Below are 271,249 nucleotides of genomic sequence, written 5' to 3'. Positions count from 1 at the left end.
GTGAGACCTCACCTGGAGTATTGTGAGCAGTTCTGGTGTCCTCAACATAAAAAGGACATGGAACTGTTGGAACAAGTCCAGAGAAGGGCCACGAGGATGATCAGGGGACTGGAGCACCTCCCGTATGAAGACAGACTGAGGAAGTTGGGGCTGTTCAGCCTGGAGAAGAGAAGACTGCGTGGAGACCTCATAGCAGCCTTCCAGTATCTGAAGGGGGCCTATAGGGATGCTGGGGAGGGACTCTTCATTAGGGGCTGTAGTAATAGGACAAGGGCTAACAGGTTAAAACTTAAACAGGGGAAGTTTAGATTGGAGATAAGGAAGAAATTCTTTTCTGTTAGGGTGGTGAGGCACTGGAATGGTTTGCCCAGGGAGGTTGTGAATGCTCCATCCCTGGCAGTGCTCAAGACCAGGTTGGATGAGGCCTTGGGTGATATGATTTAGTGTGAGGTGTCCCTGCCCATGGCAGGGGGTTGGAACTAGATGATCTTAAGGTCCTTTCCAACCCTAACTGTTCTATGACTCTATGATTCTATATACCTAAATCTGTTCTCAAAGTCAATTCTGATTGTACCAAGCTTTACTAAAATATGTAGATGACCGGCCTGTGACCTTGAGCTTCCAGTTCCTCTTCAGATAGTCACACAGGTATGGAGAAAATGCCCCCAGAATCTTAAAAATAAGTACATGAATAAGAAAGTACCTATTCCAAGGCATTTTACAGATCGAAAGAAATTCACTTAGAAAGAAAATGTCTTCCCATCCATGCAGAAATTAAACTGATGTGAATATCTCTATACTAAAAGGATGTGAGGCTCATTTTTTTAGGAGATTATTTGAAATCTCAGTTCTTGGTAGTCATAGAATATAATTTGCCTTTTTTTTTTTTTTTTAAACATTTCTCCTCGATTACTCTTTCCATGCCTCACCACGTTACCATGATGGCCTTTAAGCTCTTTAGCTCTTTGAGCAATAAAAGGAATAAAATCCAGTTTGCCACGACTATCTGAACTTTTTGCCTTCTGAAGATTCTTCTTTCATGGTGGTCTCCTGAGTCTCTTCTAACAGGCCAGAGATGGGGCATATTATAACTGCTCATCTGGAGCTAAGTGTGTGCTCACAATACCAGCCAGTCTACACATGCACGTTGACTGACTGGATCACTTCTGCCAAACACTGTATCTTCACAGAGAAAACTCAAAACTATTCCAGTGACTCAAGTCTCTCTCTCTTCCCACCATCCTTCTCTCTTTTTTGGATACTGATTTCAACAGACATTATAAGAAAATATCTTATAAACTTCTGTTCCTCAAAAACTGGTAAAAATTGGCCAATAAATTCAAAGTACTTAAGCAAAAGGGAAGACAGATAGACAAGTAGAGATTGCATAATCATAATTTCCTCAGGAAACCATGCAAAAATCAGATTCCTGAGTCCTTAGATGCAATAATTACAGTCATTACCACATAATATGCATTTCCATTAGCATTAACTCACTGAATACAGACAACCTTTGGAATTTAAAGTGGATAACGCCCTTTTTGGTCATTTGAAAAAGAATTAAATCTGAGGCAATTAAGAGTCATTAAAGTAAGTGATTCATGGAGACCCAGTTTTCAAATCTGAATGCCTAAGCTAGCAAAATTTATGCATTTAGGTGTTGAACTAATATGCTAGATGGTATTTGCCACATACCCAACTATTTTGCTGGAAATTTCAGAAGCCAGATATAGTCTTGGTCTCCTTACTTTACACAAAACAGTTTTAATGACAAACTTGTAACACATCTGTATTGGTTTTTCTTACTACACAGATTCTAAACCAGAGGGTCTTATATTTGTCCAGGTAGGCATAACCATACTGCCTGCTTATGCAAGCCACATAACAGACCAGTCAGAGAATATAATAATTTTTATATGAACACAAGCAGTGGAGATATACTGAATAAATATTCCCTGTTCAAAACCTGATGAACTTTATATGAAGCTAGGAGGTGGCAATTTCAAAGTAAACAGAAGATATTTCTTCATACAATGTGCACAATTTCAGTGGTTGAATTTCTTGCTACAGGAGGCTGAAGACGCTATGAGACAAACTAACAGACACAAAAGCACCCATGATGTGCAAACCATAAATCACTTGAAAACAAGGATAATTCCAGACATGTCTCTTTATATCTTGGGCGTCTGCTGCTAACCACCATTGCTTCTGTTTCTTTGTTTTGTGAAAAAGCAAGATTTTATTCCGGGAAGTATCTGTACAGTATCATATATCAGTCAAGCATCCCAAACCCCTAAACACACCAGCAAAGTTGCTATCTGCTCTCATGCCTTATGATCAAGAACCAGAAGATCGCACCCAGGTAATTGTCATTGCACACTAGAAAATATTCAAGCCACTGTTGTTGTCCAAATGCCAAATTTTAGCAAGCAAACAGAGTTGGGGGAAAGGGACCTTTAGGCTCAAAACAATTCTTACATTCTTTCAAGATGAGTTTTTGGGGGAGAGGCTCCAGTCTTCCTTGCATACTGGGACCTGGAACATAAAATGCTGAGAACAAACCACAGTATTTTTCAACATCACTTTTAATTAGCTGTTTTATAAGAAAAGAATACTTTTTGTTGTTATTTATTTTCATTCTAATTGTTTTTGTGTAATTTCTGCTGTTCTTCAGAAGGCTTGCCTTGTGTTAAGTATATTTCCATTTGAAAATTTGCATTTTGTAGTTGCCAAAACCATAGTGGTCAGAAGACATCAAAAGCATTTTTTCATCAAAACGTATTTCATTCCTTAAATATGGCTTCACACAGCCCTTTCATACTAATGCTTTATAAATTAATCATCTGGAATGGATGCCAAGCAGGTTATACATTTTACTGGTGAAGGCCAACCTCTAAACCAGTGGCCTCTTCTTTATATCTTGATGCCTGTTTAATAGAAAAAGTTGTATTTTTGAAAAAGTTCCCATGTTGCTCCTGTGTACCAATATAAAACACTTGCCCAAATTAAATACACTTACATTGTCCTTGTTTTGAAGCATTTGAAGTCCTTTGCTAAAAGTGCATTTATAAACATGAAGAACATCCTATGCACATAGTTTGTTTGCAAAAAGTATATTACGTTCAGGTAAATCAAAGTAGCATAAGACAATGCAGTTTCACAGGAAGAACTTTTCAGATGACCTGCACTGAAAAATGCTATTTCAAACTGATGATGTGTGTGCTTCAGGTTGATGGCCTGAAGCATAAGAAATACCAAATAAAAAAGATTTTGAAAATTTTGGAGTGCAATATTTCAGTTTTATCTTGAAACATAACTTTATAATTTCAAGTTACTTTGTTTTAAATAAAAATTCTTGTCAAAGAGAAGATTTCAGTTTAGTAAGAACTAATTTTGTTTTATTGTCCAGGTATAAAATTGACACATTCATTATCTGCAGATCTCTGCTTGTATATAAAGCCTGAAATTCAGAGCATATGACATAATTTTAAACTGCATCTAATACACGTTAGTCTCAAGAATACTCCAGGCCGAATGCAATTCACTTCTAGCATCTCTACATTCAGAATATCAGTATTGTGAGAAGACCACACACAGAACTGCAAACTAAAACACAAAATGTTTAAGCTCATTAAATTACTTTTTTTCAAGAAAGAAACAATACCTCTTTGCTGCCAAAGATATAGAGACCAAACTGTGGTACCAGGCAGCTCCCCGAATCAAAGTGAGATTGTGAGAAACTCTTCTGACAGTATAGAGAAAACACTTTCTTCAGTTTATGCGGCTCATTTGGTCCCGAATGAAGTAAAAAAAACCACAATACAACAACAACAAAACCTAGAAATTTCTGCTGCTATGAAATTAGAAAGAAGAACCTGAGAGGTATCGGCAGTAGAAAAACTCGGTGATCAGAAACAGTCCTTTCTTTTCCATTTCTGTAGATATTGCTTTCTAGCTTGGATAGATACATTCATTTAGTATCTAAAACACATTTTAACTTCAGAAAAGGGATTATATATCCAACAAATTTATGATAGTGCTACTGGTTAATAGAAATATTTTTAAAATGCCATTTGTGCTTATTTTAATTGAATTCCTGTACTATTCAAAAGCAATTTGGCATCCACCGTACAGAATAATCACCAGGTACCTTAGAACTGCACAACTGACCATTTTTAACATATAAAGATACAAAATGCTTAAATAAACATTCATAGGTATATTATAGAGGTTTTGACACCCTCATATTTAGGTCTCAAAGCTAAGTTATTAATATGCTTTTCAAAATGTTTTGGTTCTTACCAAACGATAGCCATATAACTTCCTTTAAGAAACTAAAATTTTTACAAAAATTAAAAACATATATAGATAGTTTGCTTGTGTGTTGATGTAAATCAGTCTATCTGGGGGGGGGGGAAATGCTTTAGACTATTTTAAATTCTTGTTAGATGATCTTTTTCTTTCTGTAAAAGAAGACGCTAATTTTCAGAGAAGCCAGGACCATCCAGATTTGTTATTCTGTCGGTGCAATAAAATAATGTTGAATCTCCTATGTCTTAGACTGGTCTAAAATAGGCCTGTTATTTGGTAGGTTTTCTGATAACTGTGTCTTTATAGATGAATCATAGCATGATGCTGGAAACTTGGCAATTACATCAATGACTCTGCACCATGCATGGTACATGACCTGCATAATAAGGGAGAAGTGTATAAGTAGAAGGAAATGGTTTTTGCAGCTGCTGAAACTCACCTTGTCTCATTATATCCATTGTGTGCACAGTCTGACTTGCTTAAAAGACATGTAAAAGTAGCATCCTACAATCCACACTTACCGATTGAGTTCCCATGAAATGCAAAAATAACAACTAAATATCCTAAGATATGCAGATGAAAAACTACAGAAAAAAAATATTCTGAGACAGATTCAGATTTGCAGCAGGCTCACAAGACATGGAAAAGATTCAAGACAAAGTTTCAATTGTGTGAGAAAATGCAAGTGAAGTACCTGATCAAAATTGGCCTGATTTTCAGATACTCAGCAGTTTGAGCTCCCATTTAGTTCACCTCTAAGATTACACAAAACAGTTTGTTTGTATAATCTACAGCCTTGAAAGAAAGTCTCCTGTGATCTCTCATAAAAGAGTCTTGGCAGATAAATGTGAGTAACACAAAAGACATTGTCTTTCTTTCCTGAAAGTGCCATAACCCCAACAGGTTTTTTGTTATGAGTACTTTGTTCTAAGAGGATGAAACTCTCTACAGCAGTTTTAATGTTCATTTTTCCTTAAAGTGTATTTCTATTTGATGGCTTTCACCCAAGTTTTTTCAAATTGCTTTCTGAAGTGATGAGGAATACTTGATGTAAATAGGAATAAGAAATAATACACAGAAAACACAACAATGTCTGGAAACAGAGAAAACAGTCTAATCTGTTCCAAAGCAGAATTTTGTTTTAGTTCTAGCTAAAGAGGGAAATGTCCTGCTTCAACATGCTTTGCCTAAGAAGGGCCCAGGGTTTCTTGGTGTGCAATTATTTGCCTGAAACCCACACTATAGAAGTATGTATATATATAAACATGCACACACGTCAACACACACACATATACGTATAGTATCTTAGTGTGTATGTGTCTACTTCCCACTCAATGTAGTTTATGGTTTACCACTTCAAATATTTTTATTTTCACTGTTACTTCCACACTGTCATTTAAGAAACAGAAGTCACAGTCTTTGCAGCTCAGAGTCCATTGCAGACTCTGAAACTCAAGGTCTTTTTTCCATTTTGCCATCATTAAAAGACCTGTTATTAATTTAAGAGCTAGGAAATTATGACAATGTCTACTGCCTACACAGACCCTGGATAAGAGTTTGCTCCATCACCTTCAAATATTCTTCCTCTGGACCCCTTCTTGTAAAGGAGAACTCCAGATTGGAAATGGAAGTGTGCAATGTCTCATCAAGAGAAGACCACATGTAAATGCAAGAGATGCTGCCTGGGAGGGAGAGACATTGCTTTTTGTCTCCAGCTCTCCTGGCATTGCATGACTCCACAGGGCTCAAGAAGCAACAGAGGAGCCACAGCAGGAACAGTCCTGAGGGTGCCAAGGCTGTGGCATGGGTGCCAGAGATTATGTGCCTGTAAAACCTCAGATTACCTCTGTCTTGTGATGTGACATGGAGATTAAACACAGAAGATGTTAGAGAGTCATCTGGGCAGAAGTCAGGTCAGTCTACAATTTGCCACCACAACAGTTAAAGTTCCCTTCTCATAGAATGGGCCACCACTCTCACCAGATCTATCCCCAAAGTTAATCTTTGTCATTCTACCAACTGATAAAACTAAAAGACACGTGTTGAGTGACTTGTGTAACAGATCGTAAATGTTATTTAACACAAAAGAGCTTGATTATTGATTGGTACCTTTCTTGCAGCAGCTGAAGAAAAAATCATTTCAGAATAGACTTTAAGTTAGAGCTTCCCACTGGGGTATGGGAGACAGACGTCAGTCTCTGCATCTCAACAGGCAGGGGAGGGACATGATCCCAGGTGGAGCAGGTCTCAATATTGTGGTAGTTTGTAGCAGAAGGTGAAAGAGCACAAGGGAATTCGGTTGTGATGTGGTGCAGAGGGGAAAGGCCTGTGAAGAGCAGACCCTTGCTTCCCTCTGTTCTGCAAGCACTACCACCCAGTGTTTCCTCTCTGCTAGCTCTGCTGTCAGACCTTGAAATATAATACGTGTAACTAATTTATATTGATCCCTACTGGAACACAGTAGAATGTTACAGACTTTGTACTTTTAATAAGTCCTTCATAAGGGCAGGTAAAGCCTGGATGAAAGGCTAATGTTCAGAACTGCCTTGAATTCAGGATATTCTGTACCAAAACAACACCCAGCTTGCACAATCTACAGCTTGTGCTGTAGATTGCACAATCTACAGCTGTGAATTACATATAGAATTAATACAGATATCATGTTCTTATTCATACAATCACTTCAGAAAAAAATACTTCTAATGGCATGAATCCTTAGTACTAGATAAGATGAATAAAACTTTCCCAATGACTACTTTCAATTTTTGATCACAATATAAAAAAAAATCTGAGACTCATTTATCTGCCCATTATTTATTCATTCACCTAGTAGTATCTTAGTCTCACTGGTGGGTGATATTATGGTTGGAGGCCGTCTTGGGCAGAGCAATCATGAAATGATTGAATTTTAAATCCTTGGAGAAGTCAGGAAGAAGACCAGCAAAACCTCTGTGTTAGACTTCCGGAGGGTTGACTTTGGCCTGTTTTGAATGCTGATTGCAGAATTCTTTGTGAAACGTTACTGAAGGACAAAGGAGTCCAGGAAGGCTGGACACTCTTCAAGAATGAAATCCTTAAGGTGCAGAAGCAGGCAGTTCCTATGTGCTGAAAATCAAACTAGCAGGGAAGAGACCAGCTTGGCTGAACAGGGAGATGTTGCTTGAACTCCAAGAAAAAAAAGAGTTTATCACCTCTGGAAGAAGGGACTGTCACCCCATGAGGAGTACAAGGATGGTGTTAGGTTATGTAGAGATAAAGTTAGAAAAACAAAGGCACAGCTGGAAATAAATCTGGCCACTGCCATAAAAGATAATAAAAAGTACTTTTACAAATATATTAGCAATAAAAGGAGGGCCCAGAAGAACGTCCATCTTCTACTGTATGCTAGGGGAAACCTAGTGACTGAGGAAGAGGAAAAGCCTGAGGTACTTAATGCTGCCTTTGCCTCAGTCTTTAATAGTCACACCAGCCACCCTCAGGATACTCAGTTCCCTGAGGTGGATGGCAGAGATGGGGAGCTGATTGAAGTGCCTATAATTCAGGAAGAAATGATTAGCAACCTCCTGCTCCACTTAGAAGTACACAAGTCTGTAGGGCTGGATGGGCTACATCCAAAAGTGCTGAAGGAGCTGGCATAGGATCTTGCTAATCCACTCTCCGTCATCTACCAGCAGTCCTGGTCTACTGGGCAGGTCCCAGAGGATTGGAGGGTGGCCAACATGATGCCTCTCTACAAAAGGGGCAGGAAGGAGGACCCCAGAAACTACAGGCCTGTCAGCCTGACCCCAGTGCCAGGGAAGGTCATGGAGCAGATGATCCTAAGTGAGATCACACAGCACATGGGGGAAAATGGAGGGGTCAGGCCCTGTCAGCATGGGTTCATGAAGGGCAGGTCCTGCTTGACTCGCTTGATCTCCTTCTACAATAAGTTGACCCACTTGGTTGATGAGGGAAGGGCTGTGAACAACGTCTATTTGGATTTAAGTAAAGCATTTGACACTGTCACAGTGTTCTCCTGGATAGGTAGATTCTTCACTTGGTTGGAAACTGGTTGGATGGCTGAGCCCAAAGAGTGGCAGTAAATGGTGTCCTATCTAGTTGGTGACCGGTCATTAGTGGTGTCCCTCAGGGACTGGTGATAGGGACAGTGTTGTTCGTTATTGATCTGGATGAAGAGATCAAGGGCACCCTCAGTAAATTTGTGGATTGGATGACAGTGTTGATCTGTTGAAGGACAGGAAGGCTCTTCAGAGGGATCTGTACAGGCTGCATCAGTGGGCAGTGGCCAGTGGTATGTGGTTCAACAAGGCAAAGTGCAGGGTCCTGCACTTGGGCCACAACAAACCCATGCAACGCTACAGTCTTGGGGAAGAATGACTGGAAAGCTGTTTGGTGGAAAAGGACCTGGGGGCGCTGATTAACGGCTGAACATGAGCCAGTGTGTGCCAAGGCAGCCAACAAGGCCAACAGCATCCTGGCCTGCATCAGAAAGAACAGAGCCAGCAGGGCCAGTGCAGTGATCATCCCCCTGTATTGGGCACTGATGAGGCAGCACCTTGAATCCTGTGTTCAATTCTGGGCCCCTCACTACAAGAAAGACATTGAGGTGCTGGAGTGGGGCCAGAGAAGGACAACAAAGCAGGTGAAGGGTCTGGCCCACAAGTCTGGTGAGGAACAGCTGAAGGAAAGGGGGTTGTTTAGTCTGGAGAAGAGAAGGCTTGGAGGGGACCTTGTCGCCCTCTACAACCGCCTGAAAGGAGGTTGTGTTGAGGTGGGGGTCAGTCTCTTCTCCCATATAACAAGTGATAGGACAAGAGGTAATGGCCTCAAGCTGCACCAGGGAAGGTTTAGACTGGATATTAGGAAAAACTTCTTCACTGAAAAGGTGATCAGTTATTGGAACAGGCTGCGCAGGGAAGTGGAGGTATCACTGTCCCTTGAAGCGTTCAAAAACCATGCAGATGAGTCCCTCAGTGATATGGTTTGGTGGTGCTCTTGGTAGTCCTGAGGTAATGTTTGGACTTGATGTTCCTAATGGTCTTTTCTAACCTAGTTGACTTTATTCTGTTCTGGTTTGGCTGCTCAGTTTTCCCCTAAGGGTTCTGGCTGAACACTCCTGCACAAAGGAAATCCAGCGAGTATTTTCATTTGAAAACACAAAGAAAGCAGCCATATCGTTTCAAATCTTTTTTATTATGTCTTTTACTGGTGATGGACATATTCCAAACAGCCTAGTTCAATCTTGGTTAAAGTCTTGGTTAAATGCTTGAAGACTTCTGAAGTACCTTTGTGCTTTATTGTGCCCCTGAAAGCAGCTTCCAGAAAATCTTCTTATCTCTGGAAAACACTGAGGAGGTATATTTGATTGCACATTCCAAATACAGAGGAGAAGAAAATAAACATGGGCTTATACACACACAGAGAAAAAAAAATACACCCAAAACAAAAAAAAAAACAAAACAGAACCAAAACCCAAACCCCACCACTGTGCACTGAACTAGTTTATTTGAGGATATTGTTATTCTCAGAAATAACTCCAGCTGGCTTGCTTGGTCTCATTCTGAGTTCCCCTTTCTTGCTTGCCTAAGAGTCACATCTCCTACGCTAACTATGCAAAACCTGCTGGTCTCACTTAACATCATTTCCCCGAAATTCATTCCTCTCTATTGCTTGTTTATCTCTAGTGAAGAAGAAAAAAAAAAATAAAAATCAGTCATAACAAAGAAAATGTCAGGTTTTGTATCCCACAGTTGTTGAAAAAAACAATGTGGGAAAAAAAGGTTTTGGATAAAATTTGGTCAAGTTTTGGAAAAGAAAAATTTCAGAATGTGAAAAAATCCTGGGCCAACCTTCTCCATCAAAGTATCTCACACCTCTAGTCTTAACCACACCATGTTGTAATCCATTTATAGCTAGAGTTCAGCATGAATACACCAAAGCTCAGCCACCACAGTGACTACCTATTAAAGTAAATATAGTAGAGGGAAGCAAACAACCCCCACATCTTAAACGGAGAGTGAGAAGCCTGTGGCTGGAAGAAACCAGCTCGTGGTGTAATAACTGTAGCGAGAGGGTCTGAGGGGCTAAGAGGTAGCATAATAAAAAACAATCTGATGGAAGAATGAGATTTGGGTAATTCAACCACTCAGTTAGGTAATCCATATTTTAAACATGATATATTTCGAGGAGAACTATGGTTTACTAAGGCTGTGTTATCTGGATAGCCAGAAGCTCTTAAGTCCTAGAAAACTGCATCAGTTGCTGTAGTCAGTAATAAATGTTATTTATTAAGCAGGATATAAAAATCTTGATAAAAAAGGTTATAAACTTGGTTCAGAAATGGAAGCCTTTGCAGCACTGTAATATAGAGCAAGATGGCATATTTTCTGATAAAGCTGTTAAGGAATGACTCTGTAGAGAACGTCTAAAAAAAATTGCTTTCTTCAAGTCATCATCTTCAAAAGGAGACAATAAATATTGTGGGAAAACACACAGAGAGGGTTGTCTTAATTTCTAGGAAGACAAATTAGTCCATCTCCATTTATTGTGACCACTGTCACTTCACTTCCCCATCCCAAGGATGATTTGTAAAGTTCCTTGAGATCCCAGTAGGTAGAGAGAGGTACCTAAGTCCAACGTACTACAATATTATAACACTGCATTGAGAATGAAGTTCATCCTAACTGTCATTTAAATAAAAATGAAGCACTGAGTGCCATTCTTCAGGCAAGGAGGTTTTGTCTTGGCTTTTTGTCCAGGGTTGAAAATTACTTTATTGTATATTTATCATAACAGAAGGACTATACTTAAAGAATTCAAAGAATTTCAAGTTTTTTAATAATGGAAAACCTTTCTAATGACTCTGTGATTAATGTACTGTAATTCAGGAATCTGAAAGATCTAGAGATTTCAATAAACTGAAACACTTCACTGTGTTTGCTTTGGTTCAGGCAGTCCTGCATTTACTTTTTCAGTAATCCTCTTTAGACAGGCAATTTACCTAAAACTAACATAATTGAGCATGTTTGTAATAATGCATGTGGTAATGTGTCACACTGAAGCAGTTGTATGTAACCTAAATTCTCTCATGTCAAAAAAAAAAAAAAAGACAATAAATGAATTATGTCACTTCAGGACTGTAAATCTTCATCTTACTCATCTACTCCAGAATATGACATCTACCTCACAACATGACATCATAGTGGTCAAATGTAATCCATGACAAATTAAATCCTAGAGAGACAGATGCACTTCTGCTATGATCTGACTTACTTCTGTAAGAACCTTTGTCACTCCTAGTAGTATCAGTGATGTCAATGACCATTAGATGGCTCAGTATGAAAAACACTTTTAAAACTGGAATATCTGGCTTCTGGAAAAACAAAAAAAAAATCGTATTCCTTCTACCCTAATTACATACTCATGCTTACATTACACTTAGCCCTGCAAAACAAGCTGATAAAAATCTCTGTCGTGCCATTGCCCAGTCTCGGTACACTGGAGTGGAACTAAACAAACCATCATAAAACACAAGAGCTCTAAATCACAGATTGTGAACAATATCTTAAGGGCTTGTCTCCCATTCAGGCCCTTCAATCACACCAGCAATACCAGAAGGATGGGGAAACACAGAAGTAACTTGCTACTGGACCTCATCTAAGCACAGGACAAAAGGGAGGTTGATTTCCTCCATTGCCAGTGTTGCCATTTAAGTAGGAAGAACAAATGCAATGAAAATATTCATGTTTTAGTGTTTTCTGTAAGAGAATGCAGTCCTTTTACAATCTGGTGAACACCAATACTCCAAGTACTGATGGCTGCAAATAGTCCAATGATGATACATCTCTAAAGACATGCTACTAGCCTCTTATCTACTGGTAGCTAGTAGCTCAGACTGACTACTTCACCTCAGATAGACTGAAGAAAGCTTGATCAAACCCCACTGTTATTTCTCATTATTCACTGTTATTTCTCTTGTTGGTTTTGGTTTGTTTTGGTTTTTTTTTTCTGTAAGTTCATTATGCTTAATATTTCAGTGGACTCCACCAGGGATTTATTTTAAATTTTAGTATCTTAGCCACATTAAGAGGGATTGGGTTGAAAGCGTTTTTTTAGATATTGTTTTCCAATTGAGCATTAAGTGCCCATTGCAGCAATAAGTCCCTCATGGTGTAACAGATGCCTTTGTAATTTAATTCATGTAGTTTCATGAATATTTATGTATATTAGTTAAAAACAATTCAGCTACAGTAATACTGTTCTGTGTTCCTTAGTCAACAAATAAGAAGAAGTGCTCCCCTTGCCACATGCTTATCTCTCAGTTATTAAAGTACAAAAGCAAATTCCAAACTCTCATCTGGGAACATTATATCATAATTGTTTAGTAGGTTATTAGGACATACCTGTCTGTCAGAATCAAAATACAGAAAATAACACTGCTGTTACAGGAAGAAAACGATTGATTTCTTGTGCCATCTCGTGGGAAAATTATTAATTGCAGACAATCTCAAACTATTTCCTATGGTCCTGTATAAGGAGAAATGCCAGGAAAGTGGTTTGCTTCCTATGCAAAAAATCTGTTGCCTGTAAGTAGTAACCTGGTTTGTTAATGTCTTACAGTCAAATTTTTTTGATCAGTCAGCCTCAACTCAGTGGCTTATCTTTCTGTATGTCTTATGGATTGTGCAGTCTCCATCTTAAAGCTCTGATTTATTTTTCTTGCTGCAAACTATTTTAAGATCTTCCTTCATGTTCAGATTTATACAGAAAGATAATATACTTCTTTTAAAATTCCTTTCATAACATTGTTAATTCTCACCTGGACTACTGGTTGGAATCAATGGGGTTTTATTCACTACTGTTGAAAATTGCAAACTAATTGTTCTAACAGTAAAAATTAACTGATTCCTCAATTAAACTTATAAAAATGCAAATTAAAATCCCAAACCAATGGCAATAATTAAAAAAAAAAACACATTACCAAAATGATGAAAGATCAGATTTAACTTTTTCCTTTATCCCATATAATGTCAATTAAGTGTAATTGGAAAATGAGCAAGCACAAATAAAGTTTGAAAAGAGCTTTTGCCAAAGAAACTTAAACAGGACTGTGCTGTCTCACATACAGCTCAGAAGTGAACTCTAGAGTACTATTCTGCAAGGGGTTTAGGTCATCTTTGTATTCCGAGTCGACTTGCAGTCCATCAGAATTTGAAATACAAGCTAAATGTTCTTCCTGTCCTCTCCTCTCCAGCCATACAATATATCATCTATAGGAAACCTAAACTCTAACCTAAATCACATATCTTTAATCTGTAGGCATTTGCCAAACTACATTCACAGAAAAACATAGATGTTAACCTGTAGGAAACCCCAATGGGAATGTGCTGGAATCATAGAATTATAGAATAGTTAGGGTTGGAAAAGTAATGTTGGAGGATTTAACCATCCAGCTCTGTTTAGCATTAATGTGAGTAATCTCTATTTTCCGCTTTGAAACTACATGTGTGAGGGCATTAGTTATTTTCTTTTATTTATGGTTATCCTTTGATAATTTTTCATCATATGAACACTACAAAATAAGATGACAGAGGAGCTCAGCACATTTACTCGTAAAGTGAATTAGAATTACCTGTGTGCAGTCTAACCCAGCAAACATTTCGGGGATTGCTCCATTCCTCTCTCCTCCCCATCCCTCATTTCAGATGTAACATGACTGCCATATTTCTGCTTCTTTCTAGAGCAAATGTTACTCTCTTATGCTGCTACATGACATATTTCAATTGGTCAAGAATTCTCCACCAACAAATTGGCATCAATAAATCAAGACTAACAAATTGAACATTTAACTAAAAGCCTCTTGACGTGGCAAGCTATGTGCTAACATACTGCTGCACTGATCTCCTTCAAATTGTAGTATTTAAATTCCACTGACCCATTAAATGCCCTTAGTGCTTTGATGTTGCTGCAAAACCTTTGTGGAGTAAGGCATGCTGAACCTGTCAGAGGGACATCAGCGCTAGTGGAGGACAGCAGTTATTCTTTCAGCTGTGTCAAGATCTCATTCCATGTGGGTCAATCACAGTACAAATAAATTCAGAAACATATACTGCTTGTGTAAAAAAAACCTTACAGCTTCACAGAGCTCTTCGCTACAGTAAATCTGGGCCTTGAATCAGTGGCATGAAGTTGTTGCCTATCCTTCTTCTTGGCCACTTTTCTCACTCTACTGCTGTGAGTGGTCTCAGACAAGAAACAAGATGCAGCCCCAGCCCCTGGTCTCAAGCATATACAGTAGGAGGCTGTATACTGGCTTAAGTTCCTGGCTGGCTGCTCTCACCACCTTTGCAGTGTGCCCTTGTTTCCAGCAGCTTTGCAATCTAAATAGCAAGGTTGCAAATAACAAGTTGCTGAATTACAACCTCTTTATACAGGCCTAGTCCGTGTCACACTGATGCAAGAGCTGCCATGAACCAATTTTACTCTGACACAAATATTCTGCTTCTTAATGTGGGACAAAGTTTGTACATTGTTCTTCATAATGTAAACCTATGGAAACATTTGCTCCGGTACAATATTCCACGTCATTACCAAACCCAGGCCTGTTGTAGGTGGCTATTGTTGATGTTTTTTTTCTAATAGGAACAGAAGTGAAGTCACATTTTAGTCATAAACAAATTAACGAGATTATAAAATTAAAGTGCTTACAAAGTACAATTATGTTCTTCTTTCAGAAAGTGTAATGTAAGTTCTTTTGTAACAAGAATTCACCTAAGTGCACTTTCCCATTTGTTTTTTGCTGCTATTGTGTATCTGCTGCAAATAGGATTGTTTTATGGTCAAAATCTTCCACTCCATATTGAATTACAATAGTATAAACTGATGTCAAAATTTTGCTCTTGATATCATCTCCTCAAGTGACTTTCCTGCTTTGTCTCAGACCTGGTCTTCACACCTGTAGGTGCTCTGATACGTCTTCTGCTTCAGCATCACTTCCAGATCCCAGATCCATTCTCTGGACCATGTGGATTTGGACAGCTCATAGATTGGGTAAGACAATGGAACACCTGGATTTTTTTGTATTGTCAGCTTTAAGCATGCAAAAACACTAACCACTGAAAATTACAAGATTTGAACAACGAAAGTTGGAAATTTTTTTTTTTTTTTTTTTTTTAGATGTCAAAGTCCTATTGGATCTTCGTTTCCAGGTTGATTTTTGAAGGGTAAATTTCCTGTCTCCAGGTGTGGAGTTTCAGAATTCTGCCAGATATTATATGTGAGACCTGGTAATGCTAGTTCCTGCAATCCATTAAAAATTACATCTAAATACCCTTGACACAGTGAAGTCAATAAAGGTTTCTGAGGTCAGCCAGAGTCATGGGACAATTTGGTAACTATGTTAATGGAGCCCTATTCAAGGAACTAATGTACATAATCAGCAGTAATAACAATTCTGCAAGACAAATTAGATGGCTAATAACATGTAAACAGACCCACAGTTTACAGATTATGTCATCAGTAATAGCTGTGCAACTCTGATGCCGTCAGAGGGAACGTGCATACGGACCTAACTGAAAATTGCCAAACTGTCTTGTTGAGAGAGAAAAAAGGTAGGAGAGCTGGGTCGTGCCCTCCCAGTGATGTTGATTCTGCAAGGTTAACAGGAGTGGAAGGTAGTACAAAATTAATTTTGCCATTGGAAAACCTGTCAGTTTTGCATATTCACATTTCACGCTATAAATAACTCTTAACTTTTCTTCTCTACCCCCTTACTTGCTGCCAGATATTTTATTTCCAGTTTGCTCCTGCGTTGCTACTTAACATGCCTTGTTTCTTTTCTTTAATCTCCTTGTACATAAAGCAGTGGTGTGCAAAGTGCCATTGCTTGCCTCAGAGAGGACATGGAGGTGACTTAGTTTCTTTAGTCTTTCTGCAAGAAACCACAAGTCATTTTGTTCCTTTGCAGCTAAGGTGCGTACGTAAAGCAGAGGGTATGACCACCTATGCCGCCATGGATATGGCTTTGGCCACAAACCATTATTTATTGCAACAGAAGTGGTCTCAGCTTCAATGTTAAAGATTCTTGTTAATACAAGTCTATGCAATGACAGGGCAGTAATGCATATTTACAAAGTGTTTTGGTGATTCTTTCTCAGACAGTTATAGATTATTTCTTAGATGAGAGCTTTTTACACTTGATGAATAGCAGATGATTGTCACTACTTTACTGTTTAATTTTTAAATTAATTTGAAGTATAATTCTCCAACTATAAAGTGCTCTGATACTACTAAGAAATTAATCACATTAAATGAACTTCATTATAAATCATCATCTTTACATGACACTCAAAAGTATGCACTGGAAGAAATTAATGCATCAAAGCAGGATTCTCAATGTTGCGTTTAAGCAGCAAATGCATTTCAGAATTAATTAAAATGAGAAAACACTAGGTGAGTATTAAAAATGTTTGTGTGGAGCTCCTATACCAGGGTTATATAAAACCCAAGCTTTTACTTAATAGGAGCATACAAATTTATAAGTCCTGTGAAAATTTACATTTATGCATTAGTTTCAGCTTCATGTTATTCAAAAGTTTGAAAGAGGGTTACAAATCTGGGCACTGACTTACAGTCTTATACCACAGATAAACTTCCATTAATTACAATTAAGAACAAGAAAATCCACTAATACATGAAGGAAAGCAAAGAGAAACCTTGCATTACACTTTCTGCATAAACCCACAATATCTTCCTATTGAAAAGAACAACACCAAACACACTAAACATAAATAATAAACTTACTTCCAAATGGTCATTGAACTACAGTTCTCAGAAAAACAATGTACAAAATTACAAGACACTGTCAGATGAATTATGAAGCTGCATTTTGTAACCACAGTTTGGTGTCCTGATAAAATTCAATCCTTTGGAATGAGAAAGGAGAAGAAACAAAACAGCTCTAGACTAATATGGAAGCTGCCAATTTTCTATAAATATATGGATAAGTGCAAATCTTTAGTGCAATGACAATAACCAAAAGCAACAGGTTGAATATCTAATCTATTCAGCTGAGGCAACCATGCTGTATGTTTATACTAAAACAGAAAAATACAAATTAAGAAAACATAACTTTTTAGACTGGTATTCAAATAAAGGTTTAAATTATTTCTAAACAAAGCACAGAGTTTGAACTCCGATATGAGGCTTCTTGTGTCAGTCTTTCTGCTAAATGCACAGCCATTTAGAGATATCACTATTTACCACAGTGGCCTACATTAAACTATGCAGACCACATTTATAATTAGTTTAGGAATTTGTCTCTACTTCATTTATCTGTTTTTTTCTAGCACCTGCTACTTTTTTTACAGCACAGAATAAGAATGGAAAATATAAGTCTGAAGGGTTAAGTTTGTCAAAATTGTCAAAAATTTGTCAAAACCACAAGCAAGTTTTGAGAATGAAATGCTACAGTGAAATGTTGGAAACCAACACAACTTAATTTTAGATATCAGTCATAAATTCACAATTATTATAAAGAAAACATACATAACATGCAAATTTAAAGCTCTAATAGCAAACATAATATTAGAGCATTTTTAATTATTTATTAATAAAAGCATTTGCTAAGGTTAGCCATGTGGAAGAGAATACTACCTTCTGGAGATCTCCTGAACAAGCAGAAAAGAGAAAGTACAATAAAAATCACCTAGAGCCACAGTAACTAGTTTTAAACTTAATAGGCAAAATAATTCTCAGAATTCAATAAGATTTTAGCAAAGATTTTAAGCTTTTCATCCAGCTTATTTTTGAAATTGCATGGAAGTCTTAGAATTATTGGCAAAGACTTTTTTATAACAACGAATGAGCTTTCTCAGCTGGAGTGGACTCACTAATATATCCTCATTGTAAAAGGGTTTGGGAAAGAGGGGAGTTCATTGTTCTGCACACTCATTTTGCTGCACATGAGCAGATATTTCATGGTCAACAACTGAGAGCATGAAATACTAATGCACAGAGTCCAAACAGCACAGTCTTAAATGGTTTGTTTTTCTTAGCTGGTGTATGCTTACTTAACAAGGCAAAGGTCTACAGAATGAGTATTTTACAACCCTAGACGAAAACCCAAAAAAGGCAATATAGCTGCTCCTTATCCTACATACACAAAAAAAAAAAAAAAAAAAAAAACCAGAAAAAAACAAAAACATGGCACTGCCTTTATTTTGCTCCAAAATAAATATTTATTTGCTTTTTCAAAGGGGAGAAGGAGGAGGGGAGGAAAACACTGACTTAAAAGAGCAAAAAAGAAAAGAAACTTTGTATGTTCCTGCATTTGTCCTTCCGTAGAGAATTACGTCATTTCAATGAAAAACCTAGTCATGGAAAATGGGAAAAGTAAAAGCTTTGTGAATGTAGGCGTGAAAAATACTTATACTTGCAGTAAACATCAATGAGTCAATATCTACTTATTTGGAAGATTAGTCTGGTGTAATATATAAACATAGGTACTTATTAAAGCCTGAATCTCTGGAGATTGGCAGGCACCACGCCTTTATTGCTTCTTTCTGTGATAATCCTGAAGGGGAACACTTCTGTGCAACAGAAATGTCACTAAGGTCATCATGTGGTATTTAATTATTACGTTGGAAAAATGGAACATCAAACATTTATCTCTGATGTAAATGAAGTTCAGTAACATGAGCTATGAGTAATCTTTTCTAAACTAAAATGGACATGAATATATAGGAAGTAGAAACATATTCCACTTATCTCACAGTATTTCAGCAACAAGACAGATCTAAGCCAAGATGTACAAGCAAATCTGACAATGTTGTAAGTGTATTACAGTTTATAAATAAGAAAAACTACAGACATAAGATGTAGAGGCATATAGCTATTGTTTTTTTTCTTTTATTTCTTTGAATTATGTTTTTATTGTCTTGTAGTTATACTTGCCATCTGTACTGAAACTGCTTAACACAATGGTCCTTTGTCACTAAAGAAAAAATTTATCAAGACACAGAAACACAAATCCTTTACTTAAACAGAAGAAAATGTTGAAAAAAAATGCCTCATAAGTAAATCAACTGGAGATACAAGAAAAACTGCAGAAGAAACATAAAATGCAATAGATTTTATGTGGATTACAAAATATGTGCTTAGCTACAAATGAAATTTATGGGACTAGGAATAAAGGAGAGCATATACCAAAGTGCCATCTGCAATAGCAAGAGCACTGTCACGACCGTGAGAGACAAGGTGCAAAGGTGGAAGCCTGGAAGACTGGTGTCTTGATAAATCAAAATCACTGCTCAAATAAATGTATTACCCAAGTACAAGGCTTAATTTCAAAGGAGATAAACTAGGCAGTAAATGACCAACTCAATTACCTATTTTTCCATAAGGTTGTCAACACAAGATGTTTTGTTACATAACAAAGGATTCTGAGTCAACCCATAGATATATTGCCATCATGGACAACACATCTTAGTACTCTGCTATTGGCAATGCTATGCTCATACAACGCTTTAACCAAATCAATAAAAACCTTTGAGAAAGTGTGAAATAAAGCATATGGGCAAATCTGTCTCACTATCACAACTCCAAATATTCCAAAAAGCATCTGCCTCATCTAGTGCCCTTCATTTTATTAAACCCTTGAGGTTTTGAGTGGTCTTTTTTAACACTGTGAAATTAATTGACAACATATAAATATTGTTGTTTTTTTTTTTTTTTTAACAGCTGTGCCTCATTTCTATATTACTTGTGGTAGACTCGTGCTTCTGAGAAAAATGCACAAACTTTGGCCTATTAGAAAATTTATTAAGGGCCTACTGGTAAATCAAGGCATGCTGATGAATAATTATATTAGTGGAACACAGTACAGGACAAGTTTATAAGTTCTCAATATGAAAGTACATACACAAGCTTAATTTAAAAGGTACACCAAAGAAGCATCTCATTATGTATCTCTCCTATCCCATCTCACACTTGTGAAGAGAGCTGGCATGTTTCTCAGAAGTCTTTCTGTGACTTATGGTTTCACATTTTCATTATTTGTAGTTACTTAACTCTGACCTATCACAAGTACGCTTGCAAAAATCTGCCTATTGCAGACATATAACAATATTCAAAACATCTCTGCATTTTCATGGAAAATAGTTTCAATGAAACTTATCCCTTGTTCCCTAAGTTGTATCTTCACGTTTCAGAAGTAATTACTTAAAGACATGCACACATCTATTTCATTTGATAGGGAAAATGCCTACCCCCTCCACCTAGAAATCACAAGCCAAAGCTGCAGTTATGGTTGAAATAAATCCTGTTCACATCCGCTAGGGATTCCAGCAGAAAAAGAAAATGTTAAAGAGGCTGTTGCTGTCTCTATCTGCACATCTCCATTTTCCCCCAGCTGCTTATGTGACCAATGGCCCATGCTGCCACCTATGGCATGATAAAAAGGGAAGTCTAAGAGTGCATGGCCATTATCTTTAATAAGACATAGTTTCTGCACTGGCAGCAATATTTAGCAATACATATTCAGTAACACTCCAAGGTAATGGAGACAATGAAATTTTTAAAACAACTCTTCAGACATTGTACTCTCTCATTACAGGTCTCATTTTTGAAGTCTATAATCAGCATTAGTTGCAATAGCCCCAAGAATTGTTTTTGTGTGTTATCTTAAACATATACGTACAAGTCTTACCAGATCTGCGCTTACACAGAAAAGAACAGCAAAGTGTAAATGTCAAACATAAAAAGGAATTCCCTTCTTCTATATCCTTTTTTCTTGTAAAGTGAGACCCTACACATGGGTTTTGTGGAGCAGTAAGATTAACTCATTAATAGAAAACACTACTCTATTGAAAGAGTCTTCTATCATATCTTTTAGCATTATTTTATTTCTGATATGCCAACTCTTTTTCTGTTTAGCATAAACTGAAAATCTTCTGTTACCTATCATGACTTTTATGCAACCTGGACATCTGTAGGCCCGAGTTGGAAGTCGTCTTAACAGTTCTGGGCCCTTAGAAAAGATGTATTTTGAAGTCCTACTGTTAAAATTCCACCTCCTCACCCCTTTTATTTTTTTACTATGATAAGTGAAAGTCAAAGATTATCAATGCTACGTGGAAACAGAATTGCAATAAAGTGAACCAGCCTAGTTTCTCTCTACTATCTTCTATTCTAATGGCAAGTCAGACTTCAAAAGTGGAAGGTTTTCAGATTATGTCAATATCAACCAGAAATGTCAAACCTTGTGACAGTCAAGACTCATTCCAAAGTACTGGTGCTATGGCATCTCCCCCTGGGTTCAGCAAAACCAGCACATGTGTCACAGAGCTTGCCAGCTTGGTTCACTGCTTCTTCCCACTTGCTCTTTCAAATAGGGCTTCAACTTGCAGAGATGGGAGCCATTGTATAAGCAAAACAATGTAACAGAAAAGAAAAATACTCTTGAGGTTAGTTCTTAAATGAGCTAAGTCATTTTGGGCCTTCTAATCAATATTAGTGCAGAAAACTATACTGGAAAGAGGGGTTATGATATATAAAAGCAAAAGATCAGGTTAATAATTTGCAACTTCCTTCATTTATGACAATGCCAGGTGAGAAGTCAAAAGTCAACCTAGTGCTCAAAATAAATCCTTTGCCAGTCGCTTCCTGGAATCAGTCCCTGAAACAGTGGGACTTACTGCTGTCTTTTTCCCTGAACCTTTTCCTGAGATATTGCTTTATTTTCAAAATAACTTGAAAAAGCAAGCATTATTTGAAAAATCCCTTGTAGAAGGTGCTGAAAGTGTACCCTTTCCAAAGCAGCATTTTATTCTACTGCATTATGTGAGGGGGTTCAGTTTGTTTAATACAGCTTCTAAAACACTAGGAACTATTGGTCAGTTTTGAAAGAATGTATTCCTTCAATAGTCTGCTCAGCCTCTGTGACAGTACAAAGGTAAGCATATGCATATGCGTACAGAAACAATCTAAACAAATAAGAATTCAAAACATTTGTACTTGACTTCAAGGTCAAGTTTAAAGTTAATTCTGGCCTTACTGGAATTGCCATGAAAAACTCTTGGGGAATCAGGTCTAGCATTTCTGCAAAATAATGCACACTAAGGACTTCATTAGGAAAATATCTACCTTAATTGTTTTGACATGAGTTTGCAATGTTTAGCAGAAACATAGAATCTTGACTTCCAACCCACTATTCACAGAAAACCACTCAGGAAAAAATACTAAGTGAAAATATGTACACAAGAACACACACTAATAACAGTGTCTTGAGAAACTGCAAGTGAAAACAAAGCAACTAGATAAATGTGGAAGATACATTGCTTCAAATTGCTGCATTAAGGACTAGGATAATAAAACTTGGGTATTAAACCCACACAATGAACATGCAAATTGATTTTTATAAAAAACAGTTAATCGAAAGCCTGCATGGGACTTGCACAAATGCTGTCTGGGACTGCAAAATGCTGCTTCTCCCCCAACTATGGCACGCGTCTCTGGTTTGAGGACCCGGCCAGAAGCAAAAGTGCTGTAGCAGCTGGAGGAGGTCTGTGGGGTTGTGCTTCTGTTCTGGAGAGAGGAAGCACTAGCAGTCTTGCCTGAAAGCCGTTTTTTATTAACTTGCTGACAGAGCAGATCCCTGACAAGATGATGACTGGCTTCTGATTGCTGATTCTTCTTCTGGAGTGTCCACCAGCTCCATCCGTAGAGTGACATGTAGTTGCCACAGTGACCTTACTGTGCTCAGTGCCCTGGAATAGACTCCAAGTACCCATTCCTTGGAAGAAAGGAAGAAAGACCCCAGAGCCAGGTGCCAACAGGAAAGCGGCCAGGCTTGCCATGGGGGACCCCAATGGGATGTGGTCCCCAGGATCCCTGGCCCTCTGACTCCCAACAACTGCGATGTGGCTGTTTTCAACACATGTGAATGGGGCAGAGCACAGTCTTGCTCCGATCCCACTCTCCCTTGCTTAGGGACACTTAGATCTGCACCTCAGAATGGAGGTGGACCCCTTCCTAATTCTCCACCTCCCCCCAAAGCCCCTCATATGATGCATGAACAAGGTAGGTAAATTAACTCCCACTTATTAAAAGCAGATTATTGAAATATGTATGCTTATTTCCAAGCAAAGCCATAAAGAAAAAAAAAAGGAGAGGTTTTCATGAATGTTCTTTTCGCAAATGTTTTTCCCAAGAGCATAGGCTAGCGAACAAATCGATGATAAGAAATTACACTATGTATTATGAATATTTTTTGGGATGCACAGAACAATTTAAGGTGTTATAATGTCACAGTGCCACGCTAAAAAAAAAAGAAAAAAGAAAAAAATTACAGGCTTTTTAAAGTTATTCAGAGAAGAATACAATGTTCACTCTGTGTTACAGAAACTGTTAAAAAAAATTAAAACCATGCTTTAATAACACTGTGATTATAAGTTGGGGAGTGTTGATCTAAAAGAACAAGATGAATTCAAAACCCTTTGAAGAGGAAGAGATTTTCCCAATGACTTCAATTGGCTTTGGTTCAGGCCTTAAAACAGTTTGTCATTTCAAGATGAATCTACTCATTTCAGACCAATGTCACCCACATAAGCGTTACATTCACACACAGTTTGTCTATAGTCAAACAGTCTGCACCAAGACCAAGAACACTGCAGGCTGGTAATAAAATAATCTTCTAGGAAGCAGAAAATGCCTTTATGCACTGCCTTTGTACCATATCTAGCATGAAGCATAATGTATCATCAGGCTGCTAATCTTGTCTGCAGTATGAATTCCCTTGTACTTCGTATGCTTAACCTTACAATACCTCTACGAAGCACTAACAATCTTGTTGTTTACAGGAGAAACAACAACATGAACCTAAATAACTTACACAGGGTCCCACATGGTGCCAGTGACAGAGATGGGGACTCAGTGCAAAATTAACCACCTTCAGCAGTTCAGCACCAGCTTTCAGCATGAGACTCCTGCCTGATAAGAGATGCCCATACAGTTTACAGTTCACAGAACGATCTGGGTTGGAAGGGGCCTTTAAAGATCACCTAGTCCAACCCCTAAGGTTGCAAGGCGTTTCTACCACTCACATACTCCACACCCATGGACTTCCACACAAATTGTGAAAACAGGGATTTTAAATCCTTATCTATTCAGACTTCATTGCACTCTCTGAGCCTCCTTGTAACTCTTCCATGATTCAGTACTGTACGGACACTGAGATGGGACCCATTCTTTGCATAATGCACATTCCTGACATCTATTTTCTTCTAGGTATGTCAGGAACAGGAGTCACTACTCAGGTTAATGTTTTCTGAAAAGTAGAGGGTGAAAGAACACTTAGGACCCCTGATGTCCTCCAGCACTAAGTCAGTGTCTTAGCACCTCCAGCATGGAGTCAGCCAAAATTACCATCCTTAGGTTGAGGTGGGTAAGGACTCACACCATTCTCTACTCTGGGTCCCTCCAGGTGTGTCCCAGAGGTAGGAGGAGGCCTGAGTTTAGAGCACCCAGTCTGTTCTGGAAGTGAATTCTGCACTAGTTTAGATGCATTTGCTTCTTTTAATGTGGGGTAGTTCCTAGCACAAAAGCAGCCTTAACATACACCAACAGCAAAGAACTGTTCAGAGTTGAACTGCTTACATCAGATACCTGGATAACAGAACGGGTGAAGAAATTACAAATATATTCACTCATTGTAAGCATAGACATGGCAAAATGTTGATGAAAAGGCAGCACTTACATTTTATAGGATGCAAAAATGCAGGCCACAGCAGAGTCAGCACAAACTGGCACTGAAAACTGAAGTCCTTACTTCCATGCACCCTTTTGCTTGGGAATGTTTGGATTTGCAAGTTTGTGAACAACAAAATCCACATACTTTTGACACTGCATGCTTTTCAACATGTCAAGACTGAGTTAATTTGTAAACATATCTATTTATAAAAATATACACTGCGCCTTTTGGTCTGCCTTTAGAGACCAGTATTTCAAGTAGAGGAAATGCATTAGTGAATGCTGTGGTTGTCCTCTGAGAAATACCTAACAGAGGGCAAGGATGAGGAATATATTAAAGAAATAAGGAACAGAGGAAGCAAAGACAGCATGAATTACCTCCTCTTTATAAAGAAACAAATTCTTTATTCCCAGTTCTCCTGGTGTTAACAGTGTATAATTTGAAATTTAGGTAATTTGTACCTAAATGATCACCTAACTGAGTTGGTAAGAGAAAGATGTACTAAGAAGACACACATCTGGTGTGGAAACAAGACAGTGGAAAAACTGCAACACAACATCCCCTCCTAGCTACAAAAAGCAGATGGCTATTAGCTCTTTCACAAGGTATTTCTCCCAACATTTCCAGTTACATCTTAGATGTCTATTTAATTTAAATCTGATACGAAAGTAATTAAATGGCAAACCACATCAAGTTACGAAAAAATGTATTTATAGGATTAACAACAGAGCAAGACAAAGATCTTTACCATAGCTGTAAAACCTCAGACTACTTTTGGGAATAATCAGTCTCAGCTGAAATCATATTACATCTAAATTAAATTAATGCTATGCACCTGAAATGTGTCTGGTTTAAAATGACTTAGAGACAGTCCCTATGTGGTCAATTACTTCTTTAGTTTGATGCCTGTTTTCCTACCCCCATCCCATCTGTTAATTACAATGTCTTCTGTGGTTTTAAAAGGAATTCCTTTCATTTGTTAACAGTCATGTATATCAAATAGTTACCTCTAAAGCAAACTAAGAATTAGAGTTGGATTTCTTCATAAGATTGTTGAAACTGATAGTTATGAATCAAGATTACAACAGCTCCCAGTATCTCAAGTGATTACTTTGGTAGTTTGAAAAGAAATTTGCAAGAATTCAGCATGGATGGTGGCTCATACAAAATAAAGTTTTCTTCAGTTACAAATAAAAAATATGTGGCAACAAAAGCACATACTGCAAATCTTCATGATGATTATTTATTACTTAGTGTACAGAAGCAAGCATTCAATTTAATGAATATGGTAATTTTTAACTGATTTTTCCCCCCTAATTCCACCACTTTGAGTTAACAAAAGAACTTACTGAACAGACGGGTTATTTCCAGTTTTAGACACAGGTCTCAAAAAAGACAGTTAAACCATCAGGTACACTGTAATTGAGATAAAGTAAAGTTCCTCTTTCAGATCAATAGAAATGAGAAGTAGCTACATCGGATTCTGCGTTCCCTTGGTATCATAGTATTTTAAATTCCGACTCTCCTGGAGATTTACAGCCCTGTGAACCCCATACTATTTCCAGCTCCTGCCATAACCTCAGCTATATTACTTCCCCCTGCTTCTGCAATCTTGCAGTACTCAGCTAAGATTTAGAGCAGCGTTTTTTCATTTAGAACAACTGCATGGGGCCTGGGTTGGGAGAACACTGAGACCCTTATCACGGGTGTCGGAGGGACAGCAGGAGTGTAACTGTGACTGACATCCCCTCCACAAGTCCAGCGTGGGGGTGGTACTCCATGAGTGCTGCTAGGGCGTTCCTTGTGTCAGGGTCACCCTGGGAGTCTTTTCCTGGCACAGCCCTGAGTACTGTGACCAACAGGAAGCAGTGCCAGTGAAGGACTTCAGACCAGGAGGAACTGGGTTTGGATTCAGAGCTTCAAAAGACCTCACACAGCCCTGGAACATCTGCATGTTGCAGAAAGGGCAAAGGGCAAAGCACCACCTAAGGAACTGCAATTAGCTGAATATGCATTGCCCCTTGCTGTTTTGTGTCTGTATTCACATGTGTTTACATAGGTGTGTATGTGTGTATGTATATGTATATGTGTATGTGCACTCACGCACACACATTTCATTTGACCCTGAACACAGAGTATTGCCTTATATTCCAGGTTATTTTTTCTTCCAAAAGCAGGCATGTGTGTACACATGCACATGCAGGGGCTGCCTTCTACCTGAGGTCACAAAGCAAGTCAGGGGGCACAGTTTTCTGCAGTGGGAAACCAATGTTGGGAGCACCCAACGTGTGTCTATCAAGGAAAAGCAGTGCCTACAGAGTCCTGTCTCTACAGCTTTTCAACATCAAACACAGGACAAGACAGGAATATCAGTTGTTAAAATTTTCTACTGCATTTTTCTGGCAAGCAAACCCTGCTGAACCACCCTACATTTTATCACAGTAGATATAGTATGTTTTGTACTAGAGAAAGGTCTGCCTGAACAGGATATCATGGACTTGGCTTGTCAGCTGAGCACACTTAGTATTGCTTGATAGTCTCTAGATTGATCAGATGCCATCTTGCTAACTGAAGGAGCTAACGACTTGTCATTTCTGCATGCTAGACAAACTGAAGGATTGTAGAGGGTCACTTTGGGAAAAAAAAAAAAAAAAAGAAGAAAATTCAGATTTCTAGTAAGATGGAACTAAACCTTGTTCACTGAGCCATGCCATCATTCATGATGTATGCTACTACTCTTCTAATCTTATAATGCCCTTTTCCCAGTGTCTGAGAAAATCCCCAAAATCTGAATCCTGCAATTTGACTAACATTTCACAGATTTATTTACAGAGCAGGAGCATACATTAATCCTTACAATATGAATTAAACACCTTTCCTCAAATAGAGGATGGCTTTGCTAGTGGTTTTTTTTCTTCACATTTTGGGTAACCGTAATGCTGGTTTTGAGAAGTTTTCAGTAGAGCTTGCTAGTCTAGAAACAAAGTTACTGTCAAACTGTGACTTAAAAACATTAAAGCATGGCCTTACTTGAAGACAGAACTCTGCTTTCAGCTGGGTGTTTCATTCTTACACTTGTTTTGGCAAATACCTCAAGGGCTGACATCTTTTGAGAGTGCTCCAACTCAACAAGTGTCCCTGAGCTCCCTCCAGAAAGCACCAGACCTCTTCCTTTCGTTCCCGTATGGCCAAAGTGAGCTGATTTCACTGAACACAGAAGCTAGTGACATCTAATGAAATCTTTAGATAATAAGTGAAAAACAAGTTCTAATTTATATCTCTAATAAAAGTTTGAGGTCCTGTTACTATGTAGTAATTTCCCTTTGAATTACTATGATTATCTCCACAGCAGATACAGGAAGCAAAGGATTCATATCTCCACAGGAAGCATTTCCTTCCGGATCAGCCTTTAGAGAAATCATTAGATGAAACTGAGAGTAGTGATGGTTAGATGAAGGAATGAAGCTGCCTATCAAAGCCTGTAATAACAAAGCCTGTTTTACTGATCAGCACTGTGGGTGAATCCTCGGTTCTTATACAACTGTCTATATTGCACTGTTTCTAGTTCTGTTTTCCCTCTGGTAAACCAGATGAACACAATAATCCAGATCTCAGACAGTATCAGAACAGGATTCAGACTGGCGTTCTTGCCTGTTGACATGGGAGTCACGGAAAATGCAGAGACGATCAATGTGATCAAGCGATTGCCAAATTTATTACAAAGCCTTAACTCCTTATATACTATTTCTTACATGCACTTACAGTGATTTGGCATATTGTGATTGGATACATGTCTTGAAGACCCTTAGTGACTAACATATTGGTTAAGCACAGGTGTGAGAACTTGACCTCAAAAGCTTGCCAACAGTCCACAGTTGTCATTAGCTCAGTGAATTCCAGCTTCTTCCTATCTTGCTTGCTTAAGCTTCTTTGGGCCTCTCATGGCCTTGCTGTATCTTTCAGGACTATTCAAAGTTTATGTACCAATTATGCCTTCTCCCGTGAGAACACTGTCTCCACATCTCCCCCTTTTTGATTTATATATGTTTTGGGTGACCCTACTTGAGCAGGGGATTTGGGCTAGATTATATCTCCAACATATGCCAACTACAGGCTGCTGGGTCTGCCCCTTTTTTCTGCTGTATGGCTCTCTGATAACAGGGGAGGCCATCCTTCACAACAAGGTCTGGCATGGCATGTGTCCCCACTGCTCCACGCCTGCCGGGTTGCAGCCAACAGTGGAGCTAAAAGTTCTTCTTGGTGGCAAACACGGAGGCCAATCCACTCATGCCCTTGACTGTGGTAGCAGGCCTTTTGTCAGCCTCAGTCCTTGCACCTTGTTGTCAATGCACAGTTTCACCGGCTTCATCCAGTAACAAGTCGCTACTACAGCAAGGCACACACACATTTACATTAGCAGAGTAACTATTACAGGGTGCAGCAGGATGTTGAAGATGCGGATGGCAGCGAGGGACTAGCCAAAGAAATTTCTTACCAGTGGAATTCTCCCACCCTCTTAATTTGTTCCATCACCTGCTTTACAACACTACCATTGTATTAGAATCTTTCCAGCTTTTGCCTTAGCATTTTCTAGCAGCTACTGCATATTTCCATACTCTAACATCTCTTTTACAAGTGACAAATCTATACAATACAAGGTGTAGTTCCTCATTAGCAACTGGCTAGTAAATACAGGTGGTTTTATACACAAAATCACAGCCTCTAATAATAGCTACTTACAAGCACACATATTCAGGATGTTACTTTTCAGTTGCCCCCAAGTGATGTTTTGCAATCATTAGTTTTTCTCTTCCTGTATCTCATTCTGCTTGGGGTATTCACGGTCAGCTCCTGTAGCTGAGGCATCAGTTTTTTCCATTCGTCTGCTTGACAAACTCTGCAGGCAGTTGCCATGGACCTGTAGGCAGGAGGACACAAATATAGCCCCTCCTCCAGGTCATCAGTTCTTGAGAAGCAGACAGGTTAAACTGCACATTAACAGTCATGGAGTTTGCTGCATCATTGCCTCGTTTTTTGTTTTTGTTTTGTTTTTTTTTCTGCCACCCTGATGCTGCTTAGGGGGCGGCTCATAAAGCTTGTGGTTGCACTACCCCTCTCGCTTTTTTAGTTAGCAGTTCTTATTTCAACTGATCTATCTATTCCCCCAAGTCTTGGATTCACTCCCAGGTTACCTTAAACATACTAAGCAAGGCTCCTACCATGCACCCACTGTGTTGCGGGTGCTCCTTAGGCTTTGTCTGCGGTGTCTCTCCAAACTGCCTCAATACCTCAATAGGTTGAGAGGCTGGGTTTTGTTTTGTTTGTTTTTGTTTTTGTTTTTTTTTTGGGGGGGGGGGGGGGGGGGGGGGGGGGGCTTCACTCCTCGGCTCTGGCGTCCGTCGTGGCCATTCCGCCGGTGGAGCACCGGGAGCTGAATCGGAGGTCAGGGTTTTTTTTGTCTTTTTTCTTGTTGGCTGTTTTTTTTTTTTTCCAAAAGTTGCTCACCCTGCTTTGCACAGCTACAAACGCCGGCCTGCTCGGCAGCAGCTATAAAAGCGTGCCTGCTCGGCAGCAGCTACAGCTGCCTGCGTGCTTCAGCAGCACCCATAAATACCGCTGGCAACCGCACTTTTGCATTAACCCCTTCTTGCCCGAAATGTTAAACTGCTACCGGTTAAAAACTTTTACATGAACCCAACAACAAAAAGTACACAGAACACCGTCTGCCCTCAGCACGCACACACACACGTATGGGATCCCACAAGCACACTCCACACAAGTACAATATTTGAAGCACAAAATCCAGACAATCATTACTCCCACTACAGTCCCACGCACAGAACGTGGCACAAGGACCCTGTGGAGACTAACAGCAAACCAGCTCCGAGAAGCATCATTGCAGTGCGAGGTGGCAGGCTCATCCTTAGCGGGCGTCCCCGCAGAGGCTCTGCCTCCCCCACATCGCATGAGGCTTGGGCTTTTATACTGACCAAAATGCACACTCATTCCGACACAGGTGGCCAGCCTGTGCTGGAAGAAGTGGCCAGCAGTATCTATAAAGGTCTCCAAAGGTCAATAGAAACCGGGACATACTTATATTTGCCAATTTCTAGTACATGAGTATCACAGAGAAACTGTATTAAATGAGTTGTATATGGGATCCCAAGTCCATGGTCCGTCACAGTATGCCCAATACCCCTGATAAGAGCATAAGAGAGACCTTCCCACCACCAGAAAATCACACAATACATCTGTATCCCGTGCTGATCTCGCTTCCCTGGAGGTTTGGGGGAGGGGGGCATGGGGGTGGGGGTGATGGGGTGGTGGTGGGGTGTGTTTTTTTTCTGTTTTGTTTTTTTTTTTTTTACTTTAACGTAAAAAAAGGTTGCTCACTTCACTTTAAGAAAGGCTGAAAACATACATAAAACGGATGTCCTGAGCTCAAATTTCAATTCATTCAATCACTGACAAGGGGGGTGTCCTGGAGCGGTGCTGACTCTTTCCAGGGTTTCACCCATCGAGCTGGCACCCACCGCAAACCAGAATCTGTAATTTACACACATACAACCTCAACCAGTTAGTTTTACTTCCGCAGGACCTTTCCAAATGCCGGTTTCCAAATCCTTGTACTGGACCAGAATACCCAGAGTTTTAGTCATATAACCTGAACCTAATGCCTGACCATGTATTATAGCAGGGGGATCATTAAAGTCTCCTGTCAATCGCAAAAAAAATCATAACATACACAGCTTGAGTATAAGAGGATTTTAACCCATGTGGTCACTGCTTGTCAGGCCTCCTTAACTATTTTGAGATCAAAAGCTTCCCACTCTTTAACCCCCATGCTGTGTAGTAAACACAGGATATGCAGAGAGGCCCATTGCAGAAAATTCACCTGTAATAATTGCATCTTTGATTAACCCATGCCAACAGTGCACAGGATTTGTGCCCCCCATCGATACCTCTCCCACACCCTCCCCCTGTTTGCCGTCTTTAAGGAAGGGGTTTTACGGAGGATAAGGTGAAGGCGCCGATGGAGATGTGTCAATCCGAGTCTCCAGGGCTTCAAGCTTTTTTGTCAATTGTTGCAGCTGAGCGTCTCCAGGGCCAGTGAGTAGTTGCTGATGAGCTGAGCAGACCAACCCGGGAGACAAAGAGTGAGAGTCTGGAAGCAGAGGATATAAATCTGGCTCGGATTCAGGGGACCTGGGGTCTGATCCTGGGTCGAACTCAGGGTCTCCGTTGTTCACAGCTATGTCTTTCTTGTCAGGTCTCTCGTTCGGTATGTGGCCATCTGCGGACCTGGCTCTTGCTTTCATCAGCTCGGGGCATTGTTTTTTTTCGGCGCCGTTCCAGGTACCACAGGAGGTGCAAAAGTCATAGCCGCAGCACTATGATGGGGGTTAGGGGAGACAGCCCCTTCTGGAGCTGCGGCAGCAAATACAGAAGCTACCACCGCCCTTTCCAGTTTCATCTCTTTCAAAGTCTCTAACACCAGTCTCCAAAGTGTAGAGTGTTTCTGTGCACCTTTGGTCCCTTTACTAACCTTGCGATCACGGGACCACTTTAACAGCCGCTGTAAGGCGGCACTATCATATTGCAGTCCTCTCTTAGAGAGAATGTGTTGGAGGAGCTTCACCACCGCCTGTTCCTCTTTGGATAGCAAGTGCCCCATCTCCTCCCCGGCCGCTCACCTGATCAGGGTGAGATTCCCGAAGCTTTGCAGACGTCTGACTTCCCAGCGCCGGGGCAGAGCTGAATTTCGGCCGGCTCTCCGCCCCCTCCTTTTTGTCAGACCTTCAAACTCGTCTTCGTCGAGTTACCGATCGGAGGGTCCCTGTGCGGGTGCCACTTGTTGACATGGGAGTCACGGAGAACGCAGAGACGATCAATGTGGTCAAGCGATTGCCAAATTTATTACAAAGCCTTAACTCCTTATATACTATTTCTTACATGCACTTACAGTGAAATGCATATTGTGATTGGATACATGTCTTGAAGACCCTTAGTGACTAACATATTGGTTAAGCACAGGTGTGAGAACTTGACCTCAAAAGCTTGCCAACAGTCCACAGTTGTCATTAGCTCAGTGAATTCCAGCTTCTTCCTATCTTGCTTGCTTAAGCTTCTTTGGGCCTCTCATGGCCTTGCTGTATCTTTCAGGATTATTCAGAGTTTATGTACCAATTATGCATTCTCCTGTGAGAACACTGTCTCCACACTTGCCAGGCTGCACTAGCATGGTGGAGGTGTGGCAGAGCTACAGTTACTTGGTGTCTCCACTCAGACTTTGAACCATACCCTATCGTCTCTGCTCTGTGATTGCAAATTCATCTCTCATCTACACCATTTGCTTTTGCAAACAGACTCACACTTGTTTTCAAGCACAGCAGATGCCCAGCTGACCAAGCCACTGCTGAACTCTACAGAGTTTTGGTTCTTTGTGCTCTAGGATACATGAACCCTAAGAAAGTCCTGTCACAAGTCAAGACTTCCCCTTAGCACTTGTGAATACGCTACACCCACCCACCCCCCACCTCATATTCCAGCTTCTGCCTCTTTGCCTCTTCCTCACCAGGACTCATGAATATGTGCAGTGCACACCTTGAGGCTTGCTGCTGCTGGTCTGATCTCCAGCCTTGCCAGGGACTTGCTCAGCACAAGCACTAGCATAGAGTTAATTTTCTTCCTAGTAGCTGGTACAGTGCTGTGTTTTGTCTTTAGTCTGAGAACAGTGCTGATAACACATTGATGTTTTAGCTGTTGTTGAGCAGTGCTTACTCTGATAAAAAGACTTTTCTGTTTCTTGTGCTCTGCCAGTGAGAAGAGGCACAAGATGCTGGGAGGAAACAGAGACAGGACACCTGACCCAAACTAGCCAAAGGGATATTCCACACCACAGCACATTATGCCCAGTTTATAAACCTGAGGGAATCACCCAGAAAGGGATGATCACTGCTTGGGGCTGGGAGGGCATCGGTTAAGTGGGTGGTGAGAAACTGTGTTGCCCATCACTTGGTTGTTTTTTTCCTCCCTTTATTTCTTATTATCATCATTTACTTTATTTCAACTATTAAACTGTGCTTACTCCAACCAGTAAGTTTTTACCTTTTTCCCTGATTCTCCTCCACATCTCAGTAGAGGGGTGGGAGTGAGTGAGCTGCTGCATGGTACTTCACTGCCAGCTGGAATTAAACCATGATGAGCTCTTTCTTCAAAACAGTCTGAGCCAAGATCAAACGCATGCAAAATATCAGAGAGCTGGGATTGAGTAAGGACAGCTAAATCAATTGGTATGGACAGGGGGGGAAAGCATGCAGCAAGTCCAGTGTCATACAGCACCGGAGATGTGGAAGAGGGTATCTCTGTTGGCTGCAGCCTCCTGTCTCATCAGTGGGCTGCTGTGGACACTACCAATGCTCTATCAATTTTTCCTAATTTTCAGCACCTGTCCTCTTGGGAAGACCATGGTGGCTGAAGCAGAGAAGGCAACTAGAAAGAGGCAGAAAACTTTTGAAATATCCCCATCTTCTCAAAAACACCTTGCCTTCTCCAGACATGTATTCGTTGCCTAGAAAAGTTGTTCTGCAACCAGAACAAACCCCAGCTTTATTAGCTCTAATATGAATATATAACTTTGCATGCCCTAGTGAGGAGCATTATGCTGGTTTTGCTGGGCCACAACCTCAAGCCTTCCCTCCTGTATTCCCACCTTACTGCCTTATCACATCCACTTACTACCACATGCTTTCCCTGCTCTTCCTTGGCCTTGCTTCCAAACCTTGAGGAGGAAAGGCAAATCCTGACTGGGGGTTACTGCAGCAGTTACCACCAGCAAATTGCCTGGCAAATTGCAGAGCAACATGTTACTGCCAATCTATATGACTTCCACTGATGCGGTTGTGGTATCCATTTGTGCAGAGGTGCTCACCTGAGCCACCAAGGAGGTGTTTGCATGCTGTCATGGCTCTGATTGTGGCAGCTCAGGCAAGTATGTTCACATCAACAGAAGGGAGGAAACCCCTCACAGCAGTACTATCACCAAGGCTGGGCTAGAGAATTGTATACCAATCCTCTAATATCACTTTGAGAGAGCATCCACATCTTGGTGGGGATGGGAAAGTCAGTATAGGAGTATGTCCTAATTTTTCTGACTACAGTGACTTACAGGCTTGAATTTATGAAGCATGAAGAAGGGAATTAGGAGTTTTGTGAACTGCATCCAAAGCCCCCAGAGCTGTAATGCTCCTTGGCTGTCAGAAATGGGCTGAACCTCAGACAGTGCTGTACAGAACCTTCCACTGACTGCCACTCATTTGTTTATTATACCTCATCTCTCACTGACATATCTGTGGTGTAACTTGGACCACTTACTCTTCTTTTTTTAAGGCAATAGGTTAGCGAAGGAAGTCAATGTAGTTGATTGATGAAGTTCATTAATCTGAGAAAGTGAAACCTAGAAGAAACAAAGAACTAAAAGTAAATAACCAATGTGGTTTTATTTATTTATCCTTTATTTAGTAATAGCACCCAAAGCTGCATTATATTAACACAAGTAATAAAGCTTTCATATTTATTCCTACCAGTGCATTTCCAAATCCAGATGAAATGCTGGAAATAAGTAATGCTGCCATACCATGAACACAGGGTGTAGATCACAATGATACACAACTAAGAAGTGAATCCCAATGCAATAAAAATAGAAAGTTGTAGCTTAGGTATGAAACCTGTAACCTAAGGAACTGTGCCCATCTCTATTTCCACAAAATACCATAACAAAACATTGGCTGTAGGAACTATAAAGATAACATACTTAATGATATGTTTTGTATCACGTTATTGAATACCCCGTGTTGGATGTACAACTTATAGCTATAGTGTGTGTTGGCTACAACTCTACAATAAGAATGTGTATGGCTTATGTAACAGAAAGGGTCATGAAATGTGTGGACCTGTCTGCATGTTTAACAAAATGAAACAGCAATACAATAAAAACTGCACCACATGTGAATATTGAAAATGGTTAAGTTATAAAGTCATTCATCCAAAAATCCAAATACTTCAATGAAAGAAAGTATATAAAATGTAGTAAAACATAAATTACATTTAAAGGTCTGTACATGATTCATCCTGCAAATAGAAGCACAAAACCAGCACTTTGTACAGTAAATTGCTTATTTTGGTCTTCTAAAGTTCAAAGATTCATTTTGTCTAAAGAGGCAGGAAAAAACACGGTTTCACATGCAATCCAGCAGTAATTGTGGTAAATCAAGTAATGACTCTGCACAAAACCCAACACTTTAACAATGTAGGAACATATGATGTGGAGCTCTTTTCTGTACTTGATAACCAATATGCAATTAAAGTTGGATTGTTAAGTTAGTGCACACCTACAATATCCCCTACAATATCCCCATTTTTGGTTAACAGTGTATTAAGGCTGCTTGCTGCTGAAAATGCACAGCAGAGAAAGAATACTTTCATCCATAAATGCAGTCAGACGATTTTGTTTGGAAGCTTCTGTTGCAGTCATTCATTGGGAATGATGAAAAAAAGCCATGCTCTCTCCTCTCATGGTATTCCACAAGATGTTGTGGATGCTATAAGTCTATATGGGTTCAGAATCATTTGGATAAATTCATGGTAGAAAATTCCATCAGAGTTATTAAACAGAAAAAAAAACACCACTTCTGGCTTGGGAAGTCCCTAAGCCGCAAATTGCTGGAGCCTGGGGAAATACCCTGGGGAAACTGCCCTTGCATCTTCCCTGGGTGGACATTATTGATGGCCTTTCATTACATGCTGCTGGGCTGGACAGACCTGTGGTCTGACCAAGCACAGTCAATTTTATGTTCAGATTCCTTACTCTTCTGGTTATTGTAATACAGACATAGATCAGTATTCTCAACTTGTTATTTTTTCAGACTCAAAAAGCAAGTAACAATCTTGTGTCCATTATATCAAAGAGATAAATACTATTAACTAAGCTGTCCCATCACATCCAGGGCAATTCTTTATGCTCAGAGCAATTCAGCAACCTTAGCTGGATTCCTTTTTGTGTTATTGGTTTAAGCATAATTCACTAACATTACACTCACGTATCATGATATACATGATGTGCAATGCCACTCTGCAATATGTTGCACAGCAACAGTACATAACTGAAAAGCAGCTTCCCTCAAAAACTGTAGAACAGTAAAAAAGATTAAACTCAGCAATTCTATACCACTGTATTTGCAAAATATGATGGTGGGAATGGTCAGTAAACCTGGTATATCATTACTGCCGCACTTTACACGGTTGTAGGGTTTTTAGTTTTGATTCCTTTAGTCAGATCAAAAATCACTGCTATTAAGCCTAAGGATCTACAGTCTCCATGCATGGAAGTGACGTGAAATTCTCAGTAATAAGGCCAAATTCCTTAGGCTTCTGACTGAATTTCTGCTTCGTCCATCTGAAGTGTGTCATTATCACCCAGCAATTCTGTTTCAGGCACAGAGCTCTCCTCTTCCTCCTCCTCCTGGACAGGATTCTGGGTGATGTCTTCCGTTCCATTGTGTGTGTCATCCGTGCCCTCTGAAAGCGGAGCAGCCCTGTCTGCCACTGATGCATTGGAAGGTGCCGTTGTTACATAGCCTGTGCTAGTGGATCCACTCCCGCTGTGGTGGGAGCCTGGTTTGGGAATGATTTGGGGAGGCATTTGCTGAGGAGCCATCTGCACTGGAATTTGGACGGGATAAAAATTTGGCAAGTAAGCACCGTAGGCAGGCATTGGCTGGTAACCATTGACTGGAATGTAGAGCTGAGGAGGTGGGACCATTGGTCTCATCTGCCCTTTCATTTGTATGAACTGTGGTTGAGGGAAAGCTGGAGCTTTCTGCTTTGGTCCAATGTACCTAGCATTGCTGACATTGCTAACAGGGCTTGTGCTGAGAGAACTTGTTTGTGTGGTGTTGCTTGCCCCAGAGGTTTGCGCTGAGCTGTTGTAATTAGAAAGGTTTCCCCACGTTCTTAGTCTATTGTGTATATCTTTAAATCTTGGTCTTCTATTGGGAAATTCATTCCAACACTCCAACATCAAAGTGTATATCCATGTGGGGCAGTCATCAGGACATGGCAAAACCTGTCGGTTCCTTATCATCTCAATGACATCCTGGTTAGAATAACCACAGTAAGGCTGCAGGCCATAGCTGAAAACTTCCCACAGGACAACTCCATATGACCATATATCTGAATCAATAGAAAACTTGCCATACATAATAGCCTCAGGGGACATCCACCGGATAGGAAGAAGGGAATTTCCCATCAGTTTGTAGTAATCAGCAGCGTAAACTTCCCTGAAAAGGCCTAAATCAGATATTTTCACATTCAGTTTATCAAACACCAGTATATTCCTAGTGGCCAAGTCCTTGTGGACAACATGGTGGCTTGAAAGATATTCCATTCCTGCAGCTATCTGAGTCACGATGTGGAAAAAATCTGCTGGTTCCAGAGTGGATTTTACTGTCTTGTCATCATCAGTGCTGCCAACATCTGAATGGGGAGATCTCATCACCAAGAACTCATGGAGGTCACTGTGGGAACAATAACTAAATATCATGCTTATGGGTTGTTCCTTTGTCACTATTCCCAGCAAACAAACAATGTTTGGGTGCTGTAATCGTGATCTCATCATTGCCTCATGTTTGAATTCTTCCCGAAGAGCCAGTTCTGCTTTGTCTTTAAGTGTCTTGATAGCAACAGCTTGCGTCTGTTCACCTGGTGCTGTACCAAAAAGATGTCCCTTGTAGACTTTGCCAAATCTCTCCTCTCCTAATTCCTCCATAAACCGCACAGTGGATAGATTGATTTCTTTAAGTTTAGCCTGAAATGACATAAAGAAAGTAATGTCACAATGTTTTCTAAACGATACAGTATCTTTTTAAAGAAAAGCTCCTACTGATTAGATGCCCCAAATGGAAGATAAACTAGGTCAAAATGACTTCTAAGCTTTTTGTGTATTCACATCATATATTGATTTTACAGTTAACCTTGAAATGAGTTATACTATTATCAGAAGTGTAAATTAAATTATGCTGAAAGTTGACAAGTGTAATTATTTTTACAAAAGAGCAACCATATTTCCTGCAAGCTAAATGAATAATCGGTTCAGGGTAAATCTGGCAACCAATGATATCTATTAGCTGCAGCTGCACATGTCCTACAGATTGGCCCAGTGGTGCTCACTGGAGATTCATCAGAAAAGCTGTGGGCACTGGCTGAGGAGCTGGCAGCCTCAGGGCAAACTGAAACATCCTAAAACAAGGAGGAACAAAACCTCTCTCCTTCGATTCTGCAGTAGCAGATATGCTCTTTTTCTTTCATTGCACTACAGGAATGGCCACTGCCTGTGGGTAGCAGTATGTAGTATCCCCACTGAGAAACTTCATGTTAGCTCTCTGATGAAAAGGGGCTGGAAGAGGAGCAGAAGAAAGAAGGAATTTCTCTCTAGTACATGAACGACAAGGTGGCAAACCCATGAGTGCAGGTGGCAGGGAAAGCAAGGGAGTTTGTTATCGTGATCTAATGGGTCCGTCCTGACCATCTCTATGGGCTAGAGGAGTCCCCAGATGGGACAGATGCAGCTGGCACAGCTTCACACACAGGCCATCACAGAAGGCTGGAAAGGGGCTTTAACAGGTGATTTGGGAACAAACTCTTATTTTAGTTGCCAACAGAACAGACCAGACAGTTTCCAGCACAGCCCAGACTCAGCCATTAAACCTCCCCCTTATCAACACAAAATCAATGCAATTTGTTGCAACTGGCAATATCCTGCAAATATTCACAGTTTCCTGAACAGATGTTGTCAATTGTTTCAAATTAAGCATTGTGGGTTTTTTTAGAGCTTGCAGCTTGTAAATGCTGTGATTAAAAATTCAGCATTAGCTTTGACCAGGATTTTAGTATAGAGATCAGTTAGTTGACCCAGAAAATCATATGCAGGAGCTGAGATCTGTAGGCAGGAGTTCAAAGCCATTTTTGTTTCACCATCTTTTGTGACACACAGTCTTAGAAACATGTTGCACCCTGGCTCAGCTGCCTGCACAGTGGTGGTTCAGAATACCAGTGGACTGAGCTGATGGATTAGACAAGAAACCCCACCGTGAATCCTGCTTTAAACAAGCTAACCACCTGCATCATTACCAGGAGTGAAAATGAGCTGTAGGCTGAAGACTGGATCAGAAATAACATTTCTAGTTACTTTGACAGCAGGCAGAATGGGAATTAGCAGGTAAGGACAAATGTCACAAAATACTTTGTCCTGAAAGCTGTTGCCCAAGGCTGGGATTTCTACACACAGATAGTGAGTTCAAGACCTGTTTTTCACTAAAGTAAATGGCCAGCATGGTATGGAAATCACATCCCTCACAATACAGCTCAATTTGAACACTGATAACCTGAGGCACTGAAAATCATGACATTTTAGAAATATGTGGCCTAAGCAAATTCTGGAAAAAATACCTGTTTGTGTTGATTAATGAGTGGCATTTCCATGTCCTGGCTGGGAGATGCCATCAGCTGGCGGCGCTGTGGTGTAGCAGCAGATGCCTTCTGCTTGTTTCTGCACATGCACACCAGGAAGAACAGGCAGGCGATAACCAGAGGGATGGCTATGCTGGGAACCAGGATATAGAGGATTCCCATTTTACTGTTGTCACGTGGACCTGTCAGGCACAGAAATGTTCATTGTTTACAGTAAATAATTTTAATGCATCCTATAGTAAAGAAACAAAACAAACACAAAAGCAAACAAAAATTGCAGTATGATTATTAATACTTGCAAACAGAAGTCACTTTACTGCCTCCCCCTTCTCTGTAATTTTCCATTAAATATTTCAAACAAGTTTCAATGGACATAGCAACTAACAGTATGAAGATAAGTCAGGAGCCCCACATTTAATGCACTGCCTGTAGCAGTATGTGTTTTATTTCATTTTCTTTTGGGGACTCCAGTTGTGGAAACTGCAGTACACAGACTACAGTATCATTGCATTATCTTGTTCAGGAATAAAAATCAAATGAGTACTCTTCATCACAGTATATAAAGCAGTGACAAAAATGTGATAAACCATAGCACAATACTGAAGTCTGTTATCACCCTGCTTCAGTCATTTCATCAGTACTTTGCCCACTTTCTGCCTCCACTAGTAGAATAAAATGACTCTTCTACACAGAATAAAATAAATCTCACTTCTCATTGGCAGAGATATTATTTGTTCCCTTTATGTTACAGTGAGAGAGATATGAAGGAGTCATCAGTACACTTCATAATACTTTCATAGAACCTTCCTCTTAATATTTACAGACTCTAGGACAGCATAGTGATGTCCAAAATTTTCACTGGAACTGCCTGGGATGTCTTTTGCAATCCACGGTTTTGCTATTTGTGGCTATTGCTTTCACCCAACCACATCTTTATACTACGTCACATGCAACGTAGAAATTTATTATAAATGTCAAATTACTGTAAAAAAGTGAAATAACTAAGAAATTTCCTCAATTTTGAGCACTCTTAAATATCCAAGCAGTCTGTAACACAACCACTGTTATGGCTTCCATGATACATGTGTTACTGCAGGAAACAATGCTTTTCTTTCTAATGAAACACAGTTATTAAGTTGTTTTGTCGTGTCCAAAGACTGTTAACACTGTAACAGCTCTAGAGTGAAGGCTGTACCAATACAGGGAAGTGAGAGGGCCAATATCAAGATGAGAGAGCTCCGCTTTTCATTTTTGCTATCAGCAGTGCAGTATAGAGCCACCAGCAGACAGCATGGGACTTTTCTGATAAGATCAAGTTTTACGGTATCTCTGCTACTGCACTTCACAGTTTCCTTCCAAGCAAGCATGGTGCTGTATCTCCCTCTACAGGACCTAAAAATCCTTGCTGCCTGCAAGATACCATTGAATAGCATGAGCAAACCAAACATATAGGTGGTAAGTACATCGAGTCTGGTGTTTGACAAGCTGGAATACAAACTGCAGCAGTGTTGCTAATTATTGCTTAAGCACACAATATGGAATAAAAAAGGGTCACAGTATGTCAGTTACAAGCTCTGATCTCCAGAAAATACTAAACGCCCACCACACAAAACAAGGGTGCTGCATTACAGCAGAACATTTGAAACCATAACCTTCTTACGTGAATTGTACTTTTAGAAATATGGAACATTCAAAATTACACGATTTGGGACAGTAGGGGGAAAAAAGAAAGAGAATACATACTACAAGAAGGTATGTCACACAGTTCCATGCGTACGTTTTTGTTCTTTGTAAAACACCAAGGCCCACCCATCTGACCTCCAGGATTTCGACAATACGCATGTCCTCCGCCTATCTCTGGGAACTGTGTGCTTGTCAGATCATGGTTGTGGGGACTCTGGGAGTCCCAGAGTTGGCAAGTATGGCCAGACTTAGTAACGCTGACTGTCCCTCTGTAGTCTGCTCCAGAACCATTGTAGCACTGATGATCTGCAACACAAGGTTTGACAAAACATTGCTAGTAACAAAACAATCAAAGGCCAAGCAAGACCAAAAGGATTTTAATGCATAGACCACATATGCAAAATGTGCTTGAAGTCAGGTACTTCAAGATTTAAATGAAAGCTGTGGGATTTGAATTTTTCATTTTGTGGGTATCTGTACTTTTGCACCCAGTTATTTCTGGTTTCTGCTCTGGAGTGATCAATTGCTAGTAAACAGAGCAGGCAGAAAAATTGTTAGCACATAATTAGTGACCCAGGAACAGCCTATCTACTCCTGGATGCAAATATAAATTCACAGAAGTGAGATCAATGTTTTTACCCATCCTGTGTAGGTGAAGAAAGGCAATTACACTCCTTGCTTCATTTATAGGATTATATGCTTGTGGATTTCCATATAGAAAGGGTGAACTTTAAAAGTTTAATTTCTTAACAGATTTTTCCAGTAAATTTCCCACAGTCTTTCTGAGGTTTACTGATATGTAAATGTAACTCAAAAATAGCTGCATGGGGGGACTCACTCAGAGAGGCAAAGACTGAGCCAAAGTTGGGGCAGGCATGTGGGAAGGGAAGCCTGAAACGCACTGTAAATAGGAGTCAAAATAGACTGTGTGAATATGAAGTTTTCTAGCCCAGGGGGGTTGATATAACCCTTTCAGTACTAAGCAACATCCTTTAAACTTCCTCACCATCCTAACTATACCTTACAACAGTGCAAGATTATGGTCAGTATTAACATGTTAAAAAGTAGCAGCATCCAGTATATCAGTACTTTCTTTACAAAAACCATGACTATAAAAATACTGCTTCTCTGACCCAACTTGACAAAGCCACAAATACTACTTTTTCCCAGTGATGAAACACCTGGACTTACATCGGCTGAGCCTTTCCACGGGGATTCCAATCCTTATGCAATTGGCAGCTTCCAAGGTATCAGGTCTTGGGAGATCCTCACACTTAGGCAACTGTAGCTGCATCAAGATGAGGGGGTTTGACCGAGCAATGTTGTACTCCTGCCTACAGAGGTCATTCTCCAGAACTTCACATTCATCCCGGCACAGCTCCCGTGGCTTAGGTGTCCGAGAGCGCTCGTCACACAGGGGAAATACAAAGTGGCAGAAGGATGGTATAGCGAACTGTGAACACTGATCAGACAAATGTGTGGAAGTGCCAATCATGGTAAATGCAGCTGCAAAGGAACAAAAATACTGCTTAATTCACAAAAAGCATGAAAAAATTTTGTGTAATTTGCTTTTTAGAATTTTTGTCTTTTCTTGAGGGTCTGTAAAGGAGAGCTGACAAATGCAGAAAGCAAATCCAGCATTCCAGTGTCCCTCCAACATCTGGACAGAGCTTGTAGAGCTCAGTTTACCCAAGTGACTAGCACTGAGCAAACTGTTGGCACCTGACTAATTTTAACTTGAAAAGATAAAAAAGCAAAGAAAAGATACACTTGCCAGGAAGCTAACATGTGTTTCCTAAATTCCTAATTAGGAAAAATCTGAACAAGGATCACCTAGCTTCTTCCTCCTGTAGAAACTCTGACAAGTGTTTTTCAAGCCTTAACAGGCAAAAGGAAGTGCACCACTGGTACCTGAGGAGATATTAATAGACATGAAAAGCCTAACAGGCAGCAGTTCGGGGGAAAATGCAATCAATCTCAGCATACTGATCACATTAAGATGAATGTCATAGTGAACTAGGGACTTAATCCTCCCAAGGACTCAGCATCTATGCACTAATGTTTATCTGAAAGTTTCCTTGCACACTGCAAAGAAAAGACCAATGTGCATGTACGTCATGTATCTGGAAATGAGTCAAGCTTTAAACGGAGAAATATTCATTGATGATTTGGAAAACATCATTTGTGAGTGAGGCTTGCTAGACTGCACGTTCCACCAACGCGCACTGTAAAAAGAGAGGAAATGAGCAGCTGAAGTAATTCGGCAGTCTATTTACAACCTAGAAATCAATTCTTTCCTTCTTGTCCAGCTCTCGCCTTTCAACCATCTACTTCCTGCTGCTACCTGCTATCAGACTGTCGTCTGTTTACTCCTAAACATCACACATGCAGTAAGCAGCCCCAGCTCCAGCCTTTTGTACTGTTTACACCTCTACTTATTTTAATACAGAAATACTAACACAGGAATATAACCATTTATCTGCCATGTAGGGGAAAATGCGTGCACACATGATATCAGGCCTTAAACGACATCTGTGATGTGCTTGTCCCAAAGACTAGCAGGGAAAAAATAAGCTTGGAGGAATTAAGAAATCACTGTTACTATTTGAAACACCAGACTAATTTTTATGAAGGTATTATGGAACATAGACTGGTATGAGCGAAAAGTGCACAATTCATGATCATGTCCTTATTTTACTGGCAGGTGCAAAAGCCAGCGGGACTGTTTGGTGGCATCTAAGGGTTTTATTTTGTTTAGTTAATGAACAGATATTAAGTAGCACAGGAAACACTTTGCAAACCACATGCATCCACTGGTCAGGAGTCAGGTCCATGCACTCTCTATTGCTGGCCTTCCAGTCTTTCAAGTCATGTCTCAAGGTTTTATCCAAACATGTACTATTGTTAATAGAAGGCTGCAATTACACCTAAGCACATGGCCAGGACTGAACAGCATCAGGGGGTAGGGACAAATGGAGTGTATCTCACACAGCAGCACAGCAGGGAAATAAGAATCTAGAATGAAAATTCCCCCATGTTCCTATAAACTTCTTAAATGTTCTTGGCATTGGGCATTAGGTGTCACCGTTTCCCATGCACAGTTTTCCCAGAACACACAAAGGCACCAAAACCTGCGTTTAAAAAGTATGGGCAAAAGTATAAGCAACATCTCAGCCGATTTTTTTGTTTGCTTGATTTAAAATCTAATAAATTACTGCAATTTCAAAAACACCCTGTCATTTGAACAGAGAACACTGTCTGAATGCATTACTTGTTTTACGTGTAAGCAGACTTGGAAGAAACAAGTCTGCTGTGAAATCCTCAGGGTTATTTTGCATAAGACATTTGGTCTGTCCTTCACGTGTATATAGTTTGAAAATGCCATATTGTTAATGGATTATCATTACTGCCTAGCTAGGCACTGGGCAGCCCTACATGATGGTTTACAGCGTTTTCCTGAAAAAGAAAGTTTCCATCAGAAACTCCCCTCAACTCCAGGACAGAGTCCCAGGCCCCAGCCTCCAAAATCTAATCATCAGTGATGTTAGGGATCCAGCAGCCAGATGTTGTATATCCCAGAAGCAAGTATAACTTAATGCTGGAAGAAGTTCTTGCATTTTTTTTTTCATTATTGTTTAGGGTTTTTTTTTTGTTGTTGGTTGGTTGCTTAGTTCTTGTTAAGTTTCTTTTTTTTTGGGGGGGCGGGGGGGTTGGTGGTAGTGGTGTGGTTTTGGTTGGTGGTTCATTTTTTTTTTTTCCTTTTTAAGGACATTATGAACCTAATTCAGAGTTATAGATTTCACCATTTCAGATAGCTGAACATTTCCATAATGCTAAAAAGCATACAAACAGGGCAACGATTATGTCATAGAAAAAATTGTATCCATAGTATGTATAAACTAACGACATAATGGTAAACAGGCTGGAAAAACAACAAAGTGCAGGAGAAAGGAGGGAGATGAATGAGTCACAACAGCCCAAGGAAAGGTCCACACCTGAATTTTGCCAGACCCATCACGTGATCACTATCTCAGAACAGCAAAAAACCTGACCTGGTGTTCTTTCAAAGGCCTTAAAGATAATGTCTTTAAGGAGACAGAGCTGACAAACAGTCCAACATTTTCTGGCAACCAGCTACGTTAAAATTGCAAATTCACTTAGCCGTATATGGTCAGATGCAAATAAGCTCCTCCTGGAATGAGTTAATTTGCCATATGCTATGATAAACAATTTATTCCATGGGTTCATTTGCTTGCTCTACTTGTTCACAACAGAGTCACAGCTGCTCATGTCAGCTAACTGAGGTCCAGTGAAAAAAAACATGTTCATGTACATTGAAGTTTCGGATACAATCTGTAGGTGTAGACCACAAGAAGTCTGACTCCTGTTTGAAATCCAGATTCTGCCAGGATTATGCAATAGCAGAGGAAACCCAAGGGAAAACTCACCATACATTTTTCAAGAAAATAAAAACCCAATACCTTTTTAGTACGTCATAAACTGTTTTTAAGAAAAAAATCTTCTATTTGAATCCATCATGCAAAAAGCTCAAGAACAAACTACCAGCTGTTAAAAGTTAATGCTCTGACATTTTACTTAAGGACAGCAGATACTCATCTTCCTGGCTTCAAATTTTGCTAACTGTACAAGTGGGTAACCGGCTTACCTTCTCTGAACCTTAATATAAGGATGACTTAGTCATTGACTAATAATGCTGAAAAGGATGACAGCATTATTTATACTTGAATTAGAACTTTCACAAATGTTTTTTGCTCTGCTATATAAGTGTATAAGCTTACCAGTAATTCGATTTTCAATTTCCCCTTGCATCTGGAGGGAGTCCACATAAATGGTTCTGTTTCCAATGATTCGTGCACACGCAATTCCCCTGTAGGGCTGACAGAACCCATCTTCATGGTAATCTTCTCTGCAAAAGACAGGTTAGGATTTTATAAGCAGTTGTCTAGCTGTCCCCAGTGAATTTTTACAAAATATACTCTTATAATGGAGAAAACGCAAAAGACTAAATCTGAAATTATTCCATTCCCCAGGAGCAGCTTTCTCTCCCAATTCTCCCTATACTACCTTAAAAGTATTAATGAGGCACCTTGTAAATAGCTTATTAGAGAAAGAAGTAAACCAAAACCCAAGATTAATTTAAAAATCATATGCTATTAGTAATAGGATTTGGCAGGTGAATCTACTAAAAAGTCTTTTGATTGAGACAGCAACATAGATCTTGTTACATGTCCCCATGAATTTTTGGCATCTAGCAGCACCAAGCACAATTAGGCAAACAGTGGGTTCTCTTCTCCCACTTATATATACCTCACTTCATTTTCTCTAGTGACCATCAGAAGAGATCTTGCCAAGCTTTAATTAAAACATGGAATAATTTATACTCTGAATTAGGTAAACAGGTTAAAAAGTAATCAAGGTTTTAACCTCTCTTCCTCTTTTCTCTAGTTACAGTCTATGCCAAATTCCTCTTTCAACATGCATTTTAATAAATTTTTCAATTCAGTGAGCCTTTGGGCCAGATTGTACTCCCTTACATCACAAATATTTTGGCATGAAAGCACTAGCCTTAAGGCTCAGTGGCTCAACACACCATCCCCAAAGCTCCAGTATATAATACACAGCTGAGCTGGAGATCGTAACCTCTTAGCACTGAGAGGGGCTTCAGAGTGAGAGTACTCTCAGAGTTAATATTCACTATGCCATGTGTTGCCTCTGGAACAGCATAGCCTCTGTGCTAGGATTCACTAGCCTGATGGATTCACATCATGTCATTCACTGCATGATGGTCCAAAAGAGACATAAAACATAATACAGAAAGCTATGACTCTAGAATAATCTTAGGAAATGCAAAACCTTAACCAGCTTTTGTAGCTAAACAATCAGTTTAAAACTTTGAGGCACCCCTCTGATATAGACAATTTTTGAAGAATTACTTCAATACTCTTCTGCACCTTGTACTTCATTATCTAATCACAGACTCAGCTAGGTTAGAAAAGACCTTTAAGATCATCAAGTCCAACCACTAAATTATGTCACTGAGAGCCTCATCTACACAGTTCTTGAGCACTTCCTGGGACGGTGATTCCACCACTTCCCTGGGCAGCCTGTTCCAATGCCTGATCACCCCTTCAGTGAATAATTTTTTCTAAATATCCAGTCTAAGTCTCCCTGGATATCTATACCTGTTTCGGTCACATGTGTTTCCACTTCTTTTGCAAATGCCTTTACCCTTTCTTAGGGTGCCACATAAGCAGGGCAAAGCAGTCAGTGTACAGATGTTAAAACACATAACTTCAGCTGGCCAAATTAGCACAAAAACCTGCTGCCTGACAGCAGCTAACCACGATGAGCCTATCACTCAACACCTACACAGTACCAAGTGCAGCCCGTTATTTCCAATATCTTATTCTGTCTCAGGAGCCTCTTCTCATTTTTCCTTTAGTGCACCTCCTTGATAAAGCTCATCTCTTCAGGGAAATCCTACCAGTATTTCTTAAAATATAAACTCTTTTGGCAGTGGAAGAATGGGCAGGACTGCTCACATAGTGTAAACAAAAGCTGTAACCATTGATCACTACTTGAGCAGCACCTTTCCCTTTCCTCCCAGAAAGACAATGACTTAACAAGACCCAATCCACCATACAGCTGCTAGATAAACCATGGTTGTATGAAGTGTCTCATACAGTTGTTGTCCTGATCTGGCCTTTATTTCCTATCACAGTATGATTGTTAAGTATTCATAAAGCAACATTTTGTCTACAAACTCTGAAACAAGTTCTGCTTCCAACAAAGACATGTAAGCTTTTTATTATGGTGGGTGAAGTAAAGGAGGAGTCTTTCAGGATCAATTAATTCCTGCAGTGAAGTTATTTTACTTTCATAAAACCCCCTCTACTTTTGCAACAGTTGCATCATGCCTGAAGGGACAAAAATATCAAAGCATTCTGTCTTTGCCTATGATCCTTGTGTTTTATGATCCTTAATCACCTCAGTAGGAAGTCAGCAATTCCCATAAGGAGCTGAATGCATATGAAACCTGTATTTGACCTCCTGCTCGAGAGTAAATTCATACCCCTACCCTGCAGAACAAAGTCTGTAATGTATCTAACTGAAACTACACCTCACACTTCGACTCTCAGTGCAGAGCAATCCTGCCAGCACAAAAAAAAAACCAAAACAACACAACAACCCAACATCCCAAAACCAACAACATCAACAAAAAAACCCAACCAAAAACTATAAAAAATAGCACTCCAAACAGCATGGGTTTGGTGACAAAAGCTGTGTGATCTCTTGCTTAGCTCAGTTTATTTATTTCTGTAAACAAGCTTTTAAATACAGCTTAGATACTATATATACACACATATGCTTTCCTCTCCCATGTTGGAGTCAACTGCTGATTAAACTAAACTGGATATGACCATTACCATGGATGCAAGCAAATGTAAACAGTAACCTGATGTTAGATACTCTAACAGAAGCTGGGCTGTTATTCCACATGGATGTTTGTCAGGTCAGAAAACTCAGTGAATACCATTTGACTAATAGTAATGTTGAGAGACAAAATTACATTAGTTGTTTTAGGAAAATAGTTAATTTCAATAAAGCTTCAGAAATAGCAGCATTTACAGTGTGCTTACAGATTACTCTTACCCGCAGCTACATGTACACTCAGCACATGGCAAAACATCCACAGCAAAAAGTGACATGGGGTGAATCTGATAAAACAGTGCAGGTGCAGTGTCACACTCAGTTCAAATAGGAGTCTTTGGAACCATGTGCAACTTTGATTCCCGCTCCAAACCATATGACAGCAATTCAGCCACAGCTCAGAGCAAGAGTTAAAAGCTGCTGAAAATAGGCAGAAATACTGACTCTTCAATTTCCTGCTGTTTGAGCGGTAAATTCAGCTCAAGAACCCTGGTAAAAGCAGGTATCTGAGTCCACAAGAGGTGCAATGTGTGGGGTTTGCTCATCAAGAAGTTTGGGGGGAGGGAGGCTCTCTGTGGCTGTCGTTATGTGAAACAATACTCCTTTTGACTCTGTTGTACTCTGTAGGTAATGGGGGGAGGTCAGTTGTATTGTTGCGCGGGATTGTGAGAGAGAAAAGGGGGCTGGGTGGCTCGAAGTGGTGTCTTGTTGCAACGCTTGAGGGGAGGGGGCTGCGACGGTGAGGAGGTTGGCAGTGGACGCTTCTCGAAGCCTCTGGCAGCTTCTCGAAACTTCCCGAAACTTCTCGGTAATGAGACCCCTGCAACAAAGGGAACCAATGGGGAAGAGCCATGTCAACATCCGAGTGAGGAGGGGCGACAGGATTGGCTGGGGCCTTGACCCGGAGAAGATAAAGGACCGCCTCCCAGAAACTGCGCGTGCGCTTCTTGGGCGGAGCGGAGGGGTGTCCGGTGCACCCAGCTGTGTTTTATCTGCTATCGCTTACTCAGTTTAATGAAATTTATACTTTAAACCAAAGTTGGCTAGAATATTGATAACAAGAGGGATGCAGAAGAGTTCAATTTGTTCCACTTGCAGGATTCCTACAAGCTAACTGCCATAGGTGCTTTTTTACCTTTGTTCTTTGTTGGTTTGCTCTGAATGTTTCAAGACAGCATTACCCTTTCTCACTAGTGATTTCATTCCATTTTTATATAACTTTTGTTTGTTCGTTTGTTTTACAAAATAGAGTCAGGAATATCATCATAAGCATTGATCATCTTTTTTCACGTTTGTGGAGGGCAGCATTTCCAGGCAGCCCACCCGGAAAGCAGCACACAATTAGAGTGGAGGTAAGGTTTTTTGTCTTAGAGAACTCTCCTCCCAGCTACTTGCTAGATGTATGACCAGAGATTGGATTTAAAAATAAAACCATAGAGAATCTGACGGACCCTCTATTCCTAAAATCACAACTTCCATTTTTTAAGATAAGTGCCATTATTTTTCCATGCCCATAAGGTGATCTTGTGCCAGAATAATAAAGTGAAGATACAGCTTTTATAATACAAAGCTAAAGCAGGAGAACCTTTTATTTCAGGCATGGACAAGTAATACCAAAACATTCATATTACTTTTATATACAACATGGAGTGTCTCTAAGATAGAACAGGCTTAACAGGTCTGGAAACATCTTAAAGATGATAAGACATTTACACGTTCATTTTCACACATGCACTTCACCGCCTGATTCAACACAATCTGGCTTTAGGTTTGTGGGCAGAAGTCTGTATGAGATAGAGAATTAACCATACAGGCAATGTAGAAGAAATACACAGGTTCAGTGGTATGGTGCCAGTTCAATCTCTGCCCTCTTAACAAAAATCGTAACTTCTAGGGACATCTGGGTCTATATAGGAAGCACTGGAAGAACCAGATGCCTCTGAATAGGAATAAAACCCAGGAGGCATGAATAGGAATCTCTCTAGATAGTGGTCATGCAGAACTTCCATACAGTAGGCCGATATCTGCTCTAGAAGTATGTGTAGAGATTTCTAGGTTCATTAAATGTGCTGCAAAAACATACATACTTCGCCACCGCCACCCTTGCATTAAGCTTTACTTTAACTTCACATGTGGCAGAGAAAGAACACTGAAGAAAAGACTACGAAAGAAAATACCTAGGAAACAAAGAGGCTTTTCTTATTGGAAAATCTGAAATGCTGAAAGAACACATCTGTATGATACACACTGTATGATAACTATGTAGCACAACCCATTGTATGTGACTGTCACATCCGATCTGTCCAGATGGCATATGAAACAAAAAGTCTCAGTAAATAAAAGGCAGTTGTGGAAAACGTTCAACACTAAAATCATCGTAAGCATGTAAGTCTGATAAGGGCTTTCAGTATGTATTTGATGCCCCTGAAAACACAGTAAATGAAGACCTAGTGATTTTGCTGAAAAACAGAGAAACACATGAAGGTGTTTCAATCTTAATCAAGGGTTCATAAAGGGAATCCTGAAAGCAGAGTTTAGAGGTACTAGATATTTATTATCTTGTAAGATAGGTTTTTTTTCTGATTGCATCCCACAAAAAACTTACAAAGACAACAGAAATTCGTTCAGATAAATCTGTTTTCCTAAAAATAAAACAAAACCAACACTGTGCATCAGCCATAAAAAGAACTTCAGAAGTTCTCCAGAAAACTCAGAAAGAAAAGCTTTTTTTAATTGAATAAACTGAAAAAGACAACTAACTTAATAAGTCTAACCCTTGTAATAAAAAAAAGTTAAAATTACAAGTTAAGAACAGTTTCTTTTAAGATTTTAAATAATACATTTAGAAGTTATTTGGAGGGATACATCCTCAGTTTACACTTTACCAAAGTAAATAATACTATGCCAATTCATAGAATATAACAGGATATTCCAGGATAGTTAAAAAAAAAAAAAATACTGAAAACTTTGTTACAGCAGTTTCCCACAAGCAAACTAAATGCAGTTTAAATTTCCTATAAAATTTAGCACAATAAATAACAAACCTGAAGTTTTGACCTTCTCTCATATTGTCCAGGGATTAAATAGCTTTTAATTAAAAACTGTTAAATACTGATAAAGCACATTATGACTCCTCCCCCCGATATTCCATTAGAAGTGAAATGGCAAAGGAAGGCCAAGTGCACAGAAAACCACAGTTAGACAGTGACAGACAAAGGAAAGGATAAATGATTTATGCTATATTATTTGCTATGGGTAGAGAAATATAACATCTGGTATATAGTCACTTGTCTTGAGGGAAAGTCTCAGAGTTTTTTATAGCTACAGCTTGAAAACTGATGGCAGAAGCTGTGTAAAGAGAGTAATTTTGATGAAGAGTAAGATCAGAGGGAAAAGGACAGGCATCAGATTTCAGATTATGAGTTTACTTAGCCCAGTATGTGGCTACTTCATAAACGTAAAGCACACAAGCTAAATGACATACAGTACAAAGAATAAAAGGAATAAAGGGTTTATGTTTAATCAAAGAGAGCAAATCACCCTGACTTGAGGGAAGGGCATTATAAAGAGCTGTAGTAAAACCTCGGGAATTTCTGGTTTTAGCATACATATATATTCATGGTTTGTTTATACTGCATCTCAAAGAGGACCTCTTATAACCTGGCACTACAGCCCTTGTAATTTATTACCCTTACTCCTGACATGTATCATATCATAGTGCTGGGGAGCAAACTGACTCACAAGGGGTCACCTTCCAATGGCTAAAATGAGTTCACAGCTCCAAATACTCACTCCCTCCCACTGAAACATGTCACAGAGAAGATCAGAGAGAAGAGAAACACACTACCCTTGTCATATGCCATATCACATCTATAAAATGCCTCCTGTAAAAAACATAGTGAATTTATATTAACGTTACTATAGAAAAATACTAGGTAATTTCCAGCCAGGTTTTTATATCTACTTTTCAGGGAAAATGTAAAATAAAACTCTTGTTTCAGAATGAATTATAATTTGTCAAGAGTGCTGCCTTTTAAAGTAACAGTTACAATTGGCTATGAAATTGCCTTTGCTCATAGGCCTCCTATTGTGCACAGAAGATCAATGAAAGTTTTACTACTGACACTGAAGGCAACAGGATTACACACTATTAGATGAAAGAAAAGAATGGTATTTTTTCAAAACGAGTATTTTATTCATCTGTCGAGAAGGGCTTGACTAATGCCAGGTGCTCCTAACATCACCCATAACTTCTGCCCAGACAGGGCAGAAATTCAGTAAAGTGCATGAATGGGTTCGAGGTTTTAATAAACCTTCCAAAATCCAGATGCACAGGAAAACCTAAAAAAACCACCCCAGCCAACCAACCAAAAAAAAACCCAAAACAAAACCAAATCCAAAAAAAAACCACCACAAACCCACAAACAAAACCCACAAAGCCAAAAAACCCACAAACCAAAAAATCCATGAGCCATGAGACACCAAAACCCCACACCTGCACATCTGTGTCCTGACTGCTGAAGCCAAGAAGCAAAAGGATGGTAAGAACAGCTGCCTTAACCCTCTGCCTGGATGGAGGCATCCAATGCCCACTTTGTGGGAGAAGGGCACAAGCTTCCTGCACTACCTGTTATCCATGCTCTGAACAAACAACTTCATTCTCTGACCAAAGGGTTATCTGCAAATAACCTGGCTTTCCGGCACATAAAATCATTGTTTGCACATCTTCACCGACATTTAAAGATCATGGATCCTGAGATATCAGAAAATAGTAGTTAACACCTCAAAGAGAACTTCACTATAATAGGAGATGGATGTAAAAACTCTTCCCATAAACTAAAGGAATGAAGTATCAGAAAATAAGGGGACTCTAGTGTTAAAAAGTCAAACACTAACAGCCGAGGGAATTCATATAAATAGTCATAGCTCACTTGAAGTTAATGGACCTGTGACAATTTACACTCACCAGCTATATGGCCCGTGAACTTTGCTAGCAGATACTTACTGAACGTAACAACAGACCCCCAAAGCAAGATTCCTTTACATCTAGCACGCAAATCAGATAAATATTAGCAAATAGCATTTCTTTTCGTGCATTTTATCTGAAAAGTCGTACATAAAAAATCCCTAAAAAAAAAGTAAAATCATATTTACTGAACACAGCAACTGTGCTGCATTTGAGCTGAATACTTGGCTGCTAGTTCCTAAAAACTGCATTGTGAACTGAAACTCCAGATTAATTGTCTAAGATCAGTAAAAAATAACAGTTGATCTTTATTCCATTGATTCTACTAAATGATGGGTTTGTTAATATTAGTCATAGGACCTGACGCACCATTAACAGATAAAGCAATTCATGGAAATGTCATTAGTAAAAACATAGCTGCAAATGGACTTAAGTGTTTGTGACAAACTAGAGAAAAGTAAGTTGTTTGTGAAACAGCAACTTGCAAGCAATAATCTCATTTTTTAGCCTATTTCAGTTATTTCCACAAGGGATTATAAAATCAGTGTTTTTAAGCACAAAATTCAGGCTCCAAAGTCTGTCTCTAAAATATAGTGCAAATAATGTTTCAAACATATATTCTGATGTTACCATGAAAGGAATATGCAAGGTATTTAAAAAGCATTTAAAAACAAGAAAGGGGAACACATACCAATTGGATTTATGCATATGCTTTCACTGAATCATAAACCAAATTGCTTCCCTCACCAGGCATTGCCTTAAGTGGATGTCAGCAATCATAGCTGAGCTGTGTCCTTGCTAAAAGATACCATGTTCAATTATATAAGCGGATAAAATCAATGGAAAATGGTATTGCTTTCCTTTCACAGAATCATCCTCCATCACTCTTGTATCACGAAAAACACACAACCTTCACTAGCAAAGATGTAGGAAAGAACTGAACATACAAGACTGTGGCAAGGTGCTCTTTAGATTACACCACATGCTGCTGTGATTTGATGGTATCACAGGCATTCACATATTTATTACTGCATTACATAATTAGAAAAGGTTTCAGTGTACCAAAAACTGTTGCTGCTTGAAAGTACAGTAATCACATACACAAGTATAGACAGGGGTGTTAGGATGGCTCTTACTAGAGTAACCTGGATAAAATAGTTAAAGCAAAGCTAAACAAGAACAACTATGTCCTGAATTTCTGCAAGGAACAGAGGTTTGTCCCTGGAGGTATAATCAGCCAAAATCCTCTGGTTACCACACATAACTTCAGTCAGAAGACCTCACACTACCTCTACCTACAAACTCTCAATTTACTCAAATGACATTTTTGTAAATTCTCCCAACTTTTATAGGTGTTAGCATGTCAGATGAAATCTTGAAATCAGATGCGTTACCTGGCAATTCAAGGAAGGCTAAAAGTCCATTTGCTGAGTGCCAAATATTTTTAACAGAAGCATCTCTGTTACAGCCAGGGTTACTGAAGAACTGGGGGAAGGAGAACCTAGTCACCGAACAAAACCAAAACAACAAACCAACCAACCAAAAAAACCCAAACAAAAGAAAAACCTAAACAAAAAAAGACAAACCTTCAGGAAACTAATTTCAACATACAGTAACACAGACCTGGCCATGCAGCACTCCAGCTTCTTGCTCACCAAAGAAGTCATTATGAGTCTCCCTTCCTACCCCTTGTTTTTAAGGCATGTTAACCCTCCCAGTGTGTAATGACTGTCTAACAAATTGTCTCCTTCTGACATACCCAAGGAAAAAAACAGCAGGCCAATGAACCTTCTTAAGAGCCTCTAAAAAGCAGCTATTTCCTCTACTGCCAGAGGAAAGCAAAATGCTTCTCTTTTATCCTTCTTCATGATGCTATGCCACCCTGAGTAAAGTGTACACAGAGCAGATCCAACAAGTTTTTGGAAGAATTTGCCAGCTGAAAATGTTGTTATAATTGCTGCCATATCCAGGCAGCAATAACATGGATAGGGAGCATACCAGGCAGCCCAGTGATATGGCTGCCAGTGCCTTGGGTTCAGTGAAGGACCCCATCTGGGCTGCTGTGCTATACTGAAGAAAGGGTGTGACTAGGTAGGCAGAGCAAAGAGGCCACGTAGGCTGCCCAGAGGCATGGGAAAGCCATCAAGGAGAAGGAGCAAAGAGCAGCTTTGATGGTGGGGATGCCATAGGAGGGAGGGAAATTGGGCCTCACCAAAGGACAAGTCTGGGGATTGGAGTTCCTTCTTACCCCTGCAAGTAGATGAAAGGCAGTCCACCTCCCACTGGGATGCTATGACCTTGCCTAGTGCAATGCTCACCCCACTTCATATAAGGTACCAGGCATAAGCATAATTCATGCATTGTGATTTACCCTACACAGGCAGATTTTAACCACAGAGAAAAATCTTACATTATTACGTGCAGCCCATTAAAATCCACTGGTGGGATTTTATATTTCAGAAGGGCTGAGGTGAGTAGCTCTAGAGAGGACACCTTCAACACCGGAGCGGGGTTGAGATCAGCGTCCAGGAGCCTCAACTCAGAGCGACGAGAGCCACCGAGGGAACCTCAAGTCCTCGACAGGACCTGCCCAGGAGCCGGCAGCTCAGCTGACGAGAGCGAGCAGCTGACTCACAAGGGGCGGATCCTGAAGCAGCGGCGACAGCCCGGACTGGGTAAAAACCTGCCCCGGGAGCGCGGGCGATCGGAGTGAGGTGTCGCAGTTCCGGGGGCAGCGGGGTGAGGTGGCGAGCACTCGCCTTATGCCCAAGGCCCGGTCTGGAGCTCTGCTCTGGCTGCCCCGGCGGTGGCCAGCGTAGGCACCCAGACAGAGCCGATGAGAGGGGAGGCTGCAGTGCAGAGCTCGGAGTGTAGAGAGTGCCTGCACTGGTTTGGTGAGGCGAGGGTGCGCAATGAGCAGGGCTGCACTCGGTGCTCCCTGGTGGAGGTCCTCCTGCAGCAGGGGCTGAGCTGCGGGATACTTGTCAATAGGCTGCAAGATGTCAGTGAAACTGAGAGGAAGCAGGAAAGCTTGCTCCACGCCCAAACTGTGCAGGGGCCTTAAGCGTCCATCGTAGCTCATGGAGAAAAGAAGGAGGCCGTTAACCCAGGCAGCTAGGAAACACCAACAAAACAAAATGGAAAACAAAAAAAAAAGGAGGAATAACACAATTAAAAGCAAGGGGCTTCCTACTAAATCTGATGTCCCCACCCAGAACTGCTTTGCAATTCTGCAGGGGGCTAATAACTCCCTCGCAACATAAACAACGGGCTGATGCACTGGTAAAGAAGATCACTACTGGTGCTGTCAGGAAAAAGAAGCGGATCACAGCAGTAGGGGACTCTACCTTGAAATGCACAGAGGCACCCATCTGTCGGCCTGACCCACTCTCACGGGAGATGTGTTCCCTACCAGGGGCTCGGATTGGGGATGTGGCAGAGAGGCTGCCTGCTCTAGCAAGTCCCACTGACTACTACCCACTTCTAGTGATACATATGGGTGCTAGTGATGTAGATAGCAGTAGCCCGGAGAACATAAAGAAGGACTACAGAGCCCTGGGAGAGGTGGTTGGGGGTTTTGGAGCTCAGTCTTTTCGTCAGTTCTCCAGGCTAAAGGGGAGGACCTTAAAAAGGCTGGGAGGATTGGCCAGATTAATAAATGGTTAGAACGGTGGTGCCATAGTTGGGGGGGGTGGGTATTTAGAACATGGGACTCGATTTGGGAGGCCAGGTCTATTGGGGGCTGGTGGAGCTGGTCTAATGAAGGCTAAGAGCGGTTTTAGTAGGAGGCTTGCTAGGTTGGTCAAGAAAACTTTAAACTAGAAGTGTTGGGGGAGGGGGCATCATTCCATCCCAACACACCCAGTTAGTTGCCAGCACCTATAATAAATGCTTGGAGCACTGTAGAGATATCCCAGCCGCTCCAGCCAATGAGCTGGCTTCATTTGGAGCTCAGCTCAGATGCCTCTATACAAATGCCCGTAGCATGGGGAACAAGCGAGGAATTAGAGATGTGTGCATGTCTAAGGGGGTATGATACAATAGGCATCACAGAAACATGGTGGGATGGCTCCTATGACTGGAGTGTTGGAATGGAAGGCTACGTGCTCTTTAGAAAAGACAGGCACAGCAGACAGGAAGGGGGAGTTGCCCTTTATGTTAGTGATAGGCTGGAGAGTATGGAACTCTGTCTGGGGAGAAGTGAGCAGTTAACAGAGAGTTTGTGGGTCAGGGTTAAAGGGAGAACAGCTGGGGGGACATTACTGTGGGGATCTGTTACAGACCACCTGATCAAGAGGACTCTTTGATGAAGTACTCTATAGACAGATAGGAACAGCCTTGTTCTTGCAGGCTCTTGTCTTCATGGGGGACTTCAACCACCCTGACATCTGTTGGAGGGATGGTACAGCCTGGCACAAGAAATCAAGGAGGTTCCTCGATTGTGTGGAAGATAACTTCCTTCTGCAAGTAATAGAGGAGCTGACAAGGGCAGATGCCATGCTTGACCTTGTGCTCAACGACAGAGAGGGGCTGGTTGGAAATGGGACATTCCAGGGCAGCCTTTGTTGTAGCAATCATGAGATGGTCGAGTTCGAGATCCTCAGGACAGTGAGAAGAGCATGCAGCAAGCTCATTGCCCTGAACTTCAAGAGAGCAGACTTTGACCTCTTCAGGAACTTGCTTACTAAGGTTCCATGGGATATAGCCCCAGAGGGCAGGGGGCCCAAGACTGTTGGTTGATATTCAAGGATCACCTGCTACAAGCTCAGGAGTGTTGCATCCCAACTAGAAGGAAGTGCAGCAGGAGGGCCAGGAGACCTCCTTGGGTGGATAAGGAGCTCCTGAGGAAACTCCAAGGAAAAAAGGAGGCATATAAAAGGTGGAAGCAAGGACAGGTGGCCTGGGAAAAATACAGGGATGTTGTCTGGGAAGCTAGGGACCAGGTTAGGAAAGCTAAGGCCCAGTTAGAATTAAACTTGGCTAGGGATATGAAACAGATCAGGAAGGGATTCTATAGGTACATTGCAAATAAAAGACATACTAGGGACAACGTGGGCCCTCTCTGGAAGCTATCAGGAGAGCTGGCTACCCTGGATTTGAAGAAGGCTGAGGTTCTCAATGACTTCTTTGCCTCAGTCTTCATCGGGAAATGCTCTGACCAAACCACCCAAGTCTTGGAAGACAGATGCAGGGACTGTGAGAATGAAGACCTTAGGCCCACTGTAGGAGAGGATCTGGTTCAAGACCGTCTTAAGAACCTGAACATGCACACGCCCGTGGGACCTGATGAAATTCATGTGCAGGTCATGAAGGAGCTGGCAAATGACGTTGCTAAGCCACTGGCCATCATATTTGAGAAATCATGGCAGTTAGGTGAAGTTCCTGAAGACTGTAAAAAGGGAAATATAACCCCTATTTTCAAGAAGGCTAAAGTGGATGATCCATGGAATTACAGACCAGTCAGTCTCACCTCTGTGCCTAGCAAAATCTTGGAGCAGATTCTCCTGGAAGGCATGCTAAGGCACATGAAAATCAACAAGGTGCTTGGTGACAGCCAGCAGGGCTTCACTAGGGGGAAATCCTGCCTGACCAATTTAGTGACCTTCTATGTTGGGGCTGCAGAACTGATGGACAGGGGTAGAGCAGTTGATGTCATCTACCTGGACTTGTGCAAAGCATTTGACACTGTCCCACACAACATCCTTGTCTCTAAATTGGAGAGACATCAATTTGATGGATGGACCACTCGGTGGATAAAGAACTGGCTGGATGGCCACACGCAAAGAGTTGTGGTCAATGGCTCAATGTCCAGCTGGAGACTAGTAAGGAGTGGTGTCCCTCAGGGATTGGTGTTGGGACCGGTCTTGTTTAACATCTTTGTCGCTGACATGGACAGTGGGATTGAGTGAGCCCTCAGCAAGTTTGCCGATGACACCAAGCTCTGTGGTTCGGTTGATACGCTGGAGGGAAAGAATGCCATTTAGAGGGACCTTGACACGCTTGTGAGGTGGGCTGATGCCAACCTCATGAAGTTTAACCGTGCCAAGTGCAAGGTCCTACACCTGGGTCAGAGCAATCCCAAGCACAGCTACAGGTTGGGCAGAGAAGAGATTCAGAGCAGCCCTGCAGCCCTGCAGAGAAGGACTGGGAGGTGTTGGTTGATGACAAACTTAACATGAGCCGTCTTCAGTGTGCACTTACAGCCCAGAAAGCCAACCATATCCTCGGGTGCATCAAAAGGAGCGTGACCAGCAGGTCGAAGAAGGTGATCCTGCCCCTCTCTACTCTGCTCTGGTGAGACCTCACCTGGAGTATTGTGTGCAGTTCTGGTGTCCTCAACATAAAAAGGACATGGAACTGTTGGAGCAAGTCCAGAGGAAGGCCATGAGGATGATGAGAGGACTGAAGCACCTCCCGTATGAAGACAGGCTGAGACAGCTGGGGCTGTTCAGGCTGGAGAAGAGAAGGCTGCGTGGAGACCTCATAGCAGCCTTCCAGTATCTGTAGGGGGCCTATAAGGATGCTGAGGATGGACTCTTCACTAGGGACTGCAGTGATAGAACAAGGGGTAACAGGTTAAAACTTAAACGGGAAGCTAAGATTGGATATAAGGAAGAAGTTCTTTACTGTAAGGGTGGTAAGGCACTGGAATGCACTGCCCAGGGAAGTTGTGAATGCTCCATCCCTGGTGGTGTTCAAGTCCAGGTTGGACAGAGCCTTGGATGACATGGTTTAGTGTGAAGCGGCCCTGCCCATGGCAGAGGGGTTGGAACTAGATAATCTTAAGGTCCTTTTCCAACACTAACTATTCTAGGATTCTATATTCCCTATTAATTTTTATGGATACAATATTAACCTTTTCTAGGCAATGTTTTACAAAGTTATACTTTGTGAATACTTCTCAATGTTTCAATAGGTGCTTTTACCTTTGTAGAAATTATTTTAGTTGAAATTTTCCAGAGTCTAAAGCTTTTTTTTTTTTTTTTAACTTCTAAAGAAATTATTAAGGTGTTTCAAAAAATTAAGGCCAGAGAAAACTACCATTTTTCCCTTCAGAAAAACAAACAAGAGAGAACCACTGCCAGAAAAAGGAACTGTGATTTGTTTGTGATGCTGTCATGTTGCCTTGCTACTGGGCAGACTCCTGAGACTTGCTGGAACGTACCTTTTGTTGTTCCCATGAAACACTACATAAATTTGTCCAGCCTTTACGTCATTTCCACCTGCATGTTCTCAGCCCATCTTACGAGACTGTAGTTGATACATTCTCCAAATACCCTGTCTACAACAAGCTTTGCATAGATGTGTGTGAGAAAATAAAACTCCTTGGCACCCTTGACAGGTCTAGTTCCTAAGGTTAATTGAGGCAGTGGTCTGAGGATCTTCCTAAGGGCGCAGGAGGACAGGGGCTCTTGAAGTAGAAGAGGCTCATCAGTGATGCATAAAGGGGCTACCACCAGGAGAGCACAAGGTCTTCCAAAATGTGGAGCCAAACCTAATATTTTTTTAATCTAACCATTTTTTTCTGTCAGCAGATGATTATGTATATGTATCCTCTTCTGGGCTGGTCTGTATTGAAGACAGCAGTCTATTATTAGCACTGTCTGCCTGTCAGCTGGCTCCAGCAACTGAAGTCTGCATGGTATGGCTAAGGAATCCCAAACTCATGACATAATTCTGGTGTGTCATCATAATTCCACACAATAGGATTGTTGATTTTTTCCAAATTAGGAAAATTAGCTTTTTCTGAACAGGAAATTCTATGCCAGTTTCAGTTAAAGCCTCTGTAGTTTTCAAGAATAAAAAATAAGCAGACACTTCAGCCACTGGAAGAGGGTACAAATAAACAAACTTTGGCTCTGCAGCTACCCTTTGTTGGGCTGGAAACACAGGACCATGAATTGCTCAAAACTGCTGGGAGACCTGTGTCCTCATCCAGCCCTCATGTAATCCCAAATTATACTTTCCTCTTACTTTTCTTCCTTTGGATGTAAAACCATTTTACGGAATATTTATCAGGCCTTAATTCCAAAGACAACTCTTTCTTCTTTTTTTTTTTTTTCCTATGCGTAACTGATTAATTCCTGAATGTCACATCTTTTCATTTAAATCTGTACCCATAATATAGTATTGGGTACTGCAATGTATCTCAGGCAAAGAGAAATAGCTTACATTCCAACGTCAGAGTTATAGTTATGCCACACATATGATGCCACACAAAGCTGATTAGTTTGTTAGGCTGTAAGTAGCAACTGAACCAACACCACAGCTCTAGAAATTAATCTAATCAGGCTTAACATTAATAAACTCTTCCTGAATCAAAACATGTAGAAAACTCAATTAGGGAATCAAATGCTTCTCCAAGTTTAGTATTTCAGCATTCAGTTCTTAATGTTGGAAACCAGAGGTCCTCTATATACTGATACATCTGTCAGTCTGAATGACAGAGAATGTAAAAGTACAGTAACCATCCATGACATGTTCTTCCTGGAGTTCCTGAGACTTGAAATTATTGACTTTGTAATAAGTTTTTGCTTTTCTCTCTTCTCAATCTAATGTGGAAGGAAATGCTGGATGCTGAGGTTGTCTTTTTCTACATTAATTACCAAACACAGTATGAACATGCTACCTTGAAGATGTGAGGCAGGGCTCAAGGGGTTGTAGTGAATGGGCCTACACCAGGCGAGCAGGCAGTTGCCACTGGTGTTCTTCTGGGTGCAGCTCTAGGGCCGGTTTTGTCCAGTATTTTTATCCATGATCTGGAGGCTGGAGTTGAATCTAGTTTGTAAATTTCCTGATTATACCAAACTGGGAGGTGCTGTTGACTCTCTCGAGGGGTAAGAGGCCTTGCAGAGGGATGCAGATGGATTGGAGCATTGGGCAATCATCAATGGCATCAAATTTACCAAGAACAAGTAATGATTTCTATAACTGGAATGGAGAAAGACCAGACAGAAGTGTAAATTGGGAGAGGAGTGGCTGGAGAACAGCCCTGCAGAAAGGGACCTCAGGGTGCTGGTCGGCAGCAGGCTCAGTGTGAGTCAGCCATGTGCCCTGGCAGCCAGGAGGGCAAACTGCATCCGGGGGTGGATCAAACACAGCACAACCAGTGCTCAAAAGAGGTGATTATCCTGCTGTATCCAGCATCGACACAGCTTCACCTTGAGTGTGGTGTGCAGGTCTGGGCCCCAACACTTGAAAAGGATGTGGAGGTACAAGAATGTGTGGAGAGGACAGCAACAAAGCTGGTGGAAGGGCTGGAAGACATGTCCTGTGAGGCCTCTGTGTGTATCTAGTTTGGAGAGGAAGAGGCCAAGAAGTGCCTTTGTTGGTTTCTGCAGCTTCCTGAGGAGAGGGGAAGTGGAGAGGGAGGTGCTGATCCAGACACAGTGACAGGGCACATGGGAATGGTTCAAAGCTGAATCCGGGGAGGTTCTGGCTTGACATTCAGAAGCATTTCTTTACTGAGAAGGTGGTCAAACACTGGAACAGGCTTCCTAGAGTGGTGGTCGATGCCCCACACCTGTCGGTGCCTCAGAAAGTCATTTAGACAATGCCCTTAATATGCTTTAACTTTTGGTAAGCCCTGGAGTGATCAGGCAATTGGGACTAGATGACTGTTACAGGCCCTGTCCAGCTGGAACTACTCTATTCTAGTTTATTCCATCCTCACCTGGGCTGGCCTGGCCTGGTGACACTTGTGCTCTCTGCTGTGGCCCCTCATTTCTTGAAAACCTCCCAGCTTAGGGATGCCACAGTCTCTCTGGACAGCCCACTCCAGTGCTTCGTTTTTCTCACATGGATTTTGGTTTTGATTCCGTATGTCCAGCCTGAACCTCTTGTTTCAGGAGCTGCCATTATCTCTCACCCTTCCACCAGGCAGTGCTGGGCAAAGCCTATCCCCAGTGTGTTGATGCTTAAGCCATAGAGACCAGGATATGCTCTGAGGTGCCCCAACGCCTTCTCTGCTCCGTGCTGAACCATCCTCAGCCACACACACCAGCAGTTTCTGGTGTGAAACACCAATTCTTAGCACACGAGACATGGAGGTAAGAAGTAGGCCTTGGTGCTGCGGTAACCCCAGATGCATGGGGTTGGATGGATGTTGTGACATCCCTGAGCAATGGCCAGTGACATCACCAAGCAATGGGTTCTGAGACCTCAAGCTGTGGCTTCTGTCATCACCAAGGAATGGACTGGGATGTTTCCAAGGGATGGACTATAATGTCACCTAGCGATGGGCTGCGACCAGATGCCCCCACTGCTTGTAAGTGGGTGCCAAGTCTCCCAGCCAGCAGATGCTCACACTACCAGCTGAGTGACTTCACGAGGCTTGGTGTACCGAGCAGCGGTTTGGTCCTGGAGTTGTGCTCTGTGAGTTGCAACTTGCAGCTCTCAGGGCTCAGCTCCAGAGCTATTGAAGGATTTTCCCGGCCCTGCCAGGTTCAGGCAGCCAGGACACCCCAGAGCTGAGCTTGCAGCAGCAGAGGTGAGCTGTGCAGGGACACCTCACCCTGGGGAGGTGGGACAGTTTCCTTCTTGAAGGACCTGGGCATTTCTCCCCTGCTTCCCAGCAAATGACCGTGGCCTCTCTTCTCTTCCTAGCACAACACCCGCTGCTGCAGCACAGGAGACAGGGAGCAGCTTAACATCACCAGCTCCCTCCAGCCCACTGTAGCCTGTGGCCATGGAGCTCGAGGACCACTGTCCCATCTGCCTGGGCAGCTGGGAAGACATAAGCTATGTGATGCCATGCCTCCACCAGTTTTATTACCAGTGCATCCTGCGATGGGCTGAGATCAAGCCCAAGTGCCCCTTCTGCAAGAGGAGGATCCAGTCTCTCTTGCACTCAGTGCAGGCTGATGATGACTACATAGAGCATGTCATCACACCATCTGAAGCATCATCAGCCGTTGTTCAGCGAGGAGAGCTGCCAGTCACACACCCACCCGTGACTTCCAGCAGCGGCTGCAGAAGTGGTGTCAACGGGTCCTATGGTCGGCTTCTGGACCCTAAACTGGCTGAGTTCTCTGCAAGACCAGCCGGTGCTCTTCCAGACCTTGCAGTCCTGGTACCACCGCGATCTGGAGATGTTTGGCACTGCGCTGTTTGGCAGCAGACACCAACCATCGCCTGGACGGGAAAGGCACCCGTGCTGCCAGAGAGCAGGAGGGCACCCAAGAGGGGCATCTCACCCCCAGCCCAGCGACCTCCAGCAGCCCGTCAAGATCCACCAGGGATGAGCTTCCCAGCACCTCATCCACTGCCGTTGGTGGACGTCCCAGCAGCTACCCCTCTGCTCCCAGTGCCACCCAGCAGCAGCCAGAGGAGGCCATGCCTGGGCCTTCTACTCCCAGCTGGCACTGGCAGCACTCCACTGGGAGGCAATGGCAAGCCCCTAAAAGGAAGACCAGCAGCCATGAAGCCTCTCCAGCCAAGAAGAGGCCACCACCACATCTGTGAGCTATGTAGGGAAAAACTAACCATAGTAACAAAAAATAACAAATAATACAAAAGTAGAGAAAAACTAACCTTAAAGCCATTAAAATTGAAAGAAATGATCTATGATGTGATGTGTCGTGGTTTAAACCCAGTCAGTCAACTTGTTCACTCACTCCCAGTGAGTGGTGCTGGGCTGACAACAATCGAGGCCCCCACCGGGGCTCTCCCCTTCGCCGCTCCCAGAGGAACGGGGAGGAGGATCGAAAGAGTGCAACTCCTATGGGTTGAGACAAGAACAGTCCAGCAACCAATGTACAACACAAATCACCACTGCTACCACCAACGACAACAATGATAAGGGAAAATAACAAGGGAAGAGAATACGATACCACCGGCCAAGAAACGAGTCCCACCCGGAAGCCCGTGTCCTTCCGGGTAACTCCCAGTTACCCCCCACCCCGGGCATGACGTGCTGTGGTATGGAATACCTCCCTGGCTAGCCCGGGTCAGGCTCCCCATCTCTGCTTCCTCACAGCTTCCCCTCCTCCGTGGCAGAGCATGAGCCTCACAGAGTCCTTGGTCAGGGTAAACATCACTTAGCAACAACCGAAAACATCGGCTTCACCAACACTGTTCCCAGGCTGGAAGTCAAAACACAGCACTGCGCCAGCTACCACAAAGGAAAAACATGACTGCTACTGCTGAACCCAGGACATGATGTTACAATATTACCGCATTTTGTTAAATTACCTACTTTTCACTACTTTTCTTTGTGCCTAGCTACAATGTTCATCCTTTCCTAGTACACACTAGGAGGCTATTCAGCATCCTAAGGAACTCTGATTAAACTCAGTGTATTATCAAATGCTGACAAGAAGTCTCAGGGTCATATAACTGTTCTTTTGTAGGGCATGCAATAAACACTTTGAAAGCCATTTAAGCTACTGAGTGAAGGAGAGAAGGGAAGAAAGGAGGAAAGAAGTAAAAACTAAATATTGATGGTTATATCAGGGATGTCTAACAGCTGCAGTAGCTACTCACCAAAAGGTCAAGGGCCATTACTACTGTAAATGTCAATTTACATATATCCTGAAATGGATTAACAATTATTTCACTTGCAAATTGTTTAGTACTTTAATACAATTTTTTTCTCTGAGCTGCCCAAAACCTGAGCACCTGCTGGTGATCTGGAATTTGTAGGTGAAGAGGGTTTTGAGCTTGATCAGAGGATGCTGAGTGACCTTGACTCTTTAGTGAGCTGACCTTGAGCAGGAGGTCCGGAACGAGAATAGTGCAGGCAGGGCGTAAAGGGAGGAACTTGGAAAAGAGAGCAAGGAGGAGAGGAAGGTGACAAGAGACCAACCAACCAATTGAAACTTTGTGTTGTATGTGCGGACAGCGGCAATTAACCAATTGCATTGTAGCCTTGGGTGAGTGAACAGAATTGTTATGTATATAATTGTTGTAATTCTGAATAAAGGGTCTTTTGGGTTCTCAAGATACCAGAGTCCGTGCAATTAATCCCCACAAATGGCGCCCAACATGGGGCACAAGTGTGGACGATAGAGCACTGGTGGAGAGCTGACCAAATGAGCAAGCAGCGGACCAGAGAGCTGCCACCCGGGGACATAATGTATCACCGTTGAGGTGAGCGGTCAGGATGATGGGATCTCAGCTTTTGACTGAGGAGAAGTCAATTGTCACCTTATTGTTAAAGCTCTTAGCCAAACAAGGGGTGAAATATGATGAAAAAGCATTTCGATCCCTTTTATCCTGGTTAAAGGGGCAGGGGCTGACCGCAGATTGTGCTACAGCCTTCCAGTCACACATTTGAGAACAAAGGAAAAGCTGTGGGATGCTGCTTCTCGAGGGGATAAAAGAGCGGTGCTGTTAATGACAGCTTGGCGTTTAATTTATGAGGCATTGAAGCGGGTTCATCATCATACCGATGACCCCCATAAATCTACAGCAGCTCCTGTTGCTGCGGGGGCACCGGCTTCCACTAAAGCCTCTAGCCCTGACCCTTTTCTGGAGCCTGTCGAATCTGCGCAGACCGCCAGTCCTGCCTCTGTCTTTTCCACGTTGAAACAGTTAACGATAGACGAGACAGGGGACTATGATCGCGCTGCTCTCTGGGGCCCTCTTCAACGCCAGGCTGCAGCTGAAGGAGAACTGGTGCATTTAACATTCCCTATAGTTTTTTGTAATCAGGCACCTAACACATGGGAGCCAATGCACTGGGAGCTGGTAAAGGAGCTTAGAAAAAAAATAATGCAATATGGCCTGGCATTGCCTTTTACACGTAGCTTATTACAAACAGCCATGAAAGGTGAACTCATGACTCCTTTTGATACATTGGCTCTGGCTGACTTAATTTTTACACCCACGCAAAAGGCACTCTTCAGGGTGCACTGGCAAGAAGCTTGTGACGCAGCAGCAATTGAAAACTTGGGCCGGTGGTTGGGGGATCCTCTGGTAGGGGTGGGCATTCCACAGCTTATGGGAGAACCATCAGTAGCAACCCCACAACTGCAAGCCTGTTTGGCTCTGGAAATTCTACGGCAGTCTGCCAACTTAGCTCTCCAAGCTATGCTAAAGGTTCCAGATACGGGAAAGATGTCAAAAGCATTTACAAGTATCCAGCAGGGCATAGATGAGCCATATATGCAGTTTATTGATCACCTTCACCATGCAGTAGGTAAGCAGGTAGAACGCGAAGTGACTAAGGAGGCACTGCTGTTCAGTTTGGCAATAGAAAATGTGAATCCAGACTGTAAGAACATTTTGCAAATTTTAAAAAATCCATCAATCATAGACATGCTGGAAGCCTGCAATCATGTAGGCTCCATTGATCACCAAAATTAAAGTTTTGCTGGAGCATTAGCAGCGGCCCTGCAAGTTAATCAAAAACACTGTTTTCACTGTGGTGAGACTGCCCACAGCAAATAGGAGCTGAAGGGAATAAACCTGGACTATGCCCACAATGCAAAAAAGGGTGTCATTATGCTAATCAATGTCATTCTAAATATAACAAGGGAGAACCATTCTCGGGAAATGGGAAGCGGAGCACGAGATGGAGCCGCACCCCGACACAAATGGTTCCAAACAACTGTATTTGCTGGGGACAAGCTTGGACTGTTTACAAACCTTCACCTCCAGCAGTGCTGGAGTGGACTTCCCCACAGCCACTGACATCTCGCTAACCAACACATCCGTGCATAAACTACCTTTTGCCTTAACAGGACCTTTGGGGGATGGGTTTAGTGCCTTATTCTTAGGACGATCAAGTGTGATGCTCCAAGGGTTGTTTGTATTACCAGGTGTTATTGATTCAGATTATTGTGGCCAAATTCAAGCCATGGTCTGGACCGCAACTCCTCCGGTACATGTACGGGGAGGGGAATGCATTTGCCAACTAATCCTTTTCCACGGCTACACTATTGACGCAGATCCTGATGCAACATGTTGGTCGGGTGGATTTGGGTCCACAGACAAACCGGCTATTTATTGGGCACAGGGATTGGAGAAACATAGACCTATGGTAGAGTGTATCTTACGAGAAAATAAGGGTAAGCCAACACAAGTCAAACTTAAGGAGTTAATTGATACAGGTGCGGATGTCACGGTTATTGGGGCACATTTTTGGCCAAGCACTTGGAACACTGTTCAATCACAAACAGACCTGACTGGTATCAGAGGCATGTCATCATCATGACAGAGTGCAGAAGTGATGCAGCTAGTTGACCCGGAGGGGCGGGTTGCAACTGCTTGTCCCTATATTGACAACTGTTCTTTTAATCTGTGGGGGTGAGATGCATTGAGTATGTGGGGAGTAACTCTGAGTGCGGGTGCCCGACCTTTTTAGAGGGGGTCACTGATCACCTTCGGCCTATAAAACTCACATGGCTAATGGAATGACTGGTGTGGGTGGATCAGTGGCCCCTACCTCATGAAAAGGCCGAAGCATTAAGAGGGTTGGTACAGGAACAGTTACAATTAAATCATATTGTTCTTACCACAAGTCCATGGAACACTCCTGGTTTTGTGATCAAAAAGAAATCAGGTAAATGGCGATTACTGCATGACTTGCGTGCGTTCAATGCAGTAATCCAAGACATGGGAGCAGGTCAACCGGCTATGCCGTCTCCCACAATGTTACCCGAAAATTGGGATATTGTTGTTATGGATTTAAAGGATTGTTTCTTTACCATCTCTCTCCATGAAGCAGACGCCCCATGATTTGCATTTTCGGTACTATCAATCAACAAGCCCCAGTGGAACGTATCATTGGACAGTCCTTCCACAGGGCATGAAAAATAGTCCTACAATCTGTCAATTATATGTAGCATCAACTTTATAAAAAGTAAGACAACACTTTCCGCAACTAATTTGCTATCATTATATGGGTGATATTCTCTTGGCTGGCCCTGAGCCACAACAATTAGAGTCCATGATTCAGTTTACTAAAATCTGTTTGAAAGAACAGGGGCTAATAATAGCCCCAGAAAAAATAGAGACAAGCACCCTGGAAATAGCTGGGCTGGAAAATTTTAGTAAAGACAATTCAACCACAATCAATTCATCTCAATGTTAACATCAGGATGCTAAATGATGTACAGAAATTAGTCGGCTCTATCAGCTGGGTGCGCACACTATTGGGCATTGGTAATGAAACATTGGTTCCACTGTTTGCATCGTTGAAAGGGGATGCTAATCAGTCATCACCAAGACAACTCACTCCAGAGGCTAAGAAAACCCTAACTATTATTTCTGACTTAATTACAACTAGAACAGCTCACCATATGAGTCTAAAGCACTCTGTAACTTTATATATCCTCCAGGGGACACGCCACCTTAAGGGGCTGTTAGCGCAGTGGCTCCCAGAAAATAACCATGACCCTTTAAGCATTTTGGAATGGTTATTCTTACCCCATCAATGTTCAAAGACCATAGTCACAATTTGTGAACATCTTATATGCAGAGGACACTTACGGACAGTTGAATTGACAGGGGAAGAACCAAATACGATATATATGTCCCCCTCACAAAACAGTATCTTACATGGGCCTTAAGTAATAGACAGGAGCTGCAAATATCTCTTTCAGACTATTCAGGAGAACTAACCTTTCATCACCAACCACACAAGTTTTTTACTCTCATTACTGAAACTGAGTTAATACACCCAATTTTATGTCAGAAGGCACTTGTCCTGGGTCCTCCAACTTATTTTACAGATGGCTCAGGAAAGACAGGCAGAGCAGTCACAGTCTGGCATGAAAATGGGGAATGGCACCACAAAGAACAAATAGTTCAGGTATCAGCTCAAGCAGTAGAAGTAGCAGCTGTTGGTTCTGCTTTTCAACACTGCTGTAGGCCAATGAATCTGGACACTGATTCACAGTATATCACAGGTGTTGAATCTTGACTCAACCGCGCATGGCTAAAAGAAGCCACGAATTCAAATTTATTCTATTAAGTTGCTTTGGATATTAATCAATCAACGAACGCAACCATATTATGTTTTGCACATCCATAGTCACACCAGTTTGCCTGGATTTATAGCAGAGGACAATGCCTTACAGCAGCGCTTCAAACCACCACCCTACCCAACCGATCTGAGCAAGCCAGACTATCACATACATTTTTCCACCAGTCAGCACATTCCTTGAAATGACAATTTGCGCCCTGGGCAGAAGCCTGTACCATTGTCCAGACCTGCTCTGATTGCCAGCCTTTTCCTACCTCCCCTAACATAGACGTAAAACCCATGAGGTCTAAAAGCCCTGCAAATTTGGCGATCAGTCGTCACACACATTTCTGAATTTGGCCATCAATGTTATGTTCATGTCTCTATCGACACCTTTTCTCATACTATCTGGTCTACCACAGAATCAGGAGAAAAAGGGCAAAATATTATATGACATTGGCATGGAGCCGTTGCCATTTTAGGTATACCACAACAAATCAAAACAGACAATGGTCCCGGTTATATTAGTTCCTCTGTCCAAACTTTTCTTAGTCTTTGGGGCATGAAACATATTACTGGCATCCCTCATTCACCACAAGGCCAGGCCATCACTGAACACACACATCAAACCCTAAAAATGGTTTTAGAAAAACAAAAAAGGGGAATGCAAGGGGAATCCCCCCAAGCACAACTTCTGAAAGCCGAATATAGGCTGAATCATATAGCCCTTAGTGAGGGACAACAAAACCCTGCTATTGTTCGCCACTTTATCTCCCTGGTGGTGGTGCAGAACGCATATTATCCAAATCTTACCCGAAAGTATGGGTCAAATCTCCAGTTACTTTTAAATGGGAAGGACCTTTTCCTTTAATAACCTGGGAATGAGGGTATGCTTGTATTTCTACAGATCATGGCCCTCGATGGATGCCTGTGAGAGTGGTTCGGCCTGCTTTGGCTCCCGACACTGAACTCAATGTGGATTCCTCCTCAACTGAAAACTAACGTACGGATTATCCTGGCCAATGTAACACACCAAGATTCTTTGTGCCTTGCAACTGCCTCACTGGGAAATCCTTTTTCTACGTGCCTTGTAAGAATCCCATTGGAGAACTGGCCAGCACCAAGCCAGCCTGCGGCCTGGAGTGGGGATGACAGGGCTGATCACTGGGATGGGTGGATGCCACCTGCCTAAGGCCACACTGGAGCCTCAAGAATTAGAACTATTAGGGTCTGTAAAAATGGACTATTGTGTGTTTTTCAATTATTCACGGACGAATCAAGCTTTGGTATGGAGTGTTAATTCCAGCTTAGCAGTATATAAAAATAGCAGCGCTTGGTGCAATTATACTTCAATATATCCTGTTCTACTAATATCCCTATAGCTTTACCCCCAGGAATGATTTTTATTTGTGGGGATCAGGCATGGTCAGCAATTCCCTCACATTTAAAAGGGGACCCATGTAGCTTAGGAAGACTAACCTTATTAACCCCAAACACATCTATTATTTTACAGCATCATCCTCCTAGTCAAGGAAAGCGGAGTGTGCATGCATTCAATTTGGAATGCAATGATAATGTTGACTTTTGGAATTTGGGAGAACGGTGGGCAGCTTCCTTTTTGCCCCTGGTGTAACAGCAGGGAAAACATTGGGAACATTAAACAAATTAGGCTGTTGGCTAGCTAAACAAATGAATGCAATGTTGATTGCCTTAAGCAGCTTACTGATGGATGTTGGTTCTGTCCCACATGACATTTTACAAAACAGGGCCGCCATTGACTTTTTATTGTTAGCACAAGGTCATGGCTGTGAAGATTTCAAAGGTATGTATGTGCTGCATGAACCTGTCAGACCATTCAGAATCTACTCATAAAGCTGTTCAAGATCTGAAAAAAGGAGTAAACAAATTGCAAGTAAATGATGGATTTTTTGGATTAGGGAATTGGCTTAGCTGTCTAGGACTTGGAGCATGGTTTGTATTTTTGATCAAGGCAGGCCTTATACTGTTGTTCATTGTTATTTGTATTTTAATGATTGTTCCATGTTTGTTGAGCTGTCTACAACGCATGTTAGCAAAATGGTCAAACAAGTGTTTTTAGAAAAACAAAAAGGGGGAGATGTAGCTGAAGAGGGGTTTTGAGCTTGATCAGAGCATGCTGAGCGACCTTGACTCTTTAGTGAGCTGACCTGGGAGGGACTGAACAACAAGAGTGTGGGCAGGGCGTAAAGGGAGGAACTTGGAAAAGAGAGGAAGGTGACAAGAGACCAACCAACCAATTGAAAGTTTGTGTTGTATGTGTGAACAGCAGCGATTAACCAATTGCATTGTAGCCGTGGGTGGGTGAACAGAATTGTTACGTATATAATTGTTGTAATCTTGAATAAAGGGTCTTTTTGGCTCTCAAGATACCAGAGTCCTTGCAATTAATCTCCACAGATTTTGCTGGAAAAGGGCACATTGGGGTCACATATTTGTAAGTCAGAGCCGTATCAGGCTCTTTGCCATACACTCACATCTCAAAGTCGCACCTTACAGGTTGCTGATATGATAGTCTGCTGGCTATCAAAAACCTAACCACTGCTCTGCAGAGGAGGAAGAAGGCTCTCCCAGCATACAGGCTGTAGGGAAATTCTCCAGTATGGAAACCATCAATTTCCTTTAATATCCACCTACAAGCTATATTTGTAAATTCTGGAAAACAGAACTCATAGGAAAGAAAGTGTTCTGTGCTTTGATGTACTGCCTGCTGTAACCCTATATGTAAATGCAAAATGGTAAGCATTGCATTCATTACACTGCTTGATCCAACCCATTTAAAAGTTGCTTGATAGTACTGCTTCTCACAAGTGGGAAGGTGGTTCTTCACATGTAACCTTAAATTAGCTTAACTGTAAGAGTAGACAGAAGTGTAACTAATCACTTCTTAAGGTATTTGGAAACCTTGCCAAAGAGCAGGTAAGTCCCATAGGGCTGCTTTCTTGTCTTTACAGCCGGGCTCAGTAAAGCAGTGCAAAGTAGCTGCATTACAGCGTAAGTCACAGGGGCATTCAATTTATTCAGTAGCACAAAGAAAAAAAAAAAAGTTCAATCATTTTTGCAAATGTTTGGCTTCCCTTTGGGTTTTGGGCTTTCTGAATAATATAGATTAGTGAGCGCAACAAATAGAAACAAATTAATATCCTTTTTTCTGTATTCCCTGTCAGCTTCTTTCCTTTGTTCTCCCTTCCTGTGAAGGAAAAGAAAAAACTACCACTTGCAACGGTTTCCCCAGATAACACATTGCAGGCATACAGACACTTGGGTCTACTTCAAGATGCTGTGCATATTAGTTTAAATACTCATCTGGCTTTTAAAAGTAGTCAATTTTGTAAGCACACTGAATTTCTACTTCTGTCGCTAAACACAAAATGCATTAGACATCGTCATTTATTCAGTAGTGATTAGAAAAGATTTAAGTGCAAGTTTAAAGCTGAAGAAATAATGCACTATGGGACGAAGCTGGGATCTGTTGTGGTTCAAAGCAACCAAAACCAATACTTCCACTGCTCTTTAATTCTGCCTTGAATTACACATAGTCTGAGGGTTTAATGAGAAAAATTGTAATTTTTGAAATACAAAAGTAAGATTAGGATAAAATTTCCACAGATTCCATTACAAGACAGAGGGTCAGCTTCCTCTGAGTGTACTCTACTGTGCTGGACAGACCAGAGTATAATTTTCAGTTACTTATTATTTGTGACACTATATACTTATGAGGCACACTAAGCTGCATCATACACAGGTAGGGTAAAAACAGGCACTGTACCAAAAAACTGCTCTCTAAAATACGCAATAGAGAAAAGAGCATGTAAAACGATTTAGTACAGACTTGGTTTCAGTTCTCTTGTTCCTCTGCAAATATCCTGTCTCAGACTGAGTGACTGTCAAAGGACACTTAAACCAATGGACCCAGAATCAGATCTGAGATTGTGGATCGAAATTCCCTGAAAGGAGCCCCAGCCCCACACCAGGGTGAAATACAGCTCCTTCTGCCCTCAACCTTGAAAGAAAAAAGGAAACTGACACACAGGGGCTAGGAGGGAATTGTAACATGTTCCAGCCAGATCCCCAGATTGGATTGTCAGGGAGCCAGGAAATCTGCCAAGGCAAACACATGCTGTTTAATGTAGACCAGCCCAAGATAATCTGTGCCTCAATTCCTCACTCATAAAATAGGAATAACATTCCATGCTTTATGGGGAGAGAGAATGTACCCTAAACATTTTGAAACAATCTGATCCCGTAATAGGGGAAGGCAAAAAATTCCCAAGACTGACCATCTCCATTTGATGTACAAAACATGGAGAGACAAAGGTTAAACACTTGCTGCAATCACACATGGAGACAGGCACACAGCAAGAAATTGAATCCAGACCTCTAAAATTATGGTCCAGTGTTTTAATCACAAAATCCTTCTTCTTCCTTGATTAAAACAGGAAAACAGAATGCAAAGTATGTGCTTATTCTGTAATTTCAGCATGTTACCACAAATATCTTAGAAAAAGTATGTACACTTCAAATATGGTCAGCTCAGCCAAGTGTATGTTTTGTTGAAACAAAAGGTGTGCATGTCATTCTGGAGGAGGCTGATCACTGAACACCTGGTCCTCATGGGCCTGAATAAACACTGTAACTCCTGAGTTGAAGCAACCTTGTATTGGTTATCTAAACATCTGTTTATGTGAACTTTAAAATAACCTTGTAACCTTACAAGATTAAAAGCGTTGTTATCAGCGGCTGAACTGCAGTGAGACTTAAAGAGTATTTGCCACACCACCTGAGGACAGGATGAAGATGCAAGTGGTGCTGCTGTTTGACCATAGGTATTCTTCCTTTTTAACATGATCTTGAGTACCTTTGGTTTGCCAGACAAATCCAGTTTACAAAACTCTTTTCCCCCACAGATACTGTCTTTTACCTGGAAGACCCCAGCCTTGTTCAGGAAAGTGAACTCCAGGTGAGGTGCTCTGATGGCCCACTCCTTTCCAGCCTCTTTCCCAAGGCTCTATATACCTTTCTCCATCTTATATTTATGTGAAGATTTGTCATGATGAAAATAATTTGCCCCCGTCATAAAGCTGTGTAAGTAGCTGTCACATCATGCAGAAGTTGCCCCTTTGGGATCACAGAAGAGATGTGCTTTGGCTATGCGATAAAAGCTATGACATATGCAAACCCATAGAGAATAAATTGCCCACCCCAAATTCAGGATTCCTCACCAGAGTTTTAACTCAGGCATGTTACTGGTTTTTAGACATTCTGTTTCCCATTGTTTGAAAGAACTGTTATTTTCCCAACTACAATTGTTTCATCACTTTTATTCAATGGATTGAATTTTAACATTTTACCTGTTGTCCCAAATCACTTGAAGAAAATAAGGCATGAGAGCACGCAAATTTATGATTTATGATTAATACCTCAAAAATTTCTCCCCAAAGTAATGACAATTTCTATGTGATGATGGTGTTTCTTCCCACCTATTTCTCCTTTTAAGAGTCCAGCATGTATAGGTATCTGTGACTGCAAATCCAAAACTGATTTTAGTCAGAGTTTGATAAATCAGGGACTTCTCAAAGTTTCTTAGGAAGTGAAATTCCCCTGCAGAGGGCTCTGGAATGTCCACCTCCTGGCATCCTGAGCAGACTGCAGAAAACTCATGTGGGGAAAAGTGAAGCACTGGCAACAGAGCCAGTTTTATACATCCACACTTGGCAAAGGCTGAGTTTATAGCTACTGTTTCCTGCCTGTACTGTTGTGCCTTCATCACTCATCAGATTTTCCAGAAGCCTCAGAGACAACAAACTGTCAGACATCTTCTATCTCAAGTTCCTTTCAAGGTGGCACCACTGTAGTCACAGCCTTAATGAGAACTTTAAAAGGTTTCAAACCAGGAATTTGCCCCATGGGTAAAATTCAATCTAATTGTTCAAAACAAATATACATTAGACTAGAGAACACACAGTCTATTAAAATAACATTATCTTGTAGGAGGAACACCTCTAAAGAGGAAGACAACTGTTTTGGCCCACCTATGCTTGACTCCAAGAGATAAACACCTGCTGCTTAATTTTAAATCATACTAAAAATATTCTCTGTTATTTGCTACTTATTTATAAAATCACAGAATAGTTAGGGTTGGAAAGGACCTTAAGATCATCTAGTTCCAACCCCTTGCTGTTTGTTTCCACTCACTCATACCTTCCTGAACAGACAGCATGTTTCTCTTTAGAAGGTAAAAAGCTAATAAAAGTAATGAAATAAAAGGTAATAGCATTGTGCAATGACAGAAATTACTTAACCAGCTGGCTTGTTCTCTAGTAGAAAAGTCCTCTAATAGCACAGGTTTTGGACAGCAAAGGCTGGTTAAATGCTAGTTTTCTGACTGTATTTTGATTCTGTTTCTTTTGTAAATAAATTTGTACTAGCTATTAATTCATTCAATAATTTTTATACTTCTGATTAATAATTAGGATGGATTGTATATCCCCATTTCTACAGAAAAATATGTACAAATTTTTACAGGTACAGACCTTCACAGAAAATAAAGACCTCTTCATCCTCTCAAAAGAATCTACACCAGATTAAGACGAAGTATTTGGTTGAAAACTTTTACTTCCAGATTTTTGTGGAAATGTCGCAACTTCACTATCTGAAGGTCAAGGCCCTTTTTTGCGCTGGCAAGTTTGACTGCATAATGCACATCTGAGCTCTGACAATCTTTAATTGTGGACAGTTTCTAGAAATCCGCAGCAGAACACGTGGACTGCATAAAAATACCTTGCTAGATGGTGTCTACATAGGTAATGTTTTTTATCCCATAATAATTCATTTAAGTATAATTTTAAACCAAGTTACAATGGTTTTAGGTTTCAGCACTTCTGCTGAAGTGTGTCTTTTTGGAAGCACTAATGCCAGGAGAAACAGCTCTCAGGTGGCTCAATGCAAAACTGTGCTGTGCAGCCAGCAAAAATAAAGAACCTTTTGTTCCATGTGGACTCCTTCCAAGCACTTAGGTATTTCTTTTGTCTTTTTCCTCTTCCCTGGCTTACAAATTGACCTGCATAATGTTACCAAAATATTCAGGTAAAAAAATCATGATCAGTTTCTGAAAAGTAAAAAATAATACTGCCAAATTATTTTATTTGAAGGACTAGGTGGTGGGCATGGAACAGAGAAACATGGGGACAATTGTGAGCATAAGAAGAGAAAGAAAAGAAAGGCAGTATCAAAAGGAAGGATGGGAATATTGGAAAGATGAAGATGAAGATGTTATTAAGTAGGAAAGATAAAAAAAAATTGAAACAGGATCAGGCATGCAATAAGGCAAAGATCTGTAATCCCTGGAAGCTCCTGGACCTCATGTGGTAAGTCCCTCATGACTTTGCGCTTGACCTTTGACCTGAGCTTGTTTTTCTCAAGTTTCAGTTTTTCCTTTAATCTGTTGAATACTGAGGGGAACAAAAAAAAAAAATAAAAATCTGTCAGCAGTGTACTCTTCACCTTTTAATGGCAGGTCCAAAACAATGATGGTACTGCTTCCAGGTCTACCACCAACACCATTGGTACAAGACTGATTTAGAGGTGTTGTAATCCAAATGACAGGATTTTTTAGTTGTTCTATCTTTCTTTTAACTTATAGCTCAAAACCAACAAAGGTTGAATAGTCAAGGCAAAACCCAAGCAAAATCAGAAAGAAAGATGGCTCAGGAACCTTAATTCACTTCCACTTCTTGGGGGAGCATTTAATTAAGAAGTATGTGTCACACAGTACATTTCTTTCCACTTCATCAGTTGGATTTTTTAAAAATTTATGTTGATATTTCTGAAATATTATATTAATAAGTTGATGTTAAGTACAGGAGAAGAAATGTTAGGGAAACCAAAAGAAATCAGATTTTTACTCAATTAAAAAAAAAAGTAAATATATGTAAAATTTGGTTCCCAGTTTTTCACATCGTACTCGGAGGTTACTAGATATTCAGTTGCATTTGAGAACTGTTCTCTGAACTTCCGCTCAGTACTTCATTATGTATATTTCCGTTTGCTGTCTCTTGTAGAAGTCTTTTCCTTCCTATCTTGTAAAAGATCAGGCAGCTTCCTGGTATCTTGCTATTTTTCCCTTTTGTAGATCAGGTGCATGACGGTTTTTCAAAGTGCTGTAAGATCTGAGCTAAGATTTTGGTGGTTACAAAAATGATTTTTTTTTTTTTCTTGTACTATGTCATGAACAGCTGTTTTTAATCTTCAATAGTTAGCCATCAATTATAACAAAAATAAGAAAACTTATTAAATCCCTATAATGTTAAAATCCTTTAAAATCATTTCACTTTCTGCATATATAAAATACAAGAATGTGTACCGTGTGCTAGTATTTTTATATATGTAACATGACTGACTGAAGTACATGCAAGATGGGTGGATTAGTGGTCAGGCCACTGCAGCTATTTAAGTGCTTCCACTCAAGGTGCTGGGAGTTCAGAGATCACAGAATCATAGAATGGTTTGGGTTGGAATAGAACTTAAGATCATCTATTACCAACTCCTCTGCCATGGGCAGGGACAGCTCACACTAGACCATGTCACCCAAGGCTCCATTCAGCCTGGCCTGGAGCACTGAATCACAAACACTCATCAATAATGTACTTCTGAAAAGCATCCACATGTCTTTACAAATTTGCTTTTACTCTTATTTTTAATTAGTCCATCACCAACACTAACTTTATGCCATTAACACATCAAAAGGCTTCAGACTGCGTTCTTTACTCCATTGATAGTCAACTGCAGAATCTGTTTCAAGAAATCATACAATACAAAGTATTTAAATTAAAGCTAACACATAAAGCAACGACAATGAAACATAACTGCTCTATTTTCATCCTTTTGCATCAGCAAGTGAGCCCAGGCAGATAACAAATATCACCGAATCACAACCAGTCAAATGACAATAGCAAACAGAGGTTTTACCTAGCTATTGAAAGACATTCTAGTCTTGTTTTATTTGGTTTGTCAAGTTCTAATAATATAATAGGGGTTAATTTACAGCTGCAGCAACATAAGCACTTTATCCATTCATTTTTATCCACTCTTCCAGCCCATACTTGCCCTGTAAACAAGTACTGTTCAAACATCATGACTTTGTGGTATTTTGCTTGTCAAAAATATAAAATAAGCAAGCAGAAGTTGCTGAAGAAAATTTGATCAAACCAAACCCCACCATAATACAATGTTATCCCTGTCTGAAAAAGCTTCATCCATTCTGTGACTTTTCAAGCAAATTAAGTATTTTTAGCAATCACACTGTGTTTGCAGGCAGTGTTTACTGAGTTTATGAACTAAATTCTTACAGAACAAAATTGTGCGACTGCATTAAGTAATTTTCTAAAAAAGTACTTACTGAAGATTGTGATTTGGACTGTTTGTTGGACCTGTAAACATAAAACAGACAAACATTGCTGGCAACTTTGGCTCAAGTACAACAGCATAAAAAAAGTCAATAGCAATCTAAAGGAAACCGTCTCTTTAAAGAAGGTTTGTCTTAAGATTCAAGCAAAACCCTCTGCGTTCCTGCACATAATTATATATCGCCATTTTCAAAGCCACAAATAAAAATCACATGAATCTTCTGTCTGCTCAAGCAGCCACTTGAGTGAACTTAATTTTTGTTAGAAAATATCTCCCACTGTAAAAAACCAGGCTGCTAAAAAGACAATGTGTTATCTTAACGCACCACTTACCTCCTAATAAGCCCCACCTGAGCCTTGCTATGGGAGTTTATGACATGACAAGGGCATGCTCTTAACCTTTGTTACAGTAGGAACAAGGTCCAATACCCAGTGCTTAATGAATCACTACAAAGTAAACTGTGGAGTTCGCTAGTTTCATCACAAAAATCAAAAAGAAATTTTAAGAAAGTATCTCTAGAATTATTTTCCTCATTGCTTCAGAAGCAAACTAAATAAAACCTTGCTTTTCAGGCTGGATGATTAAGTCTTCAAAATGCAATATAAGTACTTCTTGAAAGGAGTGGTGCACCTTCAGCTGTCAAAGGGCAGAATTTGAGGCCAGGCTTCACATAGCAGTACAGATGTCATATTTTGCAAGGATGGGCCCAGCACTATGAACATCATGTAGAAAATGGCTTCTTATTTTTCTCTTCACTTTTTTTTTTTTTCACAGACTGAGTTCAGCAGTCCAGGCAATGAAATGTTATCTTTTTGTATTTTATTCTGGTATGCCTTTAGATTTTTTTCTTCACTACATATTTACAGACCTTTCCATCTGTATTTATTTTATTACCAATAAGTGAGTATCAAGTTCAACCAAGAAGTTTTGCACCGGGGGAGAGGCCCCAGTCAGTGGATTTATTTATTTCCTTTCATGTTGAGAATTATTCTTAAAACGTCAAATTCATTTCTCCTTATGCTATTGTGAAAACTAATACTTAGTCTATAAAGCTGAGTAATTATAAAAGTAGGAACTCACCAAGCCTTACAAACAACACTCCTGTTGCAGTTATTGTCTTCATCCCATTTGAAGCCACACACTGATAGTATCCTGTGTCTGTGGTATCCAGATCTTGGATTCTCAGACGAGAACCATAATCTGTTTTTCTGATGATGATCCGTCTTGGCTCCTGAACCACTGGAGCATCGTTTTTCAGCCATCTGACATTTGGAGATGGATTTCCTGCTACCTTGCAGTGGAGGATTGCTGTTTGCCCCTGGACTACAGTGATATTGTTTACTGGTTCCAAAAAGGTCAGGAAGTAACCTAAGAGTGTAAAAGGTCAGAAAAAATCAAACTTCACTTGGGTTGCAGGACAGGACTGCCCAAAAGTACATTTTTAAGAGAGGTTCTTGGAAACAGTTTCAGTTTTCTTTCAAGCATGTACTCCAAAAAATGGAAATCACTGTCTTAGAGACAGTATAGCATTACACTCCAGTTTTTCTTTCTTGATTGACTTCATCTCTGTCTGCAGATTAGAAGGTCAAGCATAAATTAATACTATTATAATCACAACTCCCTTTGTGAATACCTATTCTGAAGCAATAATGCCCTTTTCTGGTTATTTTCTACATCTCTTGGAAAACAGTACTATATCAGAAAGCTACCCCATTATTGCATAAAAGAGTAATCCCAATTGTAACCATATTAGAATAACATTATAATTTTACCACTTCATCTTCTTAGAAGGTCATCTATTTGTCCTAAAAAATAAATAAAACTGATAAAAGTTACTTTTAAGTATTGACTTGCCAGATACTCATCTGACAGAAAAATCTTAAGATGAACCTAGTTTGGATATGTTTATATCTCAATTGTATTTTAAAGATGGTAAGTCTCACATTCATAGAATCATAGAATGTTTTGGGTTGAAGGGGCCTTAAAGATCATCTGGTTCCAAGCCCCCTAGACCAGGACCACCTTTTACTAGACCAGCTGAATTTAAAGAAAGGGTGTCTCAATTGCAGAAGAAACCTATGATAGAGAAGGCACTTTCAAATTGATTATAGGCTGCCATTTTTTTACATGAAGTCCTAAAATAGTACTAAGTTGGACGAATAAATGTCTGTGTGGATATTGCGTAATCAAGTTTCATGGGTTAATAATTAAACTAAAAGCACTAGATTGGTGAACTCAAGTGATTAAAAAAAAGAAATAATTGACTGAAGAACACTGTAAAAACTTGGCAGTCAAATCTTCTGTAGGTTATTGTTTTTAAATTTGATTTGGTGTTAGGAGTCCTGCAACTGACACACATCACATGCTGAAAGCATGAAAACATGTAATTCCACTGAAATAATAATGAGATTGTCAAAACAATCAAGAAAAGTATCTAGCTGTCATGCTCTTCTTAACATTTGTTTTGATCAATTTATACTATTTATACATACAGCATCAAGAATACTTCATATTATATTAATTTTTTATGTCAGCTGGATCCAAATATCAAATCACTTTGATGGATGTTTATATGTGCCATTTCCTATCAGTTAGATTATTTTGCAGTTCTGTAATTAGGAAATAGTGTATTACTGTGCAGTAATCTAACACCAGTCAAGATTCACAGCCTGATTGCTGAAATACCTTCAGAAAATAGGTTCTCTGCTTTGATTTACATTTCGCATGACCATCAGAATATGATGAATTTGCAAAACCAGATCTTGCTGGAAAACTGGTAAGAATGTTGTACTCTACCACTGGCCTTTGAAAAGAAATCCTGCTATAAGGAATAATACAAAAATACAATGTAGGCAATTTAGTGAATTTAGTGTGTTACTAAATAGAAAATGAAGTAAACCTAAATACATATAATCTCTACATGACACTGCAAACTTACAGGTAAATTATTTTGTCATTCTTTTTTTTCTTACGAAATAAATTATTCTGTATGGAATTTTGCATTAGTTTTCTCTATAGTTGTCTCACAGATCTTTAGTAGACTTTAAAACATTCTGACAGAACACAAAAAATTTCTTTTCAAACACCTGATAAAAAAGGGAGCAAAAATATAAGAATGCTTTCTGCAATGTCATGCCGCAACAGCGTCATTTGCTGTGGTTTCCAGTTACACTTCATAGCTGATGAATTAGAATTACTAGGATGACATTCTGAAAAGGAATAGATAAAGAACAAATTACACTTTTAGTATAAGGAATAGAAGCAATTGATTAAAACTATTACTTAAGTCAGAATTTTGCATATATAAGCATTTCTAGCAGTAAAAAAGAAAGGATGATTAATCCTACCAGAAGTTAGGAAAGGAATTTCCATGACTCTTCCACTCTTAGCTCATTAATTAGGGAGTACCACTCTAATCTTGCTACTTTTTCATAATCTGTATGTAGTTTATTCTCATCAGCACCATCGACACAGAGTATACAGTGAAGAAGTAGGTTTGCATTTATTTGAAGTATTTTCAAAAAAGAGTTGTCATACTCAGTAATATCACTTGAGTCAGAAGACTCACTTTATGAAAAGAGGTGGAAACTTGGAAAAGCTGAAAAATTCTTCTAATTCTAGCAGAACAAGTTATTCTAATATTAGCAAAACAACTAGGGCACTGAGGAAGTGCAAGGACATCACGTCATGGTAATTGGTGATGAGCTGTTGTGGCAAAGAGGAGTAGAGCCATAATGTGGGGCCATGAAAGTACCAACTCAAGGAATAGTTCTTACAAGGTACAGATTGAATGTGTGGCCTGCAAGATGGGGAGGAAATTGGCTCACAGGCCACACTCAGAGAGTGGTGATCAACAGTTTTTAGTCAGGCTGGCAGCATGTCACACATGGAGTCCTCCAGGGATTCATACTGGACCCCACACTGTTCAGCATCTTCACAAATGACTTGGAAGATGAGACTGAAAGCACTGTCAACAAGTTCGCTGATGAGCCTAAACTGGGTGATGATGGGGACAGAACATCTTAGAAAGTGACCTGGGCAGGCTGAAAAAGGATCCTTCATGGAGCTTCATGGAGTTTAACATAGATTTTAGCACAGATATATCTTAAAGTCCTGCAGCTGGGTCAGACTGAATAGCTCCATACAGGCTAGGCTGAGGACCAAGGCTGCTGAAAGGGATCTGAGAATCCTGGTGAACAAGCAGGTCAACATGAGTCAGCAGACTGCTGCTGTGGCAACAAAGGCTAATCAGATCCTGGGCTGTGCCCATGGGGCATTGCTAGCAGACATAGAGACATGATCATCCTGATCTACTTAGTGCTTGTCAGGCCACACCAAGATTAATGTGTCCAGTTCTGGCCCCCAAAATTAAAACCAGAAAGACTGAAGAGTGTCCAAAGGAGGGCAATGAAGACCACCAAAAGGCTGGAGAACCTGCCCTGTGACGAAAGACCTGAAGGAAGTAGTTCTTTTCTCCCTGGAGAAACGAAGACTTGAGGGTAACCTCGTCACAGTTTTCTTGTACTTAAAAGTCTCTAAAAAGAGGATGGAGAGGATGGAGGATGGAGCAGCAGTGTGTGGAAGTTTCATCAGGAGAGGTTTCATTTCAATAGAAGAAAGAAACTTTCTGCAATAAGAACAGTCACTCACTGAAAAAACAGTCTTCCAAATGTGTGGTGGAGTCCCACTGTTGCAGGTTTTCAAGATGTGATTGGACAGGATCCTAGATGATTTTGTCTAGGCTCCCCAGAAAATGTTAGAACAGATGATTCTTTGAGGTCCCTTCCAATGTGAGAAGTCCTATGGTTCTATGGGTCTATAATTCAGCTATCGTAAGGGCAGCCTGAATGTGCTCACACAAGGGAGGCAAAAGAGACAATTTTAAGGTCTTTTTTTGGGGGTGAAGAAGTTGGCCCACTTCCAGAATGGAGCTAGCTCAGAGGTACAATCATCTGGCTAAGAGATGTTCCTGATTCCTATGAAGTGAATGAGGGAGAGATGTCTTTAAAGGTGGGGCCAATTCGAGCGCTGTAAGCTGGCAGCCAGAGAGTGTGGCTTTTCTGCTTCTTTGATTCACTTTTTGTTCTTAATGCAGAAGTATATGAAAGGTCTACATTGCCCCTGTGCCACTGCTCAGCTTTTGTGCCATTGGTCAACTTACAGCTTGCTCAACACTAACCAGTATTTCACTTTTCCTGATATAAAAGGAACTGGGTTGAGTCTTCAGGTTAATCATGGATATTACATTAAAATAAATTCGGATGAAAACAGATACTAAATTTACTTATTAGCACCAACATACATTATTAACTGAAGATTAAATCCATGTTAAATCTTTCTGTTTTGGCAAGTAAATCAGACTTACTGTAGAAAGCAATTTGGTTCATAGCAATACAAAATATTTCGTATGATTCATGATTATGAATTAAATCCTATTAATTATACAACAAAACTATTACCACCATAAGCAATGCCAAAGATTTCTGGATGATTTCAGGCCCAGTGCGATTAGATACACTAACCCTGAAGTTAGTGTAACTGAATCCATTTCCTGCAGCTCAGAATTGGCTTTAGTTCAGTATTTCTCCTGCCAATATTACAGGCATTTTCTGCAGTGTTTTATATTACCCTGTTATTAAAAATCAAGTAATTAATATCTTAACCTATTGAACTTCAAAGCACTTCTGTTTTCTTCAAAGTTATGCAGAGCATCTCAGGAGCAGTGGGGCAACTCACTGCCTTATCCACTGCCCCTGTCCAGACCCTAAAGTGCACACTCTGTTTGCTAGTTTCATTTCCTCTGTCAAAATTATGCTGAAGTCTGATGTTTACATACTTACTGAATTTGAAGTAATTGTATGACAGAGTGGGCAAACATATGTTATGCTGTTCTGTTATTTAGTGTCCACTTTAGATAACCCATAATTCCAAACCTTTCAAACCAAGTGGAAAATTCAACCAACCATGTGCTTAAGAATGTTCTCCTTATTTAATTTCTGTGGTGATAATCGGCAGTTACTTTTTGTGTGTCACACCACAACCACTGTGTGGATGACAGTTTGATGCAATGGTTTAGGGAAAAAGAAACTGCTTCCCAGGATAAACTGGGACCTCAACAATGTGCAAAGCAAATTTCTTCCAATGTAGTTCTTTTTCTCTCTTAATAAATATTCATTTGGATCACATATGGAAAAAACCCTAAATGTGAAGGCACTAGAACTTGTATTTAACTTGCGTTCTATATTCTGTGTTAAGCATCAGTCAACTGGATTTTTCTACAACTTGAACTTTTTTTTTTCATCTGTTTTAAAACAAAGAATAAATACTCTCTATAAAATATTTTGGACTTGCTATGTACAAATAGCATTACTAAACTTGTAAATATCATATAATAAACAAACTTGTAAATGTCATATAATAAAAATCTATATGCATAAAAATATGTCATAGAATAAATGTCATATAACACATATTTAATTTGTGATATTGATAGCAAATAGAAAATTTAAAAAGTTCTAATTATAATGGCCAACAATTTTCTGTGTTACACAAATGTAGTTGTTATATACTATTTTCTATACTCTGGCTTGGTTCCAAGGGTCATTGAAATGAAGGAAAATGCTTCCTTTGCTTTCAGTCGTCTGTGGTTTGGCTTGAAGTACTTCAAAGAGAAAAGCTATCTGGTGGATATTTCTTCATTTGCTGTAGGCAAAGACAGTCTAAATTAAATTTTCCTTTTATTATGGTTTCTAACATAGTGTACAACCAATATTAATATTTATTTTGCTTCAACAGAGTAAAAACTGTTCTGTCAAGAAGCTATGACAAGATAACGCAACTTAATCTATATATTATGTTATCATACTCTGTATATCCTATGAATAAAGTAGCTTAGGAAAATGATTGACATGAATTTTGGCAAAACTCTTTCATATTTTGAAATACCTTTCTTAGGTTGCCAGTACTTCATATTTTTAAATTAAATAAATTTGGTATAAATACATCAAACAGAATCCCACAACAAATCAAAATAAAGATGACAGGTCTATTGTGCATGTTTTGGCAAGAATATAAAAATAAACTTTTCCCTTATATGTCAAATCATTGTAAAGATATGCACAAGAATGGATGACAAGCTAAAAACATAAAAGGTGCAGCTATCACTGAGACTCCTATGCATATTTTTTTTTTAGTTTTATTTGTGTTATTCTGGCACTTAGATGTCCAAGTTATTGGCTCAAACCATATGTGCTATTCTTGGCATAAACACAATATAAAATAATTGCTCTGGTTATGTTATTTTAAGATCTTAGCTGTCATTTTGAAGTTCATTCTTTAAAATATTTTAAACCACTTTAGTTACTTTAGATCAAGTTAATTTTGGCTTAGCTGTTCAACTGGAGTTTTGATTTCTATTCAATTTTTTTGTTGTTTTTGTTCCTTTTTCCTGATAGTTGTTAAAATAAGTTAAAATAAGTATACATTCATAATTACCAAACCAGCTGTGTAATGGCCTCCATGTCATTTATGAACACTGAAGTCTTATGGAAAAATTATAACAATTTTTTTTTTCAAATGGGAAATCTAAAGCAAGGGCATTTTAAGTGATTTCTCAAGTTCACATAAACTAAGTGGTAATATGTGTGATACTCTACTTAGTTTCACATCTTTCTGTGCTCCTGAAATAATGAGGATATGAGACCTTTTTTTTCTGCATTGTGAGGGGGAAACAAACACTGAATGTGTTTCTGAGAAAAAGAATGGAAATTTTGAATCATAAATTGCCAGATACCTGAAGATACAACAATCTTTTTGGAACAAGTAGTAATAATTACATATGTATCTTATCACTGTTTTGGAATACAGATTTCTTGACAAGACATATATGCGTATTTAAGTAACTTTATCCAACAGTTGAAAAAGCCCATCAATGCATCTGTTTGGTATTACAGAGCACATCACAACTTACATCAGTGTTGGCTTTAGATTTAAAAATTAAAATCAGCTGTTAAAAAAAGACAAATATTTTTGTCTGCATAACTGCAGATTCATGGCATAAAACATTCCAATGTTCAAAACCACTAAAATTATATGTATTGTGATTTGTTCAAAAAACTATGTGGGATTTTTTTGTTTGCCCTCAGTCCCTCGCTTTTTCTTTTTTTCTCCCTCCCCACCCTTTCAAATTCTTTTCTTCAAGCAACTTTGTTCATTTTGTTAGATATAAATAAAAGAACATGGCCTCTCTCATCACAACTATGGCAACCTTCTGTGATGGTGTTTTAAGACTAATATAATCTTATACCCAATATAAAAAATTTTGGGGGAAAACATTTTTAGCAATTAATGTACTGATATTCACATCAGAAGCAACTTAGTAATTTCCTGGAATAAGACCTATTTTTTCACATAGGAGGCATACTTTAGCTTATAGAATGACTGCTTATTAACAAGGAATGGCCTGAAGAGACAACACTGTTCCCAAATTTACTGTGTTATGAATACAGTAATAAGTATAAAGAATCATCAGGTAATCTATAGAGAGTATCAAAAAGTTAGGGAGTGATCTGGGCTTATAAAAGAACTGAACACTATCATAAGAGAAAACAAACATAGAAGTTGATGGAATTCAAAGCATTTCATTCTAGAGGTGTGTACAGCAACAATGACGTAAGTACAAGTTTTAGGGACTTGGATCACACCTTGGTGGGTGGTGGGAGTCCAGTAAAGATAATTTCCACATTCAAATCAGGACTGAAAATACACCATCCTAATAAGGAGGGGAGTTGGAAGTCTAAGACTCAAGATTTCTTGCACAGACCATTTTTCTAAATACAAAACAGTCTTCCCAATTCTTTACCTCTCTGTTTTATTTACAAAGTACACATGAGCAATTAAGGAAACTGCTATTATATACTGTCAAATAGTATTTCCAGACCAACTGATACTTTTAGAACCCACTTTAATCTCATTATTTGTGTCCCATTTTCTATGCCATTTGTGACCTCAATGTACAAAAATGCAGCCAGAAGCATGTAAAATAAAGTGATTTGGATCACATGCATTTCAAATGTACTTCAGAACAAATTAGAGCCAATGCAGGAGTGAAGGGGAATTAGCATCGAAATACTGTCACAATGTGCACATTGTCCTCCCCACCAAAATCAGTGCATTTAAGCTGTCTTACTAAGAGAAATAAACTCATTTTTCAGTTCTACCAGGTGGAATGATTTTGTTTTCTTGTTTTCTGACTCCCTGTGAAGAGGCATGTACCACCTGTTCTAGGATACTGCTCATTTAGAAGCAGATCTTCTGGGGGCACTAAAGTGCAGTTAGGACATGGTACTATACACTGCAGGTGTGGAGAATGGTCCTACCTGGAGCCCCTGGCAGAAAGCTCCAGAGGAGACTCAAGGTCGACCCCTCAGCTTTTGGAGTTGAGGATACAAAGGATCTGAGGCCAGCTATATCCCAACTGAGAAAGAGATACTGGCAGCCTATGAAGGAGTTTGAGCTGCTTCAGAAATGATTGCCATTGAAGCACAGCTCCTCCTGGCACCCTGGCTGCCCGTGTTGGATTGGATGTTCAAAGGCAGGGTCTCCACTAAACATCATGCAACCGATGCTACATGGAGTAAGTGGGCTGCACCAATTACATATTTTTTTGTCCTCCTCGGGTGGTCAAACTATGAAGAAGACATTCCCTTACATTCTCAGCCCTCCCACCAGACTATTTACAGCATTTTTTGAGAGTTCTGAAGGTTTTGAATGGCCTTTAGGTACCCTTGAGACCTGCCTTAAATGAGGTATGTTGTCATCCTGATCATACCAGGGAGGGACAAATCATGGCAATGTGCTGGGGCTTGGCCTACACTTACAGAGCCCTGTTCAACCCTATCCAGCACCTTCAAAGGGAAAAAAATGTCTCTGGATCTGATGACAGCAACAGAAAACACAGCTACTCGAACTCCAAATACAGCAGCTACATCAACCCTAGTGACAAGTACAGCAGCTACTCAAACTCTGACTACAACAGTGTCGTGGTTTAAACCCTAGCCAGACAGCTTGTTCACTCACTCCCAGTGACTTGTGCCGGGCTGAGAGCAATCGAGGCCCCATACCCCCCCTCCCCCCAGGGCTCTCCCCTTCCCCGCTCCCGGAGGAACAGGGAGGAGGATCGAAAGAGTGCAACTCCTACGGGTTGAGACAAGAACAGTCCAGCAACCAATCTACAACACAAATCACCACCACTACTGCCAACAACAACAATAAGGGAAAATAACAAGGGAAGAGAATACAATACCACCGGCCAAGAAACGAGTTCCACCCGGAAGCCCGTGTCCTTCCGAGTAACTCCCAGTTACCCCTCACCCCAGGCATGACGTGCTGTGGTATGGAATACCTCCTTGGCTAGCCTGGGTCAGGCGCCCCGTCTCTGCTTCCTCCCGGCTTCCCCTCCTCCCTGGCAGAGCATGAGCCTCACTAAGTCCTTGGTCAGGGTAAACATCACTTAGCAGCAACCGAAAACATCGGTATCACCAGCACTGTTCCCAGGCTGGAAGTCAAAACACAGCACTGCATCAGCTGCCACGAAGGATAAACATGACTGCTACTGCTGAACCCACCCCTTATTCCGTATCATTCACGTCACACTCAGATCCCACATTTTCAATACACCATCACTCTCCCACATATATACATCCATATACACACAAACCAAGAGAAAGAGATCATTTTCTTAGTGCATGGACCAATCCCTATAATGCTGCCGAGTCCATTCGGTCCATGATGGCAGGTTCCATCTCTTGTAACAGTCTTTCAGGGCAGGAAAGGCTGTGTGCAGTATTGGATCGTTGCCTGCTGATGCTGGTCGTTCCTTTACTGCGGAACTCATCCAGTTCTATCAAAGTTCATTCTCTGTTGGGATGATGGCTGGAGGGAAGTCAGGGCTAGTCGCTGGTGACCTGGAGACATCTAGTTGATGGGCTACAAAAGTATTACACAGCAGGCAACAGCATACAGTTAAGTTCATTGGCTGTTTTCCCCTAAAATCAACCCCCCTTGAGGTATACATCGGACTTCCCCATCTTCCTGCATTACCCACCAACTATATCCAGGTCCCTGAGCAAAAGCAATCCCACGAGTGAGTTTGCCTTTACCTGAAGCAGGAATAACCCAGACTGTCTTCCCCAGCAAATTCTTCATATGCACCATGGGAACTTTGTCCCCTTTGACAGTATGTAAAAGTTCTGACTGGGCTGGGCCAGCCCTGTTGGCAGATCCTCTGGTGTTGACCAACCAGGTGGCCTTTGGTAAATGTGTATCCCAATGCTTGAAAGTTCCCCCACCCATTGCTCTCAGTGTAGTTTTTAACAGCCCATTGTACCGTTCCATTTTCCCAGAGGCTGGTGCATGGTAGGGGATGTGATATACCCACTCAATGCCATGCTCTTTGGCCCAAATATCTATAAGGTTATTCTGGAAATGAGTCCCATTGTCTGACTCAATTCTCCCTGGGGTGCCGTGTCGCCACAAAATCTGTTTCTCAAGGCCCAGGATAGTGTTCCGGGCAGTGGCATGGGGCACAGCGTATGTTTCCAGCCACCCGGTGGTTGCTTCCACCATGGTAAGCACATGGCGCTTGCCTTGGCGGGTTGGTGGCAGTGTGATATAGTCAACCTGCCAGGCCTCCCCATATTTATACTTCAACCATCGTCCTCCATACCAAAGAGGCTTTAACCGCTTGGCTTGTTTAATTGCAGCACATGTTTCACACTCATGAATAACCTGGGCAATAGTGTCCATTGTTAAGTCCACCCCTCGATCACGGGCCCACCTATATGTTGCATCTCTGCCCTGATGGCCTGAAGTGTCATGGGCCCACCGGGCCCAAAATAATTCACCTTTATGTTGCCAATCTAAGTCCATCTGAGCCACTTCAATCTTAGCCGCTTTATCCACTTGTTGGTTGTTCTGGTGTTCCTCAGTGGCCCGACTCTTGGGTACATGGGCATCTACCTGACGTACCTTCATCACCAGGTTCTGCACCTGGGCAGCAATATCTTTCCACAGTGCAGCAGCCCGGATGGGTTTACCTCTGCGTTGCCAGTTGCTCTGCTTCCATTGCTTCAACCACCCCCACAGGGCATTTGCCACCATCCAGGAGTCAGTATAGAGATAAAGTACTGGCCACTTTTCTCGTTCAGCAATGTCCAGGGCCAGCTGGATGGCTTTCACCTCGGCAAACTGACTCGATTCACCCTCTCCGTCAGCAGTTTCTGCAACTTGTCGTCCAGGACTCCATACAGCTGCCTTCCATCTCCGATGCTTTCCCACAATACGGCAAGAGCCATCAGTAAACAAGGCATACTGCTTTTCACTTTCTGACAGTTTATTATATGGTGGGGCCTCTTCAGCGCGCACCACCTCCTCCTCTGGTGACATTCCGAAATCTTTGCCCTCTGGCCAGTCCATGATGACTTCTAGAATGCCTGGATGACTGAGATTTCCTATTCGAGTTCGTTGTGTAATTAGTGCAGCCCATTTACTCCATGTAGCATCAGTTGCATGATGTGTAGAGGAGACCCTGCCTTTGAACATCCAGCCCAGCACGGGCAACCGGGGTGCCAGGAGGAGCTGTGCTTCAGTGCCAATCACTTCTGAAGCAGCTCGAACCCCTTCATAGGCTGCCAGTATCTCTTTCTCAGTTGGGGTATAGCTGGCCTCAGATCCTTTGTATCCCCGACTCCAAAAGCCGAGGGGTCGACCTCGAGTCTCCCCTGGAGCTTTCTGCCAGAGGCTCCAGGTAGGACCGTTCTCCCCAGCTGCAGTGTACAGTACATTTTTTACATCTGGTCTGGTCCGGACTGGTCCAAGGGCTACTGCATGAACTATCTCGCGTTTAATTTGCTCAAAGGCTTGTTGCTGCTCAGGGCCCCATTTAAAATCATTCTTCTTCCGGGTCACATGATAGAGAGGGCTTACAATCAAACTGTAATTTGGGATGTGCATTCTCCAGAACCCCACTGCACCCAAGAAAACTTGCATTTCTTTCTTGTTAGTTGGTGGAGATATTGCTGTTACCTTGTTGATCACATCTGTGGGGATCTGTCTACGTCCATCTTGCCATTTTATTCCCCAAAATTGAATCTCCTGTGCAGGTCCCTTGACCTTACTCCGTTTTATGGCAAAACCAGCTTTCAGCAGGATTTGGATTATTTTCCACCCTTTCTCAAAGACTTCTTCCGCTGTATCGCCCCACACAATAATGTCATCAATGTATTGCAGGTGTTCTGGAGCTTGCCCCTGTTCCAGTGCAGTCTGGATCAGTCCGTGGCAAATGGTAGGGCTGTGTTTCCACCCCTGGGGCAGTCGGTTCCAAGTGAACTGGACACCCCTCCAAGTAAAAGCAAACTGTGGCCTGCACTCTTCTGCCAAAGGAATGGAGAAAAATGCATTGGCAATATCAATCGTGGCATACCACTTGGCTGCCTTTGACTCTAGTTCATACTGAAGTTCTAGCATGTCCGGTACGGCAGCACTCAATGGTGGTGTGACTTCATTCAGGCCACGATAGTCTACTGTTAGTCTCCATTCTCCATTAGACTTTCGCACTGGCCATATGGGGCTATTAAAGGGTGAGCGGGTGCTGCTGATCACCCCCTGACTCTCCGGTCTACGGATCAGCTGATGGATGGGAATCAGGGAGTCTCGGTTGGTGCGATATTGCCGCCGGTGCACTGTTGTGGTCACAATTGGCACTTGTTCTTCAACTTTCAGCAACCCCATAGCAGAGGGATCTTCTGAGAGAGCAGGCAAGGTGGACAGCTGCTCAATTTCCTCAGTCTCCAAAGCAGCAATACCAAAAGCCCACCGGTACCCTTTTGGGTCTTTGAAGTACCCTCTCTTGAGGCAGTCTATGCTGAGGATGCATGGAGCCTCTGGACCAGTCACAATAGGGTGCTTTTGCCATTCCCTCCCAGTCAGGCTGATTTCAGCCTCCAGCACAGTCAACTCTTGGGATCCTCCTGTCACTCCAGAAATATAGATGGGTTCCACCCCTTGACAGCTCGATGGCATCAGGGTACACTGTGCACCGGTATCTACTAGAGCCTTATACTTTTGTGGGACTGATGTGCAAGGCCATCTGATCCACACAGTCCAGTAAATCCGATTGTCCCCTACTTCCACCTGGCTGGAGGCAGGGCCCCTCTAATGGTCATCCCAGCGTTAGACACTTAAGTCATGGTAAAAGGGATTATTCTTCGTTATCACAGGAACTGGAGTCAAATCAGCTGTTCCACTCCATCTGGGAAACTGCTCACCAGAGACTGAAGCTGTAGCTCTCATGGGACGATCAGTCTTGGCCCTTGCTCCCCTCCTCAATTCACTCACCCGTTCCTCCAAAGCTGAAGTAGGTTTTCCATCCCACTTTGTCATGTCTTCTCCGTGATCCAGCAGGTAAAACCATAGGGTACTCCGTGGCGTATACCTCCTGTATCTCCTCTCTCGAGCAATAGGACACCTTTTGTTAATAGATGAGACCTGTGTTGGTACACGTGAGGAGCTGGATAAATCAGATGGATTGTCCCTCAATTGTTTGAGGTCCTGGGACAGTTTTTCCACAGCTGAGATGATGGAAGGGGTTGAGATTGTCTTCGAAGTCTCGGAGTTTATGAACCATTTCATCCACTGTTAGTGGTACTGTGTCATTCCAGGTTACTGTTGCCAATGAATGGGCATATGATGACGGTGCATTCCGTGTAAGTTTTTGCCACATGGGTCGTGTACATTCAACTTCATCTGGATCCATGGGTATATCCCCGTTATTTGGCTTGATGTGATAGATCGTCTCTATGATGGCCGATTCCCTCAGAGACTGGATGCCTTTGTCTATAGTAGTCCACTTGGCCAAATGACTCATAACATCGTCCTTGTATGGAAACCTTTCTTTCACAGCTGCCAAGAGCCGCCTCCAAAGGCTGAGGGACTTTTTCTCTCTTGCAATTGCTTTGTCAATTCCCCCTTCTCTAGCAAGTGATCCCAGCTGCTTGGCTTCTGTATCTTCTAGTTCGTGACCATCGGCCCCATTGTCCCAGCATCGGAGTAACCAGGTGATGATGTGCTCCCCTGGTTGAAGGGTAAAATCTTTTCGCATATTCCGCAGCTCGGTTGAGGTCCGAGGTCGAGAAGTTACCTCTTCTTCTTCTTCTTTGTCATGTGATGATGACTCCTGATCAGATGCTAGACCGGGTGGTGAATACATTGCTTCTTCATCTTGCTTCACCCTTCTTGCCTCTTTTTTGCTTGTTCTCTTGCGTACAGGGGCAACCGATATTGGTACGAATTGGTCCTCTGGTTTGGCTGCAGTGATTATCACTGTGGTTTGAGTAGCAACTGTACTTGTTGCTGGGGGTGGTGTAGCTGCTGTGCTTGGAGCTGGGGTAACCGCGCTGTCTGTTGCAGTCGAAGTCTGAGCAGCTGCTGTACTTGCCACTGAGGTAGCTGCACTGTTCATTGAGGCCAAAGTTTGAGTAGCAACTGTACTTGTTCCTGGGGGTGGTGCAGCTGCTGTGCTTGGAGCTGGGGTAACCGCGCTGTCTGTTGCAGTCAAAGTTTGAGCAGCTGCTGTACTTGCCACTGGGGTAGCTGCGCTGTTCATTGCAGCCAAAGTTTGAGTAGCAACTGTACTTGTTGCTGGGGGTGGTGAAGCTGCTGTGCCTGGAGCTGGAGTAGCTGCGCTGACTGTTGCTTTGCCCTCAGATCCGCCAACATTCTTTTCCTTTTGAAGGTGCTGGATAGTGTTGAACAAGGCCCTGTAAGCATAGGCCAAGCCCCATCACGTTGCCGTGATTTGTCCATCTCTGGTATGGCCAGAATGACCACACACCTCATTTAAGTGTTTTACTAATTCTTCTGGATTTTGCAGTTGTTCGGTAGTGAAATTCCAAAGTACTGGAGGGGCCCACTGACCTAGATACTTGCCAATACTATCCCACACACCCTGCCACTCATGACTGTTCAGCCTCAGGGAAAATCTCTCGGTCCTCCTACATCGTCGTTTGACCCTAGACAAGACCCAAACCTGACTCTGCTTAACTCTTGAAATCAGTCGTGGGCAAAACACACTCTGTATGCGTGCTAGCATGGTGATCCCCATCACCATCAGCAAACAAGTCTCAACAGCATTAAAAGGCCATTCAAAAACTTCAAAACTCTCAAATGTAAATGATCTGGGGGGAGGACTGGGAGGGTAAAAGGATGTCTCCTTCACAGGTTGAGCACCTGAGAAGGAGAAAAAAGATGTGTAATTGCTAAGCTCTTCTATTATATGCCTCCCAAAGTATAAAGGTGGCGACCACACTGGGAACATAAGCCAGATCAGTTTCATGATCAGTGATTCTATTGTATTACAAGTCATGACCATAAAGTACAATGGGACAAAAACCTTAGCCCAAGCCCCACACTTGAAAAACGCTAATATAGCAAATACCGGATGGAAGTAAGATACGATATACTGAAACTGTGAGATCAAGAGGAACAACCTTGAGAGCCAGTAAATCAGCATTGTGATGAGTGACTATTAATCTGGACAGATCTGTCGTTATCTCAACCACTTGTGCCCCACACTGGGTGCCAAAAAAGAACTGTCGTGGTTTAAACCCCAGCCAGACAGCTTGTTCACTCACTCCCAGTGAGTGGTGCCGGGCTGAGAGCAATCGAGACACTCCCCGCCCCCCCCGGGGCTCTCCCCTTCCCCGCTACCAGAGGAACAGGGAGGAGGATCGAAAGAGTGCAACTCCTACGGGTTGAGACAAGAACAGTCCAGCAACAAATCACCACCGCTACTATCAACTACAACAATGATAAGGGAAAATAACAAGGGAAGAGAATACAATACCACCAGCCAAGAAACGAGTCTGACCCAAAAGCCCGTGTCCTTCTGGGTAACTCCCAGTTACCCCCCACCCCAGGCATGATGTGCTGTGGTATGGAATACCTCCCTGGCTAGCCTGGGTCAGGTGCCCCATCTCTGCTTCCTCACGGCTTCCCCTCCTCCCTGGCAGAGCATGAGCCTCACAAAGTCCTTGGTCAGGGTGAACATCACTTAGCAACAACTGCAAACATCGGTATCACCAGCACTGTTCCCAGGCTGGAAGTCAAAACACAGCACTGCACCAGCTGCCACAAAGGATAAACATGACTGCTACTGCTGAACCCAGGACAAACAGATAACATGTGAGGCACTGTAAATTAAAGCCATCATTTTTAGAAAACATGCATGTTATTCCTGACAGGTTACCTTATGTCAAATAAAAGCAGCCAATGTCCAGTCATAAGCTGGATTTATGTACATACCTCTTGAACCAGAGTAAGTTCCCAGACCAACTACAGTTAAGGTCAGGCGCCTGGAGCAACTAAACTCACTCAATGTCTCAGCTATTGCAGGTTCTCCTTACTCGTGCAGTTCTTAGGGTGCATCGGTCCAACATTCCCATGATCAGTCATTATTTATTTTACTGTAAGTAAGATTTATAAGCTAATCTATGCATGAGGAGTTTGTATTTTACCCTTCAATACTTTTACCAGACTTGTTTGAAGAGTACAAGACTGAGAGCAGTGAGCGTCTCTATGATGATGCACCAACAATGTTCATCACCAAAGAAAAACTTGTTTTCAGCTTCTGCCACACCTCTTGCATTTGTTTGCAATTAACAGGTATGTTCTTTTTCTCTTCTGGGCTTCAGAAAGGAAAGCTCCCTGTTGGCCTTGTCCTGGCCAACCTTCTGCTGCAGTGAAAGAGAGAGAGAGAGAACTTTCTCCGTCACCAGCATCAGCAAGAGGAAAAGCTGGAGTGCGGGAAGGTGTGAAGGGAGCAGAACAAGATCCCCCAGGCAGCAAGTTTCCAGAGTGGAGCATGGGGCTGACACTGTTCTGCCTCTTTAACAGGGGAAAGAGACTTTTTAGGAATCAGGAAGTTTGTTTGAATACTTGTTGTAAAACAGAAAGATACAAAAGAGATGCTCGACTGGTATGCTGTGGGGGTGATGAGGCACTGGCACAGGTTGCCCCAAGGAAGTGGTAAATGCTTCATCCCTGGGTCCCATTAGTGTTCAAGACCAGGCTGGACAGAGCCTTGGATGACATGGTGTCGTGGTTTAAACCCAGTGAGGTAACTCATTCACTCACTTCCCCCCCTTTCTTGCCCTCCCCCTGCTCTCGGAGGGACGGAGAGGAGAATCGAAAAGAATGCAACTCCCACGGGTTGAGATAAGAACAGTTTAGTAACTAAGGTATAACACAAATCACTACTGCTACCACCAATGATAATAATGATAAAGGAAATAACAAGGGAAGAGAATACAACACCTCAGTACCAGCTGACCGATAACTCGCCCCCCAAGCCCGACCAAGCTCCGACCGATACCTCCTCCAACCCTGCAGTCTCCCCAGCCCTTCCGGCTAACTCCCAGTTACATCCTGGGCATGACATGCTGTGGTATGGAATACCTCTTTGGTCAGTTTGGGTCAGGTGTCCTGTCTCTGCTTCCTCCTGGATTCCCCTCCTCCCTGGCAGAGCATGAGGCTCACAAAGTCCTTGGCCAAACCAAAACATCACTATCAGCTCTGTTCCCGAGCTGAAAGTCAAAACACTGCACTGCACCAGCTACCAAGAAGGAGAAAAATGACTGCTACTGCTGAACCCAGGACACATGGTCTAACATGAGGTATCTGTGTCCATGGCAAGGAGATTGGAACTAGACGATCTTAAGGTCCTTTCCAACCCTAAACATTCTATGATTCTGTGGTTCTATGAGTGAAATCAACATCAAAGAAGGGATCATCTCTGAAAAGGCTTGCTGGACTGTGAGGAGATTTGACTTCTAATCTTTTGTTTTTATTCCAAAGCAGCCCTAAATTCTTTTATAGCAAATGTTCAGTGTTCTGCTCTGCTCTTCTGTGAGACATTGCTGAGAGGCTTTGTTCTTCTGATGATTCAGATGCTCACTTAAAGGAAACAGGGGAAGATAAATTCTCCTCAAAGCCCTAGCCAAGTCATGGTCCTATCGCAAGATCAGAAGGCTAGCTTCACTTGCAGGAAGAGACTTGCAGCTTTTTTTAAAGTGCACATTATTAATAATAATGTTTAACCTGGTTACTTCTTTGGAGACAGAACCAATTTTCAGGACTTCTGGAGGCTTTAGAGCAGAAAGCGACCAATACACTTAGTACTTCTAAACTGGCTTTAACTTCGGGCATTAGTAAAGCCCATTTACTACTATTTTCAGGACTATTTGGAGTCTATTCTACAATCAGGGAAAAAAAAAAAAAAAAGAGGTTATAAACAAAACAGAGTAACTTAACATTTCTCAAGGAAGGAAAAAAGGTTGATGTGGTGAAAGAAGCTGAAGATCTCTTTCTAATGGTCTTAATAGTATACACAAACTCTGAAGCAGAACTGTCCAATGATTCTTTTAAAACAAAAACTGCTACCTCACTATGATATAGGACCACATAAGTTAACATTCCAACCAAAGAAACAAAAAATTTCAGCCAAGAAATTTTTGCTTATTCTGAAGAATTTTGTAGCCACAAAAATAAAACGGAAGCAAAATGAGACCCATTTCCTGACCAGGCATCTTGGGAACTAACAACTGATTCAGTACCATTCAGTCATATGAGAACAAGGGTCTCTTCTTTTTTCTGAAGGAAACAGAAAATCCTTATGATGTAGAAATGCTTGAGATGTGATTAATTACTTCCTTAGACAGGTATTGCCTGTGGCCCTGAAAAAAAGGAAATAACTGTAACTCCTTCCTCAGCAAGAATTTAACCACATAATGTCATATGAAAAAAAAAATTTTTTTTAAATCTGTACCTTTAAAAGTTCAGATATAATAGAAGAGTAAAGTGGACCAACTTGCCAAGTAAACAAGCTTGTCAGATGCAGTTAAAGATTAAACATGGACCTTTTCCCATCAAAATTAGTGGGTATGTGAGTGTGGAGTGAATAAACCAACTGTAATATACAGTATTGCTGACAGGAATGACTGTTACTGAAATATATTCTCATAAAGGAGGTCAAAGTTTAATCCTCTAAAATAATTTGGGAGCTTCAGGAAGTGGAAAGGGTTGAGGAGTACACCTTCTTTCCAAATGGGAAGGACACACAATGATCAGGTGTCACTGATGATTAGTAACAACACAGAGATGCACAAACATGAATACATCTTTTATTTAATAAAGGATAGAAATTAATGGAAAATTTTGAAAAAATAGCTTCTATTAAGCACAGTCAAGGTAAGACGCCAAAATGGCATTCAAATTCAAATTCAGAGCAGCCCTGCAGAGAAGGACTTGGGGGTTCTGGTTGATGAGAAAATGAACATGAGCAGGCAGTGTGCCCTTGCAGCCCAGAAAGCCAACCGTATCCTGGGCTGCATCAAAAGGAGCTTATGTGAGACCTCACTTGGAGTACTGTGTGCAGTGTCCTCAACATAAAAAGGACATGGAACTGTTGGAACAAGTCCAGAGAAGGGCCACAAGGATGACCAGGGGACTGAAGCACCTCTCATATGAAGACAGGCTGAGAAAGTTGGGGCTGTTCAGCCTGGGTAAGAGAAGGCTGCGTGGAGACCTCATAGCAGCCTTCCAGTATCTGAAGGAGGCCTAATAGGGATGCTGGGGAGGGACTCTTCATTAGGCACTGTAGTGATAGGACAAGGGGTAATGGGTTAAAACTCAAACAGTGTAAGTTCAGATTGGATATAAGGAGGAAACTCTTTCCTGTTAGGGTGGTGAGGCACTGGAATGGGTTGTCCAGGGACGCTGTGAATGCTCCATCCTTGGCAGTGTTCAAGACCAGGTTGGACAAGGCCTTGGGTGATATGGTTTAGTGTGACATGTCCCTGCCCATGGCAGGGGGGCTGGAACTTGATGATCTTAAGGTCCTTTCCAACCCTATTCTATGATTCTATGATTCTATGAAATGAAGCACTTATGATATTAGGTATCTATGAGAACAGAGACTATATTCCAAGGCAGTCTCAAACTTAGGCTCTCTGAAGTAGAAGCTTCAAGAAAGAGCATCTGACCAGCACCTCAGAGCTTCATAGGCTTTAACATGTGTTCATCTTGCTGAGAATGCTAATCATAAGGTAAAAAGGCTGAGCTCTTTATGCTAACAAAATTGACCTTTTTTCTAAGCAAAAGTGTTGACTTTAGCAGTGCATCCACACAAAATAAAAAAAAAAAATCTGTACTACAAGTGAGAAAACATTTTTCTTTGGTTAGAACACTGAAAATGTCCTGATTTAGGAAGTTGTACCAGATTGTAATTGGACTCACAACATACAGCAAATATGTGCATTTTCAGATCCAAGAAAACATTTGGACCTGTAGTTTAAGTGATAAAGTATCATAAAATTTTATGCTATCTAACAAGTTACTAGAAATTCTGCCATTGCCACCTGTTTAAAAAAAATAAAAAAAATTATATCTCTAACACTCAGAGCTACTTAAAAAGTAAGTATCTCTGTGTTTCCATTGGCGAGATTTAATTATATCAGACCAAAGATATTTAGAGATATCAGTGCTTAACATTTACCTACAGATGCCAAGTATGGCACTGTAAAGAATTAATTTATTTTCATGGTACCAATGTAACAGAAAATATGCTAGGAAGGTCATAATAACCCTCTTTTGGGTCAAACACAGGTGATAATAGCCCTCTGTTTGGGTCAAACATCCAGTCCACCAGTGTGGGAGTAATGAACAAGAAAAAAGTAGCTACAATTGATTACAATTGATTTTACCTTTAGGTGTTGGAATTGGTCTCTCATGTCCATCCACATGACCTAAGGGGTCATTTGCTTCTGCAATTTCCATTTCACCTGGGAAGAAAAAAGAGTTTGTTGAATTAAGGTTCCTGCTGTATAGGCAGTACTACTGATTCTACATGAGTTGTGTGCTCATTCCCAGACACCCCAGTTAGAGTAATGGTGAAGACAGTGCTATATCCCTGGTAACACATTGTCTTTCAAATTGGAACAGCTAAGGCTTGGGCAGGCATATTCTGCTACTCCCAGCACAGTCCAATGAAATGATACTCTTCATCTGCAGACTGGAGGGAGAAATGGAAGTGGGTGGCCAAGGTGGTGGCATCTTAAATTGCCATTGTAGATCATGCCCCTGAGGGTATGGTGCAGACTCAGGGCCTGACTTTTCTGTTGATTTGCTTGATCCAGTGTGAATGGATGAATGCATGATAAGGATATGTCAAATTTCAGCAGAGGTATGTCACATCTCATTTTTTACAAATGGTCGGCAAGGCAAGTTCGCCTCTATTCACCTGCTTCTGCTTGACCTTCCCTATGTTGCATAAGTTGCTGTCCCATATAATGGGGCAGCAACATTTACTGACCACAAGGAAGATAAATCCAAGATGAGACACTGGATTAAAAAAAAATTAAAAAAAAAATCGAACCTGTTCTTTTAGTCCCCAAGTACTTGCACTTTGCTTTTTCTGGTGATCATAATCCACCAATGATCCACAGGATGAAACTCTACGTGTAGGAGCCCATTCTTAGGCACACTTGGCTGTGTTCTGAGTGGTGCTTTTGGGTTAATGCCACGTGTTCAATTTTAAAATAGTTATTTCTATTTCTTTAGTCATTTAGTGGAATTCACATAGGAAAAAACTTTGGAAGCTCAGATAAATGCATACAGAAACATCTTTTTCTCGCTTCCCTCCTTCCCAGACCTCTACTTCTTAATTTTTTTTAACTTTTCAAGGCAGAGATGGAAAGAAACAATAACATTTGCTGATTTGTAAATGTTTCAATAATATTTTTGTGTGATTCACTCTTGTGTTTATGTCTGGGAAAAAACATTAATCTCCATGTGCTTTAATCTCCAGTGTGCTTTAATCTCCAATGTGCTTTACCAGAGAACAATTACCAACCATAGACACTACCTACCAGCCAAGCCTCTATAACTAAGCAAATTTAAAATTGAAAGTCCTTCATGCATTTTGGAATTTATAAACACAAACCAGATCTGTCATTTAAACTTGCTTCTATGAAAGAAATATGTATATTTTCTGTAATCTGCAAAATTCCACTTTGACCACATTTATTATTAATTCCAAGCTTTAACCCTAAAGTTTCTGTACCACAACTTAAAACACTGAAAAGTTTTTATCAATATGAAGTCTTTTACTCCATAACTGATTTTTGATCAAATGACAAACAAGTCATTACAGCCAAATAGAATCTTTTCCTCTTGGATTAAAAAGAATTAAACCCCACTGCTGTGAAGAACTTTAAGGAAAAAACTGTGTATTCCTGTTGAATTACTACTCTCAGTTCTTTCTGATTTTGCACTAATAACTTAGAACATTTTTTCTTATATGAGTAAATCCATGATGTTTTTCTGAACAGATAATAGTTCTTTTTGTCATTTTTAATCCAATTTCCTTCACTGTAATGCAGATGCACCCTGTATCAAGTGCCATCACCAACTCTCTGCAGTGTTACCTAATTTTTAACTTATGTTCTTTTTCCCACTTTGTTAATATTTCAGTAAGGGTATCCCATTTTGCTTTTATTCTTCTTACTTCCTGTACCTTTTCCTAGCAGCATTATGTGTTACTCCACTGCTTGAAAAGGAGGAAATTCCATGAAGTAATTTTAGGTGTCAGACTTTCACTGTCAGTCTTGACCAATAAGCCAGAAAAAATATAACTGTTCATTACACTGATTTTAGATGCAACAAAGATATTGGATAGTTCCGTCTTTTTTGCTTACCTATTACAAATATAGCGTTGTCATATAATGTTAAGAAAAAAAGGTAGACTTGCAAGACCGCAAGCTGACAGAACAATGGAATACCTCTTTGGTCAGTTTGGGTCAGGTGTCCTGTCTCTGCTTCCTCCCGGCTTCCCCTCCTCCCTGGCAGAGCATGAGGCTCACAAAGTCCTTGGCCAAACCAAAACATCTCTATCAGCTCTGTTCCCGAGCCGAAAGTCAAAACACAGCCCTACCATTTGCCATGGACTGATCCAGACTGCACTGGAACAGGGGCAAGCTCCAGAACACCTGCAATACATTGATGACATTATTGTGTGGGGCGATACAGCAGAAGAAGTCTTTGAGAAAGGGAGGAAAATAATCCAAATCCTGCTGAAAGCTGGTTTTGCCATAAAACGGAGTAAGGTCAAGGGACCTGCACAGGAGATTCAGTTTTTGGGAATAAAATATGCAGTTAGGCTGCGGGCAGAGTTCACATATGTTACAGGTGAGACTGGACATTGAGATGAGGCCTTTAATGACATGGCTTAGTGGTGGTTTTGGCAGTCCTGAGGTAATGGTTGGACTTGATGATCTTAGAGATCTTTTCCAACTCAGTTAATTCTACAATTCTACAAAAATCCATGCAGAACTAACTAATTCGGAGAAAGCCTGTGCAAACAACTAAGTCTCTGAGCTCAAAATGGCTGGAGGCTAGGTAAATACCCAGCATAGAGTACTATGTACACTAGACCTCTTCTTACATTTTTACTGGAGCATCTTCTTTTGCTGCCATGGGAGGCAAGACACAGGATTGCATTGATCTCTCATCTGCTCCACCATGGTTACTCTCACATTTTTCATTTGCATATGTTCTCTGCTTAGACATTAAATCTATCATGGCTTATTTCTGAACACCCACTTCTTTAATTTAATTTACTGTGATACTGCCAGGTAGAAAAGATCACCAGTATCTGTCCTCCTTGCATGTTGAGTGACCAAACAAGACTTCAACATAACCAGAACTCAGCCTGAATGCCAACTGCCAGTACAGGACAATGTATTTTCCAGATGTGCTACAGTTCAGATCCACAAGAATACCCCTCTTTTCAGGAACCACATGGTCAAGTAAAATGAAGATGCTGTAAATAGTACTTTGTTTAAACTGCTCATCAACACAAAAAGTATTTCTTAACTTTTCAGGGCATTAAAGGAAGTTATTTCAATTAAAGGAAAATCCCAGCTCCAAAACAGAAACCATATTTGAACTCCGTGTTCTATATTTCTGATGTACAAAATACATTCTCTTTCTTTGACTTAATATAGCAAACTGGAGCAAGAAAACCAGCAGTATACAAAATCCTTTTCCAAACTGAATATAAATAATTAATCACTTCTTTTGTCAATTCAGTTCTCCTGAAAATATGAGGAAGATTTGCTTACTGACAAGGTCCAGCACAGGTAGCCCCATCGCTCCATTTTCGGCACCAATGACAAAGAAAATACACAAGCAAGCATCCTGTGTTATTGAGAAAGGAATGTTCTTTCACACATTTGAAAAATAAATTGCCAAAATGATCACAGTGTCAAATCACAGGGCATATGCTATACATCATAAAAGAGCTAAATTTTTCCCTCTGAAATGGTCATGAGTTCACAGATCATTCCTTACTTGAGAGGTAATTGCAACAAACAGATTTCAAAATGCTCATGGGCATAAGCAGACATCAAAACAATACATTAATCTTCATCAAAAAGCCAGTCACAAGGAGGAAGTTATCATAATTGATACCAGGGATAAACCAAGGCCTCAGCCTCACACAGGAAGAGAATAACAAGCTCAGGTATTTTCAACCAGAGTGGGTCTGATTAATTTAGAGCAGTTAAGGGCTGGCTGATGCAATGCCATGCAATGTTAATAACTGCTTTTTAATTCTTGCAGAGCACATACGAGATCATAAAAGATGGGAAATTGCACAAATATTTCCTATTATTTATTAAAAAGGGTGAAAAAGACTGCCAGAGAATTATAGACCCATCATCTTCACTTTAATTCCTGGAAAATAATGGAACAAAGAGGTTATTTTTCAGCATTTAAAATAAAAGATGAGTAATAATCAGCATAGAAGCCAACACTGACTTGGCTTGCGTAGATTAGAACTGAACAAACATCAGCGTTCTCAAGCTATTGCAAACACAGCAAACATCATATTGGAACACATAAACAGTAGTAATCCTCCCAGTCTACTTAGTGCTAGTAAGGCCCTGGAGAACCCTCTCCAATTTTTTGTATTCCATTTTAAGGTGGATATGGGTAAAACTGAAATACTACAATTAGTGTCATAAGGCTGGTCTACAAAACATGTCTAATAAAAATTAAAACTAAATTAGTACTACCCATGCTTAGTCTGAAGGAGATTAAGCATGGACTGAGAGCTAGCATTCTTCAAACGTACAGGTCTCAGTGAATGAAATTTTCCAGGGTGGCAGATTAGGCAAGCATGTATTGCATATGACACGGCATAGATAACAGCTAATACTTCTCCCAGAGTCAACAGGACAGCTTAAGATTTTTTCTGTCTTATGATGCTATGAGAAAAACAACCATCCTTCTAGCATTATACATAAAGCTCGTAAATAAATCCTTCAACACCAACAATTGCACACAACTGCCATTAGGAAAACTGCAGATTTTTGTTCAGATATTCTATCCACTCAACAATAATACTGTTTCTGGAGCTGAAACTATTTTCACATTTAAACAGCAATATGCAACTTTTCTTCCCGTGGCTGTAACCCTTGACTCAGGTTCTAACTTTCTTCCAATTACATAAAACTACCAAACTCTCTCTCTTCAGCCTAATACCCTCTAATATTCTGTTCTTTTCTTCATAAAACTTTGTTGACCTTCTGTCAATTACTAACCTCTGGAGCTCCCAAACAAAGGGCCCACTGTACCCGTTGATTCAGCTGCCAATCTGATTACTTTGGCTGGGGGAAGGAGGCTGCTTGGGTTGCTGAATCAGGGCCTTTCATTGAAATTTCTCTTTTCCAACATCTGCAGCCCCTGGCAACCAATTGCAGAGTGGGCTTGGCAGACCTGTAAAGGGTGGTGAATAGTCTACAAAAGATGCAGTTTGTAGCATAAAATCAGTGCACCCCTTTCATAGTGCTGGCAGATTAGGACCTCCACAGCACACGCTGCTCAGCTGCTGCAGCTTCACATAAAAATAGCTGATGGTTTGGGAAGTAACATGCACTTTTTTGTTGTAGCTCTACTCAGACAAATGTAAGGTCTGAAAAATAGGCACTTACTTTACTGTCATCTTGCAAAATGTATTATTCACAGGATAGTATGTTAACTAGTTAGTTAAAATTTATTCTTTAGCCATCTGAAATTCTTTAAAATTACTTTCATTTAAGTTCATAGTAATAAATAGCTCTCACTATGAGACCATTAGAAACTGAGTATGTTTTTCTAAGCCTGCTATGTTGTAACATCAAAATAACATTAAATAAGTATATTTAAAGTAAAACCAAAGCCAGCCTGCAAGTCACAGAACCATCAGAAAGCTGGTAGAAAACATAAGACAAGAAACTTTTTACAAGAGCCAGGGCTGAGTTGTACAGAATAAATTCCTTCAATTTATAAGCATTTCTTATTTAAGCAAATCGCTTGTTCCATTAGTGTGAATTTTACCCTGTTTAGTTGTTTGGTTGTTGTTTTTTTTCTATTTTACCTTGTAGCTACATTGAAATGGTTTCATTTCAGCAAGTACTGGGAAAAGCACTCTGTTGCAGTATGTGGGAACTACACTAGGGGATTAAGGCAGATCTGACGTTTATGATATAGCAATGAAAAGGGTTTCATTATTTATTTTGAAGTGACAATTTATCATTGATTTAAAATAAAATTCCAAACACACACTCATGTTAAAGCATGTAATTTCTCAAAAAATCTTAATGGAGATTCAAAATCTTATAATTTAACATCCTTTTGTCAGTTAAATACATAAAAAGAGAATCTGTATATTGCATTAACCTCTGCTACTGTGAATGTGTGTGTTCACAGACTCATCTAAGATAGACTAGTTGATAACAAAAAAGCTGCCTTACAGAGTTCATGAGGCTCCTGCAGGAACTTTTAATTTGATTTTGTAAATTAAAACAATCCTTTGTAACCTACCACCAGACCACTGTAAACACAGTAAAAGAAATCAGCTGGCCATCAGCACAAAATTGCAGAGAAGAAATGATTCCTGATTTCCACACAGGGTTGCAATGAACCTTCAAAACAGGAAAAAGTAAACTGAAGATGCAGTTTATCTTAATCACCAGCCAGGTGCTTCACCAAGTACTATGAAGTCAGTGTGAAAAGAATAAAATCAGAGAAGTCATTTAAAATATTATTACCAGGGATTCAAACACAGACTTCAATGAATATTTTAATGCCTCATACTGTTAATGAATATTTTACATTAACCACACAGCTGCATTTTCAATTGTACTGTCAGTCTTTACCCCTTCATAATACAACTATCATCACTGAGCTTAGCTATGAAATAACTTAGATTCTTCCTCTTGCAAATCATATATGCCACTTAAAATGAGAGTTTAGAGATTTTAGTGAGACAAACCAAACACAGAGATTTATTCAGATTTCATTCACAGAGAATCCCTTATTAAAAGCTGCTACAACACTGCAGTAAACCAGACAGCACCCATGGAAAAGAAGATACTCATTTTAAATCAGCAGTTTTAGCGCACAACCAAGGTCTGAGTATGATATGCTTTGGATTACAAATAAGCCAATTAATTCACAGCCAAAACACTTTTTTTTATAAAGTTACAATAAAGTTCATCTCCTCTTATTTTACAACACAGAATGGGGATTATTAAATAGGAACCCAATCTGCACAAATAAATATCCAAATTCTATTTTCAGTGCTTAGGACTTCCTGCAAAGTCCCGGCCAAGTCACCTTAGGCCAGATTGCTAAAAGCATGTGATGCCAAAAGATGCAGACAGATGTCTACCAGGATTTTCAAAAGCATGTGGGCATCGAAATATCATGTCTGCAGTTAAGTATCCCATAATCTTTTGTACCTCAATTGCCCAGGGGCTGAGAAGGGGAAGGGTTACCTCCCTGATGTGGTTCCCAGTGCAGCTGCCTTTAGCATTTGAGTCAGCAGAAGCAAGGGAGCAGCATGGAAGCAAGAAGCTGGGGCAGAGAAAAGGAAGGAGGGAGTTTTTTGATGACTGTGGTGATGTATGCCACTTTCAACTGATCATGGAATCCTAGATTTTAACCTTATTCCTGCACAATGTGGCAGAGAAACCCTACAGTCACTGCAGACCACTAGCTTTGCTTCTAGTAAGGAAAAGTAAAAATTAAAGGACTACTTGGAAACAAATTAAGATGTAATTATGTCAGTAAAACTGTTCTGAATGTTTAATAAATAAGAATGAACTCCACAGTATTTACAGCATGAAATACTTGAGTTTTTTTAAACCACAAATGCATTTCAATGTCATTTCCAATTTAGCAACAGTGAAACTGAGTCTACTAGCTATCACAAACATAGCTTTTCTGTACAGCTATATGTTAGGCAGTTCAAGTCAATATACCAAGGAGTATATAAAACCCCCAACTGTAATAAAAACACAGGTCATTCTGGATTTCTTAATAAATGATCTTTGTTAGTAACGCATTATGTTAAAAAAGGGACATTAAAAAAAAAAAAAAAAATAGTGGGTACATTCCAAAGCTCTTCACCACCTCAGCTGTAAAATCACAGTTTAAACACAACCAATAGAGGCTCAGAACACACCTGCAGTAGCTCAAAGAACACCAAGCAACATGATAATTATCCATGGCATTATGATTGATTATTTTACTGCTCCTGGCTGTGAAAACAAAATAGTCTCAACCAAAAGGCTGAAAATAATCATGATTTATGAGTATAACACTCCATCAACAGGGATAAACGATTTTCACAGCACTTTTTTTTTTTCTGAAAAATAATTTAGAATCCAAAAATGCCAGTCCTGTTTGCAGCCTTAGGGTGAAATCTTTTAAGACTCCCATTCAGAAAAACATTCCTAGTGAGACAGACACAGAAAATGGGCTTATTTTTAGGCACACTCTTAAATGCTGTCCTGCATTTGAAACAAAACAACACATTAATCTCCCTCAGTCTAGGTGGCAATATAAAAACAACACAGATCACAACTGAGCATAACAGAATATAGTAGAAACTGCTATTACCTATCCTAATGGTTATTGTGATGGGATGACCAACTACTGGCAGAGGAACTACCATAAGTGTGGGTGAAAAAAAAAACAAAACACCACCTTGCTACATTTTGTTTGGGTTTCACTCTCTAACTGTGTTTCATAACCAGGAATTGCAGCTCCAGTATTGGAAAGCAGGCTGGTTACAGCCAGCTACTCCACTCTCTGGAAAATAGTGAGCGTAAATAACACGCTCATATTAATAAAAGCACTTTCTGAATTATGATAGTACTTATTGGTAAGTATTATAGCCATACTCCTGACAGAAAGGATACAGTGTATACGAATGAATAATTAATTCTGAAACCCCAGTGCCTGACACAAAACACTGATTTCAGAACCCTGGACACCTAGCCAGGAGGCCTGGGTTATCAATGTATAAGAAGCAAAGGCTGGCAAATGAGTCCATGATAGGATGACATTCACCCCTAAATACAATAATTAAACAGATGCTCATGTTCTTTCCTATCACCAAGCATCACATTTTTTTTAAAGACCCAAGAAGATATAAAAGTAAGCTTCTGGCTATCTGGTGTTATACCTGCCCACTTGAGATTTGTCTCCACTAAGTCATATTAGAACATGATTTTACAAGTTATGCTGCTAATATGCAACACCAAATACTGTGTTCAAAGAGAAGCAGCTGCTCACTACTCAAAATTATTTCTTACTCTAGGTTTTGCTGATGATCAGTTGGCATAAAGTTAAATACACTGGATTAAATTTTTAAAGAGGGTATTTTTAACACAAATTATCTTGGTTTCTAGATCAAGTGCTTAAAATTCTTAATTTTCTACTGAAAGTTCTCATTACTATGAGTAATCAGTTATAATCTATATACAGTAATGTCTCTTCCCCACTAACAGTTCGGCTTGTACTGACAGCCATTGAACAAGTATGGACTGAGCAGGTCAGCATGCAGGTGCGATGGCCAGACAAGTCACCAGTGGGCACTCCCAGCACCTGTGACCAGTGCAAATACTGTTGATGACCAGATATGACTGTGCGAATGTATGTGTGTGTGGACATTTGCCTCTGTGTGTAGAAAGTGAAGGACAAAGATAAAAAAGGATGCCAAGACGTTAAGGAAACTAACACCAGATCTATATTTTAGTCATTGAAATATGCAAACCAGTTATTCTAATCGAATGTTTCAAAGAGATTTTATTTAATGGACTTTTCATCATTTCACAGTATGGATTGATTTATTTAAATTATATTAATAACATTTATATGTCTTCATTTGAGAGTAAGTATCTAAACCACACAGTATTTCTGCTAAGGAGCTGCTTGTCCAGTCTAGATAGGAAAAATCTTTTTCTTCTTACTGCAGAATCTGTTTGACTTCTTGCATTACAACTGAATGTGTACAATAAAGTCATAACAGTTGTCTGCTCTGAAAGAAATTTCTATTTCTCTTGTTTAAACTACCTGTGCTGCTGGGGGGGAGGAAGGGAGAGCAAGGGAATAGCTCAGATGCATAAGTGTACTTTGATACAGTCCTTTTTGTTATTTGTCTTTAATTAACAGAGCCAAGAAACACTTTGGTCTGTGAAAAGAGATGTGGTATTATTTGCTTATACTCTTCCTAAAAACAATAATAAAAAGAGAGTAGAGCCCTGAGGTGGAAAACAGACTGAGCAGAGTGGTTCCAGATGTGGATACATGCCGTTTTCAGTGGGTGGACAGTGAAAGAACTGAAAGAAAACCTGGTCACAGTCCCACTGACAGTAGCCAGCATGGCTGTTCCTAAATGACATAGTGATGCAAAGGGGCAACACTTGGTGTGAAGTGCAGTGCACTTTCACAATTGCATCTTACCATCAAAGAGCTGAGAATCTTGCATGTATAAACTCCTATTTTGCAAACTACAGGCTTTCCCACATTCATGTTACTGTGACAGCAGGACTGACAGGTTTTTTTGTTTATAACATGGGTGCATTTTGCTTCTACACCATCCAAAATACTTGGCTGTAAACCACCTGTTTTCATGACATACAAGTGAGAAACAACACACACAACCTAATTTTAGATTACAAGGCTAACTTGTGGCATTGAGCCATGACCTCAGATTCTTACTCATATATACATTGAACAAATCTTGCCTGAAAGTCACATACGCCACAGCAGAGATTGCATAGAAGTGTTTTCGAAAAAGCACTCACTTGAAGTGATAGCCTCTTATTTTTTTACAAATGCAACAAAAAGCTCAGATCTGTAAGTTAACTATTTCAGTCATAATCATAGATGGGAGTGGAACAGGCTGTGTGGAGCGCACAAAAGCCAACAGCTACTCCAAGCAACTGCCAAACATGCTGGTCTTCATTCCTAATACTTCTGAGCCATAATGGAGATCTCTCAACTTTGGGATTGAAACAGATTGTGTTTTAAGGAAGAATGTTCTTTACAGTAAGAATTAAAATTGGGACATACTTCTATACGGTTTTCATTTTATTATGTTTCAACATCTCAAAATATACATACCAGGTACTCTGCTCAGATCCAAATGTTCCTTTTATATTTGATACATTCCCTTGCAACCACTGCTTACTCAGTCAAAGCGGACAGCTGCAGTTTTCATTACCCTTAAGCAAATATTTGCACAGGTATTACTTACTTGTGTTATACATTACCATAAAGTTTTGCAAGAAAAAGCCAACCATGCTGATCTAAATGCCCTCACATATGAACTTGTAGCAAATGTGAGCAATTGCCAGATATATTGTTCCAAGTATTTAAGCAGTTGCCTTCATTCATGTTAGTTGTGGACAGTTCTAAAACTGCATTAGCTCCAAAGTATAGGAAGATACTGCTAACTCTAACAAGCAGAAGAGGATGCTAGAATCAGAATATACACAACAATCAAAGCAGCCACTATAACACAGGATAACATCAAGAAATTGCATGATTTTTGTATGTGATCTAAGTATAACTAATAGAATCTAAGACTTTTGTGATAATGAAGATTCAACAGAAGTGTCCCATGTTGTACGATATATATGGAAGCAACACATGCATCATTGGCACTTATGGTGCAATGGAAAGACAGAAAACTATTGAGCTTAAAGGGCAACTTCTTAACTGCAAATGCTCTTATTTATTCTCTGTACTGGGTACATTCTAAAATACTAACTGGTTTGCTATGGTATTAAAAAGGAAGTAGAATAAAATCTTTCCATTCTTGCTTGCACATGTAGTTAAACCACTTTCCTTGCACTATGTGTATTTCCCAGGTCTGGCTGGTAGACAGCCCATCAGATAATGACCAGCTTGTTCTGTGTTACTGCACAGGCTGGGATCTGTGGTATTTGGCACACCAGCTGATTCAGAGAAGGAACTGTCAAAAATGGCGAAGATGGCAGTTTCAGCTCAGCATGGACAGGTAAGGGGCTCAAACTCAAAAGGAGCCAGGCTGTAAGAGTGACAGCAGCATGCCCAGTCAAGTAGTGTGGAAGGGGGAAACTCACAACACTACAAAGCAATTGGCAAGATGACTTCAAAGTAGAGTGTGTTTCTTTTCACTTGCCTGACCGTTTTGGGCTGACACTAATCAACATTAAAAGAAAGCCAACAGTTTGTTTCCCATCAAAAGCATAGAGTTTCTGTTTCAAAGAAATAAGCTCATTTGCTTGAGTTTAACCTGACAAAGCTTCCCGGCAATAACAATAGTTATCTGATGGTTGCCTGGCGCTCAGCCTCATTTATAGTAAATAATATTTACATGATAAACAACTACCATAAAAATTAGCAGCCACTAGCTATCATTGCTAACAGTCACAGAGATTAAGCTGGTCAGTGATGATCTATCATGGTACCAAAGACAAGGAAAGTTTATTACATCTGCCACTAGTTTCTTGGAAACAGAGCTTTTTCTTCTCTAGTACTCTCAGGCATTAATTTCTCAGCACTTACTTAGCTTTTTAAAATATTTGTTATTTACAGTGTTTTGGTTCGGGTTTTGTTGTATGTTTTTTGGGGGGAGGGGATTTGTTGGTTTGTTTTTGTGAGCATCCAGCCGTTTCTTCCTCTTTGGGAGCATGATGGGGAATTTTGGGAGAATCTACATATTCTGAAATAAAATTCAGCTAAAGCCAGCTTTTAAATCTTGGCAGAGAACCTTTATTAGGTAGCAGTTACTGTCTTCCTAAAAGTATGGGAGGTTATTTTTCCTGGTGTGTATGCATGTTTCCATGCTGTGGGAAAATACTTAGGGAATTCTGTTCAAAGCACCAAGTGAGATGCTAACCACAACCTAAACATTAGCTACCTGCTGTGGTAGGTAGCAAATGCACTTAAGAAATGCATCTTTGAAAAGACTGGAGTGATTATTTGCATGTACTTCACTTTCTATGGTGAGACACGAAATAAAGAATACACTGGGAAAAAGCTTCTTTGGAACTTCCACTAAATCCACTACTTACTGCCTCTTACTTTTTTTACAAAGCAGCCAAGATGAAAGAGAACTGGTGATTTACAGTCCAGCTCTACAAATGTAGATAAGATCTGGCCAAAGATCTAAACCAGAACAAAGAACTTTGTATTACTCCTGGAATGGCTTCTCAAATATTTATAACTACTGTGACCCAGAAAGCCAACCGATTGATATATTGCCCTTGACCTTGTCATTCTTGGCTAGTCTGTTTTGCTCTGCTCTGTCTCTGTATTCTGTCTTGTACATATTAATCTGAAATAACTAACCTCACTTGTTTGATAAAGAAAGTACTGTACAGATAATAGGTTATTAAGTGCTCTGCTCAGTTACTTCGCTGTCCATGAGTATCTCCTGATTATGTAATGTGGCAGAGACATCGTTTTTGCTACTATGACTTTTCAGAAGAAAAAATGATAAGAAAAGTCTATTAATTTGACTCCTAGGTTAATGAAGTTCATATCTGAAACTTCTAAAGTACTCTAAGAATATTTTCATTGTATTTATTTAGTATTATTTTCATGTTCTCCTACTTTGAAAAAAGTCAGGAAATTACTATAATTCCTTGGAAAAGAAAATTCTGTGTATACTTATGAACATACCTATCCCCCATGAAACTGAAAGCCAGTCAAACTGTTAATGCTGAAAATCGTAAATTGTAGCACACGGTAAATTAACTCAACTTTTTTCTCCTATTTGCCTGACACAACATATAGCAGTCTTTGTAACAGAGAGAAGCAGTGATAAACTTGAACACACAAACAAGACATATCAATCTAAATACAATAAATGAATAGAAAAAAATTATTGTGCATATAGAGAAAATACAACAGGCTGTACTACATATACATATTTCTCTCTTTATTTTTCTCCTTTTCTGAACAAAAATAAGTATACAAAAAACCAACCACTCTCTCCAGAACCTGTAAAAGAATCTACATTTCCAGAAATTGAAAGAGAAGTCAGAATTGAGTATCTGGCTAGTTAGTAACTGCTAACAGGAGCCTGAGGAAAGAACAGCAACAGATGTAGTCCTTAACTGGCATAAATCCCTTTCCAGAAAAAGGTCTACAATATAGCAAAAGTAAAATTAAATTATGTTGACAAAAAGGACTCCAAATGTCAGCTTTGAAGAACATGTATCCTTGCCATAGCACAGAAACTCAACTTCTAGTAGTCACAGAGGTACTTACCATAATCCACCTTTCTACCCATCGCTTTCCAGGAGACAAAGGCTACATCAAACTTTCTGTCACTTGGTTTGGAAGGACTTTGTGAAACTGCTTCATAAACAGAAAACGCAACACATATACTGTATTATGTTACTGTAACGAGGCTTTTAAGCAGATTTGAAGTGACCTTATTGGCCTGAGTCATAAAATGGTAATTCTTTGTGGACTTAAAATTTATGGTAAAATTTGATGCTTGCTGCTTTAGTTACTACAAAAGGCTGTATCACGTTCTGATTTATTGCATTCTGACTGCTATACTTCAAATTTGTTATGTTTTTTTTTTTTAAAAGAAATATATGACAATGCTATTAAAGAGCTCCAGTGCAAGGACAACAAGCAAATCAAGAACCGAACACTTTAATATGCATTTTGCTTTTCTAGTAAAGAATTTAATACTCAATACCAAACTCCAAACTCAAAGCGCTAGCATATCAGCTAGGTTAGGATAAGATCCAGTTATGTCAGTTCACTGCAAAAGTGTGCCTACCAAGGTATATTGATCAAAATCATTTTCTATAAGATGCAAGTATGACTGAATTTCTGTAGGTTTCCCTCATTTCAGTGACTAAGCACTCAAAGGAAGGTGCTTAGGTGCAGTACTCTTTAACAAAGAGTAATAAAGTAAGGTGAAGCCCTTATGTTGACATTTTCCTCCACAGATTTTTTAGCTAAAGTTTTTGAGAGAAAGAGCTCTGGGAGACTGAGCACCGTTTGGAAAACAGCAGTGGTAACAAAGGCTGTAATTATACTGTCAACAGAGTATTAAAAAGCCTGAACAAAATTTAGACTTCCTTGGAGGGCATCTGGAGACTAATCTATAATTCAGTATTAACAGGACTGAAATTCTTAAAATTCAGCATTAGCTAGGCTTTTTTCATAATAATAGATACTACAATTTTGTGACAATTTCTGATATTTTATTTGTGGGAAATCCTTTCAAGAGTAAAACTTGTGCATAACTGATTTGAAGACAACTACAGGACTCAAGGACAGAAACAAGCAGGCATGTGTCAAAATTTCATGTGTTAATTCTTTGCTATATCCTGTGTAATGGGCCTACAGAAGCATATCTTTAGGATGGGAGAATAATGTTTTGTGTTAGCTTTACAAGTGATAAGTCTTTTGAAATTCAACAAATCACATCCACCTAGAAAAAGATGTACTAAGGAAAAAAAAAAAATCCTTCAGATTTCAAAGTTTTCAAAAATAAGACAGTTTAAGCACTTGTATTTATACTGTCTCTCAAATACTATCGGCCAGAAGTGATCAAGACATACACAGTTAAAAATTCCAAGCATTTGAAAATGTATTTTTTATTAGATTACCAGAAAGCAGTTGCTACACCCAAGAAATTGGTCAGGTTTTTAAATGTTTAAGTCAGTAAATGTTTTTTTTCTTTTATTCACGGGGAGAATTGGGACATTAATCAGAGTCCGTTCATTCATGTCAAGCTGCAGTTTGTCAGGAAACCTGGTGTACTAATTCTTGTCTCTGCCATCCTTTCACCTTTAAGTCTTGATTTCTCAGATAAACACAGACAAAAGTGCTTCGTTTCCTGCTTGTACTTGTGTTCTCCTAGCTACAGTTGAGGTCATTAGACGTTATCTTTATTACGCATAGAAATAATTAAGAAATTCTGCTAGTGAAAATAATTCTCCCGATCAGCTCCTTAGGAAGTGCCATACATACACATAAACGTGCCATACGTGCTTTACATCCCAAAGGCAGTAAAGAAAGCCTGAAGTTACAGAGCTGCTGCCCATGAAGTGCAGCAGGGCAGTAATACTATGGACAAACTTCTTGGCACCTTCCACTCCTGCTCCCTGGAGCTGCAAATCCCCTAGGTAGCCTGCAAAAAGCTTTCCAACAGCAGATGTAAGGGAGATAAACTCTATCAGCCAGCTTTGTCTCTTCTGTGTGTACCACAAGGTTTGCTGTGGCTGGGAATGAGGAGTCAAAGGGGTTATCACTGTCACACTGACCACTGCTTATGCAGGCGGGCTCTGAAGCTGCTACTTACTGTTCAAAAGCACGTTCAAAATCCTTGATACCACTAGAATTAACAGAGCTATTAATAAACTTGTTTTCTGCTCATATGCATTTCCCCACATAGCTATTGTTTTCTTAGAAGGGTGAATGCTTGGGTGGCTATCCCTACCCTGACAAACACGGTTTAACAGTCCGTTCAGTAACAGCAGAGTTGTTTTCTGTGAAACATGTCACTATTGTACTGCAACAAACAAAGTGAACATTCCACAGTCTAATCAAAACAGGCAGTCTAAAAACAACAATTTTTTTCTTAAAAAAAAGCACATTTATGGAGGAAAAAGAAAGAGCATCCTTGTGAACAAAGAGATTCTCTTCTGAGTGTTTCAAAACAGGCAGCTAAGAAGAACGTACTGCTTTAATTCTATACCTTCACTCGGTAACACAGCAGAGCACCTGGGTAGTTTATGATTGCTTTTGTAGTCATTCTCATGCTAACTGACAGCACAGACTACAGTGTTTCTGTAAATATTCTGGACAGGAGCCATAAGATATGAACCATTCTCTGTTTATTTAAAGAATTCCCAGGACCAAGTATACATTTCACCTTGGTGTGCTCATGGTCAGTCTGCCCTCTCTTCATCCATCTTTTCCTCCCTCTCACACTCTCCCACTTCCCTCCCCCCACCCCAAGAAAAGTTCTTAACTTTCCTCATGCTTTCACTTTACCAATTTAAGACAAAGGACTTGCAATAAACCTAACAAAAGTATTTAAATTTGCTGGCTTAAAGTTAGGTCTTAGAAAGTTATGTTCTCACCAAAACTGACCAAACTTCTGAGGCACTGGCTAAGCCATTTTCCATGGTGTTTCACAGGTGTGTGGTTACTTTAGGGTAGAGAGGAGAACTGAGCTGTTTCCGTGTACATTTTAGACATGAAGTCTTAAAGGCTCAGATATTAGGGTCTTATATCCCTTCAACCAGCTAAGCATAAGCCTTTTAAATTATGATTTCATTAGATGCATGCTTCTGAATAAACTAGCTTTTATTATTAACTTAGCTTTAGATCTTAGCATGTGAAGAAATAAATTTCAGTTAATACTTTTTGCTCTCCTAGTCTTCTTTTTAGTTTCACCCAGGGAAAATATGTTTATAACCAGACTCCTCTAAAATCTTGACTCATCACCCATCATGCAGCAGAGCACTGTGTACTGTCTACAGCACTTCAAAGTTTAAGGCATATTGTGGACTTTTTCTGCCAGATGTTGCCCTACTCAAAATTTGTACACAGGTAAAGAAAAATAACAGTGATGTCCTGCCTTTTGGCAAAATGACAAAATAGACATACATTAAATGTCAACTTTCTAACATTTACATCACTCACACCCCTCAGTCTACAAGGACCTACAAATTACAGCTGTTGATGTTTTTTCATAACCTAAACTTTCAGCTCTAGAGAACCCTTACTTGTCTACATTTATTTATATTCTTGGTAATGGAGTGGTTCATTATTTATACTAACTGTTTAAACAGTAACTGGGTTGTTTTAGGAATTGTGCATTTGTGCAGAGATGGGCTGTGCATTTTATGTATCTGAAGAAAATCAGGATTGACAAAAGTAAGTTAAATCTGTACAATTATAAAATATTTTTCCCTAAAATCTTTTGCAACAGATTTTGCCAGCAAACAATATAGATTAAGTTACTTCACAAATTTACTACTCATGTTGTTTGACTGTTAGGATTCAATACTGTTAAATCTATAAACAGACATTAGTACATTTGCAAGTCTCCTTTCATTTTTGAAAATATGTAACTTTGCTCACGTGTAAACAACAGCTCTGGAGACATGTTATGGAAGAGTTATTGCCTACATACTAACCACTCCCCTAGCTGAGCTTAGAAACAAGATGGAGCTCTGCAGACCTTCAAAAGCAGAAATGGGTAAACCTTTTCAAATAAGGAGCCTTTTGATCTTAGAGATTCAGCATTCACAGAAGTAGCAGGAACTCTTGCATCTCTAATCTGCAGCATTCTGAATGCATGTTTCTTTTCAAAATTGACTTCATCAACAGAATTGATAATTATTTGCAGCAATTTAGAAACCTGGACTCCATATGAATGACAGTCTATATTAAACAGTAGATATTAATTTGGACTTTTCTCTCTGTGCAGTCGTGTTCCTCCAGTATCTTTTAAGCATGTACCTTTTAAGAGATACTCAACAATGTAGAAATTCAAGTAATTTTCTGAAAAGTAGTTCAAAAATTTAATAAAACAGCACTCTGGATCCCATATTTCAGATCTTAAAAGCCATTTAAGAAGGAAGTTAAGGGTTTCATGCTAAAACACTGGTAGTGACCATATATCCAGTACAAAGGTGAGTATTTATGACCTCTGTGAGATGGGATTTCCATTTTCTTTAATGAGCCAAGACATTAGACCTGCAGTCTTAACTCACTCTTACACACAACCTGCCCCTGGGACAGTAAGTCTGTTTCTGTGGAAGCAAAGGAAAGTAGCAATGGAGAAGTGGCAGTGAGAGACGAGGATGAGGACTTGGAGAAAGACCTGCGTAACTAGACCAAGACCACAGGTGGTATCTATGGTGTGGCCAATCTTCGGTCCATAAAGGAGAGGAAGAAATCACAACAGTGAAGTTTTGCTTTGGGAATCACTGGTGACTCTCATATTCCCCAGCTCTGAGTAGCACTGTATCCTGGGTTCAGTGGACACACACTGCAAGCATTTTTATTCCAAAGACTGACCCCATCAACAGCTCTGATCACCACAAAATACTGATTTTCATTTTTTGTCTCCAGAACAATGGCTTTTGTTCACTGAGCACAGTGTTTTTTTTCAGATCCATTTGTATTTTGAGTTTGATGGGATAGCAGGAACATGTTACCCCAGATCCCCTGTCACAACAATTAATACTGGCAAAGAATGTAAACCAAGGTGCCAACTATACCAAAAATTATACACTGTATTTAAAGGCATCTTGTTTACTCCTACCATTCACTGTTTCTTCATTAAGTAAAAAGAGACATATCAGATCTACAACACATGTAGGCCACAAAGTTAAAATTCTGCCTTATCACAGTTGAGAGACAGGCTATGGTGTTTAACCAAAGGCTCACAAAGAGTGCAAGTCTCCTAACTGGAGACTGGAATTGGCTGGTGAGTGAGGAAGGGCATATTTGCCATCTGTAAGGTCCATACCTGGCTGATCATCTACACCCCTTGCCAAGCAGCACGTAATGCAAATTCGCTCTGGGAAACCAAACAACAAAGGGGAGAACTTCCATATGGAGATGAATGAAAAGAAAGACGGGGGGCAAAGGGGAAGCAGGGAACCTGGGGAAGCAGGGAACCTAGGGAAGCCTGGAGGAGTCTTCAGAAGGGAACAGGGAGCTTGGATATGGAGGCTCTGCAAGACTGTAGAAGAAAAGCTTCAATGTAGTGGTATATGTGTAGAAGGAAAAGATGTCCCAGAGGGGAAATATGGGAAGCCAGCCGGTAAATGAATTTCTCAGCAAAACACCTTACCCACATGTATATAATAACTGTAAACTCTTTTAACCATATCACCTAAACAACCAGTTTGGGCCTGTGTAGCCTCTGCTACTCTAATCTCACTCTCACAGATCAGAGAAGGGAAGGTAAAAAGTAACCCAAGTCTTGGTAAGGTCTTCAGAAGACCTATGATAAAAAGAGTTTAAAAGGAAAATAATCTATGACATTTGAAATATAATTTGGTGGTCCCAATTAGAAAGCCCTTGAGGGATAAGAGATACTACGAGTACACACCTACTGTGTTCTAGGGTATTCATAATCTGAAGTGGTCCATTTCTTTATTTTTAATCCCAGGCTGAAAAGATTGCGTCTGCATGAGTACTAGTATTATTTTTTTAGAAGAATACCTAACAGCTTAATTTACAGGCAAGAATGAGAGATGTTTGCGTAAAGTACTTTTTAACTACAAGAATAATTAAATGTTGGATGGTTAATCCTCTTCCTGGAGCTTTCCAATTTCTTAATTAATATCTGGGAAAAGCTATTAGCTGCAAGTTATTTGTTGCAGCTATAAAGTACTGTGAAGTACCAGACTGAGTCATTTCATTAACTACTGTTTTTGAAAGAACAGCTTGCTATTTAATTCTATAAAGTCATTCAACCTCCTGGTAGCACATGGATACATAAGCCAACACAGAGTTTCCCCAGTCAGGTTCTGAGACCAGGCTGACAGCAACAGAACCAAAGACACAGAAAAGTGCACATGGTTTATATCAGATCTGTTAGCTTTTGTCAGAAAAAAAATGCAATTTGGGCATACAACAAATAATGCTCTAATCAAAATGCTTGTATAGGTATCTGCCTCAGCTTCAAGCAAAGTGTAATCTACAGATCTACACAACCCAGTTGTTCCACAATCAGAATAATAAAGCTTCTGCTGTTATGGAAAGTGAAAACACAACTTCGGATAAAACAGCTATACAGGTAGCCATGATTGCTTATCGTCTTGCTTATACCATGGAAACAAAGTACAAGCAGAGAGCAAAGACAGACAAAAGTATTCTAAGGAAGCAGAAGTTTTAAATGTCTTTGATTCTTAGCAGCCTATACTTGCCATTTAACATGCTGAAGTATCAAGTAGACGCAAGAGATGTGACTGGTCTAAGAAACTGGGTATTAAATACAGACATTTGCTCTTAAATCAACCAGTCCAAATCTCTAACGCTACACATGCTAGTTTATGTGTGAAAAAGTACCACAGACCCTCATCATTCATTATAATAACTATACAGTCCAAATAGTTATTTGCTTTTGAAAAAGAGCTTTATAATAAATAAGCAGTACATTTTAAACTCATAGCAACATGCCTCAAAGCATCTTCTTTCATTAATACAGTTTGTCATTTTACAAAAATGTATACTACAGCTATCTGTATTTTACACAAAGCTAGAATGCAGGACTTGAAACAGAACACTGAACTTTTAAGATAAAATATGTACATTTCAATTCCGAATGAGTCATTAAATCAACCAAAACTTGTTTCTGACAGACTAGTGATGAATTATAGGATTTTCAGTAATCCTCCAATAAACAAAGTGAACATTGTTCTTCATGCAGAAACTACTTGTTAAATCACACACAACACAGATCTGGTATTCTTGCTGGAAAATATGACATTACCTTGATTGTCAAGCAGTCTTCTAGAAACACTTCAATTTTCCAGCCTGTCTCTATGTAAGCACACAGTTTAAAAGAAAAATTATGTGATAGAAGTCATAAACATACAAAAACCATACCTAGCAATGTAGATCTTGAAAGAGTTTTCTATGCTCTGGATTAAGGGAGAAAAATACTTTCAAAAATCTACTATGAAGGAAGGAAGAAGGCTTACATGAAGCTGGAATTATTTTGCAAAAGAAAATGAAGCCTGCCATCCCTCTCCAACAGCCTGTAAAGATGCCTAACATTAAAATTGGTTTCTCTCCTGTAAGAAATAAGAGTTCTGCATGGTATCTGGAACAAGACCTGCCTTGCAATGATAAGCTCCTGTATGTTTGGCAGGGAAACAGTATTACCTGCACTAAATGGCGAAACTTGTTTATTTGTGTACAAGGCCAAGATCTTACACACCTTGATGAAACATGCCTGTTTCAAAGCTTGTGGAGCAAAAAATGCAATGTAATGCTCTGTGCTATAAAGTGAAAGTTCGACATGGCAGAAATACTTAACAGACTAATTTCAGCTACAACACTTATTCTAACTTTTTGGACAAAGCAATTAATTTACATAAATCTCAGATTAACAGAATGAAATTATATCACACCCCAATTTGTCTGCTTTTGAAGTGATGAGTGTGTTTTAGTGAAGTGCGAAAACATATCAACCCCTTCTCTCAAATTTCCTTTCTTCAGAGAGCCAGCTTCTCAGATCTCCATAGGGATCTAGGCAGGGATGAAAAGGAAAGAATTTTTTAAATAGCTAGCTGCTGGATCTTGAGTTATTTAAAGATATTTTTCTTTTCAAATTCCTCATTTATATGTAAATATTAATTATATTCTGTGAAAAGTAGTAACCTAGTAAATATAATTATTTTAAGCTACAGACATATTCAGTAGCATTAGAATCATAGAATCATAGAATCGTTAGGGTTGGAAAGGACCTTAAGATCATCTAGTTCCAACCCCCCTGCGGTGGGCAGGGACACCTCACACTAAACCATATCACCCAAGGCCTCGTCCAACCTGGTCTTGAACACTGCCAAGGATGGAGCATTCACAACCTCGAAAGTGTTTAAGAAAAATCAGATCTGAAGAAGTAGAAGACAAAGACAAAGCAACTGGAACTAGAATAAGTTGAAATATTAAACCAGCTTTTGACAGAAACAGACTACTCCGCAGGTGCATAGTGAATATTTGCTTCATTCCAAATTTCAACTACTTCATTCAAAGCTGAAAAACCAACTGGGATTTTAAAAGCCAGGAAACCTTATTTTCCTCATACAATCCATGAATAAAAATGAGGTGTTAAAGCCCATGGTAATGGGAAACAATCAGTTCAATTCACTACTATAGATAAAATTGTATTTATTAAGTCAATATGTTTCAAATTAAAAACATATTTTGGGAAATTTATTTTCTCTTCCATATGCATGCTAAAGAGATTTTATTTTACTATTTTTTTCCAAGGCTTTTTTTATGCACAAACAGCACAACCATGGTTAATAAATACCTACACTTAACACTGTTTATATTTTCTGAAAATGAGAAAACATAATAAATATGTATTAAATTACACTACTGCTGAAGTGCATTTCCCCATTAGAAAAAAGGGATACTAGTAACATACTTATGTGCCTTTAAGCTGTTTTCATTATAAAAGACAACAAACATTTCCCTGACAACAACAAAAAAAATAAAATAGAAAGCAACAGTTTTCCTATTTTCCAATTGAAATTATAGTCAGAAGCATTTGTGTTAGTTTAAGTTTTTCTACCCTGCTCTTCTTTACCTAGACCCTGGATGAAAAGGGAAATCAGTTGCAGGCCTTGGAAACAACTTAGCCCCTCTGCTAAACTCATTTCAGGTTTCTTTCATAGCAGAAGGAGAATCCTTGATTCAAAACTGACATTGCTTCTGTTGAGAAACACAAAATTTCATTTTCTCCTTTTGATAAAGTCGAAGTGCTGAAAACATAAGCTCTAAAATAAGCTCCATGGTGGCATGGAGTTGACAGTGGGATTTGCTGGTTGGCAATACTCATCACCAATATCTGAACTTTAAAAAAGAACTTAAAAGAACTCACTGCTGTCTCAAGACAAATTTCCTCTCTTTCTCCTGGCACAGGCGCAGTACTTTCCCTTCCCCTTTAAACAGCAAGGAATGGTCTTTGTGGGGCAGACAGAGGGAACTCCCCCCAAATTAAAATGCAGCAATAAGAAGGACAAGGAAGGCACTGGCCTCCCTGAGGCCACAGAATGGTATTGCTTTAAAGTCTATGAGTGGAAGCATAGTTAACTCTTTTGATATATAAAAACACCTCCATAATAACCAAGCTTGCACCTTGAAAAGACTTCATCAAGTTGCTTGCAATTAAATCATTTGATGTCATAAATTTCAGTTTCCTGTCACTGAGAGAAGTTAACAGGGAGTTGAAAGGGCCTGTTTAGGCTAAAAGGAGATGTTTTCTGCAGCACTGAAATAGTACAGGTGAAGTCAGGCCACTTTAAATCCCTAGTATGGGTGAGGTGCCTAGCACAGCTGGCACACAGAATCAAAGAGTTATATTAAACGATGTTAATAAACATGTTGAGGACAATTTCATGAAAAAGACATAAACTAATGTTTTGTGGGTTTGTTGTTTTTTTTTTGTTCTGGGTTTGGTTTGGTTCTTTTTTCCGGCCATTTGAGCACCTAACAAACTGCTACAGTTTTGTTTAGCAACAGAAGTACAACTAACTTAGCCAGCTTTATAATTAGCTAAGAACTTGTATCACTGGCTCAGTTAATTTGATGCACCCTGATCCCAGTCTAAAGGTCTGTATTTTAACCAGGCAAGTCCATCACTTCAGCAAAGTATAAATTGTTTAAGAATGGAAATGACAGGTTATATACTGTGGAGCAAATCCACAGTACCAAAGTACAATTTTTTACTTTTAATCAAGCTTTCCTTCCCCAAGACTTGCTAATATTGCTTGGCATAAAATTCATATATATTTTGCTCTTGTATTGTTTATTGGCATGTATTTTACAAGAGGTTTTCCTCATACGTTTGATCTTAGCACTGCAAATAACATTATGTAGTTTATTTAAAGTCTCTCCATTTCCACTAAGCATCCTCAATATCTTTATTAAGATAAAGTTATTGCTATTCGAATGAAGAAAATCCAGACACCTACCTGGTATTGCAGCAGAATGAACACCAAGTTTTTTACTGCTGATGTATATACAGATCTATTGTTGAGCCATACATACAGATATAGACCATATATAATTGCTTATGGTAATCATATATGCATATGTTTTAACTGTTTTATTTATTGGAGAAAAGTAAATAACTTATCTTCTAAAACTGAAATTGTTCACAAATCAGAATGCATTACCTGAAAGGTATGTAGCTGATCTATTTAGCTATGCTGATATAACTTTTAAGTTGCCTGGGCTCTGATACCAGTTTAGGCAGTAAAAATGTTGTAAAATGGATCAAACTGCACTGGTTTTATCCATTAACTCCTCAGGCAGTGGTTGGCTTCATAGACATTCTGACTATTGGTGGGCAGTCACCCCTGTCCACTAGTTATTTGATCACAGGAGCAGCAAGAGGAAATTGAGTACAAAGGAAACTATCCTGAAGGCAAATATAGTATGAAAGCAGTAAAAACTAATTCTTTCAAGCAAACTTTCAGCTTTGAAGCATATCTTCTCCCAGCACCACTACGAGGCCCAAGCACACTCTCAGAGCAGCTCTGACTGCTCCCAGTATCAGGCATTTTGCAGGCACTCCACATCAGTTATTAATCTCCATTATGGAGGGAGACGGGTCAGTGGTAGAACTTGTACTTGGGGCGTAGGATGAAGGAACAGAATAACAGCACAGACCTGAGCACTGCTCTCTGTGGACTGCTCCCCTTGAGGTTGCTTTCCACTCAGAATCATCTTTCCCTTCACCTTCCTTTACCAGGAGACAGTGGTCTATGCATTGGCTTTCCACAGGCTCAGTGCTGAGCAGATGGAACATCTAAGTCAGAAAACTCCATCTTGCTAGAGTTCATACATCAAGAACTTTAGACAATGTAATAGCCTTATTCTCCCATTCACCTTCAGAACCATGCAAGGAGCCTACCTGCACCCTGAGGTTTTAGAGGCTGGCAGGATATGTTAGAGTGAGTTAGTAACCTAGTCAGCTTGCTGAAGAAGTAGGTTGTCTAGTCTTTCTAGGGGCACGCCTCAACAGCAGTGAGGAGTCAGTGGTAGGCGAAATGATATCTGACCTAAAATGGTACAACCAAACACAGCTAAAACTGATTGGAGTACTGGCATGTGCAAATGAACAAAACCCAAAGTTTTCTTTCCTGGTATTCAGAGAGAGACTATTTTTCTCCAACATCCAGTAAACAACAATAGAAATGGTTTTCAGGTAGACCCTAAGAAAGAGACAAGGAGCAGAAGTACCTGGGAACTCTTGCAACATCTGAAAGCAGATGGGAGGGGTAAAGTCATCTCCAGCTGGGTACAAAGGAAATGAGCCCTACACATTCAGTTCAGAAATATAGCTAAATGCTTGGTAAACATAAATCAGAAGTAATAACGTTACTGGCTTGATCCCAGAAGCTATGTGGCTCAGATACAATGGCTAAAGTGAGTTTACTGTGATTACATGGCCTGCATTGGAGACAATAAGCATTCTTCCACCATCCACAGACAAAACAAATCAGGCAGCTCTTGATCTGAAATAAAAATATGTGCTATGTTCTACCAATTAATGTGTTTAATAATATATTTTTTTAAATGTTTTACTTTCTTGCATAGTCATCACTAAACATGGATTAAATTGACAGCTGTGGACAGCATCCATAACTGACGTCATGCTGGTCTTACATTCAGTGAGCCATCACGCTTCCGTTTTCAATGTTTTCCCATGCATGTAAGTATACTAAGCATATAAACCCTGCAGCACTGTAATTATGCAGTAGCAACAATATAACTATAATTGTATTGACCAAACAGGGACAGTTCTGGGGGAAAAAGGGAATGGCAAAGAAACAGTACCAAAATAGTAAATACAGATTCAGGAACTTAAGTACAACACAGTCTCTTCTGGCATTCAAACAGAACATGCAATAGCAATCCAGGAGACCTTACTAAAATTGATTTTAAATATCCTTAGTTCAATATATCTGATATGTATTTCAGAGTGTCTAGTTAATATCTTTTCTTTCTCCATATAAAAAAGAATACTCTTCAGAGCCAAAAATGAAAAATTGACCCTCGGTGAATACCAAATTCACATATTTTTCACTAGTTCTATGGTATGTTCTGTTCTTCCTCAAGCAGTGAAAAACTGTGCAATGTATCCTTCTTTCATTAGTCTTGTTTTCCATATGAAATAAAAACAAATAAAGGTGGTGAGAGAAAAACAGAAAAACGTAAAAATAGTAAAAGGTACCCAAAACACAGCAGTCCCCCAAGAAAACCACCATCTCAGAATAAACATGGAAACCTACCAGCTGAAGGGTTAACAAATTTGTTTCTAGCCTTACTTTTCTTAAACAGATGTTCCACACAGCATTAAATACGGACTAGAAAGAGGCGGGAGGCAGAGAATGAACTCTGGTGCAATATGGAATTTTTAAAGGCATTTCCTTCTCCGTAAGAGCCAAAAGCTGTGATCACTTAAGTCTTTGCTTTTTTAAATACATATTCATTTTGTAGCTTTTGCCAAACTAAATGAATCCAGTCTTTGAAAACCTTTTTTTAAAAAATCATACTTTTCCCAGTCATACTTGAAGTCTGACTTTTTTCCAAGAATGTCAACAAATATGTACATGACTTTCTGCCTTTACAATGAATTCTTACCTGTTCAGATGTGTGCCACAACAGTAAACTAGTATTACAGTGTAAGAGATCTAAAACTTTAAGATCTAAATAAATACATTTTACTCAATAATTAGGAAAAGCAGCACTTATTTCTTCTGGAATGGTGTTTCTGTGTTCTTTATTCTGGGGAGGGGACCTTGGGTTTGGTTTTGGTGTGTTGTTTGTAGGGTTTTTTTTGAGTTTTTTTGTTTTGCCAAAGATAACATCAAGTAATGATAATACAGCTTTTGACCCTGAAATTCAAATAGTGCTTAGCAGTATTGAATTATATTATCAATATTTATAAAATAGTTTTTGAAACTGAATTTGGGACTGTTTTTGTTAATGCATAACTTAAAGTTGATCCTGTTTCCAAAGAATGTTCCAGTTTTCTGAGTACGCAGATGTTTGATATACCTTCTTCTTCCTTTATGTGAAGTTCTGAATTAAAACATAAATGATTCAAGAACATGGACTCCCAAATAAAATATTTCTTTAACTCCTGAAGGACTATAAAATATTTTTAATAATCAGAATGTGTTAAATATGTTTTCAAAGCCTCAATTCATTAAAAATGTTGAAAAATCAGAATGTTTTTACTTCCCAAATGACAGTGTAGCTCATAAGGCTTTACGATACGACAGGGAGAAACTCCTCATCTATAACAATAGCTATACATCTGCTGCACTATATTAACTACAAAAGTTAGAAGGAAAATGAAAAATTAATTTCACCAAAAAAAAAGTGAAAGCTGTTTTTTTTTTTCCTAAATCTCCAGACTTACCTATTTCAAATTCTTCTATTTTCCACACACGTACATTACACATTGATAGTGCTCTTCCTGCTCCACTTTCTCACCACCAACTTCATGACTTTTACATTTAAGAAAAACAATCTTGAAAAACATTACTCAATTTTCACAGGCATAAAGGAAGGCAGGTGGGAAATGAAAACATCAGAGGAGTACTGAAAAATTATGGATAATGTGATAAAAAAGATCTTGATGGGTAGGGCCCCATGTTTATGCATGTGTTGACACTGTTCACAGTGTTGACAGTGTTCACTGTAGAAATGACCTTTAGTAAACTACCAATAGTAGTCAACTGGACTGCAGTGTAGGAAAAAAATAGCTAAATCAGTTACTCTGAAGAAAAAGAAAACCTTAGATGTTTAAAACAACCAAAATTAGGTAGCATTAGATGACTCCCATTCAATATTGGTGAGGATCTTCATGTAGGTGAGGATTCCTGATGCCGATGCCATTTATGAGAATGGGAGGAATCTGGCACGTCACTTTGTAGTTCTAACATAGGAGTGGTATCCATCCTGTAGGACAAATGTGAATATTTCTTTTACAATGTGTAATGCAATACAAAATCTGTTTCGGAGAGTTTTGTTTTCATTCATTTCAATTCCAAACATTGATGGAATGAAAGTAATTGTGCTTTTTTTTTTTGTGAGAAATTATGCTTTCATCTGCTTTAACCAATGTTTGCTGTGTGTTGAGAAATTCAGTTGTGACCCAAGTTAAGGTTCCAACAAATGCAGTGTTTTGTCTCTTCTACAAGCTCAGATAGTAAAGATAATTTATTTCTCTTCCTCTGCTATACACCAAATCTTTTTAATCACCGTATATCCAATAGCAAAATTCAAAATAATCAGAAATAAAATTTACCAGATTGTCAGTAAACCAAAACTAAATCATGAGTTTTTTGAAGACTACATAGTACAGCACACCAATAAAAGCCCTGAAGGTCTGTTACGATACAGCTTTCAGAACTCTTAATGCAAACTTTTATCAGAAACAAAGGCAATTAAGTCAGTGAGGAACTTCTTGGTAATAAAAAATAAACAATTTTAGTGACCATGTAAGGGTGGAGTTTGAGATCCTTGGGACAGTAAGCGGCAGGTAGCAAGCTCACTACTCTGGACTTCAGAAGAGCAGAAACTGGCATCTTAGGGATCTGTTGGTAGAGTTCCATGGTATAGACCCAGGGAATTACAAGCTAGTCAGTCTCACCTCAGTGCAAGATCATGGAGCAGACACTCCTGGAAAGTATGCTGCGGCATATGGACAATAAAGTGGTGACTGGTGACAGCCAACATGGCTTCACTAAGGGCAAATCATGCCTTAAAAATTTGATGGCTTTCTATGATGGGGCCATGGCACTGGTGAATAAAGGAGCAACTGACATCATCTACCTGGACTTGTGAAGGCATCTGACACTGTCCTGCATGGCATCCTTGCCTCTAAATTGAACTGGCTTGGATTTGATGGATGAACCACTCAGTGGATAAGGAATTGTCTGGAGGGTCACATTCAAAGACTTGTGGTCAACAGCTCAGTGTCCAAGTGGAGATCAGTGACAAGTGGTGTTCCTCAGGGGTCAGTACTGGAACTGGTGCTCTTGAACATATTTGTTAGTGATATGGACAGTGGGATCAAGTGCACCCTCTGCAGTTTTGCTGATGACACCAAGCTGTGTGGTGTGGTCAACTCACTGGATGGAACAGATGCCATCTAGAGAGAGCCTGACACACTTGACAGGTGGGTCTGTGTGAACCTCATGAAGTTCAACAAGGTCAAGTGCAAGGTCCTGCACCTGGATCAGGGCAATCCCAGGGACAGCTATAGGCTGGGAGGAGAAGTGATTCAGAGCAGCCCTGCAGAGAAGAACCTGGAGGTGTTGGTTGATGAGAAGCCCAACATGACCTACCAGTGTGCACTTCCAGACCAGAAAGCCAACCTCATGCTGGACATAAGTGCATCCAGCAGGTCAAGGGAGGTGATTGTGCCCCTCTACTCCACTCTCATGAGATCCTACCTGGACTTCTAGTGCCCCCAGCACAAAAGGGATGCGAACCTTTAGGAGCAAGTCCAGAGGAGGGACACAAGGATTATGAGAGGGCTGGAGCATCACTCACTTGAAGAGATGCTGAGGGAGTTGGGCTTGTTCAGCCTGGAGAAGAGAAGGCTCCAGGAAGACCTTAGAGCAGCCTTTCAGTACCTAAAGGGGGGGCTACAAGAAAGCTGAAGAGGGACTTTTTACAAGTGCATGTAGTGACAGGACAAGGGGGAATGGCTTCAAATTGAAAGAGTGGAGATGTAGATTAGTCATTAAGAAGAAATTCTTCAGTATGAGGGTGATGAAGAGCTGGCACAGGTTGCCCAGAGAAGTTGTGGTTGCCTCATCCCTGGCAGTGTTCAAGGCCAGGTTGGATGGGGCTTTGATCACCCTGGTCTAGTGGAAGGTATCCCTGCCTATGGCACGGGGTTGAAACTAGATTATCTTTAAAGTCACTTCCAAGCCAAACTATTCTGTGATTTTATGGTAATATTAAGAATTACCAACAATAATAATAAAATAATTAAAATGACCACTACTGACTTGGCAGTACATGGGGCACTAGAATTCCTGTAGTGCTGCTTCAAACACTACAAGAAAAATAAATACAACACATAGATTAGGCATACAGTGAATTGAGATCTCAATCTTAGATATTTAAATGCATTAAAATGATGCACTTTCCAGAGCTTTTGAAATGTTTACAGTAATCCAGAGCACACTCTGTAAACTGACTATAGTAGAATTACCAAGCCTGAAGTCATGACAGAACTTGACCCATACACACAACAAGGAAATTTCATCCAGCTCTTAAAAAAGCTGTCATTACAAAGCCAGAACATATACAAGCTATAATAAAATCTACAGTGACAGTTGTGTTCTCTTATTTTCAAACCCTTGCATGCTGCTTTTCTGTCAGTTCTCAGACCTGCGGGAAATGTGGCCTCAACTCTATCACATGCATCACATACATGATGAAAAATTACAAGCAAGAAGAGAAAGAAACAAAACACAAGCTAAATCATTGACCATTCATATTTCTGACTGAAACCACACCCTCACATCTTCAGCGAAACTGGAAACATTCTGTTTGTCTTTTAACTCTAAGGAAATTCAGTAATAGTTGAAATAGTGCAGATTTTTCAGAAGGGATAAAATAAAACGGCCCTCACTAAAACAACAGCTTGAATCTCTCTCTCAAAACCCTTCTTAAACATGTGAAAGTAACTTTGTACTTTCTGGTGATGACAGAGGTAGCTGAACAAATGCCAAATACCCTTAAGAGTTGTTTCAGAATCTCCAGTTCTCCCAAGATTTCAGAAGTAGTTTTGTAGACACTAAAAGACCTTACAGAGCTGGACTGCAGCTCTTGACAGCACCCAAAATTCTGAGCACTTGGTAAAAAAACACCTCAGTGGTAATAACCTGTGCTATTTTTCCAAAAATTAGTTAAAATTGTCTTCAAAATGTATTAGCCATTACTAAAAATGGAAGTTGTGTGCCCTTTTCAACAGAGATGTTGTGAATGAATCATAAGATACTTTTTTATTTTACTTGTCACTACATTTAAAAAAAAATACAATCCCCCAGCCCTTACACATTGAATATTATTTACTTGAAAATAACTAGAATCTTGACAATCTTTTTTTTTTATTCTTATTCTTCTCCTTTCTGTGTTCTGTTTATACTAAAAATGATCCTTCTGGAGAATGGTTCACAGGGGAAGAGAAAATGAACTGTGTGTTCAATACTTTAATGCTATGATGTCAGGGCCCTGCTGTGCAGAGGCCAACATTTGTATTACAGCCATTACTTACTCTTGCTAAGCAAGAAATACAGAAGATTTTAAAATTCTTCTCAAGTTTCCAAACGCAGATAACACACTTGTAGATGGTGAAACTAAAAGTAAACTATCATTTTTATTTCTTAGCAAGGTAACTGAGCTTTTTTCAGAATCTGTTCCCCTTAGCATAAGCTATTTATATTGAAATATTTTGGGGTACTCACTGCCTGCCTAACAGCTGTACTTTGTCACAGTTTGATGAAGTAGACCTGCTCTGACAGGGAACAGGGTTACTGAGGGCTGTCATTCATACACACTGAACCAGAGCAGGAGATCAGTCGCTTTCTGAGCCAATGCCCTGCTCTTTATAAATATTATCATGTGTTTGCAATTAGTTAGTGGGCTATTCTGGCAGCAAAGGTTATTGAAGGCTGTTTTCCAGACGTGGGTTGGTTTTTTTTCCCCTTCTGCACAGCTAAGACTCAATCTAAGCATGTTTAATAACAACACAGCCAAACAGTAGGCTTCCGTACATATATACCAAAACCATCTTGAATGGAACAGTCTATCTACCTTCCCTTGCAAAAAAATTGCATGTGCTTTAGATCTAGAGAGCCACAGAATGCAACTGTGTAAATTTTAACAACATATGACAAGCAACAGAAGCGTTGCAAAGCACAGAAGATTTCTGAAATCTGGGTTTAGCTGCAGTAGATTTCAGAGTGCGCTGAATATGCGGAAGAAGTCAACCCCCTGAAATTTCATTGTGCTAATTGTTTAATGAAGAAATTAACTTAGTTAAGTATTCTCCTCCAAGATCTGTAAGCATTTACCCAATTAATGAACTATCAGTTGCATCTCAAGAAATAAATTCATTTATGCAACCTACATCTTACTGGATGTCATGGGTTCAGCAGTAGCAGTCATTTTTCCCCTTCTTGGTAGCTGGTGCAGTGCAGTGTTTTGACTTTCGGCCTGGGAGCAGAACTGATAGTGATGTTTTGGTTTGGCCAAGGACTTTGTGAGCCTCATGCTCTGCCAGGGAGGAGGGGAAGCCGGGAGGAAGCAGAGACAGGACACCTGACCCAAACTGACCAAAGAGGTATTCCATACCACAGCATGTCATGCCCAGGATGTAACTGGGAGTTAGCCGGAAGGGCTGGGGGACTGCAGGGTTGGAGGAGGTATCGGTTGGAGCTTGGTCGGGCTTGGGGGGCGAGTTATCGGTCAGCTGGTGCTGAGGTGTTGTATTCTCTTCCCTTGTTATTTCCTTTATCATTATTATCATTGATGGTAGCAGTAGTGATTTGTGTTATACCTTAGTTACTAAACTGTTCTTATCTCAACCCGTGGGAGTTGCATTCTTTTCGATTCTCCTCTCAGTCCCTCCGGGAGCAGGGGGAGGGCAAGAAAGGGGGGGAAGTGAGTGAACAAATTACCTGACTGGGTTTAAACCACGACACTGGAGTAAACTGTCCCAGCCTTCAGGAACATGTGGTGTGATGTACCACACATATATCAAAATACCATGTTTCTATTTGTTCTTTCACATTAAATTAGAGCTTAAGTATCAATCTAATTGTCTATATCTCATAATTCCAAGTAGCTTGCTTCATGAACAATAGTGGAATAATCATACAGAGCAAATATCCTCGACCAGATACAGCACTGAGGGCTATTCATAATATACCATGAGTGAATATGCTGGATTCAGGACTAGCACTGAATAAAGAAATATAACTTGATTAAGTAACTTCTTTGTAAACAATGCTTCCATTTCAGTAAGATGCCTTTATTGTTCAGTGAAATTAAAATTATGGTGCTTACTTTAAAATCTTTGGATACAAAAGGTAAAATAAAAGTGTAGAGTAAAGGGCTGAAGTCTAAAAGAAAGGTCATGTGGGATTATTAATTCACTAACCATCCTTTATGGCTTACATGAGTCATGAACTTAGAAGTAAAGCATTGAGGTTGTAGCCTAAAATGTAGGTTCTGCAATATAATCTGACCAGCAGCAGTTAATTCATATGATTTTATTTCTTACAAGAACCATTTAAATACACAATGAAACCTGCCATTTTCATTTCTTATGGAAATTTGAGGGGATTTAAAATATATCTGACTAGGAAAACTGTGATGGTGGAGCTATCGAAATCAGGACAACTCCAACACATTTCACCTTTCACCCTTCTACATACAAGCTAGACCAGCAACATGTAATCATAAAGAGGATAAAGTAGATTGTTCTTGTACAGCACCATTGATATATGTGCCTTTTAAAGAAGATCAAGAGAGAATACAGTCAAGAGAGTTGACTCTGTGAGGGGTTTTCACAATGAGTTAATATAAGTAGGATAACTCATGTAACAGTGCAACTCATGTTATGAATTAGGCTTTAAAGTAAGAAGATGTCAGGATTAGCTAACACACAAGAAGGATAAGAAATAGGCTGGATGAAAGTGAGGAATCTAAAATTATGAAGTCTTCAAGGGAGGCAGCATGCCATGTCAGTACTTTAAAAAATCTGTAAAAAGGGAAAACTATTAGATGATTCACAAATTCCACAGCAACACATAAACCATAACCAATTACATTCAAATCATATCTCCATATTATATATTTAATACAGATGGGTTAAAAAGCAAGCCTAACATCTAGTCCTCCTCAGTGCCTGGAAGGAAATAAAGAGTTTGATCCAAAAACCAAATGCAAACTAATTTTTCCAGTACTCAGTCAATACAGACATAAACTCACAACGTATTTGATTTCATTATACTTTTACCATTTGGGAATGAAACTGTCTGATAGCAGCTTCCAGGAATTCAGCATAATTAAAACCAGGCGTAATCAAGATTTGGGCAAAAGCCTAAAATATAGGTGAAATTCCATTAAGATTCGCCATTCAAGTTCATCTCTAATATTTGTACTGTTAAAACAGGAGAAGAACAGACTGAATAGAAACATTAGGACATTATATGCAATTGTACTTTTTACCAGCATTTACTGTTGCAAATGAAAACAAAATAAATTCTTTGATTACATAATGAAGGAAAACAGAAAGAGACCAAAATGAGATCCTCATGCGCACTGCTTGAAAAGATCAGTCAATCAGTTATTTACAGTCCCAGAGTACAAAGACTGACAAGTATCTATACATTACAGAGAGCTGAAAATCTGTTTTGCTGGTCCAGTATAGGATTATACTTTCCTGTGCCCACCCTATAATGAACTGAAAGGCTACAAATCATTTCACCATCGTCAGGAAACTTGCTGAATCCTCCTGTCTCAGAATTTTCCCATCACCAGCATCTCTGTTTACACAAGGAGGTTCCCTTTATAAGCAGATATTGTAGCTTAACATTGATATAACACACTGACCTCTGATGTCAGTTGCTTTCCAGGGCTTACAAGCCTAAACCCTCACCAGAATCTAGAACAGTATCCTATTCACAGCTGACTGTAGTGATGGAATGCAATATGAAGAAACAAGCAAGCAGATAAAAAGTAGAACGCATGGCCAATAATATGATTGTATAGCATACTCTGTTTTAGTTTTGAATTTCCCATCTGAAATTCAGTCATGGTCTTCAACAGCATTTGTCACCTACAATTCACAGTTGCTAAGAGGTGTAAATATGTAACAGATCACAGTCATTCATCTCCACCAATGGAGAATTACTGCATATAGTGTTTTCCAGTATTTATCCAGCCCAGTTTTATGAGTTCCAAAAAATTAAACCTCCCTTGAGAAACTATTCCTAACAGTGTTCTTCATTATTTTATCATATCCCCTACTATCAGTGATGCTTACACCACGTAAGTATTTATGTGCTTGCACCTCCCCACGTCACCATCACTTCCTCACAGTACTCACGTCTAGCCAATCCTCTTCATGCATTTGTACACATATACGCAGGGTCTGATTATTTTTATTGCTCTCCTCTGAGCTCCTTTCAATTCATAAATATCTATTAATGGCAAATTCACACCCTCAAAAACCTAGCAAAATATATTCCCACCTCACAGAAAAGACTGTTTTACACAAAACTCTTTCTGTGCAGTCTGCTTTCCAACCCAGCCCTTCTCAAGTATGTTCAGAGACCTTTCATTCAGAAGCCACTCTGTCTTTACCTCCCCTGCCCTTTTTCTCAGTATGCCTGTGGTAGCAGTGTACCTGTTTATCCAGCCATGCTGTGATTTGGATCAAGCAACCAAGCTAAAGATAACCCAGCAAAGAGAGAAAGAAAAGGTTATTTTTAACACAATCAGTCTTCCAATTCAGGTGCACACCTTGTTGTACCAGTTGATTGATGGATCTCTGGAGATTGGAATAAACAGAAGAAACCAATAGCTGCAGTGCAGAATAGCACTGCCAGAAATGGATATGGCCATGAAACTACAGTCTTCCCATGAAGATCATCTTGCCAGAGAGTTCCTGGAACTGCACTTCATCACCTGCCCAAAGAGCCCTGCACTGTGATGAAGTGCAAAGAAACACTCATTGGTGTAAGTAGGATACAGGCAAAATCAGGTGAGAGGGTCTATTTTTATTCTGTATTCCAAATAAGGCAATGTATATCTTTAAAAGTAGTTCAAGGCAGTATATTTTTGCCATCAGTGAAGTTAGCATAAGGATTTCTATCCTTCCTCTCCACAGAACATTTTTCTGTCACTTCAGCTATGCCCATGCAAGCAGGATCCAAATCAGTGATATCCAAAGCAGAGAAACAATAAATGTTCAAAGATAAATGACAACACTAAATGAACCAGGAGCCTGTACTAAAAATAGATGATCAACTTGATGAAATACGTATGAAAGACTGATTAAAATCCATGAACTTGAGAACTACATTTTGCAGCAACTGAAGCAGTCTTCAGTTTTGATCCAAGCACAGCACATAGTAATAGCTTACCCTCCAGGCAGTAAAGGCATGAAATACATCTGCACCCACCCAAAGATGAAGGAATATTATGGAAAGACCTTTGTGATTACTCAGTACAAATTAGACTATGTCATAAAAATATGTCTGTGCTTGTTGCAAAACCTTCTCTGTTATTCTGGAAGAAAAAGACTACAAAGGCTTCATTGCCGGTCCTGCAGAAGTAGCTTTACTGCTTTCTTTTGTCTTCCTTGTTCTATGTTTTGACAATGCTCTTAAGAAAATGTTCTCACTTAACATGGCTCCAGAATTCTGCCTCCTCTAAGATAATGTTAGTCTTAACACAGTAAGTGAAAATTTCTTTGCAGTTTTGCAGGGTTACCTACACTCCAGGCCTTCGTTCCCTTCTCTAAAGGACACAAGAAAAGGAAGACAACAACTCAAGAAACAGCAGACAGACTCATCGAAGCACTAACTCAACAGGCAAAGGCAGTGTCACAGCATAACAAAACCCTTACTATGATCAAATTTACTTTGGCAATCATTACAGCTCCCCTTCTTTTTCTGAATGAGAGGAGAAAAAGAGAGGCCTTGCAACTACCCTTGCTATACAGACTCAGATATAGGAATAATATCTAAATATATATAACAATATGTTGTTATTACATAGATAATGCATATTATATAAAGGTATAATGATATAATAGTAGATAGTATGTTATAATGTAATATTATAGATACAGTGATATATAATATATAACATAATACAGCATACTGACATATAATGATAAATATAATATCTAGGAATAATATTGGATAGTATAGTATAGGTTGCATTTTTTCTATGGTTAAAAGCAATCAGATATGCAAAAGAAGTAATTAATAGAACTGTGCCTTATGCAGATAGGATTTAGAGTGTAAATAATCAGAAGCAACCAAAATGCGATCCGGACATTTTCAGCCCAGGACTTCATTAATGGGCAAGGCTTCAGAACAATTTTTTAAGGAAAGAATAATTAATATGCAGATAAATTGCAAACAAAACAAATTATAACAGAGGATCTAGAAGAATTCTATCAGTTTTACCTGATACTCTTCTCTAATAGCAGCACTTAAAAGACACAGAAAATGCCTTTTAGCTTAGCTTAAGTAAAGCATTTGATATATGGAAATTTACACTCTGTGTCAAATAAACAATGCAGTACTACAACAGCATCTGAAAAAAAACTGGCAATACATACTGACAAGATGAGTTTAATACTGGCAGGAGATAGTTAGGGAGGCCCCACACAGACTGGAGCTTGGACCAATCTATCTTAACATTTTTATTGATAATGCTGGAGCAAATATCAGATGTTTGATGCTGAAATCACTTAATCACAATGCACAGTGATGGCACTGTAAAATGCCTAACAAGAATGACCTTTATGTCTGGAACAGAGAAGTGGAATGAATCAATATCATAATCATGAGATCATGGAGTTAGGGACTAATGTAAAATTCCATTGTATACTGAGAACTCATTTAATTGAGGTGAAGATGGGTGAGAATGCACTAGTAAAACACAGATGTGAAACAGTAGAATAAAATCCTTAAACATACCAGGTGAAATATCACAACACTGCAGAACAGCTAGTGAAGTTATATATTTTATAAAGAACCTTGAATTAATATCACATAAAGAATGAAACAGAAAATAGAACAGATGCAAAAAAGGAATTGAGAGACAGTACTTACAGAATACATGGAAACAAGGTTTGCTTGCTTTCCATAGCCAAACAATATCAAAAAGAATTCATGTCTACTCTTCGTGGAAAATTCAGAGAAAGTAGCCCCAGAATAAGAAATAAATGCTTGCACAAAAATAAGCAGATATAAATGAGGAATGGATGAACTTAGGCTCAAAAATTAAGATTCCTACCTGTTAAAGCAATCAAGTCCCAGAACAGCCTTTCCAGTGAGAGTAGCAGAGGCAAGAAAACACTGGCTGTTTTTCATACAGGCTTTGATAAGTTAAAAAGGGGGCTACATGGCACAGTGCCTTCAACAGCAGAAAATTATTCAATGATACAGGAGGTTCCTTATAGTCCTAGGAAACCTGCTTTTTTCCCCTTGGGTTCAACAGCTCATAAAGAATTTGGACTTCCACTCTTTCCCTTCCAGTTGATCCCTGTTACAACTTACTGGCTGTGAAAAAGGGAGTCCCTAAGACAGTGCAGAATATGACCACCAAGAGCCATAGTGATTAAAGCCAGAATAAGGATGAAATAAGAAGCCAGCAATGTGCTCTCCACTTGATCCTGCAGATATCCCAAGCAGGATATACTTCTTGCCTGACCGAGAAGGTGACAGGCATATCACGCCAGCCACAGGGTCCTGGTTTGACTAAGCTTCACAAAAAAATGCTGGTCCAAAGCCAGCACCAGAGCAGAACAGCTTGGGACATAGGTAAATGTGATTGCCCCTTTTAACAGCAACAAGGTTACATCAGCTTAACTGCAACATCAAAACTAAACATGTTCTAAATATGGGCTAATTCAGTGCAAAACCAGCTTGGGTGGTTTTGCTCAGTGCTCGCAGCACTGGAGCTCTAGGAGTGTTAACCTGGAGACATCCAAACACTGCTCTGAAAAGTCACAGCTCAGTCCCACTCTTGGTGCAGATCTATCTGTAGTAAAGACACACCTGAAGATGAAAATCTTGGCTTTGTGTGATGACATCTGGGCATGGGGGTGAAGAGTATAAAGTTGAAGAGCTAGTCCCTGTGAATCTCAAACATCACTTTTTTCCTCAGCTACTCCACAGCAACATAAACCCACTGCTTTAGAGCACATATATTAGAGCTTTTAGTGTTGGAATTAAAGTTATATACAGCCCCTCTTTCTTTTTAAAAGCATGCAGCTTACCTTTCAGATACACGCATCATGTAATTCTAAAGCTCATCTACCAAAGCAGCAGTGGCCTTCTGAAATTGAATTATTCATTTTCTACTCTTTTTAATACAGTGTTTTGACAAAAGGCAATTTCTGAATTGAAAAGAAAGAGGGGCTGTATATAACTTTAATTTCAAAATTTAATATAACATTTCTCCCCAGTCCCATAGTTCATAAAGGCACAAACCTTCAGATGCAGCACACGGGTTTACCTAAAATTTCCATTTCTCTTTACTCCCACAAGGCCTAAGATAAACAGTGCCCTAATAAAAGTTGATAGCATGGGCTCTGTTCAAGTGAAACCACTTTATAACTTGACCAAGTGTGTTCTCTGCCAGGAAATGATTGCTTTTCCAGTTCAACATAAGAATGTTGTTCTGCCTTATGTCTGTTGGCAACAACTTCTCTGTTTATGGGTGGGCTAAAATAGGAGGATTCAAAGGCTAAATTTAGACCTCAGATAATGGTGCAAGGATTAAGATTTGGTCCTGGATTTTACCATACCTCTAATACTGGTTTGTGAGGATGAGCAGACAAACAAAGAAGTTACTATACCGTATTACATAGTTCACTAATTTTCTGTTTCTCTTCTCCTTGCCCGTATTCACTACATCTCCATTAAATCATAATCATGTCCATAATAATGAAACCATGAGCAGGTATGATTTTGCCAAACCACGCCAGCACTTCACATATTCTTCTGCCAAAGTCACTGTATTGTCAGAGATTTCTTTTAAGAAAAAGCCTTGTACCTTACTGCAGAAGATCCACTGATCAGTGCAATGAAAAAACAGTGCTGTAATTGGTACACATCTTGCAATGTACCACAGTACTACCCTTTAATGAAGAGAAGGAAATTGGTTCCTCCCAAGAGAGAAAGACAATCAAGCTACCAAAGACGTTGTGCCGAACACCACACAGCGCTCTTCCAGGGATACTGGTGGTGGAACATGCTGCCAGTATTCCCTGTATCTCTAATACAGAAAGTGAAAACTAAAGTTAAACAACCCCATTTTATCCTGCACCCAAAAGAAGAGTGCTTCAACATTAAGCTACATATTTAAATGCACTCATGGGAATTTCCGAGACTTGAGGAATTATGAAAAAAATCCAGCATAGGATATATAATCATAGAATCATAGAATCATAGAATAGTTCAGGTTGGAAGAGACCTTCAAAGGTCATCTAGTTATGCTCCATTAATTGTTCTACCTGTACATTGACTTTTCGCTTTGAGAAAAAAATGTTGGGTTGTTGGTTATTTTTTTCAGAATAAAAACCTGTTGCAGCAAAACTGTCTGGAGTTAGGGATATTTACTTCAGTTAATTTACTGTCATGCAACACAAACCTGATGACTGATCTGAGCATTGAGAAAAAGGACATAAACTATTAAGCAAACACTTATATAAAGAAACACCCTCTTCCTTCCCCACTCTGAATTTACCAGATTTTCCCAGCAGATTAAACTCAATCTATTCACATGGCCCTTGTGTGTGACAGGCAGTATAGGAAATTGAAGGGGTGCAAGTAATGGCTTTTGTCTCCTACCCTGTACTTAGGATTTCTGCTGCCATATGCAGAAATGCGGAGTTTGTGTCAGCTGCAGATGACAGTTTCTACCCTCCTGTTCCTTGCTGCCACTGTCCCAGCATGGGCCACCTGTGGGCTGCAGTCTCTCAGGGGTGTTTCTGGTCTGGCCTTGGCTGCCCAACGGCTGTTCTCTTTCAGGGGTGTCCTATTCCTCTGTGGTCCATCCATGGCTCTCCTCGGAACTGCCTTTCACCACTGCTGCCCCCTGCTACTTACAGCCTACAACATAGATGTGTTCAGCTTACTACCACTGCCCCAAAAAGCACATCTTTAACACTAGGTTACAGGAGTTGACATCATAAGAGTCTGGACATATTTTTATCAGACACCTTTTGGAGCAGAATCGTTTCAGGAGGCAATGCCAGAACAGTTGCAAAACCAGTGATGTGTGAAAGAAATATTCATAACAATGCAGCTATGGAAAAATTAGGTGGATATGTCTAAGCAAGAACTGCAGAAGAGAGGGCAAACAGCTTAAATGAACTCCTATGAAAAAAGCAAGATGTGAACATCTATACTGAAATGTTCTTATTACTAGGCTATCAGAAAAACAAGCTTATCACTGAGCCTTTTATATATATAAGGCTGCAAAAAACTCAGAATTATAGACCTTTTAACAGTTTCCAATAGCTTCAGCAGGGAAAGCAAAATAGAGTGAGTGCTCCATCCCCACAGCTCTTCAGGTCACACTTCTGACTACTCACAGATGAAGCGAATATGCAAGTCTATCCCTGGAAAGAAACACTACCTATAATTTCGTACAGCTGCAGAAAGACATGTGAAACTGTGCCTCCTTACAATTTACCCAGAACTGAGAACACTATTAGAACTAGTTCAGAGTTGTATTAAATAAAAAAGGACCAGAATACCATTGTGCCAAATCTGTATTAAGTTATAGAATTGAGCTGGTTTATAACAACTGTGTTATCAGCATCAGAACAAAAAAGGATTCTTGAAGTATTAAGATTTCTGCATCAAGCAACTGTATAAGGGTATTGCTGCCTGTACACCTGAGACTTCTCCAAAGTGGATGGAACAATTTCTGTAAGAAAATGAACTCCTGTAACAGCATACATATACTGCATTAATGCCTACACAGCACATGGGAGTCATCATGACCATGTTTTCCTCAATGCTGAAGGATGTTCGTCTTCCTCAGGTGTATCACCCTGTGAAAGCAGATTATTATTTATTTGATTAATGGGTACAGCAATATTCCCAAGGTAAGAATTGTGCTTGGCGCGAGCAACATCCTGATGATGCGTGGGTCAGTATTTCAGCCACCAACACACTATTTGCTATAAACAATGTCTGCGACAGCCTATGCCACAGAGGCCATGAACATTAGCCCAAAAGTGGCTACTCAAAGCCTAGGAATCAAAGCAGAAAAAGATGCTTGGAAAAACAAAGTACCTAATAAATTTGCTAATGCATTACTTGTGCATCTGAGAGGTTCAAAGAACAGCAGTGAAGCTGGTGAAGGGTCTGGAGCACAAATTTTATGGGAAGCAGCTGAGAGAGCTGGGGTTGTTTAGCCTGAAGAAAAGAAGGCTTAGGGGAGACCTTATTGCTCCCTACAACTACCTGAAAGGAGGCTGTAGTGAGGTGTGTCAGTCTGTTCTCCCAAGTTACAAGGGATAGAACAAGAGAAAATGGCCTCAAGTTGCACCAAAGGAGGTTTAGCCTGGATATTACAAAAAAATTCTTCACTGAAAGGGTTGTCAAGCATTGGAACAGGCTGCCCAAGGAAGTGGTTGAGTCCCCATCCCTGGAGGCATTTAAAAGATGTGTAGATGTGGCACTTAGGGACAAGGTTTTGTGGTAGACTTGGTAGGGTTAGATTTAAGGTTGGACTCAATCTTAATGGTCTTTTCTAACCTAAATGATTCTCTGATTCTATGAATAAGTTCTTAAGTCTTGCTATACAACACACAAGGAGTTCACAAAAGAGAAAATTACATTTTCTATTCCTTATCTGCTAGAAAATAAAAAATATCTTTTGCTCTGAAATGAAGAAACTACCCATGAAATCAATGTATTTTTTCATTTCTAAAATGGTTATTTAATTCTATTTATCTGAGGATAAATGCCAGTTCCACCAAGCATCTGAACTCATGAGCCACACACACAAACCAGCAAAGATTGTTATGAACACTGAAGACATGCCTTTAGCTTCATTGCTAGTTATTAATTTAAGGATGAATTTAAAGTTCTGAATTATACTGTTCTCAATAGCTGAGCGAGAGTTAAATGCAAATAAAAAACATAAGCCCATTTATCAAAAATTCAATACTACTTCTAAATCTCTACACCACAGGAGATCATGCTGTTCTATCATATTCAGATCTAAATACAAGAGCCATCTCTTTAATAAAACCTTCCTTTACAATGCCATCTTAACATAAGCACAAAAAGTAGAAAGAAAACAGTAAGGAGAGAGGAGACAGCAAAGAAATATGAAGATCTGATGACTTGATATGATTTGTAGTAACTTCACCTGTAGGACTAAGGTTAGATGAGAGATGCTGGACACCTATTGGGCATATAATACACTGACAATGACACGTGGCTCTTCTGTAGGGTGAAGTGCATTTGTATGAGTGAACTTATTTGGGAAGCATAAGATACAGAGATGCATTCCATGTTTTCCAGTTATTGTACACTGACTCATGCCTATTGACTTCAGCAAGGCCTTATGCCAAACCTGTACAACCTGAGGATCCCTTCAGGCTACAGATCCTTCCCAATAACCTCTCCAGTCATAGTGTCACTGTTAAACTGTGACACTGGGAGGTGTCCAAGACCAGTTCATAGCAGATAAATTCACAAGTGAAGCCTCTGAATACATCCAATAAAGCAGCACTGAAAGAACGGGTGACTTTTGCTTTTCTTACAGAACCATGTCTTAAATCACAGGTAACATAACAGAAAAGCGAATTCTTCATGTAAAAGAGCACAGGACAAAATGAGATGGATTCTCACCCCACCAAGCCCCCTGCAGTTTATCTTCCTACACAAGAGCATTGCTTGTACTACAGTAGCTGAATTCTTTCTGCAGAATTCTGCAGTAGTGCTAACTCGTTGCATGCTATTGCATAGAAGAAGAAATGTAAAATTCTCCATGGGACTGATGTTTGTATGGGATAACATCTCACAAATTGCAAAAAAAAGAGAACCAGTGCACGACTAGTTCATAACAATATTAAATCATTTGGACAACAGTGAATTTATATGCCTTTAAATAGCATTTTAACTATTTTAAGATACCTGATCTCACAGGAAGCATGTAGGAGAGAAAAATGACTCCTTCTTTTTTTCATTTGAATTATTTAGCTTTCCCGCCATGTCTGTTCCCCTGAGATAGATATTCCATATATAATCAGTTCTCCATGAAACAAATGCGTAAAATTAGCAAGAAGTCCCTGTAGATCTATATTCTTAGCTTCAGACAAACTAGAGCGGAAAAAGAATGCAACTATTCTTTCTTAATCTCACTTTTCTTTGTCCTTTCTTTCCAAAACCACCATAATCTAATCTGGGACCAAGAAAATTACTAGTTGAAAGAAAAACATGGGACTCAGATAAAAATTTTGGTCACGCTGTATCTTCAGAAAAAATCCCTCATGTTCATAAGATGACCTTTTTTGTGGTGATAGAAACTGAAGGTGAGAAACAATAACAGGTCTAATAAAAGCAGGACTGCCAGTTGACCCAAAACCATTCACTAAGTCATCTACAACAGTTTTTGAACATTTCCAGCAATGGTGATTCCCTAGATTAAACTTTAAAAGCAGTGGGGTTATACAGATGTAGTTGTAGCATAACTCTCAATAGCATGTGAAATGTAAAGCCTATGTTTCTATCTAAATCCAGGCCTAATTTACAGAGCTGGCAGATGTTTGTGTGTATTTGCTTGCACTTCCACACGCACATACGGTCAGGCACGCACACATATTTTGGGGTGTGCTTCTGAATGTAAGGTGGGTTTGTGTGTAGGAGGGTTATGTGTACAGGGGTATAGATGACTGCGTATTTGCAGTGTGGGTATACGGCACATGGGTATAGGGGTGCACGTGTCTTTAACTGTGAAGGTGCACATGTATGTGGAGGGATGCGTAGGTATATATGTGTTTTCTGTTCCAGTGTTGCTGATTTTCTCACTACTGAACGGTGTCAAGTACTGCAAAATAAATACTGCTCTCATATTATATTTCATCTTATATTGAGGATCATGAATCTGATATCCTTACTTTGACAAAGGCTTACTCGAGACTATTTTTCTTAATTGACATCCAACATTCACAGTAGTTTATTTAATCATAAGCAAGGAAATGAAGCAATGAAATAGCCATAATGCAACTGGGGATGGGGGGGACAAAACAGGTTGAATATATTACATATTCTCACACCCTTTAGCTGCCTGCAGCTGAAGGGCTTCCTGAGCTAAAGGTGGCTTCTTGGTGTTTAATAGCTTCTGGAAGTTCTAATGCCCCTTAATGTGCAGACCTGAAACAAGATGTATAACTTATTTCACTTAACATCTGTGAGAGAAAACTGATAAAAAAGGCATGAAAATGTACAACTGGCCACATTGCATTAGATCAAAGACCACTTAGCACAGTGCCCTGTCTCTAAGAATAGCCAAAACCAACTTCATATATGACACTTCCCTTTAATAGTCTTCCAGTTGCAAACTTTTTTAAGGCTCAAGAAGTTCCTAAGGTGGGTGCATGCTCAGTAACCATCAATAGATTTCTCTTCCATGACCTTGGCCAAAGCTCCCCTTGAAACTACATTTTGGCAACCAGTATCTTTTGGCACCTAGTTCCACACCTCTGTTGCCAGGTGCACAAAGACTCACCTCCTGCTTGACAGAAGCTGGTTCTTAACAGCTTTATTTGATGACTTTTACATAGTCTGAGCTTGGAATGAACTATACTACCTCATATGTTTCTTTAAAAAGCAAAATGCGGATATGAAAAATATCTTTCAGGTAGAAAAATTAACAAAACGGATATGTGGTCAACACCGTTTTGATACTATAATTACAGAAACCATAACTGTAAGTTGCTCTTGTCACAAGTATCATCTTCTCAATCAAAAGAGCTGTGTAAAAGAGCCAGACCACGGCACTTTTGCTACATGCTCTGTCAACAATGCTTCACTAAAATCAGAGTGCTCCGAAGTGAAAACTAGATTAACTTCTGTTTCAGCAGAGAGGAAAACTTAGTAACTAAGTCCTGGGCAAAGAGTCAAAAAAAGCATTAAAGCAGAGATACAGAAACACATGCTGTACAGGATCCTGATGGTATCCATACTTCTCTATACTTCTCAAGAGCAAGGCATACCCCGAAGCCCATAATGATTCAAATATGGAACAATAGCACTTAAAACTTTAATGTAATAAAATATCAAGTAATTTTTAGGGAAAAAAAAAGGAAACAAATTCCACCCCCCACCCCCTTTGGACTGATTCCTGGCGCCACTGGTTGAGCAAGGAACCACAAGCATAGCATATTTACAGCAAGCTTTCCAGACTGTGCTGCAAAAGCCAAGAAACTTTTCTGTAAACTGAGGCCTCAATCTACCCCACACACTTTACATTGCAGCTACATGCATTTAATAAAACTTCACATTCACATTTTTATTTTTCTCATTACATTGTTTATATTACTCTGCATTAATTTCCTCTTTGTAAAATCCCCTAAACTGCTCATAAAACTGTCTTAAAAAGAAGTAAAATGATCCAGCTCGAAGATCAAGGAAGAAAAATGGGTCCATTTTTCACTAGACATGTAAAGAACAGAAAAGTAGTATGATGTAACACTGATTGTTACACAAGGCCTGCCAGCAGATACAGTTCTGGACTTTTACATCCCACGATCTATCCCAAGAGTATAGGATGGTACTTGAGAGAAAGCATGTGAAGGCACCTGTAGTCATATTTTAAAAGGTATTTCTGAGCATAGATATACAGAGGAATGTATGATTCTCATGTAAGTTTAACAGAAACAAGGAAAACATATACAACCGACTCTGGTACACCTCACAGGGTTGAAAATCAAGTCAGGCATTCTGAATTGCCTTTGTAGCTATAAAGATCTCTACGCAACCTGATGTGAAGACAGAAGCACTCACATGAAAAATAAGGTAAGGTGTGAATAAGTAACGTCGAAAAATAACTGCCACAATCCAAAAATCAAGGGTAAAATAATCTTAAAATTTATATTTATCATAAAGGGACAGACAACAAAGCAACAGAGATGACTGTGTTCAAACAGCTATTCCATACAGAGATTTGTCCTTAAATCTGCATCTTCATAAATCTTCTCTAGTTTTTTAAAAGAAAAAAAGAAAAAAGAAAAAGAAAAAGAAACAAACTTAGGCTGATGACAAGACCACTTGGCATGAACTACTATAAATATTGCAAAGTTTCCATTTCTTTTTCTTTAAAAAAAAAAGAACAAATATAGTCTTTTATGTTCCCATTTAAGTAATCACTTCCAGGTTCCATACAGAACCATCCACATGTGTACTGCTTAAAGTCTGCTATTACAAGCAGAAGGGATAAAACTACCCTTTGGCAGAAGTATTATTTTTGTGTAGTGTGACCTTTGGATTTCTACCACTTCCCTTGTTGGCTTCCATTCTTCAACCCATCCCTATTTGAATTTGTACTGGACCTTTAACTTGCATTGCCAAAAATGGAGAGAAAAAAGAGCAACAAAATGGAGAGAAAAAATTGCCAAGAATAGAGAGAAAAAAGAACAATAAAAAAAGTTAATTTTTCTTTCCAATGTTGTATAACAAACAAGCCACAAAAACACTTTAGGTCAGCACAAACAGTAGGCCACTTACTGTTTATCCCCTAGAAACATTCTGTCTTCTGCCCAGAAAGGAGCTAGGACACCTGCTGGAGTCCTACCTACCTGTCCTGGCTCAGCTGGACAGTCACCCTACACATCCCATCAGAGTATTTAAAATCATATCCCAGAAAACTTACTCAGAATACAGTTATTGAAAACTTGTCATAGAACACATATCATTCCATCTGAACCACAGAAGATGTTCAAAAGACACTAATTACCAAAATAAATTACTACTAAAGCTGTAGCTTTTGACTCCATGCTGACTCATTAAAAATATGCCTTTGGATTCTTAAACCATAGTTGTTTTGCAAGAAACAAAGATAACTTTAAACGAAAGACTGAAGTTCACTCTAGATTTGTAGCTGGTAAGTTCAAAACTGATTATGTTGCACAACTCTACTCTTGAAATGGGACATATTCTAAGGCAGGCTGAGTTTTGGCAGAGAGCACTCAGCAAATTCATGAAACTGGGCTCCTCCGAAATGCTGCTAGTTGAGTATCAAAAATAACTAGATTTTTTAGCCATTATCATTAGTGATCACAAGACGACAAATTCTTTACCCGGGGGGGGGGGGGACACAACACCAAAACCAAGATTAAAAAAATCTTGATACAATAAGGGATATGGAAAGGGATACAATAACATCATAAGTATACTAGTAAGCAGAGTGCCCAGGGGTGAAAATCCTGAGCAGAAAGCAGTGAAAAGAGAATGTCCCAACACAGAAGAAACAAGAAGCACAGCAAGGGACCAGTAAGGGCCTCTTTATAACCAGAAAATATAAAAGGAATTTAAAAACAAATAATCTAAAAATAAGAACCTGTGATGACTGATTAATCATAGTATAGGGGAATTAGAGAAACACATATGGGTAAAATCATAAACACCAACGCATGCAGTGCGTTATAGTCAGCATGGATACAAAAGACAGCAAAAACATGTTCTCTATAAACTGTATGTTTAAATAAAGTATCAAAAGTAACTTAACTGTACTTAATTGGGAAATAACAAACAAAAGAAGAAAGAGGCAGAAGTTGTTTTCTTGAACATGTTTTTAAAAAATTATGACTTGTGTTTTTAACAAAGTATGATCATAGGCTTGAATAGAGGTAAAACAAGCAAATACTATATAAATTGGAGTAATTATTCAGGTCACTTTCAGGATCTGATCTGTCATCGTCTGTGCCACCAAACTCCTTGCACCAGACTCTTTCTCAAGGGACCATCAGCACTGGGGAGTGTCTCCAAGTTCCCACCTCATATTCTGGATACGTCACCCTAAGGAAGGACCACATGTGTGCATACAATGTTAGATGACCTGCAGCTGTGTGCCTGCAGGGTTATGCAACTGTCACAGTTGATAAGGCATGCCTGAATGGCAGTCATACAAATTATCTTGCCTAGCTATAGCTTCTAACCTTCTCTTCAAAATAGGAAACTGAAACATTGGCAGAAATGTCAGTTAGATGGACTCGCAACTCACTGAAAAACTGTCTGCCTGCAGAGTAATTCTCTGCTGTCAGACCGAAAAAGAATCTGCAGTAGGATTTCACTGGTTTACTGCCTTGGATTTTATTGTATGAAGTATTTTGATTAATAATTGGATGGTAGACTAGAGACTGACAATCAAACCTCTGAGTAACTTCCATGCAGGATGTATCGTAAGCGCCCAGAGGAATGGGCTCAGAGTCCACAATGACATTCACAAACGGGAGAAAAAGTCTAACATCAAAACAGATGAACTTTATAAACATGTGATATATGTTACATTTAGCAACATTCAAAAACTACAATAGTACAAAATGAGGAAAAGCTACTCAGGTAGCAATATTGCAGAAAAACTTCTGGCTGCTACATAAGACTTAAAGGAAATCTTACAGGAACTATCATACTGAGATACCAGAGAGGATTGTTTTATTCTGCTAGATGTCAATAAAGACTGGAAATACTTATTCTGCTGATTAAATGCTAAGGTCCTTGTTAATTCTGGGTACCAATGACAGCAACAAAAGAAGCAGGAAACTTGAGTCATAAAGAATAATTGGACAACCAGGCTTAAACCTAAAAATACATAGGTAAGCATGTCTAATGCATAGGAGGTTGTTATAAAAAGGACATAGAATCTGTTCCAATTTTTGCTATGTGAAAAAGGTGAAATCAACTTAATTTGCAGCCCAGAAGACTTGGGGTAGAAACCAGGAGAGTGTATTTTATGTTGAGAATAGGTAAGCAAAGGAACACACAATATATTCGCTGGAGATTTTCAGGAGCAGGATGAACATCTGCCAGGGCTGGTCTGAAGTACATATAGCCTGTTTTAGAGCTTGAGCTTGGACAGCATCACCCCTCGTTTGTTTTAAGATTAATTTTTTCTTGAAACTTTTAATTATTTCATTGCACTTTTTGTTCTGTAACTGAAACACCTGCAATGAACTGGCACTTCTTTTTTTTAATAATGTCCATTTTAAAGAAGGTGTTTAAGCTCCTAATATTTTAAAAGATATTTTCCTTCCTGGAAAATTCCTATAAAATTGTTAGCACAACCTCCTCCTCCCATGTACAAGCTTGACAGAATGTAGTACCTACCAACATTTGTCTTGGAATTGGTGGAAGGTGAAGGAGAAAAGGTGCAGGTAGGACTTCCTGGACACAAAGTAACCATCTTACAGGCAAAGGAAAAAGCAAAACAAATATAATGGACAGACTAGGCTTGAGGGCTAATTCAAGGGACCAATGGCACTGGCAGGTGCGAGTAACCATTCCCCAGATCCTCGACCAAACCTTTTGCACAGATTAAGCTTTCATTCAAAGAACACAAGCAAAGCAATGAGTAAAATCTTTGTGTGGCCTAAGCAGACACAAAGCACTTGTAAACAACAGAACAAGTAAGAAGAACCTGGAATTCATCCTTTTCATAGCCAATAACCTTCTTCTAAAGTCCTTCCTTACCTAACATGCCTGAATTTGGCTTTAATAGCTGTTAAAGACGTGCTGTCAAGAGGTGTCTCTTCCAATAAGCAATACTCTGTTGTCTCTTCCACTCCCTCTCCCTACCTGAAAGAGGAAAACTAATATGCAATTGTCACCTTTAGACACCCACTGAGCCTAGATTAGGCCTGAAGTCATACTGGCAGGAGATGAAAGTAAATTGTGATCACAGTCCAGAGGCTGATTCAAACTGGGAGAAGGGAGAGGTGGTAAGCGGGCGTGTTAATTCCCCAACTTCGTTTTTTCCATTCATCTTTGTGCTGGAAAAGAGGTGAAGCTGGAAATATTTTAAAGATGAGTGAATACACTGCAAAACAGGTTCAAATACATGTGCCAACTTTCAGAAAAAGCATTCAGTCTTAAACTGCAGCTTGCATACACTGGAGAAAAGTGAAAATATCACTGTCTCTTCTCATCAGAAAATGTACAGTTGGAATATTAGTGCCCCTAATATTTTGCAGGAGAATTTTCCCACTAACAAACAGAAATGATTGACCAAAATAATGCAACTAACAGTAGTAAAAAGAAATACAAGCAACATGGTTTTCTTCTATATAAGTGGCTATAAATTTTAACAAAAAATAAACATTAAATGAGTTATATAATTAAGTAGCCAAATATTACCATCTAAAGACACATAACCTGCACTTACATTAATAATCATCACTCTGTTGTTTTGGTTCCTTCCCCAGAATACTTGAGTAAGTTAACTCTGGCTAAAGCAAAATCTCTGTGGTCATTATACGGGCGCTATCCTAAAAAAAAATGTTATGAGTCTCTTTCAATTCTGTCCTCCCATCCTGTTAACAGAAATGCTCTTTTGCACAGTTTTATGGATCAAATTCCTCCACAACTTAGTTTAATACTTTTGATATTTTCCATACTAGCTACAAAATCCATCACTGATTGAAAAAAGAAAAAAGAAAAAAAAAATAGATGGTTTATTTCAGTATCTGCACTGAAACTAGCTTTAAATGACTTTCGGCTAAAATTAATTAATCTCATCTAAGCCTCCACTAAAAATCTTCTATGTTGCTACTTACACTTTAGCAAGCTTCTTCTAAGTGATCCAAGCATAAAGAAATCCGTATGCTCTTTGTGTTCCCACAGCAAGCTTTCTGCACATCTAATTGATTGTTGGGTGGTCCAGCTACACGACAGCATATTCCACAACTGTCTGGTGGACAGCTGGAATGGGGAGGATGTGACCTGACCCCTACCATTCACTGGGTTTTATACAGATTATTTCTCCCAGTTGCTAACATACCTTTTGTAATGCTTTCCAATAGTTTTCTTTGGAAACAATTGAGATTTCTAAAGAAGGCATAGATCTCAATCTGAAAACACTTCATGGAAACATATCTAAGAAACACAGATTTAAATGAAAAACTTGCATGAGTCTGAGGGCAGGAAACTTTTTTCTCCAAATCCTTTTCATTATTCCCCTACAATGCACTACCTACCCTTCAGCCACTTTAAATTTAGGGGATTTTTAACTCCCCAACAGGGAAATTTCAGTACAGATCTCATACATGATGAAGGAAAAGTTCAGTAGGAAAATTATACTAATCACCAGGAGGGGACAGGGGGTGGTAGTGTTGGGGGTGCATGTAGGGGTGTGTGTCACCATGTATGTGTGGCTGTGGGTGTTACATGTAAATAATCATTATGTTTTGCTTTGTTTAAAGTTACTGGCTTTCAGCCCAAATTTTGTCCCCACCTAATTTGTGAAAGTGGGTAGCTATCTCATCACCATGAGCACTTACAAAACATTGGAATGATTACTTAATGCAGTGTGGGTAACCCTGAAACGATGACACACTCTTTCCTCTCCCCCAAGATGAATCCATTACTTATCACTTTGCTTACAGCCAATAGCGTCATGTAGCTCCACTTCCAAACCACAGAGTCCCTACTAGACAGCATGTAAGTGCAATCCCCTTCTTCACAAATAAATTAACTCTACAGACTGGTGATGCATTGCAAAAAAAAGGAGAAAAAGGAGGGGGGTTTAAAGTAGTCTCTACATTTACAAAATATATATTTTGCTTTTTCATCTTCTAACGTTGTAAAGATTGAAAAGGTTACTAAGCATTTCCACTACAGTAGTTATGCTATACAAGAATTATGACAATATAAGAACATAAACATGCAATCCAACCTTCATGCAATCCACATTCTTGAGCCAAACTCTATCTAATCCTAAAACTGTGTACGGTCATGCGACCACTGCTGTCAGGCAGCAACTGCATCATCAGTGATAAATTTGTGCCTCACCTCTGCCACTCAGTCTTGTCTTGCCTTGGCTTCTGTAGCCCTTCCAAGGTGGGTAGGGGCAGAATCCACCTATGTCTCACTTGCAATGATTTGCTCCTCTGCAGCAAAAAGCCAGAGAAGGGAAGATGACATTGGACAGTTTTTCCACTCCTGGCAGTCAACAGGTGAAACATGGGTTTATACTGAACTGTGGAATCCCACAGCCCATGAGAAAGAAAGCGCATCCCAAAGCAGAACTTCTACGGGAAGAAGACAACATTTTCTGCTTCGCTTACATGAGAATCAAATCTATTTGGGAATGGGAGCCAAATAGAATGAACCAGGGATACAGGAAAAAAGGGAGTAAGACTTATTTTACTATCCACCTCCTTCCAGAAATTCGTACACCTCAAGCTAAAAGTTTAATAGGATAGCAATATTTTTCGTGCATATTATGAAAAGTCCAAATGGCATTTTCAATTACTTGTTTTGTCCTCATTTCTACATCAAATAACCCTGAAGAGTAAGAAGCCATTTGTCTTCCTACTCACTCCAGAACAGAACCAAGATCCCTCTGGGGTTTGGGTTGTTTGTTTTTTTTTTTTTCAATTTTCTTTCTATTTCTGTGTTTACACATAGAAGAGCCAAAGACAAGAAGAGAGTTTTTTCTCCTAAAATTGACTTATTCTATTGCATCTGATCATGACTGAGAAAACACATTCAAAAAGAACCCCCAAACCCTTAATTCAGACATCACCAACAGGATATTATCTTTTATTGCTGAAGAACTACAACTAGTTATACGCCAATATGACCAGAGTAGGCCTCTGTGGGTCAGAGTTCCTTTGATGCTGATGGAAACCTGCTTTTCAATTAATGCATAAGGAGGGAAGCGCTCATATTTTCATTGCAACTCCCAAGCTAAAACCTCACAACAGTATATAGACTCCCTGCTAAACGCAGAACAGATGAGCTTTAAAAGAAAGTTATTTATATCATGGAATCTTTCAGTCAAATTGGGAACTAATGTTGACTTATCACCTGTCATTCCCCATTAACAATACTTGAATCATGGTTACTAAAATTGTGTATATGTTGGGAGGGAAAAAAAACTAACAAAACATCAACAACAACAAAAAAAAAGCAAATTCCCCAAAACAAAGAAAATAAGAAAGACCTCTTTGATGATAGAACTCTTATAAAAATTTTGTGAACTTTTGATCTGTAAATTATGAAAGAGCAAGTTAACAACAACAAATCACAGAATCACAGAATCCTAAGGGTTGGAAGGGACCTCAAAAGATCATCTAGTCCAACCCTCCTGCAAGAGCAGGGTAACCTAGAGTACATCACACAGGAACTTGTCCAGGCGGGCCTTGAATATCTCCAATGTAGGAGACTCCACAACCCCCCTGGGCAACCTGTTCCAGTGATCTGTCACTCTCATGGTAAAGAAATCTTTCCTGATGTTCACATGAAACCTCCTGTGCTCCAGTTTACACCCACTGCCCCTTGTCCTATCACTGGACATCACTGAAAAAAACCTAGCTCCATCATCCTGACACTCACCCTTTACATATCTGTAAACATTGATGAGGTCACCCCTCAGTCTCCTCCAAGCTAAAGAGTCCCAGCTCCCTCAGCCTCTCCTCATAAGGGAGATGTTCCACTCCCTTAATCATCTTAGCTGCCCTGCGCTGGACTCTCTCCAGCAGGTCCCTGTCCTTCTTGAACTGGGGGGCCCAGAACTGGACACAATATTCCAGATGCGGCCTCACCAAGGCAGAGTAGAGGGGGAGGAGAACCTCCCTTGACCTACTAACCACACTCTTTCTAATGCACCCCAGGATGCCATTGGCCTTCTTGGCCACAAGGGCACATAGTTGTTCTCACAACTGGACTTCTACTAATTGTAGTTCAAGTACTTAAAAATTAAAGCCCATATCACAATCCAGGCTGGCACATTCATGAGTAGAAACAGAGTTTATTATTTCTTAAAGTAATATCAAGCTAATGTTGATAATATGCTTTTCAGACTCAATCTGTAATTTCTGATGATAAATCATATTATGTTGAGAAACATTATGTAATTGTCATCACCACATTAGAAGCTGATGAAGCCAGGATATAGGCCCCTCTATGGCCTGGGCCAGAATGCTTGTCTCTTTGGATGTATATAGAAGGAGAGAAAATCTGTATCAGATGTATTTCTTTGTATTTACATTGATTGTACTGTACGTACAAAGGTACAAAGAATGGAGCCAAATCTGCATACAAAAAGACTTTAGAATCTGTAATTTATTCAGATGTTCTCTGATTTGTACTTGGAAACAGTTTCTCTTTGGTAGAACTAAAAACCTATTTCAAACTTTATAGAACAGCAGGACACAGTAGTTTATTAAGCTGCCATAAAAAAATATTATCAACCACAAAAGTTCTATTACAGTTTGTCAGACTAAATGTGAATATATGATTTTGTCAGAAAGACTGAATAGTCCAACAGTGATTAGCTTACATTTTCTTTTCACTTTTGAATGTTCCCAGTGTGTTACTGCCTGAAACTTCAAATAGGTGAAAGCTGAAAGCAACAGTGGAGTTTTCTCTGCCAGAATTATACATAAAGAAAAAAATTAAAAAAAAAAAAAATTGCAAGCACACTATGCTATTTAAAATGAGACTCTAAGGCACCACAAGAAGAAACCCTTTATAAATCAAGGGCACACTGTATACTGTAATTCAGTTACAGTACTAAAGAGAGATGTTGTTAAAATCTACTAATCCATTTTTGGCATGAACTGCAAACAGGCGAGATAGTTTACAAATACAGGTTATAAGCACTGTTGCTAGAGCTGCCATTCCTGTGATCTCAGGCTAACTCTGAAGCATGCTGCTTCCTTTCTGAAAAGCTTAAATATGTTTCCTCCCCCAACACACCCTTAGCTCTGGACAGTTTAATCATTCTCACAGCAGATAAATCTTTCTGAGAGCTGATTATTCTGACAGGGGGAAAAAAGGCACTATGTGTGACAGGGTCCCTTTTGTTTCATTACAAGCACAACAATCTGTTTTCCATTGAATAGAGTTTTTAGTTCTCCCTCCACAACATTTTTCTTTAATTATGATAAAAGACAGTAACTTAATCAGGCATAAATCCTGTTCAACTGAACATAAGAAAATAAAGGGGTTAAAGTTGGAGGGAAAAAGTTGGACATGTGACCTCTCAATTACAGCTCTAGATAATACACCACTAAGGCACTGACAAGAAAAAAGTCATTCGTTCCTCAGATTTGCCATAGTGTCAGCATAAAAAGTCCTTAAAGAAACTCACAATCATTATTAATTGGGTTAACATGCTTTGACTAGAATGCAACTATTCAGTTATAAAACAATCTTGACTTTTACTCCAGTAGCATAGTCATATGCACAGCTACCCCCAGAGAAAAACATTTTCTTTGCAATAGGCAATTTATTTCAGAAACTCTGGAAACCAGCACCTCAATTTGCCATATAAGCTGAGAAAAAATTAAAAGGACTGACACCAGAAGGGGAATATACTATCTTCAGAATCAGGCTAGCTGACACATGTAATACAGGCGATATGTATATGAAGGCTAGGATCAGCATCCTCAGAATACAATCAGGGCTCTCACTCATTGCCAAGTCCAAGAACTGGCACACCAAGTCGCAGTTTTAACTCAGTTTAGCTGTTGGAAGCAAAAGTTGCCTTGACCAGCTAAACTGCAGCAGAACCAGTCACTACTCACACAGAAACAACTATCAACAGCTAGAAGCAGGGACAGGTAGGTGAGCAGGAGTTATGAGAAAGAAATGGAATAATTCCACTATGACAGACTAGCAAGTTAAGAATCCTTGGGATGGAGGTATGAGGTATTGTTAGATATGAGGGGAATACAGCAAGCGAAAGAAATTTGAGGGCTGAAATTTGAGAGTCACTGGAAAGGTGATAAAAAAAAGTATTCTAACTGAACAGGCATTTCTGCTCTCTCACTGAGCAGAAGAGACCAGTGGCAGTTCATTGGCCCTGAGGACAACGTCATGGGTCATGCCCATGTTGTTGCAATTTCTTCTCTCAACCTCCAAAAGGCTGACTGCACTGAAGATAAACCTGGGAACATGCCTTGCCACATACTCCTCCCCCACATTATACGACACACTGACAGAGTTAGATCTACAGGCTACAGCTATGGCAGAAAGCAGGCTCCTCAGAAACCAACAGCTAAATGCAGGCTGACATCCAAGCTTCAACCTAGATCCTGATTTTTTTTCTCATAAGGACACAGCCCAAGATGCTGGAGTAAAAAGGTGATGGACGGTGGGGAAAGACAACAGAGACAAAAATTTGCCATTAAAGACAACCTAGGGGATTCATAGGGAGTCCTCTAAATATGGAGGAATGGGAGGATCTGACACAAAGACCTTGGAGGGCAGAAGCAATGGACTGCATAGTTTAATGCAATAAGGACAGTGTGCAGACTCTGCAAAGTACACAAGTGCTCCACTACTCCTCTAAATAGCAGTAGCAGCTACTACCAAGGTTCATCAGTCATCACACTGAGCTTCCACAGACTCTCTCAAGTCATGTCTGGGTTTGTAGTTAGTACTTTCTTTGCATAACTAGCATCAAGATAGTAGCTTTAAGACTACAATGTCACTGTTTGAAAAAGATAGGTTTGGTTAATTGGTTAAAGAAATTTCTTTGTTGCCTAAGTTAAAGACATTTCCTAAAGTTGAATAAAATGCTGAATGTTCAAATTACAGATGTCAAAAAGAAGAAAAATCCATTGGGTATGGGGTTGGTTTGGTTTGTTTTGGGGTTATTCTTTGGCCAGTCTGGAGTGCATTATTTCAGGCAGCATGGAACTGCCTCTGGCTATAGTTACCAGAGTAGACTTTAATGAAAACTGGTGTTGGTCTGCATAATATTTTGTGCACCTGGGGAAAATATTTATCCAAGCAACACCCAGATCTCTGGCCACCAGACATGTTGAGGACTTGCTTGCACTACATTCAATGGCATCTTTGAAAGTACCAGAAGACACTTACTGTGGTTAAGCTAGCTTCTTTTTAAAATTTTGAGCAAAATTTAGCAAAAGAAATTATTGACTTAGCAACTAGGATATTCACATAATGGGTTAAATCTGCTACACAGTTACTTTCATAGTATGCATTTTCACAATGATTTTACAATCACACTTTAGGCTTACATGCATCACACTATAATTAGTTTTCCCCTATATCTAACTTTGAAATATAAACATATACTTAGGGTTCTAATATCTTAATATAAATCTACCCTTTTAAAAAGTCATATACAGACTTGTTCATGCACACCAGTGTTTTTTCCAGAACAGGTGTTCATGATATACCATACCAGCTTTGCATTAATTCAACATCCAAATGTTGGACTTTCCAGGGGTGTGATGGTGTACAGGATGAAGAGTGGAACAACAGTACTTCCTTATCAGGAAAACAGACATTTTAAATTAACCACATTCTTCATTTATATGAAAAGTTTAATATATAAAAAGCCCTACATTCTTGCCATTCAGCCCCAAAATCTCTCTGTTCATATTGGTGTGTTCCTGCATCCAGATTATTTGAGACACTGGGAAAGTTTGTTAATGTAAACTAAATCTGAACCATCTGAAGTATAGATCACTGTCTATTTTTCTTTCCTGGAATAAAACAGAATATGACAGCCATGTGAAATTCAGAGCTAAATTACAGTTTACACTGTTCCTCCCCCGCATGTTAAAAGAGCTCTCTTTGTAAAAGAACTCTGCTAAAGGAACATCTCTGTTACAGAAGTGCATTTAGGTACCTTCCTAATCCTGAGATAATTAAAATCTGCTAAGGTAGTAAGGTGCTATGTCTGTAGAGTTTATTGAAGAAATGTTCTCTGCATTCTAAAAGGCATCTACACAGTTTCCAATGACATACACAGGTATTTTTCCTAATCAAGTAAAAGTACTCTTTCTTACTCTTTCTCAACAAGACCAAAAGCAGAATCGTTGATGGAACTGCAATTTACGCACTGGAGCACAGCTGCTCCAAACAATGTCAAGAAGCATCCTTAGCACATCATCAGCACTGCCCTGCTCCTTGGTCACATGCTTCCTGGAATAATTGATTTTTGAAAGAACTCAGACTATAAATTACCTCATTTTGCCTTCAAATGTAAGAAGACTAGAGATGCCATTTAAAATTACATTAAAGAGATTATTTCTTGTCTCCCAGTGACCACATTGCTTGGACTATGCAAAATCAAGTATACTAGCCATCCTTTACTACTTCTGACCTACAATTTATTTTACATGCACAGGCAACCCAAGCTGAAGCAGAGCAAAATTGCAGTGGCTGACTGGAAAAGTGGGCCAACAATGACTCTACTGTGAAAACCATCACAAAAGCCCATAAAAAATATGCTAAGGTTGCAGGGACAAATTTGCAAATAAAAATTTTAATTGATTCTAAAGAAACCTGATGCAGAGGCAGATCTATTCTGAGATAATCTTAATGGGAATATAATTTTCCAGCATGCAATGTCAGGAATGAAAAGATTTATAACTTTACTACCTTTTAACAACCTTATACACTGTTAACTGAAACACATCTTTAGTCCCAGAAATTACATTGTGTTCTAAGCAAGCACATTTCTCGCAAATTTCAGTTCTAATTTACAAAAATTTGTAAGCACTATTAAATTTACAGAAATCCTTTCAGACTAATGTATGTCTAAGTATTTTATCCATTTATATATATAGCCACATCTGTTTTTAGAAGCCCAAACTAAGCCAAGTGTGGAACACAAAATCTTGGCTTATATTTTTAAGGTGACTTTGACAATACTTCACCAATTAGTATTTTGCAAGATGAGGAAGGTAGAGAGTTAGACATCACAGTTGGAAATAAAATGGGTTTTATACCTCCTCGAATTTGTATTACTGGCTCACAGGTGTAGCAGGTTAACTAAAATCTAATAGACAAAAGAAATATTAATAATTGTCCTCACACTTGATTTTCCAAATAACAGGATGTAAATCAGAAAATACTTTAGCTGCTGAGCATGATTCCCTGGAGTTTTTTTCATTGCTTATTATAGAATCATAGAATCATAGGTTAGAGTTGGAAAGGACCTTAAGATCATCAAGTTCCAACCCCCTTGCCATGGGCAGGGACACCTCACACTAAACCATGTCACCCAAGGCTCTGTCCAGCCCAGCCTTGAACACTGCCAGGGGCGGAGAATTCACAACTTCCCTGGGCAACCCATTCCAGTGCCTCACCACCCTAACAGTAAAGAACTTTCTCCTTATATCCAGTCTAAACTTCCCCTGTTCAAGTTTTAACCTGTTACCCCTTGTCCTATTGCTACAGTTATGTCATAGAAGACACCGCATTCAGGACATGATCAGTTCAAAATACAAAGCACCAACTTTTGGAGATAAGTCTGCTCTTTAATCTCCCTTTAATTTCAGTTTCTGTCACTAGGAGGGCAAGAGGGGAGTAAAAAAAATAAGAAAAAAAGAGTGTGTTGATTACGTACATAAAAGTGATATTACACAGTGCAAAAGTGCAAAGTTAGAAGTAAGAAAGAAATGCCGGTGTGCAATCTTTAGTAACTCAGCAAAGACATAGAAATTTGGGACTCATCCTCTCTTACTGCTACCTGTGGAGCAAGAAGCTATTGCAGCCATGTGATATGATTATGCCTCTTGTGGAAAGGCTGTAGAAAACATTTAGCAGAAATACAGCAGAAAGAACAAGAACTGCAAAGTGATCAGGATCATCAGTTCTTCACCACCTTACCTTACCTCTCAATTTTGCTTAAAAGGCTAGACACCAGACAGGCAGCTAAGCCAGTGGCACAACAGCCAACAAGTTTATTCAGCCACCTACTGAGACTTATCAGAGATCAGATTTATCAGAAAACGTCACTGAAACATCACTACACCAGAGCCAGATGCATAAAAAGTATTGTTTATAATAAACAGATGAAATGCTGGATTTAAAGCAGAAAGAAGCAATGGCTAAAACTGGCAAGTCAGAATTCTCCGCAGCTATTGGTTCATTCTTAGTGATAGTCAGGAAGGGAATGCTCTTAGACATCCTTAATGTTTTTAATTATCCCAACTTCTTCATACATATTACTGTAACTGTTTCTGAAAGATCAGCTATGAACCATCCAATATTAACAGATTGTTATTTCTTACTGTAAATTCCTGTCTGCTGCTTTTTCAATTTCTTGCTTAATTGGGGAAGAAATAATAATGATTACAATAACATTTAAATCTGATACTACCCCTACTTGTTGAGAAATTGTTGGATTAGAAGCAAGCAAAGATTTCTCTTTTCTTTTTTTTTCTCTTTTTTTTTTTTTATACTGCCTGAACAATCCATTTGGCAGAAGAAAGAAGCCTTGATTTTTGGCAGCAAGGAACACACTCAGAAATCTGTGGTTGGACCAAAAAAGTCACTTCTAGTGCAATAATGGAAAACATAAACCCATCACTCAAAAAAGCAACCAAAAAGAAAAACATGCCTTGCTTTCTTAAAACAGTGAATCACATATATCTTCTGTCCTGGAAATTCTTTACATCAATTAAAAAATGAAGACTTACCAACATCCCATACAAGCCTGGAAAATGTGGTGGTTTGTTGGGCTTTTTTTTCCCTTAAAGTTTTATGCCTTCATTTTAAAGTGCATTGCCTGTTCCTCCTCCATCTTCTGCTTGCAAAATTACACCCTTACAGTTACAGAGATAATACTCAAAAAATCCCAAATGCAATGTTTTCATCCCAAATTTGCTGCTGGAATAGTACAATATTAGGTCTCTGAGTTAAGTTTACAACTGCCATCTGCAACCCCACAGGCAGTAGAACTACCATGAACCACGTCAATTTCCCATGACTTTTAAAACCTGCAAAGAAGTGTGAATTTAGGAGCTCAAGTTATTATTGAAGAAGAAACACTCAAAAGATACAGGCTGGGAGCAGTAGTTTATTTTCTGTGCGATCTCATCAATGTCCTGCACCAGCATGTGGGAAGCCACACAACTTCCGGCTCACCCAGATGGAAACACTGTTTCTCCCCCAAAGCTGCAGCCAGTGTTTACAATTTTGCTAGGAAATCAACATCCAACAGAAGAGCCCACACTCACGGAATAAAAAGTGATGAGACTGCTGGGAGAGAGAAAGGGGAAGTCAATCACCTCTCATCACCAGCTTCCAAAAACATTGTCTATAACGTCAGTCAAATAGGGGTAATTCCTGATCTAACTCAACCCACTCATCTGTAATTCAAGGTTTCTCTCAAATTACACATAAAGAAAATGGGTTTGAAGTATGTGCTGTATGTTCCAGCTCTTTGGAGCCCTTGGCAATTCCAGAATGAACTGCTCAACAAATAAAACAAAAAAAGCCAAAACCACCCACCCACAAACACGCACCACAAAAATATGTTACCTGATTCTCACTAGATACAAGAATGATCAATTCTATGGCAATCAAATCAGATAAACAAGATTCTGGTATTTATAGTTCAAGGCCCACAGGTGTTCAGAAAGAAAAGGAGGGATGGAGGGGTGAGGAATAAAAGAAACGTGAGGTGAGAACTGGAAGCCAACAAATCTGATCAAAGGTGGCCTAACCAAAGCTCATCTCCCCCTCCACCTCGTGGGCCAGCCACAGCCTACAGGCATCTTCTGTTGCAGTCGATTAAAGACAAAGGCATACATCTGCCTCCAAAGGTGTGTCCAGATTGACACTGCATGTTGGAACATTTTGAACTATGCTTAATACAGCAAACAGTGGGCGTCCTGAGCGCCATTCTGCACTAATTGCCCATGAATTGTCACAACTTAAAATCAATATTGCTGCTCTCAGTGAAGTTCGCCTTCATAAGGAAGGTAGCCTTAAAGAACATGTGCCAGCTATACACTCTACTGGTCAGGCAAATCCAAAACTTAAAGTCATCTTTCTGGAGTTGGCTTCATGATTAAAAACTCCATCGTCTATAAACTTGAAAATTTGCCAATAGGTCATTCCGATCGTAATAAGAAAAACATCATATACACATCTTTACACATGGATATATTTCCAGTTTCATCCCATTATGAAAGCAGACCCCATGTACATCAGCAGGCTTAAACAGGATGTACCTCAGGTGAGCAAAATAAAAATATAAAGATGAAAGAAAGGTTTTATATAAAGATTTTGTAATTCTTTTAAATGTATGTTCAAGGTGTTATTTTTAATTGCCAGAATCACAAGAGCCTCACAGTTCCTTCAACTGATTTCATGCGAGTGCTTCTAAAACACTGTGCTGCTGATTTCTCCAGCGCTGCTTCTGCTTGGCTTCCCAACTTCAGCTGTCAGACTGGCCTGGGCAGCCACTATGAGTACACATATATTCAGAGTTAATGCTAGCGCTAGAATCTTCATAAGCACCTTGAGTTTCTCTAAGTGTAGATGTATCACTGAGTTTAACTTTTTTTTTAATCTTTGAATCAATTTTTTAGGATCAGTTCAATAAGATTAGAAATATTTTATTACATACTGTACTATATTTCTGTCATGTTTGCCATGACTTCCTAAATATGGATACTGTGGAGGTAAAAATATGCTCATGAACTTCCATGTATACAAGGAAAATTGTGGTAGGTACACATGGGTAGGAGGAAACAGTTTGGTATTTTGAAAACTAGAGTCTGGAAAATGAAGGAAAATACAAAATATTCCAAACCTGCAAATACTTTCTCTGTGCAAAATCTTACTGAAGCTTTTACAATGACAGAATTTCTACTTTAAAAAAAAAGTTAGAACTTCATGAAAACAAGCATTTTTTTGTTAAGTACTTAAAACCAACACATTTGATTAGTGTCACATCACTGAAAAAAAAAATCTTGTAAAAGCAATGACTATGAAAAAAAAGCTCCCATGGTTTTCCTAAAATGTGTTCAAAATAAGGCTGGTAGTATTATTTTAGAAAACATTTTAATATATAATGATTTTCAGATCATGATTTTTGTGAGTTTAAAGGAATGTTTTCTGGTTTTTGCACCTTTTAAAAATATAGTACACATAGGAGATAAGTACATTTTTACTCCAGCTCATATACCATTTAAACCAAAACCAAGACATTACAAACACTGGTATACTAGCAAGTTTCCAGATCAGACTTCAACTCCTATATCGCAAGAATACTAGGTTGTTCACTTTTCATTTGGTACTGGTACTCGCATGCAAACTGCAGGAGGTTTATAAACCCAATTTCCCAGACCCAGTGATTTCTGAAATAGCCTGCAAACTGTAATAGAGCTTTCCAGGAATGCACCTTCTAACTCCATTTCCTGTTGTATTTAAAATCCTGCCAAAGGAACATTTCAAAGGAGAACACAGGATGTAAGTGTATGATGGAAAGTTCATTGAAGTCTTCCAAAATCACAGAACTAGACATGCTAATTTAAAAAATGAGATCTGAAATTGTTTATTGAAAAAATATGGACTACAACGTTCAAGTGGGTCTAAGAAATCACACTAACAGTGCTGCAGCCCCAGCAGACTTGCTTTTAATTTTACATAAAGGCAGTTACTGAAATAAAGCACAACTGCTCCTGGAACTGTCTGTCTCCCTTTGCCTTGCTCCCTGCAATGCCTGGAGTAAAACAGGTTTTGAAGATACCTCCTTTAAATACCACTTGCTGCGGGTTTCAGAGAGAGGAAGATTTAGAGCCCTCCCTGCAAATGACGACCTGACCCCGTGACAGCAGATCTAAATGGAAGCTCTGCCGCTGCCTGAGCTCGAGCACAGCCCACAGCTTGCCTCCTCCAGGTCCAGCATAAAGCAACCCCCCAAACTGTACTTTTTGGCTGGCCCGGTAACTTGCTCCCACGACTTGGGATCTGCAGCAACAGCACTGTAGTGCATCAGTCTGACTTGTTCATTCAATCCCTTAAATAAAGGATGCAGAGAGCTACTCTGTATTTTCAGTGGCACTGCTTGACAAATAACATGAAAAGACACCTGAGGAGTCTGTAAGGTATTTTCAGGAAGAATGTGTTTGCGGCTCTCCTCTATCAGCAGCTGCTGCTCTTGGAAATGCTGTAATTGCTATACATGAAAAGAGAACAAAGGCTTTTGGCCACACAGCACAGTTGAGCAGTAACTGTGCCTGGCACACACCTGCTGGTGTGTGCACACACCTCTGGCACACACCTCTGAAACTGACTGCATCTTGTCTTAGGTGGCAACGAAGGTGAAAATGACCGACGCTGATCCTGCAACATGCCAGAGACTCCCTCCTTCCTAAAATGACTAAATGTGAACTTAAAAAGCCAGGAAATTAAAATCCTGTCTTATCCGTTGCTTTACCAATACCATTTCCTTCTGAAAGCTGCAAACTTGTAGGGAGAAGCAATATAAATGGTTATATTCAGAAAACTTCCAAGTGACAGTGAGCAGAAAGTTGCATTTGGGTCTTGGATTCACCAAGCAACTTCTAAAAGGGAAAAACATCGTGCAGCAAATAAGTGAACGCAAGAAGATATTCTACTACAGGGGCACAGGCACAGAGCAGTCTACAAGTACACAAAAACCAGAAGGAAAACTGACATGGGCTGACATGAACATAGGACCAACTTTTGCAAGCACCAAACTGGACAGAACTGAGGCAACACTAAGATAACATTCAAAATGCGTTTAAGAGGTTCTGCTTATTATTTTTTCTGTTTTGCTGCTTACCATAGTATTCTTTACTCAGAAACACATGCTTTTCCCTAGGGCCTTTAACTATGCTTCCCTACAGGCAAAAAAGACCTGTAGATACCTAAAGATCTGATTTTGATCTTATGGTAGAGTTTTGCTGCAACCCTTCTGAATGACCACCACCAAATGTAACTTTTTTTGTAGTAAATAAAACTTTGATTTATAAAAAAAAAAAAAAAACAAACAACAAAAAACAACACCTTTGCTTTATAAAAATAATAAAAAAAAAAACCTTTGCTCTATAAAAATAATGCTTTGGTTTTCTGTGGGGTTTTTGGTTGGTTGGTTTTGTGGGGTGTTTGGGTTTGTGTTTCTGTTTGGTTACCTGTATTAAACGAACAAATTGTTAAAGAAAGACAAATTTGCTGGAAACCATCTCCAGGCTGGTTAAAGAATTGAATGCAAATGTCAAATCAGAGGTAACATCTCTATTGTTATCACAGGTCAGTGCTAGTTCTCCTAATTTTCCTATGAAAAGTATGTTTTGAATAATGCTGCTCATGACTCCTTTTAAAGAGAGATTTATTTCTGAATACAGAAATATTAAAGTCTGATAATTACTGAGAATGGATAATTACAATAAATGTAACATTTATTTTTAGATGGTTCCCAGCTTTCCCCCCACCCATCCACATCATATCCACTATCATGTTTTATTCATATAAGACGCAAAGAAATACTACACCATATTATTTTAAGATACCTTGAGTTTAAACTATACTAGCTTTAAAGCAGATAAAAAAAAATAAAATCTCTGCAGTTCTATTTTTCTTCAGACTTATAATTGATTAAAACAAAACAATGCTCTGTCCAAACCTGCATTCTTTTCATGATTTTCCCATCCTTCCATTATCATCCTAAAATACTGCACTCTTACAATATGGAATTATTTAATCAGTCCTGACATGCATCTACTTTTTACTTGGCCCAGCCCCAGCAAACAGAGTTGTGCTCTACTACACATCATTTCTCTCCATAACCTCTCTTTTCCTTTGGGAAACATACTTCATTTCAAAACAAACCTTCTGCTAGAAAGCAAGACTCCAGGCTTCTGTAAGGGTTAAATCAGAGGCTGAATAATTGATGCACAAGCAGAATTTTGGTTTAGTCCAGAAATACAACTCCTATTCAATCTGAATTCTGGCCAAACCAGCTACAAAACTAAGCTTTCATCCATGTAATCAATTGCCATAGCCTTTTATTGAAATCTTCATTGTTTTTTAAAAGACTTAAACTTGAGAGTATATTTCAGGATAAATGATTATTCAGATTCATCAACTCTTAACAAAAATGATTACAAAATAAATAGGTAAAACACCCTTAACTCTAAAATTTCTGATACCACTATCGCCATTTAGGAACGCAACCCAACACAAAGGGTATGACGGTAGAAAAGAGAGGTAATTTTCAAGAACCACACCACTGGCAAAGAAAAAGATACATATAAGTTTTTCTAATAATGCTAATAATAATGTACAATGGCACATCCTTTCAGAGCAAGAAAAAAAAAGTTCCATTTCAGAGAATAACAATACTCAAAATGATACGTAACTTTCCTAAGGCAATGAGTTTCATCCAAAATCCATTAAAAAGGGCTACTCTGCTTCTTATTTCAGATGAGGTGCCAGTAGCCTTAGCAACATATTAAATTATGTGCAATTTTGGGACTCTGCTTTTCATCCACCATGCTGAAACCCTAAAGATGAAACTTCAACTTCATGTTACAGCTCTTTTTTAGTGAGGAGAATATTGACTATACATCTGGTTTGTAGACAGAGTTCTCACAATTAACAGGAATGTCTCCTTCAGCCCTGTCCTACTCTCTTTCTAGAAAGCTGTTCCACTGCAAGAGAGACAACATCCACTACTTTCAATTCAATAATATTGTGACTTTTCAGACTCAGCTTAGACACAGTCATGTTAGCAAACATACACTGCAGTAGCTAGAACAATCAGAGGAAGGCTCTAAGGAAGCATGTGACTAACGTGCTTATGGATGTGTGTTCTTACTACAGCAGTAGATAATGTGCATTAGCCAGACGAACAGCATGCACATTTTATGAATAATGCAAAAAACAGGTAAAACTGACACCACAAGCTGTTGCTGACAGGTGAGGCAGAAACCCCCTCTAGGCAATAGGGAGCGAAACAAGGAACTCCCAGTTTTGAGCTGCACATATCCTTTCCGTAGGACTTCATCCTCCCGGAGACAGGCTGGCAACCACACACATCTCCCGGAGACAGGCTGGCAGCCACACACGCCTAGCAGAATTGGTACTTCATTTGCACGTTAGACACAGTAGCTAGCTGAGCAAACAAAACGATGTTGAGTCAGAACGTCAGACAGCCTGGTCAGACCAGGGCACATTCCTTGCCTCGCGCTTGTTTTTTTAACCAAATAAGATTTGCACAAGAATAGAAGACTGGGCTCCCTGTTTTTTACAAGCGCAGCGTTACTTGTACCATTTTCCAAAATAAAGTAACTTCCATATTTGGCAAGCCAAACTTCAGCCGGGTGCCTAATGGAAATCTCTTTTGATCACAGCCTTCCCACCAGTAACAGGCACATTATGGGTTCTTGTTAAGAAAATGGAAAGAATAGAAGTGCTTTTTGCTTTGAGAAGTCAATAAAAACAACCTTACTGTCAATATTGTTAAACAACTGTAAATACTTAGGAACCTAAGAAAAAACGGATATTTTTTTTTCCATTCATTACACAAACAGATCAAGGCACACTTCAATTCTTTTGTTTAGGAAAATCTTTAATACTTTGTTTGCTTTGTTGTCAGAGATAACTTTTATTTCACTCAGGTTAAAGATAAACTTTATGGCTCTTGTTCAGATAAATAATCAAAATTCCAAGCCTGATGTTTGACCTTAGCCAGTAAGCTTAATCAGCTAAAGGACCTAGATGTATAATGCTCTTGAGCCAACTTATGTTAACTTTTGCTACATGGTTGATATGAAAGCAAATGTTAACGCAAGAATAAAATCTCTATTACATTTGGTCTGAAATACACAGAACTCGCTAAAAATTCCAATTAAAACACTCTTACAAAGGAGAACAAGAAAACTTTTAATGCATCAGAATATAAAACATAAAAGCAACTTGAGCTTACAATATAATAGAATGTTGTCATGGATAAAAACAGAGAAAAGCCACCTATATGAAGTAAAGAAAGTTTTGCTGTTTCCTATAACACCTATTGCACTATGGTCAGTAATGCAATAGGCAGGTTATACACCCAAGCAGATTTTCCCTGTAATATCTTTAAATCCCAGAAGCACAGTCTGGCCTGTGGCAGTCAGTGTGAATTATCACTGACCCCAAACATCTCACTTAATGAAACCTTGCTTCCATATTTTGACAAAAAAAAACTTCCCTTATTTCGGAGCCACCACAATTGAAATAAAAAGACTGAAACAAATTCACACTGTCCTGATAAATTAATTGCAATACTAGCTCTTCTACATGGAATGGTGCAATGACTGCCGCAAAGATTTTGCACTGTTCAAATGTCAGCAAAATATACTGGGCTATGTCTGAAAACGGAAATTGCTAGAAAGCTCACAAACCATCAGTATATTACACAAATAAAGGTTTGTCACAATAAACATGCCAATTTTTCTATGTTCTGACCGTAGGTCCATTTATTCTTCCACTGCAGAACACTGAAAGCTAGATATGCTTTTCAGAAAAAGCTCCCATGGGCCACCTGTTATCATGTACTTTAGTGTTACCTACAAACACAGGAAATCCTCACGTGGCTGCTGCCACACATGTACTTTGGGCAAGAGATTTCCCTCATAGCTGGGCACAGATGCTATGGACAGATACTCAGACACTGCAGTACACAACTGCAGGGGCAACCCCCGAGGTGCTCAGCCACAGGTATGATGGTTTTGCAAGCAAGGTGATGCTCCTCAAATGGACACTTAGAAAATGGACAATCAGAAAATCCCAGAGGAGCACCACGACACATCCATGCATTAAGTCTACTTGACAAATGCCCATCTAATTTCTCTTTTTCCATTTCTTAGGGATCCTGAGGGGGAAAAAAATAAAACCACAAAGAAACCCAGGCTTCATTTAGACCTAATCTTACACTGCATTCCCTCATGACCATATCAGCCCATGTGCTGCCTCATTAACCTCATCAAGAAAATTCCAACCAAGAGATGATGGAAGAACCTCATGCTTCAAAAGTATATGTACTGAGTATATGTACTACTCAAACCAAAACAATATTCATGGCAACAGTAAAAGAGAAGTCTGCCAATATTCTGGCACCTGAGCTCCCAGATGGCAAGCGGTGATAAATATTTTCCTCTGAGGCTTTCTTTAGAAGATAAGATACTGAGCTGTCACACCTACACCTGAACACTCCCATGCTTCCAAAACTTCAACAGCAAATCTAATAACTGATCAGTAACGATTAAAAAAAACATACAAATCAGTCTTCAGATTACAGGTGATCTCTCAGCAGAGCAAGCAATACAGCTACTTCAATCCAAGTAAAATTCAGCCTGAAAAACTGATCAGATGGTGTCACAGTAATCTGAGAACCCCAGGAAATGCCAGGGTTGTCTGGCCACCCTCTTCTCAGTAACATTTCCCCCAAATTAGAAACTGGATACGCTAGGTCACTGGTTGGCAAAACTCCCAGCCTCAAATGATGGCCTGTCAATCAAGAGAGAAGGGCACTCTTCCATTTCCAGCGCTACAAACAAGGAGGGCCTGACAGTCTCTGGAGAGCCGGATCACTATTTCACCACAGAAAAATGACAGGGACATACTTTTATTTATGCAGAATACCGCATTCCCCAGAAAACCAATTTCTTCAGAATTCACGAAATAAGCCTTCTGTTCAAAATTCTCAACGTTAAGGTGTTGGGTAACTTGATCTATTGTTATTTAATGTACTTCACTGAAATAATAAAATGCAAACCAGGAGTTCATTAAAAGTAGAGCAACCTGATTATCAAGGCAATAAAAACCTCACAATAAGACTGTTGCTAAATATATATTGTTAATCCCTTCATAATAACTGAAATGGGGAAAGGTGGTAGAAGATGGAACATTAATCATAGAATCACAGAACAGTTTGGGATGGAAGGAACCTTCAAAAGGTATCTAGTCCAACCCCCCTGCAATGAACAGGGACATCTTCAACTAGATCAGGTTGTGCAGAACCACATCCAGCCTGGCCTTGAAGATCAATAAAGCTTTTTATAATAGATTTTCATGTAACAAGAAAAACAGCTGTTTCTAAATCAGTTTCTGATGTCAAGAATTCCTTTGCTCACATTCACTTTCCTTCCTAACCTCTAAGACGGACCACTGCTACAAGAGCTGCATCCACGCATTATCATGACAAACAGTGCCACAGTCAAATACTGACATTCTATAATCTTTAACCAGTCTGGTATTTTAGACAGTTCCTAATATACTTATGTGGCTAACAACAACATAAATGCCCCAGCCCGTATAAGGAAGCTGATTCAGACGAGGGAGATGCGAACCCTTCTCTGCGTTGTGGGGAATGAATGCTCTACAGAACCTTGCAGCTTGTGAGCACCCAGAGCCTCCAGAGCACAGAACTTGATATACAACTACACTTCTTTCCTGCCTGAGAGCCTAACTATCTTTCCAAAAGGAAACAAAGTATGTAGAAACAGTGCATAACCAGTCTCGCCCCCACATGGAATCAAAACACCCAGGGATCAGTATCAGGAGACCACAATGAGCAGACACATCCTGAAATGCATCTGTCTACAATGTACAACAGGTCATCACTGGAGACATTAATGCAAAAGGCATCAAAGTAACTGCTGAAAATTCAGATAACATTAAAAAAGGCATCAAAGTAACTGCCACTGCTGAAAATTCAGGTGTTAACTAGGCTACGGTACATTTTTACTTGCAGAAACTAGGATGTCAAAGTTAAATTTAGGTGAAGCTATAAAACCTTGTGGAACAGAGATTCTCCCGAAATGCCATTTTACAGAGGTACACTGTGCCGGTATACTTCAAGTTAAACACTCATTAGACACTTGAGAGAAACAAAACATTAATGTAACTAGTGGGAAATAATCTCTTAGATTCTCTATGAAGGTCATATATATGGAATAAAAAGTAAATCAGACCACAGTTTTGAAAAGGAGAAGTATAAAAATCACCAGAAGAAAAAGGAAGAAGAGAGCAAGATCTTAACACACTTTTCAAAATAAAACAAAATAAAACCAAAAAATTCCCACTCCTGTTCTTAAAGAAGGACTGGTTTCTGAAATCTATCAGGATGAATCAAAAGCCTCTTTCTGGAAAGACTTAGAAGAGAATTTTTCCCAACCAAGCTGAAATTATCACCCTTGTTACAGCAGAAAATAGTAGGAAATAATGTGTAGTACAAATAGCATTTTAAAAATTCCATTAGCTAGGTAGGGTTTTGGGTTTCTTTTCCTTTTGGATAAAAGCATAGTAGATACCAGACTGGACACAAAACAGAGTTCATAAAATTACAGGATAGATTTATGTGAAAGAATGCAGGGTTAATTCTTTTTAATATTACCAACATGCCACAGACTTGTGACTTACACAAGAAGTAAAATAGCAAACATATCCACATAGAAAAAAAAATGTATTTTTACTTGGTTCCAATGACATTTGCGAGAACGGTGGATGCTCAGGAGTAGTTTTTGGAATCTACAGATCTGTGTTTTGGTATAAACTACCTACACAGAAGCAGAACTGGAAGCCAAGCCTTTTATCTTGCACACTGATTGAGGAGACAGGAGTGTGCTCCTCTGGCAAACTTAAAAGCTGGCTTTTGATGAGGGAAACCAGGCTGATGGAGGAGGGGAGGGAGGAAAAGTAGACTACATCAAAATGTCACCAGACTGACCAATTCTCCTGTGCAAAATGGAGACATTGTGTACACAGTCAGTGCATACGCTGACTTTCTGCCTTAAGATCACTGCTCTGTGATCACAGGGACAGCAGTGGGACAGGACTAGGTATCTTCCTATATAAATCTGAAACACGTACAACACCAAGACTTGCTCAAGACTTGTTATCAGGGAAAAAAAAATATTAATCCACACTTGAGGATGTAGCTCATGGATATCAGCATATCTGACAAGGGCGTGGCAGGCATCATATTGCAAAACAGCCAGTTCCTCCTCCAAGAAGAGAGAAGCAAGGCTTGCCAGTACAAGAAATAATGGTTTGTGTCACTGTGTTGAAACACAGACTTGAAGATGAGATAAGTGGGTGCCAATAAGACACCCGCTAGGACAACCAGGCCAACAGGTTGGTGAAAAGCCTCATTGCAGCAGAAGCTGATGCCTCATAGGCCACCTAGACCCACCCTGCTCACATCTTCCACCAGGAGAATGAGCCACCCATAGACCCACACGTGCAAAGACCCAGCAGGCATGGTCGGCTGTGGGGCTGTATGCACCACACCACAAGGCACCCAGGCAATATCGTCACCTTTTCTAGGAAAGGCGCCATTTGGACTGAAAGGTGCCAAGAAACTGCTTTAAGGACAACAAGCCAAACCCAGCCAAAACTGGGATGGACACTTTCAGCTCTCCTATCTCTCTTCACCTGACAGCTTGCTGGTGTTGGTGCAAGGCCACCTTCTACCACAGTAGTAGCGTCCCCAGCAGCTACTCCTGGGCAACACCCACAGAACAAAACCATCTCACAACCCACCTCTTCAATCTTTACAGTGTACATAACATAGACATCAGTCCAGCAAAAAACATGCATACAACAGAAATAACCTGAATGCTAGCTAAAGCAACTTATTTAAAACATAAAGACTACAGGACATTCATTCAGGTTATGCAGGCAAACAATACTCTAAAATTTAAAACAAGGCTCTCAGGAATTGCCACATTAACATACTTTTCACCCAGTATTTTCCAAATATCGTGACAGACAGAGCTAAACTTAAGCAGCATCACTCTAGGTCATCATTACTAAATCAAGTATAAATAAGGCCAGCTAATAAACCACAAGCTTCACTGAAGCACTTAACTTGCAACTTACCAAAGGCTGAGCAGCTCTGGATTTCTAAGACGTTTCTTGCCACTCTCCACTCTCACAAATAATTGGGTGTGTTTCAGAGGCAAGAAGAGAAACACAGAGAGCCATCCAAGAGATCTCAGAGCCATGAAATAATTTTACTTTTGAAATGTGCTTCAATAATATTTCAGTGTGAAGAAACAGACATCTTTACTGTGCACTACATTCCTGCCATTCCAACCTGTCCACAGGTTCCTGTTCATGTACTTTTTCCTCTGTATACAGAAAGCCTTCTTTCTCAAACGATACATTGCACAGTGAAATTTCTGAGCAAGCTACATTTTCAGATGACATGGTTGAGAGTTTAAGTTATCGAAAAAACACTATCCTTTAGGGAAAAAAAAAAAAAAAAAAAAGCAGGAGAAAGACATAGACCAGATGGTGTGAGAAGCAAATCAAAACAGCACAAGGGTTGTTAAATTGAATCCATTTGGAACTATTAACTAGCTAAGAATAAGCAAGGCAGGTTTCCAAGACTGAAAATTCAGTGCTAAAATCCTGGGATGAAACTAGCTGCAAAATTACTACCAAGAGAGTGACACTTGTAAATATACTGGAAGGGGTGGGAAGAGGGGTAAACAGTGTTTAAATTCTATGCTTGCTACAGTTAAAGCAGTGTATTAGAACAAAGTCATCTTTCTGACGGCAGAATATAAATTCTGCCTTCTATGTAAAGTAGACTCTTCTTTCCCAAATACACTCTTCTTGTACATGTCACATAACAGAATTGTAAAATGGTTTGGGCTGGAAGAGATCATAAAGATCATGGGCAGGGACACTTCCCACTACACCAGATTGCTCAAAGCACTGTCGAACCTGGCTTTGAACATTTCCAGGGATGGGGCATCCACAGCTTCTCTGCACAACCTGTGCCAGCACCTCACCACCTAGTAAAGAACTGCTTTGCAATATCTAATCTAAATCTATCCTCTTTAAGCTTAAAGCTATCAGTCTTTTTCCTATCCATACATGCCATTGTAAAAGAAAAGCTCCTCTCCCATTTTTCTTGTAGGCCCCCTTTAGATACTGGAAGGCTGCTAAAAGGTCTCCCTGAAGTCCTATCTTCTCCAGGCTGAACAAGCCCAACCCTCTCAGCCTGTCTCCATAGGAGAGGTACTCCAGCCCTCGGAGCATCTTCATGGCCATCATCATGACTCACTTAAGCAGGTCCATATCCCTCTTGTGCTGGGTACCCCAGAGCTGAATGCAGTACTGCAGGTGGTGTCTCAGGAGAGTGGAGCAGAGAGGCAGAATCACCTCCCTCGACCTGCTGACCATGATTCTTTTGATGCAGATCCAGATACGGTTGGCTTTCTGAGCTGCAAGCGCAAATAGCTGGGTCACATTATGCTTCTCGTCAACCAACACCACCAACTACCTCCTCAGGGCTGCTCGCAATCCAGTATCATCCTAGCCTGGACTTATACTTGCCAAACCAGCTGCAGGACCTTGCACTTGTTGAACCGCATGAGGTTGGCATTGACTCACATCTCCATCATGTGAAGGTCCCTCTGGATGGCATCAGTTCCCTCCAACGTATCAACTGAACCACACAGCTTGGTGTCATCAACAAACTTGGTGAGGGCCCTCTCAATCCCACTGTCCACATCACTGACAAAGATGTTAAACACACCAGTTCCAGTACTGACTTCTGAGGAACACCAGTTGTCACTGATCTCCACTAAGACATCAAGCCATTGACCATAACTCATTTGAGCACAACCATAAACAAATTCTTTATCTACTGAGTGGTTCATCCATCAAATGCATTTAGTTTAAAGACAAAGATGTCATGCAAGAGAGTGTCAAACACTTTGCACTAGTCCAGGTAGATTCTGTTGGTTGCTTTTTCCTTATCTACCAATGCCATAACCCCATCGCAGAAGGCCACCAAATTTGTGCAGTACCATTTGCCTAAATGAAGACATATTGGCTGTCACCAGTCATCTCATTTTCCCTGTGCCTTAGCATAGTTTCCCGGAGGATCTGCTCCATGATCTTGCCAGGCACCAAGACTGACTGGCCTGTAGCTCCCTGGGCCTTCCTTTTTTCCCTTTTTACAAATGGGGGTTATGTTTCTCCTTTTCCAGTAAGTGGAAACTTCACCACACTGCCACTACTTCTCAGGTGTAATGGATAATGCCTTAGCAACTTCATCCACCAGTTTCCCCAGGAACATGGGGCTACTCCTATCTGTCTACAGAGAGCTTCATCTGCTTGGTGTCACAATGAGAGAAAAAGCCATAAAAAATGCTTGAAAATTTCAAACACATATACTTCATCCAGTGAAAGATGCAGATACTGTGTAATTATGCAGTCACTTAAATGTAACAAGTAGCTTTAAACATCCAAGTCAGAAAATTTTGGCCAAACTGCATAGCACCGGTGTGTGAATGTTTCAAATGCAAAAAAAAAGCAACATGAATTACTACAGCTCATACTTACTGGAATGCAAAAAATTGTTTCTCTTTTTTGTTCTTATACACTGAACTACACGACTTTAAACAGTGTCTGCTGATAACAGAAAAAAGGGAGAAAATAAACTCTTACAAAAGGTTGAGGACTAGAGTAATACATCTGAAAACATTATGAAATTTGTCAAGCTTTCAAAGAAACAGATGGGCTAAGAGGATATTTGCCTAAATTATATTAGGCAAATATAATGGCAGCTCAAGTCTAAGCAGCCCTGCAAGTTTAGCACAATTAGGAAGAAAAGTGGCTTAAACAAAAGGATTCTTGATGCAAATTTTTTAAAAATCATAAAAAGACACATTGCCTGTTAAAGGGAAAGGGCTTAGGTCTGGTATTATTAGTAATTACAGCTACATAACCTCATCTTCAAAGCATTAAACAATGAAGATGCTCAACTTCCCACTGACTCAGAGTATCATTCCTATTATGCATAAAGAGAAATTTAAACAGTTGATGGCAACACCTCGGGCTGTCAAGTCAGTCCACATGAAATCAAGCATTTCAGGCAGAAATTTGACTCACACTTTCTTGAATTCAAAATTATGATTCTTGAAAGGTGAGAAGAAAGGAAAAAAGAAAGACACTGTAAAACAGAACTGCTGAAAGAAAAGTGGTTTAGTGAAATCTTTTTCTTTGGGTGTTTAACTTAAAAGGCAAAGTAGCCATAGGGAAGATGTCCAAGGCTGAGCAGAAAGGTGTAATATCCCAGGGCCCTAAAAACAAAAGGTGGGTTAGAAACAACATATATTTTCAATATTTCAGTTATTTTCTGTTAAAAATCCAAGAAGCTGTGGTTAAAGGCGAGGTTAAGAGACTCTCTTAGAATTCAGGCTTTCTTTAAGGCTCCAGAAATCAGAACTTATTTCTTCTGTCAGTCATAACTGTGGATGGGTACTTGGTAAGAAAGGGTGCCTAGGAAAGGGTAACTCTGAAATACAGCTCAAAAGAATACCTAAAATTTAATGTTTTTAGCCTTGCTGTGAGCAGGGTCTGGACACCATGAAGAACTGAGGTCCCTTCCAACTCCAGTTAATGCTCTATTGTTTTAACTATTTGTCATTCCTTTTGCTATTAGATCTGGCCATCAGTTCATTTTGCAACTGAGTATCTGCCTCTTTAGGTTGACCAGAACTGAAAATCCAGCCCAACAACAAGAACTGCACCTGGGGCTGTTGGCAGGGCTCTGCATTTGAATGCTCCAGAGCTCTCAAAAGCAATTTCCTTAGTAAAAATGCAGAGATAAACCTGAACATAAGCAAACTGTGGTACATTGAGGCAGACTTTGTAAATTAAAGTATCCTGTGATACTTGTTCCAGTAAGGTAAAAACCAAAACAAAGCTTTAGTATTTGTCTCCGCAAACCTCATGCAGATTAATGAACCTAAGAGTAAGAAGTATAGGACAATGCACTACTCAACTAAGCTAGAAATACAGCCATTTAGGCAAGTGAAAACTATCAAACTTCAGAGAAGCCTGCAATTCATTCTATGCATAAGAATCTACACATTCATTAACACATCTACCAGGGTAGCGTGAATTATAGGCAAAAAGCCAAATTTTTTAATTATAATTAATTCTAACCAGTTTGCTTTTAGTGTCAAAAAAAGAAAAAAAAATCTCTATCCTGTTAGCAATCTAAAATACCCCACCTTTCTGAATTACACTTACAAAAAAATGAAGCAAATAATGAATGGTTATCATAATCAAGTAATCCAAACAAAAGCATTTGGGCATTTCTTCACCAAATGTTAATAGAAAAAAAAAAAAAACCCACAACACAGGCATTTTGAAATCCAGTAATAAGCAACCGCAAAGACATACAAAAGCCCAAGATTAAATCAGTTCCTGTATCTCTATCAGTGGCTACAGGAATGTTGCTATTTACAACATCTATACTGCTTCAAGGGGAGATCACTTTGCTTGAACAGACTTTCTAATCTAAAACATCTTCAGGAACTAGAAATATCATCTGTCAAGTCTCTAGACCCTAACTTCAATATTTGTTTGAATGTTTATTAACATCCTCAGTGTGACTTCATTGACTGTAATAGGATCATGCCAATCTACAACAGCTGAAGACAGCCATTATACTTTTTGTAGTTATTATCCTGTAGCCAGCATCAACCTCTATATTCTGCAATCACATAAATAGAATAAAGGATTAGAGAAAGAAAAAAAAAAAAGCAGACAAGATGCCCTGCTGGTGTATGGAACTCCTCCCGTAGTCAGCAGTTTACAAAATCCCACTTGGAGAAAATGAACTGTCCTGCCACTTCCTTTAAAGGTGTGCATGTTTCTTAGTATGCACTTTAATTTACATTCCTGTAAATTAAATTAAAATTACACTAGCTTACTGTGAGCAAGCTCTTCAAGGCAAGCCAATATCTTCACAGCCACCATCCACATCTATGGAAACTACTTCTCTAAACTCTTGGTGCACATGCTGCTTCCTCTTCACATCAGCAGAATAAATGCCCAGATGACACTTTACCATTCTGGTCCAAATAAAGTTCTCTACCACTCATCTCTTTCTTTCAGGTCAAATCCCTGTGCACATAAAAATTTCAGCTTGTTTCCAAGCCTGAAAGTCTGCCCTTCACAGGACTTTAAAAGCTATGTACTGAGTGAGCAACAGCATATGGAATAAATAATGACCAATGGGAATCAAGAAGGTCAACTACTTTAACTTCATCTTTGTGAGGATGAAAGCTGAAATTACCATTGGGGAAAAAAAAAAAAAGAAAAGAAGCATTGCCAAATTTATTTTTTGTTCCCCAAATTATTTCAAGTAATTGTCTCAGGAACTTTCCAATCACTAGATATATCAATTTGAAATTACTAATTTTTTCCAAACATATACCACAACTGTAAGTTATAGAAGTTCCATGATTCTTCAACCATATATGTACATTTTCTTATTTTCTAATAAAACCATTTAACATGAGGAAATCTTAGACTCAGACATATTAGAAAAATTGTTATATTTTCTTCCAGTTATGACATGCCAATTCTTCTCTTATGCTTTCTATTTTTACTTGCAAACAAGCTTTTATATGTCTCTACGATTCTGGTTGGTATTTACTTGTTCATGACACTGCTCTAGAAATACTGTAAGTTTTTGCCATTTCCCTGTGTTGCCAGTCTTCTTTTTTAATGAGTAATCATTAAGAATGAACCACAGCAGCAGGGCACACATATGCCAGGACTTTTAAAGGTAGTAAGAAGAGCTTAAATTTCATATTTCCCTGGATAAAAATGTAAGCAAGCTAGTTACTTCATTTTACTTGAATACAAATCAACAGAATTTCTGATATAGAGGTTTTGGTTTAGCATTTAAATCTCTTTCATTTTCTTCTTAGAATTGAGTGTCATAGTATGTATATGCACAGTCGTACCTAGTGCCACATCTTCATGAACACACCATACATATAATTGGCATTTATAAAGTTCTTTCACTTTACAACAGGAGTTTCAGGAGGTGTTACTGATGCACAAAACAAGGTATCACCAACATCTACAACTGTGTCAGTGAACTGCAACTCTGTGCTCTGTTTTAGATGTTTAACACTAATGGTTGCAGAAGTAACACAGAAATTCGCATTTGGAAAGTGAAATGCTTCTCAGCTTCAATCTTACACAGTATAATCATGTGGGTCTGGCTTTTTTTTTTAATACATCTTCTGAATAGGTAAAAAAGAATTATTGTATGTTCACTGAGAGAGTCTGGTTTCTCACAGAGTTAAAAATTCATTATTGCCTTCCTCAAAGAGGTATAAATGCTAACTGAATTAACAAATTTTCCCTGTCTTACAGAAGAAGTAAAGAGTGCCTCCAGAACAACACTGCTCCTCATGCAGTTCAGAATGCCGCTATATGAAAGACAGATGCCTGTCCCCACCTATTCCAGTCTTATACAGCATTGCGTTATTACTTACTAGACTCGTATACAGACAGAGGCTGCTAATTTGTCACACAATCTGTATGCATGCATGAACTTCGCAAGCCACTGGCAAAGTTGTTTTATTTGTGGCACTGATTATGAGAGATACATTAAGAAGAGTGTTAACCACATGAGAAAGCTGATTTACAAGCAAAATAAAATGCAAAAAGACCTTATGAAACAAAGACTTTTAAATTTCATCTCAGCAGATACCGCTGGGCGGGAAATGGCAGAGCAGTCCTCAGATTTTTACAAAGTTTTGTAGGGTCTTAGTTCTGAACAACTCATGGTTCATGTAGCTCCTTCACTGTCCAGTCATGTGGAGACACAGACAAGTTTGGCTTTAGACAGTTAGGGTTCACTCACATTGTTTGTCAGATCAATAAATCCATACAGTGAATCAGAAACCAACTTAATGCAAAAACAAATCATCCTGAAGATTTCTTTTCAATCAGAGTTATAATCACACAAGTGAAAATATAAAATAAAAAAAGAAGACCAAAGCAGCTATTCTACACTACACAAAGGTCTGCCTGCGTCAACAAAGACAGAAACAGGGAATCCACAGAAATGAATGTTAGGGTTACTGAAGTTCAATAAATGGAAGCCTTTAAGAATGCAACAATTTTTTTTTCTGTGGAGCTGAGTGGCACTCTAGAGCTAATTAAGCATGGCAAATGAATTAGCAACGTAGTTCACAAATCACTTATTATGTAAGTGCTAATCTATTATTTATTGCAAAATTCAATGCATCAGAAGCCATGCCTGATAAATTCCAATGATACACAACTGGTGAGTGAAAGAGCTCACATACAGGTGGTTTTTAATACGTGTGATAGACAGAGAGACAAACCACTACTGGTTCATAGATCCAACCGAAATCCCCGAAAATGTTGTTTTAAAACTCTTGATGATGAAGCAGTGGTTTACATAGAATTCTTTTAAAAATAACTGTATTTGCATTGTCTGACTGAGGAACACCTAGAACATGAAGGCTTCTACTGCTTGGTTCTTAACTACTACGTCTGTAATCAGGCCAAACACCAACGAAAACTGTGCAAAAACTGAGAGTAACATCTTGCTGATAACACTGTTGCTACATGACAAACAACACACTCCTAAGAGAGTATCACAAATGCCAGCTTCAAATATTTACAAGGATTTACCACAGTATTTTATAAGTCAGTCAAATAAGTTTCTAGTACTGAAAAAATGAGCTCAGGAATCAGCTCTTAAGTCTTCAGCTATATTTTACCATCTGCACATAGAATAAAAGTACAAATTTAACTTGGTATCTAAATCTCAAAAATTTTCCTCCCTTGGATAGCATAGCCACTTGCAATATTAATCTCTCTGAACTGCTTTTCCTATAGTAGAGGTCAAATTACATAAGTTTTGAGCAGTTCCAGATACTCTACTTATTTTGGGGGTTACTAAAAGATTACAATTGTTGCCTTTAACTTCAACATAAAATTTGAAGCTGAACTACTTCATTTGCTAGTCAAATAGCATTTTGCCCAGCTCTAGAAAATAAATACACCACAGAGAATTCTTACCACTTCATAAATATCTTCTTTACAGCTTAACTATGACCTAGATAAGACACTTCATCACAGAACAGAACATTAAATCAACTAAACTGTTTTGTTAAAGCAGCAGGAAAAACTTGTTTTTTTCAGAATGGAGGGGTACCCTTATAGTGGAGAAAATGACAATAGTATAAATGAACATACTGCTTTTTTTAATTTTGGGAGTCAGGAAGGTTCCTTTCCAAACTATGGTTTTAAATTAAAGACATTTGGAGGTCTCAAGTCTTGGTCCCTTTTGGTCATTCATCCAAATCCCTAAACCACCAAATATTTTAGAAAAACTTGGCAGTCTCTGCACATAAAAGCCCAGGCCTGGGACTGACCTGACTCAGAATTACCAAAGAGAGTGGGTTTATCATTCAAAGGGGGGGGGGGGGGAAGGGAAGAAACAAACACACTAAGGAAAACAGCAGAGGAAAAAAGAAATACAATGAGTTCCACAAAGGAACTGTATATATCAGACATGCACTGAAATAAAGTAGATCATAGCTTTCAGTATTTCATAACTCTGGTTTTCACCTGAAGGAAAAAAAGCATTTGTATCTTCCTAAATAAGCAGGGTCCCCTGTTGTTTCTACATTATTATGACTCTCAGAGTGACAGGACCCGTGATGGTAAAATTGGCAATGACTTTCTTAATGTCTCTATCCATTTTCAAACTGTGCAAAGGATTTGAAATATCCAGCCACCACAGCAGGCATAACCACCTCTCTTCTTTTGCTCAAATAAAACTTGCTATACAATGCATGGTGAAAGACATAGCCACTGCTTACAGTGTATGTCCTGAAGAAAAAAGTAACCACAGTGTAAGGCAGGACTTTCCCATGCACAGTGTGTTGTTATGTCCAGTAGTGGTACCATCAGCCTTATTGGCAGGGCAGCAGTAGGAATTTTCACTTCTCCAGTTCACACTCACGAGAACATTAACCTCCCCCATACTTGCTATTTGCACTATCTTAACCCCTCTTCCACATCCCACAGACATTTATTCTCCTGATAAACTGGATCAAAGTCCACCTCCTCTGCTCAGACAAGCCCATCCACCCCAGCCAGCTCCTACCTTGCCAGAGCTGTGCTCCCCATCTCACACTTTCCTGGCTTTACTCTTCTGTCCCATGCAACAAAAGTACAGAACGCTGATACACTGAACAGTGATAATTATATCATATGTTCCCAAATGCACAGTAGTTTTACTTAATTGCATTTTCTCAGGCAACATAATGCAACCTTACAAAGGACCATGCTAATGGCTGTTAGTCACAGAAAACCATCTGTTTGGAGGTGTTTTTCCTACCCGCTGTTCAGGCACATTTTTTTTTTAACCCAGACAGCTAGAAACAGACACAGTGGATTTCTTTAAGTAGTTCCCACCTTTGGTAGGTAACCACAGCATACCTGTGAATTCCTGACCAAGTGTCCGAATGAAACATGCTGTAGGGAAAAAATTAAATCATAGGAACAAAAAAGTAAGATGGAGAGGACAGGATGATAGAGTTACAGGAACTGCAAACAACCCTGTAGAGACAATGACAAGTGCATGTTTATTCTTACGTTATTTCTATAATTTTAAGCCCAGAACTTATTTCAGATGCTTTTTAATGCTTAAAATTGAAACTATATCATATGCTCTCAAATGTACAGTAGTTTTACTGAATTGCCTTGGTCTTGCAACATGCAACTGGAGGTGTCCAAAAACTGCATAGATGATGCCCTCAGTGACATGGTTCAGTGGTGGTCTTGGCAGTCCTGGAGTACCAGCTGGACCTGATGACCTTAAAAGTCTTTCCCAAGCTACTTGACTCTGTGATTCTAACTACTCCACAATATGGGATTTTTAAGATCAAAAGACGATAGACTCTATTAACCACTATGACATTAAAGGATACAATTTTAATACATTAAATTTATGCAGGCATGATACTAAGAAAAACTGTCATTTACAAAATGTTTGCTATGCACTTTGTCTGAACTCAGGAAAAAAAGAAAAAAAAAAAAGAAAAAACCCAAAACTGACTCTGAAAACAATCAGAATTCAACTATGCCATTCAAACTGATTAATCTCATTATCTGCTACAGTACAACAATACACCTTACCAGAGTTACAGAAAGGCAAGTTATTTAAGAAGAAACCACAGAAGCAGAGCTTTAGGCATGTCACAGGAGTTTCTCCTGCGGGAAGTTAAGCTCCCAAGGACTGTAATATGACAGCTCCTATCCTGCACTGAATGATGGCATGAAGCTGAGGCACCAGCAGGAAATGAAGGTGATAATTAGTCTGAGGGGGAAATGTCCCATATGACATTCTTATAGATGAAATACAAAAAAATTACATAGATGCAAATGACAACTCATTGGAAAACCGTAACGAGCATTAACTCTCTGTGGCCAACTGACAAAATGGAGTTTCACCAGTTTTAATGCTATAGACATCTCCCTTCCTGAACTCCACAGGCTGTTAGGTGTTGCCAATATTTTGATCTTGGCAAATGAAATAAAATGTCAAAAAAAAAAGTGGTATGGACTGGGTGGAAATAAAGATGTACAACTGAGTAAAGACAGGCTGAAGATTTTGCACTTAGACCATTGCACTGGTACCAAATGGGGAATTGGCAACAATTCTGCATGGAATATCTGGAGTAGATCAGAACTTGAGCAATGCCATCCTGCCACGGAACAGTCAGACATCACTCTGAGAAATACAAACAAGGTCATCTGGTAAATACAGGAAATAAACCTCTTCCTTTAGCCCAGTGTTGGTACAGCCTGAGCTGGAATATACCAGTTTTGGTTAGTATGCTTCAAGAAAGATGTTTTGAATCAAGTCCATGAGACATTTTGAGCACAACCATGAGATTCAGAAAACAGGATGTAAAAGGCTGAGAAAACAGGAGGGGGAAGGGAGTGTCCAAGGAGAGAAGTCTACAAGGATACAAGACAGTCTTTGAAAAGGGCTTGTTTCAAAGCTTGGGGAACTGTTTCAGAAGACACTGAAAAAGTAAAGAACAACTTCAAGGGGTAGAGGAACTAATGCACTTAACCTACAACCAAGAGTAGGTATTCACTAAGGCTGCTTGCTTGTGGGTGGAAGTCACCAAACCTCTGTTCCTACCACCTCAGAACAGATCATGCCAACTAATGGTGATTCTGCCATGAAGAATAGAAAATACGACCTTTCAAGGTCCTTTTTAATCCTTTTCCTCCAGTCATTTGTAGTTACAGAAGTTCTTGAGCTTGCTAGAAAATATAACAGATATAAAGACACTTGAAGTATTTCTACAGAGCCTAACACGGTATTGAGATTTGATTTTTCACCCTTTACTTCTGGAAACAGTAAATCATGTGCCGACGGCCAGCACAAAGGTGACATTTCAAGTATTTCACTGATCACTAAAGACTTGCCTACAGGAAGAAGTTACTACATTTAGTTTACTCTGTGGTTTCACACTGAACTAGTACTTTCTAGTAACTACCTCTGTGGACACAGTAAGTGTTCAGTAAATGTGAGGCAGCATTTTCCACTTTTTGTAATTTTGAAAATGTGCTGTAAATTGACACCTCTGCTTTTTGCAGTCCTTTCCTGTGTAAACATATCTTCCCCAAGTCCAAGAATCAAAACTGCTCCTGGCTTTAATTTGGCCTGTGGATTACAAACCAAGATAACTTCTGAAATCTACCTTTCCTAACTCCACATGCTCGTTTCTGACTCGCATGATCCTTGTTGAAGCATTTTCTACACTTGATATGTTCATAAATAACACATTGACAAAAATTATTCAAAAACATTGCCCAAAAGCTCTCTAGACATCAAATCTGAAAGAAGAGTGGGATTTTTTCCCTTGTGGCTTTGAAAACTACAGTATCATGAATTTTGTAACAGATTCTCTATTACCTGTCTTAGGGAAGAGACTTCTGAATCCTATTTCTAATAGACACAGAGAAAACTAAATGAATGTGCGAACCTCCTTAGTAAACCAGGCTGAATTACTATCCACAATTTCACATATTAATACCCAAATTCACTGAGTTTGCAAAACCAAGCATAAAGAACAGACTCACTGTCTTAAGATAGTTATTAACTACTGCTTCTGTTCTGGCTGGAAATACTAAAATAAAAAAAAAAAAAAAGATCAATTTGTTGCATTAAATTGCTTCCAGGCAGAGCTAGGAAGCACAGTTATTTTAAAAATTATTAAAAAAAAAAAAAAGAGCAGATATATTTTCCTCATCTAGGTTTGGGTTAGATCCTGTTCAAGCTTGTAATTTTATCTACATTATACCACTTTCCCCTTTGTAAGGGATCCTGGTCTGTCATGAAAGGAGTCATCATTAACCATCACTGAAACTATAATTTTTTTAAATAATTTTTAATGTTTAAGCTCATCCTTCAGCTACTGAGTTCCCAGGATACCACAAATGATTTGTATTTCCCATTCCTTAGTCAAGGCATTTCTTATATGACGTAATTCCCTGGGTTTTCTGTCACAGATTCCTCCCCTTTTTTTCTTTTCAATTTATGAAAAAAAAAGTTTCATGTCTGCTCTAAAGAAGCACGATTTGTATTTCTCTACAGAAAGTTTCAAGATCTAAAAGAGTAATTACAGCTAAATGCTACAAGATCCTTCTATGTTCAACTTAAAATATTCAAACAGCACACTGAAAGCTTCAATAGATCTCTAGAACCTTCACAAAACTCTCCTTTTGTCAGTTTCATTGTTTACTGTACAAAAAATTGTCTCTTGTTTTATTAACTCATTTAATTTCAAAAGGTCATGCATTCTTACCTACTATAATGCAATACAAAACTCGGTTGAATCCTGAAATTCACCTTAAGCAACATCTGCTGGAGATTCAATGGCTCAAACACAAACAGAAACGACAAAGAGTATTTGTGGTGAGAATAACTACCTGACGACTAATTAAACACTTCTTTGTAGACCAGACTTTCAAGGCAGGTGAGATTCTTATAGTTTGAACAGGACAGGTTCATCCCAGCTCTGCAGAATCCAAATCTTGGACTGATATAATGATATTGTAAAAGTGTCTCTACCCCACAGACTTCTGTTAATATTTTCTGCATATTACATTTCCTATCTCCAACAGTATAGTCCCACTGCAATTTAAGGTACTCTGTGCTAGGGCTGCCATATGCTCTCCCCCACCAGCCCTCCAGCCTGGCCTCTTCCCCACACTAGCATTGGTTTTCCTGGGGACAGGAGGTAAGCCAATTCAGGAAGCCTAGCCAGCACTAAATTGGGCTTTGCAATGTTAGTTTTTGTCCAGTCAGCTCTCTGATATGCAGTCTGAGTAGTTTTGCATTACTTGACAATTACAGCTCAGGCAGGCACACCTCAAGGGAACTTTTTATAAAGAAAAATGCTTCTCCAGCAGAAATGGCAAAATGTGAAAACCAACACACATTTAGAATCAGGACAGAATGGTTACTGCCCAAAATAAAAGTGTATATGAAATTATATTGGGCATTATCTGTCTAAAATCTGTGACATAGCCTTTATTTGCTTTTTTGTGTCTTTGGGTTTTTAAAAAGAGATGAAGTTTACTATACAGAGAAACATCGCTGCCACATTATTAGCTCTAGCACTGTTTTTTTTCTGTAACACAATTCTGCCATGTCATTTTTCTAAACTAGAAACAACCACAGTAAAACTATTTGTTATCACCCAGAATAGGCAAAATCTTGGCAGTCTCTTTACATTGTGTGACTTCTTGCTAAAACTTTACTATGACCAAGTATGCAGGAAATGTTATACATGGTCGGAGCCTCTTAAGCTTTCAAGCAGTTTTATTTATTATTGGTTCATACAAGAAATTCACAGAACCTTTCTTAAAGTAACTCAGCTACAGCTCTTAAGAGTCCTGGGTTGTCAAGTGATACCTTTTTTTCCCCCCTTTTCTCTCATTTTCTGACCTCGATCTATTCAGCAAAGCTTTTGATACACTCATAACAGGAATTTCTCTAGACAAATCTGATGAATGTTTCTAGAACTGTCCTTGTTTTTTTTTCTTCCAGAGATGTCTTATTCTTCTAGTATCAGACCTTTGTTCTACATCCAAAAGAACACACCAGTGAGGTACTACGACACCTCTGTTTGATCTAAGGTGGCACTACTGTGACTCAGACCTCCTGTCTCTCAGTGTGCAGCCCTTTCTGCCAGCACTAGTGATCCCATAGGCAACCAATTTTGTTGTAGTGCTCTCACAGGGACCTACTGTATCAGTAATCTATTATTATTTCGTTATATACCTGTATCTTACTGGAATTGCAGGCATTGGCCAATGATGTATTAAACTGTATTAAACAGCTTGCAGTATGAGATGAAATTAAGGCTGAGTATATAGAGAAACAATAGTGACCAGTATGTTACCACACAATTAGCCCAACCTTTAAATGAGAGATTTCTAGAGACACCAAAACAAGGAAGGATGAGTATTAGTTTTGCAGGCATTTATAGAAGCTCCTGTGAAGCATGAGGCAAGAAACTGGGAAAGTGTGTGACACAGACTCACACTGCTAGCTAAATAGAGGTTCATTAATTCTGCTGTAGAAGATGCTACTGCTGCTCCTATTCCCACCCTCTTCCCACTTGCTCAGCAAAACTCGTATCACCAAAGGCTACCAGTTGTAAGTGAGCCAGTGCGGTAGGTAACTTCCCTGCTAAACCTCAGCTTGGTAATAACACTGCAGAACTTACAGCATCCCCCGACCTATTGGCAGAGCTGTTCACATCAGAAACCTCTGATCCATCAAACTCAGAATCAACTGGGTCAGCTTAGACCAAGTGAACTGAATGGGTTTTCTGATGTTGGCTGAAACAGGTTACTAGATGTTCATCCACTGCTCTGACAGGAAAGTTTGAAGGTGATAACACCCCACAGGAAGGAAATGATGAAAAGCTGGGGAGAGGGAAAGAGGTAACTTCTTTTAGCAGTGCTGTTGGATATAGAATCATAGAATAGTTAGGGTTGGCAAGGACCTTAAGATCATCTAGTTCCACCCCCCTGCTGTGGGCAGGAATGCCTCACACTAGACCATGTTGCCCAAAGGTCTGTCCAACCTGGCTTTGAACACCATCAGGGATGGAGCATTTACCACTTCTCTGGGCAACCCATTCCAGTGCCTCACCACCCTTACAGTAAAGAACTTCCTTATATCCAATCTAAACTTCCCCTGTTTAAGTTTTAACCCTTACCCCTCGTCCCTAATGAAGAGTCCCTCCCCAGCATCCCTATAGGCCCCCTTCAGATACTGGAAGGCTGCTATGAGGTCTCCACGCAGCCTTCTCTTCTCCAGCCTGAACAGCCCCAACTTTCTCAGCCTGTCTCCATACGGGAGGTGCTCCAGTCCCCTGATCATCCTAGTGGCCCTCCTCTGAATTCCCAGAAGGGTACCCATCCAACCCTTAAACAACGTATATTTGAATCGAGACACTTCAAGCCACTCCTCATTTTAAGTAGTATTATCAAAAGTTTAAAAAAAAAAGCAATGTGACTGAATAGTTTAGGAAGAAATTAAAATTTACAGACTCCAGCAAAAAAATACAGTGGGGTCTTTTACATGAGGCAGAATATCAAGAAAATGACTAATTAAGTTAGGTATGAACTGGGGAACTCTACCTTCCTGAAAACTACCATGGTAGTTTTACATGTCAAACATATCAAGCTTAAAATACCACTAGTATGACAGCAAGCAACCTGGCCATATGTAAGAGAAAAACTACAATAAATACAGCATGTTAAGGCCTTTAGAAGTGAAAGATTAATATCTTACCAACAGAAAAGTACTTAAGAAGTAGTTTTAAGATCTTCCTGTGAAACACAGCTGAAACACCTACCTGCTCCTAAGATTTTCCTGTGCCAGTTATCTCTGCCCCAGAACTCTTCAAAAAAAAAAAAAAAAAACCAAAAAACCTTTTGTGCCTCACATACAAGTTAGAGGTATGAAATCTCCCTATTCTGTTGTAACAAGGAGGAAAGCTCCTTCACTTCTGCAGGAGCCTGCTAGTCTCATTAGTTTGCATTGGGTAGAGTTTTGTGATTCCTCTTTCAGACTTACTTTTGTTTACAGTTCATAATATAGAAGAGAGTGTTTCTGACTAGCAGAAGCCAAATTTATTCTTTACAACCATAGTTTTTTTATACTTTTTTTTACTAAATAAACGGGGAAAAAATCTCCCTGTCTTTTCCTGTATGTTATCTGTCCCCTACATACCCTATAACTGAGTATGTGACTGCATTATTACTTTGATGAGGAATTAGTCCATTGATAGTTTGATTTATGATTCAACTAGACAGTTGTGTATGTTATTTTGAAAAGTAAGACAATTTTAGGAGAACTCTTAACAGAATTTATTGTTTTTGTATACAACCAGTCAAGTCATTCTATTTATGTACACAATACCACTGAAAGAAAAGATAAGGAATTAAACCACCAAAAGCAGGGAAAATAATTTCTAGAATCCACTTCATCTTAAAGTAATACTTGCCAGATGAACAGCTAAATGAACAGCTAGAACAGTGTTGTTGAGGAGAAGGGGCAATGACCTGGAGTTACAAAATTAAATGTCTATGCTGCTTATGTAAAATGAAGTGTCCAAACAGGGAAGTTAGAATTAGTTCAGTAGAGGTTTCATACATATGACAATATACCCATGAGTATTTTTCATTCAAAAAAGCACACTGAACATTTGTTTCCACAAGTTCACATCTGAAGTGGAAGTATGAATCTGACAGGCTTTTAGATGCATGTCTTCCATGTGAAACTGATGGAGAGCTCTGTGACAAAAAGCCTACAGGGATCCAACCTTATTTCCTGATTGGACTACTCACACTTTAAAACTAGACATTGACCAAACTGGGGTCTGGAACAGTTCCAAATCAATTCACTTTGCTGTTCCTGCAAGTAATATCCTCACAAAACATTTTCCTGTAGCTCTAGCACGATTGCCAGTGGAAGAAGAAAATGTCTTATCTTTCTTTGTTGTTCTCTCTGTTCACCTCTGCCCGCATAGTCTTTCACTTCTGCAGAATCCTTTTTCCCTATGATTACTCTCCCGCAGAGTCAGCTTACTGATTTAATTAAATAAACAAAGAGCTTCAGTTGCCCATGAAACTGCACCCTCACAATCATACAACCCTGAGGTTGTCAGTCAGCTCTGCTCTGGACTCAGAGGTACTATGTACGTAAGACCATTCTCATTCTTCAAATACCTTCTACTCAATCAGTAACACTGTGAAATCTTTCCTCTTTCATGAGCTATTGTATACCACACTCCTTGACCATTATAGACAGGCATGCATTGGGGCAGTTTATATAGGAAAACTAGAATGCATCAATATAAAAAAAAAACAACTAATTCAATCAGCAGACAGCAGTAATGGCCCTTTGTTTCATGCAGCAAGGAACATAGGAAACACTGCTACATGATACATGTGCACAACAGCTCATGCAGATACACTAGAACTAATAAACCAGAGCAGAAGCATGGAACTGTCCATAGGACATCCAAATTTCATCTTCAACATGATTTGCAAACTGCTCTAGATCAGTGCTACCACCCTGTGAGCTAGCCAAGCCTCAGGTAGGTGGAATACATCTACTTTACCCACGTCACAGTAAATGTACCATTGATGAAATACATTTCTACCGTGAGTTCTTGTTTTCACTGAAATTACAGTACAGATTTATCGGTTTTATTCAATGAAAACTTTCACCCAATGCTGGTTAAAAGAGGAAGTCTTACTCCACAGCCAAGGGATCATCCTGCCTTCTTGAAAAGCACCTTTTGCTGCCACCGCAAAAGTCACGTAGAACCATTTTTAGTTTAAAAAAAAAGGATCACTGGCCAGAATCATTTGGAAAAGAAACTGGAAATCCTTTCCCAAACTATCTGAAGAGGACAAACAGATGTGAAGAGAAAAAGATCAGTTGTGAGTCAAGTCTGTGGAGAACATCAGGAAAACCTTCTAGCGGGATGTTTGCAAATTAGTATTAGTGCACAGCAAAGGCTTGGAAAAAATAAATGCAAAAAGCTGGTAAGGGACATTTCACTGCAAACTACTTACACGTTTAGACAAAACCAAGAGGAAAATAATTTGTTTCTCCCGAGTGGTTACTAGCAATGCTGCAGCAGTCTGCAGTATGAGTAACAATTAAAATCAGGATTAACAAACACTGCATTCTCTTTCAGTGCAGCAAAATCCTGTCATTCCTTTTCTTTGAAGCTTTAACTACTTTGTAGTCACTGGATTAGAAGACTTGAGGACTTGCATACTTTCCAGACATGCTGAGCCTAATGACAACTTCCTTTACAAAGCAACAGCCTCACAATGAATAAACAAACTTAAATAGCAAACCATTCTTTGCACAGAGAACATAGTGACAGATGCTATAAATTAGATGGAATAATGTAAGTAGCATTTCTTCCCTCTGAGCAATGGCGCAATGCAATACAGAACATCTATAGAAAGATTTATGTATGAAAGCCAAAGGAAGTTGGCTTAATATATTTTCCTTGCCTGCAATGCTCAAAATAACATGAAGAGGCTCTTTAAAATAAATTCTCTCAATCAAAAGTATGATTAAAAACCTCAGACACTGTCTGCTTCTAGCTGACATTTTAACTGAATGTAAAATGTGAATTTAAGACTTGGAGGAAAAAACAAGACTGCTCTACAAGCAGTCTTCTATATAGAAAATTCTTGTAGTTATCGAACAAAACTCCATATTTATTACCATTTTTTCCTTTTATATTTCATTCTCATCGGTTAGTGGGCCAAGACTGTGAGTTTTCTAATTAGTGATCACATATATTTCCATGCCAATGACAGTTCTGTAAGCTATTCACACCTTACACAAAATGCTGTAAGTTTAGAAAAAAGATCATCCTTCCTGCAAACAACTGGAAGCTCACAAAACAGGATTAATCTGGCTCGTCTGTCAACTGGTCCTTTTCTTCCTGCATCTTGCATTTCTATGCTGTTTACAGCAGAAAAGAGATTAAGGAGAAAACTGCAATTCCATTACAAATGCTTAACATAATCAAGGCACTCAAGGGGAAAAAACATTCAGTGGCAACCCTTGACCCAGTATAAACTTCACCACTGAACTACTTAACGATTTAATTAGTGATAAGAAAGGTTTGATTAAGATTTGACCTAAAAATAGTTAATGTAGTCAACATTACTTATTAAAAGCTATGCGAAGACTTCCTGAATTCAAAGCTGTATCGACTTTTACCAGGTGGCCTATGTACAATTTCCAGAGCTGAATCGCATTTATTAAAGTCAGAAAGGAGCTATAGCTAAATCTCATGCAACTTTAAAGGTTCAAGTGTTTTACAACTTTCTGTAGTTAGGTATTTAAAGGCATTCAAAAGTAATCGGTGCGTCTATTCATTCCTCTACTAACGTTGTACTCTAAGCAATTCGGGGTTGGGTTGGGATTTTTGGTTGGTTGGTTGGTTGGTTTTTTGGTGGTTTGCTGTTTTTTTTTAATTCATAAAACTAGGTAAAGGTTTAGAAACTTCAGGGCTTCCACAGTCATGGCACAGGGTTACCATTATGTTCTCATTCCCAAACACTCTGTTGACAGCATTTATTTATTTTTAACGCAATGTTCTGCATACTTTGCAAGTCACATGAGTATTAACTTCAGGTTGATTAAACGTCCTTTCCTGTTTAACGGTAAAGCGACAAAACTCTGTAAGTATACGGTGCATCACCGGCAAGCGAGCACCCTATATTCTGTTGCCTCTCCTATGGTCGTATTGTAAAGTGAACACTGAAAAGGCCGAAATAACGTTTTCAAAAATAAACCTTTAAATGTAATGTAGTTTAACAAAGACTCTGTTTAACATTAAGCAAATCTGATTTAACAGAAGAATACCGTTTAACAATAGAAGTACACAAGTATTTATGGCTGTGATTATGGGCTCTCAACCACTGTGCTGCACATTCAGCGAAGAAAATGGAGTCTCCAACTTCATGACTACCGAAGTATAGCGAATCCACGCTTTCTACAGGTGGCTGAGACGATTATCACAAGCCCATCTATGGGCCAGCATTAAAAAAAAATACTCCCCAAATCCGCTTTTACTGGTGGTTTGTGATTTTACACTGCCTCCGAGGAGGCTGCACGCCCTCGCCGCCGTTGAAATGTCTCCTGATGGCAGGGAGAGTCGCAGCATTGCCCACAAAGGCAGGCGGAGATGGGAACAGCCCCGCTCCCAGCCGGAGCCGTCGAGAGCCGTTTTGGCCGGTCGCTGATGCCCGGGAGCCCGTCCCCCGCCGAGAAGCCGCGGGGAAGGCTCGGGGGATTGAGGAATAGAAAGAGGCTGGCAATGGCACATGCACAAGCGTCGCTGTTTACGGGCTGAAGGGGGCCAAGGGAAGGAAGGGGAGAAGCGCCGGGACACTCTGCCCGCCTCCCTCCCGCTGCGCCTGAAAACCAGATCCAGCTGCCGCAGAAAGCACAGGCTGGGACAGAAAGTCCGACACCTCCTTTTACACCCCGCAGAGGACGGGCTATCACCCCCCTGCGGCCCCGGGAGGAGCCGCTGCCTTCTACCACACCCCCCCTCCAACTCCCCCCCTCCCGACCGAGAGACCCCCGGGACCCCGCAGGAGGGCAGGGCGGCGGGGCAGGCTCTTCAAAGGGAGCAATAAAGGCACTAGGAAAAACAAACGCGACGGGAACTGACCCCGAATCCGCGAGCTGAAACACGCTCCCCTCCTGCTCTCCCCCCGGAAAACTCCCAGACCTCCTTTACCTTTCTGCTGACCCTCTCCCTTCACAGTAATGCAACAAATGGCAAGACCTAGGACCCCGGAGCTGAATCACAGGAAATATAGGCATCTGTCACTTCTCGGGGAGAGGTAAATGGATTAGAGAAAGCAACAAAGGGAAGAAAAGCCTTTTCAAACGTGCAATTGATTAACAGATCCCTTCTAATCTGCAGCATCACTGTTTTTCCTTAAAGCCATCATCGGTCTCCTCCAGCACTTTGGTGCAATTAACTTAAAGCAAGGAATGGCGGGGGTTGGGGGAGAGGCGATGCGCGCCCGGCGACCCCCGCTCCGCCCAGCCCTGTGGGGACGGTGCGGGAACGGTCACAAACCTGGCGCGGAAACGGTGCCGCCGGGCATCTCCTCCCTGGGTCCCTGGCCAAAGCGCCCTGGGAAGGAGTTTGCGAGTAAGGTTTATCTGCTGCAGAGGGGGAGAGCGCAATTTTCCCGAGAATGGTTTCACGGAGTATCAGATCCGCTAGCCAGTACCTCCCCAGTGCATTTCACATCCCAGAGAACGAACACGTTAAACCTCCCCTTTTCTGCTGTGAAGGCATCACATATCTGGTGGGGAAGGGGGGGGGGGGGGAGAAGAAAAAAGAGTTTTATGCGGGTTCTTTTACAGGAACTGTAACTCTTACACCATCGCGGCTTTCCAACCTCAGGCGCTCCCCAAGGTCCCTGTAAATCCCTGCGCTCGTCTCGGAGATGCCGGACAAACTGGCAACCGTTCAGCAGCAGCACGGCCGCTGTCACGGCGCAAGGTCAGATGTTAATAAGGACAGCTAATTTAGCCCTAAAAACAATTGTGGAGCTCAGTGAACTGAGTCCTAGCGTTTCCTGAGCCCAAACGCTGACCTACTCAGTCCCCGAGGGTCGGCCAGGTACACAGAGGAAGTGGGACCCTCTTAAAAAACACACAGAAGGAGACCCTCCGAGCCTCTATCAGTTGCAGGCACCGCTGCTGCCCCCTCGCCCACTCGACTTTTATACACACACCCCGCTTCCTCCTGGTTCCCGCTGAGATTCTGGCAACACTCAACGACCCAAATAATAACTCATTATTATAACCCCTCCGAGGGGAGGACTGGAGGGCGCGCGGAGTGAGGGAGGAGGCTCCCCTCATTGCTACCCACCCTCGACACCAACAAAACCTCCCGTTTTTCGTTTTCTCCTTCTTCCCCCCCCCCCCCCCCCTCCCTCCCGCCTTAACAACCAGCCTCAGTGCGCGGAACCAGCCGAGGAGAGGTGCGGAGTTCCCGCCGTCCTACCCGGGCAGCGGCGCCGAAATGCGGCCCGGGTAAAAAGTTTTGAGAGCCCTGCTCAGCACAGCCACCGCGGCCCTCGCCCCCTGCCAGCCCCCGCCCCCTCGTAAAATTAGAAAAAGAGGGGAAAAAAGCAACATCAGGTTTCCATTTTGCCAAAAAATAAAAAGGGGGGGGAGGAAGTAAAGAAAGGACGAGGAAGGGAATAAAAGAAGCAAGGGAGAAAGAAAGAAAGAAGAATGAGTAACCAGCGCGTCAACTAGCAACAGGGGATGCTCGCGGCTCAGCCGATCCCAAACGGTCAGGCGCAACTTCCTCAGAACAGGCGCAGCTGCCCTGCCTCACGCACACCCCTTCGAGACGAGCAGCAGCATCCTCCCTCCGCCGGTCCCGCTTCCTACCTGCCGCACGGAGCCGGAGGAGCGCGACGGCCGCCAGCAGGGCCAGGAGTTGTCCCGCCGCGGGGACCATGCTGCCCCGCCGGCCGCTGCGGCAGAGAGCGCCGGGGTCGCAGTACTTGCTGGACGAGCGGGGTCCGCTGCCGGTGCAGCTGCCTGGGGGGACCTCGGCGTTCACACAAGGTTCTCCTCGGCACTGCCGCCCAGGCCCTGCGCTCCTGCTAACGGACTGTCCTCGACTTGGGGGCGGAGGAAGCCGCTCTCCTTTCCCCTCCTCCTCCTCCTTCTCCTCCTCCTCTTTCCCCAGCATCCCAACGTCACCCGGGACAAATCCGACATCAGGGGAGGAGAGCGGCGCCGAGGGGCGGACGGGACAAGGACAGTCTCTGCGCGCCGGCACCCTCTGCCGGGGGCTGCCCCGCCTCTGGCCCTGGCCCTGGCCCTAGCCACGGCCCCGGAGCGGGCAGTCCACACCCGTCGCTGACTCTGCACAGGGGTAGTGTGGCCCCGGCAACCCCCAAGAACCAGCAGGACTTTGGCCCCCTCCAAAGGGCAAATCCTGTACCCAAAAGCTTCAGGAGACCTCAAGGTTTCTCAGAAAAATCCCCAATAAAACAACCAACAAGCGGGCGGGTGGGCACATCTGCTGCTTCTCCCATGTGCCTCCTTCCTCGTCGCTGCACAACCGACGCCTTTTTGCACCCACACGCGCTGCGTGATTGAAAACAGTTACTCCTGCCCCCAAAACGTCCAGGGATGCCAGCCCCGCTCCACGTACTCCGAGAGGCAAGAACCTCTTGACCGCGTCTTCCTCTGCAGGCTCTACCGGTCTTCTCTCGCTGGAATGTCAGAAGCAAACTTTACTGGCTATCTTTAACAGGCAGAAAATTATTCTGCTCCCAGGAAAGCTAGCAACATTGCAAAGTCATATATTACCAGAAATAAGGGCACTCTGATCACAGTTTCAACATGCTTTTCAAAATCCTTTTTAGGTTTTTGGTTGTGATTTTTTTCAGTTCAGAGAAGTCTGTACTCTAAGATAATGCAGAACTGTGAGCAGGCATCTGTTAACTATGTCATATAAACTCCAAAAACACAGTAGCCCACGAATATTTGCTATAATTTTAAACTTTCATGGCAAATTTAAACAGATGCTTTCTCTATAAATATAATATTCCTGTTGTTCTAGACTCCATTTATAAAGTGCTGAGTAGTGAATACATACAAATCCCTTTCAGTTCTCCAAATTATGCTCTAAATTCGCAACTCTTTCAGTGAAATTCATTTGCCATTAAAGGTCAAACAAAGGCAAACACGGCAAGGTATTTCTTCTTCCTGCTTTTGCACCCTTCCTCTTTCCTTTCAGGTCTCCAGTTCTATCTTGAAAATTCTTCTGGCACCTAAGAATGACAAAGGGAGGTCCTGATCCCTCATTGGCAGGAATGTAGGACTGACTGAATTCAGTCCTTTGCCATCACAGCAACACATTTTACAATCCCTTTCATAAACATATGAAACCTAAAGTAAAAGTAAGAAGGATCTTTTTTATAGGCTCCACTCTTAAGGCTGCGCCAGGCCTCACCTCTTTGATGGCTAGAAAACTACTCCTTATTTCCAGCCTGTGTACTCATGACCAGTTTATACTTCTTATATCTTATGCCTCTAATATCTTTTCAGATACATAGCTTCCCACTTTCCCTCTTTATGGTATGAGATAACCAGAATCACACCTCAACCTTTATTCTGTTACGCCAAATAAGCCTAAATTTTTAAATTTCCTGTGAAATGGTAAGTTCTACACTCCCTGATCACCCTGATCTTTTCCTTTTCCCCTGCCATTCTGCCTATCCTCTATCCCTTCATATTTTTGTGAGTCTGATTTAATCTTTCTGAAAATGGGTGGCTCGACCTCAGCATAAGATTAAAAATGCTTTCTTTCGATCAGTTCAATTCTAATTTCCTTTCTGTGATAGGAGGACCGATATATCATGATAGTTACACCTTTCCAGTTACAGATATTCTATGATGTGTTAGAAAATCTACATCCTCTCTTTATTGTTTCCAGTGTATCCCTAACTGCGGAGAACTGCATCAAAATTCTACGTGTCCAGGTTCAGGACCTCCACCCCACCGATTTTTGTTTTTTTTTTGTTGGGTTTTTTTTTTTGTATTTCAAGTTATCAAGACCATTTTTTTTCTGTAAGATATCCTTCTCCATCTTTTATCAAGAATAACTCTTGCTTCTGTATCAGAGAAAGAATTTTGGTTGCACGTTCATAACTCATCCTAAGGCTTTTGTGAATTTATTAAATCTATATCAAATATCAATAAAGAAGAGCATTCATCTACCTAATATTTTGCTATTCAGAATTTCTCATTTTTCTCTTTTCTGCCACCTCATCATCCTCCTTACAGTTTATCAAAGAATCCCCATAAGATCCATCTTAACCCATAACTTCCCATATGGAGGTATATAAAATATTCAACTCAAGTCCAGATGAATGAGGTCTAGTATGTCCTTTGTTTTGAAAATCACTGAAAAGAAGCTATTAATGTCACCTCACATGGCATCTTCTTCATAAATGTGTTTTATTCTACAAACTTTCACAACACTTTTTTCTTCCAAACTCTGTTCCAGAGATTTGTAAATTTCTGGGGCCAAACTGATAGATATGTAAGTATCTGGACAACTTTTTCTCACTCTTCATAAATATCATCTACAGATCTGAACAAAGCCTTAATCTCTGGGGAAATGGGCAAGATCACGTAACCATATAACGTGTTACAGGAAGCATATTCAGCACATGACCTGTGAATAATGAAAAGACTACGCAGTCTTCTGCTGCTCTCCAAAATGAAGCTGTTACTTGACAGTGGCTGTAAGTAGCCAGTGTGCTTATTACTTTCCAGTTACACAACACTGTACCTCCTTCAGTAGATTACATGGGAGGGTGAGGAGAGGAAAGATTACAAAATACTAACTAGGCCCTCAGTTTAATGCCTTCCTTCTCCTTTCCCCATTTTTATTATATTCCACGATTCTGGCAATATCTGCTGTTCAGTTGTGATGGTAAGCACAATATTTATTAGGTGATAGGATTAATCTTCTGATGCAAGGTAGCAGATGAAGTCAGTGCTAAAAAGTGTGCCCAAGAAACTAAATCAGAGACAGTGCTATGACTCTTATGACAAAATTTAATTAGTTAAATCCCAAAGCAGTTAGCCGCCTAAAACCTTAAAAGCTCTGAGTCTGTGTTCCTCTGGAGCTTACAGTTGTTCAGATGATTTTTTTACCTCTTAAACATAATAGGGAATAAAACTGCATAAACTAGTCTACATTTTGCATAATTCTCCCAAAAAATAATATTTTGCCTTTTTTATCTGATGTTCTCAAAAAATCTCACAAAATATCTAGAATATGGATCCAAAATTTTTTTTTCCATTTGGGAATAAATTAGAATTTGATAGAAACTTCAGTTCTGAATTATTTTTCTGATTTAGCAGGGGAAACTTGTTATGTTATGAGGGTTAAATGAGCAGACAAAGTTAGCAATTGAGAATTAGGTCACCTTCATAACCAAAAATTACTTTTTTCATTGACAACAAACCCCACTGTTTCATATTTTACATTTGCAGGATAATCACTTGGCAGGACCAAGGTGACGTCACTACAGCAAAGAAACCACAGTAAAAATTCTTGCTCTGTATCACAGAAAAAGCATGTACAGCAGGCAAAGAAGTACGGACAACTGCACATTTCCTCCAAGTTGGTTCACCCTGCTCCTGTAAGCTGTTAGAGTGCTTGCTTGTGTTCTGCAGCATATGGTCCCAAACTGTTTTGTCACTTTCTGACAAAGAAAAAAGCTGTGCATGTATTTGTTTGCATGACCATATGGTACGTGCCTGATAGGAGCAGTTGAGAGCAACGGGCGAAGCTGGAATTCAGCCTGAACTTGCTTGGAATCCCTGACAGAATTTGGATGGATTCCATTTGCCATGTGTGTTTGCTTTCATAATAAACATAACACAAGTAACTTTAAAGAAAATATAAGATTACATGTGATCCAAAGTCTTAGTGTTCCTATAACCATTCTACAAGCTTAGGTAAGTTTCAATTGGTGTAATATTTTTATTTAAAAAAATTCCACACCTGATCTTTCTATTCCAATGATGAAAGCAGCACAGAAAACGTTATTGCAAACATTACACACACGCCTCACATTTGCAGGCTCAACTCTTGGGCTCTCTTCTACAATGGTAAAGTACATCCCATAGAATTCTGTTATGGGCCAAAACTGAAAAAAAAAAAAAAATCAGCATCTAAAATAGTGCTCAGACGGGCTTCAGACATCCAAGTCCAAATTTCTGACCCCAAAATGTACCTATTTAATTTTGAATGTCTCATTAGCTGTCTCCTGTTTGGTGTAAACATTCTGTGCACATCCAGACATCTATGCAGCTCAGAGCTTCCCCAGTCATAGCAACTGAATGCCTTGCTCCACTGAGGTCCAGAAACTTTCCTGGTGCGATGCTTGAGGCTTTTGACAACCTGTGTGTGATTTTGACCACCCAAACAGTTTTAGCCATTGTCTTCTAAAGAGCACAGCTTGGAAGGAAACTGTGGTGATGGTACTCAGTGTTATGCATTGGACCAGCAAACACCAGCCTAGCATATGAAGAGCTGAGCTCTTCACTTTTCTCAGCATCTAGGTCCCAACTTGGCCACAAGACAGAAGAGCAGGATACACGCTACCTCTTGCTGAAGCTGTGCCATTGTACGTAAACAAATGTGAGTCTTGGAATGGAAGTGAGAAGGCACAGTGGGAAGCCCAGCTGTGTGTTTCAGACCCTGAGCAAAGTATAGGAAGTCTGTGAGACAGGTCACCCTGAATAACTGGTGTTACAGTTAATAGATCATCGAATAAAACAAAAAACAGTTTGGAGCAGCCACTCAAGGAGCTGCACACTTTCAGTCTACCTGCACATTTCTGCATATTTTCTCCACAAAAAAAAAAAAACACACCAAAACCAAGTTAAAACCACTCCTTTTCTTGAACCAAAATAGTATCAAGTTTAAATATATATGATATTGTGATACATATGTGTATATTAAAATGGCCACAAATAAATATTTTGAAAGAAGTATTTTAACTCTGGAAAGTAAAGCCCATTTCTAAATGGGCTCAGGACTCATCTCCCTTCCTGCTTTCATTTCCAGTTCTACACATACAAACATATCAAGCAGTATTGCCACAGAAGCCAGCCCACTACAGAATAAACAGATAAGACAAATACATCAACAATACTCTCTTTAAAAGAGGATCGCCAAGGGTATTTCTTATTGTTAGAACCACAGGAAACAATAAACAAAGCTTTTTCATTTATTCCTTAAGTTTGGATGCAGGCAGCGCTCACAAAAATAGAGCTGATTCCACTAACTTGTGAAATCATACTCACCTGATGGTCTGGACAACATGCAGTGTCTTCAGGCTGATGCCTTCTCAATCCTCTCAGTCATAAAAACTGAAAGGAGGAGAAAGCTGCATCTCTTTCTCTCTCTCTCTCTCTCTCTAGTGGAGCAGGTAAAACAATCAAGAGAATGACTTACTGAGAATCAGAATCTGAATAGAGAATGGGACTTAGTTTTCCATTAAACAAAATTAAACAAAACCATGAACCTCTGAATTAATTTATGTTAGAGCTCAACTAATCCTTGAAAATGTTAAGATTACACTAAAGAGTGATCTTGGCATTTAGTCCCTCATACTGAAAAAATAAAACTGAGGTTCTTTCATGCAGTTTTCATTCTTGCTTGCTTTTAGTTGTACTGAAATGCTTAACGTGTATTTTAGTTGTTTATGTCAGCCATCACCATGGCACTAGAATGCTACACTTTTGTAAATATCAACTAAAATTGTAAATATCTGTTTTATGTAAACTTCAAGTTCTAGCTGTCAAGATGGAGTACTGACATTTGGTGAATTTCAAAGTAAAAAACAGGTGTCTGTATGCCCTTAAAAACCTAAATTACTTGACAAGTTCATAGAGAACTATAAATCCATTACCCAAGCTCTAAGTACTATGATATGTATTCAGTACTATGATGTTAAGTACTGTAGTTTACAAGGCAACACCAAAAAAGCAACATTCTCGCAGAGAGGAAAACACAACAATGCCAGTGGATCTAGACAGCAGAGGATGATACGCTACACGGGGTAAAAATACAGTTCAATTTCAAAATGCATCAGATCTTTGCAAGTCACCACAAAACTACATACTGTTTTATTTTGAAAGGTCATCATCTGGGCATCAAGGCGTCTGTCCTGGGTTCAGCAGTAGCAGTCATGTTTCTCCTTTGTGGCAGCTGGTGCAGTGCTGTGGTTTGATTTCCAGCCTGGGAACAGTGCTGGTGATTCCGATGTTTTCGGTTGCTGCTAAGTGATGTTTACCCTGACCAAGGACTTTGTGAGGCTCATGCTCTGCCAGGGAGGAGGGGAAGCTGTGAGGAAGCAGAGATGTGGAGCCTGACCCGGGCTAGCCAAAGAGGTATTCCATACCACAGCACGTCATGCCTGGGGTGGGGGGTAACTGGGAGTTACTCGGAAGGACACGGGCTTCTGGGTGGGACTCGTTCCTTGGCTGGTGGTATTGAATTCTCTTCCCTTGTTATTTTCCCTTATCATTGTTGGTGGTGGTGGTAGCGGTGGTGATTTGTGTTGTACATTGGTTGCTGGGCTGTTCTGGTCTCAACCCGTAGGAGTTGCACTCTCTCGATCCTCCTCCCTGTTCCTCCGGGAGCAGGGAAGGGGAGAGCCCCGGCGGGGGGTGGGGGGTGTCGATTGCTGTCAGCCCAGCACCACTCACTGGGAGTGAGTGAACGAGCTGTCTGGCTAGGGTTTAAACCACGACAGTGACAAAGGCTGAACTGAAACAAGAGGTTAGAAGTCAGCATCCAAAGGGTATTGCCTACTGAGAATGCTCTTTTGAGAACCTTGATGTTCATGTCAGTGTCTAAAAGTTGTGGAGGAAGTTTGGAGAGGAGAAAGAAGAAAAGGTATTTTTTTGGTTTGGTGTGGTTTGGGTTGGGGTTTGTTTTTTTTTTGGTTGTTGTTTTGGTGGGGTTTTGTTGTTGTTTGGTTTGGTTTTTGTTTTTTTTTTTTTTTAAGCTAGCCTTACCTGGAGAACAGGCAGTCTTCAGCTTCGGCACATGATTGTTCAGGGCCACAAACAGGAATCAGAAGTTCCCAAGAGCACTGAGGAGTACTCCAGATGGGATACATTTCACTACAGGCTTGTCAAAAGTGCAAAGAATGCCTTCGATTTGGGGAATTAAAAAAAAAATACATATATATGTACTTGAGAAAGAGGTAAAATCTGGGAGAAAAATAGCAGCAGTCAGTACAACCTATTATTTCTTATGCCACAGACATGAACTTTCTTGCAACTCCTCTGTCTTTGTAGTCACAAAGCAGCCCACAAACAAACTCCGTCCAGCAGAGACAGGCTAAACACATTGTAGTCCTGCACTATGGATCAGTTGTGTGGTAAAATGAAATTCCTCTCCTTCTGTCTTCTCCCTCCCCCCAAACCTGGGGTTTCATATGGCATACACACAGAAGGGAGCAAGAGTAACAATGGGAAGAACTTCAAAGACAACACACAAACAGTAATGAGAACATGAATACAGCTAAAATCCATTTGGTGCTGCTGTTTTCTGTGGCATGGAGCAGATGAGTGCTGTTGGCTCTCAGCATACATTTCCCAGTGTTTCCCTTTCGTCTACAACACTGAGAAAGACAGTCTGCCTCATTTTCCCATTCTCTCACCCACAGTGTGAATTTTAAGACATGAAAAAAAAAAATCGGTGTATTGATGAAAAGGATACCATAAGTTAATGTATTCTACATCATTCACAGGCCATTGTGTTTAAAGAATGGGAGTATGACATAGACTCGCATAGATGTACACACTGGAATAAAACTGCTTAACACACACACACAATGAGTCAATAGTATAGAAAAACAGAAACTTCATACTGTCAAGATGGAGCACTGATGTCTGATGGTTTTCAAAATAAACAAAACCCCAACTTTGATGACATTGGATTCTACTATTGAAACATTTAAATACTGTATAAAATCTTTTCTCCCAGAAAGATTTGCAAAGCAAATCAGCTAGAAAAAAACCTGGGTCCCCAACTCTATATGGATCAATGAGGCTCTCTTCTAAAATACACTGCACTTTCTCTGAATTGGTTATTAAATGGTTTTGTTCCTGGAGTGCTACCACGTATTATGTAGTATTTTTTACCCTCTTTGTTTCAGCTTTTCTCTGTCTGTGCACCAGTCCCATAAACATAGGTAAGTCAGATACTGCTGTTCACTAAAAGGTGCTCTCTAATTCTTCTCACTCCTTTTACTGGACTTGGAACAATCCAAAGTTATTCACTACACAACTACAAAAAGAAGCCTGCACCTTTTTTTTGTCCCTCTTCTAGAACTTTCTTGGTTTTATTGAAGTGGATTTTAAAATATTAAATTATCCTACCTTTTCTGCCCAGCTATGTTCTTTACATTCTACCAGTAGAAAAACCTTATGTAAATATATTTTTCCTTCAAGATCTTAGTATCATCCCCTTTACATTTTATGTCTTTCATTCACAAAAGAAACAAGAAGATTGGAGACTAGCAATAATTAGAAAAATCATTCATGTTTTGTCTTAGGTTTAAATTTCAAGCTCAGTCTGATCTGCCTCAACCTAGGGGCAGATTAGATAACTCTCCTGAATGAAAAGGTCTATCTCTGTCTACAACACAGAAGAAAACAGAAAGAAGGCAAGTAAGTTGTTTCACCTTTTATAAGACAATCAATGTTTTCTTCATACTTGGTCAGTTATGCAATTAGATTTCTGCCTAATCTGAGGCTCCACATGGAGGGATCAAGTGCCCTTTGTCTGGCATCAGCCAGCATTCCCCACTTTGAGCAAACAGGAGAGGATGAATTATCAGATCAGTCATTACTGTTGTCCCCCAGCAGCTGTGATCTGACCAAGATAAAACAGGAGAGAAAACTTACTTTGATTCTTATGTTGTTCAGAAATTGCTAAGCCACAGGTTTTGATAGAGGTTTTCTCACTTCCATAAAAAAGCTGCTGTGTTGCACAAGTGTCTACTTGCCTTAGTAAATGTCTAAAATGAACACTTCTTGGTATCTTTCTTTCCCAACCAACCATAACAGCAGCAGCAGTCAACTTCTCACAACAAATCTGTAATTAAATTAAATAACGCAGTTAAATTAGACTCAGTTGCTCTAAGCTATTGCACAGACTTCGTATCTCCAAGATACCAGTGTCATTTTTGCAGAGAAGCTCACCTAAGAGGCCTCAGCATGTGCCAGTTTCTGCCTTGTGCAACAGCTAATATTACACAATGCTGGCCCTACAAAACTCAGACCCTGAGCACAACTGTCCTTTGTCCAGTTCTCAGCAAGTACAGACCAGCATGGGAATCAACCCAGCTAAGAAAAATAGGAAGTAGAGAAACGGGACAGTTCATTTCCAACTCTGAGTTGAAGCCCTCTGGGAGCATTAACGGTAAATGAGGAAAGTCCAAACAGCCCTTTTTCTCGTGCCTGTAAGTTGTGGATAATAGGGAAAGCAAAGACAATGGAAGCTAATATCATTTCTCTTTGTGGTTAGTTCTGAAGTACTCAGTATTTAATAGCAATTAAGTCAGACAAGAAGACATAGACTGATTTGGCAGAAAAGCTGCTGGTAAGTCTGGTCTGTAACATAAAACACATGAAGGTGTTCTACTTTACTTAAACTTTGCATTTCTACATTTGCATAGCTTTAAACTTTTAGTTCAGCAGGAAGGGAGAAAAGACCTCATAGACAATTGTATGTTTGAAAGGGTAGGAAAAAAATCAGGAGACACTGGTTAAATAGTGGGGGCTGCTCACACTGAAACAAACCTGTATGGAGTAAACTGCTTCTGAGCCACACATGCCACTAGGAATAAAAACAACAAAATAAACACATATGGGTGGAAGGAACCATGAGAAATCATTTTTTTCCACTGTAAAATGAGGGGGGAGAAGCTGGAATATTTTTTAGCAGAACTGTTGCCAGTGGGGCAGAATGTGAAACCTAGAGCTTGCCATAGATGCTAACCTCATTGAGGAAGCTTCTTTGTGAACAAGAGCCCAAGGCCCTAGAACATGGAGACTGCATACTGGGTATATGCACATTTTACTAATGATGTTCCACAAACATGATTTTATACTGATGCACGTATATTATTGGAATAAAGACTCTTACAAGATATTCTAATGCAACCAACACCAGTGTCCCAAGCCCACAATTTTTTATTTTATTTTTTTATTCTTTGGAAACAATGCCATTAAAGTAAAATGAAGAAGACAGAATAAACAGTACAACAGGGAGAAGATCACTTAAAACATGGTTCTGCATATATTCATTTTTCTTCCAGTTTCTGTTTACATTTGGAATTCTATAGAATTGTTATTTTATTCTCAGACAATGAAATTCCAGCAAAAATTTAGCCAAAATGTAAACATATTCCTCATATACAACAATGACTGAGTTAACACTGATGCTACTCTTGGAAATTTAACTTTTGCTGTTTACTTCTAGTTTACCCTTTCAATGTTTTAAATAGCAGAGAAGCAGCAACTGTTGCGAAGAGTTCCAGGCCAAAGCCTGATCAAAAAAGTCTTACCTTTAGCATTGACAGTAACGCTGAAGGACTATGCTGTTTAAAGACTTAAAGTTAGCCTTCCTATTACCTTCAATAAACTCCATGGGGTTCATTTTGTTTATTTACTGGTATATAAGGTCAAGGTAGGACTACTTGAAGCTATAGGTTTTTCAACTTTTATTAGCATTAGTGGGAATCACATACATATATCAGTGGTGGTATAAACTCTGAAAGAATAAATTTTTAAATCAAAAAGCAGATTTAACAACAGATCTCTATCAGTGCATTTTACATGACCATGCAAAGATTTTGATTTGATCCACACTCAGCAGGGGTGCCCATTATTCAAACCATGTGGTATCCACTTGGTATGCAGGGTACAATACTGCTGCTGTCAGCATTTGCTTTAAAACCTGATGCAATATATTACAAAGAAGATTTGAACAATCATAACTAAAATTTGTTGGGAAGACTTGAAACAAAGGATTGAATGAAGTTGAAAACTTATGGAAACAATAAAATCTGAAATGTTATAAAAAGAAACTTAGTATCCACGTGGGAACTATTCTACAACCTCCTTGGCAAATTTTAATCAGACATGCCTAACAAAAGTAATATAACTAACTTCTACATAAACAAAAACATGCATATCTTCCAACAAAGGGATTAAACATTGCAGTTAACATTTTTTAGGACTACTATAGAAGAATACTTGGTGCAATCTGATGGCACTGCACTTAAAAATTGAATGGCCAATTAGCAGATTAATTTCCAATGCATATCTGTTTATCAAGCCATCTTTTGCTATTTTCCGCTGTGAAGATTACATTTACATTAATGTTTATACAATGTAATTCTACCAGTTTTATTTCATTTAGCTTTATTTGCTTTTATTAAACCTTAGGAGAGACTTTTCTGTCCAAAACACATACATCAATAACCATAGCCTCTACAGCCGGCTATATTTACACTTATTTGAAGTTTTACTATCAATGTCGGTATAATTTAGTATTTAGACAGGTCTATCAGAAGTTATGAAGGAGTTCAGATGAAATAGTTGTTTCCCAAACAGATCTAAAGCTTTACTGTAAATTACACAGCACAGAGGTGGAAAACACAAGCCTTGAAAATACAGACTTGCCTCACAAGAAATACTTTGTACTACACAACTCATTGGTTCAGAGGTTTTCAAAGTCTTATGGAAACACAAATATATGCAACCCAAAGATAAAGAAGCTGTGTTAACAACTTTTTAGAGGTGAAGAAACTAAACCCATGGGGATTAATGAACACTTTATGGATATTGTGACAGTATGAGAAATAAAACCTGCACCTCGGATCAGGAGATGAAAACTCATACCACTCTGACTTTCAGTCTGTGCTTCAGAAGACTGGCCTTCAAATACATGGAAAAAAAACCACAAACCCCTTCTGACAAACTTCACTTGCATTACTTCTGAAATCTTGACAAGTAAAAAGTGATGTCAAAGCATAAGAGTACACCTTCATGTACAACATACAATGTTTTCAAACACAGGAAGAACTACAAGAAGGATATTTAATATAATAAAATGTATTTTGCATTATTCATAGTGAAATTCAGCAAAGGAAATGAGACCAGCATTACAGAATATGACTATTAAAGTTGTCTGCTGTTGAGTCCTTTTGCATGTTTAATATCAAGATCTTAAGAAACAGAAAGGATACTCTTAACTGAATAGGTATTCTCCAGTCTGATGTAGACAGCAGTCTGGTAACAAGTTCCTGGGCAGACAGATCTCATCCAGTATGGTTAGTCTTTTATTAACCATGTTCAGTGGAAGTTTTCTAGCATCAGCAAGAATAGACTCCACCACCAACTGCGGATACGTACTTCATTCTGCTTCAGAACAGATTACAGGACCTTTTAAGATCCTTTCCATGATAATTTAAAAACAGCAAGACAGGTATTACTGCTAATATATAGAATATTAAAAAAAACACATTGTAAACACAATGAAATGTTAAACTCTACCATGACAGACAAATGTTTTTCACTGACATGAATGAACATTGAAGCATTCAAATTTGTTTATGCAGATGAATACAACAAAATTAAGACTGAACTGAGGACTTAGAAAATACAGACATGATTTTTTGCTGCTATAAGTTATAGTCAGTATTATTTTTCAGAGTATAAATTCTATCAGAAATCATGAAATTAAGGGACACATTAGTATTAACAGGAATTAAAGTTCTCTTGACAGTAGGCACAATTGCTCTGCTGGCAGAAAAAAAAAAAATATCTGAATTCTGCTTTTGACTGTTTTTTATCCTACTGATGGCATGCACTTCTTTATTTCTTCTTGGTTTTGGCTTCATAACCACTCGTACTTGTGAAGTCTGTGGTATAACCCTATGGAGATGTACACAAAAGGAACATATTAAAACAGAAAATTCAAGTATTTTCCTCAGATTAAGCAATGACAAGGATTTTACAGAAAGTTTTCAATTCCAGTTTTCAACCCTTTCTATTTGCATGGATTATATATTATTTTTAAGGAAGAAAAAGATGGGTTATTAAAAAGTAATGACGGAGCAACAATAACAACAATGTACTAACAGTAAATTCAACTGTGTTTTATTCACTGCTTCGTTCTCAGCTTAGAAAGCCAGTCTCCAAAGCACAAAAGGACCAGCAAGATGTGGGGATTTTGGACTTTTTCTTAAGAAATATTTCCCCCCCTACTGCATATCTAAGATGACTCATGTAATATAGCAGACTTTCTTTTTTGTGTTAGACAGATAAATGGCAGAATTAGAGCAAGGTTTCTTAAAAAGCAACATTGTAGGGACTTTATTGATCATGAAGCACAAATCCAACTGTCAGGAAATAGACCAGAATGCAACGGGCATGGGTTTCTGGCAGTAGCTTTCTAGTCTTTTTGACTACTGATCAACACACCAGCATACAGTAAGAAAGGTGTCCAAACTCTTATTGCTGTGAGACAGTATTTGCAAAAGCAGTCACTGAATTGAAATGGGTTGCCCAAGGAAGTTATGAATGCTTCACCCCTGGTGGTGTCCAAGGACGGGTTGGATAGAGCTTTGGGTGACATGGTTTAGTGTGAGGTGTTGGAACTAGACCATCTTAAGGTCCTTTCCAACCCTAACTATTCTATGATTCTGTAATTCTAATTTAACGATATAGCCTCCATAAACAGTCATTACTATCTAGAACTACAATACAGACAAACATTACAAAGAAAATTTTTATTATATGAACAGAGTATTTCTAAAAGATGTAAAACTCACTTCATCTCAGTTATTCATTCTGGATCAGAAACACACTTTCTCTCATTTCCTTGCTTTGATGCACCTATGCCATCAGTTTTATCCCTAATACATAACACCTTGGATTTCATTCCCTATATCCGAGCCCTCAATATTCCATTGTCATTTCTGGTGACCACAATAAATCACCTAGGGGTAACTATTATACCCATAGAAGGACAAAATTAGAGATCCAATTTCAAAAAGTTTATAAAGTCTTTCAGAATACAAGTTTGGTGAGCCCATACAGGGCATTCAGACAGAAGAAACCTATATGCAGATGGACTCCAAGGGTACATGCAGTGGACTGGTTGAATTTACAGCTTAACAAAACTCCACCCTCAGATTGTAAATTGTAAATTCCCACACACAAATCCCCAAGTAAGCGTAAAAATTAGTATTAGACACACATTATCTGCTAACGTGATTTATGTATACCTCAATGCTGCCATAATTTCATTTTCACCATTACAGATCTTCTTTAAATTCAGAGCCCTCAGAGGCTCGGGTGGTGGTGGAAGAAGTTGTACTTTAGGTTTTTTAAATCACAAGCGCTGGGAAAAAAAACTACAATTGAAGCCATAGTTTGGGTATAAATAATGACTCAGACAACTGTTTTTTATTTTCATTTTTGTTTTCACTGACTGAGAATGTAAATTGAACTTTAGTGCTATTGTGCTTTGTTCTCCCTGTGAAAATGTGTTCTGCATTAAATTGCATGGATAAACTAGAACAGCTCCAAATATCACCCTTCAGCTTTTGTATAACACAAGAGCCAAGAAAAGATAGAGAATGTGGTTTTATGACCAACAGATGGTGTAATTGGTATCATAGATGCTTTTATGTCAGGGGGTCGTAGGTTCAGTCTCCATCTGGAGCCTTCTCAGATCTGCTGTGTAGCTAAATGATTAAAGAAGCTATATTGGGTCAAAACCACAACCACCTGCCTGAGGGCAAAAGTATTGCTTTCTTGATCTAGCTGTTATACTACAGTTGCCTCCTATATTACAGTTCTCAAGGCAACCAATGCAGCAGTTAATACCAACAGATTCACAAAATATTCAACACCAATTTGCTCATATCCATGAAGATTCTCAGGAACTTTTGATGATTCGCATAAAGTATGTCTAGTTTTGCCTACTTAAGTGAAAAGCTTTCAACTAGGACCAATAAATAATTGAGATAGACCAAAACCCAAGGAAAGGAAAGCATGCTGGGTAGACCTTTAGAAATTAGCACTGGCCATTTGGCCAAGATGTCTCACATAGAATCATAGAGTTGGAAGAGACCTTAAAGATCATCTGGTTCCAACCCACTTTCCACTAGACCAGGTTGCTCAAAGCCCATTCAGCATGGCCTTGAACACTGCCAGGGATGGGGCATCCACAACATCTCTGGGCAACTTCTGCCAGTGTCTCAGCAACCACACGGTGAAGAATTTTTTCTTAATGTCTGATCTGAATCTCACCTCTTTTAGCTTTAAGCCATTCTCCCTATCAGAATTAGACACATTTGTATTCTGATGGTAAAAAGTAACATTAATACTCAACACAACTGGTTTTAGCTAGTTTCTGGATTAGGATCAGAATATCAACAAAAATGCTCTAGTCCTACAGTATTAGGGTTACACGTGACTGGCCTGGCTAAAAGGGTGTACAGTCAGATCAAAACGAGTCATGCGCCCACCGAGGTCACCAGCTTAGCTGCCTTATGGAGCAAGTATCAGAAGTACACATATTCAGTGGAACCCTGATTTCAGTGGAAACCAATACTGTCACTTCCATGAGGTAGGTATTCTACATACTTGTCGTATTATCATCACATAACTGGCGTACCAAACTTGCCTGAGATACGTCACAATTTAAATGCTTTCTCTAGTACTGATGCCAGAGAGCTTATCTGCCTCACACTGGAAGCAAGTAAAATGTTTGCCTAATAAAAAACCCCAAACACGTAAATTATCATTGTTTCATGCAGTTCTGCCACAATGCGTCCTATTACTCTTTGCAAACTCTGGACAGCAATACTCCTATACCAGACAAACAGCTATCCAAGATCCAAATTTTAAATATAATGACACAGGTATAAGTAGAATGTTTCCCATTATCACATTTGATGTGCTCATACATTCAAGAATAAAGTCAAGATCTCTTACAAAATGCCAAAACACTCCCTTACTTTAAGGATTTTCCCATGCTAATGAAAAACTTGGTATTTATTAGCACTTTAAAATAAGCTTTAACACAAATTAGAAGTTAATGTTAGGCAGACTGGTTCATTTTTGAAATGTAAACACAAACCCTGTAATTTGAAGTGAACATAAACAGGAATAAACCAACATGTGATCTCATTACTAGCTTTAAAATTTTCTCTTTTCCTATACGACTGAACTGACAGCCTGCTAGATCTCTGCAATCACTTGCTGAGGAATTCTCTGGCAAACCTACATACCTAAGACCAAGCTTTGAAATCAGAAATTTCAGCATGAGTATATGCTTCTTTTTGCAGACCCCTAAACAAACAAACAAACTATATATATATGTATATATAATCACACACACATAAGGCTTTAGAAAGCATTTTCTTAGAAATGGTAGATGAAGTTTTAACTAAACTTTCTTCAAAGCTAAACAAGTTTTTGCACAGGCTGTCATTTGTATTATATGTGTTTATTGGTATATGAAAATCTTGGGATACAAGTGAGGAAAAAAAAAAGGCATATTTCTCTCTCATACACACTGTAAAAACCCTACAACACTTGTACCAGAAGTAGTGAAATATTTCCTCTAACAAAGGGAACATTCTGCTGCAGAGCACCTTCCCTAATGTTCTGTACTATGGGAAGGATAACAACCACATCAAGGTAGTAACGTGTATTTCCATTCCAGTCAACTCTGAATATCTGAGACATTTCAAGTGGATGCAGGATGTACAAAATTCGGTAATTTTAGAAGTTGGGGCTATTCAGCCTGGAGAAGAGAAGGCTGCGTGGAGACCTCATAGCAGCCTTCCAGTATCTGAAGGGGGCCTATAGGGATGCTGGGGAGGGACTCTTCATTAGGGACTGTAGTGATAGGACAAGGGGTAACGGGTTCAAACTTAAACAGGGGAAGTTTAGACTGGATATAAGGAAGTTTTTTACTGTAAGGGTGGTGAGGTGATGGAATGGGTTGCCCAGAGAAGTGGTAAATGCTCCATCCCTGATGGTGTTCAAAGCCAGGTTGGACAGACCTTTGGGCAACATGGTCTAGTGTGAGGCATTCCTGCCCATGGCAGGGGGGTTGGAACTAGATGATCTTAAGGTCCTTTCCAACCCTAACTATTCTATGATTCTATGACCATACCAAAATATTTATACTAGCTGGCAAGCATATTGCTTAGACATTTGAGTGCCTCTAAGTGTGAATTATCAACATAATTATTCAGCAGTCAAGAAAACAAGTTTTTTAATTCAAGTACTTCTATGTTAATTCATGTAGTCTGTCTTCATGGGTATATTATGTCCCTTAATTACTGCTCATGAACATCACACAGTTTCACATAGCTCTTGGAAAAAAATCCATATTGAAAACACTTTGCAACAATAAGTAGGCAGAGAATTGCAAGTAATAAGGAGTTCATACATCCTGAGGCTGTTGTGAAAGACAGCATGATGCTCCTATGCTAAGAAACCTAGCCTGGTCTTGCATGAACTTCAGGAATTATTTCGTAATGTCAAGGCAGTGGATAATTCCACAGGAAAGGTGATAATGAGAAGACAGGACCCACACCTGGATCTTCCAAGAAATCCTTAAAATTAACCCCCTTTCGCCATGAGCACTTAAAGTTACCCATTGGTCCAGAAGCTGCTGTTCCAGTGTCATCTGTAATAACAGATGTTTCCAACTTCTCTTTTTTGCTATAATGCCTGGGAAAAGCAATGCTGTGATGTCTGTGAACAGTAAGAGCAGGATTAATCAGTGGCATTTTGGGCTATGTTCCATTGAACAAAGACACAGCAGCTAGAACAGGGTGTTTCCACAGCAAGGTACTTTTACTCTACTTGACTCCTCAAATACTACCTCTTAAGGAATGATAAACACACACAAAGAAGTGTGTACTGGCAGCCTACGACTCTTCTGAGGCTACTCTTGTTTTCTGGAAATAAAGTTGTTTGAGTCCCTTCATTCATCATGTGAGATAGTCAAACACTAAACATATTGGGCATTGTGCACGTTTCATGCTGCCTACCAACAGTTCTACAGTAAACTATTGCAAAGGCAAATATTGCTGCCATTTTGCCATCTGATATGACAAGAACTCCTTTACCTATAAGTTAGCTTGCTACAACTTTCTTCTACCCCACTGGCTGCAAAAAGAATCTCTTTGGCCACAGCAGAACACATATGCTGAACTTTTCATTTATCTATTTATTTATTTTAAACAGTTGAACATGTTCAAACGTTGCCATCTGATACTATCCCTGAGCTCTGCTTCAAACCATCAAGAGCATTTTTGTCTGGTTTGGGTTTGGGTTTTGTTTTTGTTTTTTTTCACCTGGCTGTGAAAAATGCTACAGACCAGCAAAATAAATTCATTTATAGAATGATGTGTGGATGCATAATCCACATGTGCATTCAACTCTGGGGCCCACAGAACATGGACCTGTTGGAGCAAATCCAGAGGGCACAAAGATGATCAGAGGGCTGGAGCACCTCTCCTATGAAGACAGGTGGAGATATCTGGGCTTGCTCAGCCTGAAGAAGAGAAGACTCCAGGGAGACTTTAGAGCAGCCTTCCGGTACCTAAAGAGGGCCTACAAGAAATCTGGAGAAGGACTTTTTAAAGGGCAAGTAGAAACAGGACAAGCAGGAATGGCTTTAAACTGAAGAGAGCTATAAATATTAGGAAGAAGTTCAGAAAAGCTGTGGCTGCCTCATGCCTGGCAGTGTTCAAGGCCAGGCTGGATAGGGCTTTGAGCAACCTGGTCTAGTGGAAGGTGTCCCTGCCTTGTCAGGGGGTTGGAACTAGATGATCTTTAAGGTCCCTTCCAACCCAAACCACTCTATAATAAATTCCCTTTGCTATCACAGATTGAACTCTTCCCCTCAGTTGCAAGTACTATATATAAATTCATTCAGTTGCTATATGATTTCGCAGTTGCTTGCAATTTTGCTGTGAGATGAGTCACTATCACTTTTTTTTCTGGAAAACATAAACAGTTTCTGACATGCAACAATTTCCAGTCCTAAGAAGCAAGCTCACCATTCACCAACGTGCACTGTTACTCCCTAGACTTGGGTGAACCAATAACAGGTGAGCAAAAATTCTGGTGATAATTAACTTCTGTAACCCAGTTTCATTACTAATGATAGCTAGCTCCTACTGTCCATTTTCTCCACTGAGCTGTACTGCAACACTTTGCATTCTTTTAACTTACTCTTAATCAGCCTTAATGAGCCCTTAATGTCTAGTGCTCAAAATGAGAGCTACCCAACTACTAGCAAATTCCACCTCTGTAAGAATTGTTACTATCTTGCACCTCACAGCATTCAGACAGTATTTCCATTTTTGATCTACAACTCCAGCAGGTCTGGTACTGCAGCTGTGATACCTTACCTACACTTAATTCTATGGTTTCAAATAGTAAAAAGTTACTAAAATGGCAAAACTGGCCTTCTGTACTTAGAAGTGGTCATTGACACTTGAGTCATTTATGCGTTTCTACAGATTTCAACTTACACTTCAAACCTCAAATACATGTGTATTGTAAATGCACAGTGTTCACCTATGTATCAAGAACAGATGAGCACTGGAACTAGACTGAAAATGAGTCATTACATTTTCGCTGAAATCATCACTTAATAAATCCAATTAATTTGTGCCATCGTTTTAAACCCCCGATTTAATGCAACTTTCTGCACATTCCTTGCCTCCCACCAGTCAGACAACATCAATATGCCTCAGCAATATAGGAAATGTGGACTTAATCACTAAAACAAGGTCTATTGTATACCAAACACTTTCACTGCTAAAGTAATTTTTTAGCAACTAAAAATGCATGTATTTTTGGTGGCTACCCTGAAAAACAAAGGAAAATGCAGGAAGATATCCAGAAAACAGAAGTGTAGGAAATAGCAAAAGCTTCAAGAAACAAGAAAGCAACCTATTTAAAACATCTATAATCTTTTAAAATCCTTTAACATTTTAAAATTCTTCTTCTCAACACAGCATATGTATAAGCAAGTAACTAAAATTTGCTTATTAGTGCAATCTGAAAATTGACAAATTTCAGTAAAACAAGCTGCATACTGTCATACCTATGGCTTAACTTCTTCCATGTCATTCTTTTATCCAAGAAAAACTTAAGAAACTTATTATTGCAAATAATGACTACTGCTTGCTAGCAATTCTTTGTGTGTAGCTTGGCCACAAAAAAAAAAAAATAATCTAAGGATGGATCAAAATGAGATGTATCATCTTCCACCAGTAAAATATTCTACCTAACCAGTCATAAATCGGAATATTGTTACCATCAAGTATTCCATAGCATCAGCTACTTTAAAGACCACTTAAACACTCACAGACTTTAAACCTAAATGCTGCATACAAAGGTAATTTTGTATTAAAATGCATTAAAAATGCAGTCTGTTTATATGCTGTAACTAAAGGTCACATTCATGACTGACACAAAGACAAAACTTTACTCAGTATAAACATGATAGCAGCTAGCTTATAAAGAAGTATTATCCCGGCCAAAGTTAAAACAAAAAAAGTTAGCATTTGCTCTTTCAGCAGTTAATTGTACAGAACAGCCATTTCATTATCTTGTTATGCAGAACAGAGAAAGTCCAAACCACTGAAAAATGACAGGAAGTTAAAACCACCTCCCAGATTATCATGAAGTACTGGTGTTACACCACATTTTTTATCCTGTCTTTATCACCAATCTAACACGTACTTACTGTAATGCGCCAAGTTTAAATTCCTTCTCTTGCATTCCCTCCTGCACCTACTGTGACATTCTTAGGTAATCAGTAAAGGGCTTCCTCCAAAAGAAGCTACATTTTGAACAGTCAAGTGTCAAAAATTACTGCCTGTTCCTGTCTTGAGTTTAGAATCATAAAACTACAGAATAATAGAACAGCCCAGGTTGGAAGGGACCTCAAAAGATCACCTGGTCCGATCTCTTACGGGATAGGAAGCCTAGGTGAGACTACCCAGAATGCTGTCCAGTCATGTCTTGAAAGCCTGCTGGGACTCCCCCACATCACTGTGGAGGTTGTTTTCCAGCAACTGAATGTTCTTCCACTGTGAAAAATTTCTTTATATCAAGATGAAACCCTTCCTGGTGCAAGTTGTGCCTCTTGTCCCTTCTCCATATGGCTCCTTGTAGGAAACCTCTACCCTCTTTGTAGATACCCTTTAATTACTGGAAACCTATAATGAGGTTCCCTCGACTCTTTTCCAGGGAGAGGAGACATGAATTGGTCTTTCCCCTCAGGGCAGGTTCTCCATCTACGTGGCCCTCCTTTAGACACTCTCCAGTCTGTTCTTGTTTTTCTTGAATTGCAGGCACCACAATACTCCCAGTGCAGTCTGACAAGTGTCAAGTGAAATGATCACGTCTCTGTTAGTAATGGCCCAAAACATTTTCATTTTCAAACTGCAGAAAAAAAAGTTACCCAGTGGATTATACATTTCCAAATCTACTTAAATTTCACCTCTGACTCCAGTACTTACTAGTTTCTGCCAACACTGGATCACCTCTTGGGAAATACAGCTCAGAGTTATCCAAAGAGCATGCAAAGTCAGGTGGTAACACCTTTAATAGCAGGGATAAACAGAGAAATATTACCCATATAACACAGTAGGCAAAACTACAGTATTTTCTTCCATAAAGGTCCTTCAAAGCTGGAGCACATTTCATCTGGAATCAAGAGTTCATTGATACATCAGAAATTCTACACTGAGTCACAACAAAATTGTATCTCGCCCAGTGTCCAGTTTCCAACAGCAGTTTTACGTATGTATCTGCTACTTGAGCATTAGAAATGGGTCATGTAGAGAGAACAGTAGCTCGCTGACAGATACTTCCAGTGATCTGCAGCTCAACTGATTTATCAGCTTATGTAACTTGCTATAAATATTTTGCAATGACGTAGCACACACACAGGACAGGAAACTAAGATCTGAAAAATTCATCAACAGCAGGACAGTGTAAGTGCATCACCTTATCAGCATGAAAATTGCCAAAGAACATAAAAATGTAAGAAATGTTATCCACACATTTCCTTTTATTAGGACACTGAAATAGTTTTATGTACAAATGTTTTGTGGTAGTTTTAAATACTTCCTCTTTTTAAGCAGCATTTACAGCTCATGCATTTCTTGAGTCATCTTAAGATGCAAGACACTTTCGCAGTAGCAACTTCATACACTCCACAACCCTGTTTAAAATAATAAAGTCCAGATGGAGTGACAGAGACAGTACAGCATTCTGTGCAGTGACTGGGATTATATTTCAAAAGTAATAAGAAAAAAAAAAAAGAGTAGTTCAGCCATACCTCTTTTTTTCTTAATACTCTCCGTATGCACTTCACCTTCTATCAAAAAAAATGATTAGTACAATAAACAGAAAAGGCATCTGTAGGTTTTCCTATAAAAACAATGAACCTACACAAATAACAATCAATTATCATTAAATATTCCAAGAAAATATATCTTTGTTTTAAAAAGAATATATCATGAAGACATGTTTCTTCAATCCAAAATACCTTCGAAGCATAAATTCTTTCCAGTCCATCCCAGTCACTACGTATTGCAAAAAATTGCTTTTATCAGGACAATTTCAAATGGCTACCCCATTACAGTCAAAATGCGTTCTTTCTCAACTACCAGCTACTAATCTTCATTTAAAAAAAAATAATCATTTTTGATCAGAATTTATTATCCTGATGAAATTAGGGAAAACACTTAGCTGAAATTTTGTTTCAAATACTTGGCAGCACAAAATACATAATTTAGTTGAATTAAGAATACACTTATTTTCAACAGAAACTTTGAAATACAGGATAATGCCCTTATGTGTTTGATTCACCACAAAGCATCCTGCTAAATAGCCTTCCATTTACTTACTAAGACCCCAGCTTCACTCCCACATCAGAAGAAATGGATGAAAAAGTCCCTCTTCATCCAAACATAACTATAAAGCAATTAAAACAGGCTGGATCATATACTTACCACCCTACAGCACTGAAAACTTCAGCACCCTAACAGGCTTCTTATTTTTTAATGTCAAAAGTTTAACCAGAACATGTGCTGTCTCCCAAATCCCAAGATTCCCCTCCCCCTTCCCCCCCCCCATACTTCCATTCATCTGCTTGCCATGTCAGAGACATTTATTAGAAAACAAAAAAGGCGGCGGCCAGACATGCTTAAACTGACCAGGGATATATCTCTCCATCAGCTACATCTCGTAAGTGTCTTAATTTCTCACAGAGACTTATATAACTTGTCAGCAAAACACACATTACAACAGTACTTCAGGTGCTATCAATCATAAGGTGCTCACTTTAGTGTGATCTAAATGCTTCTCTATACACTTGTGGACAACAAAAATGGACAAAGGCCATTTTTCCAATGGTTTAATGCTGTGTTTATGTGCCAAATTAATTGGCTAATAGTATCTCTCAGCAACATACCTGAACTTTACTTTCATCAGAACCTTTGAAGTCAGAGCTTCAAAACTGCCAGAGATTCCACTCTGCTTCCTGGAAATTTAGGTATTATCACTTCACTTTAAACTGAAAAAAAACCCCAACAACCCCCAAACAAAAACAACAAAACAAACCCCTGTATCTAAAGATGGTTGCCAACTCTCAAAAATGCAACAAGAAAGTTCCATTTTGTAGGCAGCTTAAAAAAAATTAAAAATAATAATAATAAAAAGGCAAGAAGTGAATATAGATCCTGCAACCTAGTGTTTCAATGATAACTGGTGATTTGATTACCTTCACAGGTTTAACTTGAACTCCAAACCCATTTATTATGCTGCACTGGAATCAAAGTACCTCATTTATTCCCATCTTACACATCAAAGGTTTGATTCACTTGAATACTCAGGTTTATACTATCAACTCAAAAAAGGCTTACAAGCTCAAACTATAGTCATAGGTTTTGATTTCCATTTCTCTTAATTTCTGATGGTCTTGAGAAGGTTGATTGTTCTGCACTTCAGTTCCAGTCTGTGAAATGGGAATCAGCTTCCTTCCCCATGTTTTTACTCTTTGGAATTGTTGGCTTCTCACAAGCTTTTACTCACAGTTAATAGAGAAAACACAAATGTCAGTGAAATAGGAATACTCTTTCACATTGCGGTGACCATTCCTCTGTGCTGCATAGTAGATAATGATTCGACTATATCAAATAGTCAAGCAACAGTCACAATGGTGCACCAACACAGCTTTAGGTGGTTTATCTGAGTGCATGAAGCTGAGAAGTTTTGAAGCCAGTGTATGGACAGTCATTATAAACTCAAGGAGGCAACACAGACTGTGCATATCTGACACAGAATATTCAAAAAAAATACAGTTGATCATGCTACAAAATCTAATTATATGATAAGTAAAAATCTGAATCAAACATGATTAACTTTTTATTTAAACAAAGATGTTTCTCAAAAACAGTCCTGTAGCAGCAACCCAAAAGGCATGTAAGTACAAAACAACCCAGAAGACAGATCAGGCATTCTTAAAGCAAAATTCTGAACTACATAGCTATCATTTTTATTTTATAAGACGGTACAGCTTACTGTAATTCTTCCTTACCAGCTTCCTCTGATAGGTGTAATGTGTTCATCTCTGTAATGTCCATCTGTGCTTCCTGAAAATCTGGACAGCATAATCTCCATATATGACTATCCAATTATGTAGGGGTTTTATGTGCATGCATTGAGCTGTGTTTCAGTAATCTTTCTACAATCTAAATTCTTATTGGCTATCTATCTTTCCCTCTAAGGTATAGCTGCTCAGAAACAAAATGTGGCACACACCATTATAGTGCTTCAAAGTAGTTTGACTAAACTAGTACAGAGTTGCTGTTTCAAAATCTTCATTCATTCCTCATGCTGCTTATGACTCCTCTTCAAGAACAGCACAAAGTCCGCCTGACTGAACATACTATAATGGAATTACATGAATTTCAAAATTCAGAGTTTTCAGGTTACATGTTTTAAAGTTAATCATATGAAAAACCTCACCCATAATATCAAACATGCATATGATTACATATGAAATGCACAAAGAAAGTAGTATTTAATATGGATTTACCATTTAGACAATGGAATTCTCTGGCCAGGCATTCTTAAAACCTGGTTTACAAAAATGGTTAGAGAAAGATATAAACAAAAATGGAATTTAAGTTCCTTCTATAGTTAATCATGAATGACATAACATAGCATAAAATCATCTCTTAAAGTGTTACATACTCCCTTTTGACAGTATTAGGAACAGCCTATCTTTAGGGGGTGTGTGTGGGGATTTCCTTGAAACTTGTTTGAAGTTCCTAAATTCTAAGGATATGTGGAGATATATTTTAGATGTTTTGGAAGAAAACAACATTTATACACATTTTTGAATCTTCAAACTTAAGCGTTTGAAGAAATTAACTGAAAACTTCTTAGATGCAACTTATGAAAGAGTCATGTATGCAACAGTGATATTCCGTTTGAAAAAACGCTGGTAAGTGGTAGAGCGAATTGCAAGTACACTGTGTCATTCACAGGTTCAAAAATTCAGCATTCTTCCCCTCACTGCATTTGTACTGTTCTGGAACAATCATGTTACTCAGACAGATTTCAAGGCCATCAGTGGAAAAACCTGGAAGTCCCTACACAGTGTAAACTACAACCTGGTAAACTGGGGAAAGAGGAATCCAATCCAGCAGTCTAATTCAATACAGACTGTGCAGCTTCCTTAATAAGTGATGCAGCTTTGTGCAGTTCTTGGTCTGTTTGTTCCACTGTTACCACTACTCGAATACTAGAAAAACAGAACATACAAAGTAAAATTTACGCCTTGGTTCACCTTCGGAATTTTTCTTGTACCAATTTTAACACATTAAGACCACTCTCTCTAGGGAAATTATTATGGATTCAAATTCAGCCAGAAACAACACATTTGTCTAAGCAGAAATGGTCAGATTACCTCTTTTTAACTACATCACACTACAGATATGTGATTATCATATTTTTTACTTGCAGATCATGTGTAGATCATGGAAATGTGCCTGGTAGTTTTGATACACTTATTTCAAGGTATCAGGATCCTGTAACAGTCACTGACAATATACCTCAAAATGGAACATTTCCAAATATTTACAGGACCAACTATTCAAACCAGGCTATTGAACAAAACCCCATTTTCATTGTATGAAAAGAGACAGTCATATCCAATAAAATTAAATGATGTACTGACTTTCTACTAACCTAGGTGGAGGAAGACATTTTTCTTCTTTCTCCAGATAGCAGGCCTGAGTTAATGCAATACCACTATTCATGCACTACAAATAAAGAAGATACAGCAATTGTCAATCTGGGAACTTCTGATTGCAGTCTTTTGATAACCAAATACATATAACTAATTTCTATGAGTCTGGTGTCACAATAACTGTAAGTTCTTTCCTAAATGAAGGTTTATAAGTCTGTGAAAAATCATCTCTAAATTTAACACAGCATAAACACATGGAATTATGAACACATAAAATGTATTAGGGTGCAGCTTCTTTAGCTTTCAGCTCCAAGTAATCAGACAAAAATGCTGTATTAACTAGGCTATTAAATCATATTTAAGCATGTTTTCAAGGCAATCAACTTCAGAGTTTTTTGCTGTGTAATCTTGTTTACCTGCCACCTGAAATAGAAAACTTCCTCAACTACCTTCATCTCCTTCACGTGGGAGAAAGAGGGTACTGAAGATGAAAAAAATACTATATATAAAACATGATATTCTTCACTGAAAAAAGCAAGTTCATGTACTCAAACAAACAAAATTACAGAAAACTAGACTTCAGATGGTTAAAACATTCCACCAGAACTCTTAAAATGATAGCCTTTATTCTCAGAAACATAAAAGTTTTCTAAGCAAAAGTTTTATATGCAAATTGAACTTGAGTTTTGAAGTACAAAGCAGGAAATAATTATTTTGTGAAATAAAAGGTCTAATTACATATTTTCATGCAGTGCTACAGACCTAAACATCTGCAGCATGAAATTTTTAGAAGATGGTCTCTAATATAGCATTATAATCAGTAAACAAACTGAGTTTCTTGCAGCATCCCTGCAAGACATTACAGCAAGTTACCCAACAAGCCTCTCTACCCATATGCACTTCATATGCATTGTTTACATTCAAATACAACAATATATTTTATTTTCTATGGGGACACTTACATAATCCACGACTCTTTTGAGTAACTTGACATCATTTTCCCGAGATCCATGGCTTTCTTCCAACTGTAAGTGCAATGCTGGGGAAAAAGTTTCTCCCACTACTTTTAAGCCAGAAATCCTAAAACAAACAAAAAGCCTTCAATGCATACCTTTCTTGAGCACATGTTGAAGTTCTAGGTAGTAAGTGTTCTAGGTAGTAGCTGGTGAGTGAGAAGAGAGGGATATTTCACTTCAGTAATACTGATGCAGGTAAAGCACATATGCGTTTCAGTTTGCAATAGGTAAAGACAACAAAGCTTATCAAGGGAACATCTTTACTAAGGAGTTTACTAAATGTAGCTTCAGCAAGTTTATGTAACAATAGTGACTCCTTTTGCAAAAAGGATTAATGATTCAGAAATTTTAAAGGATCCTGAGGCAGGAGAAATGTTAGTGTGAGGCTTGTATGTTGCTGATAAAAACACAGCTAGTTAAGTAAAGTCTCTGGAATCTATATTAAGAAAATAAATAATAGTAACTCTTTTTACCCACTTCTGTCACAAATAGAAACAAGGTGGGATTTTTTGTTTTTTTTTTTCCCAATATTTATGATTTTTAATTATTTCCTGTAAGAAAATATTTACAACATTGTTTGTCATTTAGTCAGAAGCTCCCCTAAAACTAGTTATATTACTAGAATTGTTCCCAAATCTGTACATAAGGACAGTTGATAACTGGGTTCCTAGAATCTGGCTGAATGACTGACATTTGATTGTCACTGTTCTGATTCAGGACTGTGTTATTCCCCTCCAAAAAGCTGTATCCAATACCCAAGAAAGACCTCTGGTCTCCAGTGTTCACAGGTCCCATAAACGCATGTCTACCATCAGATGTGATTTTGATTTCCTGATTTTGATGAGCTTGCCTCACACTCATTTTAAGTATATACCCTGATTTTCAAGTAAGTTTTCTATTTTTACAAAGTTCAAGACTCAGTCAGCAGAAGAGATGTTAAATCCATAAATGCCAGAACTGGAGCCTGGAGGAGAGAAAACTGGCACTAGAGACACACTGAATCAATTATAACCTAGAAAAAAATAAAATCATACTTTAGCATGGAAAGCATCTTGTATTATTCCTGCAATGATATTTCAATTCACAGTTCATTTCAGAAAGACAAATCAAACTGATTTTCTTCTTCAGGCACAAAACTGCAAATATTCTGGTGCTGTTCCCCTGCACTTGCAAATTAACCAAATACAACTCCTACACAAAAAGAAATATCTGGAAGAGCTGATTTGAAGTAACAAAGGAACAAAACTAGCCTCCAGAACTCCAATGTTTCTTTTAAGGCTAGTTTTATATTAATAAATTAAATATGCCTTGAACTGTTTTCTGGCTGTGTGGTGAATGGGTTTGGAATGATTCACATCCATACTTCTAAAATGTGAGCCTTCGCATCAGGGTGCCCACATCCAAACTGAATAGTGTGAACAGCTCCTGGCTCACACCAACTCTTGAACTGTATCCAGGAGTCCTTTCAAAGAGCACTGTTTGGCCTGGGCCAAACCTATGCCACAGATCACTCCAATAATTTCGGAGAGCAGACAATTGAGATCCAGTGTCTAGGAATGCTTCCCAACATTAACATACCAGTACTGAAGTAGCCTTGGGGAGCATCTTCCTCATCCCAGCTACAAGGCTGGGCTTCAGAATTGTGTGGCAGTCCAAGCTCCTGGCAGTAGGAAACCCTGTGTAACCATGCTGCTTGGAACACCATAAACACTTGTCAGTTTTCCTAACAGAAATCTAGAACAAGGTCTCATTGAAAAAAAAAAAACAAACCGAAAAACCAAGTTTCTCTGATAGCAAAAAATCTTTAAATTAAATTCCACTTTTCCTCAATAAAAGTGGAAAATTCTCAGCCAGGTGTAGGATACATAGTAAGTAATGAACTGCTGAAGGGGTACTTCTTGCTCTTGTCATGCTTTTTAAAAAGTCCACAAAATTATGTCTTCCCACAACAGTGCTTTTTCATTTCTACTTTCTGAGACTAGATATTTCTTAAATACACAACTGAAATCTACTTTATCTAAAGGTTGTTAAGAAAGTTAGGAAAATTCCCAATTTGTGTTAATTATCCCATTTCTTACTGCCTTTTCTTATGCTTTACAAACTGCCATAGACAATAAGAAATGATATCTGTACCATAAAGAACTGGAATCAAGCAGCAGTCATAGTTAGGCAAGGAAGATGAGTACACTTAACATCACAGCACTGAAGAAAGCTTTTCCGAAAACTCTGCCTCCTCTTCAAACCATCACACACTTTTTCTAGTGTGGTTTTATTAACAAAAACACACTGGACCCTGAAAATACTAATTCAAATCTTCCCTATAATATTGCTTTATGCAATTGTTAGGATAGTTTTTCTGTTACAGGGCTTCCCAGTTCCCTGGTATTGTTAAATCTTTCAAATTCTTTCCCAGTATGACCTAGAAGCACTTTTTTTTTTTTTTTGACACCTATATTACCACACCGTTTTTCATAAGGCAAGAATACAAAATTCCTATTACAGACACTCAGGCATCTTGCCTACTTGTCGATTTGTGATTATACTAATCACTGAATTTAAGTGAAAAAAAGTTATCAGTCACAGCACAGGAAACTACCAGCCATGGCTTATTTGCTTCTGTTTTGCAGTGAATATTAACAAGTAAAAGGTTGATAATTTTTCCTTACATTCTTTCCCTGTATTTTAAGCATATTTGCAAAATGATACCTAGAAACAAGTTAGAGAAGGATGTTACAAATTTTCTCCTTTGAGCTCAATCATAACATTTCATTACTAGAAAGAAAAGACACTAACAGTTTTTACGTTGCTCCAAAATTTTAAATTTCAAGCATAGAAGCATCTGGGTATTTTTGACCTGAAAGCCCATGTATTTTAAAACCATGTTGAAACACAACACCGCCAAAGGAAACAAGGATTAGTTATAGTAGGATTATTCCAAAGAAGTCAAATATAGCTAAAGTTCTAACATAAAATGCCAGCTAAGCAGGATATCGCTTATTTGAAGTAACGAGCAACTTACACTGAATAACTAAGTTACTAATGCCACAAAAAACCAGCTAGTACAATCAATCATGCATTACAGATTTTACATATGTTTAGATGTCATTCATTTCTGTAATATGTAACAGAAAACTGTTGAAAATTGTAACATACCAGCTAACATACCTATTAAACAGTTGTTGAAAAGTCATAGTAATTTCTATATCTTTTTAGTATCAAAACCTGACAGAAAAAAGCAATTACTCAATATAGACATATTTTAAGAGAGGATAGTGTTAGTAAATTTTAAACAGAATCCTTATTTTTCAGATAAATGCTAGCAATCTTCTATGTGCCCCCAGAACTATGGATACTTCTATTACTATTTAACAGTCTACTTTTATATGCAAGAACAATATTGTGTTAAAAGGTGACTGCAAGGTACACTGAGTTGTCTGAAAGAGTATCTGCTAAGCTATATTGAAAATGCTTTTACTTGGACTTTTTTTTTTTCAAAATGGTTATCAACACTTCATGCCATTGAAAGCTATATCCCATTCTTCTGAAGACTTAAATGTGTAATGGCTTCCAATCATCCTCACTAACGTGAAGATGTAATCTGATTTCATCTGTAAAGGGATTTTTAAAATTTGGACACTTGTTAGTAACATAACAGAGACAACTGGAAAAGGGTTATTTTCTTCCTTTAATATATATATATATATATAATTTAGTGTACATATCCCAGTCCAAGTATCTGTAAAACCAGAAAAAGATTTGGTCAAGGAGAGTTCTTTAAAAAGTTGGTATTATGAAGGCCTGGTCAAAATCAACAACAGCCAAAAAAAAAAAACAACCCCAAAACAAAAAAAAAAAAAAAACCAAACCAAACCAAACAACAAAATCCCACCAACAAAAAACCCAACCCAAAATAACACACTTACCCTTGTAAAGCTTTGTGAATTCGTTCACATTTAGTCCGGAGAGTCTGAAAAATATCTACACACATGAAAACAAACCAAAAAACGAAACCAAACAAAAAAAAAAAGAAAAAAAGAAAAAGCTTAGAGATCTCGTTTTTTACTTTATATTTCTGTAAGTCTAAGACTTCAAGAAAAAGCATTTGGAAGGAAAACTAAGAGACACATATCGACTGAAGTACTAAGTCTCTTCACAACTCTTCACATGTTTCCGACTCCCATGTCTGCCAGGAAATGACACGCTTTTAAGATGTGAGAAATGCGTACTTCCCTTTATCTCATTACTCCAGCTGCACTGGTTCATGATCATATGGAAAGGATGACACAAACACTTGGTAATGCGATTGAAATGCCAGGTCCAATTTACTTGTATCTATAAAATATCTGCAGGCATGCCGTCTCTGGTCCTTTCACCAAGTCACTGCAGAATTATCAACAGGAAACTTTGACTCCTGGATCTGCAAACTTTGGTTCTGCTCCTTATTAAAGGTTGACCCATCACTACAGCTAACAGTCCTCTAACTTACTCTTTTTTCTTGCTTTTGTTTAATTCAGAGGATTAGCGTGGGCTACCCTGTAGATTTTATTTATTTGTGACAAATTAAGTACTGCATCTCTCTGCAGATGTGCTACAACCTGTCGATGCTAATGAAGGTGAATTATATGGAAATATATTGCCATTCATTTATCTTTAACCTTCCATACCTTGGTTTGTCTCGAGGGAATTTGCTCTCAAAGAAGAATATCACTAGTCTATAAAGCAGAATTATAATAGAATCAGAGAATCATAGAATAGTTAGGGTTGGAAAGGACCTTAAGATCATCTAGTTCCAACCCCCCTGCCATGGGCAGGGACATGTCACACTAAACCACATCACCCAAGGCCTCATCCAACCTGGTCTTGAACACTGCCAGGGATGAAGCATTCACAACCTCCCTGGGCAACTTATTCCAGTGCCTCACCACCCTAACAGAAAAGAATTTCCTCCTTATATCCAATCTAAACTTCCCCTGTTTAAGTTTGAACCCGTTACCCCTTGTCCTATCACTACAGTCCCTAATGAAGAGTCCCTCCCCACCATCCCTATAGGCCCCCTTCAGATACTGGAAGGCTGCTATGAGGTCTCCATGCAGCCTTCTCTTCTCCAGGCTGAACAGCCCCAACTTCCTCAGCCTGTCTTCATACGGGAGGTGCTCCAGTCCCCTGATCATCCTCGTGGCCCTCCTCTGGACTTGTTCCAACAGTTCCATGTCCTTTTTCTGTTGAGGACACCAGAACTGCACACAATACTCCAGATGAGGTATCACCAGAGCAGAGTAGAGGGTCAGGATCACCTCCTTCGACCTGCTGGTCACGCTCCTTTTGATGCAGCCCAGGATACGGTTGGCTTTCTGGGCTGCAAGCGCACACTGAAGCCAGCTCATGTTCATTTTCTCATCAACCAACACCCCCAAGTCCTTCTCTGCAGGGCTGCTCTGAATCTCTTCTCTGCCCAACCTTAGCTGTGCCTGGGATTGCTCTGACCCAGGTGTAGGTCCTTGCACTTGGCATGGTTAAACTTCATGAGGTTGGCATCAGCCCACCTCATAAGCGTGTCAAGGTCCCTCTGGATGGCATTCCTTCCCTCCAGCATATCAACTGAACCACACAGCTTGGTGTCATCGGCAAACTTGCTGAGGGCGCACTCAATCCCACTGTCCATGTCAGCGACAAAGATGTTAAACAAGACCAGGCCCAACACCGATCCCTGTGGGATACCACTCGTTACTGGTCTCTACCTGGACACTGAGCCATTGACCACAACTCTTTGTGTGCGGCCATCTAGCCAGTTCTTTATCCACCGAGTGGTCCATCCATCAAATTGATGTCTCTCCAATTTAGAGACAAGGATGTTGTGTGGGACAGTGTCGAAGGCTTTACACAAGTCCAGGTAGATGACATCAACTGCTCTACCCCCGTCCATCAGTTCTGTAGCCCCATCATAGAAGGCCACCATATTGGTCAGGCAGGATTTCCCCTTAGTGAAGCCATGCTGGCTGTCACCAAGCACCTTGTTGTTTTTCATGTGCCTTAGCATGCCTTCCAGGAGAATCTGCTCCAAGATTTTGCCAGGCACAGAGGTGAGACTGACTGGTCTGTAATTCCCCGGGTCATCCATTTTCCCCTTCTTGAAAATGGGGGTTATATTTCCCTTTTTCCAGTCATCGGGATCTTCACCTGACTGCCATGATTTCTCAAATATGATGGCCAGTGGCTTAGCAACTTCATTTGCCAGCTCCTTCAGGACCTGCAGATGGATCTCATCAGGTCCCATGGACTTGTGCACATTCACATTTTTAAGATGGTCTTGAACCAGATCCTCTCCTACTGTGGGTGCAACGTCTTCATTCTCACAGTCCCTGCATCTGCCTTCTAAGACTTGTGTGGTGTGGTCAGAGCCTTTGCCAGTGAAGACCAAGGCAAAGAAGTCATTCAGAACCTCAGCCTTCTCCAAATCCTGTGTAGCCAGTTCTCCTGAGACCTTCCTGAGGGGGCCTGCGTTCTCCCTAGTCTGTTTTTTATTTGCTATGTACCTGTAGAATCCCTTCCTGTTATCCTTAATACCCCTAGCCAAGTTTAATTCTAACTGGGCCTTAGCTTTCCTAACCTGGTCCCTAGCTTCCCAGACAACATTCCTGTACTCTTCCCAGGCCATCTGTCCTTGCTTCCACTTATTATGAGCCTCTTTTAGCCTCTTTTTTCATTTGAATTTTCCTCAGCAGCTCCTTATCCATCCAAGAAGGTCTCCTGTCTCTCCTGCTGCACTTCCTTCTAGTTGGGATGCAACACTCCTGAGCTTGTAGCAGGTGATCCTTGAATATCAACCAAGAGACTTGGGCCCCCCTGCCCTCTGGGGCTATATCCCATGGAACCTTACTAAGCAGGTTCATGAAGAGGCCACAGTCTGCTGTCTTGGAAGTCCAGGGCAGTGAGCTTGCTGCACGCTCTTCTCACTGTCCTGAGGATCTCAAATTCGACCATCTCATGATCGCTGCATCCAAGGCTGCCCTGGAGCATCACATTCCCAACCAGCCCTTCCCTGTTGGTGAGCATGAGGTCAAGCATGGCACCTCTCCTTGTCGGCTCCTCTATTACTTGCAGAAGGAAGTTGTCTTCTACACAATCGAGGAACCTCCTGGATTGCTTGTGCCGGCCCGTACCGTCCTTCCAACAGATATCAGGGTGGCTGAAGTTACCCATGAGAACAAGGGCCTGTGAGCGTGAGGCTTTTCCTACCTGTCTATAGAATGCTTCATCCGCAGGTTCTCCTTGATCAGACGGTCTGTAACAGATCCCCACAGTAACGTCCCCCATAGCTGTTCTCCCTTTAACCCTGACCCACTGCTCACCTGTCCCCAGACACAGTTCCATACTCTCCAGCCTATCCCTAACATAAAGGGCAACCCCCCCTCCCCGCCTGCCAGGCCTGGCTTTTCTAAAAAATCTGTAACCTTCCATTCCAACACTCCAGTCATAGGAGCCATCCCACCATGTTTCTGTGATGCCTGTTATATCATACCCCCGTAGACGTGCACACATCTCTAATTCCTCGTTTGTTCCCCATGCTACGGGCATTTGTATAGAGGCATCTGAGCCCAGCTCCAACTGAAGCCGGCTCATTGGCTGGGATATCTCTACAGTGCTCCAAACATTTATTATAGGTGCTGGCAACTGACTGGGTGTGTTGGAATGGAATGATGCCCTCCTCTCCCAACACATCTAGTTTAAAGCCTCCTTGACCAGTCTGGCAAGCCTCCTATCAAAACTGCTCTTTCCCTTCTTTATCCAGACTAGCCCCCACTAGACCTGCCCTACAAACTTGGGTCCTGTGTTCAAGACACCCAAACCCCTGACTGTGACACCACCCTTTTAACCATTTATTAACCTGGTTAATCCTCCTAGCTTTTTTTAGGTCCTCCCCTGTATCCTGGAGAATTGACGAAAAGACTATCTAAGCTCCAGAGCCCCTAACCACCTCACCCAGGGCTCTGTAGTCCTTCTTTATGTTCCCCAGACTACTACTATCTATATCCCTAGCACCCACATGTATCACCAGAAGTGGGTAATAGTCCGTGGGACCTACCAGAGCAGCCTCTCCGCCACATCCCTGATCCATGCCCCTGGTAGGCAACCCACCTCCCTTGAGACCCGGTCAGGCCGACAGACAAGTGCTTCTGTCCCTTTCAGTGTAGAGTCCCCTACTACTACGACTTGCCACTTTTTCCTGGCAGCACCAGTAATATCCTATTTGCTTAGTGAAACCCATCTCTGTCCCTCCTAGCCCCAAGTATCTTGCTCATTTTCAGCTAAAAGAAGATAAGGGCACTGAACACTGAAGAAAAGTAGGATGGGAAATTATATGAAGAAAAAATAAAAACCATGCATGTAAAATTAATCAGCTGGAAAAGAGAGAGAACTTAAAAGAATAAGAGGCTAAGGAATCAGCCCAGGGAAAAATATGAGTTATTAATTATGACTGAAAGAAGACTGAAGAATAAGATTTTTCCTGAATTAAGTACCTGGATTATCTTCCATAATGTTCAGAGCCTCAATAGCAGCTGCAGCTAACAAAGGAGGTAGGGATGCAGAGAAGCAGTAGCCTTGACCAGACAATCGCTGAAGGAAGGGGAGGGGAGAGAGGAAGAGGAAAAAAGAATTTACTTTTTTTGTTTACATCAGTATAGATAATGCTTTAAAATTAAGGCTTGGCTTACCTGATGGTCAATAATAAAAGATCGTCCGCAGCAAAATCCTCCAATAGAAGCCAGTGAATTTTCCATGTTTGCACTAATAAGATCTATATCATCGATCTGCCAGTTAAATCAAGAAGTTATTAATGATTACATGAGGACTATAAGATAAATCTAGTAAAGGGGTATCTTGTCTCATGTTATCATGAATACTAGAGAAGATAATTTTAATATCACATATTAAAATAAAACTACATTTGAAATAATTTTAAGCAAACCAAAAGAACTTTAGAAATTGAAATTTACGAATCTGTAGATAATTTTAATAGGATCACTCTTTTCCAGGCATTTCAATGTGAAGTACACAAACAGAAAAAATATACAGATACGGCTGAGAATTCCTCAAAGCACTCAGTGTGACAGTGCCGTTTAAGAATGTAAGTAGTCTCGTTGTAGTCAGTAGGAGTTAGAATGTGATTAAGACTGAGCATAAGCCTAGTTAAATCAGAGTTTGAACCTTACAGACACAACTGTCTTATTTCACTTGTTGGTTGCAAACATTTTTTGCCAGGCTCTGTAATGCACACTCATGACCACTGTTATGCATCCCCATTTTGAGCAGACAAAACTGAAAGATTATGCTTGTAAATTCTTGTAAATTAATTTAACACGTAAGCCAATTAATCAGATAGTACTTGGCAAGCATCACAGCAATATTGTTTCTTTCCTTTTCTAAAGCTCTCCCTCTTTTCCACATTTAGTATTAAGATACTTAAAGTGAAAACAGTTGGAGATAGGGAAAGATGGAATGAATTCCTCAGAATTTGATATTTCACTTCCAAGCTGAACTCAAGACACTGTTAGAAGGTAGTGAGAGATGCTCCACGCTAAGACATTGGCAAACAGAAGAGCACTTCATCCTTCCACAGCTCAGGTAGCTGTGGTAACCAATGACCACAAGGGTACTGTTTCGGATTTCCAAAGTACTCCTCAGCTGAATCAACACCATAAATGGTATGCTCTTGGAAAAATAGTCTAGCTTAATCTGTAGGTAAAGTATTGAAGCAGTGCCTTTGAAAGGACCGTTAAAAGCTTTATCACATTTTTTTCCCCACTGGAGTAAAGGGCAGTAGAGCAAAGTAGGCTGGCTATACACTGATACTCTTCTGACCTACTCCTAGTCCCCAAATATTTCTTTGTAGCATGACACTTTTACGTGTAAGTAGCTGGATAATACTGCAATCATCATCCCATCGAGTGTCCCAAAGAGAGATAAAATTACACACTGTAAAAATCCTTTAGTTATCTACCTCACAAAAGATAAATAAAATTATTCCATGTAAGCAAGTGAAACAAAAGTGCAAAGACCTGAATGCTTTAAGACTGATAAAGAAAACTATGTCTAAATTTCTATCGTAATGCACAGGCACAAGAAATCGTGTAAGTTGTTTCTGTACAAGTGTCGTGTTCATAATACAACTCACAAAAAAGGCACTTACATTTATTCCAAAGTGTTCAGTAATTCCTCTTCCATGTTCTCCAAGGACTCCAAACGAAAGGCTTTCCTCCAAAAATATTCTAACTTTGTATTTATACTTCAATTTTACCTAAAACAGAGCAAGTGATATAAAATACAAGTCAAGCCAATCAGAATTCAGTAACAAAATTGGTGGGGGAGATAAGGTAAAGACAGACAAGTACAGTATCCTGCAGACTGCAAAAATGTCAGCTCTAGAGTTGTATTCTGTCATGAAGGCACTTTAAAAGCCTTCAAAATTCTCCCAGAATGTAAGACCAGAGCAAATTTCATAAATGTTCCTATACCCTTTTTTTTTTTTTTTTTTTTAAAGTAGGCTATCAAGTACTTTCAAGATGATCAAAGAATTATAGAATACTTTGGGTTGGAAAGGACCTTAAGATCATCTAGTTCCAACCCCCTTGCCATGGGCAGGGACACCTCACACTAAAAACATGTCACCCACAGCTCTGCCCAACCTGGCCTTGAACACTGCCAGGGATGAAGAATACACAACTTCCTTGGGCAATGCATTCCACTGCCTCACCACCCTCACCGTAAAGAACTTCTTCTTTATATCTAAGCTGAACTTCCCCTGTTTAACTTTAAACCCATTACCCCTTGTCTTATCACTACAGTCCCTAATGAAGAGTGCCTCCCCAACATCCTTGTAGGCGCCCTTCAGATACTGGAAGGCTGCTATGAGGTCTCCATGCAGCCTTCTCTTCTCCAGGCTGAACAGCCCCCAACTTTCTCAGCCTATTTTCACATGGGAGGTGCTTCAGCCCCTTTATCATCCTTGTGACCCTCCTCTGGACTTGCTCCAACAGCTCCATAGCATTTTTCCCATTATCTACTAGAACATAGCCAGCACAAAATGACAGCTCATTTGCAAGTCTCACTAATATGCCATCAGGTATACCATCAGAATCCGAATCCTGATCAGAAGTTTCAAAACAATGCAGGACTTGGGATCATCATTTCATTCATGAATGTTTGAGGAAATGAAAAGGTAAACAAAAAAAATCCTGCATGCAGAGCTTTTCATAGTAGGCTTAGCTACACGCAAATACTATTCCATTAGCTGCATGTTTTCAAACATAGAGTTTTAAAGGCAAGCTGAAACCACTTACCAATTCTGGAAGAGGGCAAATATCTCCTGTGTTCATATACAATCCTTCCACTACAATAAACCTTCGAGTTACACGGGCCTTACGAGGATTCTTGAGAAAAAGATAAGGTTTCAGTTCATATCAACTGTTACTAACATGAAAAGCACTGAAGATTTTTTGATAGGGAAAGAGAGGAATGAAAGGGAAGGAAGATACTGTCTCTTTTTCAAGTAAGCATTTACTTTAGTTTAAACTTAGCATTTATCATTCGTAACAAAACTTGAAATGCCTCATTTGTCTAGTTTATTTTGTAATAAAATTTTTGACTCTTGCAAGAGATTTATGATGTCTTGTTTTGCAACAGATCAGAACCAATTCATTTGAACTTTATGAATAAAATACAAACAATACAACTATATAACAACTACTAATAAATCTTGGTTCCTATTATATTCATCATTAGCCTGAGCATTTAGAAGGATTTTCAACAAGTGCACCAGGATCCTCAATGCAGCACAAAGCTCTGTAGTAGTGCCTTCAGAAAACACAATCCAAAAATATTCATAACATTCAAGTTACAATCTCCTTCTCTGATGTCTAGCCAGTGTAGACTGTAAGAATATCCTGTACTGGTTTCTGTCTAAACTTCAGTGGTATGACTGGAGTTTTGTTGTTTTAAAATGCTATTCCCCTGACATTTACTTTAAAATTACTGATATCTTCTGATCAAGGATATTTTTATGCTTCTTACCTCTTTTAGTTCTTGTAAAAAGATTCAGAGAACATCTATTTGACATTTCCGAGTGACAGGCAAAAAAACCAGGCACAGTCCATTCCACAAGTTGGATGAACTCTAGTGGTAACATCTACTCCTCCTAGTCTTAGTTAAACACACATGGTCTATATTAAGCTCTTGGCTACCAGCTTTATATTCACATTCAGCTAATTACAATAAGAAACTTTAACCATGTAGCTAAATCAAAGCACTCTGCTCTAACAAATCAAACATGTTACACAAATTGCATCACTAGTCTGTCAGCCACATCTAAAAACTCATATAAGACAACATGTATTTTCCATGAAGGTATGTTAACTAGTATGTTGTCTATATATTTAATATTAATCAGATCCATTACTGATTTAGACTGATGTTATGCTGACTGGCTTATAATTATGCAGTCTATCTACTTTACTTTTTGCATATTAGCACAGCATCAGCTTTCTTCCAATTGTCTGTTAATTTTCCAGCATACTGCAAGCAAGGCCCATAGTGACAATTCTTTTAAAATTCATTAGCTGCTTTCAGATACCCTTTCGTACTACTGTCAGAATGAGAAGCTAGCCAAACTGACCCAAATGTTTCAAGAGAGAGAAAATCTTAAGAGTTGAATGCAAGACAGGGGAAGAATTTAAGTCAGGGGAAAAAAAAATAAAATAAATCATGTTGATTCTCTAAATGAAAGGGTTAGGACTAGCCACTTTTGTGTTGATTTTATAGTGTGGCATTTGAACTGGTAATAGTATTTAACAGTATATCTGCACATAAAGATATTCCACAACTGCTCACTTCCACTGGATAGGCAGACAAATGCAAATAAATAAAATAAAATTAAAAAAACCCCCCTATCTTATTTACATAAGCAATATTAATTCCTCAATAGAGATTTATGAAAACTAAATAACTGCCTACAAGCATTGCATCCACTGAATTACATAACTCAGTTAAAAAATGGGGGGGTGTGGCACAAAAGAGTACAAATATTTCTTCAAAGGAATGGTACCTTTTGATCTTCAGTCTCTTGTTCTTTCAACAGTCGCTCAAGGTCAGCCATATCATTATGCTTAAATAACTTGATGTTACTACGAGATGCTTGTAATCCCTTCTGAATAGCAAAGCAAGCAGCTTCATCTCTGTAAATACAACAAGCCCTTTTAAGTTTGCATTGGTTTAACAATTATTCAAAGAAAGCTGTCTATAAGGACTGTCCTGCTTTTGAGCAGATAACTGTATTCAGCTGTAAATTAGGTTTATTCATAAAATCACATTGAAGAATCATATTTTATTTACATTTTGAAAACTCATTTTCAAAACTTTTCAACCTAAGTACTACAGACACTAAAAGCAAGCCAACAGTTTGGGGTTTTTGTAAGTGTACACTGGTCCTTTTGTTTGTATGTGACAGCAGTCTACCTGAGCACAGCATTCCATGGATCAGCTACAGTACCATGGTAATCATACCAGAAACATCTCACTCAATTTACTTTGGGTCTTAGAAAAAAGTGCAAAGATGTGCCTATAACATTTATAGTGGTCCTCCACATACTGAAAAGCTGCTTTTTAATATGCTTTGGGAATTACTAACTCATTGTTCAAAAAACTGCTATTTTTAAGTATTGGAAAAGCAAAACTCTGAAAATGATGGGGCATGCAATTTCACAACTGCTTAAATTTAAGTAATCTTTTAAAAGTGTCACGTAAATCAAACCTCCTGCACATGCTAAGTGCAGTATTCAACCAAGCTGCTTTTAAATATGGAGGGATCTTTTGTCACTGTAAAGCTGAAATTGTACACTGGCATCCTTGAATAGTGAGCAAAATCCTGGCCGTTCATCTCAATAAAACTGATCTGGAAAATGCCCAAAGATGACCAAAAACTATGATAGAAGTTATGAAAGAACTTCTATAAGGAAGTCAAATAGGCTGCAAACCTTACACTTGGAAAAAGAGAGCACTGAAAAAGATTTTGGCAGGCAAAGAGAAAATTATCAGTGTGTTGTGGCTTAACCCCAGCAGGCAGCTAAGCCCCACATAGCCACTCACTCCCTCCATGGATAAGTTGCATCAATTCAGTCTAAAAATCAAATGAATCAACTGAAATGAGTAAGTGTTATGTTCAAAACAGGTATTTCTATATATTTTTTCATAAAATGTTCAAGGTAACTGTGAAGGTACATGTCATAAAGCACAGTGAATATTAGATTTACAAACATACTGAAAGAACAGGAAGGCTTAAGAAAAATCCACTTACTACCGCTGAATGCAAACCCTCCTTTTCTGGCTCAGAAAGTTTTGAGTATTGTTACATTGTTTCTCCCTAGGTTTCTAATCTTCCTTAGACAAATTCTGACTCTAGTTCTCAGTGTCCAGCTACCAGGCTTTCTGATTCCTTAATTTGACCCTGCATGGCTATTCTTTTGTTAAAAATGTTAATATGTACCAATACTTATCGAACTAATCTGTTGCAAATATGCATGAGTGGAACAACTGTCCCGCAACAATGGTTAAAAGCCAGCAGTGAACAGGAGAGAAACCAAACAGTTTCTTGAAAAAAAAAACCCCTAGATACAAGACTTCTGTCAGTTTCTGCATGCACAAGTTTGTGGTTTTGTTTTTTTCAGTTGAGTTCCCATGTTCTTCCACGATAAAAACAGTAACTGATTTGATTCAGAGTATTTGGCAAAGAAGAAATACTGGAGCATTGTACAGCGAAATACTTTGTCAAAATCAGCATTATTTTTTAAATAGTTAATATGACTAACAATAATGAAAAAGAAAAATTTAAGGAAAAACTCCTTAATCTGGAATTTCCCAAGTAGAAAATCATACTTACACAAACACAATGTCCCCTCTTTTTGAATATGCAGGAATAGCACTAGCAATTGTTGCAAATCCATAAGAGTATATAATAGCTTCCTCTGTCCTCATGAATTTTGCTAGTCGTTCTTCTAATTCCAAGTGCACATCTGGGTGAAAAATTGAAAATATCTGAGATAGTTTACTTGCTTTCATATCAGAAAAATTATCATTGCTTTCAGCAATCATTCAACAGAAGCAAACAGAATGTTTATTTGTAGGAAGAGTATTATATCAAGTAACTTCCCCAAACCAGCTGCAATCAATCCAGCCTTGAACTGACAAGTAATCTGGTATTGATCAGAAGCTTTGATAGATTTTAAAATATTTACGTAATATGGTTCTCATGTTCTTATGCCATGGCAATTAAAATCTATTTAGGATTAGACCACAGGTAAATGATGCAGTGTTGCTGTACTGTGACTAGGGAGCACAGTTCCTACAGTCAGACAACAAATAGCCATGTAATTTACAGCAATTAATGAGGTCCTGTTGGCAGACTGTCAGTTCTTCCAAGCTGGTATTTCCACTGTATATAGCACATCTATAATTATAACAGAAAACTGCTCTTGTTAGGCTACAATCACATACCATCTCCTGAAGGCACTTCAGCCAACTGAAAGGTCACCATCTGCATGCCAGGGATTACTCACGCTTAAGATAAATTGACACAATTACACACACAAGCATTTTCCAAACTAAGTCAGTCAGTGATCCATGTTAGAGACAAAATACCACTAAATCAAAAGATTAAGAAGGGCAATACCACAGAGCGAGTGGATTGTTCCTGCAGAAAGGTGACCACAGCATTAAGTACTCTGCCTAAGCAAAATAACCTGTATCAGGTCAACTGTTAATTTAATTATGTATCTCTCTTGCCACTACCTGCTTCTGCTAGCAAATGTTAGTCAGAATTATGCCTTTTGTCAAATGGAAATAAGACTAAAAGGCAAGTGGGGGTCCTTAGTATGTTGAAACATCATCATTGGCAAAATTACCTTCCTGGAGTTATTGAAAGTACACTGGAACTAAAATCAGATGAGGCAACATCAGTTAAAAATACAGATTCTTCAATAGCCTATGAGGCAGTTACATCAATGCTGCTATTTCTATCCAGGTACCAACAGCAAGGGTGTAGGAAGAAAGAGCTTTGTAAAAAACTTAACTTTGCCATACTCAAAACATTTAGCATAACCTTTCCCCAAAAAAGCACATCTACCCAATTCATGTATTTATACAATAAAACCAAAAGGTATGTCTTCAAACAACAGTCTCCCAATTGCAGTCAATAGCAATTTTATCCAGAGACTGCAAGCTATAAATCTTCAACAATCCTTTCCTAGTGTTTACCTGAGCATCAAAAATAAAAGGAACGAAAACAAATTATTTGGTTTTCCACTAGTTTTAAATGGAAACAAAAAGTTTAATCACTTATTAGTTGAAAAGTTTCCTTTTGCTATCTAGTGGTACCTAATGGAGAAAAATGTTTTGTTTGCATGTAAAAGACCATGTACATCCTTTAATTAAAAAAAAAAAAAAATATTATGAGATCACTGCAGTTAAATGAAAACCTGAGTCTCACTGAACTTCACACAGCAGCAACCAGCACTACAATGAGCAAGGTCTAGGTAAGAACAGTAGGCAGACGAGATACTGTCAATAACAATCAGTTAACAAATATAATCAGATCTGTGTTATGCAAAAAAAAAAAATTTGCAAGTCTAGTAATTTTTGCCAAGGGCAAAAATATTTACATTCAGAATTGACATACAGCATACACAAATTTGATACATCATTACATAAGGTAATGAATGCTTCATATAATTGTGAGGTTGAAAAGCTTAAGACAGTATTAAGCTTCACAGAATTAAAGCTTCACTACCATTCCACTGTGATAAAAAAAAAAGTACTGCCTCACTCTCCTAGTCTTTATTGCAGTGATTTGCTTTGTCTGGTTACAACATTTGAGTTAGCTTAGCTTTAAGTGAAAGCCAAAAACACTACCTAGAGTACATTTGCACAGAGGAAAATATGATTGGAACAGCTTTCTACATACTTAGGAAACCTTAATAAAGCTATTATTATCAACAACTTTATGAATACCAGTTCAGTGCCCAACATGTGCTCACATGCAAATCCAAAGCAAGAAACCAGAACCGAGACCAAATTCCACATCATAATTTAAATATTTTATCAGGTAGCCAGTCCCAGTCTTCACAGTAGTACTGAAATTGTGGCTGTTAGGCAACCAACAATAGCCTTAAAAAACCCCCACCATCAAAACAGCGATACACTCCTCAGCTGTCATCATGGAGAAAATAACTTTTAAGATTCAGTTACGTGTGAATATACTAGAATTTCAAGCTTATCACAGGATAAAGGCATACCGTTTTCAAGGGATACAGCATAAAACAAAAATGTCTTGGTAGGGACTTACTAAAGCTACAAAATCCCTTCAAACAGGCAGAGATATGAAGAATCAAGTCTCCATACAAAATAAATTATAAGATGGTACCTAATGCTTCCAAAGAAAGACATCTCCAATATTGATATATCAGCCCCTAAAAGGGGGTAGGATAACTGAGTGACAACATTCGACAATTCTCAGTTAAAATCTCTATAGTTAAGTAAGAGGAAACTACATAGCTCTGAACATAACTCATTTACTAAAGTCACAGCACATGAAAATTTGTGTGAAAAGTTTGAGGCATACAACATTACTGATGTAAGAAGTGCTTATCAGAGACTCACAATGCTGCAATACTCAATGTTCAAACTCAAGGGAGAACAGGAGGGCAGTTTGGGATCCAAGAACAGCAGGTGTTTGTCAATTTTCAACCAGTTCTCCACTTGGAGAATTGCTTTCTTCACTAGTGATGTCATGCAGCAATACCACAGATTATATGACCTTCTTTGTGAAATGGAGCTTTTACCCCAAAAATTCAAAAGCCAATGAACGCAATGCAAAAGCTATACAGTTTGGATCTTAGGATTAGACCTTCAAAGGCGGCAGAAAACACCACAAATAATCTCTCACTTAACAGACAAGAAAATTTAACCGGTCTGTTTTGAGTAATTATTAGAAGGAAGCAAAGTTTAATAAAACTTAAAACCAGCCTGAACTCAAAACACAGGAGGCATTAGTCCACAAGTTTCTTTGAGCTTGTTAGTGCATTTTGGAGGAATTCCAACAGATCATTGTGAAACTGATCAGTTCCTGAAAGCTCTCTAGTAATAAGGGGCAACCAGAACCTGCTTTAGAAATGAGTAGTAGTTTTATGCTAATGAACAATCTGCAAGATTGGTATCAAAGATTCAACTTTGCTCTGATATATAAACTTCTAACAAATCGAAACAGGTAGAGTTCCTGGTTGATCACTTAAAAGACTAGCTTGACTGAGAAAAGTTCAAGTTAGTTTTGATTTCAAGTCAAGGCTATAGAAAGCTACATCTGGGAAATCATTTGAGCACAAACACACTGTGAATTCCATCTCCTCTGGGAAGATCAGAAAGTCCACAAGATGATGAGTTGATGGTTTTAGCCTACAACTGTGCAACTATTCATATATTACTTTTTGGTTTCCATACAGTATTTCAAAATACCAAATGCCTGTAATGAACTATTTCTAGAATCTGATATTTAACAACTTATACTTCTTAAAAGAATGAAAAAACCCTTAGTAACACCTGTTTGTGTCATAAAATCTCTTAATTACAACTTAAAAGTTATCAGCAAAGGAAAACTTCATTCTAACCACAGCATTAGATAAACTTAACTATAATTTTTATCATAGAAATCAGACTGCCCTCTTGTGGTCTACTTAGAAAACTATTAATTTACACTTAAATTCACCATGCATGATTAAATTCTAGTATGTTTATTTTCCCTTTCTACTTTGGTGACCAGAACTAAACCAGTTTATATTTAACTTCACAATTTTCCAACACCAGCATTACAAAAAGTAAGTGAAACTCATAAAATGAATAAGAAACAAAGCTACTAATAATAAACACTACCAATCCTTAACAATTACAGTAAAAAGTGTGTTAGAGGGTAACTCTTATTCACAGCAATAGAAATTATCTGCTGCTTATATACAGGACTATTTTGGCTGACTTACCAAACAGTCTGAACACTGTCAGATTAGAGAAAGTTACTCACCAAAAGTACCATAGAATCCTCTAGGTCCACAAGTGCCAACACCGTATTTCTTCAGAGATGCCTGGGCTGCAGTCTTTGAAAGAAAAAAATTATATGACATACTTATTCCTAAACTAAATTTCCAACTCTTCTGTACACTTCATAGTGAGAATTTTATACCAATTATCACATATTTTATACCAATCATCATGTAATATGACATGCTTTACATAAAGTATAACAACGAACAGAATTCTGTGAATTAATTTCACATCAAAACTACTTTAGACAAGTGCATTCTAATGATTAAGGACATTAGATACTAATCTTACTTGATAATTGGTTACTGTGAAGAAAGGACAGATGAAATTTCAGTAAAAAGACAAACTTGACTAGAACAAAATTAAAACGTATATGATCCTCCTTGCTGCTTTACAAGAATACTTCCTTGACAAAGTTGGTGCTTTCTGAAGTCACTCTTAATTTCAAGATAACACACAAAGTATAAGAGGAATAACTGCACAAATACAGTAACTGGAAGAACTCACCTTAACCTTTTCATTATCCAAAAGTCCAAGAAAGTTGAATGATGCAAAGTTTATACATTCCTTGCCATTAACAGTGATTATATGGGTGGGAGGACTGAAAAAAAATTACAGACCTTTTGTTATGAACTGTTACCATTTTCATGAACAGTCAAACAGTACACTAGTTTCATTTTTCAACTGTAAACAGCACACAGCTTTGTCAAGATACCCTCTTCACACTTCTTCCTTCGCAGCTGCCAGTCAGTATATAAGTTCCTTGCCAAGTCACAAATATACTACTATACTCAGCAAAAAATTTATTCCTGTATTTAAATAAACCATAAACACCTTCCCGAGATGCTTAGTTTTGGGATTCTTTATTGAAAGGATGATTACAGAAGATATATACTGAAAAGATATATTAAGAGATATATAAAGCTTCTCCTTTAGAAGCAAAGTGGAATCTATTTTAAAGAAGAAAAACTACAAATAAAAAAGGAAATTTAGTTCCTACTTAATTCCATGATAAAAATTAATTTAAAACTGATGTTTTTGTCACAGAACCCACACCACCAATCTTATACTGAACACAGCTCCTGAAATACAAATAGTAGCTGTCAGCAGGCAAAAGTATTGTCTTATCAAGTTTCATATTGTCATCTCAAGTTTCCAATTCTGTTTAACCCATAACAGTTTGAATAATTCATGTAATCAAGAAACACAAAGTCTGAAAACACAATATTCACAAATGAATGAGTGCATGATGTATATGAAGCAAAGGGCAGAGAAATTTTCTACCCCAAAAGATTATGATTTAGATAAGCAGTTATTAAAAATCTAAGATAAAAACAGCTATTATGGCAAGCATCTCATCTATCTTAAAAGCAGTTATATACTTCAATACTACAAAATTAGAAGTTTTAATAATGACTCAGTGCAAAGAAGTCTCAAAGGTAAATCAAAGACAAAACTTCACATCTGCCCATTTCTGTATGTATAGTCAAATATTACAGTTGAAGTCCTATATTATTCCTCAAACTCAGAAATCTCAACAAGCTTTTCCAATGCGGAAACTAGCACTGAGCACTGAGCAGTTTTCGCAATCAAAATAAAGCAAGGCTGCTCAAATGTCTGCGCACAGCTGCTCCAAACCTGGCTGCTGACAGTATTTCAATAGCTACATTTGGTGTGCAAAGCAAGTAAACTCTAAAGTCCAAGATACACATTACAAATTAACAAAAACACTGAACTGCCTGAACTTCACCTAAAAAACCCTCAAAGTTTTTAGATCTGTTCCCTTGAAAAATAAAACACGTTACTTTATCCAATCAATTGCAAAGCTTACTAAACTGCTTTGGAAAGCTTTCTACTAAAGGAGTACATGTGCTGTGCATGTTCAACACTGCCATTCCATGACATTAAACTGACACAAGTTGAACCTGACCCCATATAGGAGCAATCCTGCATTACTGTAGCACATCTCCTGCACAGTAGTAGCATTATACATATGCTACTGTCTTGGGAAACTGTCATTAAAACAAACCTGGATCTGTTCCTCGGTCTTGCTCATCAACAAGCTGTACCAAATGTTAGAAGTCCTATTATGTGGCTTGTAAATATTCAGAAGAGCAGGCCTACACCTACAGATTTTGGCACATACCATAAAAGCATAGAATGGTTAGGGTTGGAAGGGACCTTAAGATCAGATAGTTCCAACCCCCCTGTCATACCCAGGGACACCTCACACTAAACCATGTGCTCAGAACTCTGTCCAACCTGATCCTAAACACTACCAGGGATGGAACATTTACCACTTCCTTGGGCAACGCATTCCACTGCCTCACCACCCTCACAGTAAAGAACTTCTTCCTTATATTTAAGCTGAACTTCCCCTGTTTAACTTCAAACCCATTACCCCTTGTCCTATCATTACAGTCCCTAATGAAGAGTCCCTCCCCAACATCCTTGCAGGCCCCCTTCAGATACTGGAAGGCTGCTATGAGGTCTCCACGCAGCCTTCTCTTCTCCAGGCTGAACAGACCCAACTTCCTCAGCCTGCCTTCATATAGGAGGTGCTCCAGTCTCCTTATCCTCATGGCCCTCCTCTGGACTTGTCCCAGCAGCTCCATGTCCTTCTGTTGAGGACACCAGAAGTGCACACAGCGCTCTAAGTGGGGTCTCACAAGAGCAGAGTAGAGGGGCAGGATCATCTCCTTTGACTGGCTGGTCACACTGCTTTTGATGCAGCCCAGGATATGGTTGGTTTCTGTGCTGCGAGTGCACACTGAAGCTGGCTCATGTTCAGTTTCTCATTAGCTAATACCCCCAACTCCTTCTCTGCAGGGCTGCTCTGAATCACTTCTCCACCCAATCTGTAGCTGTGCCTGGGCTTGCCTCATCAAGATGTAGGACCTTGCCCTTTCTGAGGCAGCAGGACAGAACTGAGTCTATTATTGCTAAAAATGAGAGGAAGGTGCCTGCTCACAACAGTGCTGTCAGTCGTAGGAAAGCTCACAACTTCCTTAAGAAAGGGGGAAATTATAGCTTCATTTTCAAGGCAACACTAGGTTTATGCTTTCAGGGCTGCTTTGGGTGGTCACACAGTCACCAAGTCAGATGCTAGTTGTATGTACACATGTAAGGGATGATGTAAGGTAGTTGCCACTTATGAGCAGCGGCATACCACAAAAATGGAGCAAAACCTCGAGTGGAAGACACTGCCCGAAACAAGACAAACCTTCTCCAAATTCACAAGTACCCCAAACCAGCATCACGCCTCATAAGAAACGTAACACCCTGAAATGGAACAAACCCCTCTGGTAAGCACTGAGACTCTCTGAAAACCAAATAAATGCTGCTGGTGAGCACCTTGCAAAAAAAACCCAAGAGACGGAAGGTGTCCCTGCCCATGGCAGGAGGGTTGGAATGAGATCATCTTTGATATCCCTTCCAGGCCAAACCATGCTATGCACTATGACTATTTGTTCAGGGTTTTTTTAAACACGCAACACTTTTCTTAAGTCCACAGTAGAGCTTGTTTCAAAATTCTGAACAATAAAGGATTATTCACATCACAGTTGATTAAAAGAGACATCTCTTTTCTGAGGCACACTTTTCTATGGTGACAGAACCATCAAAATGGAGTTCCCTATGACAGCAAATAATTGTGCTCTGTCACTGACTTATTTTAAATTATTGGGTCACTAGAAGGATATTAAGAATGCTTATATTGTAAAAGTTACTGACAAATCTGAAGCCTGTGGAAGAAATTTTAAAGCAATCTCTGAAATACTGTGACTCTTGCCTAAGTCTTTATACATTTTAAAAGCCTTGTAACACACAAGGAATACTGAACCATCATTTCCTCACAAAGCAACATAATCATCTCCACTTCTGATAGTCCAAAGAGGAACAACTTTTCATGAAGTGTCAAGTGGCTAGCTGCAAAATCAGTTTCTTCTGTAGTGATTTGTGATGAGTGTTTTTCCTCCCCAACCCCTAATACAGAAGGTGGTAACCACTATTGGATGTCTAAGTCTACATATTCAGAAAGAATGAAATAAATTACTAACACACAATACAGACCCACAATGAAGACAAAGTGTTCCCACTCCACTCTCAATACAAAAAAAACACCAACCCAACCAACCAACCAACCAACAAAAAAAAACCCACCCCAAGGCAAACCCTAACATTTAAAGTAAGAAATACTTTCTTAATAAGATAGTCTTGATAATGTTGCAAAAGCAAGCACCTCTTCAGTGGCAAATTCATTCTGCTATCTAAAAATGAAGCTCATTTATGAAAGGATTTAAAAATATGGAAATGCTTACTAAGAAATATGCTTAAAAATATGGACGTTACGTATCCGAGTTAAAATAAAACCCAGAATTTATTTTGGTTACATTTACCCTGAAACAATGTTGTAGTTGAGAGCTGGGTGATCTTTTGGCACAGGAGGTACAAGAGGCTCTGGCTGCCATTCTTCAATCAACTCTTCTTTTTCCTGAGCAGGAGAAAAGGAATACTTCTCAGAAAGATTCCCATTAGAAGAGACATCATGCACTAATAAACAGCTGGTAATAGTTGTATCAGAAATTATGTATCCTAATATGTGTCACCTTTCTGAGATACTAAGAATTGATACTATCTCAATACGTTCAGCTGAGGGGCTCCAAATTCTTCAAAAGGAGGGAAATATAAAGAAAGATAGCCCAGCTGTGCCTGTGCATTAAAGATCTCATCATATTATAATCAAGAGAAGATATACTAACTTGGTATCCCTGCCAAATTTTAATCAATACTGTATCATTCAATCTATTATTACAAATCTCCTCTAAAGTTTATGTAACTGAATACAAAGTACATAATAAGTGAATATAAATGGCTTCACTTTATATTCTCAAGTCTTTGACAGTGCTGTTTAAAGCAAGTGTGGCATTAAAATACTTAGCAAAGTAACACATACGTGAGCAGGACACAGTGCAGAAAAACTGTCAAATGATCAAGAAATGGCAGTAAGAGCTTCTAAACCACATGCCCTCCTCCTAACCATGGAGGAATACTGAATGCACATTTATTTTTAAAGTGCTTTAACTATTTGAAAAACCTCAGTTAGACTCATTTTCCAAAGGACATGCAGTAGACCAGCATAACAGGTGCGTTAGATTAGTTTCACATATATTAGGAACCACTCAGGCAAATCACCAGAATCATCCTTCATACCATGAAAGCAGAACTTTCCTGAAGCATTATTTACTAGCACAGCAAAACACACCTGCTAACATATTTGTAGACACACTAACTTTGAATGATATAACTACAAATGGTTTATGTTTCTCTATTATGTACAAAAGCAGTAGAATATAAGGCTAATTATTTCAATATTAAAATATAAATTCTGAAATGAATTTTCAAAAACACCACAGCAGTATTTTTCCTTTATTTAAAATACAATTTTCAAAGCCTCTGACAAACAAAACCAAATTAAGATACAACCAAAAAGAAACTACATACAACACAGTCTCCTGCATTTTCATCAGTTTCCTTTCACTAAACTAATGAATAACTTCGTTCCTAGGTAATTCCAGAATACTAATTAATATTCCAGGAGCTCCACAAGGGTCTATTTCAAAACTCAAATGGAAATTTTAATAGCTGTCTATTTCAGAAAAGATCCTTCTTATGTGAGCATAGTCACTTGTGTTTCTAATATTTTGCAGATGTAGTTTAAATACCTTTTTATTTAACTTCCCTATGTTAGATTTCTTACTGAAATGTAACCCATGTGGCATAGGTTTTAAAGGAAATAAAATGCCATTAATATGTGCAACAGAACTGAATATACTCAATATTTTGAAGTGGCTACATTTATGTTAGAAAAAGTGCTTAGTTTCTTTAATCACCATAGCACAGACCTCATTTGGAGCCTTGCACACAGCTATGTATGCACTGAAATGCTGTACCACAAATTAAGGAAAGCATTAAAGTAGGGGGGTTTATTAATTCACCCTGTACTAGAGCTACCCAAAGCATGGCAGCAGAATTTAATGCTTCAATTAAAAAAAAAAAAAATCCAAATAGGTAACTCAGCACCAGAGAATAAACCAGTAATAAATACTATCAACTATTATTAATTACTACATTCTCTTTTCAGACCTAGTGTTTGACATGACCCAGCAAATACCTCAAGAACCCTAAGGGAGAAGGCTACCAGATGATATAACCTATGACAATTAACATGTGAAAACAGTACCAAAATGGTGCAAAAGCATTATCCAAGTTCAGGTTAATCTCAGAGTTAGAACCACAACCCTGTATGCTGAACTCCATTAATCCAACACAGAGTGGCAGTTCCATCCTCATCTCAGAACAGGTACTAGGGTGCATTTTTATACTGTACTGCTATTTGGAAAAAAATACCACAGACAATTTAAAACCAAATGTGCTGACTCACAGCACTGCAAACCAGCAGCTGCTACAGTACAGTGCTCTCAACCACAAACACACTTCTGTTCCTTGTTTAGGTATTGGTAGTTACAAAAGCAGACAATAACCTTCCTCAGAAAAATTAACCAGATGAAAACTAACTCAGGAAAAGCAGAATGGATATATAGCTGAACTAGGTCCTACAGCAAAGTAGTCCCAACCTCGACTGGCTGATGCTACCAGGAAACCATATCTTGAATTACAGTTGCCCAGCAGCAGCTTAGCCCTCTTCACAAGGGTTCAAAGAGACTTCTGAAAAAACAGAAAGCAGGATGTATGTATGCTCATGCAGCCTTCACTCTGCTCGTGTAACAGCTGGTGTCAAAAGGCCCTAAAGTCCTGATGTATGGTGTAGCTTGTATCAGCAGTTTTGTGTTCATTTTAGAGCTCAGAGTTTGGGGTTTTGTTGGTTTGGGGAGCCTTGGGGTTTTTGTTTGTTTGGCTGATTTTTTGGGAGGATGCTGAGGTTTTTTGTTGGTTGGTTGTTTTGGTTGTTGCTGGCTTTTTAGTAAGGAAGCAGAGCAAATCAGGTGAGAAGTGGTGCAGCCTGTCAGTTCTGAAAGGACAAATAAGAAAGGCATTAAATGACATCAAATGCCTAAAGGGAAAGGACTTACAAGCATAGTGTTTCTTCTATTTAGGACTTGAAGGCAAATAATATTTGAACAGCTTTTATACCACATGGTTCAAAGGCAAAGCATTCAACATAATATACCTATTCTTCTCTTCAGAGAAGGCAGAACTGAAGCTCTGCAAGCACATACTTAGATTTCTCATTTAAATCTAATTTTTTGAACTAAGAGTAAAAAGAAATATCACCAAGCAGCTTAGGAACTGACACACAAATTCAATTAAAATCTTTCTGTGTGGAATCTAGCAGAAAGAAAAACAGTATTTATAGGACACTGTAACTAAAATAAATTAGCATAGTACAACTGCAGTCAAAATCTGTGAACATGAAGACAATGAGCAATTCATAATTAGTACTTCGCTTCCCCAGTTATATTAAGTTGCAAGAAGTTTCCAATTTGCCCTTTGAAATGTCTGCAGCACACTAACTGCATAGGTGACAAACCACAGATGAGATGCGGCAGTATCCTGATTTTATTTTTCTCAACACAAAAATACAGAAGACTAATCCTTGCTTCAAACAATGCTGTATCACTAATTCTAGATCACGTTCATTCTCATCCATTACTTAGCATTTTGCTTTACGACAGATGTAGGAATAAAAACAACAAACAACTGCATGTTCATGGAGCAGATTCTCCTGGAAGGCATGCTAAGGCACATGACAAACAACAAGGTGCTTGGTGACAGCCAGCATGGCTTCACTAAGGGGAAATCCTGCCTGACCAATTTGGTGGCCTTCTATGATGGGGCTACAGAACTGATGGACAGGGGTAGAGCAGTTGATGTCATCTACCTGGACTTGTGTAAAGCCTTCGACACTTTCCCACACGACATCCTTGTCTCTAAATTGGAGAGACATCAATTTGATGGTTGGACCACTCGGTGGATAAAGAACTGGCTGGATGGCCACACGCAAAGAGTTGTGGTCAATGGCTCAATGTCCTGCTGGAGACCAGTAACAAGTTGAGTCCCACAGGGATCAGTGTTGGGACCGGTCTTGTTTAACATCTTCATCGCCGACATGGACAGTGGGATTGAGTGCGCCCTCAGCAAGTTTGCCGATGACACCAAGCTGTGTGGTTCAGTTGATACACTGGAGGGTAGGAATGCCATCCAGAGGGACCCTGACATGCTTGTGAAGTGGGCTGATGCCAACCTCATGAAGTTTAACCATGCCAAGTGCAAGGTCCTACACCTGGGTTGGGGCAATCCCAAGCACAGCTACAGGTTGGGCAGAGAAGAGATTGAGAGCAGCTCTGCGGAGAAAGACTTGGGGGTGTTGGTTTATGAGAAAATGAACATGAGCAGGCAGTATGCGCTTGCAGCCCAGAAAGCCAACCGTATCCTGGGCTGCATCAAAAGGAGCGTGACCAGTAGGTCCAAGGACGTGATCCTGCCCCTCTACTCTGCTCTGGTGAGACCTCACCTGGAGTATTGTGTGCAGTTCTGGTGTCCTCAACAGAAAAAGGACATGGAACTGTTGGAACAAGTCCAGAGGAGGGCCACGAGGATGATCAGGGGACTGGAGCACCTCCCATATGAAGACAGGCTGAGAAAGCTGGGTCTATTCAGCCTGGAGAAGAGAAGGCTGCGTAGAGACTTCATAGCAGCCTTCCAGGATCTGAAGGGGGCCTATAGGGATGCTGGGGAGGGACTCTTTATTAGGGACTGTAGTGATAGGACAAGGGGTAACGGGTTCAAACTTAAACAGGGAAGTTTAGATTGGGTATAAGGAGGAAATTCTTTCCTGTTAGGGTGGTGAGGCACTGGAATAGGTTGCCCAGGGAGGCTGTGAATGCTCCATCCCTGGCAGTGTTCAAGACCAGGTTGGACGAGGCCTTGGGTGATATGGTTTAGTGTGAGGTGTCCCTGCCCATGGCAGGGGGGTTGGATTAGATGATCTTAAGGTCCTTTCCAACCCTAACTATTCTATGATTCTATGCCTTGGCTCTTTCCACAAGTACTTAGGACAGTCGTCTACCAAAAGCTTCTGTGACAGAAGTTCTTTCATTATGGTGGGGGATTGGAGATATTGGTGATTAAAATGAGTACTCATCTCAACCTAAAACTGCCATCCACGCTGCAGATGTGACAGTCCACACCCCTTTTAGTCACCAAATATCTCAGCAGACTGGCCTGTCCTGCTGACTTGTCAGGGTAAATGTGACCATCTCCCTTTGACCAAAGGGCCAGAGCAGAAGCAGGCTTTTTGTACAGCAACTCCACATTTGTGACAGCATTTTAATCTTTTTCTCCTAAATAGCCACCAAATTGTATTAATAGACAATACTCTGGGACATATGAGATATAAAATGTTTATATGTACCTTTTATAACACACTTAATACATTTGTGCATACATATAAATAATGTGTTTAGCTAAATATACACACATGTATACATTTAAATAAAATGAATTTGGGTGGTTGTATTTCATTTTTTGTGGTTTGTACTTTTTAAACACCAGATACCTTTGATAAGAGAAATATTTGGGTATAAACACATCTAACCTGAATTACTAAAATCAATTGCTTTGTTGACCATGGTTTTTAAGAAAAGGTAGCAATTATATTCATGAAAACAGTTCTTAGCTAGCACTAGTGTTTTCAACCACTGTCATGTCATGCATGCATGTATTTCATGATCCAGAAGTTAGCATTTTTTTTAATCTGCTGGTCCTCAAATAACGGGTCTTTAATTTCATGGTATTTACAGAATCATGTATCAGCATGGCATAAATAGGCCCAAACTGTGGCTTGAGTTTTCAAACTATGCTCATACTTAAGAGAATCTTCACCTACATAGGGAGTCTTTGCTCAAAATAACTGAAAACCTTTGCAAGAACAGACTACACCTGCTCATCCCTGCAGAACAACATCAGATCAATCTGAATGCTGCTCCTGCAAGAGAAAACAATTGTCACCTACAGTATTTCTTAGCCCCGAATCAAACATTTGTCTCTGACAGGAACTTTCCATCCTCCTAATACCACTCTAATAAAATAGTTCTCATGCTACTCTGCAGTGAAAATTCTAAAACCAAAGACAACAACTATTCCTCCCACCTACAAATGGTTAAAACATGGCTCCTAGTAGGACTTCAGCTATTTTGAGATAAAAGCTCAGTAACATTTACTATATACAGAGTGAAAGACATATACATTGGAAGGGCACTCTCCTTTCAGACAAATGGTTGTTGGCTGGAGAATGAGCTTGTAGCTACATGATGTCATGCAATTACCCAGAGCCTGCTCCAGTCCTCAGTGGCACTTTGCCACTTGCCTATAGATTTTATTTTGGGCTAAAAGCCCACAGGAACTTCTATGTCCAGCACCTTGTCTGGCCACAGACTTACCTGTACTTCCCAAAATCCCAACCATCAGGAACTTACAGACATGTTTTTAGTTAATGATTTGGCAGATTTCATTACTTTGGAATAGAACCAGTAGGACTACCTACAAACACTGTTGTTAAGGGATGACACAGCCAGTTAAAAGCTGATTCCTGTACTAGATTTCATAGTTCTCTTGCTACATGTTTGACTAAACCCAGAAGCCACCTTTGGGGCAGATTTCTTCACTATTTTAGAAGTATGACTCCTAAGTACACTAGGTTGCACAATGTATCATCTACCTATGCTTCCCCAGGACAGACTAGGCATGACATACCATATTAAAATGTCTGTGCACTAGTGGTATTCCTCTGTAGTATTTATTATGCTGATATCAAAGTATCATTACACAAGTGGCTGACATAAAGGTAACCTGAGCTCCACCTCCTGAGCTGGCCTATCTCCAGTGCCTGTATCAGAGCAACCTAGAATTCCTTTCTGCTGCGCCAAAGACTGAACAACACAGCATGAATCAAACAAGAACCAACCAGAAGGCAAATCAGCAGCCTCCTTGCTGAACAACTGGCATGTTACTACACGCAGCTCAACACACACGCAGAAGCCTGGCTGTGTGGCATACCATACAGTATGAAACAGCCTGTACTGCGTTTGGCTGGGATGGCGTTACTTTTTTTTTTTTTTTTTAATTAGCAGCTCATGTAGCACTGTGTTTCAGGTCTGTGACCAAAACAATCCTGATAACATGCTAATGTAGATAACATGCTGAACAGTGCACAGTGTTAAGATCTTCTGTGTCTCACTCTGCCCCCACAGTGAATAGACTGGGGGGTGCATAAGAGGTTGGGAGGGGACACAACTAGGCAGATGACCCAAACTAACCAAACAGATATTCCATACCATACCATCTCATGCTCAGCAATAAAAGGGAAAAGAGGAGGTTTAGGGAAGTTAGACATCTTTTGCTCAGGAACTGGCTGGGTATTGGTACACCCATGGGATATGGTGAGCAATTGCTTTAGCATCACTTGTCTTCTTTCTCTCTTCTCCCATTTCCCCTTTGCTTATTGAACAATCTTATCTTCACTCACAACTTTTTTTGCCTTTACTCTTCCTCTCCTCTCTTCCTGTCCCATGGGTGTGGAAGAGACAGTGCGCAAGCAGCTGAACGGCGATTAGCTGCCTACTTGGGATTAACCCACAACACAGACCAGTATCAGCTATCTGTAAATTTTTAGTGAAGATTCAGGTTAGTTGTTTTTGTCATGTTTTTCTTTTTGTTGTTGTTTGGTTGTAGTTTTGGGGTTTTTTAATTCCCACACAGCTATTTCTCTACACAAAATAAATTAACTCTTTTCCCAGCTATCACCTACACTACAGAGTAAGAGGTGGGATCACTCCAAAACCTCTAATGTGTCAGTCTGCTTAAGTCCACGAACTGTAAAAGTCTTATTCACGCTTTCACTTTGGTGTTGTATTTATGGTTACTTTCAATAAACTACCTGTAGACAAGACAGGCTCTTCCAAATAGAGCTCCTCCTATGGAAAACACTGCTTCCATCTTCCTCTTTGGCTGAGAAAAATAAGCATGTCACTGCTCATGTCCTTTTTATTTTCACATTCAGAGACTTCATCCTATAATACTTTAAATATATCCAATGGCATCCTCTGACATTATACAGCGTGCACAATTACAGACAATGTCTCTGACAAAATAGTCCAGGGAGATCTCCAAACTCTATTCTTTCCTGATAGTCTCCAGCCAGAAGTCAGGAAGAAATGTCAGTCAACGGCATTGCAAAAGAAGAAAACTGCTAATAAATGAAAAATGTTTTGGAACCCACTTAACACTTCAAATTCTCAGTTTTGTTACTCACAGATACCATGTGTGTAGACTGATCATTTTCCTGCTCTCTACACTCTTTCAGTTCATTTTATTTGGTGGGGGATTTTTTTAGTATAGCTTTCATTTTTTAAACAAAGCCATTCATTAAGAAGAACTAATGTCAGTTTTTCACAGCTTAGCAGTTACGTTCACATCAGTTCTTTTGTATTTCTCAGACTCTCAAACATAGTCCCACTTTAAAAGCATGAACTGAAGTGTTTAAGCAATAAGTAGTTTCTTAGTACAAAGCAAGCTTATCCTTTGAAATCCTAAGAAAAAGAAATCACATTTTGTGATGCAGGAGGGGTTCAACAACCAAATGTATTGACAGCTATAAAATATTTCTCTAGGAAAAGTATTTATACCTTAGGTGTTAAATCAGATCGCTCTTGAAGCTTGTATGTCTTGGAGAAAAGAAGTCTGATTATCCATAGAATCAGAATTCCTTCTAAAATGAGATGGTAAGTAGGAGCCTGAAAATAAAAGCACAAAAATAAGTCTACACAGAATTCTATCTGAATCAGTGTGACACTATGCAACAGTTTTGTCTCTACTAGACGACTCAGAAAAAAAACAAAGGTGATCAACTGATATGTATTTCTAAACCAGCAAAAGCTATATGAAAATGGACTGCCTTGCAACTAGTACTTGTAGCTGTTGAGTTTCAATGGATTTATTCTGTTGCTAATAAACAAGGCACACTAAATTGACAAGTGGCTTCAGTTCCACACATGCACACAACTGAATACTGGGAATAAAGGCAGTACGGTTTGCACAAGTATCTGTGAAAGCAGAAAGCTTTCACAACAAGCAGAAGTCTCCTGAAGAGCTTGAAGGTGTGTGTCATCTATATACACTCACTTCAAGCCTACATTTTTACAACTCATAGTCCACCAGCTGCAGAGCTATAATTATTTTCAAAGAAACCTAATCCTGTCTGCATAGCCCATTTTGGTCTATGGGCTGTCCATGGCCTGTTTCACAGGCACTTTGAACAGGCATAACCCAACCCAGTCACCAGAAGCAGTTTTACTTCTGTGTCATTTACCCTCTGCATGGACACAAGATTGAGGAATATATACAGCAAACCAGAACAGAGAGCTGATCCAACTTAAAGTCAGCCTCTTTAGGTGCTTGGAGGTAGGAAAGTCAGTTTCCTCTGGCAGCACAGCTCATTTGAAGTAAATGTGGAATTACAGCATCAGCACTTGCCACATAATTTTAATGATGGGTTAAGTTATTCCATCTCAGAAAAGCTCCTGCCTACACTTTGGATATCTACTACTTTTAAAAAACTTAAAACGCACACACACTAGTGTACTTCCTCTTCAACTCAAGGGAAGAGCTCCCACTCACCAGCATTCTCAGGTAGGATCTGACCTGCCAACAAAGGAAGTGGAATGAACCACACATCCAAAAACTAAGGGAAATTGAACACAAGATTTTGAAACCAGTTCTATGACATATCAAACTAAAAAAAATAAAAACAAAATTACAAAAATATTACCATTTGCAGAGTACATTTCAGCTCACCAAGCATATTAACAATAGACATATATAAACATAGTATCATAGAATGGTTTGGGTTGGAAAGGACCTTAAGATCAAAAGGAGCGTGACCAGCAGGTCGAAGGAGGTGATCCTGACCCTCTACTCTGCTCTTGTGAGACCTCACTTGGAGTACTGTGTACAGTTCTGGTGTCCTCAAAAGAAAAAGGATATGGAACTGTTGGAACAAGTTGGGATAAGGGCCATGAGGCTGACCAGGGGACTGGAGCATCTCCCGTGTGAAGACAGGCTGAGAAAGTTGGAGCTGTTCAGCCTAGAGAAGAGAAGGCTGCGTGGAGACCTCAGAGCAGCCTTCCAAGTATTTGAAGGGGGCCTATAAGGATGCTGGGGAGGGACTCTTCATTAGGGACTGTAGTGATAGGACAAAGGGTAATGGATTCAAACTTAAACAGGGGAAGTTTAGACTGGATATAAGGAGGAAATTCTTTACTCTGAGGGTGGTGAGGCACTGGAACAGGTTACCCAAAGGAGTGGTAAATGCTCCATCCCTGGCAGTGCTCAAGACCAGGTTGGACGAGGCCTTGGGTGATATGGTTTAGTGTGAGGTGTCCCTGCCCGTGGCAGGGGGGTTGGAACTAGATGATCCTTCATCTGGAAATAGATGAAGGTCCTTTCCAACCCTAACTATTCTATGATTCTATCATTTAATTCCAACCCCCTGCCATGGGCAGGGATGCCTCACACTACACCGTATTGCCCAAGGCTCTGTCCAACCTGACACATACCATGGCATCTAAAGAACAAACAGTATAGTAGCAGTAGAAGTCCACACAAACTACCTGCCCATGCTTTTCAGTGTCTACGGTTTTTCTGAATTCAGCAGTTTAGACTATGCTAAGCACTTCTATGTTTGTACTGCAAACTGCAGTATAAATTATTTAAAATGTATCAACCTTTGCCAAAGGAAAGGAGGGAAGCAGACTTTATATAAGAACACAGTCTATCACCAGGACAAAATTTTTAATGTCATGAAACAAAGCCTGGATACAAACTTATTTTTTCCTTCACTGTGAGGGTGGTGAGGCACTGGAACAGGTTGCCCAGGGAAGCTGAGGCTGCCTCATCCCTGGCAGTGTTCAAGGCCAGGCTGGATGGGTCATTGAGCACCCTGGTCTAGTGGAAGATGTCCCTGCCCATGCCAGGGCTGTGGAACTATATAACCTGTAAGTTCCCTTCCAACCCAAACCACTCTATGATTCTATGAAACATGCCATGGTGATCCCCTCCAGCAGACAACCTAAGCACAAACATTTAAAAGTTGTTTCTTACTTTTCTAAATAACACTTAAAAGTCACAAACCCTGATCTTATTATATTCACAGTGAATCTTATTAAGGCTTAATGCTGTGGTATACACCTTAAATGTAGCTCTACAAACGAGAAAAACATCTTTTTTTTTTTTTTTCAATATACAAGCACGCTGCACACATACATATTCACTATTTTGCCCGTGAAGCCCTACAGACGCGGCAGTGATGCCCAGCCAGATCCCGGCTCAGTGCAGCGAGGCACGGCACCACCCTGAGTGCCTCCACCCAACACAGCGCCAGCCCCACCGGTTACCGGCCCCGCGGCTGATCCGGCTCTACATCCTGCTCCCAGCACCCGAAACCAGCGGCCCAGGGACAGGGCGCCCTCACACGAATCGCCCAAGCTCCGGCAGCCACTGGGCGACTGAGGGCCCCGTCCTCCGGGAGGCGGCGGCGACACCACCTTCACTCCATCCTATCTCGGCGGCGAGTGCCTGCCAGCTTCCTGAGCCGCGGACCCCCTGCCCCGGCCGCCTCAGCCGCCTCGGCCGCCCCGGCCGCCCCGGCCGCCCCAGCCGCCCGCACCGCCGCTCGGACAGCACCTCGGTCCCGCTCCCCAGGCCGCACCTCGTAGAAGGCCTGCACCATCTCCACTAACACCCACTGCTGCCCCATGCCAGCTGCCGCCATCGCCGCGATTCCCACTTCCGCCTCCTCCCCCGACCGAGCGTCGCCACTGCCGTACACCGGCTTCAGGGGCGGAGAGGCAGGGCCATGGCCGCGGGAGAGCGCCCCCTCCGGCGTGGCGGGGCAGGCGGCGGAAGGGCCCGGAAGCGGACCTTCCGGGAAGGGTCCGAGAGCGGAGCTGGGTCCGGGCCTGGTGCTTTTACGGCCCTGTCGGCGGCCCGCGGTGGTGGGTGGCGAACTGGCACCACAGAGGAGGATCAAGTGCAACCTTTACCCAAGAGTACCAAGTTCACCACTAAACCATGTCACTAAGGGACTCGCCTACACTGGTTTTTCAACACTACGAGGGATGGAGTTTCCACCATTTCCCTGGGCTGCCCATTCCAATGCATGTTCACCCTCTCTCCAATCTAAATTTCCCCTAGAACAGTTTGAGCCCATTACCTCTTGTCCTATTGCTTGTTTTTTTTTGAGAAGAGACCAACTGCCACCTCACTACAACTTCCTTTCGAGTAATTGCACTCCAGTCCTGTTTGTTGGATGTGCTGATGTAATCTTGGCATCACTTTCTCTACACCCATAGGCTCCTTGGGCCCCATGCTGCCCCAGGGTGGAGCTGCCAAGGGCAGTTCCTGTTCTTCGATACCTCTGCTGTCTCTAGTACAGTTGCTGCCCTGTGCCCATAAGCAGTGACTTCATTGCTGTAAGAAAGAGTTGTTCAGATACTTAGCCAATGAATTAAATGGCAAAAGCAAAACCAAAGTGTAGTGGAAATAATGAGTAAATTCAAATGAGAAGTTACAGCTCTAAGAGTCCTGCCAAAGTGACCAGCTGTAAAAGCAGAGCACTGTTGGGAAGAGAAACCCCATTAAGAGAAAGTGTAAGGGTGAAGACCTTGCCCAGATGCACCTGAGCATGGGGAAGTGACCAAGTCCCTCTGCATTGCACCATGGAACTGCACCCTTTGGGGCTTCAGTCACTAGTCTTTACCATGTTCAGAGCAGTTGAACCTGGGACAGCAGTTGATTAAACGGATGATAGCAAAAATCTTGAGTGCTGTGGCTACCTACAAGCAATCACTATAGTTTTACAGCAGGAGATGATTAAAAAACAGTGAACTTGACTGTCACACTGACTGAAATGTGTAATAGTTAATCTTCTACACAAGTTTCTGTACTTCATGACACACTTGTCAAATTTCAGGCTCTGCACAGTAAAGAGAAAAAATGTGGCTTGAGGCTATCTGAAAAGTCAAAACAGAGGCAATAAATGTCCCCTTTGTTTAAGCTGCATGAAGATTGGTCTGTTCACTGTTAATACTTCTGTGGCCATTGCATCATGCTAGAGGAGTCTTGGACTCTTGGGAAATGGCTACTGCCAGCCTCCAAGAATGTGTCTGGTATGCATCCCAGTCCTAGATTGTCCCCAGAAGAGTGAGCCATACTAGTTGTCTTGGGCCACAGATTAAGTTACACCGCTGCTCTCAGCATCAGATTCTAACTCCCAGTGTATGTGTGTGATTGGGGGACTAAGAAACTGATTTTGTGAAACACTTTGTTTCAAGCTCGAAATGCAGTGACGTTAGTAACGTACTAACCAGCAGTTCTTCTGGCAGTAAATTGGCGTTCCTTGCCTAGATTATCATAGGCTGGGTCTCTCAAAATAATGAGCCTGTCCCTATTGTTCAGCAGTTTCATTGTTCCAACACAAGGTTTGCTGCTAATTGCTTAAGGCTGCTATACTTCTGACAGCAAAAAAAAGAGGGGAGGTGAGGGGAGATGTCCTTTGCAATGACAGTTTTTGGCTAGGAAGAAAGGGGAAAGGAGAAACTTTTCGAGTCTATCTCTGAAGTTAAAGTCCTGACAAAAGTTTGGACATAGTGGCTTATGGAAATTCCTGCTCTGAAAGCATAAAATTTTGTCTTCTCCTTATATGCTGCAGTCTCACAGGATTCTTCCTCTGCTCTTATTCTGGACCTTCCTCACCGACCCACGTGTGTGCATGTCTACAGGGGTATGTTATCACTGGCATTATGGAAACATTTTGGGATGGCTCTTATGATTGGGATGGCTCTTATGATTGGGATGGTGGAAAGGAAGGTTATAGGCTTTTTAGGAAAGATGGACCAGGCAGAAGGGGAGGGTTGTAGTTATTTAAGTCAATGATATGCTGGAGAGTATGGGACTCTGCCTAGGGATGGGTGATGGGCCAACTGGGAGCCTGTGCCTTAGGATCAAAGGGAGAACTGTGATGGGGGACATTACTGTGGAGATCTGCTACGGACCACTGATCAGGAGGAGAGTGTGGATGAAGCCCTCTATAGTCAGATAGGAGCAGCCTCATGCTCTCAGGCTGTTGTCCTCAGGGAGGACTTCAATCACACTGGTATCTGTTGGAGGGAGAGTACATCACGGCACAAGCAATCCGGGAGGTTCCACATTTGTGTGGAGGACAACTTCCTTTTGCAATTGCTGGATGAGCCAACAAAGAGAGGTGCCATGCTTGAATGCTTGACCTTGTGCTCACCAACAGGGAGGGGCTGGTGAGGAATGTGATGCTCCAGGTCAGCCTTGGATGCAGTGATCACAAAATGGTGGAGTCTGAGATCCTCAGAGCAGTGAGAAGAGCATGCAGTGAGCTCACTGCCCTGTACTTCAAGAGAGCAGACTTTGGCTTCTTCTGGAACCTGCTCAGTAAGGTTCCATGAGATGAAGCCCAGAGGGAAGGGGGCCCAGGAATGCTGGTCGATATTCAAGGATCACCCGCTCCAAGCTCAGGAATGTTGTATCCTGACCAGAATGAAATGGGGTAGGAAGCTCGGGAGGCTTCCATGGATGGATGAGGAACTGCTGAGAAAACTGAGAAGGAAAAAGAAAGTTTATAGGAGATGGAAGCAGGGTCACGTAGCCTGAGGGGAATACAGGGACATTGTCCAGAAAGCTAAGGTTCAGGTCAGGAAAAGCTAAGGCCCAGTTGAAACTGAGTCTGGTCAGGGATGTCAAGGATATCGGGAAGGGCTTCTATAGGTATGTTGCTACCAAAAGAAACACTAGGGATAATACGGGCCCTCTCTGGAAGAAAACAGGAGCACTGGCTACCTTGGATTTGGAGAAGGCTGAGGTTCTCAGTGGCTTCTTTGCCTCAGTCTTCAACAGCAATTGCTCCAACTATGCCACTCAAGCCTTGGGAGACAAATGCAGGGACTGTAAGAATGAAGACCTTAGGCCCACCGTAGGAGAGGATCAGGTTAAAGATCATCTTAGGAATGTGAATGTGCACAAGTCCATAGGACCTGATGAAATCCACCTGCGGGTCCTGAAGGAGCTGGTGGATAAATTTGCTAAGCCACTGTCCACTATATTTGAAAAATCTTGGCAGTCAGGTGATGTTCCCAACAACTAGAGAAAGGGAAATACAACCCGCTATTCAAGAAGGAGAAAATGGAAGACCCAGACAACTACAGACCAGCCAGTCTCACCTCTGTGCCTGGCAGGATCATGGAGCAGATTCTCCTGAAAACCATGCTATGGCACATGAAAAACAACGACGTGGTTGGTGACAGCAAACATGGCTTCAACAAGGGCAAATCCTGCCTGACCAATTTGGTGGCCTTCTATGACGGGGCTGCGGAACTGATAGACAGGGGTAGAGCACTTGATGGCATCTACCTGGACTTGTGCAAAGCGTTCAACACTGTCCCACATGACATCCTTGTCTCTAAATTGGAGAGACATCAATTTTGTGGATGAACCACTCAGTGCATGAGGAATCGCACACACAGAGTTGCGATCAACGGCTTAATGTCCAGCTGGAGATGGATGACAAGTCCTTCAGGGGTGGTCGGTGTTGGGACTGATGCTGTTCAAAATCTTTGTCAGAGACATGGGTATTGAGTCCACTGAGTAGGGTTGAGTGCACCCTTAGCAACTCTGCCAATGACACCAAGCTGTGTGGTTCAGCTGATACACTGGAGGGAAGGGATGCCATCCAGAGGGACTTTGACACTCTTGATAGGTGGGCCAATGACAACATCATGAATTTCAAGCAAGCCAAGTGCCAGGTCTAACACCGACAATGAACTGGAATTGTAGGTCAGGGCAATCCCAGGGACTGCTACAGGTTGGGCAGAGAAGAGATTCAGGGCAGCCCTGCAGAGAAGGACTTGGGGGTGTTGGTTGATGAAGAAACTCAACATGAGCCAGCTTCAGTGTGCACTCACAGCACAGAAAGCCAACCGTGTCCTGGGCTGCATCAAAAGCAGCGTGACCAGCCAGTCGAAGGAGATGATCCTGCCCCTCTACTCTGCTCTTGTGAGACCCCACTTGGAGGACTGTGTGCACTACTGGTGTCCTCAACAGAAGGACATGGAGCTGCTGGGGCAAGTCCAGAGGAGGGCCATGAGGATAAGGAGACTGGAGCACCTCCTATATGAAGGCAGGCTGAGGAAGTTGGGTCTGTTCAGCCTGGAGAAGAGAAGGCTGCGTGGAGACCTCATAGCAGCCTTCCAGTATCTGAAGGGGGCCTGCAAGGATGTTGGGGAGGGACTCTTCATTAGGGACTGTAATGATAGGACAAGGGGTTTAAAGTTAAACAGGGGAAGTTCAGCTTAGATATAAGGAAGAAGTTCTTTACTGTGAGGGTGGTGAGGCACTGGAACTGGTTACCCAAAGGAGTGGTAAATGCTTCATGCATAGCAGTGTTCAAGGTCAGGTTGGAGAGGGCCTTGGGCGACATGGTTGAATGTGAGGTGTCCCTGGGTATGGCAGGGGGGTTGGAACTAGATGATCTTAAGGGCCTTTCCAACCCTAACTATGATTTGGTGTTCTGGGTGGTGAAAACTTAGCTTGTATTATTGCATTTGTAGCATGCCTAGTTGTAACTTGGTTCTGTGGTTATCCTCAAAAAACAATCAAAAAGTAAATAATGTGTTGAGAATGCAGTCCTGTACTGGCAAGGAGAATAGCTGGATAGTACCAGTTACCTTTTTTTAGTTCTTGTTATCTTGAAACCTGATGCTAAACCAGGATGATGCTGTCAGCAAGCACAGAGAATGTCCAAAGTCAGTTGGAAATTTAATACTAATACAATACTAATGTATTTAATACAAAATTGTGTCTCAGCTCCTAGTGGGAAGCAGAAAGACGTTGCGAGAGTACTGTACAAGTGCCAAGAAGAACTTGAATATCAGGTTCCATAATCTGCCTGATATGCAGAGGCGTTCACAAAACAAATGGAGCACAGGATAAATTTAGCATTATCTCAAGCCATGTACCATTGCATCTTGGAAATGTGTTTAATCCTAGTTCTGTAGTAAATTAGCTCTGAATTAACTTTATCAGCAGAATCCTTTCATAGATCTGCCTGGGGAACACCTGGAAATTGCAACCTTTAACACAAGCTTTGTGTAAGAGTAAGGGTACCTACTGCTCAGAGGAGCAGTGCATTCTAGCTATTCCAAACTGTATCATGGCACCCTGCACACCTGTTGTGCCAAAGTGGCATGAAGTTGAAATGACACGATGTTTTACTGGCATACACTGGGACCGAATTTGACCTCAACTCTTTGAAGTCAGTGGCGGTTGTAACTGTGTATGAGTGGCCAGGGTCCTCTTTTTAAAGCATATTCAGCCAATGGTGGACCTTTGGAAAAAAAAGCTAACTTAGCACAGAGATGAATGTAGGCACAGCAGTCTCTCTCCTTCTTACACTTCTTTTCAGTCCTGTTCCCAGGGCAGGCTTGGCAGCACTGGGCTAAGCACCAAAGTTTCCATAAAGTGGAATTGGCAGCAGATGATAGTCCCAGTTCTGTGATGACTAAGGAAAACTTCACATAGTTGCAATTGCATGCCTCAAAGAAATAGGATCCATAAGAAAAAGTAAATGAGCATGAAGCTGCCGATTTAATGCTGTGGGGGTACCAGTATGCTTTGAGACCTAGGTGGAGGTGAAAATTTGGTTGTTCTAGTTAGATACTGGAATCTTTTGAAGTAAGATTATTCAGTCTGTTTTTTGAAAATGGCACAATGTGCATTGTAGATTTCATTTGTCTGCAAAGAATAGGCAGATAATTAGGCAATTACACAGTCATGATGTTACAGGTAGGGGTCTACATCCTACTTCAGTTTCACAAGAGATGTTCAGCAGACCCTGTGAAAGATTGTGTCAGTATCAGAGATAAGCTCTTCCCTGCACTGGACTGTGACTATAAGTGCTCACCAAAATTTCAGGTTTAGCATTGTTGTGGTTTAAACCCAGTCAGGCAGCTCGTTCACTCACTCCCCCCTCCTTCTTTCCCTCCCCCTCCTCCCGGAGGGATGGAGAGGAGAATCAAAAAGAATGCAACTCCCATGGGTTGAGATAAGAACAGTTTAGTAGCTAAGGTATAACACAAATCACTACTGCTACCACCAATAATAATAATGATAAAGGAAATAACAAGGGAAGAGAATACAACACCTCACCACCCGCCGACTGATAATGCGTCCCCCCCAGCCCAACCAAGCACCGACCGATACCTTGTCCACCTCCCTGTCCTTCTGGGTAGCTCCCGGTTACCTCCTGGGCATGACGTGCTGTGGTATGGAATACCTCTTTGGCTAGCTTGGGTCAGGTGTCCTGTCTCTGCTTCCTCCCGGCTTCCCCTCCTCCCTGGCAGAGCATGAGGCTCAGAAAGTCCTTGGTCAGACGAAAACATCAGTGTTATCAGCTCTATTCCCAGGCCAAAAGTCAAAACACAGAGCTGCACCAGGTACTAAGAAGGAGAAAAAATGACTGCTACTGCTGAACCCAGGACACATGTGATCCAGATGCAGTGAACATTGTGAAAGTTGCTTTTTTAAGATTAAAATGGCAATTTTATTGTGTTGATACAGAGAGATACAATAGATACCTGTATTCTAGCACCAGCTTCAGTGAATTTGCTTTGGATCAAGTGTCACATATCCAGTTCCTAGTATTAAATTTGAATGCATGTTTAATCCATTCAGGTAACATATCATATTTAAAGATTAAGGAGAGATTATTTTCCTCATTCTTCTACAGTTAATTGTCAGTAAATCTTTCTGATGAAAGGTGAAAAAGAACTATTGAACTTTTTCAGGCCTCCAGAAAAATAACACAGAACTCAGATCACAACTGGGATAAAGTAGTGCTCTGAGCAGTGGTTGTTTTTGTTGTCCTAAGGCAAAATGGAATGACAGCAGATAGTTGCAGATTTTGGTGAAAGCAAAAGCATCTCTTGATCGTACTTCTACTGTGGTGCATGTGACTTAGTTTCTGGTAGCTTCTTACATCTGTGTAACACCACAGGGCATAAATGTATTGTAGTATGCATGCTGTCTTAGCATTCTAAGGCTGAAAGTTTATTTCAAGTTTTAAGCCAGCTGTAAATCTCCAGAAACCAGTTCCAGGAGCTTTGAGAGCAGTTTGAACTGTCTATAAGAATATAATCTTTGTTTTTCCTCTTTAATGACTGGTTTTCTTCACTAAGGTCTGCAGAATATTCAGTGTTCTCAGAAATTCCATTGTGCTGACTGTAGCAAGCATTGATTACTAATGCATTCATTGACTCTGTGACACCTACACATGCTGGTGGGGCTTTTTCTGTTTTTTTCTTCAGTTTAGCTCCATTGCTGTTCATGTGGCTCTGCATTAAAATGATAACTGTAGTCTGCAGCATGTGATTGGGAAACTCTTACCAGCACACTTGAGTTTAGAAACAAGAGACTTCAGATGGTGTTGTCAGAGAGAAGTTTGAAAAGTTATGGTAACTTCAGCATTTTCATACATGGTTTTCAGCATGGAGTTTGCTCCCTTGAAAGTATTTTGAAAAACTGCATGTAAAAGAAGCAACTAAATTTCAACCAGAAAAACATAAAGTAGTCCTTTGCCAATTCATCGTTCTTGCTGATCTGCTGAGGCACAGAAAGGCACCAAATTGTTTACAGATCCATGTTACACGTACCAGAACACAAGTTGAAATTCTTTGTGGTTATAGGTAAAACATGTGTGCATGTGTTGACAAAGCTAGTGAAGTCTGGCAGGCAACACCTTGCATATGTTTGCTAGTCAGAGAGTTGCGACGTAACTGCTGCAAATTCAGAACAGATGCAGCTTAAAACATTTTTTAATTCATAAAGCAATGCTCTTTCAAGCTCTGAAATTCTTACCTGGCTCTTAAACTGTATGATTTTACCTAAGTAAGGCCTGAGTAAAAATGTGGTTCCTTATTCAACTGTGTTTCATAGCAAACTAGTGGAATACAAACTATCTTCTCCATTAAGCATCCATAGTCACCCCAGATGTTTCACAAAACTAACTGTAAGCAGTTAACATCTAAAAGATAAAATACATGGGATAAAATAATAATGCCAGGATATATAGTGGCTGAGAACCCCTCCACACACTTTTCCCAAACAAAGTAAATTCTTTGTTTAGATATACCTGCCAGAGGGACCTGAACTGTAGGATTTAACAGGGAATTGAGATAACAACAGAGTCGTTGTCAATGGGTGGCTTTTCAAGACAGATTGTGATCCTTCTGAGACCTCTGAAAATCTAAGTGAAAGTCTGCTGGAATCAAAGTAATGTGCAAGTTGGGTTTTGAGGATTTTCAGAATTTCCCAGTGCATCATGAAACACTGGTTTTGTAGCTTTTTCTTCTGTAAGATGTTTGCACTGGAGGACAATTCTGCTGCGTATGTTTACATCACTGCTGAAGCTAGCGCGCAGTTTCAGGTGACAGACACTGGCACAACTTACCTTGTGCTCCATCTAAATATTCTGCTAATTATCCCTGATTATCCTGATAGTATTTTTCCCTCCTCTTGAAGGGAATGTCAGCAATTTTGCAGCTATAATGATAGGCTATTTTAAATATAAATTCCCATTTATACCATTGTTTCACTTTAGAATTCATACTGAAAGTAGGACAGCCGATGTCTTAAAAGTCTTCTGAGAAATGCAGTGGACAAGAGCTTGCCTAGCTTGTACCATTTTGGCTTAGAAAACAAGCAAGCCAGTTTTCAGTTGCAATTTCGTCTTGGTGATTTTTATTTCTGTACTGTTGGGTTATATTCTGACTGATTATTTTAAACCATGGCACTAGTTTTAAATGATGTGTAAGATGATAAAGCAGCTTAAAATCAGTTGGTCTTTGCTTAAACATAATAACACAATGAAACAGCTCTCCAAAGATTCTGGTTTGTTTTCCCATGATCCAGGAAAGGACAAGCATGTTGACTTCTAGACAGGTATCAAATAGCGGAGAATGTGAGATGAGAGCTTACTTTCTCTGACAAGTATGAATAACAGATACCACTGATTGATGCAAATGCAAATAGTCGATTCTTTAGGGAAGCGGGTGAAATCTGGAGAAAAGTCTCATAAATGCTTCATTCTTGAAAAGGAAACTTTTTG

At 39.8% G+C, this 271,249-nt stretch overlaps 2 protein-coding genes across 2 annotated transcripts; both read right to left on the bottom strand.

Moving 5' to 3' along the window:
• Nucleotides 1-35,548: 35,548 nt before the first annotated feature.
• On the bottom strand, nt 35,549-199,755 carry ROR2 (receptor tyrosine kinase like orphan receptor 2). Its single transcript, XM_057411231.1, has 9 exons — nt 199,345-199,755; nt 102,849-102,926; nt 82,114-82,401; nt 81,026-81,056; nt 47,065-47,192; nt 43,457-43,771; nt 42,326-42,571; nt 40,562-40,764; nt 35,549-38,921 (listed from the first exon to the last, which is right to left on the bottom strand). The coding sequence occupies exons 1-9, from the start codon at nt 199,649-199,651 to the stop codon at nt 37,479-37,481; spliced, it is 3,039 nt and encodes a 1,012-aa protein (XP_057267214.1). The 5' UTR covers nt 199,652-199,755; the 3' UTR covers nt 35,549-37,478.
• A 24,230-nt stretch (nt 199,756-223,985) lies between these two features.
• SPTLC1 (serine palmitoyltransferase long chain base subunit 1) lies at nt 223,986-261,913 on the bottom strand. Its single transcript, XM_057411230.1, has 15 exons — nt 261,773-261,913; nt 258,693-258,800; nt 250,386-250,480; nt 246,496-246,589; nt 245,969-246,041; nt 241,784-241,916; nt 239,954-240,083; nt 238,194-238,283; nt 237,044-237,151; nt 235,569-235,664; nt 235,374-235,470; nt 230,778-230,832; nt 226,801-226,918; nt 225,838-225,911; nt 223,986-225,391 (listed from the first exon to the last, which is right to left on the bottom strand). Exons 1-15 carry the CDS (start codon nt 261,833-261,835, stop codon nt 225,298-225,300), a joined length of 1,428 nt encoding a protein of 475 aa, XP_057267213.1. The 5' UTR covers nt 261,836-261,913; the 3' UTR covers nt 223,986-225,297.
• Nucleotides 261,914-271,249: the final 9,336 nt, after the last annotated feature.

Source organism: Pezoporus wallicus, unplaced genomic scaffold, assembly GCF_028554395.1.
Source record: "Pezoporus wallicus isolate ANWC-B61680 ecotype Strahan unplaced genomic scaffold, APGP_CSIRO_Pwel_v1 contig_8185, whole genome shotgun sequence".
NCBI classification, from domain to species: Eukaryota; Metazoa; Chordata; class Aves; order Psittaciformes; family Psittacidae; genus Pezoporus; species Pezoporus wallicus.
Note: the sequence above shows the minus strand (reverse complement) of the source record. Positions and strands in the feature narration are given on the sequence as shown.

Bases quoted from the DNA above. Each gene is read 5' to 3' on its own strand.
- SPTLC1 (XM_057411230.1), bottom strand. From the start codon at position 261,835: ATGGCGGCAGCTGGCATGGGGCAGCAGTGGGTGTTAGTGGAGATGGTG. The intron at 241,917-245,968 runs GTGAGTAACTTT...TTTTTCACCCAG, and splicing joins AGGATTCTATGGTACTTTTG to ATGTGCACTTGGAATTAGAA. The intron at 237,152-238,193 runs GTAAGTGGTTTC...GCTCTGTTTTAG, and splicing joins TTTGCCCTCTTCCAGAATTG to GTAAAATTGAAGTATAAATA.
- ROR2 (XM_057411231.1), bottom strand. From the start codon at position 199,651: ATGCTGGGGAAAGAGGAGGAGGAGAAGGAGGAGGAGGAGGGGAAAGGA. The intron at 102,927-199,344 runs GTAGGAAGCGGG...TTTTCTTCCCAG, and splicing joins CCTCCGGCTCCGTGCGGCAG to GTGAAATGGAAATTGCAGAA. The intron at 81,057-82,113 runs GTGAGTTCCTAC...TTATGTTTACAG, and splicing joins AGTGTTGTTTGTAAGGCTTG to GTCCAACAAACAGTCCAAAT.